We start from the raw sequence: 288358 nt of genomic DNA, 5'->3' as shown, positions 1-288358 counted from the left end.
GCAAAACTCCGAAGTAAGCAAGTGAAACATGTGTGTAAACCCCTAAACACAAGTGATCTAGGCAGAACCTGATGTGAGTCCATATAAAACTTGGAAAACATCCAATAAAATCCACCAAAACAAACGGATCAACTAACCCATGATAGAATTTGTCTTAGGCTTCAGAAATTAAGCATAGACCACACTTAAATAGGCGCAAAATAAATTATCATAGAAAAGTGTCAAAGGTGAAACACACTTTGAATGCAAATTCTAGCCGTCATTGAAGAAAGTAAGGAACATGTCCAAAAAGAATGGCTAAACAATGGTAAAAAAATCATGAAAATGTCATTTAAAATTAATCCAAATAAAAATATCTACTAATACGAGGTATAATCGTATTAATAATATGCGAATAACCCGCATCTATCTAATGTCAACACGTGAAAATGTACTTCAACATTAAATAACCCTTGAAAATATAAAATTCTCAAGAAAAAGAATTATCATGATTTTTTTCTAATTTTTTAGGGCCTCAAAATATGATAATGTTGAATTCCACCAAACCTATCTTATGGCATTCCAAACCTATATTTTTCCAGAAAAATTTTAGCAATTAAATTTACCAAAATACCATTGATATTTTAAAAAATACCAATTTTTGAAATTTCTAAAAATAATTTCTAGAACATTCCTAATTTCTCCTGAGAATCCCATCATCGTTCACGAAATTTCCAATTCTGCCCAACAATTCTCAAATCCAATGAAAATCTATAATTTTAATGGATTTTTAAAATTTTTGGATCAAAAAATATATTTTTAAAGGAATTTGAATGGTCATGAGTGCCCAAATGGACACACCACATGCCAAACACCAACCCCACATTTTCCAGAAATTTAAAATAACCTTTGTCTAATTTTTCACTAATTTTTAGGAATTCTTAAAAAAATTTAATTTACCCTGAACGCATAAGAATACGAACGATCAAAAAATTTCAGAATCCCAATGGTCTTCTTGGAATATGGAAAGCCAACAGTTTCGAGAAAATTAAAAGACAAAAAAAAACGGAATGTGAAAGGTCAAAAGTTTCCGGAATCCGACAGGTCAAAAGATTTTCCGGAATTCGGAAAGCCAAAAGGTTTCTCGGGAATGCGGAAAGTCAAAGGGTTTCAAGAAAATAAACTCAAAAAATTTCACAGAATTTTTTTATCTCAAATTTTATAATTTCTGGCTTTTTTCCAAGCTTTTTGAAAAGCTTTTAAATAAAAAAACCCTTTTTTTAAAACAAAAATCCAAAATCTTTAAATAAAGCCTTTTTTAAAAAAATCTTTAATGTCAAATCTTATGGAAAAAAAATTTAATGGAGGGGTGGTAATTTTTTTCACCTGCAGAGCAGCGAACCCCCCCCCTCCGCGTGTGCGCCAAATAGAGAGGGAAAGAGGACTCCCTCTCTCTTGTTCCCTCTCTCCTCTCCTTCTTCTCCATTCCGTTCTCTCTCCACCCCCTCCTTCTCTGTAATCAGAGAGGAGGATTAAGCAAAAATTAAATTTTGCTTAATCATAATTAAATATTAATTATGATTAATGTTTAATTAAAAATCCCTATTAAGAGGCGTTCACAACGTGGGAGAGGAAAAAAGAAGAGAAAATCAAAATTGAGAGGCGAAGAGGGTCCCACGCACATGGGAGAACATTCCATGCATCAACATGCTGCCCCCTACTGCATTTCAGCAGAAAATCGGCAGATATTTGATAGCATACCCATGGAAAAACCCGCAAAAATGTATAAAAAATACCTTTTTAACCATAAAAATGCTCAAAAAATTTCTAAAAAATTAGGAAAAAATTCCTAAAAATTGTAGAAATTCAGGGAATTCATTCTACCAAAAATATCCATAATAAAATATATGATATTTTGGTAAAAATTTCCATTAGTGCTTATTTTAAACCATAAAAATAGAAAAAAATAGCATTAAACTCACAGAATTCCCCCGCAATGTCGATTCATCCATTGAATAGAAGAAACAAGCATTCCAACCGCCATATCGATGATCCACGAGCAAATCATCAATAAAAATTAATAAAATAATATTTTTATTTAGTAAATATTAAAATTTACTTCAAAAATATCAAAAATTACAATAATAAAGAAAAAATTAACAACAATCAACTAGAGATTGCTCTTATACCAATGTTAAAACCCTAAGATCTCTCTAGATAATTGTTATGCATAAACATGCATAAATTAGGCATAAACTCATCCACCCGACCACCCCGAGCCCAAGGGATGCACACATGAATTATAATAAAGTACATCATACTTTACCTTGATATCCCATACCATCAAGAGGTATAACTCCAATCCAATAGCATGTAGCTATAGTGTGAAATGGTAGGTGAGTAGATATAATCCTCTATACAAGAGAACATCATGAACATCATATCATAACCTAGCCTCAAGATAACATAGCCTTAGCCTCAAGATAACATCAAGAGACCATGGCCTAAGCCTCCCTTAAGTGTGCCCCATGCCCCTATTATATAGGAGGGCCCTCAAGTGGCTCTTGACTCTCCATCTGCCATGTGTGACCCTTGGATGCCTGACCCTAACCTTAACCCTTAAGGTTAGTCCTAACCCATGCTCCACTAGAGCTTGTTCCCATGCTCACAAGCCTAATGTGGGTTAGCCTCCTAGTATATGCACAGATAATGTGCATATAACATTAGTGATAAGGGCTCCCATTTTATGAACAAGGCCATTGTATTACAAAATATATCATCTGGACACCAGCTGGTCAACCAACGAGATCCAATATCAAATTCAGTTCACAAAAGTCATTCTTCTCAGTTTATCCGAATCTTCCTCGACGTACGCATGGGTGTCCTAGCAACCGTGAGCCCGTGCATCACCTAGTCAGAATCCTCTAGGATTCTACTTAGGTGTCCTAACACTTCACTCAGGGATCGCTTCGTCTCGATCCTCGCCCATCGTACCGAAAGCGCACCATTTTTAACCATACCGAGGCTGGTCAAGACCTCGGTAGGCTTTGTCGAGCGACGTCCCTTGATGACTCCCCATCGCCAGCTCTTGCAACGAGTCTCTCCTTAGTTAAACACATACCAAATCCTTCCTCCAGCATTCAGGCGTAAAATAGTCCTTTAAAAGAAAATAGAGGTTCTATGATGCAAGTAAAATTCTCAGTTTGAGATTGGTTCCACAAAACCCTTTTTCCTTAATCCATATTTTCTTAATGAGAATCCTTGATCTCTCATCAGGGTAATGTACCCATCATTTGACTAAATTTCCAACTAGCTTCTTGGTGATTTTGGTCAAGGGAAAACTACATTAATTCAACCGTAGTCTATTCTTTGTATTAAGAACTGGAATTGGTCATCACGAAGTTTTTGCTTGATTCAAATCGAGAGATGGACAAGTAGTTTACTGGCCGTCCCTCTCACAGTCGTCGTGGTCGCACCAAAATTATTCGATTTCTAACTTTGATTCCAAGGATTTTCTTCAGATAAACATTACTTAACTTCTAACCGTAAGAAAATTCCAACTTTATGAATTTCATTCCTTCTTAACCATAATAGATTAAGAAACGGTTCTATATGAGAATATCTGATTTTTATAAAATTACTCTTTCATTTAATCTAATTTTAGGTAAATATCAATTTGGTGATTTATCCACATGAAATATCTAAGGATATTCTTTCTACCAATTTGATTTATCAACCCTAATTCTCTAGGTGGAATTATGGTGAAAATTCCTCTTTTATCACCAACATTTAATTTAAACCTTTCTCTACTAAAATACCATAAAAATTATTCTTTTAATTAAATACAAATATCCATTTTTTGAATATGCTTAAAATTTCTCTTTTTGCATTTAAATGATTGAATTCCAAATGTCATGAAAATTCCAATAAATTTCTCTAAAATTTCTCTTTTCTTTAATTAAAATAAAAATATCCATTTTCTCAAATATGCCAAGAATTCCACTTTTACTATCATTTAAATGATTGAATTCCAAATGTCATGGGAAATACTCTTTTATCATTTAAAAATTTCCATGCATAAAATAAATTTATCTAAAATTCCTCATTAAATTAAATAAAAATATTCATTATTTTAATATACCAAAATTTCTCTTTTTCCATTTAATTACATGGATCTCCATTATCATGGGAATTCCTCTTTTTGCATTAAAAAGAAATACCAAAATTTCTCTTTTCTTTAATTAATTATTTATGCATAAACACTAAAATTTTGTTTCCCATGAATATGATGAAAATCATTCTTTTAGCATAGGATGTCCCATCCTAAAATATGGTAGGAAGTCCTCTTTTAGCATTATGCATAAAAATAAGATATGTATTATTTTCTAAAATTTTTGCCATAGCTTTGCTGCCATTACTGACTATTTTTAATTTTTTAGAAAAGAATAAGACATTGCAATACCATTATGATAGAAGATCTATTCTTAAACTTAAATCCAAATTGTGGAATTAAATCATAAATTTAGCTATAATCATACACTCAATTATGATTATTTCTACTAGATTATGCTATTTCTATTATTCCTCTTTTCCCAAAATGATAGGATTATCTCTTTCAAATTTAGAATCAATTAAAAGTACTTTTTTAACTACTTATAAATAATCTAAAGAATTTACCATTATTTTATTATAAAAGCTTAAAAATACTATTTTCTTATCCTCTAGCTTAACAAGCTTAGAGTTTGGTTTTGAAATAAGAATTCATCCATGAGAAGCATTCTTTTCTACAGAATTAGCCATAGAAAAATGACTATTGTTTTGGGAGAGAGAGATATACATAAAAAGCATTCTAAATAAGCATAAAGATTAACTTTTTTTGTCGTTAATCATTAAAATTCTTAGGGAAAGCTTGATTTGCATTAAAAATAACTAATTAGAAACTTCTCAAGCTTGAGAGGGGTTCAGAAGTGAAATCATTTGAGAATATTAACAAAAACCATAAAATTCCTTCTTACCTCAAGGTTTGGCTTGTTTCTTTATCTAGAAGTGAAGCCCCCAACCAATCAATTGGTTTAGTAAGTTGAGAAGAAAGCTCCAAGAGTTATTGAAGAGAGAGAGAAGCTCCAAGCTCTCCAAAAGTAGGGAATTTTAAAGGGATAATGGAAAATATGATTATTCTAATGTAATACTGGCATGGTATAGCTCACAGATGAGAATACAAAAGAATGAGGGTCTATTTATAGGGAGGGAGGCCACTAATTGAGTCCAACTAGGTTGTAGAATTTTCTAGCTTCAGTTTGACAGAATTTGGACAAGATTTGGACCAATTTAGCTCCCATTTTGATCCAGGAGAGAGGAGAGATAAAAATATCATAATTTTTTTGAATTAAAACCCTCCCACAAATGTGAAGGAGGCACCTACCTCAAAGGTCCCCCTCTCCTTACCAGGGTGTCAAAAATTCATCATTCCTCTAAAATATCTCATTTATTTTGGTAATATCTCTTAATTTTTAATTAATAAACCTTGTACTCAGTCAACTATTCATCTTATGTGAGCATTTACTCATTTTTGAGTATTTTATTTTATTAATTTTTAACTAATAAACCTTGTACTCAGTCAACTCTTCATCTTATGTGAGCATTTACTCATTTTTGGGTATTTTATTTTATTCATTAGATTTATCTCATCCCAACACTTGGATTAATCCTATTGGCCCCACTAGAATCTTAATTGGACCATAATCCAAAAATTTCTGAAAATCTAGACCCTTAGGCTAAGGTCCCTTATATCATTTTTAATTGATTCCTAATGCACCTTGGAGAATTTATTTTGAACTTTTGTTTTAGGGAAATATTTTTTTGATATTAGGAGAATTTTTATATTAAAAAATATCTCAATATTGAATTACATCTCTCTAGAATTTTGCTTCTCTCTAGACAAAAACAAGGAAAAATAATATTTTCTTATAATAAAAAATAGGGAATGATTACAGGGGATTGAGGTAAAAGCTTATTCATTATTCAAGTTGAGGAGGAATCTTACATCCTCTCCCACTTGAAAAATGTGAGATGTCATCATCTCACAAAGTGGGGGCAATCTTTTGTCAACTCCTCTTCTTTCTCCTGGGTGGCGTCTTCTAGAGGGAAGAACTTCCACTGAACTAAAAACTCTTTGAAGACTCTGCACTTGATGAGAACCTTCTCCCGAACATCAAGGATTTCTTCAGGTTGTTGGAGTACCATTTGGCCTTGAGTTTGAGAAATCAATTGTTCATCAAAGTACGTGACTCGGGCTGGGTACATATTTCTTAAGCAAACTAACGTGGAATACATTATGTACCTTGAGATGGGGAGGCAAAAGAAGTTTATAAGCTAGATCGCCCACTTTCTTTATAACAGCATACGGTCCACAGTATCTGGGAGAGAGCTTCTTGTACTTCTCTAAAGATAAGAAACTTCTTTTTGGTCGTACTTGAATGAAGACCATATCTGATTCTTCAAACTCTCTCTCTAATCTCTTTTTATTTGCATATTGCTTTTGCCTATCTTGGGTTGCCTTAATATCTTTATAGATTGGTTGCATTTGTTGGTCCATGTCATCAAGCATTTATTTGGACATCTCGACTCTGATCAACGGGTCGGACCAAGTCAATGGTGTAAGGCAATCTTGTCCATATACAAAGCTTTGAAAGGGCTCATCCTAATGCTTCAATGATGAGAAGCATTGTAAGCAAATTCAACTAGATGTAAATGGCTTAACCACTTCTTGGGTTCCCTACCGCAGCATGACCGAAGGATATCTTCTATTACCTGATTCACTCTTTCAGTCTGGCCATTTGTTTTCGGGGTGATAGGCTGTACTGAGATCCAAGAAAGTTTCTACTGCTTCGAAGAATGCAGTCCAGAATTTAAGTCTGGAGTCCTTAAATTGCCAAATTTTACCAAACCCATTGGTACTCTGCTGGAGTTTGGAGGACTGAAAATTGATGGTTATTCCCTTGATGCTCTATTGCGGCATAGATTTGTCCTTTTTCTTCCTCCACTTCCTCAGCTATAGTGACGGCTCTAGCTGCTGCAGTCTGAGATGGAACTCTCTCTCTTTGGCTACCCCAATTCTGGGAGGGAGTTTGGAGACTACTTTGCATGGAGGCTGCAGGCTGAGCTGGCACTCTTCTGGGGTTGCCCTGATTTTGGCACGGGGGACCTTGATTGGACTGATATGAAAGAGTCTGTCTCTAAATTTTGAGACCATGGCTTCCTTGGCCCACAGAAGGAGATGGGCAATCATTGAGCTGGTTGCCCAACCCCTGACATCCCAAAGCACATGTTCTCACTTTGAAGCTCTTCCCTCTGTATTCTTGAAAGAGTCAGATATCCTGAGAAAGAACTTCGAGGGAAAGGTCTTCCTTCATTCCTGGAACTTCCTGACTCCAGATTTTGGTTGGGACCTTGGTGTCTCTTTGGAGGTGGAAGGTTGGAAGAACTTCTCGGTATCTGGAATCTCTTGAAGGATGAGGGAGCTGGATTTGGCAGACTTTAACGAGATGAAGGCTTTGGCGAAGTCCTTCGCCATTCTTACAGCTTCAGTCAATAGAAACTGGCTTGTTATTCTTGACCAGGGTGTCTAAAGGTTCGTTCATTCCCCAAATGAACCTGGCCATAAGTTTCTCTTTGTCTAGTGGTGTGGTGAGTACTTAAGAAAAATAGCAAATCCCTAGTGATATTCTTCAATGGTTTTGTTCCCCTCGTTTAGCTCTAAGAATTCATTCATCTTGGTTTCTAAAATATCTTCCTTAGATAGGCTTTAAGATCATTCCAAGACTGGGTATTCCTATCCAGATGGTTAGTGTCGCAATGGTTTCTCCATGCCACCCTGGCTATTTCCACAAATTTTGGCTTAGTGAGAGCCATTTTGCTCCTCTCGTTGTATCCAGTGACATCAAAATATTCCTCCATGGCTTCAACCCACTTCTCGTTGTATCCGGTGACATCAAAATATTCCTCCATGGCTTCAACCCACTTCTCCACAGCCTCGCCCAAGTTCTTCCCTTCACCTTTGAGTGAAGGGTCCTGGCTGAGTTCCGTGAAGAGCCTTGCAAACGTTGGGGTCAAGCTCTTCTTCATCAGTGAGAGGATCTGGCTGACGGCCACGGTTCCCTTGCCCCATGAGTCTGCCAAAAATGATACATTATTAAATTTTTATTTTTATTTCGTCAACGAGGTCCTAAGACTTAAGAGGTTCGAAAAATAATTTCTTAAACAAGATAAACAATCTTATTGGAGATCTATGACATATGTCCGAGTAACAAGTTTTTCTCATCAATTCGTCATATAATAAACAATAACTTATACAACAACAAGGAATTTTTCCACAAAACATTTCTTTATTTATATAAAAGTTACAATATGTACATAGAGCATCTCAGCTCTAGAAAGTCAAACCTCCTCGAGAAATACATAAGACAGCGATAAGACAACGATACTGGGCTATAGACATGCCCTGATACAAATGCTCCCTTACTGCCAAGGGAGCTACTATCTTCTCCTTATAGGAATAAAGCGACTAAGAAGTCTGTAGATATGGTAGGAAAGTTTGAAATCTCAAGGCGTAGGGTGATATAAAATAACATCATGTATCACTTTAGCCTCATCAGAATCATGGCCAATGAGATATTTTGCTTGAGCATCACACGATGCTGGTCATAAGAGGTGTGGACATACTGCCCTCTGCAAACCACTTGTGCTGCCATCTCTCCGTTGGGTCTAGGAAATATAAATCCTCAAAATGGCCTGCAAGTATGGCTCGGCACGTCCGAGTTGTAGTAGCGGAAGAGATGAGATGCTCGAAGGCGAAAGCAGTCACGTCTTGTGACTGGGTGAGATCGGGAACACCGGATAAGTGTGGAACTTCCATCTATAAAACCAAATTCTTTGATTAAAAATCTTCATTAATGAAGCTTAAGGAATGAAAATACAACACGTAAATGTTCTTTCTGAGTTTTTATTATAAATTTCTGATAATAATTCATTTGTCCTTATTAGCTTTCAACAAAGCTCTGATACCAGCTGTGAGACCCCTGCCCCCTCCACAATGCCCCCTCTGAGGGCGCTGCACAAGTAGCATCAGCCTCTCACGCAGGGCAGGGATCCACCCTCGGGGCCTTGCCCACGGATATCCGGACAGGAGACTAGCTCGGCGGTTCCTCCGAAAACCGAGCCCGAAAATTTTGGTTATGTTTTGCCCGGATACTAAGGAAAAGAGTTCCCGGGCCCCCTAGCGGCGCTTCAAGAAAAATTTAAGATAGGCATACCACTTACACACCCAATATGAAATTGCCATTATGACAGATTCGGCTGTCTTTAAAACAATCTTTCAATTTAAATCATATTATTACTGATCATAATCCTCCAAAATATTGAGTCCATTGTATTACAAAATATATCATCTGGACTTAAAAGTGTTATTCTTATTAAATTTAATTTCTATGCATAGAAAGATGCATAATGGAAATTTTCTTTATTATAAAAGTGTTATTCTCATTAAATTTAATTTCTATGCATAGAAAGATGCATAATGGATTTTTTTAAAATTATAAAAGTGTTATTCTCATTAAATTTGATTTTTATGCATAGAAAGATGCATAAAGGAAATTTTCTTATTACAAAAGTGTTATTAACATTAAATTTAATTTTTATGCATAAAGATGCATAAAGAAATTTTTAATAAAAGTGTTATTCTCATTAAATTTGATTTTTATGAATAGAAAGATGCATAAAGGAAATTTTTTATTTATTACAAAAGTGTTATTCTCATTAAATTTACTTTTTATGCATAGAAAGATGCATAAAGGAATATTTTAAATTATAAAAGTGTTATTCTTATTAAATTTAATTTTTATGCATAAATAGATGCATAAAGAAATTCTTTTTATTTTAAAAGTGTTATTTCTATTAAATTGATTTTATGCATATATAGATGCATAAAAGGATTTTCTTTTATATAAAAGTGTTATTCCCATTGAAGTTGATTTTTATGCATAAATAAATGCATAAAGAATTTTTCTATCAAAATTAGAACTCTCTTAAATTCTATGTTTAGATTCTATGAGTATGATAAATGAATAATTAAATACTCTAAGAGAGAAATTTCTATCGTTTTATATTTACTCGGATTGTAAAAAAAGAAAATTCAAGAAATCTATCGAGATCAAAATATTCAGATAAATGATTGATTTATTCCTCATTGGAATTCATAACTAATTTAGAAATCAGTTAAGTGAATATTCAAAGAAAGAAATTCAGTAAAATAGTAACTGAATTATCAAACCTTTTCGAGAAAGATAGTTCTTATCCGACTCAAACCGTGAATCAGACTATGACCGAGACCAAACTCTTCCGTCAGTTTTTCGAGGAAAGAAGGTGTGACCAGTTTAGAAAAATACACTCAAAACTCCCGCCAAACCTGAAACTAAGTTTGAGACCCTTCGAATTGATATGTGGATCAAGGTTACAGAATTCGAGGAATTCTGGTATGAAATTCAAAATTCAGTTCAAGAAGTTTTGGGGATACTGATTCAAGAAATACTAACTATATTCAAAAGAAAATCAAACTAAAAACTTGCATAGAAACCCTGTTTTCTTAAAGGATTGTCTTATGCCAGAATGCTGGAGGGAGCATTTGGTATATGTTTTTCTAAGGGAAGTTTGGTTACAACAGCTGGTGGGAAGTGTTCAAAGGACGGCTCACGCGGAAAAGCTTGCTCAGGTCTTGACCAGCCTCGGTATGGTTGAAAAATGGTGTGCTTCCAGTACGATGGGTGAGGGCCGATGAAGCGATCCCTGAGTGAAGTGCCAGGACACCTAAGGAGGATCCTGGAGGGTTCTGACCAGGCGATGCACGAGCTCGCAGTGCCTAGGACACCCATGATGCGTATGTCGTGGAAGATATGTATGATGGACGAAATGATTATTGTAATCTGTTACTAGATCTCGTTGTGTATGCTCACCAGTGGGTCTCAATGGAGAGTCCAGAGTGATACTATTTTTTGAGAAACAAGGGACTAGATGGAAATTTTGAGTTATGATATCTGTATAACCAATAACTGTTTGTCAATGGATTATTTTATATGTTAAAGTTTCAAAGAGGAGTGCATGCGTATCTGTATTCAAAAGCAAAAGTTAAGAAAGGCTTTCAATTATGGGTGGGTGAGTTATTATCTCATTCTATCAATTCTAGTGGTTGGGTGGTGGCTAACCCATGGGCTGGATGGGGTTAGGCTAGAATTAGTGGAGTTTTAATAATTAAATTGGAATAATAGGAATACGCTTAGAATTAGAGTAGTTGGGTGGTGGCTAACCCATGGGCTTGATGGGGCTAGGCTAGAATTAGTGGAGTTTTAATAATTAAATTGGAATAATAATTAAATTAGAATAATAGAAATATGCTTAGAATTCGAGTAGTTAAATAAAACCCTGAAGAATTTCGCAAATGAGTAGATCAACAGCTGTGCCTGATTTTAAGAAAAAAGCATCGATTTTCTCAAATAATTAGATCAATGGCTCTTAGGTGTGAAGGATAGTTTAATCCCTTGAACCCGTTTGAAAATTCATTATTAAGAAAATCAAAAAGGTGGAATCGTCCCCGTTTTTCGGGCAAGGAAAATTTTCCCGGTTTCAGTTTCGGAATGATCACCAGATTAGTCTTCGGTGTCCGGACATTCGAGGGGCGAGGCCCCGAGTGGGAAACCCTCCCCCACGCAAGAGGAAGCTACTTCCGCTCTGCTAGCAACCGAGAATCCGATGCGCGGAGGGGGCAGAGGGGTCTCACAGCTGGTATCAGAGCGTTGTTGTAAACTTACAAAACAGTAGAAGAAATTGCCTAAAATTTTAAAGTAAATCTGGGAAATAATGTTTTCACTTGTTAAGATTTTGTTGAAATGAACATAAATTGAAAACTCATAAATTGAACTGGATTTTTAGATGGATACCCCAAATTTGTCTAGCATTCCTGGACTCTCCCAGAGTCAGGATATGATCGCCTTTGCCTTCGAAAATCTCATCAACTCCGCTACAACCCGAGAAAGCAGAGTGAGACTCGCTCATCACTTTGAGGATCTATACTTTCCCGATCCAATAGAGCGATGTCAGCATATGTGGTTCTCTGGAGGGCGAAGTATTCACGTCAATACCATTCAACGACAGAGACTCAGGTAGAATATCTCGCTAGCCATGATCTTGATAAGGCTAGGAGTTATTCATTATGTCCAGCTCTATACTGGAATTTTAGAATTTCTTGCCATATTTTTAGACTTCTTAGCCGCTTTATTCCTAGGAGTAGAATTACAGCACCATTATCAGTGATGAATCGTGTATATCATAGCATGTCTTCATCGCAGTATCACCTTTTTATGCATACGCGATTGAGGCGGTGACTTTTGGAGCTGAGACGCTCTATGTATATATCAAAAACTTTTGATAATAAATGATGTTTTGAAAAAGATTCCAAATTGTTTTCGTGGTTGTGAATATTGGTTAATAAAATTATCAGAGTGAATCTTGTTTTCAAGAATTATGATGGAATATTTATTTGTTTAAGAAATAAATCTCAAAAATTAAATAGTCATTAATCTGTTGACAAAGTTAAGTTGACAAAAATATTATTTTGTCAGAATCATGAGGCACGCGGCCCATGCTAGGTAGCCAGATCCTCTTACCGATGGATGAAGAGTTAGATCCGGACGTTCGTAAAGCCCTGCACTGATCTCAACCTAGTCCCTTCAGGGGTGAAGGAGGGGAACAGTTAGGAGAAGTAGTGGAAAAATGGATCGAGGCAATGGAAGAGTATTTTGATGTAACCAGCAAAAACGAGAGGAGCAAGATGGCTCTTGCCAGATTGAAAATTGTAGAAATGGCTAGGGTCGCATGGAGGAACCATTGCAAGACAAATCATCTCGACCGAAATACCCAGACCTGGTCAGATCTTAAGGCTTACCTCAAGAAGAGGTTCTGTCCTCCTCCGGGCTTCCTGGAAACCAAAATGAATGAGTTCATGGAATTGAAGCAGGATAGCTGAACGATTGAAGAATACCATCAGGCATTTGCCCTTCTCCTCAAATATTCTCCACTTTTGGATGAAGAGCAGCTGATGGCCAGATTCATTCGAGGAATGAACGAGCCATTGGATACTTTAGTGAAAAATGCCAAACTAGTCTCAATGGCAGAAGCTGTCAGAATGGCAAAGGACTTTGCCAAAGCATTTGTTGTTAAGGTCCCACACCGAAGCCTGCACCCTTAAACTTTAAAAGGTTCCAAACCTCGGGAAGTGCTTCAAACTTTCCACCCCCAAAGAGGCATCAAGGCCCTAATTAGAATCAAGATGCTGGGAAATTCAGAAGTGAAGGAAGACCCTTCCCTTAGAACACTTTCTTAGGAGCCCCACCTCTTTCAAGGATTGAGAGGAATGAGCTTAGAAGTGAGAGCAGGTGTTTTGGGTGTCAGGGTTTTGGTCACTAGCTTAAAAACTGTCCGACTCCTGCCATGTCGAGAGGACAGGGAAGTCAAGGACCTAGAGTGCAGAGACTAGCGCCTTCGTATCAGTCAACCGTCTCGCCAAAACCAGGGCATTCCCAGGAGGACTCCAGCTCAACCATCTACCTCTGTTTTGAGTAGTCTCAGAACTCCCTCCCGGAACTGAGGTAACTAAAGAGAAAGAGTTTTGCCCCAATCTACAGCAGCCAGAGCAGTTACGATAGGAGAAGTAGTGGAAGAAGAAAGAGGTCAGATTTATGCCGTGATACTTGAATGATTTTGTTCTTGTTTTCTTTGATGATATTTGGATTTATTTAAAGAATGCAGCTGACCCCATGAAGCTCACGTCCGTAAAGTTCTTGAGATTCTAAGGAAGCACCAGCTCTTTGCAAAAAAGAGCCATTTAGGAATATGACATCTCTGCTTAACTTTGTTGGAGATGGCTATAATGGGCTCCTAGGATATACACATCGTTTGGAAGCAACAAGCAATGTTCTTAAATTAGAAAGAGATTTGTTTGAGAAAGAGAACATTCATTTGAAGAAAACCATGAAGTATTGTGTGCAAAAGTTATTAAGCAATAAGGAAACCATTTCACAGCTTGAAAAACAAATGTCTGAATTAAGACATAAGCAGACCTCATTAGGTTTCTGTAGACGACAAAAAAAACTAAGGGGGGATATTGAGCAAATGAAGCTAGGAGGTGGTCAAGAAGAGAATACATGTAATCAAGTAAGCTCCTTTCTATTAACTGGTTTATTGTTTCTATTGTGATATTTTATGAATAGCAATCATTATTGTATATGTTCATGTATATCATTTTTTGCATTTCAATATGATATCAGATAATTATTGCACCATGATAAAGAATCAACAACAGAACCTTCTGGTGCACATTTAAGTCTTCTTTTAGATCGCCAGTATGCAGAAGCATTGATGAACGAGAAAGAATATAAGAAGGTCTCAGAAAAGCAAATAGATGACTTTTTCAAAGATAATCAACTCAATCCACAGGACATCCAGGCAATACTTGATGAGACTGGCATATCACACAGAGGGTACTCAGCTATTTATAAGACTTTACAGAAAAAGATGAAGGATTCTAGTATGAAAGGATCATTATTGCCAAATCCTTCTTTGGTTAAAAAATGCGTAAACAAGTAAACGAAGAGGTACTACAAGCACTAGGAACCCCATTTCATATTGAAGACACCTATGCTGCACCAACAGGAGATGTGGTCTACAATAGATACAATAATATTTTCTATGACTTGGAGGCCTTACAATCATATGCTGTTCAGTTGTTGTTTGAGGTTACTCCCCTGAAGAATGTGATGGTGTCCTCAAATTTGTGCTAAAGCTTGATGAGTGTCAAATTGTGAAAGGAGAGAAAGTTAGAAAGGGTTACCATCACACTGATGAACAGGGCACTTGATACATCTATCCTTAACCTGTTCACTAACATCCTTAGGTGCATGAAGCCTTGCCCTTTTTGAAGATGGCTCTGTAACATCGTGTAACTCGCAAACTGGAGGTAGTTGGCAAACTGGAGGAACCCTCGGTTTTGTGAATCTCAGAAGCTCCCTTTTGCCATAATCACTTAGCATATTGAGATCCTTAATCCCACATGCCAATCGATAAGCAGTATAGGCTAAGTAATATTTACTCCTTAGTGCATAGACTCCAAGACCCTGCCCAAAGATTCGCAATGCTAACTGCTTCTCCAAAAGCATGACTTTGTCTGCATTCCACATGACGGGATATGCCCCAAGGTATCTGGGTAATGTCTTGATTACAAACAAAGAAAATTCTGCATTATCTTTTGAGAATTTCTTGTGGAATATAATGAATTGTGGAAACTTCAATCATCGGTTTATGTACTCTCCCAGTGCTAAGTCTAATTCTGAGTCCTCCCACGCGTTTGCCTGCTCCGCGACCGAGAAACTCGTTCTCAAACAACACAACCAGCTGCAAAACAATATTGTCGCCAACACAACAAATAGAATAAGCTACTCAGCACGATAAAAAGTAATTAACAAGTAAACACACCTTTTGATTTTTGTCATTAACAAGTAAATCATTTGTCCATATATTGATTGTTGAGTTAGTGTCTTGGACCATCGATGAGGACGCCCCTTCCCTTCCCATGTGTGAAATATTAAGTCTTTGGTGTTGCTGAATAGCCTAAAATTTCCCTTCAATGGTGGGAAGGCTGGATTCATAGCTTCTTGCATCCTTGTACATCATGGATAATGTGTCGGTAGCAGAATGGAACTCATTGTCCTTAACATTTGAATCTAATAAGAGATACTTATCCAAATCTGGATCCACAAAATCTTCATCTTCCTCAAGACTTTGTGCAATGATGGCCAGACAGTAGTCTTCCCTTATGTCAAAGACATCTTGAATATCTGTAATTAACAAATATTCTTTGTCACCACCAATAGGAAATGTGGGGAGTAGTGGGGTTGGAATGTCCCCTGCTTCATAGAGGGCTGCTCTCATCACCTGTAACCACTAAGGTGTCTTCTCTTCTCTTTTGAGCGCATCAATATCCAACTGCTCACTTAAGTCCCTCTCCGCAACCAAGTTTATCTGCTCCGCAATCTCTTGAACTTCATCTTCTGCTCTTGGAGGCTCCTTTGGCTTCTCCTCAATTTTTTCATTTGTAACTTCTTCATCCTCAAGCAGCACATGCAGGTAGCAGATAAATCCATAGTGGTAAGTAACTAGATGACCCTTGCGATTGTGAATGGGGCACTTACTGTGTGTCTTCTTCTTATCATTTGGCACCTTTAAAACATCCCTATTCAACTTTTGTCTCTCAGGGTTGTTGAAGGCACGATATCATTCACGTGCACGTACTGGATGCTGTCAAACATGACTGTACCACTCAAAGTGGTCTGCTGTAATTGCTGCCCTTTCTCCTCAAGATACGAACGAGCAGAAACGATCATGTCTTCGATAGAGAAATTAAAATTAAACATGCGTGAGATTTTAGGATGGTGATGATGCTGTCAAACTTTATACAGGAAGTCGAACAACTTTTCATCTGGGGTTTCTTGAAGGCCAGCATCAAACTCAACCTCAATCCTGAAAGGTTCCATCTACAAGCCAGGAAGTATGTCACGAGATGATGAAAGTGCTGTGTAAGATAATAAAGGATTAGCCAAGATCAGTATAATGCGATAAGCGCTGGAGAAATCTCACCGACATCTCTAGTCGCGTTGTAGTAATTTGATGAAATATTAGTGAGAAAATGAAATTGCAAGGAAAAATGTGCCAAAATCACTACAACAACAGATACGTGTGGGAGAATTCCCAAGGAGCCCTCTCTTCACGTTATAGTGATTTGATGCAATACTTCAAAGGCAATGATGGTTGTAAGAAAAATCACTACAAGAATGATAGTAGGATAAATCACCTATAACGCAATATGGATGGGAGAGTTCTCACTGACTCCCCTCTTTGTGCTGTAGTAATTTGATCAATTATTTGTAAGGAAAATATTAATTTCTTAAAAATCTAAACGATGAAATCTTTGAAAAAGTAAAAAAAGAAGGACAGTAGGATAAATCACTATAACACGATATGCTTAAGAGAGTTCGCACCAAGACCTACCAAGACCTCTTCTTGCATTGTAGTGCTTTCAAGAAATTTATGCAAGAAAATTACCATTGTGGGCAAAATCACTACAATGCAATATGGGTACGTTAGTTCACCGAGATCCCTCTTCACGTTGTAGTGATTTGATGAAATATTTAAGAGAAATAAATTAAATTCTTAAAAATCTAAAAGCAGCAATCTTTGATGGAATATTTATAAAACAATTATACAACTTTGGCCAAATTGAAACACAAAAATATTTGAAAACATACTGCGAAATTCACTAGGAGAGCAAGAAGCAACCAACAAAGTTGACTATAGGAGAGCAAGAAGTAGGGTGAAGGTGATGACTGCGAGAAAAATTGCACGAGAGCAAGAAGCAACCAATAATGAATGTTGGTCACCTTTATCCACGGAAACTAACGATTTTTACTACACGTGGCAGACATCCATGATGGCACACCACGTGCTCTGCGCACATATGATGACACGTGTCAAAAATTGATTGATCGTAATCATCATGAGTACGGCCCCATGTTCTCCTTGGCACGTGTGGACATGCTTTTTTGCACGTGTATCGTGCTTGTCCTTGGTAAATGTGGTACTCGTCCTCGGTAAATGTCAAGTGTCCTTGTCTTTCACTGCTGTTTAGTTCTACCTCCTTCAGCTACGTGTATTCCTCCGCCGTGCCTCATCTATGCCATCTCTGCGATTTATCAAGCAAGCATCCATCACTTCAACATTTTAACAAGCGTAATTCTTTGGTAAGTTATCAAGCAATCACTCCTTGCCTTAAATGTTATATTTAATCATATATATCATGTTTTACCTACGTTCATTAGATATTGGGTCAAACGAAAGGCAATGTCTGACAAGTCACCACGACGCGAAGAATGAATTACGATTTTTTTTGATGTAGCCATATCGTGTTATAGTGTTTTGGACATACTTTCTTATCCTATACAATGTTCTATGTTGTGTATGTTATCTCTATTACTTATTTTCATGACCTACTTTGTGAAATGAAACGCTCTGTGCAAGAAATCACTACAGCGTGCTGAGGGTATGACGATTAGGGATGATGTGCCTCTATCGCGTTGTAGTGATTTGGACCTATTTTATCATCATATGTGTTGTTAGGTGTATTGTTCTTGTGTTATTTTGTCAAATGAAAGGGTCTCTTTGAGAAATCAATACAATGCGAGGAGTTGTTGTAGAAGTACCCATATCGCGTTGTAGTGATTTGAAGCTAATTCATTATCCAAGTTAACTTTTTCAGTAGTTTTTGTATTATTGTCCTATATATTTATTGAGAAGCTTATCTTGTAACATTATGACTATTTTCAGATGGCGCGTACGAAAAAGACCGCAAGGCTCTCATTTATAGATGATCCTTAAATTAGGTAGAGAATCTAGTTCGGGAGGAAAGAAAATGTCTGCACTGTGATGAATGAGGAGACGCAGATACGACCAACATAGATCTGTCCTTCTTGAACTAAGGAAGGTGGAGAAACATATGCATTGCGCGATTCCGAAGTTGCCATTATTCTAGCATGTAGTCCGGTCTAAATGCAAGAATTTTGGCATTTATATGCGTTGGTAGGCCTCTACCCTAGGATGTTTGCAAGAGGCTGTGAAAGACTAGCTTGCTATGTCCTTGCCGCGCATGCACACAGAATCACTGTGATGCAAAAAGACATGAACTCGCTTTGTTTGCTCAGGTTCAGATATGACCGTACGCTGGAGCCCGGCCCTACTTAGTGATGATAAGAGAATGAAGGGAATTTTGAAAATCCCGTCTTTGACGAAGAAAGTTAAGATCACAAAAGTGACAGAGGCTAGTTATTGACGTGACACAATTCTCAATGTAAGGCTCCATGCACAAAGGATTGGTGACCAAGCCAGGATGCAGGAGCTCCAAGAATTGCCGTTAAAGAAATCAGCTATTTGGGAAATGCATAAGTCAAATGTGAGAGCTTTGAGTTATTTTGTCCCCTCATTTCACGTTAGACTTCCGGTGCGAGGCACCGCGCAATTTTTCCCTTTTGATGCGGAGGAGATTGATGTTTTATCCAATGTTTTGAGGGAGGTCAACGATAGAACTATCATAACAGTTCTAAGGTTTGCTACATCCTTTTTATCATCATGATTGTAAAGTGGGTTGCTTGTTCCCAAAGTCATAATATAATGTAGTTTTCTTGTGCAGCTTGGTTATATCAAATCTCCCATTTGATGTTCAAAATCGTGTATATATTGTAGATTCCCTTCTTTCCTTGGTTCTTACTGCACACAACATACTTCATTGGTTCATGTATGTCCGTGGTGGTTTAGTTCGATAAATTTCGATGGAGCTCAAATAATTCTAATGGCATACAATGAAGAGTAAGTGACATGCAATCTCATTTATAGTCTTAGTATTGTGACCTATATTTACTATATATTTTTGATGTTACTTCTGATACTCCTATAATTTCGATGGAGCTCAAATAATTCTAATGGCATACAATGAAGAGTAAGTGACATGCAATCTCATTTATAGTCTTAGTATTGTGACCTATATTTACTATATATTTTTGATGTTACTTCTGATACTCCTATAATTGCATGTTGTAGTTCACACACTGGAGTTTGATCCTTTACGATATGGAATCCAAGACTTGTTACTTGGCCAATTCAGGTGAAGAATTCCATGGCACCAGACAGAGAGAGAGAGAGAGAGAGAGAGAGAGAGAGAGAGAGAGAGAGAGAGAGAAGGAGAAGTAGTTAGAGAACTGTATTGACAACAGTATTATTTCGTGCAGATCGGTTAAAAAGCTAATAACTTCTCTCGAGGCCCTAATCTAGGACACACTACTAGAACACACAAGGACTATGAGATGCAGACAACTGCAACAATGGGATGGCCATAGTTACGGTTGGAGGGTGTGCTGCAACGTAAAGTTGCTGCTACACTTAGTTCTCTCGTTACCCACAGAAAATGTAGGCATGCTCCTTTTTTTGAATGATATCTTACTTTCCTTCCTCATTCTTTGACGGCACACGTCTTTTTTTTTATAGCTTTTTGTAGAATCCACGATTATCAGAATACTCCGATGTGGATTTAGGGCTGTTCGGGGAAGAGGCAATTGAGCATATTATTGTCAACATTCATAGCACGATGCCTAATATCCCTATTGCATTTGTTCCCCCTCTACCACGGCCGCGACCAGGACCACCACCATGGCAGTACCCTCGAAAACAAGTCGACAGGTTTGTTGTCGAGCTTCCAGAATTTGATAAATCTGAAGACGTCAATTTGGAAGCTTCAACCTCGCAAAAACGACAGCAAGCTTCAGTTTCAGAAGAGCAACCACCCCACGAGCGTCCGAAAGAGAAACTACCCGAAGAGCGTCCGGAAGAGCAACCAGCCCAAGAGCGTCCCGAAGAGCAACCAACCCAAGAGCATCCCAAAGAAGCAAGCACCCCCTCAACGACAAGCCTCACTGCCCCAACAACAAGAATCATCCCACACACAATAGCACGCTTCGTAGTAGGAAAAAATGAGAACATGCTATCAATCTTTTAAACATCCAATAAGAAAATGTAGAATATTTGTCTTAGTTTCTATTGCTCTAAGAAATACAAAATGTTGTCATGATTGATGTAACTATATGCTGTCAAAAATACATTTATCTCCATTTATCTCTATGCTATGGTTGTTTGCACCATGAAAACTTGCTTCCTTGTAATGTCTTTACATTGAATGGTCCTTTCTTTTCTCCCTAGTACCTATTTTAAAAAAATCAAAGTAATGTATATAAGTAATAATGATTATGGCATAGTTTTGGAATGAATAATCTTTCGGGGTTAGATTGAATAACATACCTTATGGTCGTTGCACTTGAACACATAATCATCAGGCACTTGTAGGTCATCCTCATTTTCCAAGTCTGTTCTCACTTGACGTAGTGATATTTTTGACCTTATATTGAGTACTGTCAAGAGCTCATGTTCAAACCATACCTTTAATAACATCAATGGATTTTCAATGTCATCCTCCAAGTCCTGAGATCAATTGCTATAAGTTTTCCATTGACATAATGCCATCTCATATAATGAAAGGCCAAAATAAAATTCTGGGAGCTAATCATATATTTACAAACAATAGATTTCCTATGGATTTTGCAGGTAACCTCATTTAATTCTTTCACATCCCAATTTGACCTAAGAAATCGAAACATTTCTCTGATTCACAGATAAACATTGGCAATGTTTTTTTGACCTCCTCGTCATAAAAGAAGTCGACAAAAACATGCAATGGCATAAAGACTCAATTTGCTACATTTAGTCTTATACATCTCTGCACGTCTTGGTATATCTTTAATCTAAAGCACTCACTTGTTTCTGCTGTTGTGGTATGGGCCATAATGGACTATCGAATGAAGGCGGTAATGCTTTCAAAGATCTATAACCTGTAACACTATGAGGTGCCGTGTAAAATTCATTTATAAAAGAAAACTCCTCTCTCTACCAAAGACCTGCTGGATGTTTCTTTGTATAGCTTCTCACCAATAGATGCATGAAAAACATCGAAGATTCCCATAATACTATCTATAGCCTGCCAATCAACCAAGTTTGAAGGATATATATCTATATAGACGAATACAAGAGAAGCATAAGTATAGAAATGAAACACATTACATAAACATAATGTAAAAACATTTACTTATAGTTTGGTCTATGGAGTGGGATTCCATCAGGCAAACGTTGCAGATGCAGTTCTAAGTGCATGTAGGCATGTTGTATAAGGACTTCCTTAATGCTCCTACTTGTGTCAGAGAGTTTGAAGTCTTGAACTCTGCCTTTGTAAGTGTAGATAAACTCATTCTTTGTTTTTTTTTTGCTTCCTAGTCTGCAACATAATCCAACTACCAATAGAGATTGTGGTAAGAATCCACCTTTGATTATCCATATCAAAACTGCTGTATACTACTATAATAGCTCTAGTAGAGGAGTAGGGATGCCTAGGACGTTTGGTTTCCATGGAAGCAAATAGAAAATAAAAGTAAATGTAAGAAGATGGAAGAAGATGAGATGCGACAGAAGAGATAACCTCCAAAACGTGCAAAATTTTTAGAGGGAAATCCATTCATTAAATGACATAGGAACTTTGAAGAGAACATTTCAAATTTTTAGAGGAAAAAGACACTTTTATTAAATGAGCTAAACGAGGAAAATTTTTAGATTGAAAACCATTCATTAAATGAGCTCAGATTTATTAAGTGAGCTGACAACACTCTATTTTTCATATACATTAAAGAAATGACATTATAAAGTGTGGTCAAATGCATTTCGTATTTCTTTAATAACAATATATTCATCTAAAGAATATATGAAAAACGTCTAACACAAAAGTTCCGTTACGATGGCTCTCTTCCTATTGGTCGAAAGCCTTTCTCTCTCTAGAGGAAAAAGGCCCAAAGTTGAGTCCAAAATTTGCCTAAAGCCTCTGTAATCAATCCCCTTTTCAGAATAATAAGAGATCTTGTTTCTACCTGTTTTGACCTAGAGAGAGAGAATGTTCTAGAGAGAGATAATTCAGTTTTTAGATATCTTTGGATGGGAAAATATCCCTTCTTATTAAAATAAATTCCCCTGAAACAGAAGTTCAAAAAAAAATTCCTAAGGTGCATTAGAAATAAATTATAATGTGCACAAAAGACCTTAGCCTAAGGGTCCAAATTTTTTGAAAATTTTGGATTAAGGTTCTTATGGACCAATAAGATTAATCCAAATGTAGGGAGGAGATAAATTGAAGAATAAAAGAAAAACCCTCCAAAAATGAGTAAATGCTCACATAAGATAAAGAGTGGACTAAGGACCAAAGAAAACAATTAAAAAATTGAATTTTGACACCTCAGAGTGGGGATCTCCCCTAATGAAGGAGGCACCTTTTTTCTCATCATTATCCCCAATAAAATGAGATATTTCATCTCTCCTCTCTCCTATTTCAATAAAATGAGATATTTCATCTCTCCTCTCTCCTATTTCAAATTTCAAAACTAGATCCAAAAAGTAAGCTGAATTGACCCAAAAATGAGATATTTCATCTCTCCTATTTCAAAACTAGATCCAAAAAGTAAGCTGAACTGACCCAAAAATGGTCAAAAATTGACCAAACTGATTTGGAAAATTCTAGAACCAATTTGCTTGGTCAGAGGCTCACTTTTTCCTATAAATAGAAGCCTCCCCCTTTGTAAAAGCTTAATGGTGTTTATGCACTGTTACTCTACTCCTGTCTTGAGCCATCTACATTGAATTTCTTAATAATTCAATTGTTTTTGGCCTAATCCTCAATCCCTCAAGCCAAAGGAGAGCTTACAAGCTTCATGTAAGCTAATTTTCTTACTTATTTTATAAATTTTAAATATATGGTTTTCTTGATTTTTATGTTTTGCAGTTAATTGAATTAAATTCAAATGCTATGCCCTGATGAAAAGGTCACCCCTTCTCTTCTTTACATTCCAGCCTTTCTTAATCTTAGAAAGATTAACTAAGAGATTAATTAAACTCTTCTTATTGTTTACTCTCTTGAATTTAGAAAATTGTGTAGATTATAGTTCTATGAATCTAATTTGGGTTAATTTAAGTTAAGTAAAGAATGAAAAAAATGAGAAATGGTTAGCCAAACAAAAAGGAGATTATGGCAAAATTTTCTAGAATTTTATGGAAAAGAAAGTTTGTTTTTATGTTATTCCAAAAGAGTAATTCCCACCATTTTTGCATCTAAAAGAAATATTCTAATTACTCCATGTACATATTCACCTATGAATATGCATGGATATCACTGATATTAATTATTAAATTTGATTTTTATGTATAAAAAGATGCATAAAGGAAATTTTATAATTACAAAAGTGTTATTCTCATTAAATTTAATTTCTATGCATAGAAAGATGCATAATGGAAAATTTTTTTATTATAAAAGTGTTATTCTCATTAAATTTAATTTCTGTGCATAGAAAGAGGCATAATGGAAATTGTTTTTATTATAAAAGTGTTATTCTCATTAAATTTGATTTTTATGCATAGAAAGATGCATAAAGGAAATTTTTTATTACAAAAGTGTTATTCTCATTAAATTTAATTTTTATACATAGAAAGATGCATAAAGGAATTTTTTTTCTAAAAGTGTTATTCTCATTAAATTTGATTTTTATGCATAGAAAGATGCATAAAGGAATTTTTTTAATTACAAAAGTGTTATTCTCATTAAATTTACTTTTTATGCATAAAGGAAAATTTTTAATTATAAAAGTGTTATTCTTATTAAATTTGATTTTTATGCATAAATAGATGCATAGAGAAATTCTTTTTATTTTAAAAGTGTTATTCCTATTGAATTGATTTTATGCATAAAAGGATTTTCTTTTATATAAAAGTGTTATTCCCATTTAATTTGATTTTTATGCATAAATAAATGCATAAAGAATTTTTATATCAAAATTAGAATTCTCTTAAATTCTATGTTCAAATTCTATGAGTATTGATAAATGAATAATTAAATACTCTAAGAGAGAAATTTCTATCGTTTTATATTCACTCGGATTGTAAAAAAAAGAAAATTTAAGAAATCTATCGAGATCAAAATATTCAGATAAATGATTAATTTATTCCTCATTGGAATTCATAACTAATTTAGAAATCAGTTACATGACTATTCAAAGAAAGAAATTAAGTAAAATAGTAACTGAATTATCAAACCGTTTCGAGAAAGATAGTTCAAGAAAAATCTTATTCGACTCGAACCGTGAATCACACTATGACCAAGACCAAACTCTCTTGTCAGTTTTGAGGAAAGAAGGTGTGACTAGTTTAGAAAAATACACTCAAAACTCTCGCCAAATCTAAAACTAAGTTTATGACCCTTCGAATTGATCTATGGATGAAGGTTACAGAATTCGAGGAATTCTGGTATGAAATTAAAAATTCCATTCAAGAAGTTTTGGGGATACTGATTCAAGAAATACTCATTTTACTCAAAAGAAAATCAAACTAAAAACTTGCATAGAAACCTTGTTTTCTTAAAGGACTGTCTTATGCCAGAATGCTGGAGGGAGCATTTGGTATATGTTTTTCTAAGGAAAGTTTGGTTGCAAACAGCTGGCGGGGAGTGTTCAAAAAGCACGACTCACGCGGCAAAGCCTGCTGCCCAGGTCTTGACCAGCCTCGGTATGGTTATAAAATGGTGTGCTTCCGGTACGATGAAGCGGTCCCTGAGTGAAGTGCCAGGACACCTAAGGAGGATCTTGGAGGGTACTGACCAGGCGATGCACAGGTTCGCGGTGCCTAGGACACCCATGCTGCGTATGTCGTGGAAGATATGTATGATGGACGAAATGATTATTGTAATTTGTTACTAGATCTCGTTGTTGCTGTGACCAGTGGGTCTCAAACGGAGAGTCCAGAGTGATACTGTTTTTTGAGAAACAAGGGACTGGGAAATTTTGAGTTATGATATTTGTAACCAATAACTGTTTGTCAATGGATTATTTTATATGTTAAAGTTTTAAAGAGGAGTGTGTGTGTATCTGTATTCGAAAGCAAAAGTTAAAAAGGCATTCAATTATGGGTGGGTGAGTAATTGTCTGGTTCTACCAATTCTAGTGGTTGGGTGGTGGCTAACGCATGGGCTGGATGGAATCAGTGGAGTTTTAATAATTAAATTGGAATAATAGGAATACACTTAGAATTCGAGTAGTTAAATAAAACCCTGAAGAATTTCTCAAATGAGTAGATCAACGGCTATGCCTGATTTCGGTTAGGAAAAAAGCATTGATTTCCTCAGATGATTAGATCAATGGCTGTGCTTGATTTTGATTAGGAAAAAGCGTTGATTTCTTCAAATTAAGTCAGTGATAGTTTTCCTTCTACCTGGTTTATTTAGGTGTGAAGGATAGCTTAATCCCTTGAACCCGTTAGAAAATTCATTAAGAAAATAAAAAAGGTGGAATCGTCCCCGTTTTTCAGGCAAGGAAAATTTTCCCGGTTTCGATTTCGGAATGACCACTAGATTAGTCTCGTGTCCGGACATTTGAGGGCGAGGCCTTGAGTGGGAAACCCTGCCTTCCACGCAAGAGGAAGCTACTTCCGCTCTGCTAGCAACTGGGAATCTAGTGCGAGGGGAGGGGGCAGAGGGGTCTCACAACTGGTATCAGAGCATTATTGTAAACTTACGAAACAATAGCAGAAATTGCCTAAAATTTTAAAGTAAATCTAAGAAATAATGTTTTCACTTTTTAAGATTATGTTGAAATGAACTTCATAAATTGAAAACTCATAAATTGAACTGGATTTTTAGATGGATACTCCAAATCTGTCTAGCATTCCTGGACTCTCCCCCCAAAGTCAGGATATGATCACCTTTGCCGTTGAAAATATCATCAACTCCACTATAACCCGAGAAAGCAGAGTGAGACTTGCTCGTCACTTTGAGGATCTATACTTTCTCGATCCAATAGAGCGACGTTAGCATAGGTGGTTCTCTGGAGGGTGAAGTATTCACGTTAATACCAATCAATGACAGAGACTCAGGTAGAATATCTCGCTAGCCATGATCCTGATAAGGCTAGGAGTTATTCATTATGTCCAACTCTATAATCATTCACCCCAGTCGTATTTTTAGACTTCTTAGTCGCTTTATTCCTAGGAGTAGAATCACAGCACCATTATCAGTGAATCGTGTATATCATAGCATGTCTCCTTTTTATGCATACGTGATCGAGGCGGTGACTTTTGGAGCCGAGACGCTCTATGTATATATCAAAAACTTTTGATAATAAATGATGTTTTGCAAAAGATTCCAAATTATTTTTGTGGTTATATTGGTTAATAAAATTATCAGAGTGAATCTTGTTTTCAAGAATTATGATGGAATATTTATTTGTTTAAGAAATAAATCTCAAAAATTAAATAGTCATAAATCTGTTGAGTTAAGTTGACAAAAATATTATTTTGTCAGAATCATGAGGCACGCGGCCTGTGCTAGAGGCACCCGGATCCTCTTACCGATGATGAAGAGTTAGATCTGGATGTTCGTAAAGCCCTGCACCAATCCCAACCTGGTTCCTTCAAGGGTGAAGGGGAACAATTAGAAGAAGTAATGGAAAAATGGATCGAGGCAATGGAAGAGTATTTTGATGTAACCGGTTACCAACGAGAGGAGCAAGATGGCTCTTGCCAAATTGAAAATTGTAGAAACGGCCAGGGTCGCATGGAGGAACCATTGCGAGACAAACCATCTTGACCGAAATACCCAGTCTTGGTCAGATCTTAAGGCTTACCTCAGGAAGAGGTTCTGTCCTTCGGGCTTCCTGGAAACCAAAATGAATGAGTTCTTGGAACTGAAGCAGGATAGCTGGATGATTGAAGAATACCATTAGGCATTTGCCCTTCTCCTTAAATATTCTCCACTTTTGGATGAAGAGTAGCTGATGGCCAGATTCATTCGAGGGATGAACGAGTGAAAAATGCCAAACCAGTCTCAATGTGGCAGAAGCTATAGAAATGGCAAAGGACTTTGCCAAAGCATTTGTTGTTAAGGTCCCGCCGAAGCCTGCACCCTCAAACTTTAAAAGGTTCCAAATCCCGGGAAGTGCTTCAAACTTTCCACCCCCAAAGAGGCAGCAAGGCCCTAATCAGAATTAAGATTCTGGGAAATTTAGAAGTGAAGAAAGACTCTTCCCTCAGAACACTTTCTTAAGAGCCCCACCTCTTTCAAGGATTCAGAGGGATGAGCTTAGAAGTGAGAATAGGTGTTTTGGGTGTTAGCCTTCAGGGTTTCGGTCTCACCAGCTTAAAGACTGCCCGACTCCTGCCATGTCGAGAGGACAGGGAAGTCAAGGACCCAAAGTGCAGACACTAGCCCCTTCGTATGAGTCAATCAAGGTCCGTCTCGCCAAAATTAGGGCAATCCCAAGAGGACTCCAGCTCAACCATCTGCCTCTGTTAAGAGTAGTCTCAGAACTCCCTCTCGGAAACTTGTTGGGTAACCAAAGAGAAAGAGTTTTGCCCTAATCTGCATCAACCAGAGCAGTTACGTAGCAGAAGTAGTGGAAGAGGAAAGAGGTTAGAATTATGCCGCGATTGAAAACCAAGGGCCAAATCATCAACTCTCTGTCATCCATACTCCAGCTGAGTATAAGGGCAAGCCATTCAAGCTTTTGATTGATTCAGGCAGTACTCATTCATTTATTTCCCCAGGATGCTTGCGTAAGTTAGTCTTAGAACAGAAATCAAGGAAACCTATGCAAGTTGAATTGGCCAATGGGAAGATTCTTTTCACTCATCCCCATGAGACAGATCGTATTCAGTTCAATCTAGAAGGGAATGTAAGTGACTGCTAGTTTAGAGTCTTACCTTTGGGAGTTTTTGATGGAATCCTTGGAATGGATTGGCTCCACAAAATCAAGCTGACATTCAATGTCACAATGGAACCATTTCCTTCCGTGACCTTCACTGGCATGATTAAGATGCATTTCAAGCTTACCCAGGTAGAGTAGTAATTACAAGACTTTTTGATACCATAATTCAAGATAAGCAGGGGTCAAAATGGTGGTAGAATCCATGATAAAGCTATCTAAATCTTTTACTTTACGAGAGAAAATTTAGAACAAGGATGATGAGCTCGAGAGATCTAAGAGTAAGGTCAAAAGGCTAATGAATGTTAGGCTTTTTGGATTATCTCTCTCTAAGCTTAGTTGGCACTTCTTAGAGGGCCCAAAGTTGAGTCCAAAATTCCTCTAATGAAAAGACTAGACATCTTGAGGGGCTGGGGAGGAATCTTACATCCTCTCCCACTTGAAAAACGTGAGATGTCCTCATCTCGCAAACTGGGGGTAATCCCGTATCAGTTCGGCTTCTTTCTCCCAGGTGGCATCTTCAAAAGGATAGAACTTCCATTTGACTAATAATTCTCTCAGAATTTTGTTCCTGAGAACCTTCTCTCGAACATCAAGGATTTCTTTAGGTTGGAGTTCCATCTGCCCCCCTTGGGTTGAAAAAGTTAAGAGTTCATCTCATTTAGCACATGATTTAGGCTCGGTACACACTTCTTAAGTAGGCTGACATGAAATACATTATGTACTTTGAGATAAGGAGGCAAAAGAAGTTCATAGGCTAAGTCACCTACTTTCTTTGTAATCAGATATGGCCCAAAGAATCTGGGGGATAACTTCTTGTACTTCCCAAGAGATAGAGAACTTCTTTTGGGGCGTACTTGAATGATGACCATATCTACTTCTTTGAATTTTCTGTCTGACCTCTTCTTATCTGCATACTACTTCTGTCTGACCTCTTCTTATCTGCATACTGCTTCTGTCTATCTTGGGCAGCTTTTATATCCTTGCAGATAGACTACATCTACTACTCCATGTCATCAAGCATCTGTCTGGACATCTCGACCATAATCAATGGGTCGGACCAAGTTAATGGTGTTAGGCAATCTTGTCCATACAGAGCTCTGAAATGGCTCATCCCGATACTTCAGTGATAAGAAGCATTGTAGGTGAATTTGACTAGGTGCAAATAGCTTAGCCACTTCTTGGGTTCCTTGCCACAGCATGACTGAAGTATATCTTCGATTACTGGTTCACCCTTTCTGTTTGACCATCGGTCTCGAGGTGGTAAGCTGTTGTTGCTGAGATCCGAGAAAGTTCCTACTACTTTGAAGAATGCAGTCCAAAATCTTGATGTGAATTTGGGATCTCGATCGCTTACTTATCTCCTGGGTAGGCCATGCAATCTAAAGATTTCCTTGAGGAACACTTTGGCCAACATCTACTGCAATGTAGGTTTCTTTTACTAGAATCAGATGGGCAACTTTGGTTAGTCTATCAACTACCACGAAGATGGAGTTGTAACCTGATTGCACTGAAGGTAGTCCAGTAATAAAATCCATACTGATACATTCCCACTTCATCTGGGGGATGTCTAATGAATGTAACTTCCCAGGCATTTTTACTCTCTCGGCCTTGACTTTCTGACATATCAGGCATTGACGTACATGATTAAGTACATCCTTTTTTAGTCCAGGCCAAAAGAAGCTTTTCTTTATAGACATGTAGGTCTTGATGAAAACTGGATGTCCTGCTATAAGGCTATCATGGGCTTCATTCAGAATTTGACCCTTAGTCCCCTCATTGGGAATGCATAGCTTGCTATTATAATACATAATTCCTTCATCCAGGCTGTACCCTTGATCTCGGTTCAACTCCTAAGGAGTTTTTCTTTCCTGCATAAGTAGGGTAGTAATAGGGCCAAAGAATCTATCCCTCATGATCTTCTCTCTTGCTTCATTAATCAATGGATTTGACACCACTGTGATTGCAAGCAAGGAGGCTTTTCTGCTGAGGGCATCTGCTACCACATTTTCTTTGCCTAGGTGGTACTTGATTTCAAAATCAAATTCCTGTAGGGTCGGCATCCACCTTCTTTGACGCATGTTGAGATCCTTCTGAGTGAAGATCCACTTTAAGCTCTGATGATCTGTCACATCAAAGTGAATCTTTGACCCAATAGGTAATGTCTCCACAACTTCAGGGCATAGACTACTGAAAGTAGCTCCAGGTCATGGGACAGCATAATTTCTCTCATGCGTTCTGAGTTTTCGGGATTCATAGGCCACTGCATGACCTTCCTGCATGAGCGCACCTCCCAGGGCAAAACCACTGGCATCAGTTTCTACCTCAAAGGGTAGAGAGAAATTTGGCAACTTCAGAACGGGATTGGTTACCAAGGCGGTCTTCAGCTTATCAAAAGCTCTCTAACACCCTAAAAATTCCAGTTCCTTGATCTTTGTTTCTTGGATGTGGAAGGCATGGGACAATATAAGGTGGAGTGGCATATGATAGGTGATCTTAAAACTCTGAAATGTATGCACAATGTGTCAAAGGGTGCCAATTCAAAAAGTCTCTGCTTATATTGCATGTGCAGTACAAAGGTGTTTGATAAGAGGTATTGGAAGAAGGCACCAGATAAGCACTTGAAAGACCCAAACTTCAAGCCAGTTCTTGATATTCCATTGTTAAGTGTCCACATTTGTACAATGCGTGCTCTTTGCAGAATCATTGAAAAACTCTTATTTTTATACATATGTTTTCCACAGACTCTACAGCCCAATACAACAAAGGTTACATCCATCAAAGCACTAGAGAAAGTTTTATCAGACATTGGTTTGCATGGTGGACATGCAAAAATTGAACAAGATGAAAAAAGGTCTAAGGATGGGAAAGCCCAGGGAAGTACTTCAAACTTTCCACCCCCGAAGAGGCAGCAAGGCCCGAATCAGAATCAGGATGCAGGAAGATTCCGAAGTGAAGGAAGACCCTTCCCCCATAATACTTTCTCAGGAGCCCAAAGGGGTGAGCTCAGAAGTAAAAACCGATGTTTTGGATGCCAAGGTTTTGGTCACCAACTGAAAGACTGCTCGACTCCTACCAGGTTAAGGGGACAGGGAAGTCAAGGACCCCAAATTCAGAGACCAACCCCTTCATATACCAGTCTAATCCGGGTCCATCTCGCCCAAGCCAGGGAAACCCCAGAAGAACTCCAGCTTAGCCATCTACCTCTATCCAGAGTAACCTTAGAACTCCCTCCCAGAACTGGGGCAACCAAAGAGAAAGAGTTCCACCTCAGATTGTAGCAGCCAGAGCAGTCACAATTTTAGATGTAGTAGAAGAGGAAAGAGGGCAGATCTTTGCTGCAATTGAAAACCAAGGACCTAACCATCAGTTCTCAGTCATCCATACTCCAACAGAGTATCAGGGTAAGCCTTTTAAGCTTTTGATTGATTCAGGCAGTTCTCATTCATTCATTTTCCCTGGATGCTTGCGTAAGCTAGTCTTAGAATAGAAATCAGGGAAACCTAAGCAAGTTGAGTTGGCCAGTGGTGGGAAGACTCTTTTCACTCACCATGAGACAAATCTTATCTAGTTCAATCTAGATGGTAATGTAACCGACTGTTAGTTCAAAGTCTTACCTCTGGGAGTTTTTGACGGGATCCTTGGAATGGATTGGCTCCACAAAAATCAAGCTCACATACACTATCACAATGGAACCATTTCCTTCCTCCATGACCTTCATGGGAACAAAGTTCAAGGAACTAGAGTTTTCGGATCCCCAGACCTTCAGTTATAGTAAAAGCTTCTAGGTTGATGAAAGGACTTAGAAAGAAGCAGCAAATTTATGTTGTCAAAATGAACCCAGTAGACTCAAAGCTTCTAGGTTGCTGAAAGGACTTAGAAAGAAGCAGCAAATTTATGTTGTTAAAATGAACCCAGTAGACTCAAAGCTTAAGGCTTGTAAGATTCCTCCCCCACCCCCTTTTTGATGTCTAGTATCTTTCCCTGTAATCAATCCCTCTTCAGAAATATAAAGACCTTGTTTCTATCTGTTTTAGCCTAGAGAGAGAAAAATATTCTAGAGAGAGAATATTCAGATTTTGAATATTTTTGGATAGAAAAATATCTCTTCTAATTCAGATGAGTTCCCCTGAAATAAAAATTCAAAAAGAATTTTCCAATGTGCAATTGGAATTAATTGAAAATAGCTATAAAGAACCTTAGCCTAAGGGTCTAGATTTTCAGAAATCTTTAGACTATGGTCCAATTAAGGTTCCTATGGACCAATAGCATCAATCCATGTGTAGGGAGGAGATAAATCCAACTTGTAAAAAGAAAATACCCAAAAATGAGTAAATGCTCACATGAGGTGAAGAGTTGAAAATGTACAAGGTTTATTAGTAAAAAACTATGAGCAATATTAAAAATATGACATATGTAAGGAAGGGGAATTCTTTAAAGGAGGTGCATATTTCACATAAGATGAAGAGTTGAAAATGTACAAGGTTTATTAGTAAAAAATTATGAGCAATATTAAAAGTATGACATATGTAAGGAAGAGGAGTTCTTTAAAGGAGGTGCATATTTCACATAAGATGAAGAGTTGAAAATGTACAAGGTTTATTAGTAAAAAAATTATGAGCAATATTAAAAGTATGACATATGTAAGGAAGGGGAGTTCTTTAAAGGAGGTGCATATTTCACATAAGATGAAGAGTTGAAAATGTACAAGGTTTATTAGTAAAAAAATTATGAGCAATATTAAAAATATGACATATGTAAGGAAAGGGAGTTCTTTAAAGGAGGTGCATATTTCACATGCTTGAATGAGTTTTAAACTCATAAAAATTGAGATATTTCATCTCTCCTCTCTCCTCATTTAAGTCTAGTTCCAAAAAGTTAGCTTAATTGACCTAAAAATGGTCAAATATTGACCAAACTGATTTAGAAAATTCTAGAATCAGTTTGTTTGGTTAGGAGCTCAATTTTTCCTATAAATAGAAGCCTCCCCCTTGTTGAAAAATATATAGTGTTTATGCATCGTTACTCTACTCCACCTAAGCCAGAAACTGTGAATTCATTTAATAATTCACTAGTTTTTGGAGCTTCCCTCTTTCTTCAATCCCCATTAGTGGCTCCATCAACATACTTAACCAATTGATTGGTTGGGGGCCTCTACCGTGAACAAAGAATCAAGCAAGTTGAAAGGTAATTAGTGAATATTGATCTTTCTATAATTTCTCAATGTTTCTCTCTTCTCAACCCCTCTCAAGCTTGAGAAGTTTAATTGGTATGGTTTTTTTTTAATGCTATTGAAGTTTGAATAGTAGTGAAGAGTTACATAATGCTATTGAAGTTAATTTTCATTTATGTTTAAATTCTAATGATTTTTATGTAAATTCTCTCTCTCACTCAAGAAATGGTCATACTCATGAACCGTTCTCAATCCAAATCAAGCTTTTCATAAAGCTTTTCCTTAACCCAAGATTAAGCTATGCTTGAGGCCAAATTAATGGCTTTTTTCTATGCTTTTAGTTTATGTATATTAATGATTCAATCCATTATGGATTGATAATCCAATTAGAGATTATTTTAATTATTTTCTTAATGATAAGCATTATCCCTTGGAAAAATTGAGATTTATCAGTCATAGCAGCGGAGCTATGGCAAAATTTTTATAAAAATTATGCATAAAATAATCTCATTCAAAGCATAAAAAGAGGACTTCCTACCATATTCTAGGAATTATCATCCTAGATTAATTGAAAGAATTTCATTACAATCATGGAGAAGTTGAATTTTAATATTAGGCATAATGGATAAATTTTTATATCAAAAGTGTTATTTTTACCATTTTTATTTCATGCATAGAAGTATGCATAATGGATAAATTTTTATATCAAAAGTGTTATTTTTACCACTTTTATTTCATGCATAGAAGTATGCATAATGGAAAAATTTTTATATCAAAAGTGTTACTTTTATCATATTGGATTTCATGCATAGAGGTATGCATAAAAGTTGATTATTTTATTATAAAAGTGTGACTTTTATCATAATTTAATTTCATGCATATAGGTATGCATAAAAGATATTCTTTTTATACTAAAAGTGTGATTTTCCTCATAAATGGATTTTATGCTTAACTTAGATACATAAGAGAAATTTTTTTATTCTAAAAGTGTAATTCCTACCAAATTGAATTTATGCATAAGAAGATGCATAAAAGATTGATTTTTTAATTCAAAAGTGTCATTCTCATCTAAATTGAATTTATGTATAGAAAAATGCATAAAAGATTAAAATTTAATTCAAAAGTGTCATTTTCATTAAAAATGAATTTATGCATAGGAAGATGCATAAAAGATTGATTTTTACTTTGAAAGTATTAATCTCCTTAAATAGAATTTATTCATAAATAAATGTGTAAAGAAATCTTATATCAAATGTAAGAATTCTCTTGTATTCTATAAATAGATAAGAGATGTGATAGGATGTGATAAGAGATGTGATAAGATGCTTATGAAATAAGTTAGGAGGTGATAAGAGATGTGATAAGAGGTGTGATAAGAGGTGATAAGATGCTTATGAAATAAGTTAGGAGGTGATAAGATGAATTAAGATGTGTATGGGGGGATGAGGTAAGAAGTGTATGTGATAGGATAAGATGTATATGGGTTGTGATAGGGCGAGAATGGATGTGATGTAAAAGATTAGATGTGAAGGTATATGGGGTTATATAAATGGGAATGTGGATGTGGATGTATGTGAATGTGGATGTAGATGTGGATGTATAGATGTGAATGTGAATGTGGATGTGGATGTATGTGAATGTGAATGTGGATGTGGGTGTATGTATGTATGTGGATGTAGATGTAGATGTATGGATGTGTATGTATGAATGTGGATATGGGATGTGGATGTATAAATGAGGATGTGAAAATGGAGGTAAGCATGTAGATGTGGATGTATGAACGTGAAAATGGATATATGCATGAAGATATATATGTATAGATGTGAATGTGGATGTAGATGTGGATGTATAGATGTGAATGGATGTGGATGTATAGATGTGAATGGGAATGTGGATGTGGATGTATGTGAATGTGGATGTAGATGTGGATGTATAGATGTGAATGTGGAATGTGGATGTGGATGTATGTATGTATGTGGATGTAGATGTGGATGTATAGATGTGAATGGGAATGGGGATGTGGATGTATGTGAATGTGAATGTAGATGTGGATGTATAGATGTGAATGTGGAATGTGGATGTATAGATGTGGATGTATGGGAATGTGGATGTGGATGTATGTGAATGTGAATGTGGATGTGGATGTATGTATGTATATGGATGTAGATGTGGATGTATGGATGTGTATGTATGAATGTGGATATGGGATGTGGATGTATAAATGAGGATGTGAAAATGGAGGTAAGCAGGTAGATGTGGATGTATGGATGTGAATGTGGATGTGGATGTGGATGTATGGATGTGGATATGGATGTGTATGTATGAATGTGGATATGGGATGTGGATGTATAAATGAAGATGTGAAAATGGAGATAAGCATGTAGATGTGGATGTATGGATGTGAATGTGGATATGGATGTGGATGTATGAATGTGGATATGGATGTGAATATATGATATGTGATGTGAAGGAATTTGAAGTGAAGAGATGGAAAATGAGGTGATTGGATGAGTACACATATAAATGGAATGTGGAATAAGTAATGTGGATTAATGAGGAACAATGTGGAAAAATGAGAGTTAATATAGAAACTGTATTTGTAAACTGTTTGTAAATGCTGTTTGTAAATGGCTGTTTTATGTCAAGAATGCTGGGGAAGCATTTTGACCGTCTTGTGATTAAGGTCGTGGAGACCTAACTGATAAAGTTGCAACTGCTGAGACGGAGAGTCAATGGAGGACGTCTCGCGTAGCAAGGTCGACCGAGGTCTTGACCAGCCTCGGTTCGATTAAAATGGTGAGCTTCCGGTACGGTGGATGAGGGACCAAGGAAGCGGCCTATGAGTGAAGCGCTAGGTCACCTGCGAAGGATCCTAGAGGGTGCTGACCATACGGTGCTCGGGCTCTGGGTCGCCTAGGATACCCACGCGTGCGTCGAGGAAGATAATGGAACAAGGAGTAAGAGTTGTTTTGTGAAACCGGGCATGGATCTGGTTGACTGACCTTGCTGGTCCTCAACGGATGAGTCCATGGCTCTTTTATATGGATCTGTTGGTTGATCTTGCTGATCTTCAACGAGAGTCCATCTTGATAAATGATTATATTGCCGAGTATTATGGGCTAGGAACTATGGAAACGGCCTCTGAGTGGACAGGTGGTGAGCGTTCTAGTTGCCAATGATGCCATAGATACTCTGATGATGAAGGAATGATGGGAAATTTGAGAATCAACCGGATAATTTGGAAGACTGTGATCAGTGGTACTATGGTTTCATTAAAGGATTGTTTTAAAGTTAGCTGATGCTAAGAATAAGGCAATTTCATATTGGGTGTGTAAGTGGTGTGCCTTATTCTTAGCTGATGCTAAGAATAAGGCAATTTCATATTGGGTGTGTAAGTGGTGTGCCTAATTTTATGTTTGCATGAACTTCCGGCTAGGGGGCCTTGGAACTCTTTTCCTTGGTACCCGGGACAAAACCTAACCAAATTCCAAATTGGATCCCATCACTACAGTGGTTGGGCGGTTGGCTAACCCATGGGATCGGATGGGGTTAGGCTGGACTGATGGATCCGTAAATCGAGACTCAACTTTTGTTAATACGATAGATAAAGTAAATCCCGGACAGAAATTGTTCTATGGATAGGAATCAACGGCTGTGCCTCTTGAATGGGGAAAAAAGCGTTGATCCCAATGATCCAAGTGCAAGTTTCTTCCTTGATCTGATCTAGTATCTTGAAGATACAATTGGATCAGCTTGATCAGAAATGATCTTGTCTTCGTTAGAGAAAAAAAATTATCCTGGTGGAATCGCCCGTGCTTTCCGGTAAGGGAAGTTTTTTCCGGGTTCGGTTTTGGAAAAACCGACGGATTAGTCTCTTGTCCGGATATCCGTGGACGAGGCCCCGAATGTGGGACCCCTATCCCGCGCGAGAAGTGCTACTTCCGCTGCTAGTACCTGAATCCGTTGCTCGGTGGGAACAGGGGGATCTTACAAGGCTAAAGAACCAGAATGGTTAAATGAATTTGATGATCTATTCCCAGCAGAGCTAACTGAAATGCCTCCAATCCGAGAAGTAGATCATGTGATTGAATTGACCCCCGGAGCTCAGTCAGTAGCCCTGTGCACATACAAAATGCCAATTCCAAACTCAAGGAACAGCTTAGATAGCTGTTAGAACAAGGGTTTGTAAGACACAGTGTTTCACCTTGGGGTGCGCCAGTTCTCTTTCATAAAAAGAAAGATGGAACGCTTAGACTGTGTGTGGACTACAAAGGTCTAAATCAGCATGACAGTTAAGAATAAGTATCCTATCCCAAGAATTGATGAGCTTCTGGACAGGCTAAATGGAGCCCAGATCTTCATAAAGATAGATCTCAAATTTGGGTATTACCAGATCAGGATCAATGATCAAGATATACCAAAAACATCAATACTCGTTATGGGCATTATGAATTTACTGTCATGCCGTTCGGATTAACTAATGCCCCAGCTACATTCAATCACCTAATGCACGAGACATCCTTAGAGAATACTTGGATGATTTTATTCTAGTTTTCTTTGATGACATTCTGATCTACTCAAAGAATGCAACTGACCATGAGACTCATGCCCGAAATGTTCTTGAGATTCTAAGGAAGCACCAACTCTTTTTGCCAAAAAGAGTTGCACTTTCTCTACCGACCACGTTGAATACTTGGGCATGAGTCTCAACGTGGTCGGTAGAGAAAGTGCATTTGCTCTTTTTGCCAAAAAGAGCAAATGCACTTTCTCTACCGACCATGTTGAATACTTGGGCTTTTTGGTATCCAAAGATGGAATTTCTCTAGATTCCGCAAAAGTCCAAGCAGTCATAGATTGGCCCGAACCAAAGATAGTGAAAGAAGTCAGAGGATTCTTGGGATTGACTGGTTGGTATAAAATTTTTATACCAAAGTATGCTCTCATAGCTTCCCCCTTGACTAACCTTCTCAAAAAGAATACCCCATTTCAGTGGTCTGCCAGGAGCCAGAGTGCTTTTGATAAGCTGAAGACCGCCTTGGTAACCAGTCCTGTTCTGAAGCTGCCAGATTTCTCTCTACCCTTTGAGGTAGTAACTGATGCAAGTGGTTTTACCCTGGGAGGTGCACTCATGCAGGAAGGTCATGCAGTGGCCTATGAATCCCGAAAGTTCAAAACGCATGAGAGAAATTATGCTGTCCAATGACTTGGAATTACTTTCAGTAGTCTATGCCTTAAAGTTGTGGAGACATTACCTACTGGGAAAAAGATTCACTTTGATGATAGATCATCAGAGCTTAAAGTGGATCTTCACTCAGAAGGATCTCAACATGCGCCAAAGAAGGTGGATGTAGACCTTACAGGAGTTTGATTTTGAAATCAAGTACTGCCCAGGCAAAGAAAATGTGGTAGCAAATGCCCTCAGTAAAAAAGCCTCCTTGCTTGCAATTACTGTAGTATCAAATCCTTTGATTATTGAAGCAAGAGAGAAGATCATGTAGGATAGATTCTTTGACCCTATTGCTACCCTACTTATGCAGGAAAGCAAAACTCCACAGGAGTTGAATCGAGTTCAAGGGTACAGCCTGGATGATGGCATTATGTATTATAATCGCAGGATATGCATTCCCAATGATGAGGGAACCAAGGATCAAATTCTGGATGATGGCATTATGTATTATAATCGCAGGATATGCACTCCCAATGATGAGGGAACCAAGGATCAAATTCTGAATGAAGCCCATGATAGCCTTAGCAAGACATCCAGGTTTCATCAAAACCTACATGTCTATAAAGAAAAGCTTCTTTTGGCCTTGTCTGAAAAAGGATGTACTGAATCATGTACATCAATGTTGTTAACAATCTAGAAATGGGATTGATCATGGTGAAGGACATGGATTAAACAACATAATTAAGGTGGATTAAACCACACTAAAAACTCCATGAGAGAGATTAAACCACACTAAAAACTCCATGAGAGAGAGAGGGAGATTGCACACTCAACAATAGCTCTATTTCATATCTTAACTGAACCATACAATGATATAGGCTTTCTAGCCTTATCCCACTTTACACATCATCATCCATGTGGCAACTCCTTTTCCACTCTTTTTGTCAACACTCACACACCATACAATATTACATGTGGCATTCCTATCTCACCACAATATCTTGCACCTCTAGGGTGCTTTCACACACACACAACACCGCGATTACATCTCTCAACACCCCCTCTTAATCGAGGTGTTCCACAACTCAGCCATCATCCATCACCCATATCAATGTAGCATTGCACAACCGCAATCGCTACCTCTCAACACTCCCCCGCAATGATACATTGGAGTGTCCATCAACCAATCATGTGTGCGCGTGTCTACCATCTTAGACACCTAGTCCATTTTGAGCCGACTCGCTCACAGTAGCGGAACCACTGAGTCCGATTTGAACATGGAAGTTCGGGTGGGAACCAACCCATGCGACACGTGCATCGCTCGTGCACACATCACAACAACCATTTTGAGCTTCTCGGTGAGCTCGGGCATGGTTACTCTCATACCATGGATGATTACAAAATTTTTGTTTTGAGTGCGCATGCTCATGGACGTTTGTCCATCATCATTTTTGGGTGAAACAAATAAAAATTACAAAGCCTTTTTGGCCAAAGCCGGGCAGCGGACCCTCACGTGTGTGTATGAAACCGTGTGAAATGCCTCTCATACAATTAAGGGTAGGCTTTTAATTTACTAAAAAATAAATCCTGCAAAGTCTGCAAATAGTGCATAGCACCAAGCTTGCCCACACGACATCTATACACAACGCGCCATAATCTGTAGCCTCTTTTGTCAGGATTGGGCTCCATGCATGTGGAAGGTCTTCTCCTTCACTGATCTTCTTCATCTTTCTATCTGTGGAAGGTCTTCTCCTTCACTGATCTTCTTCATCTTTCTATCTTCATCACCTTTTACACTTTGACCTGCACTCGCAGCAGCAGGTTCCATGTGACCTGCGCTCCACATCTTCTCTTCTATGGGAATTCTTTTATTGCGTGAAACTGCCATCTTCCTCTAACTTGAGCTGCTACTGTCACCTGAGGTCTCCACAGCAGTCTCCGTCGCCTTGTCCTGGGCATCAAATCATCCTGCTTCAGTCCGCCGTCTGACACGCTGCTATTTTCCTTGTTACTTCATTTATGCTGCTTCTGATCCGCCTACGCCTCCTTCATCTCCTGTTGTTGCAACAGTGGGCTATGTTTGCCTGGCTACCACACTAAGTTGCCTTTTTTCTTACTGAATTTTCACTGTTCGAATCGGACTGCTGCCGCCTCTTGCCTGCGAGTGTTCTGTTGACTGGTGGTGATGACTACCTCTTCTGATGACTGCTTGTTGGACGTCTACCTGCTATTCCTCAATTGCTTTCTCGTCCTTCCATTGCTCTATTGTGTTGCGCTGCCTACTACTGGGCGATGACAGGTAGTCTGAGTCTAGCAATGGCGCTTCTACAGTTTGCTGCTGTCGAGTTATCTCCCAGATCTGCTCTTGGAGCATGCTATAGAGGCAGCTATCTGCTTTTTCTAGCACTGTACTCCATTGTCTATTTAAATAGACTTGCTTCTCTGCCATTGGTTGTGATTCCCTCTGCTGGCTGCCATTGTCTTGTTCATTTAGCTACCATCTATGTTGCTCTTCTATTATAGCAGTATCTCCACATTAAGCTTGCTAAGCCTTCCATTTGGTGCAATTTTGCTAATCCCTTCACAAGATTCACTCTTGGCCTAATCCAAGGCCGCTAGCCACCCATTGAGCTCACAGCTTACATGCTCCTTCTCTTTGCATGCTGTACCTTTAAGGGTGCTTTTCACATGGTCTCTCAAATGAAACCATAGGTGCATAAACATGTGGAAACTGCCAAGGTTTCCATCCCCTTCTTTGCTCTCCTTCATTGAGCAAACATTCATAAGTGCATCCTCTTCTTAATGCACACACTTGTGAACTCCATTGAGTTCACCATCTCACTTGCCATCATCTTGACAAGCATGCACCTCACAAGATTCATGGGATACACAAATCCCATACATAGCAACCCTTCATAGAGCATTCTTCCATGCTCAAACATAAAACTTTGAGGCAAAACTTCACAAAACCAACCTTCTTGAGGCATAATTAGCAGAGCATATCTTCTCTTGGGGCAGCTTCTCCTTGACGATGATGAAGACTCCATAGCCTTCATAATGCTGAAATCTCCATTTTCAGCTTCCATGATGATGAGCAATTTTTTTATGTTGCAAAAATCCCATTTGCAACTCTCTTGGGTAGCTTCAATGCAACCTCCTTGTTGCAAATCTCCTCTCAAATCCTCACAAATGCAAATCCAAATGATAATGAGTGTGCATAAATTTTTTCATAATAAACTGAAAATAATGCTTAATCATAGAAACACAAAAATAAGCTAATATACATAATAATCACCATGATCAAGAGCCCACCCAAGCTCTGATACCATGTTAACAATCTAGAAATGGGATTGATCATGGTGAAGGACATAGATTAAGCAACATAATTAAGGTGGATTAAACCACACTAAAAACTCCATGAGAGAGAGAGGGAGATTGCACACTCAACAATAGCTCTATTTCATATCTCAAGTGAACCATACAATGATATAGGCTTTCTAGCCTTATCCCACTTTACACATCATCATCCATGTGGCAACTCCTTTTCCACTCTTTTGGTCAACACTCACACACCATACAATATTACATGTGACATTTCTATCTCACCACAATATCTTGCACCTCTAGGGTGCTTTCACACATACACATAACACCGCGATTACATCTCTCAACAAATGTCTGACATGTCAGAAAGTCAAAACTGAAAGAGTAAAAATGCCTGCTGGGAAGTTACATCCATTGGACATCCCCTAGATGAAGTGGGAATGTATCAGTATGGACTTTATTACTGGATTACCTTCAGTGCAATCAAGTTACAACTCCATTTTCGTGGTAGTTGACAGACTAACCAAAGTTGCCCATCTGATCCCAGTAAAAGAAACCTACACCGCAGTGGATGTGGCCAGAGTGTTCCTTAAAGAAATCTTCAAATTGCATGGCCTACCCAGGAGAATAGTAAGTGATCGAGATCCCAAGTTTACTTCAAGGTTCTGGACTGCATTTTTCGAAGCAGTGGGAACTTTCTTGGATCTCAGCACAGCTTATCACCCTGAGACCGATGGTCATACTGAAAGAGTAAACCAAGTAATCGAAGATATACTTCGGTCATGTTGTGGTGGCAGGGAACCCAAGAAGTGGCTAAGCTATCTGCACCTAGTCGAGTTTGCCTACAATGCTTCTTATCACTGAAGTATCAGGATGAGTCCTTTTAAAGCTCTGTATGGACAAGATTGCTTAACTCCACTAACTTGGTCCGACCCATTGATTAGGGTCGAGATGTCCAGACAGATGCTTGACGACATGGAGCAACAGATGCAGTCAATTCGTAAAGACATTAAAGCTTCCCAGGATCGACAGAAGCAGTATGCAAATAAGAAGAGGACAGACAGAAACTTTGAAGAAGCAGATATGGTCTTCATTAGAGTACGGCTCAAAAGAAGTTCTCTATCTCTTGGGAAGTACAAGAAGTTATCCCCCAGATATTGTGGGCCATATCTGATTACAAAGAAAGTAGGTGACTTAGCCTACGAGCTTCTTTTGCCTCCTCATCTCAAAGTTCATAATATATTTCATGTAAGCCTTCTAAAGAAATATGTGCCAAGCCGAAATCATGTACTTGATGATTGATGAAATCCTAACCTCTTCGACCACCCAAGGGCAGATGGAACTCCAACTTGAAGAAATTCTTGATGTTCGAGAAAAGATTCTCAGGAACAGAATTCTCAAAGAATTATTGGTAAAATGGAAGTTCTATCCTTTTGAAGATGCCACCTGGGAGAATGAAGCCGATCTCTTGCGGGATTACCCCCAATTTGCGAGATGAGGGCATCTCGCGTTTTTCAAAAGTGGGAGAGAATGTAAGATTCCTCCCCAGCCTCTCAAGATGTCCAGCATCTTCCCTTGTAATCAAATCCCTCTTCAGAAATATAAAAGATCTTGTTTCTACCAGTTTTGGCCTAGAGAGAGAAAATCTTCTAGAGAGTGGTAATTCAGTTTTTAAATATTTTTGGATAGAAAAATATATCATCTTATTAAAATAAGTTCCCCTGAAATAGAAATTCAAAAAGATTTTCAGAAGGTGCATTAGAAATTAAGTATAATCTGTTCAAGAGGCATTATCCTAGGGGTCAAGATTTTTTTTGAAATTTTAAATTAAGGTTCCTATGGACCAATAAGATTCATCCAAATGTAGGGAGGAGATAAATAGAAGAATAAAAGGAAAATCTCCCCAAAATGAGTAAACACTCACATAAGATGAAGAGTTGACTAAGGACAAGGTTAATAGTTAAAAAAGAGAGATATTTAGATGAAATGATGCATTTTTGACACCTCAGTATGGGGAAATTCCATGGGAGAGTTTTAGAATCCCAAATAATGAGATATTTTTATCTCTCCTCTCTCCTATTTCAACTAGATCCAAAAAGTGGACTAAACTGACCCAAAAAATAGTCAAAAATTAACCAAACTGATCTAGAAAATTCTAGAATCAATTGGCTTGGTTAGAAGCTCACTTTTTCCTATAAATAGAAGCCTTCCCCTTTGTTGAGCTTAATAGTGTTTTTGCACTGTTACCCTACTTCTCCCAAGAGCCAGAAAACTATGAATTTACTCATAATTCATTAGTTTTTTTGACCTTCCCTCTTCTAAGGATTGGTGGCCACTCTTGTTTCAAACAAGAGTAGAACCCTCAAACCATTAAGCCAAAGGAAAGCTCTCAAATTCCTTCGTAAGTTGGAGATTCTTCTCTTTTCTATTCATTTTATGGTTTTTTATGATTTTTGTCTTCTCTAAATTGAATATGAACCATTCTTATCCTAGATGAATGATTAATGGATAAAGCCAAGTTTTTCATAATGTTTCTCTTTTGATAAAGTAGAAAATGTTTACATTAGAATGATTTAAATACTCTTGGTGAACTTCTCATTAATTTTAGAGAGTTAAAAATTGAAAAATGGTCAGCCATACAAAGGAGGTTATGGCAAAATTTTTCTAAAATTGTGAAAAATAAGTTTTACTTTTTTATTCAAAAAGAGTAATTCCCATCGTATATGTATTCTTAAAGTGTTATTTTTCATCCTAGGTATAGAAAAATGCATACTAAAAATATTTTATTTAAAAAATGTTACTTTCTTTAGAATTAAATTCTATGTATAGAAGGAAGTATATTGAAATTTTTATTTTGATTATAAAAGTGTTATTTTTATCATAAATGATTTTTATGCATAAATGGATGCATAAAAGAAATTCTTTTATATTAAAAGAGTGATTTTCATCATAAATGATTTGTATGCATAAATATATGCATAAAAGATAATTTTTTTATATTAAAAGTGTGATTTTCATCATAAATGATTTTTAGGCATAAATGGATGCATAAAAGAAATTCTTTTATATTAAAAGAGTGATTTTCATCATAAATGATTTGTATGCATAAACATATGCATAAAAGATATTTTTTTAATATTAAAAGTGTGATTTTCATCATAAATGATTTTTATGCATAAAAAAATTCTTTTATATTAAAAGAGTGATTTTCATCATAAATGATTTGTGTGCATAAACATATGCATAAAAGATAAATCTTTATATTAAAAGTGTGATTTTCATCATAAATGATTTTTATGCATAAATGGATGCATAAAAGAGATTCTTTTATATTAAAAGAGTGATTTTTATCATAAATGATTTATATGCATAAAAGATATTTTTTTAATATTAAAAGTGTGATTTTCATCATAAATGATTTTTATGCATAAATGGATGCATAAAAGAAATTCTTTTATATTAAAAGAGTGATTTTCATCATAAATGATTTGTTTGCATAAACATATGCATAAAAGATATTTTTTTAATATTAAAAGTGTGATTTTTATCATAAATGATTTTTATGCATAAATGGATGCATAAAAGAAATTCTTTTATATTAAAAGAGTGATTTTCATCATAAATGATTTGTATGCATAAACATATGCATAAAAGATATTTTTTAATATTAAAAGTGTGATTTTCATCATAAATGATTTGTATGCATAAAAGATATTTTTTTATATTAAAAGTGTGATTTTCATCATAAATGATTTTTATGCATAAATGGATGAATAAAAGAAATTCTTTTATATTAAAAGAGTGATTTTCATTCTAAATGATTTGTATGCATAAACATATGTATAAAAGATATTTTTTTATATTAAAAGTCTGATTTTTATCATAAATGATTTTTATGCATAAATGGATGCATAAAATAAATTCTTTCATATTAAAAGAGTGATTTTCATCATAAATGCTTTTTATAATGATAAAAGTGTGACTTTCATCAGAATTAGATTTTATGCGTAAATAGATGCATATAGAATGATTATATTTAAATAAGGGTTCTCTTAATCCTCTGTTTAATTTTTGCAAAAATTAGAAAAATGAATAAGTAGATAATTTGTGATGAGAAGAAATGCTACCGTTTCATATTCACTAAGATGGTAATGAGAAAATTCAATTAAACTATCTAAGTTGGAGATTGAGATAAATGATTATTTTATTCCTCATAAAAAATTCATGTTTTAGAAATCTGTAAGCAAATATTTGTCGAACGAAATTTAGAAAAAGAGAAATTGAAATAGTACCTTTCGAGAAAGTTTAGGAAGAACCTTTCTAGACCCAAACTCTGATTCAGACTATTGACCAAGACCTAATTCCTTCGTCAATTTTAATCAATGATGATGTGTCCAGTTCAGGAAAAATGTACTCAAATCCCCCACCGAATCTGAAGCTAAGTTAAGACTTTTGATTTTGTTCTGAGGATCAAGTTAATAGAATTCGAGAAATTATGTTTGGAATTCAGACCTGGATCTAGAAGTATTGGGATACGGATTTGAGATTTATTCATGGTATTCAAACAAAATCAAAACTGTAAACTTACATAGAAACCCTGTTTTCTTAAAGGACTGTCTTACGCCAGAATGCTGGAGGGAGCATTCGGCATATATGTTTATCTAAGGGAAGTTCGGTTGCAACAGCTAGCGGGGAGTGTTCAAGGGACAGCTCACGCGGCAAAAACCTGCCCAGGTCTTGACCAGCCTAGGTATGGTGAAAAATGGTGTGCTTCCGGTACGATGGGCGAGGGCCGATGAAGCGGTCTCTGAGTGAAGTACCAGGACACCTAAGGAGGATCCTGGAGGGTTCTAACCAGGCGATCCACGGGCTCGCGGTGCTTAGGACACCTATATGTATGTCGAGGAAGATATATATATGTATGTTGATGAAATGATTATTGTAATCTGTTACTGGATCTCGTTGCTGACCAACTGGTCCCAACGGAGAGTCCAGAGTGGTATTGTTTTTGTAATGATTATTGTAATCTGTATACTGGATCTCGTTGCTGACCAGCTGGTCCCAATACGGAGAGTCCAGAGTGGTACTGTTTTTGTGAAACAAGGGATTGAATGGAAATTTCGAGTTATGAAATCTGTGACCATATCTGTTTTGTCAATGGATTATTTTTTTATATTAAATTTTTAAAGAGGAGTGTGTACGTATTTATTTTCTAAAGCTAAAGTTAAGAAAGGCATTTCAATTATGGGTGGGTGAGTACTTGTTTGGTTCTACCGATTCCAGTGGTAGGGTGGTGGCTAACCAATGGGCCGGATGGGGTTAGGCTGGAGTCAGTGGAGTTTTAATAATCAAAAACTGAAAAATCTTAGGATTACGCTAGGATTCGAGTAGTTAGTTAATTCCCTGATAAATTTCTCAATTGAGTGGATCAACGGCTGTGCCTGATCTTGATTAGGAAAAAAGCGTTGAAATCGCTCAGATGATCAAATTATATCAGTGATAGTTTCCTTCTATTTGGTTTATTCAGGTGAAGGATAGTTTAGATTTGATCTCGTTAGAAAAATTCAAAATTATATTAGTGATAGTTTCCTTCTATTTGGTTTATTCACGTGAAGGATAGTTTAGATTTGATCTCGTTAGAAAAATTCGTTTAAGAAAATTCAAAAAGGTGGAATTGTCCCCGCTTTTCGGGCATGGGAAATTTTCTCGGTTTCGGTTTTCGGAGTTTAACATAAACTAATTTATTTCAATCACTTATGCATAAGGAGTAGGGTTTATGGTACTCACCTCTTTTTCCTCTTGTTCTCCTTGCTTGCTAATGTATTGATGAGAACTAACTTTTTTATTTATTATGTCCTCTTTTTTCGTTTATGCTTCTTCTCTTTGTGTTTTTGCACCCTTGGGTGCCGAGGATTACTGTTAGGTCAATAGGCTATGCATAAGACTTATGCAATAGTCTTATGCAATAGGCTTATGCAATAGGCTTATGCATAAGGCTTATACAATAGGCTTATGCATAAGCTTTACACAATAGACTATGCATAGGACTTATGCAATAGGTTATGCATAAGCCCTTATGAAATAGGCTTCTAAATAAGCCTTATGCAATAGCCTATGCATAAGCCCTTATGCAATAGTTTTATGCATAGGCTTATGCATAAGGCTTACGCGCAATAGGTTTATGCATAAGCCTTACGCAATAGGTTTATGCATAGGCTTATGCATAAGCCTTATGCAATAGGCTTATGGAATAGGTTTATGTATAAGCCTTATGTAATAGGCTATGCATAAGGCCTTATGCAATAGGCTATGCATAAGGCCTTATGCAATAGGTTTATACATAAATCTATTCCATAAGCCTTATGCAATAGGCTTATGGAATAGGTTTATGTATAAGCCTTATGCAATAGGCTATGCATAAGGCCTTATGCAATAGGTTTATGCATAAGGCCTATTTCATAATATGTTAAAATGAAGTTACTAACTTTTTGATTTATTATGATGATTTTTTGTAGGTTTATTCAAGCAAACAACCACTAAGGGTTTAGGCCACGGGGCGGCTCATACGGATTCTCTCAAAGAAGAGCTAAGCCTTCTTTTTTCATTCTTTGTTTATGCTTCTTCTCTTCAAGATTTTGCACCCTTGGGTGTGTTGGGGATTAGGGTTCAGTCAATAGGCTTATACATAGCCCTTATGCATAGGCTTATGCAATACTTTTATGCATAAGACCTTATGCAATAGGCTTATGCATAGCCCCTATGCATAGCCTATGCATAGGGTATGCATAGGCTTATGCATAGCCCCTATGCATAAGACCTTATGCATAGGCTTATGCATAGCCCCTATGCATAGCCTATGCATAGGGTATGCATAGCCTATGCATACCCTATGCATAGACCTTATGCATAGCCTATGCATAACCCTATTATGAATAAGCCCTTATGCAATAGCCTATTATGCATAGCCCTTATGCAATAGTCCTTATGTAATAGCCTATTATGCATAGTCCTTATGTATTCACCTTCACTTTTTCTCATGTTATGTTTTGTAGGTCTTGCATTGTTGTCCTCTCCTTCGGCTGACATTGTTGAGGTAAGATAAACCTCATGTTTATTGCAACCTCAAGCTTTGTTTAGGGTTTAGGCTTATGCATAGAGATATGGGGCATTATGGTAGGCCATCTCTAGAATGTTGTTTATGTCAAGTTAGGAGTGGTTATCGGGTGAGTAGGTGGCTATCGTGGAGGGAGAGCCCTCGATCTTCTCACTATCCTTCTCTTATAAAAGAGAAGATGCCTTTGGCTTTAATAGTGGGGAGCATGTGGAAAGTCCTCAAAAGCTATCATCCCTGAAAGGGTCACTGTCCACCCTACTTGTCTAAGCAGTATTGTAGGAGATTTCAACAATGTTCTAATATCACATGTTGCCTTTTCTGTCTAAGCTTGTGTTGTTGTTTTTTCTTGGTTGACTTGACATTGTCGAGGTAAGATCTCTTATTCATTCAACCTCATGTTTATTGCACCCTTGGGTGCTGGGTTTAGGGTTTAGGCTTATGCATAGAGATATGGGGCATTATTGTAGGCCATCTAGAATGCTATTTATGTCAAGTTAGGAGTGGTTATCCGCAAGTAGGTGGTTATAGTGGAGGGGGAGCCATCAATCTTCTCACTATTCTTCTCTTGTAAAAGAGAAGTTGCCTTTGGATTTAATAGTGGGGAGTGTGTGAAAGTCCTCAGAAGCTATCATCCAAAAGGGGCACTTTCTAGTATTGTAGGAGGTCTCAATAATGTTCTAATATCACATGTTGCCTTTTTTGTCTAAGCTTTAATCATGACTTTTGTTAGATCAATCGTGTGTTGTTGCCTCTTTTGTTTTGCAGCTCTTACACTAATCCTCTCTTTTAGTTTCACATAAGTGTTGGATATGATATCTAAGCTATGAAGATTGATCAAAACATACTCAAGGTCGATCAAAGATTGTACAAGACATCATGAATATGAGGGACAAAAATTGATATATGCAGAAAATTGATATGAGATTAGCATAAGAAGACACTAATTATGATTAGACATGAATCAAACTTACATAATCACTTGATCACGACTTGTACCTTTTAGAGACTCCTCTACCCTATTTTTAGTTGCATGAGTTGCATGAACAACATGCACCAACCATTTGTAGGCTTTACACACCAACCACCACTGACCACTAGCCTATAAACCACATATTAATTTGGACTAAGGAGTTGGGATTACATTTATCCAACAATCCCCCCTTAAGACCAACTTCTTACAAAACATGAATCAAGTCTAACAAACCTCCTTGACACAATGAGTAAGAGTCTCCCCTTAACAACAACATAGGGTAGTGTACTCTCCTCTACAACTCGTCAAGTTGGAACAACATAAGTCTTGACTCAACCACATACATGACATAATCTAAAAAGCATACTCATCATCTGCATCTTTTATACTAAGACTAGAACAAAGATTTATTTCTTCCTGTTGGTTGACTTCTTCAACCACATGTGCCTTTGCTTGCTTTTGATCTTTTTGGTAGCACTTTGAGGATGGATGATTCGTCTTTCCACAATACTCACAAGGATGTTTGGAGAAACAATCCTTAGTAAGATGATTTGTACGACCACAAATAGTACACTTCTTCTTTGCCAATGTCATAGTAACAGTATATGCATAAGGATCTATCACATCCTTTGTAATCTTCTTGTCTTCTTCCTGCAAAGAATTTATGATACTTTCCAAAGAAGGGACTGGCTCCTTCTCTTTAAGTACCATCACAATTTGTCTAAAGCTTGAAGGTAAGCTTTTAAGCAGGATAGCAATAGCATCTTCTTCAGGAACAGGAGATTTAACATAAACCAATTGTGTCATTAAGCTCTTTAACGTGTTAATCAAAGCTGCTAAATTTTCATTACTCTCCATGGTTAGATCAAAGAGTTGCATCTTCAAACTGATCTTGGAATACTTTGCCTTTGCACCAAAAGTACGTTCTAATAATTTCCAAGCTTCCATAGCTGACTCAACATCATCAATATAATGAATAAAATCATCTTCTAAAGCAGTAATGATAATACCAAGTACTTGCTCATCTTTTGCTTGAAGTGCAGCCGTTGTAGCTCTTGTAACTGCAGCAGAAATACCTGCTTCATCATCAGAAAGTGGCTTGACCATACTCCACAAATTTTTCTTCATGAGGTAGCCCTTCACCTTGATTTGCCAGGTATGGAACCCAGTTCCGTTGAATTTGTCAAAAAATTTGGAACGTATGATGATGAAATATGATGATTGATGTTGAAAACTTGCTCATATAGATGATTTAAGCCCAAATAGTAAAAATATCATCAATATAAATCAAAATAGGTATCACCATGTAGTTGTGGAGCAGAAACTTTAGAAAATCGGCGAGTGAAAAAACGATGCGTGCAGCTGCTACAGTGGACCATATACCTCCAAATTTTGTGTGCTGAATATTCACTTGATGAACTTGCATCACCTCAAAGGAATTGGCTCAATTCGTACAGATGACGGCAAATTGCTGCGCTGAACAGAAAATAGGCGATCTGGCTAGCGATGACAAATTCGTCGAACTTCGTTGAAATTGGCGAGAGTGAGCTTCGAGTTGTAGCATGCGTGGGAGCAAGGCAACAAGGCTATGTTAAAATATTAGGGTTTCATCCCCTCAAGTGCAAGCACGGAAGCAAACTACAGCATGTGGTTCAAACAGAGAAAAACTGGCTATGGTGATTAAGAAATTGATTAAGATTTTTGCTAATCAACTAAACCTAATTGAGTCAAGCTCTGATACCAAATGTTGGATATGATAACTAAGCTATGAAGATTGATCAAAACATACTCAAGGTGGATCAAAGATTGTACAAGACAACATGAATATGCAGAAAATTGATATGAGATTAACACAAGAAGACACTAATTATGATTAGACATGAACCAAACTTACATAATCACTTGATCACGACTTGTACCTTATTTAGAGACTCCTCTACCCTATTTTTAGTTGCATGAGTTGCATGAACAACATGCACCAACCATTTGCAGGCTTTACACACCAACCACTGACCTAGCCTATCAACCACTTATTAATTTGGACTAAGGAGTTGGGATTACATTTATCCAACAATAAGAGAAGTTTTTGATTGCTTATAGCATGCTTTTTCTTTGTTGCACCCTTGGGTACTGGGTTTAGGTTTAGCTTAGGTTTACCTCTATGCATAGGCCAAAGCAAGATCTATGTATAAAGCTTCTATGCATAAGCTCAATGCATAAGGATCTATGCGTAGGCTTTATGCATAAGGCCTTTATGGTTTATGCTTCAAGCAATTGACTCTTATGCATGTATGTATAGGCAATGTCGATTCGCATATCATAAGACCTAGATGTGGAAAATCTCCTATCTATTATAAACAAACGATATGAGTAGCAAGCTTGGTCTCAGTTTACTCAGACATAGGTATGGTTCCATCAGTTTACTTGGACATAGGTATGGTTCCATCAAACCTTTTCACATATACAAAGTTAACCTTTTATGCGTTCTATAAGTCTTATTTTTTAATCTTATATGTAGGCGGGCTTACAATTGGGGTAGTCGATGCCATGGAAGAAATCTACCCCACTTGGCCTAGTAGTTGGGGTAAACCATGCGTTTGATAGATACATATCCGAGTGGTGCGGGGCCGAGTGGTGCAGGCCCATCACGATACGGTTGTGATGAGCCTACATCACCATCCTCGACTAGACCCACCCTCGCTCCCTCACGTCTATCTTCACCATGACGACGACATAGTAGGGAGTTTGGGGGGCTAGTAGATGTGCTAGCGAGGGGAAGCAGGTTGCTTTTGCTTTGGCAAAAGTAGCACTAGGTCTCCCGATGCATCTCCCTAGTAGGGGGGCTTTTTATCTACACATTATGAGCTAGCCCCGAGAAGACCCATTCCACCATTCGATCCATGCACCCTACCATACAACATGGATGTTGATAGTGCCCTTGTGATGGATGCACGAGGGAAGCAAATCATGAACCGTATGCATGTATTTGCAAACCTGGAGTTCATGAACTCCTTCAAAAAGTGGAAAGCACAAAATGATCTTTCAAAGCAATATGTCATTGATGTGCTTAAGTTGGAGTTCCCTATTCCACATGCAGGTCTTTGCTTCTCCGAGGAGTGGATTAAGAGACAAATCAAGCTTTTGCTCTCTAATGGGAGAGAAAAGATCAGAGAAAAGCAACGAATAATTTAGAGAAGCCCAGCGTTTGCATGCACGAGGAGTGAAGGCACGCACGTAACTTCATGAGAAATCACCCACATGCTTTTCAACAACAAGTGACGACGAGTGCTTCTCGACTACAGAAGCAAGGGCCTTCACACTTTGGCTTGGGAGAAAAGTCCTCCTTCATTGCTTGTTTTGTAAGTACCTATTCTAGTAATCATTTCTTCTCCTCTTTCATTTTGTTTTGTACCATATTATTTTCTTCTTCTCTTTCACTTTGTTTTGTAAATGACTCTTTTATTTAATACACGCTTATTTTTTCTAAAATTCATTGGAAAATGTCTATTGTGTGTGTGAAAAGCCATTGAACTCACATGTCAGATAATTTTGAGTGACCTCTTCTAGGTCATGCCTCCACAAACTTAGATGTATTCTCGGCTTTTTGGAGCACTTGGAGAATAGGAAATATAATACATGGATATTATGTTTCCTACTCCACCAAGTGCTCCACAAATCCATGCAACACATCTAAATTGGATTAAGAATAGCAAAGATAATACATGTATATTACTACATCTTGGACGAGTAGGAAACATAATACATGTATATTACTACATCTTGGACGAGGAGGAAACATAATACAATATGGATATCACTACATCTTGTCAATGTATTCTAAGTTCCTCCAAGCAAGACATATAAAGGGCTTCTCACTAATATTGTGTCTAGCGGTTAGTATAATTACTTGGTTAGTTTCAATTTCACTTAATTTACAAGTTTTTGCTCTTCGTGTAGTCTATAACATAACGAGTTTTTCTCTACTGGCAGTTCATTTAACTACAAAGATTGGGTTTGTTTGAGGATGAAGGCTTTGACTTATCTTAATAATCTAAGTGAGTTCTATAAGCTAATTTACCTTACAATTTATACCGATGTTCCAATGCTTATACTAATGCCCGCTTTTCTCGATGCCTATATCGATGGTCCTGCACTGACACCTATATTGACACGAAGAGGATAAAGGAAAAAATTCCTAAGTCTAAGATGTTGGAATGGGTGTCAGTATTGCGTCATTCCCTCGAGATACACTATCAGTTTATGTGAGCCAATCATGGATGGAAAGATCAAGCTGATGGTGGTAATGAAAAATTTTTGCGAATATCTTTACAAAGGATCTTGGGAGTTTTATTAGTGTTGATATAAGCACTCTAGCTATGATATCAATGTTTCGTAATGCACCACAATCATGACCAATAAGCACTATAAATGCTATAATAATTATTAATATAATATACCTATATTTATATTTATTATATTAATCAAGTTGCTTTTCATTTTCTTGTTTACTCAAATTTCATGAATGTTGCTCTATAAGCATCATAGCTATGATATTAATGTTTTGTAAAAGAACCAAGCATTACTAATAGGCACTATAAATACTATGTTTTGTTTGGGACATGTATAGAGCCGTATGATTGTATTATGGACCTTTGTAAGCTACAAGGAATGCATAAAGACTTGTACCTCACCACTAAATGTGTGTGGGCAAGGGTATGATAATCTCCTTCCCTTATACTTTACGCTACATTAAGAATCTATATATTACGTGCATTTCAGGGGTCTTTTAATAATGATGGGCCTTACTTGTGAATTTTGAGCATCTAAAATGACTCTTTTAATTAGTACACGCTTACTTTTTCTAAACTTCATTGGAAAATGTCTATTGTGTGTGTGAAAAGCCATTGAACTCACATGATGGATATTTTTAAGTGACCTCTTCTAGGTCATGGGCCTCCACAAAATTAGATGTATTCTCGGCTTTTTGGAGCACTTGGAGGAGTAGGAAATATAATACATGGATATTATATTTCCTACTCCACCAAGCGCTCCTCAAATACATGGAACACATCTAAATTGGATTAAGAATAGGAAACATAATACATGTATATTACTACATCTTGGACGAGTAGGAAACATAACACAATATGGATATCACTACATATTGTCAATGTATTCTAAGTTCCTCCAAGCAAGACTTATAATAAAGGGATTCTCACTAATATTGTGTCTATGGGTTAGTATAATTACTTGGTGAGTTTCAATTTCACTTAATTACAAGTTTTTGATCTTCGTGTAATCTATAACATAACGAGTTTTTCTCTACTGGCAGTTCATTTAACTATAAAGATTGGGTTTGTTTGAGGATGAAGGCTTTGACTTATCTTAAGCTCAGTGAGTTCCATAAGCTAATTTTCCTTACAATTTATACGGATGTTCCACCAATGCTTATACTAATGCCCGCTTTTCTCGATGCCTATATCGATGGTCGTGCACCGACACTTATATTGACACGAAGAGGATAAAGGAAAAAATTCCTAAGTCTAAGATGTTGGAATGGGTGTCAGTATTGCATCATTCTCTTGAGATACACTATCAGTTTATGTGTGAGCTGATCATGGATGGACAGATCAAGCTGATGGTGGTAATGAAAAATTTTGCGAATATCTTTACAAAGGATCTTGGGAGTTTCATGAGTGGTGATATAAGCACTCTAGCTATGATATCAATGTTTCGTAATGCACCGCAATCATGACCAATAAGCACTATAAATGCTATAATAATTATTAATATAATATACCTATATTTATATTTATTATATTAATCAAGGTCCTTTTCATTTTCTTGTTTACTCAAATTTCATGAATGTTGCTCTATAGGCATTATAGCTATGATATTAATGTTTTGTAAAAGAACGAAGCATTACTAATAGGAACTATAAATACTATGTTTTGTTTGGGACATGTATAGAGCCCTATGATTATATTATGGACCTTTGTAAGCTACAAGGAATGCATAAAGACTTGTACCTCACCAATAAATGTGTGTGGGCAAGGGTATGATAATCTCCTTCCCTTATACTTTGCGCTACATTAAGAATCTATATATTACGTGCATTTCAGGGGTCTTTTAAATATGATGGGCCTTACTTGTGAATTCTGAGCTTCTAAAATGACTTTTATTTAATACACGCTTACTTTTTTTAAAATTCATTTCAAAATGTCTATTGTGTGTGTGAAAAGCCATTGAACTCACATGACAGATATTGAGTGACCTCTTCTAGGTCATGCCTCCACAAACTTAGATGTATTCTTGGCTTTTTGGAGCACTTTGAGGAGTAGGAAATACAATACATGGATATTATGTTTCCTACTCCACCAAGTGCTCCACAAATCCATGCAACACATCTAAATTGGATTAATAATAGGAAACATAATACATGTATATTACTACATCTTGGATGAGTAGGAAACATAATACATGTATATTACTACATCTTGGATGAGTAGGAAATATAATACAATATGGATATCAGTACACCTTGTCAATGTATTCTAAGTTCCTCCAAGCAAGACTTATAAAGGGCTTCTCACAAATATTGTGTCTAGCAGTTAGTTTAATTACTTGGTTAGTTTCAATTTCACTTAATTTACAAGTTTTTGATCTTCGTGTAATCTATAACATAACGAGTTTTTCTCTACTGGCAGTTCATTTAACTATAAAGATTGGGTTTGTTTGAGGATGAAGGCTTTGACTTATCTTAATCTCAGTGAGTTCCATAAGCTAATTTGCCTTACAAACGAATTCCAAGATTTGGTTTCTTTCTCTTGTTTTGGCCTCAATACATTTTAATTTTACATACAAAAGAAAAAAAAGGTGGGGCCTTAAGGTGCTTTTTTAGAAATTAAACATCAAGCTACACATGCACCAACATGCTTAGAAACAAAAACAAAAAATCCCTTTATTTAATGATCAAGAGTAAACAAAAGGCTTCAACTAGAGTATATATTTACTCATGTACAACATCAGTCCATGATAAGCTAATCAAAGCCATCCAAAACAATCAGTTACTATGTAATTAGAACTGATTAATATACTAGAGATAATTACTATATGGGAACTGATTAATATACTAGAAATAATTATTGTATTAGAGCTGATTAATATACTAGAAATAATTACTATATGAGAGCTGATTAATATACTAGAAATAATTATTGTATTAGAGCTGATTAATATACTAGAAATAATTACTATATGAGAGCTGATTAATATACTAGAAATAGTTATTGTATTAGAGCTGATTAATATACTAGAAATAATTACTATATGAGAACTGATTAATATACTAGAAATAATTTCTATATTAGAACTGATTAATATACTAGAAATAATTACTCTATTAGAGCTGATTAATGTACTAGAAAGCAATTGCTAGATTAGAACTAACTAATACTGGATTTGAGCTAACTATTGTTTGCGGTTGTACTGTGAGTTGGTGGAGCTGCGATGTGGAATTGCGCTGTGTACTTATAATTCGCAGCTTCCCTACGCTTCATTGCTGGCTCGTTCAGAAAAGCCCAGCTGCTCTTTGTCCACCTGATCACCACCCCCATCATGTATTTAAACATAATCAGGTCCGTATTAGTGCAAATCTAGTACGACAATGCCCTTACAGTTTGCGATATTTTATGTATCAAACTTCCGTAAACAGATGTTTAATTAATTAATTAACGGCTAATGCTTTCTATCAGCTTACCAGTCTCTGAAATTGTTGAGCTTTTCAAGCTCTTCCTCAACGGAGGGCAGCTCTGCGTTGATAGTGGTACTGTTTCCATCACCCTTTGTGCAGGAGAAAATTAAGATTAATTACAAGCTTAATTACACACACACACACACACACACACACACACACACACACACACACACACACACACACACACACACACACACACACACACGTATCCATGACTAATCAATACAACATATATTCATAAAAATGGCTTATCGATCCATTATTACCAGAAGATTATCAAATGAAAACTGGTCAAATCGACGTATGCAGGTTAGCTAATTCCTACTACACACATCGCATAGAGATTATAATTATATATTTTTAATCTGTGATTTTCCTCCTCTCTTTTTTTGCTCACCGTATTAGCCTGACGTGCTTTTAATTCCATAGCTAGATCTGCAGCTTCTCTTAAGTGCTCCTGCTCTGCATTTTTTTTCCTGTTCCAAAATTCCTCAATTTCCTCCTTTGTGAAAGAGGTGGTCTTCGCATATTCAGCTGCATGAAGTATTAAAACGAAGTTCATGTTAATTGAAATAAAATTAAACAACCCAATTTGTTGAAAAACTAATTAAAAAAACAAAGCACTCTGATCAATTAAAATAAACTTGGTCAATCAAAACCCTTCTGATGCATTATGATTGAATCAATGATCAACATGTAACTAATTAGTCGATCAGTTACTGTGAGGGATCAAAACGAAAATACTAAGACGCAGTAATTGTGATTAATTAACTGCCAGTACAGCTGTTGTGGCCGGTAATCAAAGAACTAAAGTAGGTGCAAATCATACCTCTCATTATGCTAAACATTTCAGCTGAAGGAGTTAATCTAATTAAGTACCCTGTTGAGTGTTTTTGCAGGAGAATCCCAGCCAGCCATTAGAGAATCCATATTGACTAGTAAGCTCATTGATCAGTTAATTAGGAAAGGAATCAATTGCTCAAAGCAGATTAAGAAGGCTGATCAAGCTGTGAGTTATCTAACTACAGATTAATCCAATTAAGTACCTTGTTGAGTGTTGAGTGCAGGAGAATCCCAACCAGCCATTAGAGAACCCATATTGAGTAAGCTCGTTGATCAGTTAATTAGGAAAGGAATCAATTGCTCAAAGAAGATTAAGAAGGGACGTGATCAAGCTGTGATTTATTTAACTACAGATTAAGTGGCGAAGATGAGTGATTTGAGTGAGTGAGCATCTACAATTCGAAAGCTGAATTAAAGCAGAAAACGAAGTACAAAGGAGGAAAGCAACAAACAAGAAAGGGTTAGAAAATGTGGCAGACATGAGGTCATGTTTTGCAGTGGTCTAGTCTTTTCTTTCTTTCTTTTGGGAAAATTCGTAGGCTAGAGGTATTCAAAATAATGGGCATTTGTTATTTTTATTTTTATTATTTTTATTTTTTACAAAAAACATTCATGTGTCTAGTGAGTTCTCCACCATAAGATTTGTGGTGGACACTATTTGTCTTCTCCTCATTTAATTCCAAAGCTTGAGTTCTATAGAGTTGGCCTACTTTTGAGACTTTTGCATCCCTGATTGCAAAACTCACCTCAATTGATTAGTCACCTTAATAATAGACCCATATATTAGTCACCTTCATATAATAGACCCATATAATAGAATCATAATGTAACTAAGTTGATCAATTGATCTTTTTGTTGGCCATACTTTTTCCACAGTATTTTAGTGTCACAGAGAAAAAAATAAAAAAACTTGCCCTTCCGTGTAATTTTCACTACTCAAATTGAGAACAAATGGTCGTAATTTTGCTTAACCTTGAATTTAAAGATTCACATTCCAGAAATTTTAGTTATAAAAACCCGCTCATCGATGTATTTTTTCAATAAAAACTCGTTGAGCTTGAAGGTTGATCGTGAAGTCTCACATGGGGCTCTGCTCTTATCAAACCTGTACTACTTATAAAGTCTAGACAAAAGCTTAGATAAGGACTAGATGTTGTATAATCTTGATTGCTGCAATGCACATGCAACATGCTTAGGTTAAAGATTTACACAATAATATTTTGTCACCAACTCACTTGATTAACTCAATGCCTTGTTATTGGGTCATAACTATTGCCCTTTTAGGATGGTAAAGTATGTTGGCTATAGTCAACAAGCGCCCAATGACCATTTCTTACAAACAACTACTTTACTTTGAAGAGTCTAGAAAAAATCAACTTGACATGTGCGAAAAGAAAAGAAGACCTAGATAAGGACTCTTGATGTATAATCATTGATTGCTCCAATACACATTGATGTATAATCATTGATTGCTCCAATACACATGAAACATGCTTAGGTTAAAAATCAAATTTTTTACACAATAATATTTCGTCACTAACCCACTTGATTAACTCAATGCCTTGTTATGTTATCATAACAATTACCCTTTTCAAGGATGATAAAGTGTTGGCTATTATCAAGCAACCAATGATCATTTCTTACAAACTAACTACTACTTTAAAAATGAGCATAATGAGCATTTTTGTTTGATAATGTTGGTAATATTTACATCATAAGATTCAAGTGGACTACGTTTAGTAGTTTCCTTATCCCAAGGTTTGATGAATAGTAAATTTAATGTTTTCTTATCGTAAGATTGAAGTTAGGTCCGCAAGGACTTGGAATCCCATAGGTAGAAGTTGGGGGGTTGGGGGATATGAGTCTGGCTAAAGTATGATCGACTAAGGACTTGGAATCCCATAGGTAGGGGAGGGGGGTATTTGGGGGTGGTTTGTCATCATTAAAAAATATGTAAGATAGCACATGACTTTAACACAACACAAGGGTTTTTCTTTGTTGTATTGAAAAATATGTAAAATAGCATGTGCCTTGAACACAAGGGGAGCTACACAAATTATAAAGGGTTTTTTAATCCAAAAAGTTAAAAATTATATACAAAAGGTTACTTTTTGTTATATCAAAATTTACAAAAGGTGTGCATAAATTATAATATGATATAGATAGAGGGGGACCAACAATTTTCCGAGCTAAAACCCATGACCTCCCAAGCTAAGGTATCAGAAAAGAGGAGCAACTACTAACTTTTTGAGAAAAATCACATGATCTCACCAACATGTTTATCCAATAAATATGGATATATTATTAAATTATGTATTTTTAACATTCCAAGAAAGAAACGTTGATATTACATGATGGCTAGAAAACAAGCACAGCTAAGTATTAGAAGTTACATGAGAGTTACATGGGAGGGTGGCATGAGAGAGACTGGTGGATTTAAGACACATGAATGTAGGCATATGTAAAGGAGATCATGCCCATGGGAGGGTGGCATGAGAGAGACTGGTGGATTTAAGACACATGAGAGTTACATGGGAGGGTGGCATGAGAGAGACTGGTGGATTTAAGACACATGAATGTAGGCATATGTAAAGGAGATCATGCCCATGTAAGATACTCCTCTCCATGAACTTAATCAAAAAAAGTAGGAAGGACAAGGAGTTCATGGGTCAGTAGAGGAGGTCATCCCTAGATACATAGATGATAGACTTAAGTAATGCCGCCAAAAAAACCATAAGAAATAGCTTTTAAACTTATCCAATTGTAGCTCTAGATCTTTATTTTTTAAAAATTCATAGTAAATCATGTTTTTTGTAAGATTTAAACCATTTAATATGCTCAAATGGCATTTTCCCTTCGATTGGAGTGGTTGGATGACTATATTTGGACATTAGATGTGAGAGTTATGGAAATTTTGAAAGGTTGTTCCTTCATCAGCGAAAGTACTTGGGTTTGCCTTCTTTCACGAGCTATCCCAAGTACTTTCTCTAGAGAAAGTACTTGGGCTTGCTTTCTTTCACACCAAGTTATCCTAGTTCATGTGCATGCAGAGGAGATTTTGTTATCTCAGGGACTCCTCCTTAAGTACTTTCCCTAAGGGGGAAGTAGAGAGGAAAATGGGGTCATGGTAATGTAATGGAGAACATAGCCATGTTAGGGACTCTTCCCTAGGTACTTTCTACAAGTAAATAGGGAGGATATGGAGGTCGTGTGCTTGTAGAGGAGGCCATGCCAAGAAATTCTATTGAACATGTATCCCCACTAACCCATTTTTTCTACTATGTTGTATAATTTCTTAGATAAATATATGAATTAATGCATGTGGAAAATTATAGCTCGTCATTTTTAACTCGGAGGTTTTATCTCGATAAATATGCATACCCATAGGGGGGCTTTTTAATCACCACTTGAATGTGTGTGTTGTATGAGTTTCTACCCCAGGTTGAAAACTTGAGCTAGCACATGGCACATTGCTTCTCAAACTTAGGACACACTAAAAAACCATGCAATGCCAATTACTATCAAAGCGATTTTTTTTTTATAGCTAACACATGGCTTCTCAACCTTAGGACACACTAAAAAACTAAAGAGAATGTGGGGGAGAGGGAGAGCTTCAAACCCTAGCAAGCAAACTAAAGAGAATTTGGGGGAGAGGGAGAGCTTCAAACCCTAGCAAGCAAACACACACACACAAGAGAGATGGAAAGCTGAATTTTCTTCCATCTTCTTCTTCTCTACTCCACCAACTTAACATAAAGATAAGAGTACACACTATATGGGTTAGTACTCAACAACTACTACAACATACAAGGGTCGGTCCATAATGTGAACCTGACTAAATGAGCTGGCGCTATAACTATGCCAGTATCTAGTAATCCAAAATGGCTGTCACACAGCCTGTCATCCCACTGGCCACATATCACCCATAATCGCACCAACCATGCGAGTGGTGTAGATGCAGAAGCTATCACCCAAGCGGGTCATCAATGTCCACCGTAGCACTAGTTGAGCTCAATATCTCAACAAAAACTATGCCATGCCTTTGACTAGCAAAGCCAAAAAAAAAACTTGCTTTTAGCCAACAAAAATAAGAGCAACTCCTCAATTCAATCATTTATCATCATAACTAATATGTAAACCAATGTTGGTTTTATAACTAAAATGTATAGAGGTTTATTTCTCAAAATAAGGGCTACCAAAAATCATTATTGATTTCCTTCAATTTGGATCAATAAAAATAAACTATGATATTTTTTAATGCATTTATCATGACTATTCCTTCATCTCTTAAAACTTCAAGCTTTGAAGGCTTGGCCTTGGCCCATTTATTTTATGTTAAGTTCAAAAAATCATATCTATAGGGCAAAGTAGGTGCGTTCAATTAAAGTGTGACTTGGAGAGCGTGGATGTGATATGTATTATGCAATGCACATGAGTGATAGCTTAGAAGCAATATGCATTATATAATGTACATGATTCATGGGGATCTTAATGTGCATGATTGATATCTTAGAAGCAATACGTTTTATACAATGTGCATGATTCATGGGATCTTAATGTTGAATCAATTTTTACATCTCATAATAACAATAAGAAAATCAATCTCATATAGATGGAAGAGGCCACTCTAGAGGCAAGGAGATCTAGAGATGCCAAGGTTGTTGCTGCCAAATAAATCAAAATGAAAATAGCATAGAGTGCTATTACTATGGAAAACCAAGGTAAATGGCAAAGGACTACCATAAACAACAAAATAAAACCAAAAGTGGAAATTTGTAGAGTAACTCATCTAACCCTTTGAGGATCATAGGTTTTTCTTCACAAAAAATTAAGGGCCCTCTTTTAATATTTAACGCATCCACAAACATTAATCAACTTTAGAGCAACATTATTACAAACCTGATTTTTTTCTCTAGGAGAGCTGTAATTTGTCATGATGGCATAAGAGGTTTACACTAGAGAGATTAACACAAATAATATGGTCATACTACATGACGTATAGAGACTGCCATTAAGGATATGAAAGATCACAATATTAATATGCATTTCCAAGTGTAAAATATATGGCCAAGCATATTGGTGAGGCTTACAACAATACTTATAATGAGGATCATTTCCAAGTGTAAAATATATGCATTTCCAAGTGTAAAATATATGGCCAAGCTTATTGGTGAGGCTTACAACAAGATGAGGATCATTGCAAAGCTCCTAGTTAATCTGCATTGTCCAATGTCCTGACCAACAAGACTCGATAAGTAAACCAGCCTAGTGGCATCTTAAACCAATCCTCTGGTAGTCTCAACCTAGCCTATGCTAAAAAAATGACAGTTTAATGTTTTTTTGCTAGAAATATATAAAAGGCAATTTACATTCTTTGCACCCCTTATAATTTAGTTATAAATTGACATATAGTATGATTTTAGGAACAAAAAATTAGGTAGATTAAGAAGTTGTGCTTATTGTAATTAGATGAAAAAAATAAAATAATTTTTACAAAAAGCACTGCAAACCATGGCAATCGAAACTAGCACCATTACAATTCCAATTAGCTCTCTAGCCTTGTTTATGTATCATTAATGTTTTTTAAGTACGATCTCTATAAATTTGAAAGGAGGTCCCAATTTATTCATATTATTTTCATGATGATCGTCTCACTTCATATGAAGAGGGGCTAGTGTGATAAATACGCATGGCCTCATATCTATGGTCTATAATTAAGATTATCCTCATAATCTTAAATGATGTCTTCCTACAAAAGGACATTATGCGCGCATGAGTACAAAAATTTATACATGAATCATCTATAGGCTATTTTGATTCATCTTTTTTTCCATCTACAAGCTCCAGATCATAATGTCTCAACATATTTCCTTCACTGCTAGGTCATCTCACCAGACACATACAACCATCTCCCCAAGTTCAAATGTACATTTCTATAGATATTTCTACTTATTTTAAAAATTTTAATGTAAAAAAAGCCTTATGAAAAAACCTCTCTTGCATGTGATGAGACGAAGATAAAATTTTACAAGTGGTTATTTCCTTGTTTTTGCACATGTGAGTGTCGTTTTATACAAAGTTAAATTAAAAAACTGTATATTTTAATGAAAATCTTGCTTCTAAGCTTATGGAATCAAGTATGTACATAAAAATCACATGATAAAAAAGGCACATCGAGTGCATCAAAAAGTAGCATAGGGATCCTTCTTCATACTAGACCTCACCACAAGTTTGTGGATGAAATGATCATGAAACAAGGTATGTAAAACATTGTGGTTAGTTTCTAATAATGTTTCAACATGTTCTTATGCTCTCTCTCTCTCTCTCTTTCTCTCTCTCTCTCTCTCTCTTCAAAGAAATGTCACCTTCTCTTACTCCTACTTTACTTGATCTCTCTACAAAGACATATTACCTTTTCTTACTCTTACTTTACTTGATTCCTCATTTGCAAACGACGTTATCATGCCTTATCTTATCAAATCATAACTTAGTTAATGCTTATATGTTCATTTTTGAGCCATCGAGTGTGTGAGCATGCTAATATGGCCATATTCTCATTTGGCATAGTCACCTAGCATAGAAAAAATGCTCATATGCTAGAATAATAAGGTTTGGAATAAAGGCAAGGCCCAAACACTATTGTGGAATGAATGGGCAATTGCAATCATTTATCCTTAAAGATTCTCTTTAAAATACCATGAAAATGTTCTATTTGTAAAAGAAGACAAAGAATGCATAAATTTTAAGAGCAAATTATAATTGATGCATTTTGAGTAAGGCACAAAATGGGCATACAAATAGCTCATTTCTAAAGGAATTTCATCTACTCCATTAAGCACATTTATATTGTGTCATGTAAATTTACTTTTGAGATTCTAAATGTGAGTAGAAATAAGAAATGGATAAAGTTGTACAGATGCACATTTGTAGAAACTTAATCAACAATATTCCTAGTGTTGATAATAAATCGACAATATTAAATTTGATTATTATGCCTTGCTTGGCATGGTTTCCTTTCAATTAGATTATTGTGCCTTGATCTATTATGCATCTTATATGGCACCTCCTGCTCAACACATGTACTTGTGTAAGTACATTTCTATAAATTTATTCCAAAAATATGAATTTAAAACCTCCTTCTAGTAAACTCACATGATACACTTATATATATTTTTAATATTCGTTGGCAGATTGCTATAAGATCAAAGATGACATGAAATGATTATGTTCAAATTCATCGAATCATGTCCCTAGAAATCAAACACACACTTCAGTTCATTATCAGTGTATAAAAACAAAATAATCATCATAGGTATTCTTTATAGAGTCATGGTTTGGATCATGCTAAGCGTCCTCAAAATAGCCCTGATTCTCCTTACACTAGGAGTAACCACAGGGAAAATGCCAAGCTCCTCATTAAGACTCTGCTCAAAGCCACTAGAGTCACCATCCACATAGAAGTGACCTGCTGCTGATAGATCAGGCACACGAAAGCTTGATCTACCTTTTCCTTCCCTTTTCATAATACATGTGTGCCTACATTTATCCTCAACCTGCCTGACCATGGACTAACACTGGACTCTCCAGGTCCACTAAGCACCTATGATTCTTGCTCTAGATGTGGTGCATCATCAGTACTTATTACATCTTCATCATCTATTACCTTCACTACTATTGGTGCATACCAGCTACTCATCTCATCAAAGACAACATCTCTACGTACTCTCATATCATAAGTGGTAGGGCTATAACATCTATAACCTTTCTACTCCAAAGCATAACCAATGAAGATGCATTTTTTTGGGTGTGGATCCAACTTTATTCTCACTTCATCGTTTGGGAACATGCACACATTCAATACACCCAAAAACTTTGTTCTCACTTCATTGTTAACATGCACACATTCAATACACCCAAAAACTTTCAAGTAAGACACATTTAGTTTTATGCCTGTAAACTTGTGTTCATGTGTCATACCATGAACAACTATAGTTGGCTAGTCGGATGTTAACCCATTTTAGGGTTAACAAGGTTTGCCATAGTCAATTATATGCCAAATCATGAGAAATCTACATCAAATGTCAATGATGGACATGCCAAAGTCATGTACAAATAAGCCATAAAGCAATGGTGTCAAAATCTCAAACTTGCATGAGCACCCATAAAGGTACGATAGATAATTAATGGTGTTTCCCGCTCCAAGAGAGTGTGGTAGTGAGCTAGGATGTTCTCCCTAGTATTGTAATACATCAATGTATTATGAGATGAAGCAATGTACAAGAAATAGGCTAAAAAGAGGCTTTGGGCACATGCTTGACTACAATTTACGTGTGCGTGAACACTTATGGCCATGTATATGAGGCGATTTCTCTCATAATGTAAGGACACTCTCCCATTTTACAATTAACCTCTCCCTCTTGCTAAACCTCTCTCTAATTGTAAGGTCCCTCCCAAGCCATGTATGTATGTGTCTCTTTTAATATAGATTTCAATAAGGAAAGAGAGTGTACTTAGAGAAGAGTGAGACAATAAGGCTAGAAACATTAGGAAAGTGTTAGAATAAAAATATTAGCTCCAAAAATCCTAAAAGAATTAAGAAGACAAGAATAGTTCTATTAAGAGATAGTATCCCCAAAAATAGAAATTTGAATTTAGGTGATAAGAGGTCATATTTAGAGTACTTTTACATATTTAGAGTCCATGCATACTAAAAATGTGAAAAAACAACACGTTTCTAAATATGGCGCGTTTGTGGCTATATACAGACCTTTTTACCTATTCTACCTATGCTAGATTGTAGACCAGATGCCTTCCGATTCTTTTGACTGGTTATACGACTATATCCTGAGTTTTTATTAGAGAGTTATGGCCAAAACAGTTTGCTGATTCTGTTAGGGTCTCTACACAGGGAAAACTGTAAGAAGGCAGTAAGTAGTCTCAAGGTAATCCTAGAGCTTGAGATGTATATATCCCTTCATTCTTATCTAATATCTTAGAAAAGGAGCTTAGATTTGCTATGGTCTTTCTTCGGAGGAAGAGACCAAAACTCCATAGCTTTTCTTTTAGAGAAAGAATAGTATGCCGTAGCCCTGTAAGAGAAGGCTATTTTGCCATAGACCTTAGAAAGAGAGAAGAGTCACAGTACGAGTAAGAGGAGATAAAGCTTGGGGATGATTGGATGATTTCAATCGTAAGACAAGTATGACAAGACTCTATTCTCATATGTCAAGTTCTAAAGCTCTTGTTAATGAGCAAAGGCAACGATAAACGATAAATTTCTATAAGGTATATACATATTTTATTTTTCAATTATATATCATTCTTAGGGGTTGAGGTATGGCCCCGGCTTTTAATTGTTAATAGTGATCTATTTGATTGATTTACTATTTAAAGTTTGTATTCTTTTAAACAACAGCATATGCCTTAATAAAGAATGTCTTATCGCAATCTCAAGTTGAAATGCTAAAATCTTTGTGAAAAGGATTGTTTTCTCGAGACGGTAACATGGATTCTAGCCCTATGGTTTAGTGAGTAAATGGATTGTTATCTTGGTTAAATTAAGATATAGGTACAACTCTCCCTGCCTTGACGCTGCCCCGTTCTTGTGCTTATATAGCCAGACGGTGGAGATGGTAGTAAGGCCCGGAGTTGGCCCATGGTATCCCTCATACCATTGGGAGAATGAGGTTCGCCGATAGAGATGAGCCTCTGAGGGGCGGGAGGATTGAGCGATGGAGCCTGAGAGGGCGACAAGGCCGGCTTGAGTCCTCGCCAATGGCCGACGATGAGGTGTATGGTCCCCTAGGGTTTTGCCCAGCATGTAGAGGCTGGAAGGCCGAATTCTAGATCATCGGCGGTATAAAAGAAAAGAATAAGAGAGCCGGTTTGGCTTGTATGAAATTAATTCATACATAAACTTTTTCTTAAAATCTTGTCTTGGCATTATTGTATTGTGTAAAAAGACTGTTTTAACAAACCTTGTGAAAAGGGCCTTAATTAAGGAACATGTTTATTTATGTCAAACAGTGTGGTAGGATTAATTAGAAAACAAATTGACGCGTGAGTAGGGTGGAAAGTGGGAGGATGGAATGCCCCGATGGCACCATCCTACGGACGGGTGGACCCGATTAGTCGGGTAGCTTTTCAACATATTAAGTGAAAGCCCTATGTTAGATAAATAGGTTCTCAGGCAATTCTATTCTAGAAAACTAGGCCAGCGGTTGTGCCTTGCATGGATGAGAAAAAAAGCGTTGTCTCTAGGAATCAAGACTAGTAGTTGCCCAAATTTATGATCAATTACCCTATGGGTGATTTGATTTAGAAGAACACGCTTTCCCTGCAGGATAGAACTAGGTCTTACCTATGAATCGTATCCTTGAATCTCTACATGGTCAAGGTGTCGATGAGTAGGAAATTTTCTCCAAGATAAGACTTAGTGGACTATCTTAAGTGTTTCCCCTATTTTGGAAGGGGGGAAACCTTACACTAATCTTCTCTCTAATGCATGCTAGTGTGAGTGCATGTGACTGATTTGAAGTGAGAGGAGGGAGTAGTGCCCATAGTGTAATGTGACGGTGTGACAATGCTTACAGGAGAAGGTAAATGGTAAGCTACCCATGGAAGTGTTGAGCTTCAAGATTTGAAGGGTTACAAGCTTGGCCATTGGAAAGATCCTCACAACATGTTGAGGTGAGTAGACGTGAGTGGTTCTCTCTTTGCTATATCTCTTAGCCTTAACAATTTTGGTGCCGTTTTACCAGGGAACAATCCCTTGGCTTTATCATTTTTTTTAAAATCTAATCTATGATTTATCCCTTGCTCACACTCTTGAATAGTGGAGTTCCACGAACAAGAGTGGGATTTGATGGAGATTTGTGTGGAAATGGTGTGACTTTTATTTTCTTTTTTCTCTCTTTTATGTGTTAACATTGAGCTTAGATGCTTAATTTTCACATGTTATCTAGGTTTTTTATGGTATTTGATTACATTGATATGTTAGCATTCATACTAGAGGTAGCTCAATCAACGAATGTATTATGGAAAACAAAACAAAACTCTTGATTTTTTCTAATTTTCTCACGAATACACTAGTTTTTGGTTAGTGAAGTTAAGAGACAAAAATCATAAAAAAATTAGAGATTAGAGAGTAAATTGGGATCCATTGAATAGATATACATGACCTTCATGCTTAGGAGACCCATACTAGACAATTTGGTCAATCAAAAACATCCCAAAAATTAAATTTTATTTATTTTTATAAAATCACATTTTTTGGTCACAGCAACGACTATGATTATTATCTTCCTTCCCATCGAGATTTTGGGATTACGAGACCAAAAATAGTAAACTTTATCTTATCTTGATCAGCACAATTTTGTAGTCTGTGGAATCACAACACGTGATCGCCACATCACCATTCATGGTGGCACATCACCAATCACGTAGAAAAAATCATGCCCACCACGTCACAAATCATGCCCACTGTCATATCACCGATCACGATCTACTACATCATGAATCATGGCCATGCCACATCACTGATCACAATCTACCACATCATCGATCATGCCTACCATGTCACCATTCATGGTGCCACCTCATCAATCAAGCAAAAAATTAACAAAAAATAAAAAAAAGAAGAATAAAAGAATAAAAGAATCATAATCTCTATGTCACCGTTTACTTTCGCCACATTATCGATCACACTTGCTATGTCATTGATCATGACCTCCATGTTGATCATGACCTCCATGTTGATCATACTTGCCACATCAGTATAATGTTTGCCACATCCTTGGTCAAGCCTACCACATCATCATTCACATAGCCCGTTATATCACCGATCTCATGGGTCACTCATCGCCACATCATCGATCATGGTCACAACATCACTCGATCACCACATCATCAATCATAGCCACCACGTCACTGATCATGGTTGTTGCCATTTCACCGATCAAGCCCCCCATATCACCATTCACAATTGTCACCACATCACTGATCATGGCTTGGGGATTTCACCTAAAAATATGTATGTGTAGTACGTGAGTTCATAAGGAGGGGTGTATTAATTTAAAAAATTTATACAATTACATTTATAGGAGGGGGTTTTTAACCAATTTTGAAAAAAAAAAAGAAGTTTATGAAGCATCAATTGTAGCACTCTACGCACATGCTCCTCATGTTCTTCCACCGACTTGGAGTAGACTAGAATGTTGTCAAAAAAGACAAGAACAAATTCATCCAAAAGAGTTATTCTTATCAATTTTAATTTTATACATAGAAAGATGCATATTTTATTTTTAATTCAAAAGAGTTATTTTCATCAATTTTGATTTTATACATAAATAGATGCATAAAGAGTTTTATTTTTATTCGAAAAGAGTTATTCTTATCAATTTTGATTTTATACATAGAAAGATGCATAAAGAATTTTATTTTTAATTCAAAAGAGTTATTTTCATCAATTTTGATTTTATGCATAAATAGATGCATAAAGAATTTTATTTTTAATTCAAAAGAGTTATTTTCATCAATTTTGACTTTATGCATAAATAGATGCATAAAGAAATTTATTCAAAAGAGTTATTTTCATCAATTTTGATTTTTGCATAGAAAGATACATAAAAGACTTATTTTTATTTCGAAAGTATTATTTAGATTAAAATTGAATTTATGCATAGATAGATGCATAAAAGATTTATTTTTTAAAGCTTTCAAAGTCATTAGTAAGTTGGTGACTCAACAACAATCTGGTTTATGCCATCATTTGACATCTTGCCAGACACACAAATTTACCAGAAACAACACTTTGGTTTGTCCTGCACAAACTGTTGTATTTTCTACAGTGGTACTGTACTACACTCAAATGTCACAACCTCAATGTGCATACATACACCCAATGGCAACTGTTTGACCTCCTTGCAGTACACACAATGTCTACACAACCAATCTATCTTCCTGCAGTTCTTAAAACAGAGTTCTGCATAGAATCGATGACTTACCCATAGTGCTCGAAATCACCTGCTTTCTGAAAAATGGAGGTCCTAACGCGCCCGAAATGCGTTTTTGGCCTAAAAATTTTATCCAATAGGACCATATAGTTGCCCTTTAGCTTTACTCCCGTGAAGAAAGCTTCTCAATCAGAGATTGTTTGCCGGTGCCTCCCGTAGAGCTCCCAAGGGTGTAGTCGCCAACATAAATAGGGAAGAGTAGATGAAGTTCTTACCCTCGTACCGCTTCTTGTGCTTCTCTTGCTTGCAACTCAACCCTTAGCATAAACCAGGCTCTGATACCATGAAAAGATGCAGGGGAGAAGAGAGCTTGAGCTCTTGCAAGCACACACACACTCACAAAACCCTAAAAGAGAACACACACGGTGAGAGGCTGAAAATCTTCTTCTTCTTCACACAATACTCAACACACCATATACAAAGATAAGAGTACACACCATATGAAAAGGTACTCAACCAAATACATGCTAGGGTTCTCTACAGTGTGAACCCAACTAATTGAGCTCGCGCTATCTAGAATGGCTGTCACATAGCCTGTCATCCCACTGGCCCCATATCACCCATGATCTCACCAACCATGCCAGTGGTATAAGTGTGGGGCCTATCCCCCAGGCAGGTCATCAGGGTCCACTGCCTCACTAGATGAGCTCGATATCTCAACATAATCCGCATAGCTATTGGGCTGAGGCTGTTTCTACAGCAGTTTACATCATGAACGGGACTCCAACTTTGCAGCCATACATGATGTAACTCCAGAGGAGAGGTTTACTGGCAAAACCTGATTTATCTCATCTGAAAGTCTTTGGATGCATTGCATATGTGCATATGCAATGCATATGTGCATATGCAATGCATATCTCATCTGGCATATGTGCATATGCCAGATGAGCTGAGAACTAAGCTGGATCCAAAGCTGAAAAATGTGTGTTTATTGGGTATTCCCTTGAGCAAAAGGGATACATGTGTTATAACCCTGCTACACGTGAGTTGAGGGTAAGCAGGGATGTTGTTTTTGATGAGATGAGTAGCTCGTATGCTACTGAAAAAGAAGCTATTGTGGCTGATGTGAGTGGAAATGTGGTTGCACAGAATGCAAGTCAACAATCACAGTCTTTGAGTGGACCAAGAGAGTCCTCATCTAGTGGTTCAGTTGATAGACCATGGAGTGGCAGGCCGCATCATAATACCAATCCTGCAAATGTGATTAGTACATCACATAAAGGCAAAGAGAAAGTGATTGAGTCCCTTAGTATGCCTGACATTTTTGCAGGGCATTCTCATGTTGATGGAGAGTCTAGTGGCTCAGAGATGAGCCTTGATGAGGATCTTGGTTGAGAAGGCTATGGAAGCCATGAATGCAAAGCTGCGAAGATCTGGGAGAGTGAAGAATCCTGTGCAGAGGTTTACCTATGATGGTTATGTGGCACATCACTTTGCATACATGGTAAAAGTTGTACAGGTTGTAGAGCCCACATGCATTGATGAGGCTGTTGGAAATGTGTGCTGGGAGAAAGCTATGGATGAGGAGATGGATGCACTATATGGAAATGAGACTTGGGATTTAGTACAATTGCCTGAAGGCAAGAAAGCCATTGGATGCAAGTGGGTGTACAAAGTAAAACATAACAGTGATGGAAGCATGAGCAGGTACAAGGCTAGATTGGTAGCCAAAGGATATGCGCAGACATATGGCATTGATTATGAGAAAACTTTCAACCCAGTTCTGTTGCCAAGATGGCAACAGTGAGAGTTGTGATAGCAGTGGCTATGTCAAAGCAATGATCTTTACATTAGATGGATGTAGAGAATGCATTCTTGCATGGGAATTTACAAGAAGAGGTGTATATGTTGCAGTCACCTGGTTATGAGGATGTGAGTCACCCCGAGCATGTTTGCAGGTTGAAGAAAGCCGCAGAGATCTTTGATGTAAAGATCTTGCTTAGATAGAAGTTTGAGATGAAGGATCTGGGGGAGCTCAGATATTTCTTGGGCATTGAGGTGATTGGTATTGGATTACTGCAGAGACAGTATGGCTTGGACATGTTGTCCAAGTATGGTATGACATGCTGTAAGCCTATCTCAGTGCCATTGGATCAGAATGGCAAGTTGAGTGTAGATTCAGGAGAGATTTTGGAGGATCCTACTATGTATAGATGCATAGTAGGAAGCTTGATCTTCATGACGATCACCAAGCCAAATTTGAGCTATGCTGTTGGGTTGGTGAGTCAGTTTATGCAGGTTCCTTGAAAGCCGCATTGGATGCATTGAGACACATATACTGAGGTATGTGAGGTCTACTTTGCATTGTGGACTATTTTATGAAACTGGGGACAGAGATATGTGTACATGGGTACACAGATGCTGATTGGGCTGGTAGTATCTCAGATAGAAGATCTACTAGTGGCTTCATGTTTTCTTTGGGGAGTGCTGCTGTGACTTGGAGCAGCAAGAAGCAGCCTACGGTTGCTCTAACCAGTACAGAGGCCGAGTACAGAGGTGTGCTATGGCAGCATGTGAGGTAGCTTGGTTGAGAAAGATTTGGGTCTATCAGTGGATAGACAAGTTGTCATTTTCTGTGACAACATTAGCAATATACAGTTGGCCAGGAACCCAGTTTTCATGCTCGCACGAAGCATATAGAGTTGGCTAAGAACCCAGTTTTTCATGCTCGCACAAAGCATATAGAGGTCCACTACCATTTTGTCAGAGAGAAGGTTTTGGCAGGAGACGTTGACCTTGTTTATGTCAGCACACAGGATCAGGTCGCTGACATCTTCACCAAATTATTGGGTACAAAGAAGCTCCGCAGATTCAGGGCTTCGCTTGGTGTACATGAGATGGAGTTGAGCTCAAGGGGGAGTATTGAGATATCGAGCTCATCTAGTGAGGTGGACACTGATGACCCGCCTGGGGGATAGGCCCCACACTTACACCACTGGCATGGTTGGTGAGATCAAGGATGATATGCGGCCAGTGGGATGACAAGCTGTGTGACAGCCATTCTAGAGACTGGCATAGTTATAGCGCCAGCTCATTTAGTTGGGTTCACACTATAGAGAACCCTAGTATGTATTTGGTTGAGTACCTTTCACATTGTGTTGCCTTCCTCATCCCTCTTGTATCCAAAGACGGTGGGATAGAGACCACTTTTGGAATCGTGGGTCGAGGTACTTTATCATCCGAGCAGACCGAATTGGGAATCTCACCATCAATTTGAAGCGGATTTGTTGGATTGAGAAGCTGAAGAGGTATTGATTGAAGTAATGGACGATTACTCCTCAGCCCGCCATCATAACTAGGAGTTGAGAACTAATCCATGCTTGCATGGTTTTTCCTCACTGGGGACGCTAAGCTCTAGTAAAAGCAATGGTGCCATGATAAGGAAGTTACTGAGCACTCATAGACCTGGGTGACATCAAACAAGCTATGAAGGAGTTGTATCTTCCCCCATCGCATGAGTCTATCAAGATGAATGAGTTATTTAGCCTCAAGCAGCTCAGCTTAACTTTGGAGGAGTACTACTCTAAGTTCATCTCACTCTTGAAAATATGCCCCACCCATGACTACCTCCCAACAGGTAGCCCGCGTTTGCCAAGGCTTGAATGAACCTTTAGATTCTCGCCTCAAAGTAATGAGGCTGAATACATTGTAAGATGCTCTCATATGAGCCAAACCTCTTGTGAAGGAGCCGAAGTCTGGCAAATCTAGGCCCTAGAAGAGATCTCACCCTAAATCAAACCCTAAGGATCAGTCTTACAAGAAGCCCTAGCCAAATGCTCCCAACTACAACCGAGGTCGGCCAACCAACCTCTCTGTTCCCTACACATATATTGCTTCTACTTGTGAGAGGCCCTTGTTTGTTTCCATTGTAATGAGCCCGGACACTTTAAATCCAATTTCCCTAATCTTGCAACATCCTTTCCTCAAAGTGATCGAGCAAATCAGGGCCGTGAAACCCCCATTTGCCAAGGTGCAAGAGGTGGTGGATGTGGTAGAAGTTGCGGAGCAGCTTCCTATGCCTGTGCTATAAATGAAGAATCAACTTTGGAAATGGCCAAGAAGAGCGTCCACCATCCATGTGGTGGGGTAGAGCATCAAGGTCCTAACAAGCAATTTGGTGTTATTCAAACCCTAGCTCCTCATGGCAAGCCATTCTAACTTTTCATTGATTGCAGTAGTACCCATTCATTTCTTTCTCCAAGGTGTTTTGCAAAAATTAAATTTAGATCAAAAAACCAACTAGGAAAATGGTTGTAGAGCTAGCTAATGGGAAGGAACTAGTATCTCACCACTCTATAGTGTTGAGAGGTGTTGAGAGATGTAATCGTGGTGTTGTGTATGTGGGAAAGCACCCTAGAGGCGCAAGATATTGTGGTGAGATAGAAATGCCACATGTCATATTGTATGGTGTGTGAGTGTTGACCAAAAGAGTGGAAAAGGAGTTGCCACATGGATGATGATGTGTAAAGTGGGATAAGGCTAGAGAGCCTATATCATTGTATGGTTCATTGAGATATGCAAGTGAATAGAATCTTGTTGAGTGTGCAATCTCCCTCTCTCTCTCATGGAGTTTTTAGTGTGGTATAACCCACCTTAATTATCTTATGCTTAATCTATGTCCTTCACCATGATCAATCCCATTTCTAGATTGTTAACATGGTATCAGAGCTTGGGTGGGCTCTTGGTCATGGTGATTATTATGTATATTAGCTTGTTTGTGTGTTTGTTTAATTAAGCATGTTATTATGGTTCATTTTTAAAAAAAATTATGCACACTCTATTATTGTTCTCTATTTGCATTTGAGAGAGGAGTTCAAAGCTGCCCACCATGAAGCTGAAAATCAAGATTTCAGCATTATGAAGACTATGGAGTCTTCATAAAAAATCAAAGAAGCTGCCCAAGAGAGTTGCAAATGGAGTTTTGCAACAAAGAGAAGATTTGCATCAAGGGAAGATGCAAATGGAGTTGGAGACGGAGATTTCTGTCATCATCAAGAAGCTGCCAACAAAGTTTTGTGAAGGTAAAAGTGTGATTTTGCCTCAAGTTTTTGTTATTGAGCATGGAAGAAGGGTTGCTGATTTGTGGGATGAGAAGATCCCATGGTTCTTTGCATTTGGGCAAAGAGTGGAGGAGGTGCATGCTTGTCAAGATAATGGCAAGTGAGATGGTGAATTCAATGGAGTTCACATGTGTGTGCATCAAGAAGAGGATGCACTTGTGGATGTTTGCTCAATGGAGAGCAAAGAAGGGGATGGAAACCTTGGTAGTTTCCACATGTTTATGCACCTTGGTTTCTTATGAGAAACCACTTTGAAGAGCGCCCTTGTGAAGATTTGGCATGAAAACAGGGAGGCATGCATGTTGTAAGCTCAAAGTGAGCCATGGTGGTCAAACTAATGGGTATGTTAACCTCTCATGATAGAGGTTAGTTGGTGATGCAAGATAAAAGAAGAAAAAAAAGAGGAGGAGGTGAAGGTAACAAGTGCAAATGGCAACTCTCTCAACACCCACTGCTAAGAGATTGAGAGGTGGATCTCAATGAGCCAAGCAAAGAGCTCATATCAAGTGCAAATGGCAACTCTCTCAACACCCACTGCTGAGAGATTGAGAGGTGGATCTCAATGAGCCAAGCAAAGAGCTCATATCAAGCAGTTTGCAGGAGGCGGTTGTTGCGCACACAACGTTAAGCAGCTTGGTTACAGAGAAGGGCAACAAAATAGCTAAGCGAGCAAGACAATAGCATGAAGAGACTTGTGGTGGTGTAGACAAAGATACAACCAAGACTATAGAGGGCAGCACACACTAGCCAGAGCAGGCAAGAGGCGGCAGCAGCCCGAGCAGATAGCTGCCTCTGTAGCATGCTCCAAGAGGAGATCCGGGAGATAAGTCGGCAGCAGCAAACTGTATAATCTCACAGGAAGCTTTTACTAATAACTGAAGGTCTGGGGATCCGGAAACTCCAGTTCCATGGACTTTGTTCCCGTGAAGGTCATGGAAGGAAATGGTTCCATTGTGACAGTGTATGTCAGCTTGATATTTGTGGAGCCAATCCATTCCAAGGATTCCGTCAAAAACTCCTAGAGGTAAGACTTTGAACTGACAGTCGGTTACATTACCATCTAGATTGATCTGGACAAGATCTGTCTCATGGTGAGTGAAAAGAGTCTTCCCACTGGCCAATTCAACTTGCATAGGTTTCCCTGATTTCTGTTCTAAGACTAGCTTATGCAAGCATCCAGGTGAAATGAATGAATGAGAAATGCCTGAATCAATCAAAAGCTTAAAAGGCTTACCCTGATACTCTGCTGGAGTATGGATGACGGAGAACTGCTGGATAGGCCCTTGATTTTCAATTGCAGCATAGATCTGCCCTTTTTCCTCTTCTACTACATCTGAAATTGTGACTGCTCTGGCTGCTACAGTCTGAGGTAGAACTCTTTCTCTTTTGTTGTTCCAATTCTGGGAAGGAGTTCTGAGATTACTCTGGATAGAGGCAGATGGCTGGGCTGGAATTCTTCTGGGGTTTCCCTGGCTAGGGCGAGGCGGACCCTGATTAGACTGGAATGAAGGGGTTGGTCTCTGAATTCGGGGTTCTTGACTTCCCTGTCCCCTTGACATGGCAGGAGTCGGGCAGTCTTTTAACTGGTGACCAAAATCCTGGCATCCAAAACATCGATTTTCAGTTCTGAGCTCATCCTTTTGATTTTTTGAAAGTGGTGAGGTTCCTAAGAAAGTACTCTGGGGGAAGGGTCTTCCTTCACTTCTGAATCTTCCTGCATCCTGATTCTGATTCAGGCCTTGCTGCCTCTTTGGGGGTGGAAAGTTGGAAGTACTTCCCTGGGCTTGGAATCTCTTAAAGTTAGAGGGTGCAGGTTTTGGTGGGACCTTTACTACAAAAGCTTTGGCAAAATCTTTTGCCATTCTTATTGCTTCAGCCATGGACATTGGCTTGGCATTTTTGACCAGTGTGTCCAAGGGTTCGTTCATTCCTCAAATGAACCTGGCCATGAGTTGCTCTTCATCAAGAGGTGGTGAATATTTGAGTAGAAGGGCAAAGGCCTGGTGATATTCCTCGATGGTTTTGCTCTCCTGCTTTAGTTCTAAGAATTCGTTCATTTTGGTTTCTAAAAATCCAGGAGGGCAAAATCTCTTTCTTAGATAGGTTTTTAGATCATTCCAGGATTGAGTATTTCTGTCCAGACGATTGGTGTCACAATGGTTCCTCCATGCTACCCTGGCTGTTTCCACTATTTTCAGCCGGCCAAGAGCCATTTTGCTCCACTGATTGTATCCTGTGACGTCAAAATACTCTTCCATGGCTTCCACCCATTTCTCCATAGCCTCGCCCAGGTTCTCCCCTTCTCCTTTGAAGGGTCCTGGCTGAGTCCTATGAAGAGCCTTGCGAACATCAAGGTCAAGCTCGTCATCTTCAGAGACAGGGTCTGGCTGACGACCACGGTTTCCTCGTCTCATGATTCTGCCAAAATTTATATATTAATTAATTTTTATTTTGATATTATTCATGAGATCCTAAGACTTAAGAGTTCGAAAAATAATTTCTTAAACAAGACAAGATCTTATTGGAGATCTATGACATATGTCCGATAACAGATTTTTCTTTATCAGCAGATCGTCCGCCGTAAACAATCATTTATACAACAGGAATTTTTTTTCTCCGAAAAATAATTTTTTATTTATATAAAAGTTGCATTATGTACATAGAGCAGCTCGGCTCCAGAATTCAAAATCTCCTCGGGAAACGCATATGACGACGGTATTGGGCCATAGCCATGCCCTGATACAAATGTCCACTTACTGACAAGGGAGCTATTATATTCCATTTAGGAATAAAACAACTAAGAAGTCTGTAGACTTGGCATGCAAGCCTGAAATTCCGAGGCGTTGAATGATATAAAATGACGCCACGTACGATTTTCAGCTTTAACAAGATCATAGCCAATGAGAGGTTCTCCCACAGCATTGCACGGCGGTCGCAAGAGGCGTGGACATATTGCCCTGCAAACCACTTATGCTGAATTCTCTCCGCTGGGTTAGGAAAATATAAATCCTCGAAATGGCGTCGTGCGAGTCTTGTTCGGCTTATTCGAGTTGAAGCGGAAGAGATGAGATGCTCGAAGGCAAATGCAATCATATCTTGAGACTGGGTGAGGTCGGGAATACCAGATAAATGGGGAACTTCCATCTATAAAAATAATTTCTTTGATTAAAATTTCTTCATTAAAGAAGCTTACGGAATGAAAATACATTATGAAAATGTTGTTTCTGAATTCTTTTTACCAATTTCAAATAAGAATTTAATTATCTTTATTAGCTTTCAATTTCGCTCTGATACCAACTGTAAGATCACTCTGCCCCTCCGCGCGAGGCAGGGTTTCTCACTCGGGGCCTTGCCCTTGAATGTCCGGGCACGAGACTAAGCTGGTGGTCACTCCAAAAAAAAAAACGAAACCAGGAAAAATTCCCATGCCCGGAAAGCAGGGACGATTCCACCTTTATGATTTTTTTATTTTTTTAAAAAAAATAAATTTTCTTTTCTAACGTGAACAATTCTACGCTATCCTTCAACTGAATAAATTAGATAGAAGGAAACTATCACTAATATAATTTGATCATTTTAGTAAATTCAACGCTTTTTTCTTGATCAAGGTCAGGCAGCACAGCCGTTGATCCACTTATTTGAAAAATTTATCAGGGAATTGTCTAACTATTCGAATCTTAGCGTAATTCTAATATTTTTCAGTTTGATTATTAAAACTCCACTGATTCCAGCCTAACCCCATCCGGCCCATGGGTTAGCCACCACCCTACCACTGGAATCGGTGGAACCAAACAAGTACTCACCCACCCATAATTGAAATGCTTTTCTTAACTTTAGCTTTAGAAAACAGATACGCACACACTTCTCTTTATTAAACTTTAATAAAAACAATCCTTGATAAACAATTTATGGATTATACATGTCATACTTCAAAATTTGTCATTGAGTCTTTGTTTCTCAACAAAACAGTATCACTCTAGACTCTCCGTTGAGACCAGCGAGTCAACAACGAGATCCAGTGATAGATTACAAAAACATAGGTCCATCATATATTATCTTCCTCGACATACGCATGGATGTCCTCGGCACCGCGAGCCCGTGCATCGCCTGGTCAGAACCCTCCAGGATCCTCCTTAGGTGTCCTGGCACTTCACTCAGGGACCGCTTCGTCGGCCCTCGTCCATCGTACTGGAAGCGCACCATTTTAACCATACCGAGGCTGGTCAAGACCTCGGCAAGCCTTGCCGCGTGAGCTGTCCCTCGAACACTCCCTGCCAGCTGTTGCAACCGAACTTCCCTTAGATAAACATATATGCCAAATGCTCCCTCCAGCATTCTGGCGTAAGACAATCTTTTAAGAAGGCAGGGTTTCTATGCAAGTTTACAGTTTTGATTTTGTTTGAATACCATGAGTATATCTTAAATCCGTATCTCATTACTTCTAGATCCAGTTCTCAATTCTAAACAGAATTCCTCGAATTCTGTTAACTTGATCCTTAGATCAAAATCATAAATCTTAACTTAGTTTCAGATTCGGTGGGTGATTTGGGTACATTTTTCCTGAACTGGTACATCGTCATTGATTGAAACTGACGAAGGAATTAGGTCTTGGTCAATAGTCTGAGTCAGAGTTTAGGTCCTAAAATTATCTTTCTCGAAGGTACTATCTCAATTTCTCTTTTTTCTTTTTTCTAAAATTTCTTTCAATGAATATTTGTTTACTGATTTCAAAAACACGGATTTCTTGAGGAATATTCATTTACGTCGATCTCCGATTAAAATTTATCTTTATGCATACTTCTATGCATTAAAATCAATTATAATAAAGTAACACTTTTATAATAAAAATTTATCTTTTATGCATACTTCTATGCATTAAAATCAATTATGATAAAAGTAACACTTTTATAATAAAAATTTATCTTTTATGCATACTTCTATGCATTAAAATCAATTATGATAAAAGTAACACTTTTATAATAAAAATTTATCTTTTATGCATACTTCTATGCATTAAAATCAATTATGATAAAAGTAACACTTTCATAATAAAAATTATCCTTTATGCATACTTCTATGCATGAAAATTAAAAATGATAAAAGTAACACTTTTGATATAAAAAAAATTATCCTTTATGCACACTTCTATGCATGAAAATTAAAAATGATAAAAGTAACACTTTTAATATAAAAAAATTATCCTTTATGCATACTTCTATGCATGAAAATTAAAAATGATAAAAGTAACACTTTTAATATAAAAAAATTATCCTTTATGCATACTTCTATGCATGAAAATTAAAAATGATAAAAGTAACACTTTTGATATAAAAAATTTACCCTTTATGCATACTTCTATGCATGAAAATTAAAAATGATAAAAGTAACACTTTTGATATAAAAAATTTACCCTTTATGCATACTTCTATGCATGAAAATTAAAAATGATAAAAGGAACACTTTTGATATAAAAAATTACCCTTTATGCATACTTCTATGCATGAAAATTAAAAATGATAAAAGTAACACTTTTGATATAAAAAAATTACCCTTTATGCATACTTCTATGCATGAAAATTAAAAATGATAAAAGTAACACTTTTGATATAAAAAATTTTCCTTTATGCATACTTCTATGCATGAATATTAAAAATGATAAAAGTAACACTTTTAATATAAAAAAATATCCTTTATGCATACTTCTATGCATGAAAATTTATTTTTAATATTGCTCATAGTTTTTTACTAATAAACCTTGTACATTTTCAACTCTTCATCTTGTGTGAGCATTTACTCATTTTTGGATACCCAAAATATCTCATATTTTTAATATTGCTCATAGTTTTTTACTAATAAACCTTGTACATTTTCAACTCTTCATCTTATGTGAAATATGCACCTCCTTTAAAGAACTCCCCTTCCTTAGATATGTGTCAAAATGGGATCATTATACCCAAAATATCTCATATTTTTAATATTGCTCATAATTTCTTACTAATAAACCTTGTACATAGTCAACTCTTCATCTTATGTGAGCATTTACTCATTTTTGGGTATCTTCTTTTACAAAATTGGATTTATCTCCTCCCTACACATGGATTGATCCAATTGGCCCATAGGAACCTTAATTGGACCATAATCTAAAATTTTTAAAAATCTAGACCCTTAGGCTAAGGTCCTTTATACCTATTTCCAATTAATTTCGATTGTACATTGGAAAATTCTTTTTGAATTTCTGTTTCAGGGGAACTCATTTTAATAAGATGAGTTATTTTTCTATCCAAAAATATTCATAATCTGAATATTCTCTCTCTAGAATAATTGAGAATGGGTCATGAGTATGACCATTTCTTGAGTGAGAGAGAGAAATTTTATAAAAACCATTTGAATTAAGCATAAATAGAAATTTATGTAATTCTTAACTATCATTAATCAATTAACTTCAATAACATTCAAAAACCATTCTAATTAAGCTTCTCAAGCTTGAGAGGGGTTGAGAAGAGAGAAACATTGAGAAATTATAGAAAATGATCAAAATTCACTAATTACCTTACAATTTGCTTGATTCTTTGTTCACGGTAGAGGCCCCCAACCAATCAATTGGTTAAGTATGTTGATGGAGCCACCAATGGGGATTGAAGAAAGAGGGAAGCTCCAAAAACTAGTGAATTATTAATGAATTCACAGTTCTTGGCTTAGGTGGAGTAGAGTAACGATGCATAAACACTATATATTTTTCAACAAGGGGTAGGCTTCTATTTATAGGAAAAATTGAGCTCCTAACCAAACAAACTGATTCTAGAATTTTCCAAATCAATTTGGTCAATTTTTGACCATTTTTAGGTTAGTTAAGCTAACTTTTTGGAACTAGACTTGAATGAGGAGAGAGGAGAGATGAAATATCTCAATTTTTATGAGTTTAAAACTCATTCAAGCATGTGAAATATGCACCTCCTTTAAAGAACTCCCCTTCCTTACATATGTGTCAAAATGGAATCATTATACCCAAATATCTCATATTTTTAATATTGCTCATAGTTTTTTACTAATAAACCTTGTACATTTTCAACTCTTCATCTTATGTGAAATATGCACCTCCTTTAAAGAACTCCTCTTCCTTACATATGTGTCATAGTTTTTTTTACTAATAAACCTTGTACATTTTCAACTCTTCATCTTATGTGAAATATGCACCTCCTTTAAAGAACTCCCCTTCCTTACATATGTGTCAAAATGGAATCATTATACCCAAAATATCTCATATTTTTAATATTGCTCATAGTTTTTTACTAATAAACCTTGTACATTTTCAACTCTTCATCTTATGTGAGCATTTACTCATTTTTGGATACCCAAAATATCTCATATTTTTAATATTGCTCATATTTTTTTACTAATAAACCTTGTACATTTTCAACTCTTCATCTTATGTGAGCATTTACTCATTTTTTGGTATCTTCTTTTACAAATTGGATTTATCTCCTCTCTACACATGGATTGATGCTATTGGCCCATAGGAACCTTAATTGGACCATAATCCAAAAATTTCTGAAAATCTAGACCCTTAGGCTAAGGTCCTTTATACACATTTCCAATTAATTCCAATTGCACATTGGAAAATTCTTTTTGAATTTCTGTTTCAGGGGAATTCATCTTAACTATAAGAGATATTTTTCTATCCAAAAATATTCAAAATCTGAATATTCTCTCTCTAGAATATTTTCTCTCTCTAGGTTAAAATAGTTAGAAACAAGGTCTTTATATTTCTGAAGAGGGATTGATTACAGGGAAAGATACTAAACATTAAAAAGAGGGTGGGGGAGGAATCTTACACTTCCAGGTTACTGAAAGGACTTAGGAAGAAGCAGCAAATTTATGTTGTCAAAATGAACCCAGTAGACTCAAAGCTTAAAGCTAAAGAACCAGAATGGTTAAGTGAATTTGATGATCTATTCCCAGCAAAGCTAACTGAAATGCCTCCAATTCGGGAAATAGATCATGTGATTGAATTGACCCCCGGAGCTCAACCAGTAGCCCTACGCTCTTACAAAATGCCAGTTCCTGAAGCCATCAAACTCAAGGAACAGCTTAGGCAGCTGTTAGAACAAGGGTTTGTAAGACCCAGTGTTTCACCTTGGGGTGCGCCAGTTCTCTTTCAGAAAAAGAAAGATGGAACGCTTAGACTCTGTGTGGACTACAGAGGTCTAAATCAGCTGACAGTTAAGAATAAATATCCTATCCCAAGGATTGATGAGCTTTTGGATAGGCTAAATGGAGCCCAGATCTTCACAAAAATAGATCTCAAATCCAGGTATTACCAGATCAGGATCAATGATCCAGATATACCAAAAACAGCCATCAATACTCGCTATGGACATTATGAATTTACTGTCATGCCATTCGGATTAACTGATGCCCCAGCTACATTCAATCGCCTAATGCAGGACATCCTCAGAGAATACTTGGATGACTTTGTTCTAGTTTTCTTTGATGACATTCTGATTTACTCAAGAAATGCAGCCGACCATGAGACTCATGTCCGAAAAGTTCTTGAGATTCTAAGGAAGCATCAACTCTTTGCCAAAAAGAGCAAATGCACTTTCTCTGCCGACCACGTTGAATACTTGGGCTTTCTGGTATCCAAAGATGGAATTTCTCCAGATTCTGCAAAAATCCAAGCTGTCATAGATTGGCCTGAACCAAAGACAGTGAAAGAAGTCAGAGGATTCTTGGGATTGACTGGTTGGTATAGAATTTTTATACCAAAGTATGCTCTCATAGCTTCCCCCCTGACTAACCTTCTCAAAAAGAATATCCCATTTCAATGGTCTGCCAAGTGCCAAAGTGCTTTTGATAAGCTGAAGACCGCCTTGGTAACCAGTCCCGTTCTGAAACTGCCAGATTTCTCTCTACCCTTTGAGGTAGTAACTGATGCAAGTGGTTTTGCCCTGGGAGGTGCACTCATGCAGGAAGGTCATGCAGTGGCCTATGAATCCCGAAAGCTCAGAACACATGAGAGGAATTATGCTGTCCACGACTTGGAATTGCTTTCAGTAGTCTATGCCTTAAAGTTGTGGAGACATTACCTATTGGGTAAAAGATTTACTTTGATGACAGATCATTAGAGCTTAAAGTGGATCTTTACTCAGAAGGACCTCAACATGCGCCAAAGAAGGTGGATGCAGACCTTACAGGAATTTGATTTTGAAATCAAGTACCGCCCAGGCAAAGAGAATGTGGTAGCAGATGCTCTCAGCAGAAAAACCTCCTTGCTTGCAATTACTGTAATATCAAATCCTTTGATTACTCAAGCAAGTGAGAAGATCATGCAAGATAGATTCTTTGGCCCTATTGCTACCCTACTTATGCAGGAAAGCAAAACTCCGCAGGAGTTGAACAGAGTTCAAGGGTATAGCCTGGATGATGGCATTATGTATTATAACCGCAGGTTATGCATTCCCAATGATGAGGGAACCAAGGACCAAATTCTGAATGAAGCCCATGACAGCCTTATTGCAGGACATCCAGGTTTCATCAAGACCTACATGTCCGTAAAGAAAAGTTTCTTTTGGCCTGGTTTGAAAAAGGATGTGCTGAATCATGTACGTCAATGTCTGACATGCCAAAAAGTCAAAGCTGAGAGAGTAAAAATGCCTGGGAAGTTACATCCATTGGACATCCCCCAGATGAAGTGGGAATGTATCAGTATGGACTTCATTACTGGATTACCTTCAGTACAATCAGGTTACAACTCCATCTTCGTGGTAGTCGATAGACTAACCAAAGTTGCCCATCTGATTCCAGTAAAAGAAACCTACACTGCAGTGGATGTGGCCAGAGTGTTCCTCAAAGAAATCTTCAGATTGCATGGCCTACCGAGGAGAATAGTAAGTGACCGAGATCCCAAATTTACTTCAAGGTTTTGGACTGCATTTTTTGAAGCAGTGGGAACTTTCTTGGATCTTAGCACCGCTTATCACCCTGAGACCGATGGTCAAACTGAAAGGGTAAACCAAGTAATTGAAGATATACTTCGGACATGCTGTGGCAGGGAACCCAAGAAGTGGCTAAGCTATCTGCATCTAGTCGAGTTCGCCTACAATGCTTCTTATCACCGAAGTATCGGGATGAGCCCTTTTAAAGCTCTGTATGGACAAGATTGCTTAACTCCATTAACTTGGTCTGGCCCATTGATTAAGGTCGAGATGTCCAGACAGATTCTTGACGACATGGAGCAACAGATGCAGTCAATTCGTAAAGATGTTAAAGGTGCCCAGGATAGACAGAAGCAGATATGGTCTTCATTCGAGTACGGCCCAAAAGAAGTTCCTTATCTCTTGGGAAGTACAAGAAGTTGTCACCCAGATATTGTGGGCCATATCTGATTACAAAGAAAGTAGGTGACTTAGCCTACAAGCTTCTTCTGCCTCCTCATCTCAAAATTCATAATGTATTTCATGTAAGCCTTCTAAAGGAATATGTGCCAAACCCAAATCATATGCTTGATGATGAAATCCTAACCTCTTCAACCCAAGGACAGATGGAACTCCAACCTAAAGAAATTCTCGATGTTCAAGAAAAGCTTCTCAGAAACAGAATTCTCAGAGAATTATTAGTAAAATGGAAGTTCTATCCTTTTGAAGATGCCACCTGGGAGAATGAAGCCGATCTGTTGTTGCGGGATTATCCCCAGTTTGCGAGATGAGGACATCTCGCGTTTTTCAAGTGGGAGAGAATGTAAGATTCCTCCCCAGCCTCTCACGATGTCCAGCATCTTCCCGTGTAATCCAATCCCTCTTCAGAAATATAAAAGATCTTATTTCTAAGTGTTTTAGCCTAGAGAGAGAAAATTATTCTAGAGAGAGAATATTCAGATTATGAATATTTTTGGATAGAAAAATAACTCATCTTATTAAAATAAGTTCCCCTGAAATAGAAATTTAAAAAGAATTTTCCAATGTACAATCGGAATTAATTGGAAATAGGTATAAAGGACCTTAGCCTAAGGGTCTAGATTTTTAAAAAATTTAGATTACGGTCCAATTAAGGTTCCTATGGGCCAATTGGATCAATCCATGTGTAGGGAGGAGATAAATCCAATTTTGTAAAAGAAGATACCCAAAAATGAGTAAATGCTCACATAAGATGAAGAGTTGACTATGTGCAAGGTTTATTAGTAAGAAATTATGAGCAATATTAAAAATATGAGATATTTTGGGTATAATGATCCCATTTTGACACATATGTAAGGAAGGGGAGTTCTTTAAAGGAGGTGCATATTTCACATAAGATGAAGAGTTGAAAATGTACAAGGTTTATTAGTAAAAAACTATGAGCAATATTAAAAATATGAGATATTTTGGGTATCCAAAAATGAGTAAATGCCGACACAAGATGAAGAGTTGAAAATGTACAAGGTTTATTAGTAAAAAACTATGAGCAATATTAAAAATATGAGATATTTTGGGTATAATGATTCCATTTTGACACATATGTAAGGAAGGGGAATTCTTTAAAGGAGGTGCATATTTCACATGCTTGAATGAGTTTTAAACTCATAAAAATTGAGATATTTCATCTCTCCTCTCTCCTCATTCAAGTCTAGTTCCAAAAAGTTAGCTTAACTGACCTAAAAATGGTCAAAAATTGACCAAACTGATTTAGAAAATTCTAGAATCAGTTTGTTTGGTTAGGAGCTCAATTTTTCCTATAAATAGAAGCCTCCCCCTTGTTGAAAAAATATATAGTGTTTATGCATTGTTACTCTACTCCACCTAAGCCAAGAACTATGAATTCATTAATAATTCATTAGTTTTTGGCACTTCCCTCTTTCTTCAATCCCCATTGGTGGCTCCATCAACATACTAAACCAATTGATTGGTTGGGGGCCTCTACCGTGAACAAAGAATCAAGTAATTTGTAAGGTAAATGGTGACTTTTGATTCTTTTCTATAATTTCTCAATGTTTCTCTCTTCTCAACCCCTCTCAAGCTTGAGAAGCTTAATTGGAATGGTTTTTTTGAATGCTATTGAAGTTAATTGATGAATGGTAGTAAAGAGTTACATAATTTGATGAATGCTATTGAAGTAAATTCATTAAAATTAAGAATTACATAAATTTTTATTTATGCTTAATTCTAATGGTTTTTATGTAATTTCTCTCTCTCACTCAAGAAATGGTCATACTCATGACCCATTCTCAATCCAAATGAAGCTTTTCATAAAGCTTTTCCTTAATCCACGATTAATCTATGCTTGAGGCCAAATTAATGGCTTTTTTCTATGCTTTTAGTTTATGTATTTCATGAATATTGATGATTCAATACATTATGGACTAATGATCCAATTAGGGATCATTCTATTTATTTCCTTAATGATAAGCTTTATCCCTTAGAAAATTTGAGATTTATCAATCATAGCAGCGGAGTTATGGCAAAATTTTTATAAAAATTATGTATAAAATAATTTCATTCAAAGCATGAAAAGAGGACTTCCTACCATATTCTAGGAATTATCATCCTAGATTAATTGAAAGATATTCATTGTAATCATAGAGAAATTGATTTTTATATTATGCATAATTGATTTTCATGCATAGAGGTATGCATAAATGATTATTATTTTAACATAAAAGTGTTACTTTTATCAATTTTTAAATTTCATGTATAGAAGTATGCATAAAGGATATTTTTTTTATATCAAAAGTGTTACTTTTATCATTTTTAATTTTCATGCATAGAAGTATGCATAAAGGGTAATTTTTTTATATCAAAAGTGTTACTTTTATCATTTTTAATTTTCATGCATAGAAGTATGCATAAAGGATATTTTTTTATATTAAAAGTGTTACTTTTATCATTTTTAATTTTCATGCATAGAAGTATGCATAAAGGAAAAATTTTTATATCAAAAGTGTTACTTTTATCATTTTTAATTTTCATGCATAGAAGTATGCATAAAGGGTAATTTTTTTATATCAAAAGTATTACTTTTATCATTTTTAATTTTCATGCATAGAAGTATGCATATAGGATATTTTTTTATATTAAAAGTGTTACTTTTATCATTTTTAATTTTCATGCATAGAAGTATGCATAAAGGAAAATTTTTTATATCAAAAGTGTTACTTTTATCATTTTTAATTTTCATGCATAGAAGTATGCATAAAGGGTAATTTTTTTATATCAAAAGTGTTACTTTTATCATTTTTAATTTTCATGCATAGAAGTATGCATAAAGGATAATTTTTTTATATTAAAAGTGTTACTTTTATCATTTTTAATTTTCATGCATAGAAGTATGCATAAAGGATAATTTTTTTATATTAAAAGTGTTACTTTTATCATTTTTAATTTTCATGCATAGAAGTATGCATAAAGGATAATATATCAAAAGTGTTACTTTTATCATTTTTAATTATCATGCATAGAAGTATGCATAAAGGATAATTTTTATTATGAAAGTGTTACTTTTATCATAATTGATTTTAGTGCATAGAAGTATGCATAAAAGATAAATTTTTATTATAAAAGTGTTACTTTTATCATAATTGATTTTAATGCATAGAAGTATGCATAAAAGATAAATTTTTATTATAAAAGTGTTACTTTTATCATAATTGATTTTAATGCATAGAAGTATGCATAAAAGATAAATTTTTATTATAAAAGTGTTACTTTATCATAATTGATTTTAATGCATAGAAGTATGCATAAAGATAAATTTTAATCGGAGATCGACGTAAATGAATATTCCTCAAGAAATCCATGTTTTTGAAATCAGTAAACAAATATTCATTGAAAGAAATTTTAGAAAAAAGAAAAAAGAGAAATTGAGATAGTACCTTCGAGAAAGATAATTTTAGGACCTAAAATCTGACTCAGACTATTGACCAAGACCTAATTCCTTCGTCAGTTTCAATCAATGACGATGTACCAGTTCAGGAAAAATGTACCCAAATCACCCACCGAATCTGGAACTAAGTTAAGATTTATGATTTTGATCTAAGGATCAAGTTAACAGAATTCGAGGAATTCTGTTTAGAATTGAGAACTCGATCTAGAAGTAATGAGATACGGATTTAAGATATACTCATGGTATTCAAACAAAATCAAAACTGTAAACTTGCATAGAAACCCTGCCTTCTTAAAAGACTGTTTTACGCCAGAATGCTGGAGGGAGCATTTGGCATATATGTTTATCTAAGGGAAGTTCGGTTGCAACAGCTGGCGGGGAGTGTTCGAGGGACAGCTCACGCGGCAAGGCTTGCCGAGGTCTTGACCAGCCTCGGTATGGTTAAAATGGTGCGCTTCCGGTACGATGGACGAGGGCCGACGAAGCGGTCCCTGAGTGAAGTGCCAGGACACCTAAGGAGGATCCTGGAGGGTTCTGACCAGGCGATGCACGGGCTCGCGGTGCCGAGGACATCCATGCGTATGTCGAGGAAGATATTATATGATGGACCTATGTTTTTGTAATCTATCACTGGATCTCGTTGTTGACTCGCTGGTCTCAACGGAGAGTCTAGAGTGATACTGTTTTGTTGAGAAACAAAGACTCAATGAGAAATTTTGAAGTATGACATGTATAACCCGTAAATTGTTTATCAAGGATTGTTTTTATTAAAGTTTAATAAAGAGGAGTGTGTGCGTATCTGTTTTCTAAAGCTAAAGTTAAGAAAGGCATTTCAATTATGGGTGGGTGAGTACTTGTTTGGTTCCACCGATTCCAGTGGTAGGGTGGTGGCTAGCCCATGGGCCGGATGGGGTTAGTTAGAATTACGCTAAGATTCGAATAGTTAGACAATTCCCTGATAAATTTTTCAAATAAGTGGATCAACGGCTGTGCCTGACCTTGATCAGGAAAAAAGCGTTGAATTTACTAAAATGATCAAATTATATTAGTGATAGTTTCCTTCTATCTGATTTATTCAGTTGAAGGATAGTGTAGAATTGTTCACGTTAGAAAAAAAAAATTTATTTTTAAAAAAAATAAAAAAATCATAAAGGTGGAATCGTCCCTGCTTTCCGGGCATGGGAATTTTTCCCAGTTTCGTTTTTTTTTGGAGTGACCACCAGCTTAGTCTCGTGCCTGGACATTCAAGGGCAAGGCCCCGAGTGAGAAACCCTGCCTCGCACGGAGGGGCAGAGGGATCTTACACATGGGGCTACCATTCGCCATCGTCATTTCCACGAGAGAAGAGCAACCGATACCCCACGTTCTTTAATTAACGTCAAGGCATAAAAGATAAGGATAAGCCCTATTTTTTTGTGGTGTAAAAACACCTCTTAGGAGGTTGTTCGCATGCCTTTAATGGCATACTTCGTATTTGGTGGGGCAGAAATGTCGTTTTACATATTTGATTACATGGTGTAAAGTGAATTGTAAGTAACAAACAGTTTCGGCATGGAATTTTGAGTTGATATCGGCTCAACTCAATGGAAACTGTTCACACAAGGTCCGCTACCCAGCTTTGGCCAAAAAGACTTTGTAATTTTTTATTCTCGCCCACAATTGATGATGGGCAACCGTGCCCGAGCTTGCGTGCTCAAAACGAGATATGTATTCACCCATGGTATGAGGGTAACCATGCCCGAGCTCATCGAGAAGCTCAAAATGGTTGTCATGTGATGTGTGCAAGAGCGATGCACATGTGAGGTGCATGCGCATGGGTTGGTTCCCACCCGAACTTTTACGTTCAAATCGGACTCAGTGGTTCCGCTGTGAGCGACTCGGCTCAAAATGGACTAGGTGTCTAAGACGGTAGACACGCGCACACATGTTTGGTTGATAGACACTCCAATGTATCATTGAGGGAGAGTGTTGAGAGGTAGCGATTGCGTTTGTGCAATGCTACATTGATATGGGTGATGGGTGATGGGTGAGTTGTGGAACACCTCGATTAAGAGGGGGTGTTGAGAGATGTAATCGTGGTGTTGTGTATGTGGGAAAGCACCCTAGAGGTGCAAGATATTGTGGTGAGATAGAAATGCCACATGTAATATTGTATGGTGTGTGAGTGTTGACCAAAAGAGTGGAAAAGGAGTTGCCACATGGATGATGATGTGTAAAGTGGGATAAGGCTAGAGAGCCTATATCATTGTATGGTTCATTGAGATATGCAAGTGAATAGAGTCTTGTTGAGTGTGCAATATCCCTCTCTCTCTCATGGAGTTTTTAGTGTGGTATAACCCACCTTAATTATGTTGCTTAATCCTTGTCTATCACCATGATCAATCCCATTTTTAGATTGTTAACATATAGGAAACCTTGATTTTGAATTGGATAGTGTTGGCCATTTTAGAGTATTACCATTATGCATTTATGATGGGATCCTTAGGATTGAGTGGTTAGCATAAATAATCTAGTATTTGTTGTCACCAAGGGAGTATTCATTTTAAAAATGAGCACGGCCAAGTAGTACCAGTTCAGGGGAGGTAAACCCAAGTCTAGGGTAGTCAAAGAAAAATATCTTCTCAAGGGAACATATAAGGGACAATAAGTCTTCCTTGTTAAGATCAACAAAGTTGCTAAACCTAGTAAAGAATCAAAACCCTCTTGGCTCCAAGAATTCTCCGATATCTTTAGGACTACCACTTCCTCAAGATCGAGCTAATTTTTGGTGCTCAACTTGTCTCTAGAAGACCCTATAAGATGTCTCTCCCAGAAGCCATTGAACTCAAGGAGAAAATTTGCCAGCTCATTGAGCAAGGATTTGTATGCCCCAACAGCACTCCTTGGGGAGCACTTGTTCTCTTCCAAAAGAAGAAGGATGGCACTCTTCATCTTTGCATAGATTATTAGGAGCTAAATCAAGTCATTGTCAAGAACAAGTACCCTATCGCTCGCATTGACGAGCTTCTTGACAGGCTTCATGGGGCCAAGATTTTCTCTAAGATAGATGTAAGGTCTGGCTACTATCAGATCAGAGTCAAGGAAGTAGATATACCTAAGATAACCTTCAATACCCGTTATGGCCACTATGAGTTTATTGTGATGTCATTCAGGTTAACCAATGCTCCAACTTTCAAGCACCTAATGCAACCCAATAAAAGTTTTGGCATGCTTTTCTCATTTAGCATTACCCTAGCCACAACCCAATAACCCTGTTTTTCCTCTTAGCAACACCATTTTACTGAGTGAGGTGTGTACCTACATGAAAACCGCCTTCTAATGGCATTCTTCCTCAAGAAGTCCTCAAATGCATGTGAGGTGTATTCACCACCTCCATCTGTCCTCAAGCATTTGATCCAACAACCATATTGATTTTTTGCAAATGCCTTGAAATCCATGAACTTTTCCAACACTTCACTCCTCTTTAAGAAAGTAGATCCACGTCATCCGGCTATAATCATCAATGAAGGTTACATAGTACCTGCTGTGCCACTAATGGATGGGATTTGTGCACACCCCCATACATCACTGTGAACAATCTCAAGTGGCCTGCTACTCATGTTGCCTTCTCTAGGAAATGGCAACCTTGCTTGCTTTCCAAACTGGCAAGCATCACATACATGTATACTCCCATCATATTTGAATCTGGGTAGCCCACCAACTATGCCTCTTGATTGCATATTCTTCATCTTGTGTATGTTCACACACCCAATGTGAGAACCCACCCCCCCTCCGCGATTGCCCCCTCCGGGGTGCCGACGGCGGAAGCAGCGTCGGCCTCTCGCACACGGTGCAGGGATCCACACTCGGGGCCTCGTCCATGGATGTTCAGACAAGAGACTAGCCTGGCGGTTCCTCCGAAACCGCCGAACCCGAAAAAACTTCCCTTGCCCGGAAGGCACTAGCAATTCCACCAGGAAAATCATCTAACGAGAGAATTAATCTAACGAGTCAAGGTCTTAACTAACCAAACTGATCCTACCGAACCTGAAAGTTACATGGCCAGATCAAGAAGGAAGAGACTTGCACTTGGTCCATGGAATCACCGCTTTTTTTCCCCTTTAATGAGGCACAACCACTGATTCCCTCCCATAGAACAAGGGTCTTTCTAGGACTTAATCTAACTAATGTAACTTAATCGTATCTATCTATATCACAGGAATCCCCTGATCCAGCCTAACCCCAATCGGCCCATGGGTTAGCCAACCACCCAGCCACTGAGAGAGAGAAGCTCCAAGCTCCCCAAAAGAAGAGGAAAATTAAGGGATAATAGAAATATGATTATTTTAAGATAGTACTACTGGCATGGTATAGCTCAAGGATGAGAATACAAAGGAATGAGGGTCTATTTATAGGTGAGGGAGGCCACTAACCAGGTCCAACTAGGTTCTAGAGCTTTTTAGCTTCAGTTCAAACTCAATTTGGACTAGTTTGGCTCCCTTTTTGATCCAGTTTGATCCAGGAGAGAGGAGAGAGGAAAATATCACATTTTTTTGCATTAAAAAATCCAAGCAATGATGGAGAAAAGGTTTCTACTTGATGGGGCTCCCCCTCCTTACCAAGGTGTCAAAAATTCATCATTTCTCCTAAATATCTCATTTTTTAAACTAATCTCTCTTAATTTTTAACTAATAAACCTTGTACTCAGTCAACTCTTTATCTTATGTGAGCATTTACTCATTTTTGGATATTTTCTTTTATTCTTTGGATTTATCTCATCCCAACACTTGGATTAATCCTATTGGCCCATTGGAACCTTAATTGGATCATAATCCAAAATTTCTGAAATCTGGACCCTTAGGCTAAGGCCTTTAACACACATTTTTAATTGATTCCTAATGCACATTGGATAATTTATTTTGAACTTCTATTTCAAGGTAATATATTTTAGATATTAGGAGAATTTTTATATCCAAAAATATCTTAATTCTGAATTATCTCTCTCTAGAACATTTTCTCTCTGTAGGCCAAAACAAGGAAAAATAATATTTTCTTACATTCTGAAATAGGGGATGATTACAAGGGATTGAGGTAAAAGCTTATTCATTATTCAAGCTGAGGAGGAATCTCACACCCAATACATTTGTGCCACATCTCAATATATTGTACCACATTACGGCTTTTAGAAAACATAGCTGACTTCAACTTTGGAATACTTGCATCCAATTTGAATAACTTGCCTTCCTTCTTGCCCTTGGCAATAACTCTACAGCCATTCTTAAAGTCTTCAATGAAGCATCCATGCTCATTGAAGCGAACCTGTAATCCTTGCTCAACCATCTCACCCAACAGAAGCCAAACTCTTTGTAATGGAAGGCACATACAAAACATCTGACATAGATTTCACCTCACCATTATGCATCACCAATGGCACACTCCCAACATGAGTGATAGCATGCTCAGTGTCATCACTTGTCTCCACATATCCTTTTTCATCCCTTGGTTTCATATGCTCAAACCATTCATCATGGCAAGTCATGTGATTTGATGCTCCTGAATCCATATACCATGTATCATCACTGTCTCCATGTGTCATCATGGTACCCACTACATGCTTCATTGCAAAACAAATGATTTGCACTACCATCATGAGACTGTTGGATGCAAAATTACCACCATGAGATTGCTGGATGCAAAATTACCACCATGTGCATAATTGCCACCATGTGCTCTACCTCCTCTCAAATCATGCAGTTTGCGATAACAATCACGTGCCATGTGACCAAACTTTCCACAATTGTGACAATCCACATGCTGCATAGATGATTGTTAGCCTTGCCAACGTCCTCTTCCACGAGCATTACCACGACATCTTTGAGGGGCATAACCACGATCACCTCTAGCACACCGAATGATGGCTGAAAATTCTATTGAGACTGTGGTGATCGATCCTGCCAACCACGGCCACCTGCACGTCCTCTCTCTTGAACTGAATCTCCCCCTGCCTCTAGCACCACGATAAGTGTAAAATGCTTGATCCCTTGCATTTTCATTTGTGATAGATGAGGAACCTATTCCAAGTTTCATCTATTTCAAGTTTCATCTATTCCACAATAAGCAATGAAATCAGCTCATCAACGTCTGGGGAGTTGTTGCGTGACGAGTGAAGATCAATGCAAGGATGCAACAAAAAAGACACTTAGGGCTCTTGTAAAGAGTTCCAAGTTGTAGATGAATGTGGGAGTGGGCTTGACAATAATCCCACATGGGAACTTTTGAGAGTTTTAGAGTTTTTGTATAAAAAGTGGCTCATTTGAGAGCTAGAGGCACTCTTTGGTCATTTGGTTGAGAGGCTCATAGAGAGAGCTTGCCCCATAGCTCCTTCTCATGTGCTCTCCCAAGGCTCTCCATCCCCATTCTTGCTTCAATCTTGTACTCTCTATTCTCTACGTATTCAATGATTTGAGGATTGTGTGGGTTGGAGTGTAGCCTCCGCTATGCTATGATGTCCCAAACAATGGCGCCGCTGCCGGGGACGCACACCTAAGTTAGTGAAGGGTGTTAACCATTACTTCTTACTAAGTGCTCCATTGATTGCAAAATCGTGGATTAGGGTAGATTAGAGTAGAGTTTGCAAGGGCATTGAGTGTGTGATCTCAAGGGCGCCTTGTGTGTTTTCTGTTTTTGATTAGAAGCAAAAAAAATTAAAACCCCATTGCGGTAGAGTAATCCCGCCATTAATTAGGTTCAAGTGGTTTCTGTTTTTGTATTTTTTGTCGTGAGTGGCGTGTGGTGGCGTCGGGCAAGTCAAAGCGGCTGTAGCTAGGCGGTGAAGCACTGTGGGAGGTAAGCAGCTGGCCGCAGCAAAGAAAAATATATATATATATATATTTATACGTTGAAGCGTGGCAGCAGCTCGAAGTGGCTGTGGGGGGGGCGTCTTCATCGGGCACAACAGCGAAGGAGCTGAAGGGGCCGAAGGAGACGCTGCATCTGTTGAAGGCGAGTGGTTGACAGTGGAGGAGAGTGGCTGTCGGCTGGCTGGTTAGCGAAGGAGTTGACCGAGTGAAAAAAAACAGAGCAAGGCGAAGTGGCTGTGGGGGGGGCGTCTTCATCGGGCACAACATAACTGTGTAAGGCAACTGGGTGACGTAGAGGTGGAGTCGACGTGGAGGCTGCGTGAAGAAGGCCAAGCTGCAGCCAGTAGAAGGTGCAAGCAGGCGACGGCCGGCAGCAAGCTGTGGAGGCGCCTGGCCGCTGAAGAGAAAGCGAAAGAGAGAAGGCTATGTGGAGGAGGGGCGGCGAGGAGAGAAGGCCAAGCTGGAACCGTGTGGTGAGAAAGGCCGAAGCTGGCAGCAAGCTGAGGAGGCGTTGAAGGCGAGGCAGTCGTGGAGGCATTGAAGTCGACCCGCGTGGATGCAGCACGAAATCCGGAACGGCGCACAGAGATTCGAGCTGATAAGGTTAGTTCATTTTTTATTTTTTTTATTTTTTTTGGTTCCACTAATTTTTCATGTTTTTATATTTTTTAAATAAAAAATAATAATAATAAAAAAACAACAAAACAATAAAAAAATATAAAAAAAAATTGGGTAAAAAAAAAGAAGAAAAAAAGAAAAAAAATCAAAAAAAATATATTTAAAAAAACAAGAAAACAATTATAGTGTTTGTATTTTGAGTCCATTTTTTATTTTTTAAATTTTTGTAAAATTTTACATAATTAGAGTAATTTGCTTTGTTTTAAATTTCTGTAATTTGGTGCATAAGTAGTTCATATTTTTGTGTAATTAGTACGAAATTTATTAGTTTAAAAAAAACAAAAAAAAAGAAATAGAAATTAAAAAAAATTCTATAAATTATGTGTTTTTTTTAAGAATCCATATTCTTTGCATATTTTGTAATTTTTTTGCATAACTAGGGTAACTTGCATTGTTTTAAAATTTTTGTAATTTTGTGCATAATTAGTATTTTTTTAGCGTGATTCATATTTTTTGTAATTAGGAAAAAAAAAAGTAAAAAAATAAAATCGTTCATTAAAAAAAATTAAAAAATCAAAAAAATTAAAAAAAAGAGGTTAGATAGTTACACACATACTCATTTTAGTTGCATTTAGTGGTTAGGTAGGGTAAAAAATATAAATATATATATATTTATATAAAAAAATAAAAAAACAAAAACATAAAAACAAAAACAAAACAAAAAAGTTAAAAACACATAAAAAACCAAAAAAAAATTGACCTTATGCACTTGCGGTCGGGACGTCTCATAGATTCTGCCATAGGGTCTAGGGCACCTTCTAGAGTACCTACGCAGGAAAGTGGGACCCAATCAGTAGGAAATTTGGCAGATATTGCTGAAACCTTTTCCGAATCCCAATCCGATACCCTTTCCTCCAGAACAACTAGCTCATTGTCCATGGACAATCTAGGGCCGTCAAATAGTCATCCCTTAGCCCCAAATAGAACACCCACAAGATCTTTTAATCCATTTGAAGCCGACACTATGGGGTTAACACTCAATGTGAGACTCCAATATGTCTACACGAATGCTCAAGGAGCTGAGATCTTTAGGGATCCACAACAACGGTATCTTGTTAAGATCGCAGATATTTTCTCAAAACTTGATAGAGCACCTCTAGTCAATGACCAGGGTAACATGTACATGGGTGGAGATGGTGTTCGCTACGAAGTCACCTACCATCCAGAAAATGTAGACAAATTAGGGGAGCTCTATAAAACTGAGTTCTTAGACTTATCGAAGCTTTCCAAAGCAAGGGAGTCTAGAGATGACTGGCTCATTGAGCCGGACATGCCTGGACCCTCCAATGCCCAGTCCTCAAAGCCATCCATAGATGATTTACTTCTTGTAGATCTAAATTTAGAAAGGGATAGGAAAGGCAAGAGCAAAATGGATCAGGGGGCTGAGAACCAATGGGAGTTTGTACGATAAATTCCAGTGACAAAGGTCTTACAGGATGACCCACTTCAAGAGGTCTATAAGGACTCATTAGAGGGATATTATGCCACAACTAGATTGCCACAGCTCGATCTTCCTCTAGCACTTGTGGTGGTAGTTGAGAAGCTTGCAGGACACATGAACCGAATAATTGATAAATGGGCCAATGAATACCGAACCTTAGATTGGAAGGAGATTCGGGAGCTCACGTGGAAAGGACAACCATTATTCATGGAAGTGTTCTCAACAAATACAGCCAAACCAGGAGAGACATCCTTTCTTGGAGAAACTGTTGCTCCTCCCCTACGAGAGTTCACTAGAGAGGGACCCTCAACATCAAAGTGGACCACTGCTAGTAGCCCAACTCTAGCACCAAGACATTATCCGACACCAAAAGTGCGACCACAGATCACACCACAACAACATTTTTCTCACTATAACAATCGGAGGGTAGGGGAGCCAACTCGGCCTCCCATAAATGCACCTCCTGAAATGCGGGTGACAAGATCTTTGGAGGGGTTTGGTGAGGCTTGTAATAGGGGACCCACACCAATTTTGGATGCATGTGGACCATCTTACCAAAGAGAGGAACAATTCCCACTGAGAGTGAGAGGCCGTAGGCCCTATGATGAGTATTCAAGACAAGTAAGGCCATCAACTCTTCAGAAACTGGTAAAGAAGTACGAAGGGTCGGGAGATCCATACGACCATGTAGCAGCATTTAGGCAAGCAGTTCGAGCTGAGCAAGTGGCTGACAAGCATACTCAAATTGAAGGATTTGGACTCACTCTTGAGGGAAAGGCCCTTGCGTGGTTTCAGGCATTAGAGGCTTCAGACAAATCTTCTTTACGAGTTCTGGAAGAGAGATTCATTGCTGCTTTTTCCTTGATGGGAATTCAACATGACACGGTAGCACACATCTACTCTTTCAAGCAAGGTGAGAATAAGAGTGTTAGAGACTGTGTAAATAGAATGAAGCAGTACATTAATCGTTGCCCAGAAGATGAGAAGCCCGCCCAGAGTCGATTAATTTCTCTCTTCTTAAAAGGACTCAAAAATTCAACACTGCATACACATCTCTATGCAAAGAAGCATACAAATTTTAATGAGTGTTGCCATGATGCTATGGATTTCACCGATAACTTCAAATTCCAAGATGGTACTGGCCCTGAGGTGAAACCTAGAGATCAATGGGGTGATGATGACCAAAGTTCAGGGTCTAGCGCGCTAGTAAATCCAGACCAGATAGCTAACCTAGTACTAAGGAGATTGGGACAGACCTATCGTCCACCCATGCAGCCACAACAACAGCAGCAACGAATGAGGAGTGTACTACCTACAGGTCCTCATCTTTGTGGAGCATGTGGCGGTAGGAATGTAATACCTTTTCTCCTCTAGTCACAAACCAACCCACAAAAAAGTGGTGCCAAGCCTGTTCTTGGAACTTTACCCATACCACACAGGAATGTACTCGCATTGCAAGAATGAGACAGGAGCGTGAGCAGCCAAGGGCTGGAGTGGCTCCACAAATGTATCAACAGTATACTAATTTTGAACGTAAGCCACCGATGGCACAAGAGCAAGCACGACCTGTTCTTATTGGTGCTCAACCTCCTGCTCCTGGGACTGCTCCTGTAAGGGTTGTGGACTACGACAATTCAAATATGTGTAGAGAATTGGTAAACCCAGGCTATGTGGAGGAGGAATATGCATCATATTCATCTAAAGAAAATCTCTTTGAAAGTCCCGCATACCCAAGCCAAGCACTGGAGGCTCAGGGGAACAAAACTCTTTGATGTTGCTAGGCGGCTACCAACCTAGGACTCCAGGCCCCTCAGGTCAATGGCAGCAAAGGAAAGTAGAAGCCAAACTAATGGGCCCCTGTTATGAGTGCGGAGAACCCCATTGGGCTCGTGATTGTCCACATCGCTCAAGGCAAGCATCTCGATACAATACAACAGTACAACAGTTTCCACCAATTGAAAGATATTGTCTAGGGTGTTGTGTAGAACACTTCCCAAAGGAATTGTTTGCTGAAACCACATGAGGAAGGCACCTCTCAACCAAAGGTCTCACTCAACCTTGTAGGGGCAGTTCCATCACCACCTTCATCTGAGAATGAGGATGTCATGCCACTTAGAGTCATGACTAGATCACAGACACGAAATGCCGAAATACAGACTGATGAGACACCTCGAACTAGGGATGCAAAGACAAATCTAGTGGACAAGACCCTACAGTCCAATAGAAAAAAGACCACTAGGAGGAAAAAGAACTGCAACAAGCAAACTAAAAGTGCATCCACTAGTTCTCAAGAAGCCTCTAAACAAAACAAGAGGGATAAAACTTTTACATCCCAAGAAGTGCACGAGGAGCATCAACCTCAACCTGGGCCTAGTGCTAAACAAGATGAGGCTAGTACGATTGAGGATAGTTCTGGGGGTTCTGTTTTTGTGGATAAAGTGAATGAGACTCTAGATGCCATCATTGATGCTCATAGAAGTCGCATTGCAGCTTTATCTGAGCTACCCAAGAAGCTTCAAGAATACCCAAACCCTCGTGAGGAGAAGATCAATCTAGCTGTACATCAACAACTCATTAGGGAAGCTCAGTCAATACTTGAGGGACCACCACCACCTATTCCTCGGGGCCCAACCTCTCTTAAGCCAACATTAGAAACCATACCAGAAGTGTCATCAAGTCGGGAAATGAAAAGTGAGCTCATTTCACAAGCTCATAGCGAAAGGTCTGCACCAATTGACACCCAATTGAAAGGAGGTATTCTGCCACCTCTTCCCATGCAATGATGAAGTTATTGATGCTAATGAGGACATGGCAAATGAGATGTGGGCCGCAGTTTATGAGAAAGTTAATGAGAACATGTCTTCTATTAGATCGCCTCCATTCTCTGAGGTGGATTTTACCAGGGGCACGAAAAACAACTTTAGACGCCCAAGCATCCAGGAGGAAGTTCAAACAATTGTTTCTCCTAGAAGTAAGCATACAATGAAAACCTTACCATCATATCTAGGAGAATATGAGAACTGTTCTCAAACCTTGAGGATACCCTCCATGCATAAAAGGTTGACAAAGGAGAAGGATATGAGTATCGTGCAAGCTATTTTGTCAGCACCAGTGGCTTGTACTTTACCTTTGCTTGATTTGATAAAAATTTGACCTGAGTTGTGGAATGATATTGCCACATGTTTGTCAGAGCAGGTATTGCTACAAAAGGGTCACCATGAGTGTACTATACACCCTGAGACAAAGCATATTATGCCAGTTCCTATCAACAAAGTAGGAAAATTTTGTGAGGACGATCAGGGAAATGCTACCCTCCCATTAGAAGTGCGAAAAGTAGCTTCAACTGCAATACTTGATAGTGGTGCAGGAGTGGGCATTGTGACAAGGTCCATTTGGGAAAAGTGGGGCAAACAGCTATTAGGAGTACCAAGATGCACTTGCAGCTAGCAGATGGAAGCTTAGAACATCCCCTTGGGCTGCTTGAGAACATATTGGTCACCACATGTGGGATTGAATATGAGCACACCTTTGCAGTAGTGGATTTTGGAAAACATCCAAACTATGAAGTGATATTGGGTAGACCATTCATGCGACAATTTCAAATGATTCAAGATTGGGGATACAATTATTTGTACCTCCGACATGATTCTGTCATCACAAGAGTCAACCTAAGGAATCACTCATATCGTGATGTAACAAGGTCTCCAATAGATGAGTTTGATTCTGCTTCATCTGAGGGCTCAAGGGTTACATTGTCAGATGGGCGAGAAGATCTGTGGATGTGTGGGGCCTAATTATTTTTGGGCTGCAGAGTGCGCTGGTGGCACGTTTATTTTTCTCCTTATATGGAAAATCTCTGTAGTCCTGCCGTTGTTTCAGAAAAGCATACTTTCGAACCAGGCCATGCTTCTTTCATGTTGAGGTTGGCAAGGGTGTATTTCTTGCTGCTTATTTTGGTGGAACATATGAAGGTGAACCGGATGTGAATGTATGAAGTCAGCCCGAGTTAGTTGATGAAGAACTAGATGTGCCTATGTGCAATCCAGTTCTCTTTAAGATGCCACATGGGCAAGTTTTTGATCTTTTACAAAATTGGGTCTAAAGTTCTTCAAAAGTGGAGTGGTTTTATGAAGAGATCATTTGACAAAGGAGTTACATGGCCTGATAGAGAACAATTACTGCCTCGAATTTTGGAGCCAATCAAGAATAAGCCATTGTTGCTGGAGGATGGCAGACTTCTTTTGCGGATCTTCAGTAGAAAGCTACATCGCATGAGGTGCATGGATGGAGGTTACACATGATTGTGGTGTCACTTGGTCCAAACATGGCCCCATTTACATGCATGATGTGCCAATGGGTGTTATTCAGCCCGTCCCATTCTTGACCAAAACAGAAAACGTTCGCATTCTATTGCGGTCCTTTGATGAAATTGGCATGGTTTGCTTCGTAGAGTCCTTAGATAAAGGCTTCACATGGAGCTATGCACTACCAACAACACTTGAAAGTCCTAATAGTGGGATTGATGGTGTAAAACTTCATGATGGCCGCCTCGTACTCGTTCATAACCTAGGTTCTCGGGCAACTCTTAAGGTTTCTATTTCAGAGGATGATGGAGACACTTGACATGAGGTTTTGACTTTGGAAGATGAGGAATATAGTGAGTTCTCTTATCCAGCTATTATACAGGCCTCAGACAAGTTAATCCACACCACATACACCTATAATCAAACTCAAATTAAGGATGATTATTTCATTTTGCATGTGTAAATTAATTATTTCAACGTTTATTTCCTAGTTTTTAATTAAAATTGTCTGAAAATAATAGTTTGCATGCTAGAAAAATTCATAAAAAGGAAAAGAAAGCTTTGTTGAAAACCTCAAAAAAAATTTAACTTTTGGGAGTAAGACCTTCTTTCAAGAATTAGAAGAGACCCTGAATTCTTTGTTCCAATCTAATTATTTTTGTGATGCAGAGATTACAATATTTTCAGGATATCTACAACAATGTGCGAAACTTCAAGTGTTTTCATATTTCTATTGTTGTGATATTTGAACATTACTTTTATTATTTTATTCTCAACTCATCACACCTTGTGCGATAATTTTTCTTATCTGTGATTATAAATTGCATCAGTCATATCTACATTTGTTTATCTAACATTTTACTATGTAGATGTGCTTCCCCAACATCATATGAGTACGTATTCAATCCATTTATTAATTGCATTATGTGCTTAAAATTAGTAATAATTAATTCAAGATATATGAATCTTGGAACTACTTTTAAATTGTTTGGTATCATGTAGCATGTACAATAATATTTCTCTTTCAAGATGATTCCAACACTCCCAAGTAAGTTCCTCTATTTTTCATAATTAAAACATCACATATACTTGCGATATTTGTGACCTTTAAAGATGTATTTTGTAACAAAGCTATTCGACATTTGCAAGTAAGTTGCTATCCTTCATAACTTAGTAAATAATTTTTTTGATAATTCTATGTATACCTTATCTTTCAGATAGTGATTCAAACACTTTCCAAGTAAGCTTCTCGTTTCTAACATTACAAAAGTGATTATACTTAAATATTCATTAATAAAAATTCAAGTTTTATTTATTATAAAGCCATAATTAGATATAACTCTAGTTACGTTTAGAAGAATAATTATATTTCAATCCGTTCGCATTCTTTCTCATTTTTCTCAATGTAGAGTATCATTACAATCGAATATATAAAAGATACAACTCTCTTACGCTTAAGTTTCATGTCGCTTAAGTTTTATGTTTATTTTCAAGTCTATTTCAACTACAAATGTAAATTAATCTTTCATCTAGACTTATCCACTTAATCAAGATAATTAGAATCATTACTACTTATTTGTGTTTTATCGATTTTATCCATTCTGTTACCATATTATAGTAGTGATGTGTGTGAACACACTTAGGACCGCCGGGGCACTTTTTCCCTCACTAGGAGGTTTTTTCCCCCGTGCATTGTATATACGCCCATTATCTTCTAGGGCTGGTTATCTTTCATTTTTGGCACTCATAATACACTACTGTGTTGTGCTCAAGCTTCCTCATCTTCTTGAAGTTGTGTGTGCATTCCTGCAACCCTAATTCCAACAATTGGTATCAGAGCAGGCTTCCTCCTCCCGGGCAACATCACCGGCACCTGCCGCTTCATCTCCTCCGATTGCAACGAGGTTTCACGAGCGTCTGCAGGTTAGTATATGCCGTGGGTGAGCCCGTAGGGCTCGTTTTTTTCAGAATTTTGATCTGAGGTCATTTCGCCCTCCGTTTTTGCATTCCAAGTACTGCGCAGGCAAAATCGTCCTACTGTGCAGATTTTCTGTCAAGATTAAAATCTGCAGGACAGGTGCCCATTCGTCTGTTTTGGGCTGTGCTACATAGCACAGGTCGATTTTATACAGGTTTACCTCTTACAGACAGCATTTACATCTAGTAGTACAGTCATTGGCCATGGCTGACAACAATGATGTATTCCGCATGTTGGCTGCTGAGGATAAGTTGGATGGCACCAACTATCCATTGTGGGCATATATGATGCGACATGTATTGGTAGCAAAGGGGTTATGGAACATTGTGCAGGGTATTGATGCACGTCCTATTGTGGCTGGGAATGCTGCAAACACATCAGAAACAGGTACTGTTGATGATGGTGCAGGCACAAGTGCTGTAGCAGCTGTTCGAGAACCACCACTTTCAGCAGAGCAGATTCGTTGGGATGGTAGAGATGCGCAGGCTCATGCCTTGATTGCGCTGTCTGTCAAACGTACCATTATCCCACATATTCGCTCCTGCAGGACTTCTAAGGATGCTTGGGATGTACTTGCCACATTGTATCAGGCAAGAAATGAGGCTCGTGTTGCTTACCTCCGAAAACAGTTGGAGAGTGAGCATATGAACGAAGGTGATTCTATGGATAGCTTTTTGACAAAGATCAAGGATTTCAAAGAGCAGCTCATTTCTGCAGATGAAATCCTGTCAGACAGTTCACTTGTGCAGACTGTTTTGAATGGTCTACCAGATTCTTATCAGGGTTTTGCTTCCACTCTTCGCTTGATGATGAAAGGCAATCCCAATGCCTTATCATTTGAGGAGTTAGTTTCTGTTTTGCTGCAAGAAGACCAGTCAAGGCAAAACAGGAATATTATGCGTGTCGCAGATCAAGCTTTCGTTGCTAGTCAGAGAAGCGGGAAAGGTAAAGCTGGCTTTTCTTCTAGTAAGCAGAAATCTGCAAATGCTGCGCAACCAAAGAAGGAAGACAAAGATGAGAAGAAGGGTGACAAACAGAAGACATTTTGCAAGTACTGTAAGGGAAATGATCATGTCATCAAAGCGTGTCCTAAGCTGGCTGCGAAAGAGGCTAAGAAGAAAGAGGCTGGTATGGCTGTTGCAGATGCCTCTCCTTCTAACAATGAATCTGCTAATGTTGTGCTAGATACAGAATGGGCATTCAATGCGCAGTGCAGTTATGACCCATCTTTGCATGACACATGTATGTCTGCAGTAGATTCAGATGTATGGTACTTTGACAGTGGTGCCACTAAGCATATCACCTCGCAGCGCAGTTTATTCACTTTCCTTGAGTCTGCTCCCACAGGGAATACTGTCACTTGTGCCAATAACTCCTCTTATCCCGTTAAAGGAGTTGGACAGATTGTGCTGAATGTTGCAAATGGCAACACCTTTACACTTTTTGATGCATTGTATGTGCCAGGGATCAAAAAGAATCTGCTGTCAGTCTCCGCATTTGCCAAAACAGGTTTGGTTGTAAAATTTGTGGATGACAGATGTACTGTTCATGATCTCTCTTGTGGTGACATCATTGTAGCATCTGGTTCACTATGTCGAGGGCTGTATAAGCTCAATATGGATGGCAAATGTGTAGAGGATTCAGCATGTGCTATTATGGATACGCAGGCTATTTCAAATGCAAAACTGTGGCATGCACGTTTTGGTCATCTGAATTTTGCAAGTTTGCTGCGCCTGCAGAAATCTGAAATGGTGTCTTCTTTGCCTAAGCTTGAGGCACCTGTCAAGCATGTTTGTGAGGGCTGCATATTGGGTAAAATGCAGCGTGCTTCCTTTCCCAAAGATGGATCAGTGAGAGCTGAACGCAGATTGCAGCTTGTTCACAGTGATGTTTGTGGTCCCATGCAAACTCCATCATTTGGAAACTACCTTTACTTCGTGACTTTCATTGATGATTTTACCAGGCATGCATGGGTATATCCTTTGAAGGCAAAGTCCGAAGTGTTTTTGTGCTTCAAACAGTTTTTGGTTATGGCTGAAAATGTGTCAGAAAGTAAGATGGGCACCCTCCGTTCAGATCGAGGGGGGGAGTATATGTCTTCAGAATTTAATGCATTTCTGGCTGAGCGTGGGATAAAACACCAATGTACAGTGCCGTATACACCACAGCAAAATGGTGTGGCTGAGAGAAAAAACAGGTCTCTCATGGAAATGGCAAGATGTATGGTTAAGAGTCAAAGTCTACCACATGGTTTTTGGCTTGAGGCTGTCATGTGTGCCACTTATGTACTAAACAGGTGTCCCACCAAAGCATTACAGGTTGTCACTCCATATGAGGCTTGGCATAGCCGCAAGCCATCTGTTGGCCATTTACGTGTTTTTGGTTGCCTGGCATATGCATTAGTGCCTGTGCAACATCGCAGAAAATTGGATGACAAAGCTGTCAAATGTATTTTTGTTGGATATAGTGCTAAGAGCAAAGGCTATCGTTTGTATCATCCACAGACAAAGCGCATTTTGGTTAGCCGTGATGTTGTATTTGTGGAAGATGCAGTTCAGCCCTTGGTTTCATGTACTAAGGAGACAGATATCAGCTCACGTGATGTCTATGATACATTGTTGCCTCTTTTCAGTGGTGCACAGTCAAGTGCAATACCTCATGAGGCAGTTTTTCAGCCTATGCAGGTTTTAAATGATGGCACAGATCAGCCTATATCTGATGCAGATGTGCATGATGCACTTGAGGATGAGAGACAAGAGATTGAGGGCTCTAGGAATATGCCTAGATGGCTGGTGCAGACTTTGCGTGACAGCAAGTTGGATGCCCCTTTGTCTAGTCGCACTCGTTCTGGCTCTCATGGTGCCTCTTATGCGTCAGATTGTTATGCATTGGCTGTTTCTAGTATGTGCGATGAAAGTGAGCCTGTTTCATTTGATGAGGCACAAAGTTCAGAAAATTGGATGGCTGCTATGCAAGCAGAATACGATGCTATTATGAAGAATGGTACATGGTCTTTATGTGACTTGCCCCCTGGCAAGAAGGCCATTGGCACTAAGTGGGTATACAAATTGAAGCGTAAGCCTGATGGCACAGTGGATCGCCATAAGGCTAGGCTTGTTGCAAAAGGTTATGCTCAAGAGAAGGGCATTGATTTTGATGAGACTTTTGCTCCCACATGTCGTATGACCACTGTTCGTAGCATCTGTGCATTAGCAGCTCATAATGGTTGGAATGTACATCAGCTGGACATAAAGACTGCGTTCTTAAATGGAGATTTGCATGAGGAGGTGTATGTATCGCAGCCTCGTGGTTTTGTTCAAAGAGGGCAGGAAAACAAAGTGTGCAGGTTAAAAAAGGCTTTATATGGTTTAAAGCAAGCTCCACGAGCTTGGTATGAAAAAATACATGCATATTTGACTGCACATGGGTTTCAGAATAGTCCAACAGAAAGCACTTTGTATGTTAAACGTGTGGATGGTGTACATCTAATCATTGCTCTCTATGTCGATGACATGCTGCTCACAGGACCAAATGAGAGTCATATTGCTGATTTTAAGGCTGATTTGAATGCCTCTTTTGAGATGTCAGATTTGGGGCATTTGCATCATTATTTGGGGATACAATTTAAGCAGTGTGATGGAGGTATTGCTTTGTGTCAGACAAAGTATATTGAAACATTGTTGCGGAGATTTGGCCTTGAAGACTGCAAGCCTATTGCTACTCCAATGGAGACAGGTTTGAAGTTGAGTCTTCATGATGCTGGAGATCACTTTGATGTCACACTCTATCAGACAGCTGTTGGTTGCCTCATTTATGTATGCATTACGAGGCCAGACATTCAGTTTGCAGTCTCACAGGTGAGCAAATTTATGCATAGCCCAGGCATTAAGCATTGGCAGGCAGTGAAGCGTATCTTTCGCTATTTGAGTGGTACTCGGCATCTTGGGTTGTTTTATCCCAAGGGGGGATCATTGCCGCCAGATTTACATGCTTTTTCAGATTCTGACTGGGCTGGTTGTTATGACACACGCGTGTCCACGAGTGGTTTTTGCTTCATGCTTGGAAGCTCATGCATATCATGGTTGAGCAAGAAGCAGCCTACTGTGGCCACTTCTAGTTGTGAAGCTGAGTACAGGGCAGCTTTCACAGCTACGGTTGAGTGTGTGTGGCTCAGACGCCTTATGGCTGATTTGGGTGTTGGGCAGCCATCTGCCACCACCCTCTTCACTGACAGTCAGAGCGCATTGGCAGTTGCGCGGAAACCAGTGTTCCATGCTCGTACGAAGCACATTGAGGTGCACTACCATTATGTCAGGGAGAGACTCTCTGCAGGAGAGATCAGTTTGGCTTATGTGCCAACACAGGATAACCTTGCAGACCTTTTCACAAAGGCTCTGCCTCGTGAGAAGTTCGAAGCTTTTCGCAAAGCTTTGGGCTTACTCCCTTTTGTGGATTCGTCCACATAGCTAGACACTTCCCTATACATGAGTGCTAGCTCTTGTTCACCGCATCACTCCAGGGGGGATTTGTTACCATATTATAGTAGTGATGTGTGTGAACACACTTAGGACCGCCGGGGCACTTTTTCCCTCACTAGGAGGTTTTTTCCCCCGTGCATTGTATATACGCCCATTATCTTCTAGGGCTGGTTATCTTTCATTTTTGGCACTCATAATACACTACTGTGTTGTGCTCAAGCTTCCTCATCTTCTTGAAGTTGTGTGTGCATTCCTGCAACCCTAATTCCAACACATTCTTCATTTATAATCTCACATCCCATCAAACTACCTTTCCAACTCAAGGTTAGTATTCCCTATCCTTATATCCTAACCAATTTAACTTTTATTTTTATAATGATAAGTAAGATTCTGCTTAATAACTTTATACCTTTCCAACTCAAGGTTAGTATTCCCTATCCTTATATCCTTATATCCTAACCAATTTAACTTTTATTTGTATAATGATAAGATTCTGCTTAATAACTTTATATATATATCCATAGAAGTAATAACGATTCACATCTCTCTTTCAAGTGTTAATATTATTTTTGACAGATTATCTCAATCACGCCACAACGATGGAGGTATGTATATGTATATATTCATTTCATTTTATACAAGTTTTCATAACTATTTCTATAATATTTATCCAACCTAAGAACCTAATTAATAAATCATACATTCAACATTAAGATTAGTTCAAGTTCAGTAACTTAAATAAAATTTCTAGATAGAGAAAATTTGTGTCAGAATTTAAGTTTCAAAGGGAACTGACCACTCTGCCTTAAATTTCTATTCTGAAGAAAGTGATGTATGAAATTAATCTGATGGTATGGAACATCAGATTGGCACTCCAGACACATTTATGTCTTCTATCTTCTACCATCCTACACGTGTATGTACAACGCGCCTATGTGGTATGGGACACTTAGACTCGTCTTATGTACATTTATTTAATTGGTTCATGGCATATGCAGTTTGTGTAAATCTAGTCTTCCACACCGATCATGAAGCCATCTTCTCATGCGTTTATGCAACTGTATATCGAGGACGCCCGTATATGGTATGCTTTTGGACCCCCACTGTTTGTTTTAGTTGGTTCGTATGGAGAGGTGATTCTCGGGATACTTACGCATGGCAAACATGTGTGGTTGTTATTTGATTATTTATGGACTGTCTATATCTCAAGACAACGTTGGGATTAATTGATGTGTTCAATTAATTATTAACTAACGTGGATAGCGTCTGCGTATAACAACGAGAAGTGCGAGGGTACCGATTGAAGTGTCGCACTGCATGAGATGTGTGAGGGTACCGATTGAGGTGTCACACTATACGAGGGTACCGATTGAGGTGTTGTATGGCTGGTGGATTGAGAGGTGGTGTGAAGATGATCATTTTTATTTTGTGAATCATGTATTAAATTTTTGTGCATATTATTTTTGATCAATGTAATGATCACCAATTTTGGTGTCACACGAGTTTTCTTGATTGGTATTCCATGTCCATAAGAACCTCTGAGCCCTCTAAGCCATGTTCGGATCTCTGAGTTTATCTTGCAAGTTATGACATCCTTGTTCTCTCGACATTTGTCTTACTACACAACTGAGAACAATTACTTCCTCAAACGGGAGGACTGTTACAAGTATATATTTTATCATATTTTTGATGAATTAATAATCGTACAAAAATATGTTTAATTTAATTTGTGTAAAATTCAACTTAATGAAATGTACAAGTGAGCACAAGATTAATATATGTGCAAATGTGCACAAAGTTATTTATGTAACAAGGCTCATTAGTAATTATATTTGGACAAAGATTTTTATATGTACAAACCTTAAGAATTTTGATATGGTGAAATATATGTAAAGCAATACCCCAAAAGTGAGAAAAGCAAGTCCAATTTGTATGTACATCTATTCTTAACTCCTTGGGCTAAATACTCATGTTGTGGAAGAGAAGCTACATGACATGCGAAAGGAGAGAGGGAGAGAGATTACACCCAATCTTGTCTCGATGATAATGTTATTTTATTTCCCTTGTCTTGTGTTATGCTATGTTAATTGATTTCAATTTTAATTCAAGTCTTTGCTTTGATTTTTGATGTATTTTATAAATTTTAATTATTTCTTCAAGAAGTACAAAAGGATCCCGTGGCACAAAAGATCACAAGCTCGGTTACAGTGTCTGTGCTCTCTTCCTCTAGATAAGCTTGATTGATGGAAGTACAAAAGGATCCCGTGGCACAAAAGATCACAAGCTCGGTTACAGTGTCTGTGCTCTCTTCCTCTAGATAAGCTTGATTGATGGAAGTTCAATAAGTATCAAGCTCATCCTACCTCCTTCATTAGTCACCCAGTAATGGCGAAGCTACATCAAGTACAAGCCCACAACCTATGATGTCAATGGTGCATCACTTGTGAGAGGGGGCCAAAGCCATCTCGAAAGAGGCAAGGAAATCTCCTACGTAATTCATAGTAAACAAAGCATCTGCACATGTAATGGTCCTTCATCTCAATCTCCCTAATCATGCATAACCCGAGCGTGGGATGCTCTCATCTTTACCAGACTCAATCCAAGGTTGTTTGAGAAGAGCCTCAAGTGATCAATGTCAATCTCATCGCATGTCACATGTAATGAATACATATGATCTATGAATAATATCGAAAACATGAAAAAGATAAGCATCTACCAAATAAAATGGTCCCACGTACTACCTGAGTCTGTGTATACAAAAAAGATAGTAAATCTCAATATCCTCCTCTTGAATGGTCTACAATGTCCACCTCATGTGGCAGTACATCTCTATGGAGTCTAAGGATGTCATGTATCTATAGCTAGTGGATGGAGAGTCTAGATTTCTAGAGGCGAGGACGTCAGACTCTTTAAAGTGGCTCCACCCTCTCCTTGATGGCTCTTGAGGTGCATGGTCTAGTGCCTTTATGAAGCCATCCTTTGAAACCCTAAAGAAGTGCTCTATAAAGAACTCAAGCTTTGTGGGAAGCTCTGGCAATGATGTGTGATTCGTGTGAAGCCAAGCCAAGTCCAAGCTGATGATGCAATTGATCCGAGAATGGGAAGTCTAGACTATATTCAAAAGATGGGAGACGTCCATCAGAAGACCATGCTTGTCAAGGTAGCTAAAAATTCGTGAGACTTGTCATGGCTCCCTTGTGTAAGCTACCTAGAAGACTCAAATGCCATCCTCGATAGGCGATCTTTCTCCAATGTGTGTACAAATGGAAAATGTAGGTGATCATCTAGAAGAGGGCATAAATGATCAATAGTGATGTCCCAAACTCGATTAAGTCTATCTCATGTGGTATAGAGAGCTTACTCTTGATCATGCATGAAAACATCATCACATGCACCCTCTTCGTCCTCCAATCCCACCTCTCCAAAATGGATCCTTATACATTATAGCTTACCTCACTGATGTGTCAAACAACCAACTCTTAGTGCTAGCTTCCTGAAATTGGGCTTGGAAACATTGTCACTCTAGACGAGCCAATGCAACATAAAGAGAAGGTAATTCCAAGATAGACATACAATATAACTATCTCCAATCTCACCTTTGTATGAGAACGAGCGTTTGGCTACCATCTGATATGAGGTGTTGAAGAGCACAATCTTGGTTTTTACCAAGATTAAATGTGAGATATCTCTCCTCACAAAAAGTGGAAAATGCATTCAGATGTCTTCGCAACCCCTCTTTTTAAATGTGAGATAAGGCTGTCATCTCTGCATACAAGAGGGCAACGACTACTGCTTCGCTAGATCTCATCAATGTATAGTCCAAGAGAGTGAGCAACCTTGTTCAATCCCAATGGTGCTATGCGTCTCACCTAACTTGGAGCCTGAATACTATTTGTCACTCACTAATAGATTACTAGCCACCCCATCATCTTTGGTGGAAAATGGAGCTCATGTAGGCAAGTGAATAGCCATGATCTCAACATTGTATCAAAGGCCTCCCTTATATCCACAAGCAACAAAAGACAAATTGCTTCTATGACCTCCCCAATGGTAGCCTATAATCTAAAGACTCCCCAATCCTGGATGTCCTATGGCCCTTTGCCCACAAGCTAATATGAGCCTCCAAGACTGCTTCATAAATCTTGGTGAATGTATCAACAATCATGATCATTCAATAGGTATTGGGGTCCAAGGTGTCTCTTGTCTTATGGATGGGTACAATGGTGTGTGGGTACTCTAAGATGAGGGGGCCCCTCACGAAGAGTCTATTAAAGATGTGAGCTAGGATAGGAGCCCAAGTCTTCCAACCATGGGCCAAATGTTCGATGCAAAGGTCTTCATTGTTTTTGGTTGTACCGTTGTGTAGCTTCAATAGGGCTTTCGTGACATTAGGGATGGTAAAGAGGGTGGCGACTGCAAGGCACGGGAGATGAGCTAAGTGAGGCCTGATTTGGGATGTTGTAGAGGTTGCACGCATAGGATTCCCATATAGAAGAGTCGCTATGGGGGTGTGTGGCTTCTTCTCTTCAGTAAGCATCCAAGCTATAGTACATTAAGTCACATAGATTTGCACTCCAACAACCATTCTGAGACTGAGAGACAACAAATGGCTTGGCGATGGACCAAATGGTGAACGGAAAGCTAGCTCGTGTGTCTTATATGAAGAATGGATGTGAGTTGTGAAATGAGAGCAAATAAGAGGTGTCAGACCCACCATTGTAATGAACCAATAGGAAAATATACACCGTGTACACTACAATGTCTCGCTTAATTTCTTCTAGGCGTTTGAAGTAGTCAATATCACGTTTTTCCTTTTCAGGTTTCAGAATCTCATTTGGAGCAGTCAAAAGCATGTACACTGCTTTCCATCTCGGCATACTGCCCACTTACCTGCCTCATGTGCTTCATGGACCTGAATCATCACAATTTCCCTTTGCTCCACCTGTAGGGGTGTAAGGTCATCTCCCACATAAATCTTGGTTCCTTTTTAGAGTACCCGTTTTCTTCAAAAATCCAATGTGAGCTGTGTGCGTGTGTGTGTGTGTGTGAGAGAGAGAGAGAGAACATCTTCAAAAGACCAAAGGGTCTACAAGCCCATATGTGTTGCAATGTGTCCCATCAAATGACATTATGGAAAAAACATAATGAAAACCCAACTAGAGCTGAAAGAAAAGAAAACAGCCCTGTAAGTGACCAGTGGTACAATAAGACAATGTGAGGGGTCCAAAGTGGGACCTTGACATCTATGACCATGTAGAGGCTCTCCACATGTGGCCGGGCACTCCATCTTTGGAGGATCTCTCGGATCTGACACTCAACTGTGTGCACATAGCGATTAAGAGAGATATCCAAAAGTACAATCACAGAAACCAATGGCCATTGGTCTTTATAACTATCTTCTCATGCTACCCACAAAATGTGAGCACGCAGGTGATCATGGCAGCTTCATGGACCAGAAGCACCCCAAGCCTGTATTTCAGTCCCAAAGCTTACCGACCCTAGATAGTGTTTCCATAGCACCACAAAAGATGTTACAAAATGATTCTAAGAGCTCTCGTCAATATTCTTCCATATAGCTCCATATCCAATTTCAAAGGCCGTCAGAAGAGTCAAACCCATGATATTGCTTCAGGAGAACAAGATATTGGAAGCAAGCACAAGCATGCGATCATAGCATGACAGGTAGCTTAGTCAGCAATTGCAAAGCTTTGAATACAAAGAATTACTCTGAACCAGCTGGCCACAACTTGCAGGAAGATTTCTGAACCAGCTTGCATGTCTGCTAATACAGCAAAAGTTATGCCAATGGAAAATTTACGCTTTTTCTCAAACTTCAGAAAAACCTGGGTGCCATCTGAACTCCACTGACAAAAGGGAAATTTACTTTACAGATTTTGGCTTATTCTTTGCTTATGCATTGTGTAATCATGTACAAATGTAGGCCTATGTTCTTCCCTGCAGGTACTTTCTTTAAAGATCTTGTCTGAATGCTGCTCTGTGCCATTACACTCTAAGAGGTTTACACGTGTGCGCTTTTTAAGCTACCTTTTGTAGTGTGACCTCAAACTTGACCACCTAAAAAACATGGACTACTAGACTTTTGTATCTTTATCAGCAGAGATGCTGTTGCACTTTCACATGTGTAGAGGTTACAAGAGAAATGCCATGGACGTCTTCAATCTTTCTCTTAACCATGGCTACCCTTTGGAAGCTCGCTCGCTTCTGTTTGTTGAAAGCCAAAATTCTCAAACAAGTTCTGCACCGATGAAATAAGAAAATGCCAAATCAAAACTGGATTAATAAGCGTGCTACCAGAGACAATTTTCATGTGTGTTGTAAGGGCAATACTTACCAGCGAATCCTTGATACCGTATGAAATACAGTAGTGCTCCTGCATACAACAAAACCACGATTAACAAAACAGAACCAATAATGCGATATGCTCTATCGCCTGTCTACTGAGTGGCTATAGAGATATACACAGACGAGAACCTGGACACTAAGGGCAAGCCCCAAGCATAACAAGAACATACTTTAAAAACATATAACCAGGATACTTCATCTACAACCACGATACTACTCAAAATCTCTCTGGAGAACCATTTCAGCAAGGCATGTACCTGTAATATATGCCATTCTTCAAACTCATCAAACAACTCCAACCTCTCAATCCTGTCGAATACATTACAGATGAGATTAGATAAAACCTCAACGAATTTCAATACTTTTTAACCTTGTTCTAATGTTACACTGAGTGAATCAAAAGTTTGAGATGCAGGAAAGCGCAAGGTTTGAAAGTGTAAAAGCATACCTCTTACGATCCTGCAGATCAATGTGCTGATTGTAGATAATGTCCATGTCTAGAGCCTCGGATCTCTGTACAACCCCTTCCCAAGAGAGCATACTTTTAGAAACATACTTCACAATAGAGCATACTTTTAGAACATTATACACTCCACCTTAACCCCTAGGAAGAGACTATGGTATGACACTACTTTCAACTAAGACTGTACTGCATGGACAACACTGAGCGTTTTGTAAAAGTGTCAAGCTTTGAATGAAGCTCAAGCTGAGCTATTGTATATTTGAAAAATACTATTTAAGGACTTTCCAATGATACCAAACATACAACCCTTTGAATCAAAAAGATCCTGTAAATCCAAAAGGAAAATTTCTTTAGAAAGAGAAGAACAGAGCCCCTTCCATACTGAAGAGGTAGGTGGTAGTGTCACCAGGTGCAGACTTTAAAGGCCACAAAAAGGTGCTCATCGCCTCCCCTATGAAGAGGAAGACGAAGGGGTCCAGGGGTTGTGTGCAGAGTAGAGCACTGATACCCCCCAACAAAGGAGGCTAAGAAGCCCATCCGGACTCTGGAGCATGGTGCCCTAAAGAAAGGCCCAATCGACCATGTTCTAGGCCTGCTCAAAGTTGAGGACCACTAAGTCCTCCTAGCAAAAAAGGTTGTCTTAATCACCTCCCAAAAGGTAAAGATGTTATCCAAGACAATCCTATCCCAGATAAAACTTGTATCTGTGCCATGGATCAGATCCGGGAGATACAGCTGTGGGGCAGATGATGGATCTGGTGAGAATTTTGTAACAAGAAGGGTGATGGGGCGCCTCGGCCCACCTTAGGGCAGTTGCTTTCCTTTTAAGGGATCAAATGATGAGGCCCTAAGAAAGGTGCTCACAAAGGGAACTTATAGCCACGACCTCATTGGAAACTAGCCTTCACAAGATACGTCGGAGGAGTCCCGCCCCAAGGGGCCCCAGGAGGAAGAGGGGGGGGGGGGGGGGGGGGGAAGATGATCCACAATAGGGCCTTACAATGCCAAATATGGGGATCCATAATAGGGGTCTACAATGCCAACTAAGCCACAGTCCCCTTGGGTGAGGAAGGAGCCCAAGCTCCACGTGCAAAGGAAAGCTGCTTGGTGCTACTGCATCTGGTCCTAGTCGCTTGTCAAATGCTCCCATTTACTGCGAAGAGTGTGTATGAGGTTTTGTTATGTACCTAGCACCAACCCTTGGGGTTAGGGACTAATGAATCACGGTCAGGGGAGCCTTGGGATTAGGGAAAGCAAGCAGATTCAGGTGGCTACGGTTCAGATTTAATAAATCCAAAGTTATTGGCTATTTATGACTGGACTTCCGACTATTATTTATAGCAACAATAAGCACTATATAGTGAGTCTTGGGTTATTATTGATTCATTGTGGTCTGGACCTCGACCAAGAGGTTTACTCCTGCCATGGATACTGCGGATCGGTGGATGACGGGTAGTCTTGCTGAGCGTCCCTATGGGCAGGCACTGGTGGTATGGGTCGCTAGGGTTGACTAGCATGGACTCGTGGGAGTGTAACCTTAGCCCCTAGCTTGGGGGAGGTTTGTGGATGCGAATCTATAGTTGGGTGGTGAGGTTGCCTGCACCCCTTTTATTTCTCTAATCTTGTTTATGCTTTTGTATTAGGTGATCCTCGGGAGGAGCCCCTCACAGTTGGTATCAGAGAAATCCTAATCGTGGGGGCGGAAAAAAGCAAGGTTTGCATGTCGTGTTTTATCAAGATTGCCTAAGCTAGGTATATCTCGGTCACTATATCTGCATTTTGAATCTATGAGGAGTAGGAGCTTTTATAGGTTTTGCTAGCAAGGTAAGGTTCATGTGGATTCTGAGAGAAGGCGGAGAACCCAGAGATTCGTATGCATGCGTGAGGGTGGAATCGTCCAGGTAAACCCCTGCTTATGGGCTAGAACCCTAGGTTTTTTCTCTCCTATGCAATCGCTACTGCAGTTTGTCTGTGTCTTCATGGTGTGCATGGTTCCGGCATAGGTTGTTGACTTGTAGTCAGACATGTAAGGAAAAAAAAAAGCATCATGTGCAGGTTCTGTGAGCAGCCAGCAGCTCTGTGTTATGGCTGGGTATACTCTGAACAGCATTCCCTTGGTGAACGCTGCCTATCAGCATAAGACCGTGCACGATATTGTGCACTTCTAATAGCCTCTCATGCACTGATTAGCATTTCTTGCATATCAGCTAAGAAATCTCTAGCCATGTCAATCTGAATACCCTTAAGTCCAACTCTTACTAGAGATCTAGGTTGGTATCCGTACATCAACATAAACAGACTATAACCAGGAGCCGCATGCTTAGCACTGTTATAAGGCAAACTCCACCATCGAAATGTTACTTCTCCCGATTTGATGGTCCCTTGCACACACATGCACAAAGGATATCCTCCAAAACCTCATTCACCCTCTCTGTTTGCCCATCAAATAGAGTATGATCAGAGCAACTCATACTGAACATAGTCTCTAATCTCTGGAAAACTAGTTGCCAGAAATACTGAGAAAACTTCAAGTTGGACATATTGATGCACATTGCACATTGTGCTTCATACTAGACCAAAAGAAGAGACAAGTTGGTTTCTCCAGAGTAGGGCCCTCACCTATGGTTCTGAGGCACGAGCATTGTGAGCCTCCTACAAAAGCATTTGAAAAAAACTACCACCCTTCTATACAAAGCCAATCCTTGTAGTACAACCATCCATCGCAAATGGTGAAATGCCCTGTACACAATTGCTCCAGGGTTCCTTGAAGTCGGGATCCTTAGCACATGTACCTTTCGGCACTAAGTTGACCATGGCAACTCTACATCATCTGCACTAGATGTGGCTTTCGACAACTAAGTGCGTCGGCTACTACATTCTCCTTACTTGGGATGTAAAGAAGACTGGGAGGGAAAGTGTCACCAATGAAATTGATAGGGAGAAAGATCTTGTTGTGATTGAGTTAGTAAGTATCCGAGTGATTGGTGATCCATGCGGATTAAGAATGCACTGCTGCTGCTGCGAGGTCTTGGTCGTATTGGGATTCCTCAATTCGGCACCACAGTGCTTTTGGATCTCATATGAAATAGGGTGCCCATGTTGTTCCAACACTGCTCCAAGGAGGCCTCTTCCACTAGTGTCATAATAGAAAACAGTGAAGGGTTCATCCAAATCCTGCAACAAGCGGAGAATTGGAGTAAATGACATCAACAAATTCAAGCTCTCAAAATAGGCATGCTCAACTAGGGTCCAACAAAGTACTCGATCCTCCGTCATGGCATCTATTAGAGGATTGGTTTCACAAGCATAATGCTCCATGAAACGTTGGTAAAAGATAGTTAGCCAAAGAAAACCGTGAAACTCATGTACAATTTCTGGAACTCGCCACAAAACAATGGCATCAATTTTCTCGAGATCCTCGCCATCCAAAGATCATGTGTCCCCAGAATGTAATCTTCGTCACAAAGAACTATGTCTTCTTAGTGTGACGGCGCAACTATTTGGCCTCAATCCGTCATATGGCCACCTCCACATGCTTCCTATCTTCATCTTTGGTCCAGCTGCAAGAGCTTCTTACACATGATCATACAACCATGGGTGGCCTACCAGAGACTTAATTGAATTTTTATACGTCTCTCACCTTGTCCATGCGGGGCAACCCGGAACCACTTTAGTTCGAAGAATTAGTGGGTTTGTTGTTACAACAAGTCTTCCGTTATGCATGTCATGATCGGGCCTTTGTTTCTCATGACAAGGGCAAAGGCAAAGCTAGTGGTAGTTATAAGACAAAAGCTGATTTTGGACAGCCATCAAATGAGGGCAAAAATGGTCTGACAAGCCCAAAAGGAAGGGAAAATGTTACTACTACAAAAAGGCAGGGCACTAATGTAGATTACACAAAGCATTGTATGGCCTCAAACAAGCTCCTCGAGCTTGTTGGTATCAGTAGATCATCAAGGATATCAAGCATGGGGATGGCCTGTAGAAGGCCGTGCAGATCCATCATCCACTGGACGTGGGAAGGTGGCTCTGTCAAGCTGGGTCCGATGTTTGTAGCGAGGTCCACGGACTCTAGGACGTTGGGCTCGCTGTAGTGCCGTGGGCGAGAGAGAAGAAAAGAAAGAAAGAGAGATTGTATTAACGTCTACTAGAGGCCAAATTGACCTATGAGACACTACATATGTACAAAATGTATCCATGTCCTCTAAATGTCATGGATAAGAAAAAAAAGTTACAATGAATATAAAAGTAAAACTGGAAATAGATCTCTCAAGTGGGAGGATGGAGCTATATCTTAATCTGTATCTAGGTAGTAGGTTCAATGCAAGGCTATCTCTAGTATGCTATAATGTGTACAATCTAAAGAGAGAGAAAGAAAGAAAGATATATTAAGCGTCTACTAAAGACCCAATGGGCCTATGAGACCAAAGTGATACAATAATGTCCATGGCATATCTCATCATGGAATGGAAAATAAAACAGAAAGAAAACATAAACATAACTATCTCATTGGGGTGATACAAAACTGTCCATGGAAACTCATCATGGAATACTAAGAACATAGAAACATGAGAGCAACATCAGCTCCGAGTAGATGGTATACCACTCTCCAAAATATCAAGCATGGGGCTGATGAGTATCGCCGAGAGGTCTCCCTCAGACGTGGAAAGGTAGCTCAATGGCGGTGGAGCATGTCTTGCATCTGAAGCTGATGAGGTGATCGTGGCTGACGGGGGGGTCGAGGACGTCGGCACGCTGGAGTGTAGAGGCTCGGTCCGAGGTAACTCCTCTCGGGCGAGGTAGGTCCAGAGCAGCTCGTGGAGGGTCTACAAGATCCATTATGTCGGTGTCCTCCACCTCCTGGGTCCGGAAGAAACTGGTGATGGTTGGCTGGTGAGGGAGGGGGCGGGGTGGCTGGGACCAAGGCTCTCTCAAGAAGATGTCCTTGTGTCTGCGGAGCTCAAGCAAGAAGAGGCCCAGGTAACGCTGGTCCTGGAAGTCAATGATATTGGAGAGTGGACCGAATCCCTCACGAAATAGACAGTGAAACCTCCCGCGGATCTCATAGTATACTGGGCGCAACGGCATATGTAATGCTCCTCCGTCCCAACCTCTGTGTGGCATAGTCAGCAGATCCTCTCCTCTCTGGGTCTCCATATGAGCTTCCCGGCTCTGAAGATGCGCTTAGCTCTACCTGTCTCGACTCTGAGGCTGTGGGATGAAACCCGTATTTGGCCAATCGCAATCCGCATGGCATGGGACATGTGAACACTCAAGCAGCCCGGTTGCTGGATGAATCCATCCTCAGTGAGTGTGAGGAAGTGATCTATGTAGAAGTGCATCTTCGTGGGGAGCTCCAAAGGTGTGATCCATGTGCAATGTGTGCAGAGGCTGAGAAGATCTAACCGGATAACCCGGTTGGTATCGTCGTGAGATAGCCAGAGAAAAGGGGAGTCCAAATTGTACTGAAGGGGGGGTAGGCGGTCCATGCAGAGCCCATATACTGAGAACCAAGTGGAAAATAGTGCATACAATACTCCAGAGTGCCCCTCAAGTGCTAGCTGTCTGGAGGACTCTAGGGCAAGCCTTGGGTGCTTGTGGGGATCCATGTGACTGATGCGATGGAGGTATGTGATTGTCTGGAAGAGTGCATCCACTACCATCGGGGCTACAACAAACTCTGCCTGGATAATTTGGTGTGGGACTGATGGTTTGTTGCGGACCATACAGGAGAACATCATGACCTAGGGCCTCTCAACTCTTTGCCAATCATCATCGGATAAATCTGCCCCCAGAAGGCTACTCCATACATCAAGGCTGGTGTGACGAGGGTGTCAAAAAGCCAACCCTTCGTCCTGGGCTCCTGGAAATGTGCCTGGAAGCACTACCGCTCAAGTAAGCTCAAGGCTGCATATCTCCGCGTCACTCTGGCATGTGCTGTGGGAACCATGGTAAAGCGTGGGCCACTGAAAGTGACACCAAGGTAGACATAGGATGAGACAATCTCCACAGGATCCCCTCTATATGTGAAGCTCAATCTGGATGTGAAGGGGCGAGAGACCATTACCTTGGTTTTACCAAGGTTAACATAGTGGTCCCACTGAGTGCAAAAGTCATGTAAGGCATCCAACTGTCTCTGAAGCCCTTTGGCTAAGTCTGAGAGGAGGACAATGTCATCTGCATAAAGTAGTATGGGGATCAATATGCCTGCCAGTGTGGGACAAGCCCCGCCTAATCCATCAATGAAGCTCGAGATCTCATCAATGTAGAGGCCAAATAGAGTGGGTGATAGAGGGCAGCCCTGTTTCACCCCAATAGTGCTGGAAATCTCCTCTGATGTACCTCATGGGGCTCTCACTCGTCTGGTGACAGACTCATAGAGGGCGATGATGCTCCAAACCATGTCAGATGGGACTCTGATCTCCTGTAGACGGTGTAGGAGAGGCGGGCTCAGGGTACAGTATCAAAAGCTTTGCGGAAATCCACAATGCAGCAGTAAATCCTCTAATGTCGTGCTCTACCCTCCTCGATGATGGCACGGAGGGTGAAGATGTGGTCAAGGGTAGAGTAGCTCCTCCGAAAGCCAACCTGTCCTGAGGCTCTGCATCCCTGGCTCTCTGCAAATGAACTGAGCTCCTCCTCTACTAGCAGTGATCCATAGAGTTTGGCCAATGTGTGGCCAATCATGATCGTCTTGTAGTTATTAGGATCAAGTGGATATCCGGCTTTGAGGATGGGGGTGATGGTGTTGGTGGACCAAGAGGGTGGAAATCCTTCACAAAGGGCTCTATTGAACATGTAGGCTATCATCGGCATGCGAGATGTACTCGGCAGTGAGTCCCTCATGATCCTGGGCTCACCCATTGTGTAGTCTTCAAATGGCCTTGAGGACCATGCCCTTTGTGAAGAAGGTGGAGGTGGTGGGGCGGGGATCTAGTGGTGGGGGTAGGGGTGGCTGATGGGGGATATGATAGAGGGAGCGTGCATAGGAGTGCCATGTGTTCGGGCAGGTGATAGGTGTGGGAGGCGATGTTCTCGGAGTTTCCTCCAGGCCTCTTTGCAGTTCGGCCCTAAGAAAAGTCGGTATAACTCATCCTCTTTCCCAGCATAGAACTCCCGTTTCTTGCGTTGGGTGAGCCGTTGAGAAATCCGTTGCGCTTGGCGCTTTGTGATTTGCCCAATCCGTACCTCATGCTTAAGACGGGAGCGTGTGGCCCGGCATTCATCATCATACCAACAGTTTTGGGGCATGGAGCCGCAAGGTGGCTTGGCGGTAGACCGCCGCATGCAAATGAAAGAAGCAGTGGCGGATGTGTGGAGTATGGTGGTGAGCTGTGCTGTGAGGGTGGATAGGGGGACAGTAGGTTCCACATCCTGGAGTTGGCGGTACATGTGGTTGGAGTAAACAAGGTCAAGCTCATGATAAAAAAGGACCTGAGTGTAATGTGAGATGGGGGGTGGTGGTGGAGGGACAGTGGTGTGCAGGTAAGAGTGAAAGAGAGGTAGGCATGGTTAGCTTCAAAAGGGGGTGGCAGAATGAAGAAGTCGGGGAGGTGTGCCAAAGCCGGAGATCCCATAAGGTAGTACACATTGCTAGTACCTCCTGAGTGAGGGAAGGAGGTGAGGGCGCTGGAGGAGGGCCATTGGGACATCCCGTTATAGATGATGAGACCATGTGCAGCTCCCAGCTCTAAGAAATATCTCCCATACACTGTGACCTCCTCACGGTCCTGTGATGATCGCTGCAGCCCTGTGTCAGTGATGTCCAGCTCCTGTAGTCTGATAGGGTCGTCTAGATCGAGTAGTGGGACCTACTGACTTCCCGTCCTGGCGTTGAAATCCCCGAGCAGGAGGGCTTCCCCCAGCTATGAGAACTCTTGCGTTTCTTTTTTTTTTTTTTTTCCGAGAAAAGATCCTTTCATTAGTTATGTAAAAACGCCCGTAGGGCTACAAAAGAGATCTCTCCTGCTCCTAACAGAGAGAAGAGCAGTGAATACATCATGGCAGACCGGGAGACTCTCCCTAGGTGCTGCAAAATACAAGCATCAGTCTAAAGGACTGAGCGGCTAAATCATACAATGGGGGGGGGAAAGAGCCAAACAGGTGGCCTGTAGTGCCAACCGGGGGATCCCGTGTGTAGGGTGTAGAACGGGCCGCAGCGCCAAGTGGTATGAAAGGCCTGGCGCCGTAAGATCGCCTCATCCGAGTCTCCCCGGATGCGGTCGTACTGTCCTCGCAGGGTGTGGATCAACTCCTGCCAAATCCCCCGAACAGTCTCTGCTGGTGGCTCTAATCTCCCCTCAAAGGCCGTAAAGCACCGGGCCCTCCAGGTGAACCAGATGGTGAGGCTGCTGAGGAGCTCCCATCGTAAATCCCTCTCCTGTGTCCAGCTGGCGGACGAGAAATCCGGTGCCGGAACCAGGCGAGGCTGGCCCCTAATAAATCTGATGGCCTGACTGCCCTGCTCCATCTCATAGCCCATAGCAGGCCCTGACGAAGTCGACCAAGCAGCGGCACCCCACGTAAACATACCCTCTGGAGAGAGGGGGGCTAGAATACGCAGCATCCGCAGCCAAATCTGCTGTGCCTGAGGGCAGTCCCAAAGGCAATGTCTCTGTGTCTCCATAGGGTGGCCGCATCTGACGCAGGCCGCCGGAAGACCGCTGTAAACAAGCCAAGTGCCAACTGCTGAGCCCCTGTGGGCGATCAGCCACTGAAAAGTCGAGATCCTGCGGGCCTGTCGACTAGCCCAGAGCCGAGCCTAGAAATCCTCCAGGAACTCCTGTGATAGTCCCTGCAATCGCCAATGCCCCGCTGCCGCTGGAGAAACCGTCCTCCTCGCCGTCAAAATATGCCGTCCCAGCCGAACAGTATACTGGAGAAATGTGATCTCTGTGGCCTCAAGGGATGCATAAGGATCATGCCACTCGTACTCTCCGGGGTCCCACTGTAGCCGGGCCAAGGGGCGCGCTGCATATGCCCATATGCGCCAATCCGGGAGCACGTCAGCAGGGTCGGGGTCAATATGCCACTTCCGAGAAGCGGCAGCCACTACCCGAATCCTCTGGAAGGTGCACTCTGCAACCAAAGGCGACTCCACCTCCACTCTCTGGAGTCTGCCCTCATCTTGAATCTCATAATAGAGGCATCTGCCATCCTCAGTGCTAGCTCTGACAGCAATCAGGATCTCCAACTGTGTAAAGGCTCCCATCCACCGTGGGGCCACTGGCTCGAGAGGTGTGAACCACTCCTCTGTAAGTGCCTGCTGAATATCATCCCTCATAATCAACCCCCCTCTGAAGTGACTCAGCCTCTCCACCTGGGTCTCCTCTGGTAGACTGCAGAAAGCCTGCCAGTCTCCAAAACTACGAGCTGGGCCTGCCGCCGCTAAAGGTCCCCAGGCTAGACGAGGCCGAGAACCCAGCATATGACCCTGCTCTGTACGAACCGCTGGGCTCCAGATGAGCGGCAGCCTGGCCCGCTCCTCAACACAAGAAGGAGGCCGCTGAGAGAGCCCCGGTCTCAGCAGCTCCCAAGCTCTCAGGATACTCAAAGCAAATCTGTCCTCCCATCCTCTACTGAGGCCTGTCCTCCTCATCTCTATGAAGATCCAGCGAATCTCTGGTGCCCAAGTACCCCCTGCAGGAGGCGCCCGGGCCTGCAGTCGCTGCAAGAGGAGCTCTTTCCAAGGCTCAGCGCCTGGAAGCAACCCCCGAACAATAAGCTTCCCCAATAAGGCTCTACTCTGATCGACTGGATCTATAATGCCCAAACCGCCCTGAGCCAGCGGAAGTGTAATAACTGCCCATGCAACCTTTGCCCGAGCTGGCTGACCGTCCCGCCCGAACCACAGAAAGTTCCTGATCAGCCTCTGTACCTGGCTGATGCAAGAGCTCGAGAAAATCCAGCAAGACGTAATGTACCACATAGTCGCTAACAGCACCTGATTTGCCACCACCACCCTCCCAGCCAAGGATAGTCGAGCTGTACTCCAATACAATAGCTTCTTCCGAATGCTCAGAAGAAGCGGGGCAATCTGCTGCTCAGGTGACAAATCGAGGCCAATCTGGCATCCCAAATACCGCACTGCTGTGCTAGGAGGAATCCATCTAAAACCAGGGTCCGGACTCCATGCCGGAGTGGGAGCACTACTGATCCAAAAGGCCACTGTCTTGCGCCAATTGATCAATGCTCCCGAAGCTGCACTAAAAACCTGGAGCGACTGCTCTGCCCGAATAAGATTGGCCTCTTGGCCATGCAAAAATAAGCCCGTGTCGTCTGCAAACTCAGCATCAAGCAAATCCTCCCCCCGGACTGGGAGCTGAAGTCCTCTCAAACCAACCTCCTTTGCCGTCAAATACATACTCATAGCCTCCGCAAAGAAGAGAAAAAGGAAAGGGGCGAGAGGACACCCCTGACGGACTGATCTGGTCAGCTCAAAACTCGGCCCCCGACCTCCTGCAATCAGCACCTGGCTGCGAGCTGTGGAATACAAAGCTGCCACCCCTCTGATCCATCCTGGCTCAAAGCCCAGGCGTAGCATAGTGCCCTCTAAGAATCCCCAATCAACTCTATCGTATGCCTTCTCAAAATCGAGAAGCATCACGACCAAGTCCTCGCCAAGAAACCTAGCTCGGGCCGTCGCCTCCCAGAAAGTAAAGATGTTGTCAAGGATACTGCGCTCCTTGACAAATCCTGTCTGAGTAGCATGAATCAACTCCCCCAGGAAGGGCTGGATCCTCAAACTCAAGGCCTTTGCCAAGACCTTGTAGACAGTATTGAGGATCGTAATAGGCCTCCAATGCCGAATATCATCTGATACTCCCTCTCCCTTGGGGATAAGATAGATCAAGCCCTCTGAAAAGCTCTGCGGCATCACCCCAGTGTCCAAAACATGCTGAAAGCCCCTGCGGAGGCCTGGCCCCAAAAGGTCCCAATAGCGCATAAAAAAGGCCGGCGTCAGTCCGTCCTCCCCTGGGCAACTATGTCGCGGTAGGACCCTCAAGGCCTCGGCAAGCTCAATCTCTGACAGAGGCGCACCTAGAACTGTGCGCATATGGTCTGTGACCCTCCTCTGCACATGGGCCCACACAGTCTGTCTGCATACATCTCGATCCTCAGTGGCTGGCTCCGCTGAAAGCAAGTCACTATAAAAAGCAGTGGCAATGGCTCTGATCTCCCCGAGCTCAGTAGCTATCGATCCATCCGGTCTACCAAGCTGGCGAACCCCTGCTCGCGCATGACGGGGTCCAGTGATCTCAAAAAACTCCCCAGTCACTCTATCACCAAGCTGCGTCCACTGAGAGGCCTGACGACGATAGTAAAACTCATGTCTCTACTCCTCTGCCTCTCTAACCTCCTGGCGTGCCTGGCTCAGCTGGGACGCCACCCACTCACATGCAGGCTGCTGCTCCTGAAGGCGCTGTAGCGAAGCAAGGCTGCGTCTCAGCCGTTGCTCCCGCTCGCGAATCTCTCCCAATCGTGTCAAAGCTGCAGCGTGTAGAAAAGAGCTAAGATCAATGAGTCCCTGGGCACACTGGCCCGCTGCATCCTGGTCAGAGCACTGACTATCATGCCAGATCCTCTCAATGTCCTCAGCGAGACTGGGGTCTGCAAGTACCCTCTCTGGGATCCTCAACTGCAAGCTGGGCTCCCGTGTCCCCTCCTCCAAAGTCAATATAACTGGCGCATGATCTGAAAATGAGGTGCCAGCAAGAATGCCGACGGAGCCCCCTCGCTCCCCCAACCAATCGCCCACATAAAAGCGATCAATCCGAGATAGATTAGTCCCTCCCTGCCGGCGATCCGACCGAGAGAAACTAAGACTGTCCTGAGACCGGGAGAAAGCCCCATGCTGCCATGCATCAGTGATCCTCAGTGACATACAAAACCGGTCCCAAGCTGCAAGCTCCGTGCCGTGCACTGTAACATGACTGCCTCCCACCCTATCTGCCGGGTCCTCAAGCATGTTGAAGTCTCCCCCAACACACCAATGTGCGGCCTCTGGCAATGCATCTGTAACCTGAGTCCAGAACTCTGCTCTGGCACTAGCATGATTGGGCGCATAGATGTTGAGCACACCCAATAGCTCATCATGCATCCTCAGAATGACATACTGTGCTCTACCAGGCACAATGATCCCTCGATCCACAATGGCCTGCCGCCATGCATCTGCAATAACCATGCATACTCCTCCCTGTCCACCCAAAGGACCAAACCCTGCAGACCAGAAAGTGTCCCATCTACCAGGCATCACCGAACCATATCTCCGGATCCTGCTCTCACTCAAGTGGTGCTCCTGCATCATCAGAATGTCAATGCTGCCACCAACCAGGCATCTCTATAGCTCCTGCCTCAAGCAGCCTCGATAGCGTATAAAGTGTGCTCCGCCAAGGCCCTGTACATTCCATGAGATGATCCTCATGGATGACCTACTGAGGTGGATGCTGTCTCAGCCGTGCGGCGGGCCTTCGCAAGCGGCTTGGATGGAGAGTAGTCCCCATCCGAACGGCTACGAGTCTGCCCACCCGGTGTACTGCAAGAATCCCGGATCAGGCGCCAGTGGCTGTGACCCATGGCGACTGCCTCCTGCTCTGACATAGTAACCTCGTGTATACTCACATATCCTGGGTCGCGTGCCAAATCTGCAACTATGCGCACGACCAAATGCCGAATCCCGGATGTATCCACACTCCCGGGATCCAAGAAAAAATGAGCCAACTCCCAAAGTCGGCCTATCACATCTGTAACCTCCAAATCGCTCATGTGATGAGAAAACTCAACTGCCTGAGTCTTCAACGTGCTGAGAGCGAGCTCTAGAGTCCACTCCCTGTCACAAGGTCCACAGAGAGGGAACGAGAAGGCCACCGCTGAGTCTAGTGCCTCCTCCCCGCGGGCCGGAGGTATCACTACATGCACTCGGATGGGTGCTGGCTCATGGGGGCCCTCTGCTCCAAAAAGCCGTGTGAAGGTATAATCAAACGCCTCCGAGCGCTGTCGAATGCCGAGGCGACTCAGCCGACTGCGGATAGATGAAATCCGTGAGGCCCTAATCGGCATAGGTCTCCTCTGTGATGCTCGAGCGAGGTCAGTGCTCAGCGCCCTCCGGACTGCAGGTGAGCGCCAGGGAACTGCCAGGACCTCCCGGGAAGGCGAGGCGGGCGGAGGGGGAGGAGGGGGAGGCGAGGGAGGAGGAGAGGGAGCCGCTGCCGAGACCGGAGCGGGGGCAGGAGGAGGCGATGGTGGAAGCGAGGCGGTGGGAGGGGATGGGTGTGGGGGAGGTGAAGGAGGGGGAGCTGGCATCTCCTGGTCCTCGGTCGCTGCAGGGGTCTCCTCCTGAAGGGGAGCAAATCTGTTCCTCACGGGAACCCAGTGAGGCTGAGACTGTGGCTGCTGCTGCAGCGGTATTTGGGCGTGCTGCTGTGGCTGTCTCCCTCGACGGCGCCCCTGTCCAGGCTGCCACTCCGAGGTCTCTGTGGCCTGAGCAGGTGTCCCTGAGGCAGCCTGCCGAGCCGAATCTGTGGGCGGGCCATCCGTGGCCTGCTGCTGTGGTGAGGGCCGAGGTCTCCTGCGAGGGCAGGCCTTGGCCAAATGACCGACCTGCCTGCAAATGAAGCACTGGTTCGGGAGCCCCGAGAACTCCACTCTCTGATCTATCCACCCCCCCCCCTATCCTAGGTAACTGAATGACCTTAGGAAGGGAGGAGATGTCAGATACCAACACTCTGACCGAAGGTAGCCCAGCTGCTCTGGCCACCACTGAAGCTGCTGAGGGGCCCGTCTCAAGAACCGAGCCCACCAATGCTCCGAGCCTGGAGAGGAGCGGAAGATACTCCCGGCGGAGACCAGGGAAACAAACTGTAATATGGAAGAGGCGCTCTCCCTGCTCCGCCGCAGCTGGGTCAAATCCATGCTGCCAAGGCCTGAAGAAAGCCCGAGCACCCCTGATATCCAGAGGACTCATGGCAAGGACCTTGGCAACGCTCTGGGCGGCCTCGAACTCGATCTGATAATGTCCCCGGCCCAAGAGCTGTACATCAAGGATCTTGCCCACATCTGCAAGAAGGCGAGCCTGAAGTAGATCCCTGATCTCCCCTCTGCTGGGGCGAGTGCCGACTATACGGCAGATGGTGGAGTGAACCTGAAGGCGTTCCACCTCTGCGGTGAGGCTCGCTTCCTCTTCCGGCGAAAGAGAAAGCCTGATGGGGATGACCTCAGGGGCGGGCGAGGGGGCTGCGGAAGAGTCCCTCTGAGGCGAGGCGGGAGGAGTCTCCATCAGAGTCTGAAGCTCAAGCGTAGGCGAGGCGAAAGCGGAAAACCTGCAAGAAGCGGGCTGCACACCAAGAGGCGGAAGGATGGATGACAATGAGGAAAAAAAAACAAAAACCCCCAAGGGGTGAAAAGCAGCACGACAGAGGAGGGAGGGGGGGGGCGAAAAACGGAGGAGAGGCCCAGAGGGGGGGGCGGCGACAACGCGAGAGGGAGGGGGGCGGGGCGCTGCTGAAAGGAGGCGGGCGTGAAGAGGCGAAGAGGCGGGGGGGCGAACTGGCGGCAGCGGGGAGGGAGGGCGAACAGGCGGCAGCGGGGAGGGAGGGCGAACTGGCGAAGAGGGGAGGGGGGCGAACTGGCAAAGAGGGGGGGGAGGCGCAGCAGCGAGGAAGGAGGGGGGGGCGACGCAGCAGCGAGGAAGGAGGGGGGGGGCGCAGCGGCGAGCAGAGGGGAGCAAGCGGGGGGCGGAAGGAAAGAAAAGGCCGCGATAAGAGGGGGGAGCGATGGCGCGCAGAGCAGGGTGGAGGCGGGAGCTTCAGCGAGCCCTATGACAGATGTATTGTACGTGCCTTCTATCACAAAGAGCTTGGCCTCAATTCCTTCTTGCGTTTCTCCTCCTCAAGAGTCTCGTGTATGATGCTCTGTGGGGGTTTGTGCTTCTTCGCCACCTCCACCCAATCTTTCTTAGTGGTCTGCAGTTCTTCCCGCAGCTTATCACTCACAGCTTTCAACTGCTCCAAGTCAGTCCTTAAACCCTCGTAAATATTCAGTTTCCCTTCCTCCACTGTATGGTCCTTGACCGTAGCCTTTAGGGCTTCCATTTTTGCCCGGAGTTCTCCTATCATTGGGACAACCTCTGGCATTCCTGTTTGTTGCAGCTGGGTCTCTTTCAACATCTGAATCACCTCTTCCTGGTGGTTCACCTGGGCTGCCAGTTCTTCAATCTTGTTGTTCTTTCCCTGTATCTCCTTGCGGAGGCCTTCCAACTATTTTTCATGTTGGTTCAGAACCCTGTCCAGCACCTTCTTTTGTTTGCCCAGTAACTTCTTGGTGTTGTCCTCCATTGTCTTGATGTATGCCTCTATTGGTGCTATATATAGCTAGCCCTAACTCACTCTAGGTCTTGCCTATATATATGTGACTTGTGACTAATATGATTCATTCTTGCGGAGCGTATGTGGTGTCTCTTGTCTCCTCTCTCTCTCTCTCTCTCAACAACTCTAGGTCTTGCCTATATATATGTGACTTGTGACTAATATGATTCATTCTTGTGGAGCGTATGTGGTGTCTCTTGTCTCGTCTCTCTCCCTCTCTCAACATGGTATCAGAGCGATTCTAATCATAAGGGATGCATCTACGTCTTCTTGTTCAATTTATGATTATGATTTCATGTCTTATAAGATTGATCTTTGGTAACCGTTTTATGTAGGGTTGATTGGTTCTTTGATTATATGTTGCCCGCATGATTTTATAGCTCCACTTGTTGTAATTAGAATTGTTTCTTAATTGCGTCCTTAAAACCAAAACCAGGTGCTGGTGCGTAAATGGTACAGTGCTGGTGAATCCTATCAAAACGGTTTGTTAATCGGAGTTCTGAGGCATCTCGTGGCTTCCAAAGAGGAGGTAATTCTTCTCGTTTGAGATTTCCTCAAAAGCGTTGTTCTTATTGTGACCAGACTAGTCACTTGGTATCTGAATGTTGGGCACGAGAGTATGATGAAGAATACGGTATCTCAACAAAATCCTCATGATGAAGACAATGTTCATCAAGAGGCTAATTTGGTTCATTATAATGTCTCTCCAGAAAAGGTACTACATGTTCGCGATGGTTCTCTCTTTATTGTTGATTCTGGTGCTACTGGCAACATGACATATCAATTGCAATGGTTACACAATTATCATCCAATTCCTATCAAGAAAGTGGTTTATCTTGCTGATAATACAACTTGCCAAGTAATGGGTATTGGCGACTTGTATTTGGGAACTTCTTCCTCAACCAAAATACTGCGAGGAGTTTTATATGTTTCTGATTTACAAAGAAACTTACTTACTATTGCGCGGCTTATGGATCTTGGTCTATTTGTTGGATTTGATAATACAAAGTGTCGCATCGAAAAGGATGGCACTACTATTGCGGTTGCTCCTCGACATGGTAATCTCTTTGAACTTCCATTGAATGAGGATGTTGCAAATGTTGTTACAGCTCTAGGAGATCTGGATTGTAAGCTATGGCATCATCGGTTTGCTCACTCAAATTTCTCAAAGCTTCTTGATATTCATCGTCATGATCTTGTGAGAGGTATGGACCTCAAATCTCACCCGCATATGGAGATATGTGAATATTGTGCTCTAGGCAAACATCATCGTAAGCCATTTCCAATGTCTACAAATATTCATTCAAATAATCTTTTGGATCTCATTCATACTGATATTTGTGGACCCTTTCCTCCATCTAAGTCTTGCTACCGTTACTTCATTACTTTTATTGATGACTATTCACGGTATACAAATGTCTTTTTGCTACGACATAAATCAGAAGCATTGGACACATTTAAGAGATACCAAATATCTGTGGAGAATCACACTGGTCGAAGAGTCAAAATTCTTCGAAGTGATAATGGTGGTGAATATATTTTCAACTTATTTCATGATCATTGCATCAACCACGGCATCCACCATGAGTATACCATTCCATATTCTCCCCAACAGAATGGAGTTGCAGAGCGAAAGAATCGTACAATTTTGAATGCAATCAGATGCATGCTTATTCATTCTGGATTCTCTCGCTCTTTTTGGGCAGAACCAATATTGACAGCTGTTTTTGTTCAAAATCATCTTCCAACTACTGCACCTTTTGGTAAGATTCCAATCACAGCTTGGACAGGCCAAACTCCTCCTATTGCACATTTCAAAGTCTTTGGGTGTATTGCTTATATTCATGTCCCAAAAGAGACACGACACAAGCTAGAACCTTCAGGTTTGAAGGTTATTTTTATTGGTTATTCTGACAACTCAAAGGATTACAAGTTTTACGATCCAAGTTCTCAGAAGGCAATTGTTAGTCGAGATGCTATATTCAATGAGCAATTGATGGGAGGTTCGTGGTCCACAGATGATGCTGATGATACAAAAACATTACTCACTTCTTTTCCTTTTCTACTTTTGGACAATGATTTGCATGATGACAACACTCTTTTGATGGATATTGGAGACAAGTCTATTGATGTTCATCCTACGGTTTCAAAGGAGACTGCTACAGATCTTGATATCTATGTTGATCTTCCTATTGAACTTAAGCACGGTGCAAATCATGTATATGATGATGATCTTGAAACCTTTAATCACGTACTGGCTGTTTGTGAAGATCCTTCGACTTCTGCAGAAGCTATGTCCTCTCCACAAAAGGAACAATGGAAGGAAGCCATGGAAGCTGAATATGAGTCTTTGATCTCGAAAGGTACATGGGTTCTTACCAATCTACCTTCTGATCGTACTCCTATGAAATGTAAGTGGGTTTACAAGACTAAAACAAAGGTAGATGGATCCTTTGATAAATTCAAAGCTCGTTTAGTTGCAAAGGGATACTCACAAATTGCAGGGATTGACGATCATGACACTTTTTCACCCGTAGTTCGTAGTACAAGCATTCGAGTACTACTAGCTTTTGCAACTCAGTTTGATTTGGAAATACATCAAATGGATGTTAAGACGGCTTTTCTTAATGGAGACTTAAAGGAGGAAATATATATGGAGCAACTTGAAGGATTTACTATTCCCGGAAAGGAACATCTTGTATGCCAACTCCACCGTGCTTTGTATGGACTAAAACAAGCTTCACGATCATGGTACATCAAGATTGATCAATTTCTCACATCTCAGGGGTTTGTTTCTTGCTTCTCTGATCCAAATCTTTATATCAAGAGCAATGTGGATAACCATTTTGTGATATTGGCACTTTATGCTGATGACACTATACTTGTGTCTAATAATCTATCTTTCATGCAACAAGTAAAAAAGGTTTTATCCTCAGCCTTTGATATGGTGGATCTTGGCGACATCCATTTATGCCTTGGTATTCAAGTTCAAAGATATTGTCACAATGGTATTTTGCTTCTTTGTCAAACAAAGTTTATCCAAGATATTGTTCAAAAGTTTGGATTGGCTACTACACATTCGGCAAACACTCCTTGTCTTGCAAGCTTTACTAGGAGTACTTCTGCAAATATTGAGGCTGAATCATTAGCTTTAAATCAACCCTATGCTAATCTTGCTGGTTGTCTTCAATTTGTGGGCATGAGCACTCGTCCTGATATTTTGTTTGCAGCAAATCTGTTAGAACAATTCTTGTCCTCTCCATCTACAAGACATTGGTCTCAAGCTAAACGTGTTTTGAAGTACTTGAAGGGCACTGCAGATTTCGGACTTGTATATCGCCGTCAAGAAGACATATCTTCATCAACTTCTCTTAATCTTTTGGGTTATTCAGATGCTGATTGGGCAAGCTCTAACTTGTCCATGCGATCCACTAGTGGTAATTACTTCTTTATCAATGGCTGTTTGGTATCTTGGGCTAGCAAGAAACAACGTTGTATTGCAGTTTCTACTACAGAGTCTGAATATGTAGCTGCATCTTTAGTAGCTCGTAAATTGGTTTGGCTTCGACAATTGCTTGCTGATATTGGTCATTCTCCTTCCTCAAGCACTTCTCTTAGATGTGACAACCAAAGTGCTATTAGTCTAGCCAAGGACTACATGCAACATAGCAAGTCCAAGCATATTGCAGTTCATTATCACTATGTTCGACATAAAGGAAAGAAGCAATAATGGTAGAACATTGTCCAACTGATCAAATGATTGCAGACATTCTCACCAAAGGACTCCATGTAGCTCGGTTTACACTTTTGCGACGATCAGAACTTGGAGTTGCGGTGGCCTCTCTTTTTGGAGATTAGCAGATCTCACGTCATGTCAATTTTGTCTAGACTTGTACATAGCCTATAGACTTTAGGACACTTCACACATTACTTCACATCATGTACATTTATTCTTTATACTTTGTATATAGAAGCACATTGCACATGGACTTTAAGGTAGCATTGTACATTTATATGTAGGAGCTCGGGTTTTTCCCTTGTGCTCCCAAGGGTTTTTTTACTCGCAGCTGGAGACCTTTATTTGAGTGGGGGTGTTGGAGCTATATATAGCTAGCCCTAACTCACTCTAGGTCTTGCCTATATATATGTGACTTGTGACTAATATGATTCATTCTTGTGGAGCGTATGTGGTATCTCTTGTCTCGTCTCTCTCCCTCTCTCAACAACTGTAGGTCTTGCCTATATATGTATGTGACTTGTGACTAATATGATTCATTCTTGTGGAGCGTATGTGGTGTCTCTTGTCTCGTCTCTCTCCCTCTCTCAATAGCCTCCAGCTCCTGTAGGTTCATTGTGGCTATTTCCCCCTAGTTGCTACCTTGGGGGCTTGAGCAAGGGCGGGTGGGAAAAGGCGGGAGCAAGGGCGGGTGGGAAAAGGCTGGTGGACACACAATGTACTCAATGGAGGACAGGCCAGCACAGCAGCGTGGGCACAGCAGCGCCAGGCGCGCAGCACAACAAGGGTGCGCAGCGCAAGCAGGGCAACTCGGGCGGGTGGGAAAAGGGGGGACCAAGAATGTAGTCAACCTAGAAGCTTTTACTAATTGAAGGTCTAGGGATCCGGAAACTCCAGTTCCTTGAACTTTGTTCCCGTGAAGGTCATGGAAGAAAATGGTTCCATTGTGACAGTGTATGTCAGCTTGATTTTTGTGGAGCCAAACCAAGAATGTAGTCAACATTGCTCCTCCCTCCTCCATGTGGAAAACAAGTGTAGGCTCTTGAGCCTGGCCACCTCTCGAGCCCATTATAAATAATGAGCCGATGATGCGCACCAAACACCAATAGCAGTCTCCCATGTAATTTTCTCTCCCCTCGATCCTCCAAAGATCTCTGTATCCCAAGGTTCTCCTGATCTAGCCCCCTCAAATGTGAATCCTCCATGTCATACACCTCACACTGTCTACTCTAGGTCCTGGCATTAAAGTCTCCCACTAGCAAAATATCCCCCCTCCTCCTATACTCAGTGATCCCCTTCGACAATGCTGTAAATGTCTCCCCCTCCTCTGATATAGCATCCTCATGCTCCTTTGCATCCTCCATCTGATCTCTATGACGCTTCTCCTGAGCAAAAAGTGAGCCATCTGGTGAGAAATAGCACACAACAATATATACCGCCCTCATATCCGTGAGCTGCACTCTGACCCACATGAACCTAGCCTCCTTATCTTAGCTCATCACTGTAACACGTGGCCGGAGCTCCTCCCTAAAAAGTACAGCCACTCCCCTCGATCCTCGAACACCTCCTGCCCATCTAGTATGTCCTCTAAGGCAAACTCCCATGTATAGCCTCTCACCCTTGGCAAACTCCTCCCTTGACTTTGGTGTGTCTCTGTGAGAAAAATAATGACCCGATCTCCCAACACCTCCTCAAAACGCCCTGGATCTGACCATAGTGACCCATTGCAATTCCACACTGCCCTCTGTACCTTTGTCTCATAGGCCGCGAGTCCCTATTCGATGATCTTGCCATCAATGATGGCATGACCGTTGCGATAGAAGGCTTTTTTTCCCGGCATTCGTGCCGCCTTCACTTTGGGCATCTCTTGTTTGTGATGTGCCACTTGTGCCTTGGTAAGGTCATCATCCAAGTAAATTATGTCCCCAGGTAAACCTCTAGCTAGTACCCTTTTTTTTCAAGAATGTAACCCTGTCTGTGTCATCCTCAAATTGTAATATTAGAGGACTAGAAGTGTCTCTGCCTGCTCTCCAAGCTGTCTTGAAGGGTGTCTCACCTTCGTCATATCCCAATTTCTTGCATAGCAATTTCCCATCCTCTTCCGGAGTAGAGCCTTCCCCTTTGGCCATGCCTGTCACCCGTACATTCAATCGGCATACCTGACGCATTCTCTCCTCCTCAAGGGTGGCATTCATCAAAGCCGTTCGCCCTTTCGTTTGGGCCCCCATCCAATCCTTTTCAGCCTCTTGCTGAATTTCTATTTCACCTTGGCTATCTCCACCTTCACCTCCTCCTTCACCACCTCAACAAACCCCTTCTTGAGCTTGGCCTTGATTTTTCAAAGTCAGGGCTGATCCCTCCATCATCTTCCCGTCGTGTCTTCTTGCCATACCAGTATGTCCTTGATCACTTTCAACCCATCCTTTGATAAATTCCCTAGCACACTCTTCTCCTTCTGTCCTGAAATGTGTTTTTCCATCTTGTCTATGATGTCGGTCAACTTGCCATACAAGCCCTCCCATTTGGATGATCAGGTAGGTGTAGGTGCCATTGTACTCCAAAAGAGGAGGCGGATGATGGCGCTCAAGCTCAGAGTGGTAGCTCTTCTACAGAGAGAGCGCGCGCGCGCGAGAGAGAGAGAGAGAGAGAGAGAGAGAGAGAGAGAGAGAGGATTATGTTGCTGCCTCCTTGGGGGCCTAAGAGAGAAAATTATGTTGCTGCCTTGGGGGCTTGAGCAAGGGTGGGTGGGATATGGGGGGCGCAGGGGGCCGGGTGCGCGTAGCGCCCAAGTGCGAGGAAGGGTGAGTGGGATACGGGGGGCACAGGGGGCCGGGTGCGCACAACGCCCAAGTGCGAGGAAGGGTGGGCAAAATAGGGCACGCAGCCAGAGGGTGCAAGCGCGTAGAGAGAGATGTGACAGCTGAGAGAGAGAGAGAGAGAGAGAGAGAGAGAGAGAGAGAGAGCCCCAAAACGCAGGCACTAAATACAACAGAGAAACCCTAAAAACACAGACATGGTTGGCAGCGAAATCCTAAATACAACAACGAAACCCTAAAAAAGCAGGCATGGTCCCATGCATGTAGCCTCTCTCTGATATAGTGATAATTTATCTTTGTGTGCTTGGTGCGAGCATGGAAGATTGGATTTCATGCTACAACCATAGCACTCTCACTGTCAGTGAAAATGGAACTGGGCGTCTGTTGACTCCTTTTATGAAGATCTGCCATCAATCTCCTTCGCCATACACACTCAACTGTAGTAGTCCATACACACGCAACTGGAGTAGTGAAAGCTGCCCTGCACTCAACTTCATGAAAGGTCAACACAAAACTCTCTGCCGAGTTTCTAGCCTCCTACCAATAGCACACCAAGAGGGGCATGGTTACAGGTGCGGATGGATCCAAGAGGCCCATTTTGATAACAAAAAAGCTTATTAGGGATGCCCTCCACCTACCCATCAAACCCAGACCCATACCCTTCTCAAAGAAGCTAGATTTCTCCGACATCTGCCTACCCAATAACGGAGCTGAGTTTGTTGTCCTCATAGATCCCAAGCTAGAGAAGGCCTGCAGGGTTGCCTCTATGATCGTGCAAGTAAAGCCTGCAGACAGGTATAACAGAGAGGATATGCACAAGGTCTATCGCTTGCACAAGGGTGAACAAGACGATTGGGCAAGTGAAGATGTAGCCATTTTTGCTCAACCATGATATGCATGAGTTCCCAAAGGAAAAAGCAATTCCTACTTGTGGACTGCCTTGTGTCGTAATCACCAACCCAATTCAAATCAATGTAAGCATGGAGTTGAAAATCACCACCCCTGGCATAGAACAAACCAAGAGACTAAGTGCCCTGTAAGCACCTGAACACACGCTTAAAATATTGCCAATGCTTTGTTCTTGGGCTGTGCATAAATTTGCTCAACTGGGACACTCCAAACTATATGCCTGGCCTTGTGTTACATAAGTATGAGGAAGCCAACAGCCTAGCTGAAAAGAGTGGCATCACAGGGCTCTCTTGCATCATACATAATCAGCCTAAGCCCAAGTTCTACTGGATTAGAAATAGGCTTACAATCCTAAAATTTGAACCATTGTAGTAGTCCCTTTATGTACTTGGACTGCAGCAAAACAATACCCTCTTGTAACTATTATTTGGGCTGTGCATATATTTGCCCAAATAATAGTGTAATAGTCCGAGATCTGACATCTCAATTGAGGATTGAATATCAGCCTCCAATGCTGCACTTTATCCTCAATGGTACGTGTTAGCAACCTTGTTAGCAACAGATCATCCACATTTAGGATGATGATAATCAAATCCTCTTTGTCCACCTTGACATAGAGGGTACTCTTCGATGGACAATTCTGGAAGCCTGGCGGTATGTGCCCTCTCCTCCTACCAGGGGGTTACCACCATAGCCTGTATGTTGATGATGATCTCATTTCGTATCATATGACTCAGAGTTGACATTCCCAGCTCATAGCTCTCGTCTTTTTTTTCTTTTGTACCATGATGAGATTACATGGACATTACTCTTATCATTTTTGGTTTCATAGACCCATTGAGTCTTTTGAAGTCATTTACTATAATTTTCTTTCTTTCTTTCTTTCTCTCTCTGCCCCCATGTCCTGCACATTAGGTTTAAGTCTAACCCAACAATTCAAACTAACAAATTTTTCAACCTCTTGTACTCGATCCAATATTTGAACTCTAAGATTCTGCCACATTCTAAAGGGTCAAGCATTGTGCTTCATCAAATATTCAGTCATTATGGCTCTACCAATATTACCAGTTGACAGGAGACGGCAAAGTCTTTGCATCCTCTGCCCTGACTATGCCTCAAAAATGGATGTAAAAAATTTGTGTGATCATGTGAGAAGCAGGTGTGTGCTCCATGAGCGAGCAAGTGAGTGATATAAGGGCATGGCTCAGACCTTTCATATCTTAGTGCTTCCTGCCTGGAGTGTAAAAGTCTCCCGTTATCTGTGAAAGGATCCAAGATCAGACGAAGGCAACTCGTCCAGATTGCTCTTACCAAAGAATTTGGAGTACAGGGGCCAGCATGCAGGGAGTGCCAGGGAACTCTATCACCAAGCGGGATTGTTGAAAATGAGGTGACGGACATTGTGTATTTGCGAGGGAGCGTAGTACTTGTATTTAATGAATGCATGTTAAGGTCTAAAAGGCCTAAACGGTTACTCCTATGACATCACTGAAAATACATTATTCATGACATAATCGAGAATCTCTACCTTTTTTACATCATCTTACAAACTTTCACCATTTTCCTAGTGGTTGAGATGGCATGCTAGGTGTCACATCACAATTATGCATGGAGATGCCTTTTCTGCCATAAATTGTTCTACATGGAGCTCACTTTTATGCGAGGGATTTATTAGGCAATTAGTTTGATGCTTCTTGTTAAGCTTATCACTGTGGTTATCATTATCTTTGCTATGATCCTTTTTAACTCTTAGTTTTCCCACATACAAGAGACCAATCAAAAAGCAACATTGCTTGTGCGCACACGTGCTTAAGCATGTGTGACCACCTCATGTGTGCAAGTCTTTTAAACCTGAGACAAGACAACGGAAGAGATAGTCTATGCTTGCTTAATTCAAAGCAGAGAAAGGAAACTATTTTAAAAGGGTTAACTAGAGCTGCATGATACGATGTAAGAAATGATGGGATGGAAAGGTCAGCAAAGAAGAGAGGATGACGTGCTGAAGGGGAAACACAAGGACGAGGCAACCAGCTAAAAGAGCATAGATATAATTAGAGACGCTCCCACTTCAGACAAACAAGAATCAGCAGAACTACAATACACAACCACCAACCACGATGCACCTAATTATATAATACAAACCTGCCACCCGGAATCAGCAAATCGTCTTTTTTTGGCCTCCAATGATGGCGTGTCATGAAGCCCTAGTAATGGACAGCCCCTTCTCTGCACAAGCATATGGCACAAATTGATCAAAATATTATCACTTAAACCTCTCCCATCCTAAACATTAACACCAAAGAGCCATACATATGGATGAACATACAAAGTGAGTAATAAATCACATCCTCTAAGCCATGTAGAGTATGAAAATACATTTTCCCTAGCAGCACAAAAAGGCCTAATGCCACACAATCAGCTACGACTACAGGAGGGATAGGAGCATTGTAGAGGACGGGACTCCTGAATTAGTCAGCTGCATGCTGTTCACAGCCCTGCCCCGCCCCAACAGCCCGCCCACATTTATGCCTGCATTTTCCATTTTTTCCTTAGCCACGTTCACCTTGCAGGCTGCTTCCTAGCCTGCATTGGCCATTGTCCAGCCTGAATAGTATCTCCTCCAGCTGGCTCGCCATTCGTCACTGCTCTGCCATTGCACACACAATGATCCTTTTCGTAAAAGGAAAGTGTGAAACCGCTGGAGGTGTATCACACGTGCCGCTTAACTAGGATAGATGCCTGTAATGCCAAGTTAGTTATCCAGCACATTGAGTTTCTACGTGGTTTTCTTATCACACCTTTGACAGTGCACACGTGAATTTATTTCACAAGTTTATACCCATGCCTAACTGGGACATCCATACCTTCTTCATTTCAAAGAATGTCTTGTCCAGTCAAAATTTAAATAGAAGCTAGTGCATTTTGTATAGCATATGGAACGCCTTGTAGGTACACATGGAACACCTTGTAGGTACACACACAACACTGTTGTACAGATCACAAGAATGAGTAAAAGACGACGAGTATGGAATGCAATCAGGTGCCACATATCAAGTACTCAATATATCTTGGAATGGCTAAACATTACAAAAGTCTTCTTGATATTGACCTCAAAAGTGGGTACCATCAAGTTCAAATTGTGGAGGTGGATATTCCCAGACCGCATTCTGGACAAAGCCTGCACCTTTTGAGTTCGATGGTTATGCTTTTTGGGCTAACCAGCACACTGGCCACCTTCAATCAAATCATGATATGTATTTTCAAGACATTGCTAGGGAAGTGTGTCTTCATATTTGCATCATAGGAGCAGCCAGTAACAAATGCAAATCAGCCCAATCAACAGCCAAGAGCCTGTATTTTACAATCAGCCTAATTAGATCACCATTACTCAGCCCTACGTTAGTCTTCCGCATCTCCACAACCTCCTCGTGCACAGATCCTGCTCGCATGGACAAGTCCAGCCTCCTACTTAGCCCAAAACTCAGCTCACATTCAATTCAGCAAAGAAGAAGATGAGCTACACATAGTGGGTCAAGTCTACACATTCAGGACGGGTCAGGTCTTAATCCTTGTACTTGTTTCAACTTTAGTAATAAAGCATAGACAACAAAAGGTGGGGGCCCTGGCCACTCAGTGAGATATTGTGACTGAATATTGTGTCGGTGCACTCTCTCTCCACCGCCAAACCCCCCACTGGATCAGCCACAAAATGGGTGGTATGACGACAAATGCAAGAACACATGACTTCAGCTCCTGCAGGAAAGAGAACACGGGGTATCTCAGCACATGAAATGCAGAGAATCTTTCGCCATTTTACCCGCAGGAAGAAGACAGATTCAGGTCACGCAGGTCGGCTAGGGTCAAAAACCTTGTTCAGAGATTGGTTATGTAGCTCACCATTATGCATGGCAAAGGGCCTAGCAAATGCAAACATGAGTTATGCGAGCTCTCCTTAAGCAAGGATGGGTCATTTTCAGGGAAAAGAAAACTCCAATACCATCAGCAAGACTCTCTCTAGGCTCTAGCATGTCTAGGTAGAAAAAGTAAACATCTCTACTAGTGACGCCTCACTGTGCCATTGCTCTTCACACTGCCATGCATAGTTTATTTTTTGCCCCACAGGCCGCGTGAGCCGCTTTGAGAGTCGGCAGGTAATAATCGCTCTGTAAACAGCCCTTTGTCCTTGTCTCTAGCTTCTTGCAACTTTTTGAGACCTCCTTTCAGCTCCATTTGTATATGTCTTGTCTTTGAACATGAAATATTGTACAGAGTGGCCCTTTTTTTTAAAACCACCATCCTTGATGTATATCTTTAGAGTGCACCAGGAGGGGCTTTTCCGTCGTGTCATCTTTCCCGACTCACCAAGCTCTTTCAAAGTTGGCTCTTTTATTCACATGGTTGCTGTAATTATCTTTATTTCACTATTCATCTTTTGTGCCCATAAATTTTACATTTAGGTTATTACCCTTCTTAATCTTTCCTCAATAAGAGAATCCTACACCATCTTGGTTCACTTGTGCTTGGCTGCAATGTCTCCTCATATATATGCCATTTTCGCATATGCTTAGAGCTTTGCCTTTACCCTTCTTTTCTGTCTTCTTGGCATATTTATCTTTTTTCCTTGGGCATTCTAAAGCCCTGCCACAAGCTTTTTCAAAACAGCGTTTTCTTGCTTCAATAGTGCCATGGCTAAAAAATCTTCATCATTGTCAGCATGCATTTCCTTCAATGTTTGGCACCTGCCCTCCCATTCTTTCTGACATTTTTCCATATTTTTATTACGCGTTTCCTGCATTTCAGACCTCAGCTTGACCGAATCCCAACCATGCTTTTGTTCCATTTTTTTACATACTTGCAACTTGGAATTGTTTGCCCTCAATGCACATAGCTCTTCTTTGTTGCGAGTCTTGGCTGCTTGCAGGTTCTCAATATCCTGCAAAATGTGATTCCATGTTTCTCCAATTTCCAAGGTTTGCTTACGTCTCTGACATTCTCATTGACTGACCTCTCGATGCTCTTTTGTGCTTTTATGAGTTCTACTTTGAAGGCGTCTTAATCCACACTCCTTTTAGGAGGCATTTGTGATAGGTATTAGGAGGGTGGGTCAGGTGGGACAAAGAAAGAAAGTTATATTAACGTCTACAAAAGGCCAAAATGACCTATGAGACCAAAAGATTACATCATGTCCATGGAATACATCATCATGGGTACTAAAAATAAAAGAAAGGAACAAGAGTTGAAATGCTAAAGCTGATCCCAATACAAGGAGCGCCGAGCTCTCACATCACCCTAAAATATCCCTCATAGGGCGCTGCATCATGGTACCCAATGTAATAGAGCCAAGCCGGCGGGAGAAAGTCCTGTGGCGGTGGGAAATGATGGCTCTGATCCTCCTATGGTGACGCGAGCGTGGGCAGGGGCTTCTGGGTTGGGGGCGTTGGGCTCTGTGTGGCTCTATCTAGTGTCACTCCTTTTGGCCGGGCACCTCCATCAACGTGGAGGTCAAGTGTAGTGGGTGGATTTGCTCTCGGAGCTCTCGTCTAGAAGAAGTTAGTGAGAGCTCTCTTGGGCAAGTGCTGCTGGTCTAGCTGCAATAAGGACTCTTTGTGTTTGCGGAGCTCTAGAAGGAAAAGCCCCAGGCATCTCTAGTCTAGGAAATCTATGATCCTCGAAAGTGGTCCAAATCTGTCTTGGAAGAGGCAGTGAAACCTCCCCCTGATCTTATAGTATACCGGGCATTGGCCTATATAGCGAGCCTCTGTCTCAGCCTCTATATGACAAAGCTCGCATATCATGTCCTCTAGTGCAGCTGCCCCCAGCCCATATCTGGCTTGTCTCCACTCTCAACTGATGGATCATGGGATGAGGTGCGGATCTATCCAACCGCACATCATACCCCAAATGACAAATGTGTGTCCATGTAGCATGGGCATATGATGAAACCGTCCTCTGTCAAGTGAAGAAGATGATCTCTGTAGAAAGCCATCTTCCTCCCCATGGGCTGAACAAGTGAACGCCAAGTCCTCTAAGTATCGAGTCTCACAATGTCCTTCTTGATGACCCTGTTCGGCTCTATGTGGCTGAGAGCAAAGGAGGGGGGGAGTGACCCCATCTGCATGCCATGGATACCGAACCAAGTGCTCACCTATGCATACCAGCATTGTGTGTCTCCGCTAGTGCAAGCTGTCTCGAGCACTCTAGGGCGAGCCGGGGTTATCTATTTGGTGGGAGCTCCCCTAATCTGTGCCAGTACGTCATTGTTTGGAATAGAGCCTCTGTCATGATTGGTGCAGCCCCCATCTCCACTCGCACAATCTCATGTGGCACTGAAGGCTTACTCCTAATCATGTGCGGGATCATCATCACCAGGGGCCTCTCCATCGGCTTCCACCCATCATATACCTCTTCCGTATCTGTCTCAGCTCGCTCCCCCCTCCATCTCCTCCTGTGGTACAAATTGGGACCCTAGATGGGAGCTTCATACAATAGTGCCGGTGTGACTAGTGTGTCAAATGGCCAAAGCTTCGTCCTTGGCTCATGAAACTGTATCTGTGAGCATGTGAGACCTGCCTCTCGAGTGAGCCCAGAGCTGCATAGCCACGCATCATTTTGGTTTCGACCGCCTTCCACACAGAGAACTGTGGTCCAGAAAAAGTGATCCCAACATAAGAGGTCACATGCTTCATGGGTTCCCCACTATATGTAAACATAAACTACGGTGCGGATCTGCCTATCCACTGCAGGGGGGTATTAAAGATCACAAGCTTGGTCTTCCCAAGGTTCACAATGAGGCCCCGGTCCTCGCAAAAGGCCTGTAATGCATCCAAATGTCTCTGTAGCCCCTTTGCTGAGTCAGAGATAAGGACAATGTCGTCTGCATACAATAGGATAGTATCAAGACTCCTTCCAATCATGCTCCTGGTCCTCCCTGTTTGTCTATGTAGTTAGATATCTCATCAATGTATAGCCTGAGTAGAGTAGGAGACAAGGGGCAGCCTTGTTTCACCCCGATAGTGCAGTGTATGACCTCTGAGTCACCCCCTGGGGCCTGTACTCGGCTAGTGATAGACTCGTAAAGTGTGAGGATCCTCCAAAACATATCTGCTGGTACTCCCATATCCTAAAGTCTCCTCATCAATCTGGCCCGTGGGACAGTGTCAAAAGCATTGCGAAAATCCACAAAGCAACCGTATTTCTGATGCCCGTGAGCTCTCCCCTCCTCAATGATCCCCCGTAGCGTGAAGATGTGATCCAGTGTGGAGTGTCCCCTCCGGAAACCTGCTTGCCCTGGTGCTCTGAGTCTCCTCTTCGGCCCATCTGCGCTAAGCTCATGTTCCAAGATTGATCTATAAATCTTGGCCAACGTGTGAGCAATCATATTAGTCCTGTAGTTGAGAGAGAGAAATGAAATGAAATGTCATATTAATGTCTTCAAAAGGCCAAAATGACCTATGAGACGAAAGTTACAATCAAAGGTCTGATACAAGCTGTCTAAGGAACAAGAAAGATAATATAAAGAGGGGTACAATCAGATAAGTGATAGCATCAGCACGGGCGGGGCGGGGTGCCCGCGGGGGGGGGGGGGGGGGGGGGGGGGGGTGGGGGGGGGTCATCGGAGAAACTCTTGCATGGGATGCTGTACAATGAGGCCAATCTCATCCGAGGTAAAGTGCCTCGTAGGCCTCTGCTAGTGCCTCGCTATGATGAGAGAGAGAGAGAGAGAGAGAGAGAGAGAATTTATATTGACGACTACAAAAGATCCAAAGGGTCTATGAGACCAAGAAAGTATTACAAAAAAATCCATGACGTGACTAAGTCATGGAAAATAAAACAAACTAGCTATCTATACAAAAGATAAATAACAGCAAAAAGCTCTTTCTCATGCGTAGGTCAGCTAGCCTACCATCCTAGAACAATGCAGTTCCAATAGCATACTCATTGGCATCCATTTCAACCACAAATGGTTTACTTGGATCCACAATCCCTAACATAGGAGCAGTGGTTGCTTGATGTTTCAATTCATTAAAGCATCCATCCAACTCCTCAATCCACTCAACATGCTTGTACTTATTATGCTTGCCTTTCTCCCCCCCCTTTTAAAATATTCAAAAGAGACAAAGCAATCTTTGCATAATTCCAAATAAATGTTTGAAAAAATTTAACAAATCCTAAAAAGGATTTCACCACATTTACTTTCTTTAGAAAACAAAATTTCTTTTCTGAGAATATCTAACACAATTCTCAGATGATGAGCATATTTCATGAGAGAGCTGGAGAAAAGGGGAGTCCAAACTGTACTAAAGAGGTGGGAGGCGGTCCATGTGAAGCCCATATGCTAAGAACCAAGTGGAAACTTAGGCATACCATACTCTAGGGTGACCCTCGAGTTCTAGATGTCTCGAGGAATCTAGAACAAGCCTCAAGTACCTGCAGGGATCCATGTGACTCATGCGATGGAGGCATGTGATTGTCTAGAAGAGTGCATCGACTACCATTAGGGCTGCAGCTAACTCCACCTGGATAATCTGGTGTGGGACTGATGGTTTGTTGAGGAGCATATAGGAGAACATCATGATTTGGGGCCACTCAACTCAATGCCAATCCTCATCAGATAAATCTAGCCCCTAGAAGGCTGCTCCATACATCAAGGCTGGTGTGACGAGGGTGTCAAAAAGCAAGGCTGCATATCCTCGTGTCACTTTGGCATGGCTGTGGAAAGCATGGTGAAGCGTGGGCCACTGAAAGTGACATGAACGTCGACATAGGACGAGACGATCTCCACACGATCCCCTCTATATGTGAAGCTCAATATGGATGCGAAGGGGCGGGAGGTATTGAAGACCATTACCTTGGTTTTACCAAGGTTAACAAAGAGGTCCCGTGGAGTACTGAAGTCCTGTAAGGCATCCCCCTCAGCTGAATCTAAAAGGAGACGATGTCATCTACATAAAGTAGTAGGGGGATCAATATGCCTGCCAGATTGGGACCAGCCCCGCCTAATCCGTCAATGAAGCTCGAGATCTCATCAATGTAGAGGCCAAAAAGAGTGGGTGATAGAGGGCAGCCCTGTTTCACCCCAATAGTGCTGGAAATCTCTTGCGATGTACCTCCTCGGGCTCTCACTCGTCCAGTGACGGGACTCATAGAGGGCAATAATGCTCCAAACCATGTCAGATGAGACTCCTATCTGCTGTAGATGGTGTAGGAGGCGGGCTCGGGGTGCAGTATCAAAAGCTTTGAAGAAATCCACAAAGCAACAGTAAATCCTCTAATGTCATGCTCTACCCTCCTCGATGATGGCATGGAGGGTGAAGATGTGGTCAAGCGTAGAGTAGCTCCTCCGAAAGCCTGCCTATCCTGAGGTTTTGCATCCGTCTCTCTGTGCAAATGAACCGAGCTCTCCCTCTAGCACTCATCCATAGAGTTTGGCCGCAATTATTAGGATCAAGTGGATTTGCGGCTTTGAAGATGAGGGTGATGGTGTTAGTGGACCAAGAGGGTGGAAATCCTTCACAAAGGGCTCTATTGAACATGCAGGCTAGTAGGGGCACCGAGGTATCATCGGCATGTGAGATGTTCTCGGCATTGAGTTCCTCGTGATCCTAGGCTTGCCCATTATGTAGTCTACGAATGGCCTTGAGGACCATGCCCTTTGTGAAGAAGGTGGAGGTAGTGGGGAAGGATCTAGTGGTGGGGGTAGAGGTGGCTGATGGGGGATATGATAGAGGGAGCGTGCATAGGAGTGTCTTGTGTTTGAGCAGGTGATAGGTGTGGGGGGCTGATGTTCTCGAAGTTTCCTCCAAGCCTCTTTGCAATTCAGCCCTAAGAAAAGTCTGTATAACTCATCCTCTTTCTGAGCGTAGAACTTCCGTTTCGTTGGGTGAGGCATAGAGAAATCCATTGCCCTTGGAGCTTCGTGATTTGCCCAGAAAGAAAGAAAGTTATATTAAACGTCTTCAAAAGACCCGAGACCAAAAGTGATACAATAGTGTCCATGTAATCTCATCATGGTAAAGAAGAAAACAAAGACTAGAGCTATGAGCTGGGAATGTCAAATCCGAGCCATATGATACAAAGTGGGACCATCATCATCATACAACCTATGGAGCTAAGCCCCCGGTAAGGGAGGGAGAAGGGGGGGGGGGGGGGGGGGGGGACGGGGCATCAAGGATATCAAGCATGGGGTTAGCCTGTAGAAGGCTCTGCATATCCGTCCGGCATGGGAAGGTGGCTCTGTGCCTCTCCAAGATCTCCTCAAGCTGGGGCTGATGTCTATGTTGTTGGCAAGGTCCAGGGAGTCTGGGAGGTCGGTCTCGACTCCCTAATCAGTGAGTCTTTGTGGCAATGAAGCTCTAGTAGGAAGAGGCCCATGATCCTAGATAAGGGTCCAAACCACTCTTTGAAGAGACAATGGAACCTCCCTCGAATCTCATAATATACGGTGCACCTACATATGAAGTGCTCCTTTGACTCGACCTTTTGCTGGCACATAGTGCATATCCTCTCCTCATGAGGTATTTGCATGGTTTCTCCCTGTCTCTATCCTCAGGCGGTGCGATGACACCCGCAACTGGCCCACTGCAATTTGCATGGCATGTGACATGTATATGTCAAGATATTTGGCCCTCAATATGAAACCATCCTCTGTAAGCCTCATGAAAGTATCCATGTAGTACTGTTGTTTGTGTGAGAGTGGCTCATGTGTTGTGAGCCAGGTATCCTGTATGTATAGTCCCAACAAATCATATCTGATCACCCGGTTCCTTTCATCCTGAGAGAGCCTGATGAATGGGGAGTCTGGGTCATACTTGAGTGGGGGTTGGCGATCCATCTTGAGTCCCTGCCTCGTGAACCAGGTGCATACTCGGCTATACCATGAATCGTGACCATCTCATGATAGCTGCTGGGAGGACTGTATCGGGGGTCTCCAAGGGACCATGTCACTGATGCCGTGAATGTATGTGATTGTTTGGAAGAGTGCCTCTACGACCATGGGTGCTGCAGCAAACTCTGCCAAGATAATATCATGTGGGACCGATGGTGTGCTGCATATCATACAAGAGAGCATCATCACATGAGGCCTCTCTTCGGCCATTTGGCCAACGTAAGATCACGTGCCCAAAAGGGTGCTCCATACATCAATGCTAGAATGACCAAGGTGTCAAATAGCCACATCTTGGTCCTCGACTCCTGGAAATGGGCCTGGAAGCACTATCTCTCCATGAGAGCAAGAGAAGAATACCCTTACATCAATCTGGCCTCTGCAGCATGGCTCATCGAGAAGACTGGTCCTGTAAAAGTGACTCCCAAGTACACATATGAGTGTGCAATCTCCACTGGGCTGCATGTAGGTGAAACTCAATCGAGATGTGAAAAGGGGGGATGTGTTGAAGACAATAACCTTGGTTTTCCCAAGGTTTACTGTGAGATCCCACTGTGCACAAAAGCCCTGTAATGTGTCAAAATGCCTCTGGAAAGCCTCTGGAGAATCTACAATAAGCACAATGTCAGCAGCATAAAGTAGTATGGAAACAGGATGCCTGCTAGTGATACACCTCCTCTCCCTCCTCTATCAATGAAGGCCGAAATCTTGTCAATGTAGAGGCCAAAGATAGTGGGAGACAGTGGGCATCCTTGCTTCACTCTAATGGTCCTGGAGAACTCCTCTGGTAATCCTCCTTGCATCTCACCCGCCCTATGACCGACTCATATAATGCCAAGATTCCCCAAATCATGTCTGATGGTACCCCCAAATCATTTAAGCATCTCGCTCTCGGATTTGACCAGTTGCAACTTCACGTAGGAGACGCTCATGTGTTGTGCTGCATTCCTCATCATGGTGCCCGTGGGGGGTCTGGCGGTAGATCGGCTAGTGGATGGAAATGCGTGGGCGTTTCTCCCAGATTTTCTTCCAGCCCTCAGTACAATTTACACCTTTGAGAGATTAGTATAATTCCTTGTATTGGCCCTCAACATGTGCTCGTTTCTTACATCTAGTTGTGTATTGGTTAATCATTTGAGCATCTCGCTCTCGGATTTGGCCAGTTGCAACTTCACGTAGGAGACGCTCATGTCTTGTGTTGCATTCCTCATCATGGTGCCCCTGGGGGGTCTGGCGGTAGATCGGCTAGTGGATGGAAATGCGTCTATGGCAAAGGTGTGTAAGATTGTGGTGAGCTGAGAGGTGAGGTTGGCTAGTGTGAGATTGGGGTCTATATATGTTAGATGTTGGTAGGATGGTCGGAGTAAGTCGAATCCCCATCATGGTGGAAGTGAATATGGGTGTAGTGGGAGATGGGCAGTGGTGGTGGTGAGATGGTTGGGAAAAGCTAAGGTTGAAGGAGAGAGAGGCATGGTCGGCTCCAAGGGGGCGGGTGGCAATGGTGAAGGTGTGTATGGATGTGGCTAAAGCTGGAGATCCCATTAGGTAATCCACTATACTCGAGCTTCCGCCTTATGGGAAGCATGTGAGAGCTCCAAAAGAAGGCCAACGGGACACCCCATTTAAAACAGAGAGAGAAAGAAAGAAAGATACATTAAGCGTCTACTAAAGACCCAATGGGCCTATAAGAACAAAGTGATACAATAATGTCCATGCCATATCTCAAAATGGAATGGAAAATAAAACAAAAACAAAACATAAACATATCTATCTCACTCGGGTGATACAAAACTGTCCATGGAAACTCATGGAATGCTAGGAACATAGAAACATGAGAGCAGCCTCAGCCCCCAGTAGGAAAGGTAGAGCTCAAGGAGGAAGAGGCCTAGGCAATGCTAGTCCGGGAAGTCAATGATCCTAGAGAGTGGACCAAATACCTCATCAAATAGATAGTGAAACCTCCCGCAGATCTCATAGTATACTGTGCAACGGCATATGTAATACTCCTCCCTTTCAACCTCTGTGTGGCATAATCGGCAAATCCTCTCCTCTCTGGGTCTCCGTATGAGCTTCCCGGCTCTAAAGATGCGCTCAGCTCTACCTATCTTCACTCTGAGGCAGTGGGATGAAACTCATATCTGGTCAATCACAATCCGCATGGCATGGGACATGTGAACACTCAGGTAGCCCGGCTACCAGATGAATCCATCCTCAGTGAGTGTAAGGAAGTGATCTCTATAGAAGTGCATCTTTGTTGGGAGCTCCGGAGGTGTGATCCATGTGCAAAAGGTAAGATCTAACCGGATAACACGGTTGGTATCCTCGTAGGAGAGCTGGAGAAAAGGGGTGTCCAAATTGTATTGAAGGGGTGGTATAGGCGGTCCATGAGAAGCCCAAATAATGAGAACCAAGTGGAAACTAATGCATACCATACTCTAGAGTGGCCCTCAAGTGCTAGCTGTCTCGAGGACTCTAGGGCAAGCCTTGGGTACCTTTGGGGATCCATGTCACTGATGCGATGGAGGTAGGTAACTGTCTAGAAGAGTGCATCCAAAACCATCGGGGCTGCAACAAACTCTGCCTAGATAATCTGGTGTGGGACTGACGGTTTGCTGCGTATCATACGGGTGAGCATCATGACCTGGGGCCTCTCAACTCGTTGCAAATCCTCATCAAATAAATCTAGCCCCTAGAAGGCTGCTCCATACATCAAGGTTGGTGTGGACGAGGGTGTCAAAAAGCCAACCCTCGTCTTGGCATCTTGGAAATATGCTTGGAAGCACTACTGCTCAAGTAAGCACAAGGCTGCATATCCCCGTGTCACTCTGGCATGTGCTGCGGGAAGCATGATGAAGCATGGGCCACTGAAAGTGACACCAAGGTAGACATAGGATGAGACAATCTCCGCAAGATCCCCTCCATATGTGAAGCTCAATCTAGATGTGAAGGGGCGAGAAGTATTAAAGACCATTACCTTGGTTTTACCAAGGTTAACAAAGAGGTCCCGCTGAGTGCAGAAGTCCTGTAAGGCATCCAACTGTCTTTGAAGCCCCTCAGCTGAATCTAAAAGGAGGACGATGTCATCTGCATAAAGTAGTATGGGGATCAATATGCCTGCCAGTGTGGGACCAGCCTTGCCTAATCCGTCAATGAAGCTCGAGGCCAAAAAGAGTGGGTGATAGAGGGCAGCCTTGTTTCACCCCAATCGAGCTGGAAATCTCCTGCAATGTACCTCCTAGGGCTCTCACTCGTCCGGTGACAGACTCATAAAGGGCGATGAACTCCAAACCATGTCAGATGGGACTCCTATCTCTTGTAGATGGTGTAAGAGGCAGGCTCAGGGTACAGTATCAAAAGCTTTGCGGAAATCCACAAAGCAACAGTAAATCCTCTGTTGTCGTGCTCTACCCTCAATGATGGCACGGAGGGTGAAAATGTGGTCAAGGGTAGTGTAGCTCCTCCGAAAGCCTGCATGTCCTGAGGCTTTACATCCCTGTCTCTCTGCAAATGAACTGAGCTCCGCCTCTAGCACCAATCCATAGAGTTTGGCCAATGTGTGGCCAATCATAATCGTCCTGTAATTATTAGGATCAAGTGGATCTCCCGCTTTGAGGATGGGGGTGATGGTGTTGGTGGACCAAGAGGGTGGAAATCCTTCACAAAGGGCTCTATTGAACATGTAGGCTAGTAGGGGCGCCAAGGTATCATCGGCATGCAAGATGTCCTCGGCAGTGAGTCCCTCGTGATCCTGGGCTCGCCCATTACATAGTCTACAAATGGCCTCGAGGACCATGCCCTTTGTGAAGAAGGTGGGGGTGGTGGAATGGGGATCTGGTGGTGGGGGTAGGGTGGCTGATGGGGGATAGGGAGCGAGCATAGGAGTGCCATGTGTCCGAGCAGTGATAGGTGTTGGGGGGGGATGTTCTCGGAGTTTCCTCCAGGCCTCTTTGCAGTTCGGCCCTAAGAAAACTCGGTATAACTCATCCTCTTTCTGAGTGTAGAACTCCTGTTTCTTGCGTTGGGTGAGCTGTTGTTTGAGAAATCCATTGTGCTTGGCACTTCATGATTTGCCCGATCCGTACCTCATGCTTAAGACGAGAGCGTATGGCTCAGCACTCGTCATCATACCAACAGCTTTGGGGCATGGAACCACAAGGTGGCTTGGCGGTAGACCGCTGCGTGCAGATGAAAGAAGTGGTGGCGGATGTGTGGTGTATGGTGGTGAGCTGTGATATGAGGGTGGGTAGGGGGACTGTAGGTTCCACATCGTGGAGTTGGTGGTAGATGTGGTTGGAATAAACAAGGTCAAGCTCGTGATCAAAATGGACTTGGTTGTAATGTGAGATGGGGGGTCGTGGCCGAGGGATGGGTGGTGTGCGGGTAAGAGTGAAAGAGAGGTAGGCATGGTCATCTTCAAAGGGGGGTGACAGGATGAAGAAGTCGGGGAGGTGTGCCAAAGCCAGAGATCCCGTAAGGTAGTCCATAGTGCTAGTACCTCCTGTGTGGGAAGGATGTGAGGGCATCGGAGAGGAGGGCCATTGGGACATCCCATTATAGATAACGAGACCTGCACCTCCCAGCTCTAAGAAATATCCCCCATACACTGTGACCTCCTCACGGTCATGTGATGATCTCTACAGCCCTGTGCTAGTGATGTCCAGCTCCTGTAGTCTAATATGGTCGTCCAAATCAAGTAGTGGGACCTGCTGACTTCCCGTCGTGGCGTTGAAGTCCCGGAGCAGGAGGACTTCCCCTAGCTCCTGTAGTCTGATAGGGTTGTCCAAATCAAGTAGTGGGACCTATTGACTTCCCGTCCTGGTGTTGAAGTCCTCGAGCAGGAGGACTTCCCCCAGCTGTGAGAACTCCATAATATCCCAATATAATGGTAAGTACGGTGACTCGCCATGCTGTGCGGCGTAAGGGGAGTGACGTGGTGCAAAATAACACACAACAATGTGGATGACTCTGTCACTACTAAGTTGTAGCCGCACCCAAAGATATCGTGAATCCTTGTCCTTCCGGACGATGTTGAGAATCTGTCGGAGATGGGATCTAAAAAGGACAGGTACCCCTCTAGAGCCACACACTCCTCCTGATGTGCGGGTCTTGCCTCGGAAAGCCGACTCCCACTCATACCCGGCTATGTATGGTAAGCCCCTCTCAGGGCTGTGATGAGTCTCTGTATAGAAAATGACATCCCTGCCTGTGAGAATCTCGCTCAGGCCTCCTAGATTCAACCATAGGATGCCATTTTAGTTCCATACCGCTAACCTCAGGTGTTTGGTCTCATGGACCCCGCATCCCTATTTGGGACGGTGATGTGTCGGGGGAGACCTGCCTCTAGAGCTCGTCCGAACACACCACCGTGAGGAGCACCACAACACCAGCAAAACACCAAATCAAAGTACCAATCCACTCAGCTGATGTCCTATGTCCTCCAGCTGAGACAGTCGGACACATGACTACTCTCCAAACCCCTCAAACTGATCCAGCTAACTCTTCCAGTTGTCCTCCCTAGTCAGTCCTGACTCCAATAGCTCTGATCTTAACTTAAAACCCCTTAGCTGACCACCAGCTAACCACTAGCTGACCAAAAATATTCCCAGCTGACACAAACTGATCAGTTGTGCTGACTGAAAACTGACAGCTCCTGCTGCCCCAACCAGAATTATGTCCGCCAAGCTTCCTCAAAATTCCTCCAACCTCAACTATCTTCAAAAACTTGCTTTAGGACTTCACTGATCCTATCAGCTCTCCTTTGCTGACTCAAGTCTGACCTAGCTCACCCAACTGATTCAGCTGAATCAAATCTGACTTAGAACACTTCACCCCAGTGTCCGTTGACACCTCCAATCCCTAAAATACCTCAAATCCCACCAAGACTCAACTCCACAGACCTAAGGCTGACAGCAGCTAACACCTTCTTGACTTGAGATAGCCCTCAGCTGACACCTAGACCACAATCCAACCCACAACCTATCAGACTGACTTCTGACAGTACTCAGACTGTCAGCCCAAACTCCACAAGCTTCCAGCAAGACAAAATCTACACTTGTACAGCATCAGCTGACAAATCCAGACACACAGCTGACTCTAGTAGACTCTGTCAGACCCTGCTGACTCCAATTAAAGCTTTCTGACATAGACCTGACTTAGCAAATCTCAAATCTTCATCCACACATGAGCTCTCTTAGCAATCTCAAACCAAACAACTTAAACCAGAGCGTAGATAACTCATCAATTAAAAACCATAAAAAACCCTTCTGCATATAGATGATAAAAGAACCTGTCTCAACAACCTTGAGACCTAGGGATTAAACAGAAAAGAAAGATCATCTAGAAACCAAGGGATCCTTCACGAGATTATCCCCAAAAAAAACCCGTTCACATTTTTATCTTCAACTCCACAAAAAACAATAACAACAAAAGAACTGCAGCTACACCCTACAGGCTTCCACCATGAAACACAACAAAGAACCGTTGAGCAAAAGCCTTGGATTGGTCCAAGTTCCAACAAAGTTGCTATTCCTAGAGGTCCTAGGGCACCAACCTCCTACAAGACCCTCTATCACCTTAGCACCCTCTGCTCTGAGCAGACCCAAACCTCCTCAAGAAAATCCCACGTCACCTTCTTCCCAAAACCAAAACGATCACCAACAAGCTTCCAGAGAGCTCTCTTAGAATTCCCCTGGCTCTCTCACAACTCTTTTCTCTGCAACAATGCTCTCACACAATGCTCCTATCACAACTCTTCTTCCCCGCTACTATGCGCTTCTCTTCTGGTTCCCGAGCATCTATCTCTCCTCTACTCACACATGCAAGAGTTCCCCTGGCTCTCTCACAACTCTTTTCTCTGCAACAATGCTCTCACACAATGCTCCTATCACAACTCTTCTCAACTCTTCCCCGCTACTATGCGCTTCTCTTCTGATTCCTTCTGGTTCCAGAGCATCTCTCTCTCCTCTACTCACGCATGCAAGAGTTCTTTCTTCTTTTGGATGGGGTTGACAACAGTTGGTTCTCTTATAGAAGGTGGCCACACAACAACCCCTTGTTCCTAAAGTTCCAACCATACATCTACGGGCTTATTATCTTCCTGGGGTTTTGGCAGGCACATATATTGGGCGTTAGCATCTTGACAAAAAAAAACTATCAACAACACTCAGTGATAATGACCCTACCATCTCTGTAGATAGCCCACTTTCCTGCTCTACGGGCCTCATGAACTGTCATCATCGCCTCACGCCGGTGTGCCACCTGTGCTGGGGTGAGATCATCTCCCATGTACACCTGTGTCCTTGAGGGCAGCCTGTCTAGCTAAGAAGGCATGTCTCCTAGTGGCATCAAGGAATCTAATGATGAGGGGCCGCTCTCGTGTCATATCCTTGCCTGCCCTCCATGTATCTGCAAAGGGGGGGGCGGTCCCGTCCACTCCTATCATCTGGCAAAGTGTCATGGCATCCTCCTTGGGGGAAGCCCCCGCACTCGCACATGGAGGGCCCTATCGTTCCTGCATTTCTCCTCCTTGAGAGTCTCATGTATGATGCTCTATGGGGGTTTGTGCTTCTTTACCACCTCCACCCAATCTTTCTTGGTGGTCTACAGTTCTTCCCGCAGCTTATCACTCGCAGCCTTCAACTGCTCCAAGTCTGTCCTTAGACCCTCCTGAATATTCAGTTCCCCTTCCTCCACTATATGGTCCTTGACCGTAGCTTTTAGGGCTTCCATTCCCGCCCAGAGTTCCCCTATCACTAGGGCAGCCTCTGGCATTTCCTCTTGTTGCATCTGGGCCTCTTTCAACATCTAAATCTCCTCCTCCTGGTGGTTCACCTTTGCTGCCAATTCTTCAATCTGTATATTCTTGCCCTGTATCTCCTTGTGGAGGCCTTCCAACTGTTTTTCATGTTGATTCACGACCCTGTCCAGCACCTTCTTCTGTGGGAAGCATGTGAGAGCTCCAAAAGAAGGCCAACGGGACATCTCGTTGAAAAGAGAGAGAGAGAGAGAGAGAGAGAGAGAGAAGATTATGTTGCTGCCTTGCGGGCCTGAGCAAGGGTGGGTGGGAAGAGCGAGGAGGCAGAGTGACGTGCGCAGCATGGCGAACCACAGAGTAGAGCAGGTCGGGAAAAGGTAGTCAACGCCTGTCTGCACGGTGCTGACAGCACTTAAGGGGCATCGCGGCACGTGAGCACAGGCTAGGGGCGGAGGCTGGGCACGCACGCGTGCGAGAGAGAGAGAGAGAGAGAGAGAGAGAGAGAGAGAGATTTAATGCTATGAAAGGCTGCAATGGTGTCACTGATCTGCAATAATGGTACAGGTCACACTCATGAGAGTAGAAGATTCCTTAATTAGCTCAACATTTTTCAGACAACCTGGCCAAAAGAGGTGTTCCTGCTTAAAGAGCAGGAAACGTTCAGAGTAGAAGGGGCATGGAGCCCACAACAAAATACTAGCCAGACCAAATAAACTACTTTACCCTCTCCTTTTTTAGGCCCAGGAGGAAAAAGTCAGTGTGGACAAACCTCCAAGTTCTTAAGCATTTGTTGTCCAAATCCATCATCCGGATGAATCTGCAAACAACAGCCAACTCATGACATAAATCTTCAAACTACAAATGATTAACTTGTCTTAAAAGTTCAGCAAGTATAATCACTGTGCACATGATCCAGACCTGTTCGTAAACGATAAAAATTGAGGTAGAAAACTTCTGCCCTGCCCATTGGATGAGAGCATGACTCACGCTTGGGTCAAGATATATCAACACACATTCTGCAAGGATCAAAGTTGGCAAACTGATAACCCAAGAAAATGTCAGCAACTTACAACTACTCACTACCACGGTCCACTAGTGGTAGAAATGTAATCTTTTTTAACCAAATCCTTGCAACCATTTCACTCTCACCTGGGGTCAAGCTTTGCTTGATCCAAGATTATATTCAATGAGTCGATATTGCGTAAGTCCACAGGCAGAAGCTTGTAATGGTCGCTATGGATTTGCCCTTGCTCTGCATGAAAAAACAGATAAACCATGCCAAAACAGCACCACTAATATTAACCATGTCCGCCATTTAGATGTGTCGTGTGTGTGTGTGTGTGTGTGTGTGTGTGTGTGTGTAGAGAGAGAAAGAGAGTGTAAAGCATCAATTGCCAACCCTTATCACAGGTATGCAGCACCAAAACCATAAATCAACAATAAATAAACCTGACTAGCAGGTTAAGCTTCGACTATGAATAAGTCCCTAAGGCTCACTCCCACAAATCCATTCCAGTCAGCCTTGGTGTCCCATACTGTCGGTGCCTGCCTGTACAGGCCCTTGGTAAGACTATCTATGATTGCGATGTCCATGGTAGGAGTATGACAACTCTTGGTCCAAGGTCCATACCAATTGTCTAGCCACAATGATAATAAGGCATGTCCATGGCAGGAATATGACAACTCTTGGTCCAGGCCTAGACGAATTGTCAAGCCATGATGATAATAACCCATAAGTCACTTATATACTGACTACTGCTGCTATAAACATCCAGTCATAAATAGCCAGTATCCATGGATTTATTAATAATGAACTCTAGCCACTGTATCAGCCTACTTCTTCTATTCTCAGGGCTCCCCTAACCCTGCCAGATTAAACCCTAATCCTGAGTGTTTGTGTTAGGTACGCAACACAGATGGTCGAGGAAGAAACCCTTTCATGGCTATTCCCTCTTTTGGATGCCATGAATGATAAGCTTGCCCGTGTTGGGCTGGCTCGGGGGAGGTCTGCAGATACGGACCTTGGTTGGGTGGTGAGCTTGCATGCACCCTTCTATGTTGTTTGTATTAATCCTTACCTTTAACTTGTGTTTTAGGTGATCCTACGGGAGGCTATTACAATTGGTATGAGAGTTAACCTAATCACCGAGGCGGGAAAGCAAGGTTTGCATGTTTCATGTGTGTTTTTCATGCTGGAATGGATTTGTGGGAGTGAGCCTTAGCCCCTCACTTGGGGAAGGTCTGCAAGCACGGACCTTGGTTGGGCGGTGAGCTTGCATGCACCCTTGTATGTTGTTTGTATTAATCCTTGTGTTTTAGGTGATCATGCAGCAGGTTATTACAATTGGTATCAGAGCTAACCTAATCACCGAGGCGGGAAAGCAAGTTGTATGTTTCATGTGTGTTTTTCAATCATGTCACCCAAACTCCAGTTTTAATCCTGCACGGAAGTGGGTGCTTTTCTTGTTTTTTGCAGGCATGACAAGACGCATGTGGATTTTAGAGAGGGAGGAAAAGAGAGAGAAGGATGTGTGGATGTGCAAGAGGGAATATCTGTCCGGAAACCCCTAGGTAAAGAAACCCTGATTTCCTTTGGTAATCTCAGCCGGAAGCTGAGAACACCACTTTGCTAGGGTTGAACAGATGAGGCTGTGTACAGATGGAGCTGTGTGCATGATAGGTACCTATAGGGGTTGTATAGATGAGGTTGTGTGCATCGTAGGTGCCTACTATGCAGGCCACCTGGCTTTAACACATGCACACAGCCCGGCCAGGCCATACAGAGGCCATAGAGGGGCCTGGTGTGCTGGTCGTACAACAGGGGGGGTAGAGCAGACAGGGAAGGGAGGGGGGGCAGAGCAGGTACATGGTGGGCAGCAGGGCAGAGAAATGCAGAAGCATGCAGGGCAGCCGACAGAGGAAAAACAAGGGCGTCATGCGCATGTAAAAATTGCGGGCACATTTTTTTTTTCAAGTATTATGCTATTTTGATTTTAAAAATATTTTGAAAATGGTGAGCAAGGGGGACTATTTTTCTAGACCCAGTTTTAAAAAAAGCACATAAGCTCTCTATCTTGTAAAAAAGAGGGCATTTTTTGGCCATCTCCCTCCAAGCGTGACGAAAGCCAAAAGGTGTCAACAGCCTACCGAGTAGATACTCAGCAAGGTTTCCGTGGAGCACCAAGTAGGTCGTGTTTTTTGCATATTTTCTCCAGTTTCTTGTGTAAAAGCTTGGTTTTACTCCTGTTTTTTTCTGAAATTTAGAATCGGCACATAGCCTTTTCTTGCCGCAGCAGAGGCTTTACTTCCTTCACTTCACCCATGGCAGAAGATCTTCAATTTGATGACATCCTGTCACATCACAAGGAGGATCCTCAGCCTGAGGGGGATCAAGTTGAGATTCAACAAGAAGAGGTAGATGGGGTAGAGAAAACTTACTTTGAGGAGAAGATGGCAAAACTCCATGTTGATTTATAGGCTGATATTCAGTTACGAGAACAGGTGGTGCTTTTGCAGAAAGCGGTTGTTGGTACTACCACTACCATAGGCACGGTTGCAATTGCTCCTTTCACACCGGGCACCGTTGCAGGTGAGAAGAAGGAGAGGACCCAGGAGGTTGTTGATTCAGGGCTAAACCGTTGGAATGTTCACTTCCAGTTCCATCCTTTCCCAAATGCCCGGAAGATACAGATGGTAAGGAGTCTCCTGAAAGGGAAGGCATTAACTTGGTGGTGGAGAGAGTTGAGGAATAAACCCACTACTTAGGTGGATTTTGAGACGGGAAGGCCTTGACTTGGTGGTGGAGAGAGTTGAGGAATAAACAACTTGGGCAGATTTTGAGATAGTTTCGAGATGAGTTCCTCCAGGCAGAGAATGAGTTTGATATGCTGTCCAAGTTTGCAGACTTGGATATGAGAAACATGCCTTTTGACACTTACAGAGATTTAGAGTGTTGCAATCTCGGGCGGAGGACATGGATGCTACAACCTTATGTAGTTCTTTTATCCACAGGTTGTCCAAAGAGCACAGCTCCAGGTGAGAAATAATCATGGCAAAACCCTGGAGGATGCCATCCATTATGCTAGGATATATGAGGATACCATGGCTAGGCAAACTCAAAAGAATGTCTCCCAGAAACCTCAAATCACAAGTAGCATGACGGCTTGGCACATTTGGAGAGCCCGATGCAGGGAGGCCATTGACCGCCAGGCGACTCCACCGGCGGAGGTCATACAGGCCCTCTGGGTGGACATCATTCATACCTTGAGAGGACACTGGCAGGGCGACTCGGACCGCATGAGAGGGCGCCGCAAGGCTTTCCTCCGCACTTGGCAGCCTGGCCCTTTCCTCACCGCGAGGGGCGAGGATGTCACTTGGCACTACAGGCCTCCAGTTTGGCTTTTCTCACCTCCCACATGTATTATTAGGTAGCCCCCCCCAGAGAGCGGCCAGCCACGGGGGTGGAGCTCAGGAGTTCACTGTGTTTTTATCCCTCCTTGCGAGGTGAGCTTTGTAGCCTTATGGCGTTTTCTCATTAACTAATAGAAGGATCTTTTTTCCGGAAAAAAAAAAAAGTTCCCAATGTTGGGTATTCGGAGCCTCTTGTGTCCCTCCGATGGCTTATTGTGTTTATGTGTGTGAACAACCTCTTATAGCCGCTTTTATATGTGAATGTGATAAGCAATGATGTCGTAGGTCTAGCCATGTGTCATTGTTCTAGTGTGTGTGATGTGTCAAAAGATCAGGTTATAAGCCTATAAAAGCGTTGTACTCTTTGAAGCTTTTACATTCACTCAATAGAATAATCATTGAGTCGTGCATATGCTCTCCCTCTAAGAATTTGTTCTCTCTCTCTCTACACACTATGAGTATCTTCTATCCACCATAGCCTTGGTCCTATAAACCCTAACCCTAAAACCCACAAATGGTATCAGAGCTAGGCTATCAAGCTCCTCTGCTGCCACCTTAGACCAGAGCCCGTCCCTGCCGCCTCAAAGTCGAGAACCGCTACTCGTTGTCTTCCCAAAGCCAAGGACCGCCCTTGCCGCCCATTTCCGCCGCCGCATTTGGGCAATGCGAGTGCAAGGCGCACCACCGCCACCCGTTTACCTAGTAGCACTAGTGGGGAGAAGTCCACCTTTGCCGGTTGCTCAACCGTCCTTGGCCTGCTCCGCCCACCTCTGCCCACTTTTGAAATCGTTGTCGATAGCCCCTCCTACGGGGCAAGTCCTGCCAGCCCCTCTTGCGTCCCCACGCCTGGCCTTCGCCCTACTACCACCTTCTTTGGGCTGCCTGTGGCGATCAGCATGAGGTACCCACTGCCATGCTTGCATAAAGATGCTCTTCATTCAAGAGGTAAACCATCTTTCTCACCATGACATCTGCACCATCCGTTGAAAAGTTTTCTAGTACCGGGTTTCAATTTGGCAAACCAAGGTGCAGCTTTTTCTCATGTGGGAAGGAGTATGGGGTACTGTTTTTGGTGATGGTATAGATCCAGGATCCAAAGAGCCAAACTAGTCAACATCATGGCAGCAAGAGAATGAGACAGCTATTGCTCTCATCGGACTTAGCTTTTCAGACTCTCTTGTGCATCATATCGACTTCAAGTCTACTCCTAAGGAGATTTGGAAGAAGCTAGATGCAATCTTTGGTAATCGTATCACTAACTCTAAAGTTTTCCTCAAGCTCAAGTTTTATGATCTGAAGATGACCAAGAATGAAGAGTTAAGTGTAAGTGCACCACCTACCAGCTTGAATTGCGAGCCCGATGATGCGGATAAAATGGCAATGCTCATCAAGAGCATGTAGGGGATCACACAATTCCAACAAGCTCTAGAGGTTTTACGTCTTGTTACTACTACTTTTGATGATCTAGTATCACTTTTAATTGAGAAAGATAGGAAGAACAAAGAGGAGCAAAATAGCATTGGTATTGATCAAGCCTTCATCAGCACACACAGAAATTGGAAGACCAACAAGAAGATTCGATGCAGATTTTGTAAGTGGCTTGGACATAGAGAAGCGGATTGGTTTAAGAAGAAAGAGCAAGCACAAGCACAACATCATGCTAATCTTCCTAGACAAGATGTTCCAAACTCATTTGAAGAATATGCTGTTGATAAAGAAGAAACTCATGTTGCAAAACGGTAGTCTTTGATACAAAAATTTGCAAGTTGGATGAACCAAAGTCAATAAGCATTGTCGATGTGCTGAAGTCCTGAACCTACGCTGCTGCCCCCGCCTGCCCTCTGTTGCCTCCGCCTGCTCCTCTGCTGCCTTCGCCTGCCCAATTCTTGCCTTCACCTACCCTTCTGCAACCCCCCACCTGTACCTCTGAAGCCTTCGCTAGCCTTTCCTCAGTCCCGGCCTGCCCTTCACCTGCCCCCGCCTGCCACTGTGCTGCCCCCTGCCTCCCCCTTTGCTGCCCGCCCCCTGCTTTCTTCAGTCCCCCGCCTGCCCCTCTGCTACCCCCGCCTGCCCCTTTGCCCTTGGTTCCCTAGCTGCTCCCGCCTTTGACCCCCTTCCTCTACTCCCGTTTTCCCAGCAGCTATTTTATCTGGATTCAAGTTGGCCGCCCACTTTTCTTGATTGGTCTTATGGCTTTTTCTGCCGCAACCAATCTCTCATCACCCCCACTGGCCGGGAGAATCGTCAATTTTTCACAAGACGAGCTCACCTCTCTTCAGCACGACATTGACCTTGAGGTCCAGACTACCCTTGTTGCGAGAGTTTATGGTTCCCACCTCTCTCGTTCACAGGCCCGTGAATGGCTTCTAGCAACTCTCCCTTCGGAGCTGATTGTGCATTTTTAGGATACTCATTTACTTGGTCGAGGATTCTTCCAGGTGGACTTTCATTCTTCAAAAGCTACTTCTCAGGCTTTGGCTAGCAGCCCCTTTCCTCTTGGTCCTAGGAAGATTTTCTTCTTTCAGTACCAGGTGGGCTTTGATCCAGTGGTGGAGAATCACTGCCTTACCCCGGTCTCACTACGGTTCCCTGCTCTTCCTCAGTCCTATTGGAAGCTTTTAGCTTCCATAGGGGCATCCTTTGGCCAGGTTCTAGAGGTACCAATCCTCCCGAGCTCTCCTGCCTCAGCTTCCACGGCCGTTACCGCCACTCTTGATAGTGTACCCCGGGTCCTTGTGCTTGTTCCTGATCCATCGATTACTGATGATCATGTTATGCTTCAAAGACATCACGAATCTCATTTCCGCCAAAGGATGGAGAATGCACGCAGACCTGACCAATGTCGGATTTCTCGTCGACAGGGTCACATTGCTAGAGATTGTCCCAGATCGACGGGCCACGCTAGGAGGCGGCGTGGTCCTGCCCATCAGAGGTCTTTTGCAGATGCTGAGACTCATGCTGCTCCTTTGCAACAGAAGACCACACAGCGTTGGGTTGTCGTTAGGGATGGCAGGCACCCTCGGACCCCATACCTGCCCCTTCACCCACACCCCCTATGGAGCACCCTAACCCCTATGCAACTCTTGCCTCACAGGATATTGATCCTTTTTTGGAGGATGAGGCCTTGCAGGCACATGATCTGGATCCCTCACAGGAGGATGCTGCATTACAGTTACAGGATGATTGTACCCTTGAGGATGATGTTGCACATTCGCATTGTCATGGTACCTCTCCAGTTCTGAGGACTAGCCCTGCCTTTTCCCCGGAGTGGGAGAGAAAGGTAAGGTTTACATCGTCCGATTTTCCCTCCCTTACCTATGAGAGACGTACTTCCACCTCTAAAGGGGGTCCTTCGTCGACCACGAGATCTCGTCATTCCTACTCTGAGTCTTTAAGAGGATTGTCTCTTGGAACATTCAGGGTCTTGGGGGTTTTTTCCCGTGTTGACGGAAACAAATTGTAAAAACCCAGCTTCATTGTGCAGTCACAGGTGGACCTATGGATATATTGCTCTTGCAAGAGCATAAACTGGATGCTAGTCAGTGTGGGAGATCAAGGAAGCTTCTCTCGGGAGACACCTTTTAATCACCGGCTGTTGGTACCAAGGGTGGTGTTTGTATCTCTGTTTCAGCTTTGATCTTGCCTTGCATCATTGGACATCGTGTCTATGCAGGGTACTACACGCATTGGTATTCTCAACCTCTATGCTCCTAACCATAGAGGTGAGAGGATTGCCTTTTGGAAATCTCTCACTACATTGATGCCTCTTGCCGACCATTGGATTATTGATGGGGATTTTAACATGGTTGAGATGCCAACGGATAAAAGAGGTCGACATGAGGGCTTGGTGCATCCTCTTGAAAGAGCGTCTTGGGAGAGGTTTATTCTCTCCATTCATGGTAGAGATTGTTGGCATGAGGATGACATTTTGAGGAGTCCATCCACTCTTCTTTATTCATGGTCTAACAGGAGAAGAGATGTAGGATGTATCTATGCACGGTTAGACAGATTTTATGTGGATGATTGGGTGCTTGACAGAGGTGGACATACTTTTATTGCTACACGCACCTCCAAATCAGATCATTGCCCAATGGTTTTATGTATTAGAGATCCGAATTGCCATGGATCACCACCCCATGTACGCATCCTTGATCATTTGTTTTCAGTTGCAGAGCTATCGCGTCGTATGCTTGATATTTGGAGATCTCATGACTTCTTACGGACCTCTTAAAGCCTGGGCTCTGCTCTCTGTGATATTAGTGACTTTTATCACACATGTGCCCTGTCTAAGAGGCAAGAGTCCTTGGACTTAGAAAGGGCTATTAGACGTAGATTGGCTGCCTTGCAGAAAAAGCACGAGAAACATCATCATACTCGATGGGTTGCAGATTCTTTATGTACTGTTAGAGCACAACTTCATCACTCTCTTGAGCAGCGCACGAAGTACTGTTTCCATGCCCAAGAATCCTTTTGGACACAGATGGGTGGCAGATGTAACAAACATTTCTTTGCTTCTCACGGCCCATCTCATGCCAGAGATAGTGTCAGGCAGTTGCAGGTTTCACATGACACTCTTCACTCAGATCCTCTTATGGTTAGACAGATTGCCACCGATTTCTATTGCCAGCTTCTTCGTACTGAGCCGCATTCTGATTTGAGACGCAGGACACAGAGGAAGGTTTGGAATGCATTGCCACATTTGATCACTGAGGAGATGTGTGCCGCTCTGGATGCCCCTTTTTCTATGCAGGAGTTTAGTCAAGCTCTTCATGCCTTACCTCATGGTAAGTGTCCAGGGGAGGATGGCCTCTCCCCTGGTTTTTTCATTACTTTTTGGGATGAGATTGGGGCTGAGATCACATCGGCTTTGCAAGAGATGTGGGACATAGGTTCTATGCCTTCTTCTCTCACTGAGGGGCTTATTTATCTTATTCCTAAGAGGGGATAAGACATTGATTGGCCACTGGAGACCTATCACCTTACTTGGGACTGCCTATAAGATTCTTGCTAAGGCAGTGAGCATCAGGTTGCAACCAATTTTGCAGGATGTTATTCATGATACCCAAAATGGATTCTTACACGGCAGGAGCATCTTTGATAACATTTTCTCGTTTTGGGAGGCCATCAAATGGGCTAAAGCGAGCAATTAGCCCTTAGCCATTCTTCTCTTGGATTTTGAGAAGGCCTATGATAGAGTGGATAGGGACTTCCTTGAGGGTACTCTTAGTCATATGGGCTTCTCTCAGAGATGGAACAAGGGAGTTTCATGCATGTATCGTGATGCCCACAGTAGAGTTCTTGCTTGCGGTGTAGAGGAGAGTGGTTTCATATTTCTCGCTCAGTACGACAGGGCTGCCCATCAGCCCCTTTATTATATATCATAGTTGCAGAGGCCATGAGCATCTTTCTCCGCTCCATTGTTGGTATTTCAGGATTGAGGTTGCCTCTTCATAGTCATGAGGAGTTGGTTGACTCTGATTTAGCTGATGACACAGCCCTGTTTTTGGAGGCTTCACATATATGCTTATGTTCCTTCCGGGTAGCACTAGAGGAGTTCTGTTTGGCAAAGGGGCGCTCATTAATTGGCACAAATCTGTTGGTTTTTGGGTTAGTGATTCACCAAGAGTTGATTGGGGTGCAGAGCTTGGTTTTACTTGGATCAGCAGAGGATGCACTACTAGATATTTGGGATGCCAAGTTGGGATTGATATTTCTCCTGCACAGCAATTTGCTCCGGTACTTATGAGTATCCGGAAGAAGCTCCTCCATTGGAGCTCCAGGAGATTAGATTTAGCCTCCAGAGCTTTGGTGGCTAATCACGTTTTGCTTGCCTCAGCTTGGTTTATAGCCTCAGCTTGGTTTATTGCCTCAGCTTGGTGCTTCTCGCATGCGTGCATTGGCCAATTCCGGAGATTGATCTGCAATTTTCTCTGGTCGGGCTTGGATGGCACCTCAGACTGTTACGACCCTGTGTTTTTCCCTCTGGACAACAAGCAGGTGGGCACGGGCACGGGCACGGGCACGGGATGGACTGTGATGAACAGGCATCAGCTGGATATGAAAAGGAAACCCATATATGGTGACCAGCCCAAGTGTGAAAGGGGACAAAAGGGAGTTTTAAAGTTGATGACTTAAAAAATAATATTATTAGTGGAGGCATGCGTTTTGTTATTCTGCTTTTGGTTTTTTGGAGAAAAGCAGAATCACCTCTTTATAAAGGGCGAAGGGTGGCAGATTCGAGGTAGGTCGCCATGTGGATCATCATCATGTGTGGCGCATGGAGCAACGGGCGCATCCCCTTGAGCAGGTTGCCGTGTGGAGCTGGCGTAACTGCTACGCATGGGCTACAGGGCGCAAGTGCTGCGCATGGGCTTCAGGCAGGGCTGCTACACACAAGGAGGCCAGGCGGTTGCTACACACAGGGAGGCCAGGCCGCTGCTGCACACATGGGCTACTTGTTGCTGCGTGCATGGACTACAGGGTGCTGCGCACAGGGGCTACAGGGCGGCTGCTGCGCATATGGCCTATAGGCAGGCGAGCTACAGTCAGGGGCTACAGTCAGCTAACGGGCGCCAAGTGGATTGTAGCCCTTTAGGGCAGCCAGGCGGGTATCAGGTGGAGGCTCTCTACGCCAGGTGGTTGACGTATGGGCACGTATGGGCTTCAGCCAGCAACGGGCGCAAGGCGAGAGACTCACTATAGCCAGAAGGACTGCAAGCGGCCACAGAGACGCAAGGGCTGAACAGCACGCTTGACTCTATCTCTCTCTTGGAAGGAGGTGAGCTAAAGGAGGTGCCAAGGGGCTAACAGCCAAGGGGTCTCTCTCTCTTCGCAAGCAAATTTTGTTTACAAGATTAGGATGCAAAGGATCAAGTTAAGATGCAGAGGATGATGTTCTTGGAAGAGATGTGTTGTTGCTCTTCGACTTGGACTTATGTGTATTCAGGGATTGTTGACACGTCCTCTATCTTTCTCTCTCTAGGTTTTGGCAACCGTGATTTGATGGTATATCTGTCATGGAAACAAGACATTGGTTTTCCGAGAAGAAATTGGACTTTGGTTTCGAAGAAACAGGCCTATGGTTATGGGATACAGGTCTATGGTTTATTAGATACAGGTCTTTGGTTTCATGTGGAAAGCATGTCTCTGGATTCATGTGAACAGGTTGTAGTTTTCTCGAGGTTACATGCAAGCTGTGACTATAGGGAAGGACATGTGGTTTGGTACAGCCCTACTGCTATTTGGGAAACGGTTGTGGGATCCATGATAGAGTTGGAGAAGACCTTTTCAAGCAGGGAGGTGTCGTACAGGTGTGCCTTCTCTATGGAATGCTTTGCTGTGATAACGAGAGTTTTTATTTGGAAGTCGTAGGTGAGAGTTTCGAGGGATCCTATTGGTAAAGGATTCTACAAGTTGTACTTTGTACTCAAATTTTGATCAAGTAAAGAAATACCGCAAGGGGCGCCACTGCGTTTTGGGGCCAATCGGTGTCCTTGTACTATTTACAGGAGCACTCTAGCTCCCCCTGTTTGTTTCCTTTTCCAGGTCCGCATGGGTGATGAAGTGTTTTTGTGACATGAGGGAGCTTATGACCGTCGTAAACACAACCTTAGTCTAACTAAATTGTACTGCTGAATATGCGGGATGAACTGCTGTCCACTCTTTCCCTTGTCTCATGGAAGGAAACACTGAAGGGAGGCTTTGGGAACAGATGCTGAATGCTGATGGGATGATGAAACGCAGACCTAATGGCTGAACTGAGCTGAATGATGCTGCGTTTGCTGAAGATGAAGGCTGATGCTGATGCGTTACTGGATGCTTGATGCGTTGGCTGGTTCTGCTGCTCCCAAGGCTTCCTGGAGGAGATGCGTTGGAGCACAATGGGCTGAATGCTGCTATGATGAGGTGCTGAATGCTGAATGGAGAGGCGCCTATAAATATATGGGTGAGAGGGCTGGTCGGCCAGATGGGCTGCAGTCGGCCAGTACATATCTCCCATAAAATCCAATAATGCTAGTCGGCTGCCCCAAAAATGCCTGAAAAATGCCTTAAATGCCTGTAAAAATACCTGATAATATCTATGATGCTAATGATGATGCCATGTCACTGTACACCTGACTGGTGTGCACGTGACAGTTTTGTGTGCGAGTGTTTGTTTCACCGCCCGTCAGATTTCTGAAGGCCGGTATCATGGTTCCATCGCCGGGATATCGTCTACTTTATCAAGGAGGCGAGCCCGGGGTTGTCACATCGAAAGCTTCAACATGTGGAAGGTGAAAAGGAAGTACAGCAGACAGTGCAGGACTGTGTGTCTTTGCCTGTATGAGGTGAAGAGAAAAAGCTAAAGATGAAGCTCAGGAGAAAAGACACCAAGGGCAGGAAGTAGTCAGCCAAGAACAAGAAAGCAGTTTAAGTGTTATGGTGCAAAACATGGGTTGAAAGCTATGGCTTTCGACATTTTGTCACCAGTGGTATCTTCAAGGAGGCTTCATGGGTTCGGAAGGCAGCTTCTTTCTATGTTTAGCAGTGGTGATCTACTATGCTTCATTGGGACTTGTGCTTACCACTTGGGTGGAGTGCAAGCAGGTTTTGGGTGCCTATGGATGTATCAGATGAGGCTCAAATGGAAGCAGAGGAACTTGATAAGGTTCTTATTCCTGAGCAAATACCGGCACACAAGGAAAGAAAGGTACAGGGTAAAGTTTTCCGTCGCTATCTTGTGAAGATTAAAGAACTATTCACCAATGGATGTGAAGTGGATGGAGGAGGGTGACTTAGCAGATTCACCTAAGGTATTGCAGCTTTATCTTGATGCCTTTGAGTTGGAGACGACTCTTGCGACGGCTCATTCAGGTTCAGCAGAGCTTGGGTCTGGAGCATTGCCTGATGCTCAAGAGGGGGGTAGCACCTCCGCTCCCTTGTTATAGACAGGCTCAGTTTTTTATCTAGGAGTCGCTTGGTGACATCTTTGTATTCACCCGAAGGTACTGAGGCTGACAGTACATCTGCTTATGGGACTTCTGTGATATTGTGTACTAGTCACATGAGATGATGCTATTTTTGGAGTTGGTCTTCTTTGGAATGGCATGGTTTGGTTTAGCTTAAAGTCTGCAGCAACCTGAGCTACACTTCGAGACTCTATGAAGGGCATAAGTCTTGCGAGCAATCCTAGAGTTGGTTTGGTTCATATATGGATTGAACTCTATTTGTGCATACACCTTTTGAGGTATTATTGTATTCTGGTGCCATTGGTTCCTGGTACCCATTGAGAATACATTAAGTAATACTCAGAATTGTGTGGTGTGATGCATGTATGTTGATATGATACATCAAGTACTTTATTATGTTCATGGATGCATCACTAAGTGTGGCTCCTGCGGGATGGCCATGAGCACAGTGGATAAAGCATCAAGAGAGACATATGTGGGAAGTACTTAGTGGATGTACTGTTTGGGTGCATTGAGTGCTTTCATATGCTCATGTTGTACCTCCAGTCGTGGATACCCAATGGGTGTTAGGCTTGCGAGCAGCCCTGAGACTGTTATTTTGGAGTAGGTAGAGCATCTTGAGGAGCATATTGTTTGCGGATGCATACATGTGTCCTGCATATGTTTGTCATATGTAGAATGATGCATGCTTTTGTTTTTGGCTAACACAGGTTATGTGTTTCCACTTGGTTTTAGACTTTTGCTGCAGGTTCTGAAGGAACAAGCAAGAGTTGTTTGTCACTTTGATGTGACGGTATGGCCTTATTGTTCAGGATTATTGTTTCATCACCCAGATGCACTGGAGGGGCATTGCTTTGGTCATATGGGGACTCTTTCTTCATTGGATGCTTACTGTGTTATTGAGTGCAATCGAGGACGCTGCTATTTTTCAAGAGGGGGGTATGTTACGACCTTATGTTTTTCCCTCTAGACAACAAGCAGGTGGGCACGGGCACGAGCAAGGGATGGACAGCGTGAATAGGCATCACTTGAATATGAAAAGGAAACCCATATATGGTGGCCAGCCCAACTGTGAGGGGACAAAAGGGATTTTTAAAGTTATAAGGTTTAACAACCTTTAATGACTTAAAAAATAATATTATTATTGGAGGCATACGTTTTGTTATTCTACTTTTGGCTTTTTGGAGAAAAGCGGAATCACTTCTTTATGAAGGGCGAAGGGTGGCAGATTCGAGGCAGGTCACCATGTGGATCATCATCATGTGGCGCATGGAGCAGCGGGCACATCCCCTTGAGCAGGTTGCCGTGTGGAGCTGGCGTAAGTGCTGCGCATGGGCTACAGGGCGCAAGTGCTACGCATGGGCTTCAGGCAGGGCTGCTGCACACAAGGCGGCCATGCGGCCAGGCGGCCATGCGGCTGCTGCACACATGGGCTACCGGCTACTGCGCGCATGGACTACAGGGTGCTGCGCACAGGGGCTACAGGGCGGCTGCTGCGTGCATGGGCTACACGCAGGCGGGCTAGAGTCAGCTAACAGGCGCCAGGTGGGCTGCAGCCAGTCAGGGCAGCCAGGCAGGTACCAGGTCGAGGCTCTCTACGCTAGGTGGTTGCACGTATGGGCTTCAGCCAGCAACGGGCGCAAGGCGGGAGACTCTCTACAGCCAGAAGGACTGCAGGCGGCCACAGAGACGAAGGGCTGAACAGCACGCTTGACTCTCTCTCTCTCTTGGAAGGAGGTGAGCTGAAGGAGGCGCCGAGGGGCTAACAGCCAAGGGGTCTCTCTCTCTTCACAAGCAGGTTTTGTTTACGAGATTAGGATGCAGAGGATCAAGTTAAGATGCATAGGATGATGTTCTTGGAAGAGATGTGTTGTTGCTCTTCGACTTGGACTTATGTGTATTCAAGGATTGCTTGACACGTCCTCTATCTTTCTCTCTCTAGGTTTTGGCAACCGTGATTTGATGGTATATCTGTCATGGAAACAAGACATTGGTTTTCCGAGAAGAAACTGGACTTTGGTTTCGAAGAAACAGGTCTATGGTTATGGGATACAAGTCTATGGTTTATTAGACAGGTCTTTGGTTTCACTCGTGCCAGGGTAGCTTGGCTCACAGTTATTCAACCCAAACGAGAGGGGGGCTTGAATTTTATCGATCCGGATGTTCAATGCAGGGCGTTGCTTTGCAAACTTGTGGTCAAAGGTTTCCTACCAAGCACTGAGCCTTGGAAGGATTTTTTCTTGTCTCAGATTTCTAGATGTACACCCAGGGTCGGGAGAGACTGGATGCCCAGCACATGTTTTTTGTTCACATAGGCTGATATTAGGGCACCATCTTCCCCTCTTATTGCAGCCATTGTCAGAGCATGGAGAAGCATGAGATATTTTTTGCGACAAAGGCTTCCTAGGTCTTTGGACGAGGCTGACCGAAAACCTATTATGTGGAACGAGTTCATTAGGGATGAGGCTAGTTGGTCACTTGGTGCATGTCGTTGTATGCAATGGTCAGGATGGGAGAGATGCGCATACACAGTTCTTGCTTGGAAGACCTTTAAGAGTCTTTCGGAGGATCGGAGAGTTGTATCCACTCAGCATCTTAGGGGCTCTTGCATTCGTATTGATCAGATTTATGCAGCTATTCCGCGTGAGTGGCTTTCTGGGACCTTTCACGGAGACTATCATCCGAGTTGGCTGGAAGTTTTTTCGAGGATAGGCATACCTCTGCAAGTCATTGCTCTCCCAGGCCAGGAGGATACAGATTGCCTCATTGATTCTATCATGCCTGGTGGGAGATTGAGGAGATGATGTATGGAGGAGATCATCCCAAATACTAGGCTCAGTCCAGTGAGGATTGTTGGTCGCTCGGGGAAGCACTGGTTCATTGACCCTTCTCCTCAAATAGTGACTCATGGCTCTTGGTGTTTGTGACTATATGGTGGCAGTCCTATCAGATATCTTCAGTGGGATCCAGGAGAGAGGGAGTGGATTGATGCCTTTGATCCTTTGAAAAGCCTTCCTTTTTTCAGTTTCACTCTTCGGAATGCCAGGCTTCTCCTCACTCGACAGATGCATAGGATCCCTACTCTCAGGCCTCATTGGGAGCTATGATATTTCTCCAATGATACAACGCAGATTTTGGCATAGACTTTGGCACTCATACAGAAGGAGCCAGATCTCTCATTTCTTTTGGTTATTCTTACATGGTGGTCTCCCCACCAATCAGTGGAGATGTTCCTCACTCTGATTATACACCCCCTAGATAGAGGATTGACACCAATTGGGAGATTATTGCCAGTATTACAGCATGGCAGATCTGGAGAGCTAGATGCACGGAGGCTATTGAGGGTGTCCAGATTTTTGGGTCTCCGTGCATTAGTACTATATGGGGTGATATCATCGCTACTTGGGCTCGCATTCAGGTGCCCTCTCGTTCTGCGCAGGCGAAGCGTGTGATATTTATGCGGGAATGGGACCATGGCATCTTCTTTTCCTCTAGTACCACAGGTCTTACATGGCATCATGATGCTCCTCAGTGGTTGAAATCACCTTACATATTGGGATGATTCTATTCTTTTCCGGCTTATAGCTGTGATTGTTGTATGTTTTTCTCATACTAAATAGAAGTCTCTTTCTAAAAGAAAAAAAAAAAACTCATGTTGCAAAACAGTCCACGTCAAAGGCCTTACTCTAGGTGAGGTCGAGGACGATTGGGCTTTCTAAGCCTCTTCTCCCCTTTATCATTTTGTATGAGTCAATAAGGGTTCTCTGCCCGGGTTGTTCCCCGAAAAATATTTGTAAATGTTTGTGTTTTGTGTGGCTTCACTTACAAAAGCCTCTGTGTTATCCTTTATCCCTATTAGGAGCTAGGTGAGCAAGAGCTCGCATTGCTGCTTCGGTCACTCACTGATTGGAGGATTAGCAGGTGCGCATCATGGATAGATAGCTCCCTTGTAGCATGTGATGAAGTTAGAAGGTAACTACTTCCTTTGTGTGTTGGGTCTCACCACCTTCACTCTGAAGGGGGGTTTGTTGGGTACTCGAAGCCTAGTGTGTGTGAAACAGCCCTTAGATGCTTAGTGTGTTTATGCAAGTGCACAACCTCTTATAGCCACTTTTATGTGTGAATGTGATAAGCAATGATGTCATAGGTCTAGCCATGTGTCATTGCCCCAACGTGGGTGCTATGTGAAAAGATAAGGCTAAAAGCCAATGTACTCTTTGAAGCTTTTACAATATCAATCAATAGAATAATCATTGTGTCACGTGCATCCCGCACTTGGATGTTACGTGGACATATCTAGATTCTGTACAGCAGGAGCAGGACCTGGAGTGGAAACTGGTCCCTTGTGAGCCCTAGTCCGGGAGACGAGTCAACCAGGGTTCCACTCTAAGCGTCCAAGGTCACGTCTAAGTGTCCAAGGCTAGTTGCACAAGTAAAATACATGGTCTTGGTCAAGTGTGCAAGTCCCGCACATGAAACAATGCCGGTCCGTACTGTGAGTCACCATCTGGAATGATGACAAGTGTTCCGAGCATGGTTAGGCTTGTAGCCAAATGCAAGGCACCTGAGGAAGCATGTAGTTGCATGTAGGATTTGCATAGTGTAGGGTTGTACCCAACACTTGCACTACCTAGGGCAGCCCATGGGCCATGACATTGGCCCACAAGAAGCCCATAGCATGTGTGGCCATCCCTTATACGGCATAGGCCTTGTTGGCCAGCCTCTAGGAGGCAAGGGCCCAATCAGCCAGCCCCTAGTAGGCATGGACTGGCTGTCGGCCGGGCCTAGAAGGCCTAGGCAGCCAGTCGGCCAGCCCAAGGGGCCTTCACAGCCAATCGGCCAAGCCCTAGGCAGCCATACTGTAGGCGGCCAAGCCATGTTGGGCCAGCAGCAAGGTGGCCGGCAGCAGTATTGCAAGGTGGCCAGTATAAGGAACAAGGAGCCTATTTAATGCTGCCCAAAACAGGTCATGGAGCATAAATAGCAGGCCAACTGTGTAAGCCCAACAGAGCGTGCAGTGATAGATTCAACCACGTGTCCAAGAGAGATAAATAGAGAGAGAAGGGGGAGAGAGAAATGGGTATAGAGGTTTCACACAATACACCATGCTGAGCGGGGAACAAGCCCCGCCCCTTTTTTAGGAATTTATTTCAAGAGCAATCCACGAGCTTTTCCAAGCCAAGACCAATACAACAAATGAATACAATATCAAACAAGTATGTTGATGACGAGGTCGGTGCTGGAGTCGATGTTGAGGCACAAGATCTTTGATGCCTGAGCTCACCACTAGGAAGACCCACAAGAGTCTTACACCGGGCTAGTACCAAGATAAGAATCAAGTCTTTGTTGCTCACAAATATCTCACAAGGAACTCGAGGAAGAAATGTTGAGAGAGACATACGGCTGTCCAAGGTTCTTTCACCAAAAGAGAGGAGGTGGCGTTCCTTCAACGGGTGGCAGCTCTCCAAAGAAGGCGGCTGATAGGTGCTATAGGTGGCGCTGCTCGCGGCAGCAGACAGGCTGTGGCAGAGGAGCACACAGGGCGGAGAACAAGCAGCAAAAGACGTCGGCGGAAAACGCCGGCGGAAGGTGGCGGACAGCGGTGGAGGTGGCAGAAACACCGCGGAAGTGGCAAAAACACCAGCGGAAGGGGCTCTGCTTTTTAGAAAAGTGGCTTTTAGCTTTTTGATCAAGTTTGATGTCCTCTTTCCAATGGTGCCCTCAGTTCTCGGTCAACATAGTTTGACTTTTTGCTTTTTGCTGCTTTTTGACCAAGACTGGTGCTTTTTCCTGTGCCAACCAAAGGATCCCTGTTCCCATGTGTCCATCAACCTGTCCAAGTGTCCAGGCATGAGTTCCATCATGTGAAAAGAGCTCAAAGGGCCAAATAGTTACAAACTGCATGGATTAGGCAAAGGCTTTATTCATCTCATTATTAACAAAGTGTTGAAGAACTCCAAGGGCCAGGATAGCCAAAGGGAGCCTAACGCAACTGTGAACTTGAAGGTCAAGATTCACGTCCTCTTCAGGCTGCAGGTTTACAGCTAAGGAAGGTCTCCAAGAAGTCAAGTCTTTTCATCATTCAACAAAGCAAATACACTAGTCCTTGGTGGGGGCCATTCAGAGGGTATTTGGGACCCAATCGGGTGCCAAGGAAAAAAGAAGAAGAAAAAAATCAGTTGTGTGGTTGGTTTTCAAACACCAATTGGACTATGACTCCTGTCCCTCGAAGGATGGTTGGTTTATAGCCTCTGAAGGCGATCGGAAACATCTCCCACACACATAGTGGATGGTATTGTTGCGGTCAGGGAAAAACTGGACGTGTCCCACTATGGTGAATTCTGACGATGATCAAGAAAACAAGACCCTTGCAAAAGTTGTTTCTTCGACAATGACTACTTCGAAAAGCCAAGTCATCAATGATGACACAAATGTCATTTTCCAAGAATTTATTCACGTTATAGCGCAACAAGGGGAACAGATGGAGGCATGTACATCCTCTACACAGGCCTTGGAGAAAAGGATCCCTCTTCAAGAAACCTCGACACCCACCCCCCCCCTTCTCCTCTGCCAATCGTCCGCAAGATGCCTTCCCACACCCCTTCCCAGATCCCTACTTCAGGTATCTCCCTTGCAGAGTTCACACAGCATTCTCATGCGTTACATGAATTGTAGGTATGAGAGGTAGAGCTTCAAACATAGGCGGCAGCCCGCGCTACCGCATTCGACAAACAATGTCCACACCTGGAGCACAAGCGATACCTTGCACTCTCAACGTAAGGTAAGTTATCCGCGACTTCTTCGACTCACCTTCGCGAGAAGGTGAATTTTAGTTAAGTATAACGGTAAACTCGATCCCACAACTCTATATTCCTGGATTCATCAATTTGAAGCCTACTTTGAAGTTTGCTGGTGGTAGACAGTGGAAGCCATCTCTTAGTGGACTCATTGGGCCAAGGTCTTCATTAATGCAAAAATTTGTGTAGAAGTTGGGAGTGGAGACACAACCAAGTGATCAAGTGTACCGTGTGAACTAGGCGGCGGGACATGGACAGATCTGGGACCGGCTTGTGTCTTAGTTACCGATATCTATTCAGGATTATACAGAGTCCCTAGATTTAATTATGAATCTAGATAGGGTCGATGTTATTCTAGGAAAGGAATGGTTTTACATGCATGATATCCATGTAGATTGGAAGGGCCATACTTGGTCCTTTGTTATGGATGATGCTCCAGTTTGTCTTAAGGGTGATTTTGAAGTCCCACCTCTACTGTTACAAATTCATAATATGATTAAAAATTTTGAGTATGAAGTGTTTCAATGTGTTCTTGATCCCCTTTCATCTAATGTAAATTGTGAATTAAATACAGTTAAGTTAGATGCTTGGGATACACTGGCTTTAGCAAGCATTAAGACACATTTCATTGTTTTTTTCCTTATGGAATTGACTCATGGTCTTCCGCACATAGTCAGTTGGTAGATCATAGGATTGACTTGATTCCAGGCTCTCAGCTTGTGAGTATAGCACCTTATAGGATGAGCCATCTAGAAGAGGATGAGATTGCCCTAAAATTGTCACAATATCTCAGAATGGGACAAATTTGCAAAAGTAACTCTCCCTAGGGAGCTCCAGTCCTTTTGAAGCACAAGAAGGACAGGAGTTGCAAGAGGTGCATTATAAAAAGTTGACTAAAGTTACGATAAAGAATAGGTATCCCTTTTCCAAATTGAATGATTTGATACATAGGTTGCATGGTGCTGCCTATTTTAGGAAGATTAACCTTCGTGTTGATTATCTCCAAATACGCATAGCCAAGGAAGATGTCTTTAAGATAGCATTCCGCACGTCGTTCCGTACAGATATGGCCATTATGAGTTTCTCGTATTACCTTTTGGACTCACGATTGCTCCGACTACTATTCAGAAGATGATGAATGATCTCTTTCGAGATTGTTTGGGAAGATCCGTTGTGGTATTCTTAGATAATATTTTGGTTTATAGTCGTACCTTGAGGAGCATGTTCTCCAAATCGCGGGATTCTAATACGAGGATGACTATATGTTAAACTCTCTAAGTGTGAGTTCTTTTGCAACAAGGAGCTCATATACCTAGGTCATTGAATTTCCAAATCACTTGGGGATTCTAAGATGAGAACTATATGCTAACCTCTCTAAGTGTGAGTTCTTTTGCAAGGACCTCATATACCTAGGTCATTGGATTTCTAGGAACAGTATGAGCATAGATCTTGAGTGGATCAAGAAGGTGTTGGATTGGCTAGTTTCTTGGACTGTGAGGCAACTTCGGGCGTTTTTGGGATTCACTTTCTTTCTTAAAAAGTCAGTGAGCGATTTTTCGGATCTAACTGTTCCTTTCACGAACCTGCTCAAAGGACGGGAAACGAAAGTCCAATAGTCCTATTACCTGGAATGAGAAGCTTAAGGAGGCTTTTTGTACTCTCAAGCTTAAGGCGAAGGACTCACATGTTTAGGCCTTATTGGATCCTAACAAACCATTCGTGGTTGAGACTAATGCAAGTGATTATGCAATAGGGGCTGCCTTGTTCTAGGAGGGCCGACTTGTGGATTATTTGAGAGTAGGAAACTTGATGATACCTAGTTTTAGACCAAGACTCGGGAGTTATACCACCTATTAGAGTGGCTAGTAGTCAGTACTTAATTGTTCCCGAATAATACAGTTTGCGTACTCGATAGTATTGAGATTAGGAGGAAGATCTTATTCGAATGCTCCAACAAGTCATCCGAGGATACAATTAATTTATGACTTAGTAAGACAGATGTTTTACTAGCCTAAAATAAAGGTGGATGTCCAAGACTGTGGTGAAATGTCATCAGTGTCATGTGAACAAGATTGAACGCCTTAGAGCTGAAGGATTGTACATCCTCTAGAGATTCCTTACAACAAATGGAAATGCGGATTGCCACAGACCAACAAAGGGCATGATGCTATCTAAGTGGTGGTAGATAGGTTGACAAAGATGGCAAGATTTCTATCCATAGGGACAAATGTGAGAGCAACTGAATTGTCTTAGTAGTTTATTGAGCAATTTTTCAGATTGTATGGTCTACCTTGTGACATAGTGAGTGACAAGAACTTGAAGTTTTCTAGACACTTTTGGCAACTAGTTTTCCAAGAATTAGAGACTACACTAAGTAAGGATATGGTTTGTGCGTACATCTCCAAGCGACCATCTGATACGGAGAGGGACATGCTTCATTATCAAGGAGGTTCTAGGAGGATCTTGTCTCTCCGCCATACGGATTCCTAGAAATAGGCCAACCCTGTGGTCGAATTTGCCTATAATAGTGCTAAGCATTTGGCTATTGGTTATAGTCTGTTTATACTAATGTACAGATATTAATCTAGATCTCTAGTAACTATGGTACTCACGGGTATTAAGATTGATGCGGCTAGAGATTTCTTAGCGGATATGCAGAAGATGCTAGTCAGTTTTCCATGTGAGTAGAATCAAGGAGAAACTTGGGACTGAAGATAATGTTGTTACTCCTCTGGGCTTGTAGAGGTTGAGGACTTTTCCTTTGTTCCACATGAGCCAGAGCTCGTTATTAACTTCAAGGAGAGGCATCTTAGAAATAAGGTGATCCTTGAATATAAAATTATATGGAAAGATAGGGCGGAGGATGACTCAACTTGGGAGATAGATGCTAATTTGAAACAACGGTTCCATGACTTCATTTAGTAGTAAATATCTGAGGAGGGGAAGTATGTTATGTACCTAATACTAATCCTCCACATTAGGGCCTAATCTGGCAGGGTTAGGGAAGCCCTAAGATTAGGGGAAGCAGGCTGATACAAGTGGCTAGGGTTCATTATTAATAAATCCATGGATACTAGCTATTTATTAGTGGATGGTTATTTATAGCAACGGTACTATATAAGTGACTATCGGTTATTATCATCATGGCTTAACAGTTGGTCTGTGCCTGGACCAAGAGTTGTCATACTCCTATCGTGGACATGGTGGATCTCAGATAATCTTGCCAAGGGCTTGTACGGGCAAGCACTAGTTAGGCCTGTGAGGACAGGCATGGATCTATGGAAGTGAGCCTTAGCCCCTAGCTCGTGGGAGGTCTACGGACGCGAACCATTGTTGGGTTGTGAGCTTGCCTGCACCCTTCAATGTTGTTTGTACTAATCCTTGTGTTTAGCCTATGTTTTAGGTGATCCTACCAGAGGCTAGGTTATTACAATGCGACAGCGTGTAAACCCACTCACGGTGACCCGTGATCCCCACGTATCAAATGGATCTTCTCAAAGGCTCCTCTACACAAATTTGTTGCCTCCTTTGAGGACACATTTGCAGCCCAGGACACTTTTGGCCAGCTCTTTTCGTGTCCCTCCCCCATCTTAACTCTTCTATTGAGCCAATTCCTGCGTCCCAAGTTTGGGACCATTCCAAGTCTCGAGGGTCATGGCATCCAGGAAATTTCAAGGCTGATCCACATGAACAAGCGCATGCAAGGACGACTTCAACCCATCCACAAACCTGTCCACCTCCTCCAATGGTTGAATGATCTTACGGATTATAAGGAACAACTTTTGAAGGCAGACCAAGTAGTCAGTTACCTACTTGCCCTGCTTCTGTGAGAAGTTATCCTATTGCTTCTGCAACTAGCACCAACAATCCATGAGAATACACTCCTTCGGGGTTACCCAATGGTAATCGTCCTAAATCTCCACAGCACACTACTCAAGGAAATCCTGCCAACACAAAAGTGCAGCTCCCATCAATGCCACCAAACAAGATGAAGTTGGAATACAACAGAACTCCTACTGTAGCAAGTGTGGAAGACATCTTCAATGCCCAATCCGTAACCACCTCACCATCTCACGTCCTATTGAATGTGGGAGGCTTAAGCAAGTTAACAATTGGGACTGCTACTCACATGGCATGTAAGACAAATCCTAGATCCTTGTGGTACCTCCACAACAAACAGGGTATGGAGAAGAACGGAAACTTGGTGAAGAGGGATTTCTGACATGGGGATCATCAACAGATCCCAGCCGAATGCCAAGTATAGAATAAATGCCATTTCCTATGCCAATCCACTGTTCTTGAGATTAGGAGCGACATTCACCACAAAGACCAGAGAGGTGATCGGAGTGCTTGGGCTGATCCACCTCATCATCTGCATTCAAGGAGTTGCGACGAACTATTGAGTTAAAATTTGGGGCCCTGCAGACTTGGACCCCTGCAATCCGAGTAGTGAATTCCTGTCATAGAGGCCCCCATATGCTTAGACATTGCACAAGCTGCTGTGGGCAAGATGAAACTTGAAAGTTTGGAAATTAACAAGGGAACCTAAAACTAACATTCCCCAAACCCTAACTATGCTCTCCTGATTCTATGGCCTGATCCCTAACGAGGCAGACAACACACACAGTCATTCGGGGTCCCTTACAAGGGTCAGCCTGCTCGACCAGATGTCCAACTGCTTCCCAACCTGCATCTTTGCTTTTCCCAACCTGCCCACGTGGCTGTACAGCCAGTCCACCCTGTTTAGCCTGGAGGACCGCACCCAATCTGGACAGAAGGTCGAGGTGGGTCCCAGATTATAAGTGACTTGCAGGTAAAGGCTGGAGTGATATATGTTGGTCTGGCCTGTAGCTCAGGGAAGGAGCTCTACCTGAGGGGTGAGCTTGCCACCTCTCAATTAGGGCTTGCTAATAATCCAAGGTTTCTTTTGCAGGTAAGTTTGGTTGCAAGATCATCTACAGTCTGACACATCAAGACTGATTAACCCTAGCAGTCTCACAGACATGGTAGCCATGGGGTTACGAAACGGGGAGTTTCGAAACGGGTTTCAGAGGGGTGGGATCCTGAGTTAGTGGCAATTGCCATTCACGGTCGGTCAGTTGAGCTCTCCCACCATCTGCACATCACCGACATCCTCACCCATTTTTGGCCTCTGGCTAGGATGGAGCTTGGAGGCTCAGCCCATCGAGGCCGAGATGGAGAGATGGTAGTCTCCAGTTTGGAGGTTCTTCTCTTTGTTTTCATGTATACCTTTAACCCGTACTTGATGCGTACCTTACCATACAGTACTTTTCCACCTTGTACCTCTTCCCCCCTCTTACAGATACCTTTACTGTGATCAATGGAGTCCGGAGCATGCATATGCGCGTGCTCGTATAGAGTGGCATCACATGGAGGACAGGATTAGTGCCCATCTGGCACGCCTTCGCCCCCGCACGGATTGTGATTATTCCCCATCTAAACCCTCTCCCAAGACTCTTCAAGTGGAGGGCAGTTCCGCTAGTGCCGCATCACACCGAGGTTGATATGCAGATTGTTTCATGGAACATTCAAGGGTTTAGGGGGGGCTCACTGCTTTCAGAGACGAGGTGTCCTACAAGGCGAGCTTCAGAGGGCCTTAGTGGGGGGACCCATAGACATTCTTTTCCTCCTAGAGCATCATCTCTTAGAGGGGCGCACTCGCAGATGCGGAAGATTCTTCCAAGCACGAGTCGTACTTTCTAGTCCCCATCCTTCAACCCCTCAAGGATGCAAGGAGGGGTGTGTATTTCTGTCAGTGAGTAGCTGTTGCCAGCAGTGACTAGCTCAGGAGTCACTGACTCGGGGTGGGCACGGTGGATTACCATTACTATTGGAGAGGATAGCATTGGCTTCCTCAACATCTATGCTCTAAACGCTGCTGCAGGTAGAGCCCTTTTCTGGAGCTCAGAACGGCAAGCCCTCCCTCTGGCTGACTTCTAGTGCTTGGGCAGTGACTTTAACATGATTAAAGCAGTAGAGGACATGCTTTAAGGTGGCATAGCCACAGTTTCAGGAGCAGAGTACTCAGCCTGGGAGGAGATGATTCTTGCAATTAGAGGACAGGACCCTTGATATCTTCTAGAGTTTGGGGGTAGCCATGGGAGCCTTTGCTTCTCGAGATCAGAAAGGAAAAGCACCGGCCCCAACCTCTCCAGGCTTGACAGGTTTTATGTTGATGAGTGGGCTTGCGGCCGAGAGGGTATGATTGGTATTTTGGCAAGTACTTCCTTTTTTGATCACGCCGCAATTATTTTGTGCTTAGGACCCCTAGAGGCATGACAGGCATGTGAGCTCGAGGATTCCAAACAGCCTCATTCATGACCCAGAGATATGCAGCAGGATAGAGCAGATATGGGCGAGACTAGATTTTCTTTCAGGCTCTGCTGCGTGGAGATTGGATGAGGGCTTAGGGGAGATCAACAGTTTCTTGTAGGAGGCAGCCCAGAGTAAATTAGAGCGTTTCCGGGAGCATGAAAGGAGTTTGAGGAGTCTAGCCTCTGTAAGTTTCAGCCCATGCATGAAACGCCGTCTAAGAGGTTTGGTAAAAAACTCAAAGATAAACATATATCTCTAAAAGTGATTCGCACAACGGACTGTGAGCTGCGCTGCTGAAGTGACGACGTGCTGAAGTGACGTCAACCTGCACTGCTGCCCCCGCCTGCCCTCTCTTGCCTCCGCCTGTTTCTTCGCTGCTCCCGCCTGCCTTTGCTGCCTTCGCCTGCCCATCTGCTGCCTTCGCACCCCCCTTCGCCTGCCCAACTTCTGCCCTTCCCTAGCCTTTCAGTCCCCGCCTGCCCTTCAGCTACCCCCGCTAGCCCCTCTGCTGCCCACCGCCTGCCTTCGCCTGCCCCTTTTGCTGCCCCCGCCAGCCCCCCTTTTGCTGCCCCGCCTGCCCTTCAGCTGCCCCCGTCTGCGACGTCAGCCCCTCTGCTGCCCCCCGCCTGCCTTCGCCTGCCCCCTTTTGCTGCCCCCGCCAGCCCCCCTTTTGCTGCCCCGCCTCCCCCTTTGCTGCCCGCCCCCTGCCTTCTTCAGTCCCCACCTGCCACTCTGCTGCTCCCACCTGCCCCTTTGCCCTTGCTTCCCCAGCTGCTCCCCGCCTTTGCCCCCCTTCCTCTGCTCCCATTTTCCCAGCAGCTATTTTAGCTGGATTCAAGTCGGCCGCCCACTTTTCTTGATTGGTCTTATGGCTTTTTCTGCCGCAGCCAATCTCTCATCACCCCCACTGGCCGGGAGAATCATCAATTTTTCACAAGATGAGCTCACCTCTCTTCAACACGACATTGACCTTGAGGTCCAGACTACCCTTGTTGCGAGAGTTTATGGTTCCCACCCTTCTCGTTCACACGCCCGTGAATGGCTTCTAGCAGCTCTCCCTTCGGAGCTGATTGTGCACTTTCAGGATACTCGTTTACTTGGTCGAGGCTTCTTCCAGGTGGACTTTCATTCTTCAAAAGCTACTTCTCAGGCTTTGGCAAGTAGCCCCTTTCCTCTTGGTCCTAGGAAGATTTTCTTCTTTCAGTACCAGGTGGGCTTTGATCCAGTGGTGGAGGATCAGCGCCTTACCCCGGTCTCACTACGGTTCCCTGCTCTTCCTCGGTCCTATTGGAAGCTTTTAGCTTCCATAGGGGCATCCTTTGGCCAGGTTCTAGAGGTACAAATCCTCCCGAGCTCTCCCGCCTCAGCTTCCACGGCCGTTACCGCCACTCTTGATGGTGTACCCCGGGTCCTTGTGCTTGTTCCTGATCCATCGATTACTGATGATCATGTTATGCTTCAGAGACCTAACAGGTCTCATTTCCGCCAGAGGATGGAGATTGCAGGCAGACCTGACCAGTGTCGAATTTCTCGTCGACAGGGTCACATTGCTAGAGATTGTCCCAGATCGAGGGGCCATGCTAGGAGGCGGCGTGGTCCTGCCCATCAGAGGCCTTCTGTAGATGCCGAGACCCCAGCTGCTCCTTTGCCACAGCCAACCACACAGCGTTAGGTTGTGGTTAGGGATAGCAGGCACCCTTGGACCCCCGTACCTGCCCCTTCACCCACACTCCCTGTGGAGCACCCTAACCCCTATGCATCTCTTGCCTCACAGGATGTTGATCCTTTTTTGGAGGATGAGGCCTTGCAGGCACATGATCTGGATCCCTCACAGGATGATGCTGCATTACAATTACAAGATGATTGCACCCTTGAGGATGATGTTGCACATTCGCATTGTCATGGTACCTCTCCAGTTCCGAGGACTAGCCCTGGCTTTTCCCCGGGGTGGGAGAGACGTACTTCCGCCTCTAAAGGGGGTCCTTCGTCGACCACGAGATCTGGTCGTTCCTACTCTGAGTCTTTATGAGGATTGTCTCTTGGAACATTCAGGGTCTTGGGGGTTTTCTTCCACATCGACGAAAACAAATTTTAAAAACCCAGCTTCATTGTGCAGTCACAGGTGGACCTATGGATATATTGCTCTTGCAAGAGCATAAACTGGATGCTAGTCAATGTGGGAGATCAGGCAAGCTTCTCTCGGGACACCCCTTTTGGTCACCGGCTGTTGGTACCAAGGGTGGTGTTTGTATCTCTGTTTCAGCTTTGATCTTGCCTTGCATCATTGGACATGGTGTCATTTTGCCTGCGAGAGCGCAGTGGATCCTTCTTATGCAGAAACTACACTCATTAGTATTCTCAACCTCTATGCTCCTAACCATAGAGGCGAGAGGATTGCCTTTTGGAAATTTCTCACTACATTGATGCCTCTTGCCGACCATTGGATTATTGGTGGGGATTTTAACATGGTTGAGATGCCAACGGATAAAAGAGGTGGACATGAGGGCTTGGTGCATCCTCTTGAAAGAGCGTCTTGGGAGAGGTTTATACTCTCCATTCATGGTAGAGATTGTTGGCATGAGGATGACATTTTGAGGAGTCCATCCACTCTTCACTCAGATCCTCTCATGGTTAGACAGATTGCCACCGATTTCTATTACCAGCTTCTTAGTGTTGAGCCGCATTCTGATCTGAGACACACGGCACAGAGGAAGGTTTGGAATGCATTGCCACATTTCATCACCGAGGAGACGTGTGCCGCTCTGGATGCCCCTTTTTCTATGCAGAAGTTCAGTCATGCTCTTCATGCCTTACCTCATGGTAAGTGTCCAAGAGGGGATGGCCTCTCCCCTGTTTTTTTCACTACTTTTGGGGATGAGATTGGGACTGAGATAACATCGGCTTTGCAGGAGATGTGGGACACAGGTTCTATGCCTTCTTCTCTCACTCAGGGGCTTATTTATCTTATTCCTAAGAGCGGGGATAAGACACTGATTGGCCACTGGAGACCTATCACCTTACTTGGGATTGCCTATAAGATTCTTGCTAAGGCAGTGAGCATCAGATTGCAGCCAATTTTGCAGGATGTTATTCATGATACCCAGAATGCATTCTTACACGGCAGGAGGATCTTTGATAACATTTTCTCGTTTTGGGAAGCCGTCGAATGGGCTAAAGCGAGCAATCAGCCCTTAGCCATTCTGCTCTTGGATTTTGAGAAGGCCTATGATAGAGTGGATTGGGACTTTCTTGAGGGTACTCTTAGTCATATGGGCTTCTCTCAGAGATGGATCAAGGGAGTTTCATGCATGTATCGTGATGCCCACAGTAGAGTTCTTGCTTGCGGTGATAGAGGAGAGCGGTTTCAAATTTCTCGCTCAGTACGACAGGGCTGCCCATTAGCCCCTTTATTATATATCATAGTTGCAGAGGCCATGAGCATCTTTCTCCGCTCCACTGCTGGTATTTCAGGATTGAGGTTGCCTCTTTGTAGTCATGAGGAGTTGGTTGACTCTGAGTTAGCTGATGACACAGCCCTCTTTTTGGAGGCTTCACATATATGCTTATGTTCCTTCCGGGTAGCACTAGAGGAGTTCTGTTTGGCAGCAAGGGCACTCATTAATTGGCACAAATCTGTTGGTTTTGGGTTAGTGATTCACCGAGAGTTGATTGGGGTGCAAAGCTTGGTTTTACTTGGATGATCAGCAGAGGATATACTGCTAGATATTTGGGATGCCAAGTTGGGATTGATATTTCTCCTGCACAGCAGTTTGCTCCAGTACTTATGAGTATCCGGAAGAAGCTCCTCCATTGGAGCTCCAGGAGATTAGATTTACCCTCCAGAGCTTTGGTGTCTAATCAAGTTTTGCTTGCCTCGGCTTGGTTTATTGCCTCTTGTTGGTGCTTCTCTCGTGCGTGCTTTGGCCAATTGCGGAGATTGATCCGCAATTTTCTCTGGTCGGGCTTGGATGGCACCTCAGACACTCGTGCCAAGGTAGCTTGGCTCACAGTTATTCAGCCCAAAAGAGAGGTGCGCTTGAATATTATCAATCCGGATGTTCAATGCAGGGCGTTGCTTTGCAAACTTGTGGTCAGAGGTTTCCTACCAAGCACTGAGCCTTGGAAGGATTTTTTCTTGTCTCAGATTTCTAGATGTACACCTACGGTCGGGAGAGACTGGATGCCCAACACACGTTTTTTGTTCATAGAGGCTGATATTAGCTCACCATCTTCCCCTCTTATTGCAGCCATTGTCGGAGCATGGAGAAGCATGAGATATTTTTTGTGACAAAGGCTTCCTAGGTTTTTGGACGAGGCTGACCGACAACCTATTATGTGGAACGAGTTCATTAGGGATGAGGCTGGTCGGCCACTTGGTGCATCTCGTTATATGCAATGGTCAGGATGGGAGAGATGCGCATGCACAATTCTTGCTTGGAAGACCTTTAAGAGTCTTCCGGAGGATCGGAGAGTTGCATCCACTCAGCATCTTAAGGGCTCTCGCATTCGTATTGATCAGATTGATGCAGCTATTCCACATGAGTGGCTTTCTGGGACCTTTCACGGAGACTATCATCCGAGTTGGCTAGGAGTTTTTTCGAGGATAGGCATACCTCTGCAGGTCATTGCTCTGCCAGGCCAGGAGGATACAGATTTCCTCATGTATTCTATCATGCCTCGTGGGAGATTAAAAAGATGTAGTATGGAGGAGATCATACCAAACACTAGGCTTAGTCCAGTGAGGATTGTTGGTCGCTCGGGGAAGCACTGGTTCATTGACCCTTCTCCTCAGATAGTGACTCATGGCTCTTGGTGTTTGTGGCTATATGGTGGCAGTCCTATCAGATATCTTCAGTGGGATCCAGGAGAGTGGGAGTGGATTGATGCCTTCGATCCTTTGAAAAGCCTTCCTTTTTTCAGTTTCACTGTTCGGAATGCCAAGCTTCTCCTCACTCGACAGATGCATAGGATCCCTACTCTCAGGCCTCATTAGGAGAGCTATGATATTTCTCCAATGATACAACGCAGATTTTGGCATAGACACTGGCACTCATACAGAAGGAGCCAGATCTCTCATTTCTTTTGGTTATTCTTGCATGGTGGTCTCCCCACCAATCAGTGGAGATCGGTTTTCGGTGTAGCACCTTCCTGTCCTAGATGTGCGGCAGATTCTAAGTCCGTACAACATTGTCTATGGGGGTGCAACATTGCACAGCAGATTTGGGGTCCTGTAGCCCAACTTATGGGCAAATTGAGTGGCCGAGCCATGCATGTGACGGGGGGTAGTTGCTTGGTTCTCCCAGTCCAGTCCGTAACTTTTTTATGAGGGCAGTGGTACAGATTCTGTTTTTTTCATTCGTAGAGGTATTGCCCAGCATGGTTTATTGCAGGATGTTCCTCACTCTGATTATACACCCCATAGACAGAGGATTGACACCAGTTGGGAGATTATTGCCAATATTACAACATGGCAGATCTGGAGAGCTAGATGCACGGAGGCTATTGAGGGTGTCCAGATTTTTGGGTCTCAGTGCATTAGTACTATATGGGGTGATATCATCCACACTCTTATGGCTACTTGGGCTCGTATTCAGGGGCCCTCTCGTTCTGCACAGGCAAAGCGTGTGATATTTATGCGGGAATGGGACCATGGCATCTTCTTTTCCTCTAGTACCACAGGTCTTACATGGCATCATGATGCTCCTCAGTGGTTGAAATCACCTTACATATTGGGGTGATTCTATTCTCTTCCGACTTATAGCTATGATTATTGTATGTTTTTCTCATACTTAATAGAAGTTTCTTTCTGAAAAAAAAAAAAACATATATCTCTATACATAGACTCTAAATATTTATACATATATATATACCTAGATGAATCTAGGAACATGCCCAAATTCACCTTATAAGAAAGTGCAAGTTATAAACTCATGGTAGTCATCTAAATATTGATGCACATTGCATAAGATGTCAAATTAGCACATCAAATGAGTTGTAGATGAGCTGTATTATCTGCAAGAGAAGTCATGACCATCTTCAAACTTGAACTAAATAAATCACAGCTACAAATCAGTTGTAACACAAGTCATTCTCTATAAGAAATCATGACATGAACATTCAAACACATCTTCATAAGATAAAAAAACACATGTTCATGAATCATGATTCATAGATGAAAAACAAGAGAATAGTCACTAGAGCCATAAATGAAGAGTCAAGATACCCACCAACATTTTTTTTTAAAGAGTTTTTAAAAAAAGCCTTCAAAGAAACGCGAGTTTCAAACATGAAACATTTCAGAAACGTTTCCCCAAGATCTATCATGGAAGTAACGCGTTTCTTGGCAACTATGCTCACAGATCAGTCACAGGATTCTCAATGAAGCAATCTTTATCAAGGACTCACTTGTAAGCGTAGTTCTTTGGCATGACTTTTGCATCTCCATTGTACTCCAATCCTTCATTTATTATGAAATAAAATGTTCTGGCTAATTGTGGACCACATTTGGGTGTTAGCACTCACCTTTAGATATGATTGCTGTAGAGCCAAGCTTAGTTCTCAATGGTTCATAAGCATCAATGATCATAGCCTTTTTGCTTGTCACCTATGCAAGATAAGCCATTAAAGACACTCTTTAACAGATATAAGTGGGAACTCTAATCCTAAAACTCATCAAGATGAAAAGCCAGCTTCCTATCTCAAACCCTCACACTAAGGAACAAACCACGAAGGAGAAAACCACTTAACCAACAGATTGGACTCTTGCATCACACATAAGGAATGAAAGCCAGTTTACAATTAAGGGAGCCAAGGAGGATCAAAGCGCATTAACAAAGCCATTAGAATCAAGGCATTGCATCTTGAATCAAACTCAGAGATAAGGTCAACAGTAAGCTCAAAACACCACAATAATTTCCATTAATTTCCTCTCACAAAGTGAGCATGCAAGCACATCAATTCATAGGCGACACCTCAGCCATCCCCAGTCCTCCTACAAGCAACAATCACGTTGCCACTGCCCTTGACCTTCTCAGCCTGCCTAGAAAGTTTGGTGCTATCCTGACAGTGTTTGCTTGCTGGAATCCTGCCCCACTATTGCATAACTTCAGTTTTGGCTGTTTTACTCCTTTAAGTCTCTGTCCAGGCTAGTGTTGATTGACTCAGAGTGGTACATCCTCATCCTTGGATGTGTAAACCCCAAGCTTGCTTTCTAGACTCAACACTTGTTCAGTGGCCGTATTTTCCTCCCAATTAGCACACTCACAAAGTGGGCCTTTCTAGCCTATCTAACTCAAATTTCAAAAATGTCCATCCGCATCTTTTACACAGTGGTAATGCATGCAACATTCCCTCCTTATCTCCAACATACTATTTAGATCTGAAATCTTGCCTATCGAGCTCTTAATTGTTAACCTTTCACTCTCTGTCTAAGAGAGACTTATGGCATGAATGGAATAACACTTCACTTTGGCTCATAAGTCTATTTATGTTTGGGGTTGTGCCTCATGGAAGAGAAGAAACTCGTGCCTTTTCACATCACTCACTGCTTAGGTTAATAATCAATTAAGAAAATAATTAAGTACGAAATAAGGAATTAAGTCCTAATCATGACCAACTGCTCATTAGTGAAATAACCTCAAGTCACCTGCTGGTTATAGCAATAGCATCTGCCTCTGATGTAAGTAACTGCTGTGTGCTGCACATTCCTTAGGCTTCTTCTAGGCCAAGATGCCAACATTGCCCCCCATGTATGTAACTGCTGTGTGCTGCACTTTCCTTATGCTTCTTCTTGGCCAGGATGCCAACCTTGCCAGGCTCGTGCTCTATTATGAGGAGAAGCCATTGCATGGTTATCTTGGCATTGTGATCTGGACATTACAATGGAGATCTTACAGTGGTATGATGGCAGTATGACAACTTTTGGAAGGTGTAGCATAATGTCAGATAGGCTACACCCAGTGAGAGGCCTGGAATCTGGGCCAGATTAGAGAGGGTGAGGCATTGACCTTAAACAAAGACAATCAAACAACGCAATCAACAACACCTCCCTCTATTTCAACACTCGCGAAGGAGACAGCAAGGGCACTTTTATCTAAAAGCAACATTGGTATACTGCTGGACTTCAGCTAGGAGATACATACTTCAAAGAGCAGAGATTTGGGCCAAAAATATCTTCACCATATGCTCTGGCTTTATGGTCTTCCGCACTGGAATGAAATGTGCTTGTTTACTAAACCTATCCACAATAGTCCAAATAGCATCATTCCCTTGCTACGTTTTTGGAAGATCCGTGATAAAATCCATGGCAATACTTTCCCAAGGCTAATTCGGAATCGGCAACGGTTGAAGCAACCCTGGAGTCTTATGCCTATCAAATTTGACCTTCTGGCAAACCAAACATTGGCGTACATAATCATCAATGTCTTCACACATCTAAGGCCAAAAGAAATACTTCTCCGAAGCCTGCGTAGTGGCAAAAATTCCTGTCTTACATAAGGTGGTATATGGCATTCCTCCAACACTTTCTGCCTTAAGTTTTTATGCACACACAGGCAGTTGTGCATCATCAGATACCCATCACGTATGGAACAATTCAGAGCTAAATTACCCTGCTGAAAATCATCATCTGTGTGATAGGCATCACGCATATCTGAGAGATCTTGATGATAGGCCACAATGATGGCATGAACTTGAGGCCTTCAAGAAAGCGCATCAGCCACTACGTTCTTCTTTCTAAGAATGTGTACAATCTGAAAATGAAACATAGAGAGAAAATTTACCCATCTCATATGTTCTTCAAACAACTTCATTTGCATAAGAAAGTACCGAAGACTTTAATGATCCATCTTAATGGTAAATTCAGCTCCCAACAAATAATGCTTCCACATTGTGAGAGCATGAATCACTACCAAAAGCTCTTTCTCATAAACCCAAATGAAGTTCCACGTGTTGCAACCGGCAGCTTTCGTATGCTACAGTATGTCCTCCTTGGTTTATTGATGCACCAATACAATCTCCACATGCATCACATTCAACCGAGAACGGTTTATGCAAGTCTGGCACAATCAAAACCGGTCCAGACATGATGGCTTGCTATAAACCATGAAAAGCCTTCTTTTGTACATCACCCTGCTGAAATACAGCCTTTTTCTTGGTGAGATCCTGTAATGGCGGAGCAATTTCAGCAAAGTGCTTCATAAATTGACGGTAATACGTGCATAATCCGGAGAACTTCAGATTTCATGAACCATCCGCAACTCTCGCCAATCCTTGATTGCTTGCAATTTGGCCGGATCCATGCATACCCCTTGCTTTGATAAAATGTGACCAAGATAGTGGATTTCTGATAGAAAGAATTTGCTCTTCTTACCGTTAATGTAGAGCTTGTGACTACGAAGCTCTTCGAACACAATAGCCAAGTGCTCTCGGTGTTGTTCCTCATCTTCTTAAACACAATGATATCATCAAAGAAGGTATCAGTAAATTGTCTGTGTTTTCTGAAAATCTTGTCTATCATCCGAGTGAACGTGGCCATTGTGTTGGTAAGTGACAAGTCCAAACGGCACTACCAAGAACTCATAGAGCCCACACTACGTACGAAAAGCAGTTTTATGTACATCCTGCGTAAAGAAATGTGGGGAAGAGAGAGCTTGAGCTTCTTGCAAAGAAACACACACACACACACAAGAGAGAGATGGATGGCTAAATTTTCTTCTATCTTCTTCTCTTCTCTTCAACCATATAACTGAAAGATAAGAGTACATACATTGAGAAAGTACTCTCCTACAACAATATACAAAATGATCGGTCTATAGTGTGAACCTGACTATATGAGTTGGCGCTATAACTATGCCATAACTCTAGTACTCCAAAGTGGCTATCACACAACCTGTCATCCATTGGCAGCATATTGACCATAATCTCACCAACCATGCCAGTGGCATAAATGCGGACGCTGTCACCCAAACAGGTCATCAATGTCCATCGTAGCACTAGTTGAGCTCGATATCTCAACACCCCCCCTCAAGCTCAACTCCACACACTGCACTCCAAGTAAGATCCTAAACTTGTGGAGCTTCTCTGCGTCCAATAACTTCATAAGGATATCAGCCACCTAATCCTCTGTGCTAACATATACCAGATCTACATCACCTGCTAGAACCTTCTCCCTCACAAAGTGATGGTACACCTCAATGTGCTTCGTTCTAGCATGGTATACTGGGTTACAGGTCAACTGTATGCTACTCATGTTGTCACAATAAATGACAATTGCCTATCCACAAGCTCAGCCATATCACCAAGTAGCTTTTAAAACCAAGCTACCTCACAAGCTACCATAGCAGCACCCCTGTACTCTGCCTCTGTACTCGACAAGGTAACTGTTAGCTGCTTCTTACTACTCCAACTCACAACAGCACTCTCAAATGAGAACATAAAACCATTGGTAGATCTCATGTCTGCAACACTACCAACCCAATCAGCATTTGTGTACCATGTAGCTGTATCTCTATACCAACCTCATAGAAAAGTCTATTATCAACTGTAGACTTTACGTACCTGAGAATTCGTCTAGCTGCATCCAAGTGTGGCTTCCTAGGGGCCTGCATAAACTGGCTCACAACTCCAACAGCATAATTATCTTATAAGCATGTACACACACTTGGGGGAAAAACCTCTTAAGGAGGGAAAAAGTGGCCCGCCCCATTATTAGCATACGTCCATGCTCAAGCCGGATGTGTAGAGGATGCGAGCACGAATCCAATGCATCGAGAATGAAGTCAAGCTCAAGCAGGATGTGTAGAGGAATCCAACGCATAGAGAACGAAGGCAAACAAATGCTATGAAGATTCTTGTATTGTGTATAGAAACACACTCGCAAGCCAATATTTGGGCTTCCATCCATCATGTTTAACAATTAGTAACAGAGCTTGAGTTTACGGATATCCCTCGGTAGCCCAAGGAATTTAGGAAAAAATCTTAAGCCATTTTGGACCACGTACAAACACACTTATCTTTGAGTCCTTTCCCTAGTCACCTTAATTCCCAAGAAGTTCCTCAGTGGGGGCACCAAAACAGAACGTTAAGCGTCGGTAGAACACCATAATGCCTCTATTTAACTTCACTCCATACCATATCCACATCACCAATATCCACAACACTGGAGAATAAAACACTGCTCACACAAATTTTAAGAAAAACCTTGGACACCAAGAGTAACATCCAGTAAAGAAAGACTATGACATTAGACTTTGATATTGAGTGATATATAGAGTTCACTCTTATTACATGTAACTCTCAATATTGGATCATTACAAGGATGGAAATTAAGAATATAGCTTTCTCTATGCACAATTCCATATGATAGATTTCTTCAGGAAGATGAGATTCAACTTCATTGATTTGCAAGAAGTGCGGTACTTGCAGAAGGATAAACCACTCGTAGTCGGTTAGGGAGGATAAAACCACGGAAGCAAGAAAACCGAGACATTCCACCTGAGTAATCTCAGTACCCAACACTAGTGATAGCATCATGTCGGCACAATTGTTTTCTATGAGGTAAAATTCTTAGAGAATATCCAATCCAAGAAACCCGTGGTCGCCCTCTCTATCTCTATTGAATCTTCCTCCAAAGTCCCCTATGCATGATTGTCTTTAGATACAAAATGAATAAGTTTCCAATAATAACATAAAAACTCTGAGATGGGCATTCTATGCTTCTCAGACGGCTAACCAGTTTTAATATCAAAACATGAATAACATAAGGGATAAAAAACACCCACAAAGACTCTTCTGAACTTCTTCACTTCAGCGTAACTTGAAAACGTAGAAAACAAACTGAAGTCGTAGAAGGTCAAATGATACTTTGAAATAACAAGGTTCTTTGCCCTTGGAGTTTAGCTTCGTTCACACTCTTAAAAAACTGTGAAATTGAAGCAACCCAATCACACTGTAATCAACCTTACTCCACTGGTTACATAACCAGAACCCAACGACGATGAGGACGACTTACAGCTTCTCTTCGTGCATGAGTAATTCTCCTCTTTCTCGACTTAGGCATCCATCACCCTCTGCTTCATAGCATAACCACTAAAGATGCATTTCTCTGCCTTTGGATCCAACTTTGTTCTCACTTCATGAGGAACATGCATATATGCAATACACCCAAACACTTTCAAGTGAGACGCATCCAATCTTATGCCTGGAAACTTCTGTTCAAGCGTCACACCATGAACAGCTGCAGTGGGTGTCTTGTTCATAATGTACACAGCAGTTGCTACTGCTTCTGCCCAAAAATAATGTGGCATATTCCTTTCAGCCATCAAGGCACGTACCACTTCTGTAATATGCCTGTTTTTTCTTTCTGCAACACCATTCTATTGCGGAATGTAGCTACATATAAAGTGTCTCTTGATTCCCTACTTCCTCAGGAAATCGCTCAACTCATTGGAGAAATATTCTCTCCCACCATCTGATCTTAGGCATTTTATTTGCATGCCTTTCTGCTTCTCGACCAAGGCTTTAAATCTCTGAAAGTGAGCAAACACCTCACTTTTCTCCTTCATGAAGTAAACCCACACTTTCCTAGTGTGGTCATCAATGAATGTAACATATCACCTGTAACCTGCAATTGTTGCAGTCTTGGTCGGTCCCCATACATCTGAATGTATGACATCTAATGGCCTTGCACTGACATGCTTTTCATGTGGGAAAGCATGTTTGGCCTACTTCACATACTTTGTGCATACCAACAACCTTAAACTTTGGCAAGCCTTCAACAATATTTTGAGCTTGCATAGACTTTAATCGTTGTACATTCACATGACCAATGCGTTTGTGCCATATGTCAATATCTGCAACGACACATGTTCCATGCACAAACATGGCTACCTTTACTTCAGGCATGTTCAGATCGAAAGTAAACATCCTACCATTTCTGTTATCCTTAGCAACCAAGCGACACTAATTTTTGAAGTCTTCCATTAAACATCCTTGAGAATTAAACCTTCACTTGCAAACCCTGCTCAACCATCTTTTCAACAAAAACCAGGTTCTTTGTAATATTTGGAACATGAAGTACATCTGTCAAGTACTTCATTTTGTCATCTTGCATAGACAATGGCACTTTACCAACTTGTGCAATAGGATGCACAATATCATCACCTGTTTCTACATAACCTGGTTTTTCCATTTTCTGCATGTCTCTAAATCACTCAGCATGACTGGTCATGTGGTTAGAGGCGCCAGAATCCACATACCATGTATCTTGAGATCCTAACACATCTCCTGTTATGGAATTGAGCATGTGATGCATCACAAATAGCTGCTCACTTCTGTCATCACCTCCCTGTTTACTAGATGATGTATAGTTGCCTTGCTGCAACTTTCCACTTTTAATGTCATTCTCCTTTTTATAGGAGTCCTTTGCCATGTACCTTGGTTTGCCATAATAATAACACTCTTAGCTATTTGCATTCTGATTTCTTTGCCAACCACCTCGGCCTCTTTGGCTCCCCCTGCCTTTAGACTGGCCTCTTTCACCTATGTATGATTGATGCTGTGAAGCATTGGACTGTTGTTCTCCAGAATTTTGATTTCCTTGTCCGCCACCACCTTAGCCTCGACCACGACTTCTATCTCTGCCTCTACCTGAATTGGAGTAGAAGGCATGTTCTGATGTGTTCTTGCTTTGTGAAGAAAAGTCCTTACCTAAAGACGTTTCTTCTATGATCAGCATAGACACCAAGTTCCGAAAGCTAGGCATATTCTCCCTGACTGTGATGATGGTCTTGAATGGCTTGTACTCTTTGCCAAGCCCATTCAAACAAACACTTACTAAGTCATCGTCTTCCACCGATACATTGATAGACCCAAGGGATTCAACAATGCCCTTGATCTTTAAAGCATACTAATTGATAGACATGCTTTTCTTTTCCACAATATGCAGCTCTTGTTTTAGTTGCAATTTTCTTGCCTTTGTGTTGGTCTGGAACATCTGTACCAGGTTCTGCCACGCAACTGCTAGAGTGTTAGCATCCTGTATGTGTCCTATCATCGTGTTTGTGACACTAATTGAAAGCCTGGTTCCAATCCTTGAATGCCTTTATGTCTGCTTGAGTGGCATTCTCTTCACACAACTCAGGAGGCTCCTCATTGTCTCCTTCGACATAGTCCCAAAATCCTTTACCCATAAAGAAATTGGTCATTCTGAACTTCCAGGCATGCAAGTTGTTCTTGTCTAGCTTCTCACTAACAATCTGATTGATTCCATCACCAGACATGTTTTCCTGCAACAATCAAAAAATTGCAACAGATAATTTCTATATGCAACCTGTAACACAGCATCTTCTGTGACTACTGCAGCGGTCCTTCAGCACAACCTGTAGGTCACCAGATCTACCAAAGTACACCCAATGTCAACAATAAATACACTCCTAAAATGCACTGCTGCACTGTAATAACCAGATTTCGACCAGAGACACTTCTCAACTAGAACTTTTCCGAAATTGTCGAAAATACCTAGCAGTGACAAAACGGAGACCAAGACGCGCCCAAAACGCGATTCAGGCCGAAAAACTGTAGTAGAAAGTACTGAGTAACACACAGGCACCTCCAAGCCTGGGAAGACAACTCCTCAATCGGAGATGTATAGCTCCCGGAGCTAACGAGGAGTGTTGTACCTAAACCAAGAAGGGAAAGAGATGGTGATGCTCTTACCCGTGTACTGCTTCCTTGCTTGCTTATTCTTGCCTCTTGCTTGCCACCTTAGCTCACACGAACCGGAGCTCTGATACCTTAAAGAGAATGTGGGGGAGAGAGAGCTTGAGCTCCTTGCAAGCAAACACACACACACACACACACACAAGAGAGTGCAAGACACAAGAGAGAGATGGATGGCTGAATTTTCTTCTATCTTCTTGTCTTCTTTTCAACCATATAACTTAAAGATAAGAGTATATACATAAAGAGAAAGTACTCTCCTACAACAATATACAAAATGGTCGGTCTATAGTGTGAACTCGACTATATGAGTTGGTGTTATAACTATGCCGTAACTCTAGTACTCCAAAGTGGTTGTCACACAGCTTGTCATCCACTAGCGGCATATCGACCATAATCTCACCAACCATACCAATGGCATAAGTGCGGAAGCTGTCACCCAGGCGGGTCATCAATGTTCGCCGTAGCACTAGTTGAGCTCGATATCTTAACACTGCGGTGCCACTCGTAAGCAAGCTGCACCTTCCAGCTTGTCCAGAATGTCATCAATGACGAAATAGGGAATTTGTTCTTTATCGTAACCTTGTTAAGGGCACAATAATTGGCGCACATATTGTATGTACCATTTTTCTTTTGCAGCAATAACACAGGTGAACAATAAGGAGAAGAGATGGGAGGGTTGTATCAATCCTTTCTCGAGCAAGTCATTTACTTGCGCCATAATCTCTTCTTGCTGACTAGCACTTACCCTGCATGGAGACCGATTTGGTGGTGTGCTACCAGGTATCACATCAATATGGTGATCTTTGGAACACTCAAGTGGTAACTCACCAGGCAACGCATCTCGAAAACAATCACTATAGCGATGTAGGAAATCTACTCGCTCTCAAGTTAGTTGATCAACATTCACATTTCATGCTCAGCACTCTCTTACAGAAAGCAAGTAAGAACAAGCTAATTTCTTTATCTTCTTATTGACCTGTACATGACTGACAATAGGTATGGTACTTCCTAGAGTACCAGCATCTATAACAATTTCTCTACCTCTATGCATGGAACACTCAAGTGGTAACTCACCAGGCAACGCATCTCGAAAACAATCACTATAGCGATGTAGGAAATCTACTCGCTCTCAAGTTAGTTGATCAACATTCACATTTCATGCTCAGCACTCTCTTACAGAAAGCAAGTAAGAACAAGCTAATTTCTTTATTACTTTATTGACCTGTACATGACTGACAATAGGTATGGTACTTCCTAGCAGCATCTATAACAATTTCTCTACCTCTATGCATGAAACTAATCTTCTTTGTTTTGTATGATTTCTTTGGCTCCATACGAGCATGCCAAGACATTCCCAACAAAACATCACAACCAGTGAGGGGAGCAACCATAAAGCTCTCATGATCAAGATAGCCCTGTATGTTAATGCGGAGCTTGCTAATGACTAGCATTACATTCACTCCTTTACCCTCAAAAGCTACATCTGCATCCATTTGAATGCCATAATCTGATACATCCAACCCTATGGCGGCAGCCATCTGCACAGAAATGAAATTGTCCGTGGATGCATCATCAAAAACAAATAGTGCAGGTTGATCATTTAGCTGTCCCCATGCTTTACATGTAAGTCTTTCAGTTTTTTGTTTCCCAGTACATCTGGCACAGCATTTACAAGAGGCTTTTCAATGCCACTATCTGCATTTGGGTTTCATGGGCACCTAAAATACACATGATCTTTACTACCACATCCAAAACATTTTCCATCATGTGCATACTCAATCCTATGCTATTTTGACAGTCCATGATAATTGTGTTTGCTCCACAACTTCTTGAATGAACGTTCCTTTGTATCTTGGGCATCTTTCCGATCACTTTTTAAGGGCTGTCCACCCTTTTTCTGGTCATAACCAGCCCTCTTCTTAGCCTTGGAAGAATCTGAAATTGGCTTAGATTTGTCATGCGTAACTTCTCAGCTACTGTAGTCGAATGCGTTAACTACTCAAGAGTTTGATTTGGGTACACTTCAAGACTCTCTTGAATAATCGGATGCAACCCAGACTCAAACTTCCTTTTCTTCTCTTCATCGGAGAGTGTCATGAAAGGAGTAACTTTCAGCAGTACCTTCCAATATTTGGCAATGCAAGTCTACACCGACTCCCCTTCTTCCTGTTTCAACCAATCCCATTCTTTTCGCACATTTTTAGCAAAGTTTGGTGGTAAGAATTGATCATAAAACTGAGTTTTAAATTCAGCCCATATGCGAGCAACACTATGATCCAAAAGTTCGGCCATCCACCAATCACTAGCTATTTCTCTTAGATGCATACCCACATGCCTCAGTTTAGACTTCTCCAAGAAGTCTTCGTTGCAAAAAGAACTCCCAAATTGCCGAATAAAAGCAAAAGCTTTGGTAATTTCCATCTTCCCAAAGAAGTTCTCAAACTTGATGTCCTTATCCCCTGACTTGAGCCCTCGGCTTTTTTCTTTGAATGTCTGCCATGTCCATCAGTTTTAGCATTAGGGGACTCGTGTCGAGCTCTCTTTCCACTATCCCGAGCGGTACTCGTAGATCGAGTGGAATCGACATGATGAGAACGCTCTTGGCGTGGAACAATATGATGAGGATTAGATATAGCCTCTTCTGAATCATTAGAATCTAGAATCTGCATGTGCTTTCCAACGAGAAGCCCTTCTTCCACTGAAGTCCTTGGATACATGCTTTTGTCCTCTCACATAATACTTGGCCAATTCACGAGGATCATTATATCCCATCTCTACTGCCATGGCCTCAATGGCTGCATCATCTGGAGAAATTTTCCTTTTTGTACTCAAGACTTTTTGTACTCAAGACTTTTTGCACATCAAGATCTTTTCTCAAAGATCGCCACTCAACTATCTCATCACGATATCACCTAACTTGGCGCCTCAAGGCCTCCAACTCAGACCTTACATCAGCAAGATCTGTATGTGCAGTACCAACAGTCTCTCTTGCATATGCCCTCTCTTGCTCAAGAGGAGCATGAGTAGTTCCAACAGATCCCTCGGCATGTGCCCTTTTGCTCAAGAGGCTCAGCTTGAGTGCTCATGTTATCTCTTCTGTGTGCTTAACCAAAATACTGTATGCCCAAAAATCGTCCTTTCTCATGCAAAGAAAGAAACCTTTGCTCCGATACCAACGTCACAAACGGGAATGTGAATACCGATAACAGTGGCCCAAATCACAGCATACATTCAACATCCATCACAACATGAGCATGAATCAATACATCTGTCCCAGGCATCATGAACAAATACATCCTAAAACCACATAAGATAATCTTGCACATGACACAGCCCTAGGGGCTGAAGTTGGGCCAAGCTCCCCCGAGGTATCTTTATTACCAACAGAGTATTCTCTTGTACAAGATGCAGGTGCCCAAGAGTTCCACTCCTCTGCCAGCACCAGATTTATCCAAATCTATGAAAAACAAAGAAATACAAGCTCTCGGTCACCAACCAAAGCAAAGCAGCCACCAACAGCTCAATAAAGAAAGCAAACCCTCGGTCACCAACCAGGGCAAAGCATTCACCAACTTCTCTTCAAAAAAAACCAACCATCGGTCACCAACCAAGGCTAAAGCAGTCACCAACTGCTCTTCAAAGAAAACCAACACTCGATCACCAACCAAGGCCAAAGCAGTCACCAACTACCTTCTAGTGAAACCAAGCCCTTAGTCACCAACTAGGGCTAAACAATCACCAACTGTTTCCTTGATTTCACGGCTTTCCACACGATTGTGCAAACCCCTATAGCTTGTATTCAACTCGGCCAGCACAAGAAAAGAGAGAAATCACTGACGACCAGCCCAGCAACACATGTTTTTGTAGTCGGCCAGCCCTACAACACGTATTCTTGAAGTCGACGAACTGTCTAGCACCAGTAGGAGCAATCGGCCAGCTTCAAGTCTCTTCTCACTGCTGTCCAACAGCCCTAAGCTCCTTCCAGAAGAAGTCGACTTGCTCTTTTTGGCTGCCCTAACTTGTTCAACACACCATGTTGCCAGAAAAGCAACTCGTAAAATACCTCCTCAGCCACTTTTAGCAACTCGTGGGATTTTGGTCCAGTGCCCGGGTACCCAACACTCATAACTCGTCCCAGTTCATTAATAAAGTCCAGCCTGATGTGAACTCACTTATAATTTATAAGTTTGTCAGCCCAAACTTTAATAGACTTTAGTAGATAAAGGAAATAATAATTAAATAAGGTTGAGTATGCAAACTTACCACCTGCAAAACACATAAAAATCACCACCTTAGTCCCAAACAAGTGTGCACACACACGTCCACGGGGTGTCCAGGCATCCCGGATGCCCGTGGACATTCACAGGCAAAATAAGTGCATTTCACAGGCAAATGCTTGTGGGCGATGATTTGGATTCAATCTCCCAACTTGCCATTTTGCACACCAAAATAGTCACGACCATGGGCACCACCCATGCTAGATCCAAATACTGTACTCACTAGAGCAAGTTACCTTGTATGAGTCCAGTTAACTCACTAGGGTCACCAACCCTTCCATGAGTTCATATACTCACTGAACAGAATCACCAACTCTTTCATGAGTTTACACACTCACTAGGGTCACTAACCCTTGCATGAGTGCATAAATTCAGTAGTCAGAGTCACCAACTCTTCTTACTGACTTAGGGTCACCAACTCTAATCCCTCATTAGAGTCACCAACTCTTATATGAGTGAATCCATCATGCTGCAAGAAATCCTTCCGCATGTCACAAATCTCTGGAGGATTGTGACACCTGCCGCCACGTTACTTCTGGAGGGTCGCCACCTTAAATATAGCCTGCAAATGATGCGAGGGTGACGGTTGGTGATCCATGAAGGCCATATAGCAAATAGAAGGGTATGGACAGCCATCTTGGCTACCCACATAACTCCATAGGTGGTTCTTGCTGTTCATGATACGCCTCTCCATCGCCTAGATAAAGTCAGCCCTTTTCGTCCCTTTGCATCACTTCTCCTCCCCTTTGGTGAAACACTGATCTTCAGCCCTTGTAAAACCTTATAGCTGCTGCCGTTTGCATATTTGGTGCTGCTCTGAAGACCCTTGCTTTAGCACACTCAAGAAGCCAACTCCACACAAGCCTTAGTAAGTAAAGGCCTGCTGATTTTTTGCAGATTTCTGTACAGCATACAATCAATTATTGTATATTAGTTTTTGCAACAGGCCTTCGTAAGGGCCGTGGCATGGGTACTTAGCTTATCTTCAAAAAAACAACAATTTCACGCGTAAAACCTAGAGAAAATCTGAAAATAAACAAAAGAGAGAGAGTAGAGAGAGAAGACACCACACTAGGGGTCGAAAAAGCCTTGGGCCAGCCCACCCTTACCCCCTCTCGAGTTATATTAGATACAAGTTCTTAGAGCTAGAGAGCTCTCTTGTCTTTTTACATGTCTCAACAATGAGAGAATAGCTGAATTTATAGTTCTTGCCCAAAAGTACTTGAGAAAAGCCCTTTAAAACTCACTTATAGTCCAGAAAGCATCTTTTTAATAATAAAAGCTCTTATTTTTTTAGTATTTAAAAAGCTTTTTATCTTTTGCTTTCCAAAAGCTAGTCACATCATTCCAAGCTTGTAAGGTGACCTTGCGCTGCTATCTTGCTAAGTGTCAGTGCCACGTCACCATCGCCATGTCATCAGCACCACGCCACTTTTTTTTCCAAAACTTTTCCTTTCCCTTTTTTTAAATGCGCGTGTTTCATTTTTGCATATCATGCCTTTCACATTCCTATATTTGGGCTTCTTCATGTACTTTCTGAAATTCAGCAGCCTGTTTATCATTTAAGAGTTCAATTTAATCCATGTTGTTCTACTTTCTGAGCACTTGTGTTTGCACACATTATTTCATACAATCCTGTGTCTCTTGTTTCTGACAGTCATGATAGTCACTAGGTCATGTGTATGCATCTAGAGGACTACATACAACTACGAAAGGAACCTTTACCCCTTGGTCACTGCTTCAGGGAGATTGTATTGGGAGTCGGGACACATGGATTCATCCATATAGAAGCCTTGCTCCAAGGATAAAAAACTTAAATCATCACCAACTACAAAAAAGAGTCCCACTTGATGTGAGAACTCCTGAATGCCAAGAAGCAAAGTCATTTTGACTGCAAACATGCCCAACAACAGAAAAGTCAAATTGGAAATGAGGACAATATAGCTTTTAAGCATAATCAAAAGGAGGTACCTCCTTGAAGTCCAGCTCCACAAAAAGATAAGGTGCTTTTCCTTCATCCTGCAAAAAGATGAGAGTAGAATTCATTACAATTTGTAGGACAGTCGCCCGGTGGTGGAGGGCTTCATCTCCCAAGATGACCTCGATACCCACCAGCCTACACCCACTGAATGCACGATAACTAGATAATATATACGTCACCAAAAAAAAAAAGGACAGGGCACCTTAAGCAACTGAGAAAATCCAACAATCACGCACTTCTGCTTCATCTAACCCTACCTGTAACTGGAAATATATTGTATCAAATCCTGCACCTAAAGATAGTATTTGTTTTTTGGGATTGCCAGAGATTCCATCAGAAGAAGACGTTCCAGCCTCCAGAAATTGCAACAAAAGCTTTCGAATGGCAGCCCAACGAGCATAATACCCTTTTTTCAGCCAAACAACATTCTAATTAGCTACATAATCAACTTCAATCTCACTATTTATCCATGAGCTTTTCCGATAGAAACATGAACATGCTCAACAATGGCTTGTCGTACACTCGCTGCAAAATAACTCTTCAGAAACAAAGTTACTTTGGAACATGTCATCCCAACATCTTACCACGGTTAATAATGGGCGATCTTCTCGCTGGCCGGCGGACAAAAAATTGAACATACTTGTCTTCCATGTAGCCTTTCTTCACACATGATCTGTTCATTAATGAATAGATAAATAACATACTTTCTGTTCAAATCTACAGCACATCAACCTTTGAAAACTGGGAACACTTACACCCCACCAACCCAATAGGGAGAAAATCACCTTCATGCCACAAGATTTGTCTTGGTCATACCTTGGTGGTTTGCTCCCTTCCTTATAGTGATAATTTTGATTCCCAAAGACAAGAAAGTGTATAAAATCAAAAAAACAAAAACAAAAAACAAAGAACACCATGAAAAGGCAAAAATAGCAGCCTGGTCTTTCTGCAACAACATCACCAAATAAAATGATGTGTTCGTTGGAAAGGCCAATCGAGATTCAATACGATTGAAAAATGGTGTTATGCCCTCAAAAGACAACTAAGCTTGCAATACTGATGGGGTTAGATTAATCCTAATTAGTAACTCAATTGCAGGGCCACTTGGTAGTAAGATGAGTAATACAAAATTACTGGTTAATGATCCAATTTATAGTGACCCTAGAGTTACAGCACCCTCACCTAGCATTTATTTAGTAAGTACTAAGCTTTATGTACACTCACAAGAATAGGGAGACAACCTGGAGATCAAGCCCTGGTCTAACTCAAGCCCTACACCTGGATGGTGTTAGACATCATCCCCTACTTGCTGGCTTCCTATTTGGTGTCCTATTTTAGCCTCTAGGGCTGACCATGTTAGTCAGAGGGGCTGGTCACCTCTCACTCATATTTTACCCATATTTATTCCCCATTTTATGGTCTTGGGATTTTCCCCAGTCGTGGAGGTATTTATCCCTAGTCGGCTGCCTTCATGTAGAGGTATATATAGCCGGCATGCCTCCCTCATATTTTTACTGCTTGCATTGCTTGCCTAGCTTGTCTAGCTGCAGTCCCTCACTTACGAGGTTCTCCCCTCTTGCTCGGGACATGTATTCCTTTTGATGATGATATTGAGAGCAGGTTCTCACCTGTGTTTCCTCTCCATCTTTCTCTCTCTCTCTCCCTCCTGTGTTTCCACTTTCCCTTCTTCCGCTGCACATTCTATCATGGTATCAGAGCGCCGGTGATTTTCAGCGTTGGATGCTCCCTCCTATACCTCTTCATATCTGCGTTTTTTCTGCCCCTGGACAGACCTGCGTTTTTGTGTTTTCAGCAAGGACAGCAGCACATAGGTTGCTGCGTTTTTCTTCAGGTGCTTCAGCAGTTCTCAGCATTCATACCCCCCCTATAGTGCTGGTTGCTTGTTTTGTACAGGCCAACAGCAGCATATTTGCTGCGTTTTTCTTCAGGTGGCTGTCTACAGCAGTTTTCAGCAGTTCTCAGCATTCATACCCCCCCTGTAGTGCTGGTTGCTTGTTTTGTACAGGCCAACAGCAGCATATTTGCTGCGTTTTTTTCTTCTACAGGTTTCTGATGCTGATTTGCTGATCTAAGGCTTGGGTGTACCTATTTCTCCAGAGTGTTTTCATATTCAGCCCCTTATACCTCTGCGTTTTCAGATTTGCAGCCATGGTTGCTGCGTTTTTTCTGAACCGATCTTGCTGGTAGCTCTACCTTCACTTGGGCTTCATCTGTTGGACCCGAAGGTACCTTCTCTTCAGCGTTTTTCCTCATAGGAGGTGTGGACACTGGTTGGCCTGAATTTTCAGGTTTGTAGCCCTTGTTTGGCTGCGTTTTCTTCTCCAGTGGACACAGATCACTTGCAGAGGGGGTTTCTTGATTGGATTGTGGCTTTGGAGGCAGTTTGGTACTTGAGGAGGATTCTGAATTTCTGATTTCAGTCAGCGTTTTGCTGATTTTGAAGCATCTATACCTGTGTTTTGTTCTTGGCCTACACGGTTTCCCGGTTTCTACATGTTCCTTGCCTTCTGTTGGCGGTGGAGTGCTATTTTTGCTGGATAGCAGTGTTTTTGGCTGCGTTTTGCTTCCCACAGGAGTTTTCTACACTCAGAGGGGGCCTTTCTCCAGCTACTTCACTTGAGGATCAGTTTCGGGAGCTGTGTTGTATCTGTGGAGACATTCTTCTTTGACAGGAGTTTACAGTTATTTGGAGGAGAGCAGTGATCTTTTTAGAGATCCTGAGCAGAGTTTATTTTGTCCGAGCTTGTGTTCTTTGCAGTATTTGCAGAACAAGGAGGGTGTTTTGCCCTTTTTTGCGGTATGATCCTTTCACATGGATCTTTTATCTGATGCTGATTCTTGGGATCTGGTTCTACTTCTGGAACAGTCTTCTGCTATCCGTGATGCTTTTGAGGACTTTGTTGCCACTGCAATTTATATTCCTGCTTCCCTTTCTCATTGTGAGGAGTCTACCTTTGCCTCTCTTTGTGATGCTTCTGAGGTTGCCCCTCCCCCTGCCAGTTCTGATGGTTTGTTGTTTTGGAGGATGGCTTTTTGGACCCAGTGGGATGCTTTGGATCTGTGGTTGCTAATCGTGCCTGGGGCACAGTGGTACTTCCAGAGTTTTTTGGATTTGGATCAGAATCAGGTTGGGCTTGTACCAGTCCGACGATATCATTTTTCAGAGGGGGATGTGGAGTCCTTTCATCTTGTGATGCCCACCTCAGTGGCGTGTACTTATGTACAGCATTGGGTAACTCATGTTATGGAGTTTGGGCAGATGGACCCCATATTTTCTACAGAGTCTTTACATCTTGCGATGCCGACCTTTTCAAAGGATGCTTTTATCAAGCATTTGGCTACTCTTGGTACAGAGTTGGAGCAGATTGACTCTATTTCTTTTGAGGGTTCCAGTGAGGAGCAGTTTGCTTCTCCCAGGATTGGTTATATACAGGATCTGATCTTGGTTGGTTTTGAGGTTTTTCATACCTTCTCCAGGCTGGATACACGACATTCGACTTCGGGGAGTGTTCTTACACTTGGGTTTGGAACCATTATTTGGAGCAGCACGTCGCAGCCTATATGGTTGTTTTCTTCCAGAGGAGCAGTGTACCTGGCAGCTTGTTCTGTTGCTTTTGTAGCTGAGTTGCTGAGGAGATTGCTTGTGGAGCTTTCTTGGTACCTGTTTCTGCAGTCTTTCATCTTTGATCGAGGACGGCGTCTCTGGCTTCTTGGAGTTTGCTCAGCATCCGGTGCTGAGAGGGGGTGTTAGACATCATCCCCTACTTGTTGGCTTCCTATTTGGTGTCTTATTTTAGCCTCTAGGGCTGACCATGTTAGTCAGAGGGGCTGGTCACCTCTCACTCATATTTTACCCATATTTATTCCCCATTTTATGGTCTTGGGATTTTCCCCAGTCGTGGAGGTATTTATCCCTAGTCGGCTGCCTTCATGTAGAGGTATATATAGCCGGCATGCCTCCCTCATATTTTTACTGCTTGCATTGCTTGCCTAGCTTGTCTAGCTGCAGTCCCTCACTTACGAGGTTCTCCCCTCTTGCTCGGGACATGTATTCCTTTTGATGATGATATTGAGAGCAGGTTCTCACCTGTGTTTCCTCTCTATCTTTCTCTCTCTCTCTCCCTCCTATGTTTCCACTTTCCCTTCTTCCGCTGCACATTCTATCAGATGGTCCGTCCTGGTGGTATGGGACACCAGGGCTTGCATAATGAATTCAGATATGGTGTTGATCTAGCTTCAAGCTCAGGAGCGCTCCTTAGGGAGCTATGGCTTGGTGCCAGGTAGTGAGCTAGCCAGTCCCTCCTTGATGGTCCATGAACTAGCCAATGATTTAAGTTTTGCAAACTAAAGCTGGTTGAGAGATATCCATTACTACTTTTTGGGTGCATTCTTTGAGTGCATAATCTTAATCCCTCCATGCATATTTCACTTAATAGGCACGTGATAGAAACTAGGTGAAGTGTGTAGCATGCAGGACGCACATGATGTTACCAACCCCACAATTTGGAAGTTAAACATCGAAACTATGTAAGCTCCACATATACATCCTTCAAGTCAAAATGTGGAAGGCACAACTCCTCAGCTACATCAGCCTTGTGTAGGGTACACGTAAGCATTATGCCCTCTTCTCCAAGGTTTGGAAAGCCATTATGATGAGGCATTTGCTCATCACTCACGGCTATCTACCCTCTCCTAGAGTCCAAGGGTGCTCCCCCTCACATCATGGGACACCCAGTGGACTGTGCCTTTTTCAGATGCCTTCCGTTGGATGCCAAAGCTTTCCACACACAACCAACACACCCCCCCCCCCTCTTCTTCCGAAAAAGATCCTTGTACTAGTTAAAATAAACGTCCACCTATGGGGGACTACAACCCTTCACAGAGATAAAATGCTCAAAAACAAGAAAAGGGATGCTCCTTCCATGGCTGGCCGCTCTAGGAGGGAAACTACATCATGGAGGGAGGGAAAAAGCAACACTGAGGACCTGTCATGCCAAATGATATCAGCATCTGTGCTGGTGAGGAAGGAGCCAATGCTCTGTCAAATCCCCACGGATCCCCTCGTGATCGATCTCGGTTCGAAACTCGAATCCTGCAAACAAACGAACAAACAAACAAGCAAGGGGGTGCAGGCCTGACTCACCTCCCAACCATGACAGCCGTGGGCAAGCCCACAGTCTTGGCTGTCCCCACCGAGCCACGAGCTGAGCTAACTAGGTTGACGTACCGACCAATCTCCTCCTCGCGACGTCCCATACCGCCACGAAGCTGCCCTCGCAGGCCTCGAGATTGCTGCCGGCCTCGGCTGCATAAAGCAGGTGCACGTCTGCACTAGATCCAGGCTCCAAGACCATAGAGCTCTCACAAACTCGCGAGACTCTCTATCATACAATAACTAACCTTGGCCACCCTTTTATAGGCTCTTGGCCGGTCATCGGGCGTCCACACTTGGCCGCCCGCCCGCCCGTCCATACTTGGGTGCCCGCCCGTTAGTATTTCCCTAACTCAGCTCGTCAATCAGCCTGCCTAGTTCCAAGCTTCCCCAAGCCTCGAAACTAGTCTTGCATGCGTATAGCACACGGTAGATACACACTGTGCACATGACATACTCCCCTTCCTCTAAGAGCTCACTCCTGTGCTTACTAAAAAGCCAGGGTAATCTCTCTGAAGAGTAGTCAATGTCTCCCATGTAGCGTCCTCCTCAACACGATCCTTCCACTTGATCTTGTATTCCGTGATAAGCGTACTACGCAATCTTCGTTCACGAAATCCAAGAATCTTTTCAGGTTCGTGAGGAACAAATGTCATGTCCTCGACATCTATAATTTCTTGAGGAGTAACTAATTGATCTGCTCCACCCAGTACTTCCTTAAGTCTACTGACATGAAATACAGGATGAACTTTCACATGAGAAGGCAAATCCAATTCATATGCAACTGAACCAATCCGTCGTGTAACACGAAATGGTCCACAGTATCTAGGGGATAATTTCGGAGATCGACCTGTCCGTAAAGTCTCGGAATCTTTCGGAACTCGCAAATACATCATCGTTCCTTCAGAGAACTCTCTAGGTGAACGATGTCTATTAGAATAAAACCTGTCTCGGTCTTGAGCACTTCTAATAGATTCCTTCGCAACTTGTAACATTTCCTGTATATCTTGCAAAAAATTACGTGCTGCATCATGCTGAAGTCCTGAGAATCCTACTGTAACAGGTGATCTAGGTTGAAAACCATACATAAGCATGAAAGGACTAAACCCTGTACTCGTATGCTTAGTACTGTTATATGCAAATTCTAACATAGGAAGATAATCCTCCCATGAACTCTGTCTTTTGGATACATATGCTCGAAGCATATCCTCCAAAATCTGATTCACTCTTTCAGTCTGGCCATCAGATTGAGGATGATCAGAGGAACTCAAATTCAAAGTTGTTTCCAACTTCTCAAAAACAAGTTTCCAAAATTCACTCGTAAACTTAGAGTCCCTATCACTGACTATGTCCTGCGGTAACCCGTACAGTCTAAACAATTGCTCGATAAACTACCGAGCTAATTGCGTAGCTGTAATAGTCTTCCGGGTCGGTAAAAATCTAGCCATTTTTGTCAAGCGATCTACCACAACCCAAATAGAATCGTGGCCTTGATGTGTTCTTGGCAATCCGGTAATAAAATCCATGGAAATACTTTCCTATTTATTACCTGGGATTTGCAAAGGATGCAACAACCCAGCCTGTCTAAAGCGTTCAGCTTTATTTGCCTGACAAATCTGACACTTGAGAACATAATCCTCTACATACCCTTTCATCTTCGGCCAATAAAAAGTGTGTTTCACTAATGATAGTGTCTTGTGTACCCCAGGGTGTCCAGTAAAAGGGGCGTCGTGACACTCCCTCAGAATCTTGGACCTAATGTCCGGGATCTGTGGTACACAAATTTTGTCATTACGGAATAGCAAACCATTCCGAATCATCCACTGACCTCCTGCAGCCTGAATAGTAGACTGCTCAGTCACCGAGTCTTGGTCAATCAATGAGCTCCCGTCCTGGATCTTCTGACAAAATGGACCAAAATAACTATCAGTCCTGCAAAGCCCTCTCAATGACTGAAATAAGTCAGTAGAAATCTCGGTGAACGACAAAGTATTCACCTCTCTAATCCGACTAAGCGCATCTGCAATACTATTCATGGACCCTTTCCGATAACGGATCTCAAAATCAAAATCTTGTATTAACTCTGCCCAACGAGCTTTCCTGCCTCTCAAATCATCCGAATCACACACATACTTGATTGACTGATGATCAGTCAATACCACAAACTTGGAGCCATACAAATAATGTCTCCAAACCTTGAGAGCATGAATCACAGCATAAAGCTCCTTCTCAAGGGTTGGCCAACGAGATTGAGTGTCGTCTAGCTTTTTACTTTCAAAAGCAACCGGTCTACCATCTTGAAATAAAGCAGCCCCGATAGCATAGTCACTGGCATCAGTTTCAAGAACATAAGGCCGACTAGGATCAGGTAATGCTAAGATAGGTGCTTCCTTGACTTTATCTTTCAAAAGCCTGAAGGCCATATCCAAATCGTTATTCCAAGTGATAGGCTGATTTGACTTACGTCCACGACCTTTCAATAAGTCGGTCATCGGTAGTGTGAGCTGAGAGTACTCCCGTACAGATTTCCGAAGAAAAACTACAAAACCGAGAAAAGAACGAAGTTGTTTCACTGTTCATGGTATAGGCCAGTCCAGAACCTTCTGAACTCGGTCATAGTCAATGCTCAATCCATCTCTAGTGATCTTGTGTCCCAAGTTAATGATGTCGGTCATAAAGAACTCACATTTACTCAACTTAGCATATAGTCGATTCTGTCTCAAAATAGATAAGACAATCGTGAGGTGTCTGACATGATCCTCAAGAGTACGGCTATATATCAAAATATCATCCAAGAACACCACCACAAATTTCCCCAAATGTTCACGAAAAAGATCGTTCATCATTTGCTGGAAAGTGGCTGGAGCATTGGTTAACCCAAAAGGTAATACGAGAAACTCGTAATGGCTATACCTAGTCCGAAAGGCGGTTCTTTCGACATGCCTTTCATGAATACGTATCTGGTGATAGCCAGTACGTAAATCTATCTTCGTGAAATATTTCGCTCCTGCTAACCGGTCAATCAGGTCATCTGATCTAGGGAGAGGATAACGGTTCTTAATGGTCAGCTTGTTCAATCTTTTGTAATCTATACACATTCTCCAAGTATTGTCCTTCTTTCTCCTGAGCAACACAGGTGCACCCCAAGGTGATTTACTTGGACGGATCTGGCCCATCCTCAAATAATCTTCGAGTTGTTTAGCCAACTCATCTTCCTCGGCTTGGCTCATCCGATAAGGTGGAATACTGACAGGATGAGCACCAAGGATCAAGTCAATACGATGATCTACTGCCCGTTTAGGTGGTAAACCCGATGGCAATTCCTTAGGAAATACATCTTGAAACGAATCAAGTATCTTCTGTAATTCTTTGCTTTCAAACACACTTAATTCATTCACATCCATGGAAGGGATGAGAAAAGAAGAAAGTGAAATCAATACACAATGGAAAGCGGTATACAAAGAAGAATCCATTATATTTCCAAAATCAATTGTATTTACAAGAGGTCCCTGAGAGGGATGAATACAATCACCTAAAATACTATACTTGGTGTCCCTATGCTGAAAAGAAAAAATATGACTAGACCAATCTATCTGGACTTCAAGAGTCTTAAACCACTCAATCCCTAATAACAAGTCTACATTTTCCAGATGCATGACATAGCATTCCAGAGTGTCTTTGTAGTCCTGAATCTAGATTGGAAGCATCTCCACCTTGCGATCCCAAACTTGTCTTCCCGCAGGTAGACGTACCTCATAGGTATGGTCGCTGAGTGTCGTATCAAGACTCAATTTCTGCACAAGTTTGTAATTAACAAAGTTATGCGAACTGCCAGGGTCTAAAAGAATGTGAATTTTATGGCCATTCAGTTCTCCATAAACTCGGAGAAGATCATGCATGCCAAATACTTTAGAATTGAACAGACAATCAGAACAAGTACTAGGACGAGAAAGTACAGTAATTGACGTACCTGTCAAAGACAACTGGTTAGCTGCCTTTGGCTTGGGTCCTGCCTTTGAGCAAAGGGAGCTACCTTGGTAATTCGGAGACCCAAGACTTGCCTAGTGGCTTCAGGCATGATGTTAACACCAGAACCACCATTCATAATGGCCCCTGTAATTTGAGTTCCTCCCACGGAGACTGTCACCCTCGGGCTTCGGTGATCAACCACTCCTAGGCCAGTGAGCCATACCCTTGCTTTTTGCTGTCTGGGCCATCGCCCACTACTACTAGATGTGGCTTCACCCCTAGTTGCCTTCGAATCCATCCAATGCTAGACCAAGCCCAGCAGTTTCTCCCCTATTTCCTAGCTCAAACTAAGGAAGAGTGATTTTCACCTTTTCCCGTGCCAACACTTCCTCCCAACTTAAATTACTAACCTTGGGTTGGGTAGACCCATCACCCACCTTTGAAGATGTGGTGGTTGGGGAAATGACCAAGGTAGGCACCGCTTCATTCTCCATGGGTGGTGTTTGAATGAATTCCTCCACGACCTCCTTATAAGCTTGTTCCACAATGGATGGGTAAACTACACCATCAAGTACGCATGTGTCCTTTTTCTTCGCAGATAAAACAACGTCCTTCCTTCTTGAGCTTCAGAGCCCTAAGGAGTCGTTTCTTCTTCGCTGGTGTCGAACTTGAACTTTTCGAAGGTTAGTCCGAAGACTTTCCCTCTGACGTGTTAGCCATAGGTGCGGAGAACTTTCTTTTATGCTTGTTTCCCTGCTCGGTAACGGGTTTCGACTTGGAAGAGACCATCATATCGTCATAGATACGAGCTGAATGAATGGCCTCGTCCAAAGTTTTACATTTGTTATTTTTAACCTGTAATCAGTACGAGTCTGGTAAACCAGCTACGAAAAACCCCAACAGAGTAGTGGGATCCATCTTTGTAGCTTTCATCTGCAAGTCACGAAACTTCTGGAGGTAGACCTCATAAGTTAGGTGCTGTGAGGTCATGGTCAAAGCTGAAAACCGGGTAACAACATCGTAATCATCCTCTTTCTTGAGGAATTCTTTCTTAAAGATATCTTCAAATTGTGCCCAAGTCGTTGGCTTAGGGTTCAGTTCCTTCCACCAAAGCAAAGCTTTGCCGGACAGGAAACCTGCTGCTAATTGGATCTTCTTTCCATCATCATATGGATGAAACTAAAAGTGAACTTGCCACTTGTGTAGCCAAGTGTCCACGATCTCCTTGGTGCGCTGCTTTTGCTCGCCCTCGAACGGTTCCGGAGTAATGTTGGGGCCTAAAGCTGAAGCCAAGGTATCCATTCCCGAGAAAGTAGAGAGGGTAGTGGTCAATAGAGCAATGGAGTTCTGCAAAGCCTGCATCTAGGCTGCGATTTGTGCCTGACGTTCCGTCAAAGAAGCTTCGAGAGCTACTTTGAACTCTTGGAAATCTGATTTTGACACAAAATCGTCAAAAAGATCGGCATCGGTACCTTCCGTAGCCGGCAAGCCTTCGCGTTCCATGAGGGGCTCCAACTCTGATTCTTGGGTCGACATCATGAAGAGGGTACGTGGAGAGAAAATTCGATCTTTGCACAATGAAAGTGCGAGCGAACTTGAGAGCTTGAGAGCTTGAAAACTTGAGAACTTGAGAGATGTGTGGCAAGAAGCCCACTTCAGGGGGTTTATAAAGGTTTCCCAAAAGCTAAAAAATCTTGAAAAGCTAGGCTTAGCTTTTGCTTTAGCTTTTGTGTTTTTTTTTTCTTGAATATATATATATATATATATATGGATATATATATTCTCTTGTCTTAAAAAAGAAAAAACACCTTGGAAACCTTAGAGAGGAGAGAACTTTTAAACCTTTTTTTAAAAAAATTTTAAACTCCCCAAAAAAAACGAAAGCACTAAAAAAAACGTAATGCTTTACTTGCGTTTTTTTTTTTTTCGCTTCCCTCCTGGATTAGCCTGACGGTGAGCTGACGTCGCCATGCTGCCAGCTGCTTTCTTTCCGTCGCCTGCACGCCTGCCGTCGCCTGCTGACTAGTCGCCATCCTGCGCCTGCCACCCACGAGTGCCTGGGCGCCCGCCTGCTGTGCGTGGCCTGGGCGCCAACCTGCTGTACGTGGACTGGGCGTCGGCTGTGCGTGGCCTGGCCTGGCCGGTGCGCTAGGCTGCGTAGGCCTGGCTGCCTGGCTACGCAGGCCTGGCCGGCCTGGGGTGGCTGCGCAAGCCGCCTGGGGTGGCAGGCTTGGCCGCCCGACTGCCTACAGGCCTAGTCCGCCTGGTGACGCATCCGCCCGCCTGCTGCATACCTGCCTGCCTGCCACGTCAACAGAACCCCGCCAGCAACCCACTCACCAGCTCTTCTCTCGCTCTCTCTCTCATGCGCCAAAAAACAACGAAAAGCAAACATGCGTTGTTTTTTTTTTTGTTTCTCTCCCTGCAGGTCATGCGACTGCACCCACAACTCTCTCTCTTCTTTGCAAACCAATCAACCCTCCTAAACCTACCATCTCCCATCAACGTGGGTTTCTTTGATGAAGAAAAAACACATACCAAATCTGAAAACTGCAGTATGCACAGAAAAAACAGCAAGTTTTTTAACACATACCGTTCTTCGACCTCATCTTCTCTACCTACCGACTTGCTCGTTCACGAGGTATGCTCTGATACCACTCTCAAATCCCCACGGATCCCCTCGTGATCGATCTCGGTTACCATGACAGCCGTGGGCAAGCCCACAGTCTTGGCTGTCCCCACCGAGCCACGAGCTGAGCTAACTAGGTTGACGTACCGACCAATCTCCTCCTCGCGACGTCCCATACCGCCACGAAGCTGCCCTCGTGGGCCTCGAGATTGCTGCCGGCCTCGGCTGCATAAAGCAAGTGCACGTCTGCGCTAGATCCAGGCTCCAAGACCATAGAGCTCTCACAAACTCGCGAGACTCTCTATCATACAATAACTAACCTTGGCCACCCTTTTATAGGCTCTTGGCCGGTCATCGGGCGTCCACACTTGGCCGCCCGCCCGTCTATACTTGGGTGCCCTGAATCTGGATTGGAAGCATCTCCACCTTGCGATCCCAAACTTGTCTTCCCGCAGGTAGACGTACCTCATAGGTATGGCCATTGCGAGTTTGTGAGAGCTCTATGGTCTTGGAGCCTGGATCTAGTGCAGACGTGCACCTGCTTTATGCAGCCGAGGCCGGCAGCAATCTCGAGGCCCGCGAGGGCAGCTTCGTGGCGGTATGGGACGTCGCGAGGAGGAGATTGGTCGGTACGTCCATAGTTGCTATGAAACGCGTTTCAAACTTTAGCAGACCCGTTTGAAACGTTTCAAACGTCTGGGAGTTTGAAACGCGTTTCAAACTTGGCTTTTTATTTTTTAATGTTATTTAAGACGGGTCATATCAGTCGATTCAGTCGCTTTCCAGAGAGCAAAAAAAACACGCCGTGCATAGTACAGAGGAGAAAGTTGACTGTCCTTCCCCACGCTTGCCTTTGTTCGTGTGATTTCTCCGCCACCCGCCCCCTCGGGACCTGTGCACTGTGCTAGCAAGGTTGGTACTTGTCTGTTTTCATATTTTTGCTTGATTTTTGCACCAATTTCAAAACTTGAAATTTGGGCAACATTTTTCCAGGCTTCCAAAATGCCTCGTGCTAGAGATTCAATGTGGACTCATGTCATTCCCATGGGCAAGTATGGGGGTTCAGGCACTGAAAAATGGAAGTGCAAGTATTGTGATAAGGTCTCAGGTGGATCTGCAAACAGGATAAAGGCTCATTTTTCAGGTCTAAAAGGCAAAGGCATTGGTGCTTGTGATAAAGTGCCCCAGGATATCAAAGCCTCTCTTCTACAATGGAGGAGGGAGCAAGAAGCAGCCATGAAAGGATTTGGAAGCAGCCATGATGACATGCAGGAAGAGGAGGAGGATGTCACCAAAAGAGCTAGAGTGGGTGATGAACAAGAGATGCAGAGTCAAACGGCTGTAGGTTCTACCTCTGCTCCTTGTGCCCACAGGTCTTCCTTGCCCATTAGGCCTTCTTTGAAGAGTGCAAGCATTAAAGCTCGTTTTCAGAAAGCAGCAGTTGCGGCCACCCGTGAATTGACAAGGTTGTTTATTCAGTGTGCTTTTGTCATTTCACATTGTGCGCACTCCAAGATGGAAGCAGACCATGAGAGCCATTAGCCGCATTGGGTATGAGTGGGAGGGTCCCAAATATGACTCCTTACGCAAGAAGCACTTGAGAGATGAGAAAGATCTTGTACAGCTTGAGATGGAGCCTTTGAAGGCAACATGGCATAAATATGGATGCACCATATTATGTGATGGTTGGACAGATATGCGAAAAAGGAATGTTTATAACATTTTGGTGTCCTCCTGCAAGGGCGTAATGTTTATGCGTGCCATTGATGCTTCAGTTCCAGGGACGGTGGTGACAGGAGCCTTTATATGGCAACACATACGCCAGACAATGTTAGAGATTGGTGCTCAGCATGTGGTGCAGGTGATTACTGACAATGGCTCTAATTGTGTGTCCATGGGCAGAATGTTAGAGGATGAGTTCCCAGAGATAGTGTGGACTCCTTGTGCAGCACATAGTCTTGACCTCATGATAGAGGATGTTGCTAAAATCCCTTGGATTTCTGAGATCTTTGCTATAGCTCGGAGCATGGTGAGGTTTGTTACCAAGAGGCTAAAAGTCCTCTACATGTACCGTGCCCATAGTGATCTAGAGTTGCTCAAGCCCTCAAAGACCAGGTTTGCGTACATGTTCATTGTGATTGAGAGGCTAGTGAGAGTCCAGCAAGGGCTACTCCGCACAGTTGTGTCACGAGAGTGGATGGCATGGGAGGATCGAGAGCAGCACAAGGCAGTGGCATTTGTGCGTGCTGTGATGCGAGAGAGTTGGTGGGATGATGTCAAAGCACTTGTGAAGGCCACTCAGCCTCTTTACAGTGTCCTTCGCATCACAGACATGGAGGGCAGCACTCTTGGTCTCCTTTACGAGTTCATGGACCGTATTGGAGAAGCCCTGAATCGGTGCACCGTTCTATCAGCAGAGAGGAATGTAATATGCAATATGCATGTCTTTCCAGTTTTGTACTTATCGGGTTTATTTGGCTTTGGTTGTTGGTGAATCGTTATTCGTGACTTGGTCTATGAATAGGGTCCAGGACATCAGGGAGGTTTGGAACCGTAGATGGAATTGGTTTCATAGACCAATCCATCTATACTGCATCCTCTATGGCGTAATGAGGAGCAGTTCAACAACGAGGAGTTGGAAGAAGGGTGGCAACAGTACATCCAGAGGTGGACAGGAGGTGGACAGGAGGTGATATTAATCACTTGAGAAAATTGGAGGATGAGCTCTTGGTATATCGCAATGGGAGCCGTGTGTTTGGAAGACCCACCGCACTACTAAGAGAGACACAGCTACAGCCAGTCTCATGGTGGGAGAAATATGGGATTGGTACTCCATTACTGGTAAGTGTTTAGTATTCAAATGTTACATCAATAATAGTCATGAATCATGATGCAATGGGAGGTTAGTGCTTTATCATGACTACTTACAAAGTTTTATGTCCTTTCTATGACAGAAACGCCTTGCATTGCGAGTCCTCTCACAAGATTGCAGCTCTGGGCCTTGTGAGAGGAACTGGAGCACATGGGCTCTCTTCCACACAAAGAAGAGGAACAAATTGAGCAGTGCTCAATTAGAACGGTTGGTTTATTGTCATTGCAACCTCCGTCTAATTGAGCAACAAGGCAATCCAATCGAGCCGCGCCAAGTGAATGTCGACAAGATTGACATAGAGTTGGTGAAGGATGTACCGGATATTCCTCAGGAGGAGCGTGACATCTATGCTATGCTTTACGAGGAGTTGATGGCACCAGCTCGTATCACACGAGTGCATGCATCTAGAGATGGAGCTTCTACGAGTGCTACGGCTACAGAACCTGAGATTTATGGAGCTGAGGCAGAGTCTTCTTCCGGCACAGAGTCAGAGACATCAGAGGATGGAGATGACCATGAGGAGTCGTCGTCGTCTCCGTCTAAGGAGGATGACTCCGGAGTCCTGACTCTTGATTCTATTTTCTACTTTATTTTGTACTATGTACTGTGTGTCACATGTGACACGGATTGTGTTTGACTATTTACTATTGACTCTTGAGCTTACTTATGATGAGCATTTACCATTGAGACTCTATGTCATGTGATTTGTCTATTTAGTATTATCTATGATTGTTGATTCATGAATCATGATTGAAACCTGCAGGCTGCAGCCTGCAACCTTTGAAGTTAAAGTTTGGCATTTGAACTTTGTAGTTTGTACATATTCAGCATACACCATGGCTCATTTCTTTCTTGCATTGTTTTTATCTAGGATTGAAGTTTGAAACTTTGAGTTTGAAGTTTGAACATGGATGACTGCCTTGGCATATTTGGCATTTGCTATCCCATGGGCCATGGGCCCATTATGCATAGATGATAGTACATACTTATTACTAAATCCTGATACATCATACAAGCATGCATATATTCAACATATTATCATTTTATCAATGCTATCAATGATTCCATATATTCTGGCATATAAATATCATATATGGTATTGATTTTTCACATGCCAAGATGGGAAAGTTTGAAACGCGTTTCAAACTTCTGGGAAAGGTTTGAAACGTTTCCAAAACGTTTCAAACGCGTTTTTTGAAACGTGTCGCTACTATGGGTACGTCATCCTAGTTAGCTCAGCTCGTGGCTCGGTGGGGACAGCCAAGACTGTGGGCTTGCCCACGGCTGTCATGGTTGGGAGGTGAGTCAGGCCTGCACCCCCTTGCTTGTTTGTTTGTTCGTTTGTTTGCAGGATTCGAGTTTCGAACCGAGATCGATCACGAGGGGATCCGTGGGGATTTGACATGCTCCAAGTACGCAAGAGAGACGTGTGGTGTTGCAGTGGGAGTCTCCTCCCAATCAATCCAAATGTCCACACAAGGTTTGGATAATGTCCATCCAAATGCAGCTGTAGTCTCTATTGGAGGGGTGAGAATACCCTACCCTTGATAGCCTCGCTGCAGCGCACACGCCAAATGCACCAGGCCGCAATGCTGTTGATAATCTCCCACTTCTCATCAGGGTGGGTGTCAGGGATCCAAGGGGACACCAAGCCATTGAAGCTGTGAGCAATGATCCTGAAATGTGTACGCTGAAGGGCAATGCCATCACCATCCTCCTCATAAAGGAGGGCTGGACAAACCTCCATGGTCCATGTGATGGCTCCCCAAGTGACGGCCTGGGCAGTCCCTAGATTTGTTGTGATTCGTGAAGAGTCCGACGCATTATATGAGCAGGTTTTTGGGCCAGTCAGATGCCCAGGAGGTATGTCCGAGACTATTGCTAGCACCATTGGAGTGAAGCAAGGATGCCCACTTTCCCCCACGCTATTTGGGTTATACATTGATGAGGTGGCTGACTTCATTACACGGGGAGGCGGAGATGGAGTTGATCTAGCAGGTACCTCAGTACATATTATGCTTTATGCTGATGATATTGTATTAGTGTCTGAGTCTCCAGGAGGTCTACAGCAGCATCTACATGCACTCCATGATTTCTGCACACAGAGGGGTCTTACTGTGAACCTTGGGAAAACCAAGGTTATGGTCTTTCATACATCGAGACAGGGCAGGAGTCAGCTGACATTCACTCTCGCAAGACGCCATGTGGAGGTGGTGACATCATACATGTACCTAGGGGTTACCTTCTCTGCAGCAGCCACGCACTTCACCATGGGTTCAGCAGCCAGAGCCAAATTGACACGGGGATAGAGAGACAGTGCCACCAGGCGCATTTTCAGGAACCCCGGACGAAAGGGTGGCTATTTGACAGATTAGAGTGAGAGGAACAAAGTATTGAGACAGGACCGCAGCTCTATACACGAGAGACATGGATATCACCTACACAGCCTCTTCCACCGAAGATGCTATACTACAGAGATCACTTCATGAGTATCACTGATGATGGATTTATAGAGAGGCCTAGATACATGGAGGGCTTTTTACCACACGGCTCCCGAGTAGCTATTGGTCAGCTTAGAGTCTCATCACATCGATTGGAGATCGAGACTGGCAGAGCAGCACGGATCCCCCGAGAGGAGAGGGTATGCAAATTGTGCAGAGAGGAGGTGGAGAGTGGGGAGCATTATGTATGCAGATGCAGAGCATATACAGCCATCAGAGAGAGATATCCCATTTTATTCAGAGAGCCACATTCCCTATGCCAGATCTTTGAGGCAGCAGACCAGCGCATACTAGGGAGATTCATTCTAGACATACAGCGTCACAGAGAGACATCATTACAGGCTCAGACAGCTCCAGAGGGGGGACGACAGACACAGATTACTACATTTTTTCAGAGATCCACCCCACTCCCAGCCCCTACACAGCAGGGAATTACTCTCCAGAGAGCAGAGACACTCAAAGCCCGCAGGAGACAGAGGACACCTGGCTTTCGGACACCACGCCTATACCAGAGAGAGATGACAGAGATCAGAGCTCAATTTCACAGAGAGGGTGCGGAGCGACTGGCTCGCTTCAGAGCAGACCCAGGCATGTTATTCAGGGAGCTGTGGACACCCCCTTCATTGATGTATACCATTCTATACCCCCAGTATGGTACAGGATGGAGCTAGCTAGGTTGCATATCATGATTGTATACTCCATGCATATAGCTTTGCATTCTCCTAGTAGTAGAGCTCCATCACCTCCCCCACTCATTGTACTTATTGCACACCCAAATTCAGCTTTTTTAGTTCAGTACTTTTTCATTTTGTTGGGATGACAGAGGATACCCCACACAGGTACACTAATTTGTCTCATAGGCCGAGTTCGGTCTTTTGGAAGACGTTAATAAAATCTTTCTTTCTTTCTTTCTATCTTTTGGAAGGGGCGGAGGACTGCAGGCGGTCACAGAGGCGCAGGGCTGAACAACACAATTGACTCTATCTCTCTTGGAAGGAGGCAAGCTGAAGGAGGCGCCGAGGGGCTAACAGCCCAAAGACCTTTCTCTCTCTCTCTCTCTCTCTCTCTCATCGTGGATTGCAGGCTCTGTTTACGAGATTGGGATACAGAGGATCAAGCTAAGATGCACACGATGATGTTCTTGGAAGAGATGTGTTGTTACTCTTCGTCATGGACTTATGTGTACTCAGGGATTGCTTGACATGTCCTCTATCTTTCTCTCTCTGGGTTTTGGCAACCATGCTTGGATGGTATATTTATCATGGAAACAAGACATTGGTTTTCGAGAAGAAACAAGACTCTGGTTTCGAGGAAACAGGCCTATGGTTTATGGGATACAGGTCTTTGGTTTATCGAATACAGGTCCTTGGTTTCATGTGGAAAGCATGCCTTTGGATTCATGTGAACAGGTTGTAGTTTTCTCGAGGTTACATGCAAGCTGTGACTATAGGGAAGGACACATGGTTTGGTACAGCCCTACTGCTGTTTGGGAAAGGGTTTGAGAAATCCATGGTAAATATGGAGAAGACCTTTTCAAGCAGGAAGATGTTGTGTGCCTTCTCTATGGAATGCTTTGCTGTAATAACGAAAATTCTTATTTGGAAGTCCTGGGTGAAGCTATAAAGGATAGGATTCTACAAGTTGTACTTTGTACTCAAATTTTGATCAAGTAAAGAAATACCGCAAGGGGCGCCACTGTGTTTTGGGGCCAATCGGTTTCCTTGTACTATTTGCAGGAGCACTCTAGCTCCCCCTGTTTGTTTTCTTTTCCAGGTCCCCATGGGTGATGAAGTGTTTTGTGTGCGAGTGTTTGTTTCACCGCCCGTCAGATTTCTGAAAGCCGGTTTCAAACACATCCAAAGGCCACATGACTTGTGCAATTTGATCTTCGCTCCTAAGGCAAGGCAGAACACCTCAGTCCCTGCTGCAAAACCGTCGCAAGTTCCCCTCATCGGCAAACTCTGAATCCAAGAGCTCCTCCAACGTCCGAATAGGCAACCAAAGGCCCTCGAGACCTGTATCCTGTGTGCCCAGAAAGTTGCTCACGGCTTCCACCACAAACAATGAGATAAAAGGGGCTTAGCGGCAGCCCTCGCGCTGGAGACGGGAAAGCACTCTCCCCTGTCGCATGAATAGGTACCTCACTGTGTGTGGAGTAAAGGGCTAAGACCCCCCGACCAAGAGGCTGAAAATCCCATCCTGAGCATGGTACCCTCAAGAAAAGCCCAGTCCACCCTTTCATAGGCTTTCTTGAAATCCACTCGAAGCCACCAAGTCCTCTTGGCGAATCCTGGCTGACGATGTCGCCTCCCAGAAGGTGAAGAAGTTAACCAGGATGCAACTATAATGGATGAAACCAGTTTGTGTACCATGGATGAAGTCTGGGAGGTATGGCTGGAGTCGTCTGCTGATGGCTTTGGTGAGGATTTTGTAGCAGAATCAGAAAGAGTGATGGATCTCCACTAGCGCACCCCCAGTCAGTTCCCCCCCTCCTTGCGGATGAGATGGATCAACCACTCCGAATGCCGCTCAGGCATGACTCCAGCCGCCATGATCTTATTGAAGGCAAACCTTCATGTGAGAACTTAGTGCCGCAGGAAGAGGGAAACCGGAAGGCCATCCATGCTTGGACACTCCCCTCTCTAGGAAGAGCCTAAAGTGCTTCCCCCAACTCATCGATGGAGAGGGGAGAATCGAAGAAAGTACTCACAACTGCCAGAAGGACCACCCACGTGTGCTGCCGGACTCTCTATCACACCAAGGGAAGTCAGGGACGACAGTGAGGAGTTGTAGAAGTCTCAAGTAGTGGCCTAAACCTGAAATTCTGGTTCCTGAGCAGATTCTGGCCCATAAAGACAGAAAAGTGAAAGGACAAGTTGCAAGAACATACTTGGTGAAATTCAGAAATTATTCACCAATGGATGCTAAATGGATGGATGAGGTTGAACTGGCTGATTCACCTCAGTTGATGCAACTTTACAAGGAAGCCTTCCTGTTAGAACCTGCAGTGGTTTAATATGCTTTTTGAAGCTGAATTCTAAATGACCTGTACATTTGTATTATATGTTTGGCAATGTACAGTTTTGACATTTGTTGTGAATGACTTAATCAATGAATGAACTTTCAATGCTTTGAAGTTGTATCTGTTACGCTTCAAATGAATGATTTACATGTTGTGACACTAATAGTACAAGATATATGCTATCGCCCTTGTGTTGCATCCGGAAACATGTATTTGAAAGGCTTGAACCTACGATGGCACAAATGGTAGTGGGGAATTCCTATCATCGCCCCGTGTCATCCGTTGGCAGGAGATACATGCGATGACACTAATCACCTGGGAATCTTGTGATCGTCCTGTGTCATCCGTTTGCATGTGCACTTGCAATCGAGGTCGCTTGCTTCTTTCAAGAGGGGGGTATGTCACCAGGAGGTGAAACTTTTTGCAGTTGTTTTCCTTATTTACATTTCTTTATAAATATATACTTTTCTTTTCTTTCTCTTTGGTTGCTGTTGTTTTCCCCCGGGATCTCTTGGAAGGGCTTGGGCCATTGCAATGTCAGAATAGGTCAGCCACTGGGACTTTGGACCAGTGGTTGGCTAAGCCTGAGAACTACACTGAAAGATGAATGACAGTGTCCAGGACATGGCCACTGAATGAGGGCATAGGCCGGTTTACACTAGTAAGTGGCCGCCACCGAAATGTGAATGTATCTTGAATTCTAAGCAAATTCTGAAGTGACCATAGTGGTCAAAGATGGTCAGGAGACCAGAAGGAATGCAGATGACATCATCCCTAAAATCTAGGAAACTGCTATTTTGGGCAGTGTCGAAATTGAAAAGTGTTCGCGTCAGTTTATGCGGAATGTCAAGGGGACCAAAAGCTAACAAAGAACTGTTGTGAGAATGTGAACCAGTCAGGAGATTTTTAGCTTAGAAGATTGCATGTGGAAAAGACTTAAAAATGTGCCAAGTGTCAAATTTATGTGCATTTTCCACATTGAGAAGAGGGAAGCGTGGGAATTTGGGCTGAATGAGGCTCATTTGCAGCCATTATGGTGGATTGTTGCAGGAAAAGAGCTATTGTGGTGCACTCCCTTGCCCTACAACTCATGTATTGAGGGTTGAGCTTGCTCCCCACAGCCTCTCTCTCTCTCTTTCTCTCTCTTGCAAACTATGGTAATGCTCTCATCAGATAAAATCAGGTACAGTTGTGTGAATTTCATGCTTATATGCAAAGGCTAGTTGCCTCCTTGAACAGGAACCGGTGTAGTTAGTTCCTACACCAAAGCAGGGACGGAAGAGTAATAACCTCTTCAATACAATGCTGTTTCAGCACTGCTTAGGTGCTGTTTTTGGGCTGTTATGTTGCCCGGTTGATGCCAAAATGCAGTAGGACTTTGCTAAAGTCCTCCAAGACAGTACAAGAGTTATTTTGGGCTGAAAACAGGTCTGTGCAGAAAATTACAGCAAGCTGAATTGTGTTTTGGACTCCATTGGGTAGTCTAATGCCTATGGAAGTGAGCCTGTCAGTTGGGACTCATTCTAAGATGTTATGGAACAGTTTTAGTGCAGTTATGCTGGCAAATTTCTCCCAGAATTTGTAAAACTCAGCTGATGCAAGTAGAGTGCTTTGTTGCACTCGTGCTTTGTATTTTACAAACTTTTTAACAATAAAGAAATACCGCAAGGGGCGCCGGACTTCGGGGCCAATGTGTTTTTGAGCGAGGGAGCGAGGATTCTGTGATTGTGTGTCTGAATAAGTCCAGGTTAATTGTGAATGAATTACCACTTTATGTGTCCATAGACCGGTTTTAGTAGCACCTCCACTCCCTTGATACAGACAGGCTTAGATGACATCTAGAGGTCGCTTGGTGCAGTTTTTATCTCACCCAAAGGTACTGAGGCTGACAGTACATCTGTTTATGGGACTTCTATGATATATGTGTACTAGTCACATGGGATTTTGTAGATATGTATGGTTCACAGTGGTATACAACTTGGACTATTACTACGCCATTGTTTTGCAGTGAATGATCTTGATACATGTGCATGGCTTAGAGAGATTGGGACGCTGATCTTGCCATATTGTATATTTCACTTTGGATATTTTGCTGTATCACCAGAATGCAATCGAGGACGCTTGCCATTTTTCAAGAGGGGGGTATGTCATGGCCCTGTGAAAATGGAACAGCACAAGTGTGGGCATGGTGGTTGCTAAGTCAAAATATTGAATGATTCACATGGGGGGTGCCCGAACAGAGATAATGATGTGTGGACATCCCTAGGTGTGAAGGGGGGAACTAGAACATTAAAATTTTAATGTTTTATTGAAGGTTGCCCCTAGGCCTTAGTGGCCCCTAGGGAACTTTAATATTTATTAAAGTTGGGGCCCTAGGATTAATATGGGGAGGGGGAAACTCCACTTTTGGAGTGCATGCCTCTCTCCCTTCTCTCTCTCTCTCTCTTCTTTTTGGAAAACGTGAAGCATACGTGCAAGAAGGAAGCGTGGAAAGCAAGAGGGAAGAAGTCGACTGCTGAAGAGTGTGTGCTGCTGCTGTTTTTCTGTGCAAATCCAGTCGTACAGTCCACGTGTGCAGTCCGTACAGCCCTGTACGATTGCAAGTACAGTACGACTGTTGTATTCTGCTGCAGTTTCCTCTGTGGGTACAGGCGGCATTGACAGCCTGAGGAGGTACAGAAGCTGTGGGCTCTGACAGAGGCCGTACAGCAGGTACAGTCACCTGTACGACTGCTGACAGGTGGCCGTATAGCAGGTACAGAACTGTACCTTCATGTACAGTCGGGTACAGCAGGAGCAGGCGCATCATTGCAGCTACAGGCGGCGTACTTTCTGGTACAGACTGAGCCGTACAGCTGCAAACGGCGCTCTCCTTGGTACAGGCGGAGTATATCGTGGTACAGCCGGTGCAGCATCAAAGGGCTGCAGGCACAGCATTGAAGTGGATGCAGAGAGGAAGGTACAGACAAGTACACTCACACGTGTGAAGCAGGGTTGTTGAAACAAGTGCCTGCAAGTACAGATTGGTACCGTTACTTCCTCCGGTGCAGATCCACGAGCTGATTTTGGTAAGCTCCGCATCTGTTCATCTATCTCTCTTTCTATTGCCTTATGTCTGTTGCAGATTTGAGCTATCTGGCCCCTTGTGAGAGGAGGGGTATGGCAGATTGAAAAGGGTGGAGACAGAGGTTGAACAATGAATGTATGTATGAGCTGAGATGTTGAATCATGTGCTTGAGATATGCCAGATGTATGCTCATGGCTGCCCTGCTTAATGGTCTTGGCTGATCAGAGGGAGGCACAGAGTGTTGCTTTGAGACACAAATCTGTGTGTGTGAATCCTCTGTGCTAAGAGGTATTGTGGGCTGTCAGATTGGACATACAGGTGTAATCTCTTGGCTCATTTTGTTGTACTCAGCCCTTCATACTTTTGAAATTGAATAAAGAAATACCGCAAGGGGCGCCAAGCTTTGGGGCCAACAGGTGTCGCTTTGTTTTCAGATTTCGGCGCTCTAGCTCCAATCTATTCTGTTTTCATATCTAGACTACAAGTGGACAGGTGACTGCTAGTCCACCACACTTTGGTTCATACCAGAGGCCGGTTTCACTGAGCATGAAAACAATTCACAAATGCTATACGTGGCCACAAGTAGCCCAGCTACAAAAGCTAGCAATATGGTGCCCAGCACCCCTCACCAAGATTGCCCAACAATCCCGAAGAGAATGAAAGCCCAACTTTCTGCAAATGTAGCTTAGCTTCAATAAGATCAACCACCCAGTGGCTGAAAATCAGCCTCAGGAAAAAGCCCAGCACTTCCCAAGGGTTCTCCCATGTAGAAGTAGTACCAACTGGAACCAAAATGATTCTTCCACAGCATCAATCTTTGGGAAAAGTCTTCTTCTTCTTCTTTTTTGCAATCTTGAACAGAGAATTTCAATTCTGAAAATCAGTTTTTAGCCAACTTCTTAGTGTTTTTGGAGAGAGAAAATAGTAGAATATGGCCGGGACAATACTCTGCAATAGGTGCATTGTGTAGAGAAATGCTCAAAGGCCAATTAGTGTGCTGAAATGGGGCTGAAAACCAGAATTTATAGAGCTGAAATCAGCCTAGAAGGAGGCGCCTAGAGGAAGATAAAGGATGGAGGGTGTTGCTCATGAAAAATTGTGGTAGAGAGTGATTTGTGCATGACTTTTGGATCAACAAGAGTGGCTACAAGCAAAAGAGCAACTCGAGTAGATAAGAAGTGTGGAAGGGCTTACTTTACATACGTTTCTTTGAGTTAACTAACTTGCATGACTTCCTTTGGAGAAAAGTGAGCTTGCATGATTTATTTTTAAGAAACGTGAGCTTGCATGCCATAATTTTTAGGTGCATGAAAAGATAAAGCATTGCATGTTGCATGCATGTAGCCAGAAAAGCTTGCATGTCGCATGCATGGGGGTTTCTAACTGCATGTCGCATGCATGGGGATTTTTGGCCATGCATGTCGCATGCATGGGGGTTTCTCATCATGGAGAAAAAGATCATCAACCATAAATAATTGAACTGCCTTGCATGCATGGAGATAGAAAACCCGCATAAGCATGGGCTGCCTTCGAATATCAACTATTCTTGTACAAATCCATCAATACAAGTTAACTGAACACAGATTATGCAGCATACTAGCCCATGGGTGCAATCCAAGCGTCCCCAGATCCATGAGCTTCTCATGCAATGAAATCCAGGCATTGTCCGGGTGAACAAAACAATAGACAAATAAAAATAAGCCATGCACACAAATGTTTGCATTTAAACACGTATTTTGGAAGAAACCCCATCTATTTACATATACTTGACATTTACAAAGGCTATGGCATTTGGCTCTCCAAGATCCATCAAATGTCCACGGCATTATGTATTGCATTTGGTTGTCCAAGATCCATCATACGTCTAACATGCTTCTTTGCAGCCGGGATCTCATAGATACAACTAGCATACACATACATGGGAAGCTTAACCATAAACATACCATGGCTACATGTGAAAGAAAGTGAAGCAAATAGAAAACACATATGTGGGCCCAAGTACAAGACCTATAAATGCTGGAAATTGATGTTTATTGCTGAAAATTGAGCACGAGGGAAGCCCGTAGGTGCTATACAATGGTAAGAAGCAGCAGCAGCTGCTAATGACCTCAACAAGATATAAAAGAATGAGATAAACTAGGGGGAAAGGGGGTCAGCCCTTATATATTCCCCGAGAGTGCTGGTCGGCCAGCTGTAGCAGCCGACAGCAGGACACTAGCATAAAATGCTATAAAAATGCTATAAAACATCTTTAAAATGGTAGAAAAATGCTAAATAATATCTACTAAGATATGCCAATGAATGTCGATGCATCTTTCCAAGTAAACAACCCTCGGATACATGCTTAACAAGAAGCTGCAAAGGAGGTAACTCATGAACCATGTTATGCTTTTGCAACCGCATAAGAGATGGGAAATTAAGGTGACTAAACCGAGCATGCCACGACTCAATGTCACGTACAACTGTAGGGGTTGAGACTCTTGTATCATGTCATACATATCCATTTTGTACAAACCATTGCACAATGTACCAAACATGACAATAGAAGCTACACCTCGACGGTCATGAACTAAGCAACAGTGATCAAAAAACTAAACTTTAAACCCAGTTTTAGCAACAGCAGATACAGAGATGAGATTCTTACAAATTCCAAGTACATACAATGTGTCATGTAAAGTAAAAATGTCACCATGGCATGCTGTCAAATCTACATTCCCAATGCCTTTAATGGCAATGATGCATTATTAGCACACATCATTGTACCACCTTTTGGTGCATCCTACAAAGTGGCAAACAGCATCTTACATGAAGTGATGTGCTTTGTAGCACCGCTATCAAAGTACCAATCAGCATCAAAAACGAACATACAAGAAGAAAGCATAGACGGAGTACCACATGTGACAAGCAAGGCATAGCCATCATGGGCCAAGTTGGCCTCTTCTTTAGTCTCATCTATGGTAGCAACCAAACCTTGCTGCTTTTTCTTTTTCTCGCTCGCAATACACTTTTTGCATTCTTCAATGACATGTCCAGGTTTTTGTTAGAAGTCATCTCCTGTCTATGTTGTGGGTGTGCCCGCCCTTATTAGGTGTTTTCTCATTTTTCCCCACTCTACATATTTTTTCCCATTTTGCCCTATTTTTTCCTTGGCTTGGGTGGTTGCCCTGTGATGGCAGGAGGACCCATATGCTGGCCGATTGCTCCTTCAGGTCCTCGACCTCTCATGGATGCTAGCCGACTGGGTACAGTTGACCGACTGGTGGATTTGGCTGGTCGTGGAGATTCAAGTCCAGTCGGCTGCCTTTTCTATAGGCCGACTGCATGTTTGGGGCCATATAAAATGGCCCCATTGCCCCATGCCATTGTATCTTATTCTTCGGGATCTTCTTGTGTGTATAGAGCAGAGTTACACGCCTCTCTCTCTCCTTCTCTTGTGCTGTCTATTTTCTGCACTGTACTTGCCGTGTTCTCAGATTTGGTTATCATCTCCGCTGCATATTCTAACATGGTATCAGAGCCCTAGGCTCTTGATAGATCTTGGGAATTTTGTGAGCAAGAGGGGGATTGTTGCGTTGTTGATTGGTGGACTGTTTTGGACTGTTCGGGAAGAGGAGAAGCAAGAGGAAGGCGGACTGATTTGCTGGACAGCCACTTGCAGGTGTAAGTTCTTCTTTATTCCCATCCACCGACCCTTTTCAGTTACATCCCCGCAATGGCAGATTTGCTTGAGATGGCTGAGAGACATGTGAAGATCCCCACACTCCCCACGTTCCCAGTGGACCATCAGTTGGACGGGAATAACTACGGTATCTGGAAGGTAATGATGGAATCTGTTCTGGAGTCTTACGACATTGCTAATTTCATCGTTGTTGCGGTTCAGAGGTAGAGGAAGGGGAGTTACCGTCGATTCGTAAGGACCGGGAGACACAGGCACAGTTGTGGGATCGTGTCAATTGCAAGGTCCGTTCATTCATCTTCCTCAACTACACACCGCAAGTAATCAATCATATAAAGCATATGACGCTGGCCAGAGGTATATGGCAGCATTTGGCTTCTCTCTATAACAAGGTATCACCCATGAAAAGGATTTCCTTGGAAGTACAGATGCGGGTTATGAATCCTACAAAGTCATCGACGATGCGGGAGCACATTAACAAGCTGCAGGCTCTTCCACAGGAAGTTCTTCAGGCTAGGAAGGAGATATCATCAGAGGATATGGCCATCATGTTGCTGTCGCATTTGCCCTCTCAGTACTCAACATTCTACTCGTCTTTGATTACCAGTGGCAGGCTTAGCACCATCACGTGGGAGGAGCTTGTGCCCATGGTCTTGGACCAAGAGGAAAGATTCTCGAACCCTCCACAGGGCGGAGGTTCGGAGGCCTTAACTGGCCAACGGTCAAAAGGCCGTAACAAGGGCAAAGGGAAGGCTTCATCGGAGAAGTCTTCTGAGAAGAAGTCCGACTCAGACCGCGAGAAACTGAAGGCAGAGAGGACCTGTAATGATTGTGGCGAGAAAGGCCACTATTGGAGGCAGTGTCCCAAGCGGAACACCGATAAGGGTGAAGAATCCTCAGCAACAATCGTGAAGACTCCAACATTGGTGCACTTGGAGGTGATGGACACCGATGTTTCATTTTCTTCAGGCAGGGAGGAGGTTGGAGGACTCGCCGCTACAGATACTCCGGAGTGGATTCTAGACAGTGGTGCTTCCAGGCACACGACTCCTTCCTGTTCAGATTTACAGGATCTCTGTAGGTATTTTGGTCACATTCTTACTGGGGATACATCCACTATCCCAGTTCACAGTGAGGGTAGGTTGGAGATAGTTCCCGATGGCAGAGGAGGGGAGAAGCATTCCTCCCAGGTGTTGTATGTTCCGTCACTTGGTTTTCATATGTTTGTCAGTGCATCATGTTTGCAAGACTGGCATACGGGTGGAGTTTGGTGAGCATTTAGTTGCTCTCCGAGACAAGGCAACAGGCCAGGTAGCTTGGGAAGGCGGAGTGGAGAATGGAGTATACAAACTTTCAGCACTCTCTCTCCCACGTCCTCAGTTTTGTGATGAGTGGCAGTCTGGTAATGGCCACTTAAGTGTGGATACGTTGCAGGTGCAGGCTTTCCAGGACCAGATGGTGGATAGCTTGCCAGCTGATGGCAGCAGTTGGCAAGAACTTTCCAGTACAGATGTTGGTAGTGGAAACTTTACAGGTAACTTATGCTCTGATGTCTCGTAGTATTCGGGACAAAGACACTCTTGTAGATGAGGAAGTTCTTTCCACGAGGACCTCTTGGAAAGCCAGGCAGGTGACAGTTGATTACTTGCAGGAGGTGGATGTTGCACATTCTCCAAGCTTTGTGGTTCCGGATCCAGAGGGGGTTGGTTACAGGTTTCCGAAGGCCTTGAGTGGTCTTCAGCAGGTTTCCAGGACTTGGCATCCCACCGTAACAGGTGTTGATCCTTGTGAGCAATATGGTGCCTCTCTGACTCGGAAGCAGAATGGTTCATTGATTTGGTTGATGTATACCAGATTGGACGGGAGCTTCCTGCTGAGGCTATTGAGCTCATGTTTGCAAAGGACTCTTTGGGAGGCAGGATTGCGTATCTTGTGGTTTCTGCAACATGCGAAGGATTTTGGACTCTTTTACACAGGAGGGGGATTGATGGATGGAGTCCGACTCCACGGTTGGAGTGACTCAGATTGGGGAGGAGATCCAAACACGAGGAGATCTACTTCAAGTGACAGTTTTACCCTCGGCCCAGAAGCAGTTTTATGGAGCAGTAAGAGGCAGCTATCTATTGCCTTGTCGTCAACAGAGGCAGAGTACCGGGCTGCTTGTGATGCTGCTTGCGAGGTGGTGAGGTTGCAGAGGTTACTTGACAGAATTGGGTTTCCACTGGTGGAATCCTTGGTCATCCAGAGGCACTTTGTTCATGATAAGATCGTTGCTGATGACATCTTGCTAGAGTTCTGTTCGACGGAGGACAGTGCGGTGGACCTCTTCACAAAGTCGCTATCTCAAGCGTTGTTCCGACGGCACTCCAACTCCCTGGGGATGGTTCCACAACCAAGAGCTGAGAGGGGGTGTTAGAAGTCATCTCCTGTCTATACATATACACCAGGGCCTCTGTTGTGGGTGTGCTCGCCCTTATTAGGTGTTTTCTCATTTTTTCCCACTCTACATATTTTTCCCCATTTTTCCCTATTTTTTCCTTGGCTTGGGTGGTTGCCCTGTGATGGCAAGAGGACCCATATGCTAGCCCATTGCTCCTTCAGGTCCTCGACCTCTCATGGATGCTGGCCGACTGGGTACAGCTGACCGACTGGTGGATTTGGCTGGTCGTGGAGATTCAGGTCCAGTCGGCTGCCTTTTCTACAGGCCGACTGCATGTTTGGGGCCATATAAAATGGCCCCATGCCATTGTATCTTATTCTTCGGGATCTTCTTGTGTATATAGAGCAGAGTTACACGCCTCTCTCTCTCCTTCTCGTGTTGTCTATTTTCTGCAATGTACTTGCTCTTGTGTTCTCAGATTTGGTTATCATCTCCGTTGCATATTCTGACAATTTTCTGCAATAGTTACACCGTTTCTTCTTGTCCCCACCCTCTTTAGATGCAGAAGGATCTGAATGGGTAGGTGCCTTGCCCTTAGACTTAGCACTAGAAGATGCACCAGATTTCCCTTTGCCACGAAAAGAGGCTGCAATTGCTTGATCTGCAACAATCATGCTATTCCGATTTGACTGGGATTGCTCTTCTTGTAACAAGAGGGCTACCAAATCATCAAATGCGTACAAATCCGAGTTTCTCTTGGTCAAGAGCCGAAGAGTGGTAGCAAATCCTTGATAGGATTCAGGCAAACCATTGAGAATAGTAGAAACAAGTGAACCGTCAGGTATCACCTCATCAATATTGATAAAGTTGCACAATGCGAAAGCAAAACATAGGAGAGAGAGAGACATCAAAAATTGAACATCATGTTATGTAGCAAGAGGCTTTTACAATGGCAATACCAACCAACAAATGTTGTAGAACTAGTGCCTATGAATGACTGAATTGTTGGATAACAAGTGAGCGGGGAGGAGGCCTTTATATAAGGAAGGGTGAAGCTGGCCAACTGCCCCTATAGAGCTAGCCGACTCCAGCAAATAACCTGGAAATCCCCACGACTGTAATAAAATACATGAGATAAATGTCCAACCTAATACAAGGCCAATATCCCACTCAACACATGAGATGCACAAATTCTAACAAATATTGATTGACTACTCTCTCAAATCCTTAACACGAGTGAGGAATACATATATAGAATCACTCTCAGTCATATGCTCCGTGTCAACCTTTTTCCAAAGATAAGTTACACGAGCTTCATTACGGATCTAATACAAAGAGCCAAGTATATCCCATGCAAGTACATGAACAGATATGAAGAATGACTTGCCATCTACATGAGAGAGCAATCAATGCATGAGCTTGCACACCTTTAGCATCCCATCTAAGTTATTCCTATGTAGAAGAGACAGGTGCAGGCAGTGCAATCCCACTGGAACCAAAATCACTAGTCCCAACAGTGGACGCCCAAAAGTGCTCGCTGTAGGTGCACGACTAGCAAGTCTTAACTCAGCACCAGAAACACATACCCATAAATTCTTTACGACCAATACATGCTTCATCACATATGCCCACATAGGATAGTTTGTACCATCCAACTTATCCTCAACCGATAACATGCCAAACAAGTCACTGGTGTTTCCAGACACTTTCCAAGAATATGTATTCATTGACTGAACACAAGACTAACTCAAACAAAGGCTGCAACTGAATCAGAATGCCCCAAATGTCTACTCAATACATATACATATGACAAACTATCTCAACCAAGAAAACTTGCAAAGCAAACTGAAGCAAAGCATTGCAAAAAAATTGGGCAAAATGTTCCTGTAAGGCAAAAGTGCACAAATGTCGGCCAAAAACCTATAAATCTTGTAAATCTAAGAGAAATCCCTAATATTGCTCACATAGACCTGTCAATCCTTGTGAAATAGGCACAAATCTAAGCAAATCTGTGATTTTGGGTGTGAATCTTGCAAATGAGGCCAAAAGCCCCAAATTTTAACAGACAATGTGTCCAATGTGTCAATTTCAGGTCAAATCTCCCAATTCCCACAATGTTGCGTACAACCTGTAACCTATAAACCTGTATGGGCTGAAATTTTTGAAAAAAATCAAATGCCCCAAATTTTGTAGTGTGCAAGTACACTTGCAAGACGAACAGTAGCAACAGGTACTGTCTCAGCGGGGCGCGGATTTGTACGGACAGGTACTGTCAGCTGCGCAAATGCAGTATAGCAGGTACAGCAGAGGTGTACGGTAGAAACAGCCACAGGGCGGCACACGGCAGCAAGGCGGTGCTATGCGGCAAGGGCAGCTCGGCGGCACAAGGCCGCAGCTGTAGGACGGTGCGAGCAACAGGTACAAGGTAGCAACAGGTACCGACTATACGGGCTACAACAGGTCGACGCAAAGCTAAAAGTACAGTAGGTGCATGTTCAGACTATACCGGCTGCAAAAAATACAGTAGATGCAGGGCGATGGCGAGGAGCTTGCCGGCTCTGATACCAATGTTGGGTATGGTGAAAGCTCTACAAACACACAGCTCAAACAGAGATGAGCGTGAGAGAGAGTGTGCTGCAAAGTTGTACTTGATAATAATTAAGAATGTGAAGCACAAAGTACAATAAAGTCTAAGTCTAAAAGACCAACACACAATAAGTGTGTTCACACGGGAAAAAACCCGTGTCAAGCCATGGTAAAAAGTTCCTGCGAGTAGACTAGTTTCACACCAGAACTTCTATGAGGAGGAATGGTTAACAATAAAATGTGCCATTTTCGAGAATGTGTCGACCATCACCATTATCTGCATATTACTTTTTGAAGAACGAGATAAAAAGTCCATCCTAATACTTTCCCATCGTTCATTTGGTACACGAAGTGGTTGAAGGAGACCAGCTAAGCTTGTCTACTAGCTTTTATTTGCTGACAAGAAAAACATGTTGTAACAAACTTTATAACATATTGCTTCATTTCAGGCCAACATAAAAGATAATGTTTTCAGGCTCGATAAGCATGAACAATTGCCAAGAACTCCTTATCATGCACTAGATAACATGATTAGATTGTTGAATGCTTATGACTGCCAAAGGCGATCGCTCGGCCTTGTTGCATGAGAACTATGCCAGCTGCAATGTCAAAAGCATCTATAATGATCTTGAAAGAAAGATTGGGATCTATGATTGTCATTACTAGGGTTGTTAAAGCAACCTTTAGCTTATCAAAGGCGTGACAAGTATCATCTGTCCACCAAAAAGCAGGTGCTAACTTTAAACCTCTGTCAAAGGTGCTGCAATGTCGACCCAAGAATGATCTGACATCATGAATATTCTACGGTGTCGACCAATCCTTAATAACTTGAATCTTCTTAGGATCAACAAAAATTATGTGCCCAAAGTACTCCAATGATATCTTGCAAAATTCACTTTTCTAAAGATTGATCAAAAGTGCATTGTCGCGCAATATCTGAAAAACTTGATGTAGATGTCTTTTGTGCTTATCGATGAAAACATTAAAAACCATAATATCATCAAGATAAATAATCACGAACTTGTCCAAAAATGGTCGGAAAAGCTCACTCATGAGACTCATGAAAGTTTTGCCGAGACATTGGTTAACCCGAAAGACATGACCAAATACTCATAATGTCCATATTTCGTGTAGAAGGCGGTCTTGTGTTCATCAGATTGACGAATACCAACTTGATGATGTCTAGACTATGCTATGCATAAACTGAAGCTTATTGTCCTCCTTTGATCTGTTTTGTAGTTTGCTTTTTGCGACTTTTCTCTTTTGAAACTACTGAAGGATATTTTCTTGGCACAAAATATTATATATATATATATATATATATATATTGGTGGAAGAGGTCGAGTCACTGACGGTAGGTGGGTTTATCTTGAAGACGATACTATGACTGATTCAGAGGTTATTCATATATATATCTTATAGAAACGTAAGATACAAGTAGGTGATAAGATAGCTGGTAGGCATGAAAATAAAGGATAACTATCAGTGTGTTTAGACGCTAACGACTTATCGTCTCATTATCACACGTAAATGTATCAGACACAGAGTATCCCCCGGAATAAACCGCATGAACTATGTAAAAAGAAGATGAGGGAAGTGAAGTTGGTGAGGGATGGATAATCCCATTCATTATGCAATCTTTGAGGAAATATTAATGACTTGTCACTCCAAATGGATCAGAGTAGATCCCATGAAAGGTTCCCGTACATTTATATATATATATATATATATATATATATATATATATATATATATACAAAATTCCCCTTCGTCCACCCCTACACTCTCCCCATACCTCTATTGTCCTCAAAATCCCAATATACCTCGAAGTTGGGAAAGCGCAAAGCGAGCGGTTTCTCCTGCCGAAGTAACTCTGTACATAAGTATACATCATTTCAGCGAAGGATGTTGGTCCACACTTTATGGCATCTCCATTATTGAAGAAACCAAAGAACCTTACAATGAATCAGATGTTGCAGTACCCAAAGAGTTTTTTCATTTTCAGGGATAAACCCTTAAACAAAAGGTTAGACTAGAACTGAGGTTACTCGCCAAGAAGTTCTGATACAGCTCGCCAGAGGGAAAGAGGTGGCCGGATTCTCCTCTCTCAAGATTGAAATGAGTCAATGTCGGTCGATGGTGCCAAAACACTTCCTAATGTCAAATTCCAAAAACCAATATCTGTTATAGGAGGCAAACCACCTATGGGTGATCTACTTCGGCAAAAGAAACTGCTCGCTTTGAGCTTTCCCAACTTCGAGGTATATTGGGATTTTGAGGACAATAGAGGTATGGGGAGAGTGTAGGGGTGGACGAAGGGGAATTTTGTGTATAATATACATACATACATACATACATACATACATACATATATATATATATATATATATATATATATATATATATATATATGAAAAAGCTTTCCATGAGAAATTACCAATACTAGTTGGAAGGACTCAAATGGAGAAAATGTAAGACTGAGGATGGCTATATGCTTTATGAAGCCAAAGTATGAATCCTAGTGTTATGTGTGGTAAATTCTAGAAAGGCTTCATTTCAAAATGCCAGCATTCTCTCCCTCTCTCTCTCTCTCTCTCTCTCTCTCTCTCTCTCTCTCTCGTTTTGATACTTTTGACGCAGAAATCCAACACACAGAATGAAGATCCACCATCAGAAGTCCTTGCTTCTGAAACAGATTTAATTTATTGGAAAACAAACGAATACACCGTTGTTTCGGAAATTTTAAAGAAAAAGGTTATGTACACCACCAGATACTCACAGTTTGCTGGACGAGGCTTCGTCGTTGGTAGCTTGAACTGCTGCGTCCACGCTGAAGCTGCTGTGAGAGGCCTCCATGGAAACGCCGAAACCTTGCACTGCCATCTGTAATTACGATTTTAATTGTTTTTATTAAAGTGATTAGCTATCAAGACACTTTAGAAGCATTGTTATCATTAGTATTATCCAGCCATTATGTTTTTTTTTTTTGGGGGGGAGGGGGGTGCATGCCATGACTTTCTAGTATCGGAGTAGGTAGATTCGAACTCCTTGGTTTCGAATGAGAAAAGTTGCGTTGATTCTCCAAAATCTAAAAGAAATTTTAAATGGACAGAGATTTTTATTATCTCAAAGAAGTACAATCGAAATATTCTTACTCACAATCAATGGTATTTCTGGAATATTATTATAAATCTCACACACACAAGGATGGCTGAATTTTCTTCTATCTTGTTCATTTCTTTTACAACCATAACATAAAGAGATAAGAGTACATACTATATATGGGAAAGTACTCTCCTACTATAACATACAAATAGTCGGTCCATAGTGTAAACCCAACTACATGAGATGGCACAATATTATGTCATAACCCTAGTACAGCAAAGTGGTTACCACAACTATAACATAAAGATATAAGAGTACCTACAGCAAAGTGGTTACCACAACTATAACATAAAGATATAAGAGTACCTACTATATAGAAAAGTACTCTCCTACTATAACATACAAAATGGTCAGTCCATAGTGTAAACCCGACTACATGAGATGGCGTAATAATTACATCATACTCTAGTACACCGAAGTGGTTGTCACACGGCATGTAAACCATTAGTGGCATTCTCACCAACCCAACCAATGGCGTAAGGGTGGAAGCTATCATCCAGGCAAGTCATCAATGTTCACAGCACTAGCTGAGCTCAATATCTCAACACTCTCCCTCAAGCTCAACTCTACACACTGCACTCCAAATAAGCTCCTAAACTTGTGGAGCTTATGTATTCCCAATGCCTTCGTGAAGATGTCAACCACTTGGTCCTCTGTGTTGTCATACACCAAATCCACATCGCCTGCTATGATAGACTGGATTACTGGCCAATGCTACTCATGTTATCACAATAACGAATAATAGCTCTATTCATGGGCTCACCCATATCACCAAGTAGGTTCTGAAACTAAGGTACCTCACAAGCTCTCACACGCTGCAATAGCATTACTATGCCTCTATACTCTACAAGGAAAGCCATTGTGGTAGATCTCATGTCTGAGACATTACCAGCTTAATTAACATATATATACCCATGTAGTTATATCTCTCTAAACAACAAAATGCCATCACGTGATCTTATCACCTCTATACCAATAAAATACTACACCTCACCCAAATCTTTTATCTCAAACTTTTGCTTTAAAAGCATCTTGACATCATGTATGTCAACATCACTATCATGACTAGTAATCAATAAATGACTAACATCATGATTCCTCATCTGTCTTTTTCATAGAAAGTGAAAAATCTACATTGGATATCTGAGAACCAATAATATCTTGAAATCCAATGGTAATAAGATACTCCTCGATCATGCTTGACCATGCTCTAAGTGTGCCTACTTTAAACCATACAAGCCTTTGCGTGACCTGCATGGCTCTCATAACTTGGTGGCTACATCATATAAACTTTTTCTTGCAAATCACCATGCAAGAACGTATTATTTACATCCATCTAATGTAAAGCCCAACCCTTCACTGCAGTCATAGCAATGATAACTCTCATAGTTTCTTAAATGTCTCCTCATAGTCAATGCCATATATCAACAGTCTTACCTTATACCTACTCACTGCAGCCATAGCAATGACAGCTCTCACAGTTACCATTCTCGCAGTTACCATTCTCGTAACCGGGCTTACACCCACTTACATCCAATTACCTTCTTATCCTTAAAAAGCAAAGGCACTAATCCATCTGAGTTATTCTTGACCTTGTACACCCACTTACATCAACTTCTTATCCTTAAAAAGCAAAGGCACTGATTTCCATGTTACATTTGTATCCTTAAAAGCAAAGGCACTAATCCATCTGAGTTATTCTTGACCTTGTACACCCACTTATATCCAATTACCTTCTTATCCTTAAAAAGCAAAGGCACTGATTTCCATGTCACATTTGTATCCTTAAAAGCAAAGGTACTAATTTTCATGTCACATTTGTATCCAATGCTACCATCTCCTCATCCATGGCATCTTCCCATTACTGATCTCCAAGTTTCTGCTAAAAACAAGTGGGCTCTATCTCCTATATTGCTTTAACAATGTAAGCATAGTGATGGGTTGTATATCCATCATATCTCAACATGTTAAAAGAGTATCTAATCTAAGTAGACCTCCGTACACCTAAATCACTGTCAAGTGTCCTCAAAATAGTGTTGGTTCTCCATGCACCAAGAGTAGCTACATACGGAATGCCAAGCTCCTCATCAAGGGTTTTAATTAGAGACACTAGAGTCTCACCATCCACATAAGAGTGACTTGCTAGCAGATCAAGCACGAAAGGTTGATCTATATTTTCCTTCCCATTATATGATACATGTGTACTAGCACCTGTAGTACTGTTGGAGGTGGCAATTCTTGTAATTACTCTCGCATGACTGGAAGTTGTGGTGGATTATCCCATATGCAAGAGCATGGGAAGTCGAAGAGCCATATATAGGGTGTGGTGACACCTTGTCATAGATATCTCCTCCAGCCGGGTTTTTGGGGAGAGCAATGGTTGGGAGATGGGAGCTCGACCACCGACGTTGCTCAGTGCCCTCGGGTGATGTGTGTGTTGCTGTTGTGTGACTCTGACATGGTATCAAAGCTCAGCTTGTGTGGTCTTGGGCGGTCCTAACCTCTGTTTAATTGAGGTGCTCGAATTGAAGGAGGGTGTTGGAGGTGGCAATTCTCATAGCTACTCTTGGGTTATCGCATGACTGGAAGTTGTGGTGGATTATCCCATGTGCAAGAGCATGGGAAGTTAAAGAGCCATATATAAGGTGTGGTGGCACCTTGTCATAGATATCTCCTCCGACTGGGTTTTTGGGGGGAGCAACGGTTGGGAGATGGGAGCCTAACCACCGACATTACTCAGTGCCCTCGGGTGGTGTGCGTGTTGTAGTTGTGTGACTCTGACAAGTACCATGTTATAATGCATCTACATTCCTTGCATCTATCCTCAGCCTACCTGACCATGGACCAACACTCGATCCACTACTAGAGGACTCTTCTCCAAGTCCACTATAAGTACCTATGATTGTTGGTGATCTCTACATGCCAAATGCAGCATCATTACTTCTTACATCTGTATCTTTACTTGCCTTCACCAGTGCATACTAGTTGCTCATCTCATCAAATGATAGCGTCTTTACTTACTCATCAAATGGTAACATCTTTACTACTCCCATCTCACGAGTGGTAGGGTTATAGTATCTATGACCTTTCTTCTCTAAAGCATAACCAATGAAGATACATTTCTTTGCCTTTGGATCGAACTTGGTCTTACTTCATCAAGAACATGCACATATGCAATACATCCAAACATTTTCAAGTGAGATAGATCTGGTTTTATGCATGTAACCTTATGTTCAGGTATCATGCCATGAATAGTTGCAATGGGGGTCTTGTTGATAATGTAAACAACAGTTGCTATAGCACTACTGCCTTCAACCCAAAAATAATTTAATATATTCTTTTCAGACATCAAGGCACGAGCAACTTTATAATGCACATGTTGTTCTTTTCTGCACAATACCATTATGTACTTGCATGTGAATTATTTCTTGATTCCCTTCTTTCTGCACAATACCATTATATACTTGCATGTGAATTATTTCTTGATTCCCTTCTTTCTCAAGAAAAAACTAAACTCATTTGAGAAACATTCTCATCCACCATCCAAACTTAGGCATTTGATCTACATATCTTTTTCCTTCAAAACTAAGGCTTGAAATCTCTAAAAGTGAGCAAACACCTCACTTTCCTAGTGTGATCAACAATGAATGTAGCATAGTATTTACGACATATAATTGTTGCAGTCTTGGTCGATTTGTATAACATCTAATGGCTCTACACCGGAATGCTTTTCATGTAGGAAAGCATGTTTGGCCTTCTTACCAAGTTGATATGCTTCTTTGAAAGTGAGAAAACACCTCACTTTTCTCCTTCATAAAGTAAACCCACACTTCCTAGTGTGATCATCAGTGAATGTAACATAGTACATGCAACCTACAATTGTTGCAGTCTTGGTCGATCCCCATACTTCAGAATGTATAATATCCAATGGCTTTACACTAACATGTTGTTCATGCTGTTTGGTTTTCTTACCAAGCTAGTATGTTTCACATACTTTGTGGATACCATCAACCTTAAACTTTGACAATACTATAACAATATTTTGGGCTTGTATAGACTTTAGCTCTATATTCACATGACTAATGTGCTTGTGCATAAGTTCATTTTTTGGTTTTTTTCATTTCTTATTTTTTTATATTTTTTAATTTTGAAAAGAAAAAAATAGTTAATTAAACATGAAATTGAAAGAATTGGGTTGAATAGATCATAAAATTGGTTTCCTAGCATAGTGTTTATCCCAATTTTTGACTCCTTGCGTGGAGAAATGGGGATAAAAACATAAATTAGGGGAGGATTTGTAACACACAGAAATTTATGTGTTTTCTGCACATTTTGCGTTTTTTGCATTAGTGTAATTACTGCGAGTTAATTAGGCTTAATCCTCTCTCTAATATGGGGCATCTTGACTAGTTGTCCATATTTAATGCGTGTAGGCTTTTAGGCCGCTGGCCAAAAAAGTCCAAAAGCTTGACAATACCTATTTTCGGGTGAGTTTTGATGGCTTGGCTGCATTCAATGCACGCAGTTTTCTCTACAAATCAATTTTATTCAAAATTCTTGATTTTCATTTTATTTATATCCTCCTAAACTAACTTTCCTATGAAGGGGTCAATAAACACATCTATGTGTACCATGTGCAAATGTGCATATGGTGCACATTTGTGTGCATCCTCAAGGTACACATCTATGTACATAAATTTAATGTACCTCCTAATTCAACCTTGAATAATGTCAAAAAAACATCAAGCCATTTATCATATCCTACATAAGGCTTAACCTCATAATTTTAGAGTATTTAATTTGTCTAAATTTAGATCTTTATCCTTAGACTAAAGTTTAACCTAAGGTCAAATCAATGAATTAAACCTAAGGTAGCTTCTACGGTCAATTAATATTCTAATTCTAAGGGTATGGGAAAAGAATGGAATTAATTAATCTTTTAATCTAGATCAGTTCCAAGCCCTAGAATTAATCAAGTGCTCATCTTTTAATCTAGATCAATTCCAAGCCCTAGAATTAATCAATTGCTCATCTAGTTAATTTAATTATTGTCTATGCACATAGTCATGTGAAAACATATAGTCTTGGTAAAATTATAAGGTTTTTCATAATTATCTAACTTCCCACAAGCTGAAGCAATATGAAGCAAATTATGCCACCCATGATTTGGAGCTCTTAGCAGTCATTGCCTCAAATTATGGAGACATTATCTCTTGGGGGCAAATTCTAGCTTGTAAAACTGACCACAAAAGTCTGAAGTGGATCTTCACCCAGCCTAACCTCAACATGCGGCAAAGGAGATGGATTGAAATTCTACAAGAATATGACTTCGACATCAAATTCTGCCCTGGGAAAGATAATGTGGTAACAGATGCACTTAGCCGCAAATCTTTCTTAAGTGCGATTTCAATGCCAAATAATCCCATACTACTCAAGGTGGAAGAAGTCTCATCTCATGATCTAGATTATGGTAGGTATGGCTTGACATTAACTCAAGAGGGCCAGGTGCATGTGCAAGCTCCCAAAACCACCATTTATAAATACCCTTCATGAGAAATCCATGAGTTTTTCTAGAGGTTTGAGAAGTCCATTTTATAGTTTTAAGTGCCAAGTACCTATCCTAAGCTAGTATAGTCACTTTCTAGCACTTTAACCCCTTCAAAAGTACCTAGTGTTAAATTAAGCACTACAACTACCTAGGAGGGTGCACAAAAATTCGTGGTATTCTATGTAGGTCTCTCTTATCCCAATTTGCATCTATAGCAAGTCCAAAGCAAGGCCCAAAAAATATAACCACCACGAGTAAGGAAGTCTTCCTGCTAAGTGCATCTGACTACATTCTCTTTACCTGATCTGAACTTGATCTCAAATTGAAACTCTTGAAGTGTATGTATCCACCTTCTTTGCCTCATGTTAAGATCATTTTGGGTGAAAACACACTTTAAACTCTTGTGATCTGTAACCAAGGTAAACTTTTGCCTGAGAAGATAGTGTTGCCAAAGCTGTAGGACATGGCAAGCAGCTTAAGATCATGGATAACATAGTTTCTTTCATAAGGTCTTAATTTTTGAGATTCATAATATATGTGACATCCTTCCTGCATTAGAATTCCTCTAATAGCAGGCAAATCCACTAGCATTAGTATAACTTTTAAGGGCTCCCAAACTCTAGCAATTTCAGCACTACCAAAGCAACCTTAAGCTTTTCTCAAAAGCCCTTTGGCACATTGCAGAGACCAATAGAATGGAATATCTTTCTTAAGAAGTTATGCCAATTGAGAAGCTATCTTGGCATATCGAGGAATAAAACTCATGATATACCACCCTGTCAATCCTAGGAATCCTCTAACTTCCTATACCGTCTTTGGTTTCGGCTAATTGATAGCTTGCACCTTGGTGAGATTTACTGATAGCTTCCTTTATCATCTTTGGTTTTGTCCAATTGATGATAGCTTACACCTTGGAGAGATTTGTTGATTTACCATCTCTCGACACTATAAACCCTAAGTATTAGGTAATTGCTAATAGTGAGGCGTGTGAGTTGTAATACACAAGCCAAATGTAACTATCCTTTTCCTATTAATTTCAAGGCTTCCTTTAAAAAAAGGACAAATTTTATTAGCTTTTTATGCTACAATCTCCTCTTAGCAACTACATGAACCCTACACAACTTGGATTAGTGGCCCACCAAAATATTGTAGCCCATCACCACATGGGTCCATGTGCATAATAACACAAGAAAGTCCTAGTTTTCGTATACTGCACAACCAGCTTAAATCCACAAGGAAGCCCCAACATGTGCACCACACCCAAGAGCATACACCATACAAGCAAGAAAAGGATAAATTTTGTGGGCCTATTGAGATTTTAACTAGTTTCTAAGAGTTTCCAAGACTTTATACACATTCTTCTCATGATCAATAACATTCTTGGAGTGCACTAGAATATCACCAAAAAAGACTAAAATGAAATCATCCAAATGTTCTCTGAAGGTTTCCTACATCAATCGATTAAAGGTAGTAGGAGCATTCAAAAACCTGAATGGCATTACTGTGAACTCATAATCTCCATACTAGGTATTAAATTTTGAATGGCATTAGTGTGAACTTGTAACATCCATACCGGGTATTAAAAGTTATCTTAGGGATATCCTACTTCTTAATTTTGATCTAATAATATTTGAACTTTGAATCAATCTTTGTGAATATTTGGTATGTTAGTGGTGCTAACATACTCTAGGTGGAATATTGTAATACCTTAGGCGGATTCACCACGGAGATACAATAAGTCATAAATATCACTGCAGATCTTCTTTGTAATTACTATATATATAAGTGCTAAAGCACTCATTATAGGCCAAAGATTTATACAACATATTCATTGTAATACATATACGATAAAATTAATATAGTTTAATTCCAAATTATGTCTCGGTGTTACTATGTGTATTTCATTATGTCTATGTTCTTTGTGCAAAACTCAGTAACTATTGGTTCACCCCCAACACTTTTGGTGATTTTGTTGTTCGTGTTACGTTCTTATAGTGTTGACCCCTAGCACTTTTGGCCAATGGTGTGGTGGCTCTCTTGTTGAAATGGCATTTCTTTTCAGGCTAATGGTGATCACTGCGTTGGGGTTTCTGTATCATGTCCTTGATGCCATGTGACCAACGTGCCCTCATACGAGAGGAGACTCGACAGGTGTGGGTGATGAGCGATGCTAGTCAACCAAGCGTTGGTTCCCGATTAGTATAATGAGGTGGATCAATTTTTTGAATTCCCTAGTGTTTTTGCAAATCTTTTGGGTAGGGGTAGTGCGTAACCTAGTCAAGCGGAATCCCTTGATGAGGAAGTAAATTCTCAGATGACCTGTTGGATAATGAAGTTCCACTTGTGGATCCTCGTATTGTTGGCATTCTCTTGGTGCAACTAGTGACTATGAGACCTCTTTTGAGGAATCACGCTTTGGGTTTACTCAGCGGTTTGCCACCTCTCTGAATGGCACAACCTCATAAAAAAATGAGATAGCCCATCTTCAGAGGAAAGCATTCAAAGGATCTTGATACTCATGTGAGTACTTTTGAGTGTCGCTGGTGCTCCAATAGCAATCAAAGTCAACCAGATGAATTAAAGTACAATGTGTTTGTATCCACCTTGGAATCCAAAGTCGACAGATGGAAAGTGTAGTATATGGATGGTCATTTTTCCAATTATGCGACATTACGAGATGCATTTATTTAGTGGTACTATAAAGAGAATGTGGGGGAGAGGGAGAGCTTCAAACCCTAGCAAGCAAACACACACACACACAAGAGAAAGCAAGACACAAGAGAGAGATGGATAGCTGAATTTTCTTCTATCTTCTTCTTCTCTACTCAACCAACATAACATAAAGATAAGAGTACACACTATATGGGTTAGTACTCTACTACTACAACATACAAGGGTCGGTTCATAATGTGAACCCGACTAAATGAGCTGGCACTATAACTATGCCAATCTTTAGTAATCCAAAATGGCTGTCACACAGCCTGTCATCCCACTGGCCGCATATCACCCATAATCTCACCAACCATGCCAAAGGTGTAGATGCAGAAGCTATCACCCAGGCAGGTCATCAATGTCCGCCCCCATAGCACTAGTTGAGCTCGATATCTCAACACTCCCCCTCGATCTCAACTCCACACGCTGCACTCCAAGTAAGCTCCTAAACCTATGGAGCTTTCTGTGCCCAATGCCTTCATGAAGATGTCAGCCACCTGATCCTTTGTGCTGACATATACCAAATCTACATCTCCTGTTAGAACCTTCTCCCTTACAAAGTGATAATGCACCTCAATGTGCTTCGTTCTAGCATGATATGCTGGGCTATTGGCCAACTGTATGCTGCTCATGTTGTCGACAAACTGCCCTATCCACGAGCTCTCCCATGTCACCAAGTAGCTTCTGAAACCAAGCTACCTCACAAGCTGCCATAGCAGCACCCTTGTACTCTGCCTCTGTACTCGACAAGGCAACTGTTGGCTACTTCTTACTGCTCCAACTCATAGCAGCACTCCCAAATGAGAACATAAAACCATTGGTAGATCTCATGTCTATAATACTACCAGCCCAATCAACATCTGTGTACCCATGTAACTGTATCTCTGTACCAGCCTCATAGAAAAGTCCATAATCAACTGTGGACTTTATGTACCGGAGGATCCGTCTAGCCGCATCCAAGTGTGGCTTCCTAGAGGCCTGCATAAACGGACTCACAAGTCTAACAGCATAGCTCAAGGCTGGCCTTGTAATGGTCATGTAGATCAAACTACCCACTATGCGCTTATATGTAGTGGGGTCCTCCAAAAGCTCACCTGTATCTGGAAAGCTTTGTGTTCTGCTCCGATGGCACTGAAATAGGCTTACAGCCTGTCATACCATACTTGGACAACATGTCCAAGCCATACTGCCTCTGCAATAGCAAAATGCCATGAGGTGATCTCACCACCTCTATGCCAGCTCACCCAAATCCTTCATCTCAAACTTCTGCTACAAAAGCATCTTGACATCATGTATGTCTGCATCACTATCACCAGTGATAATCAAGTCATCCACATAGATGACTAATAGCATGATCCCTCTGTCTATCTTTTTCGCATATAGTGAAAAATCTACATTGGATATCTGAAATCCAATGGTAACAAGATACTTCCCGATCTTGTTTGACCATGCTCTGGGTGCTTACTTCAAGCCATACAAGGCTTTGCATAACCTCCGCATAACCTGCACACAAAATCTGGATGTGCATCACTCTCATAACCTGGTGGCTGCATCATGTACACTTCTTCTTGTGCAAATCACCATGCAAGAAAACATTCTTTTCATCCATTTGATGTAAAGACCAACCCTTCGCTGTGCAGCCATAGCAATGACATCTCTCATGGTTGCCATTCTTGCAACCGGGCTAAATATCTCCTCATAGTCAATGCCATAAATCTGTGCATAGCCCTTGGCAACCAATCTTGCCTTGTACTTGCTCACTGAACCATCAGCATTGTGCTTGACTTTATACACCTACTTACATCCAATTGGCTTCTTTTCCTTAGGCAACGACATTAACTCCCATGTTGCTTTTGCATCCAATGCTGCCATCTCCTCATCCATGGCATCTTCCCATTTCTTATTTCCAATTACGTGCTAACAAGTGGGCTCAACCTCATGTATTGCTTTTACCATGTAAGCATAATGATGGGCTGTATATCCATCATATCTCAACCTGTCATCATCAACAGGATATTTAACCCTCGTAGACTCGCGTACACTGTTATGGCTCACCCTAACCCTCCTTGAAACACATCTAAAAAGAGATTACCTAGTGAACCGCAACTATTCGTGATGAGGATCTTTCCAATGGCTGAGCTCATAACCCTTGAGGTCTCCAAGCTTTAAAACTCCTTGAGAAGCAATTCCACCGCATCTCTCGCCGCCGTGAGCGTTGTCACACCGCCGCATTGCACTACGGTCCTTGTCCCTCCTCTCACCTCACTTCACTCACACACACTCACTAGCATGCATTAGGGAGAGAGATTAGCAAGAGCAAGACTCAATTGCAAAATGGGAGAGTATGTTGTATTATGAGAGAAATTCACTTATATACATGGCCATAAGTGTTCACACTCACTTAAACTATGGCCGACCGGGCACTTTATGCTCATAGGAGGCCTAATGATATTATTACAATGACTACTCTCATAATATATCTATGAAGTACATCACTTAGGACTTCATCCTAACTTGCTACCACATGCTCTTGAAGTGGGAATCGCCATAAATACTCTATCACACCATTACGGACGCTCGTCCAAGTTGTAGCTTTGGACACTATTGCTTCATATCTTGAATGTATGACCCTTTGGTGTATCTACCATGACTCCTTGATGTAAGATAATGATAGTAGCTCTTGTTAATCCTAGAATTGGATTAACATTCCTCCTTCCTGATGGCGATCGCGTCTGCGTGATCGCGTTAAAGACCTTTGTGTCGGGAGAATGAACAAGCTTGTCGATGGCTTTGATGTTGAATGATTTTCAATGTTCTTTGTTCCTCCAGAGGAAATAAGAAAAACTAGTTAATGAATAAAGAGGTTAGTGGTGTATTGGGAATTCCTAACGGGGTGGGGGATTTTGCGAATGACGGCATTTTTATTTTTGTGTGAGCCCCTTTTTTTTGGCCCACTTTGTTTTTGGCAATCATCAGTAAAGTTACATGTGATTTTCGTTAGTGGGGACACTAAGAGATGTTAATAATGGGAGAGAAGAGAGAGAAGGATCCGGAGGAATGTAGACTTCATCATCAGAATGAGATGGTGATTCTCAGTTCCTCATTTGATTCATTGAAGTGACATTCATCATTTGAAGTAATTGGCTTGTGATGATGTCCCTTTGTGTGGCAGGATTCTTGTCAAATGTTGTTGTGTAGTAGGACTTGATCTTGTCTTCTTCTGCCCATGTTTTTATGCATAATTAAGTGTTCTTAGAAGCAAATTTTCATGAAGCACAAGAATTGAGTCATATAGACTCTTATTGAATTGCTCTGTGTTGAAGTAGCCACTTGTTGGTGAGGATTGAAAGAATTACGTCGACTTGTGAGACTAATATAGAGATCTTCAATAGGGCTTGAAAATCATTGAGTTGTGAAGATTGTGGCATCGTTTGGAGAGGTTTTTAATTTGAAGGAAAATTCCAGGTGATGGGTTGTACCATTGACCAGGCTTTCACCCACCATGGCTCCCCCATCTAGAGATGTACCTGGAAGTTGTCGATGGTGAGGCTTTGGTGCAAATGTTCTCCAATGCATGAGTATAGATATGTACTCATGGAGCAGCTGCTACATTAATTTAGCCAAAAGAATAATAAGCAATAAGCTTAACAAATATATAGTGGCTATTGTGTGATATAGCTTAATCCATGATGAGGTTTAAATGTGAAAGTGTAGGTTCTTAAGCCGTGAGATGGAACTCCGTGAATTGTAATTCTGTGAGATGGAATTCCATGAATTTGCAGATTTTGATCCCATTTTTTTTTAAAAAAAATAAATTTTATGGGTCATCTAGGTCATGATTTGCAAGCAACAGCTTCTTATGCGCTCATTTCTTACTTTCAGATGGGTGATAAGAGCATTGTTATTTTGTTCTTGATGTGCTCCTAAGTCTCCGTATTTGATCTTGAATTGGTTGCTAAAATGATGTCGAGACAGTAGGGAAGACTGTTGATTGTTTGCTTGAACATACAAGCTCTTGTGTTGGTGTTGAATGCACGAGAGTGGTTGAGTGATTTGTTTGATGTTTCTTGGGCCTCTATTCTTGTCGAACTTTAGGTGAAGTTGTTGGGGTTGAAGTCAGTGGTGGTGAGGTTTTCTTCACATTGTTCGATTTTGGCAACCATATGATGGAATTACCATCATAGTATCCTTGTGTTGAAGTACATGCACAGGCACCCATCTTTGAGATGAACATTGTAATTTGGTTGCCGATGTGCTTGGTGTTGAGGCTTTCTTCTTTGTGCAAGCTTAGGGGACTTTGTGATGTGCTTGAGGACCCAAGCTTTGGTATTTCTTTGGTAGTACCCTTGTGCTTGTAGCAATGTTTTTGGTACCCACACTTGTTGCATTGGTGGAGTTCTTTGAGGAACTCACATAGACTCTTGTGGATGCTGTTGTGGAGTACTCTTCTTCTTCCTTGGCTTTTGAGTGCTTCCTTGAGGAAGAGTTTTTGACTGTCGAGGCACCCAAATTTGATTGGCACCTTCATAGTAGCCTTGAGCTACAAGTAGCTGCTTCTCCACCCACATTTTGATACTATTAAGATATCGTGATTGTGGGAATCTTGGTGGAGTTTTCTTTTGGGTTGGTGTGGAAGGTTTGGGGCCCTCCGTGACTTGGGTTGGCACTGAGACTGTAGGTTTGAGACTCATTGGCATTGTTGATGATGAGGTTAGAGTCTCTTGTGGAGTGGTTGTCGATGAACGAGGCCTTTGAGCATGTGGTTGTCTCCTTTGGTGAGGTTTGTTGATGAAGATGCATAGGAGTCGGGGCCTTTCCTTGGAGTTTCCTGTTAGAGTTAGATGGTTGGGCTCTAGGAACTTCTTCAAGAATAGCTGCTGATTGTGAGGTTTTGGCATTGAACTTTGTAGGTGAGGATGGGGTTGAAGGAGTAGAGGCTTTATCGGAGTTAGCTGTTGACGCACATTGTAGGTCATTGTGTAGAGGGGCTTTTGTGGAAGAGGCTTGTATCCTTTTGCGTTCAGCATCATAGATATCCATTAAAGTTGGATCCTCTTCCTGGCAGTATGGTATTGTCAACTTCTTGTCATTGACCATCATGATAACTCTATCCCTAGCAAAGCACAGTGTGCTTGGGCAGCAACAGTCCATTTATGGCCCAATATTAAATTTTCTTCCAACACATACTCAACCACACAAAAAACTTGCAAGTGAGGGGGTTAGTTTCAATATACATTGTATGTTCAAAGTACCCCGTTCAAAGTACCCCAGACATGGCATGTTCAAGTCTTGTGTAAAGGTAATCCTTTCAGGATGTTCCGTGAGTGTTGGTTGACCTAACGAATCCCATAGCTCGAGGGGCATGAGATTGTGTTCTCGTGTTGGATAAAGCTATGCTTGAGCTATGGTGATTTTATTTGCAATTTCCAATCCAACCAAAATCCTAGGAATCTTTTCAGTAAGATATGTTTTGTACACTTAAGAGTTGTATTTTGTGAGACAAGTTACATTGAAGCAACTCGTCTTGGGCAATCTTGGAACATATGATCAATGCCACATTGTTCACACATGGGTCACAAGGTGTCAGTGACTATGGGCATGGAAGTATTCCAAACTGTGCAGTCTACCACCTTGTGAGGTCCACGACAATAGAAACACTGAAGTGTTCGATTAACTACTCCCTGAGCAGTTTCTACCCCTTGGACTGTATCTGTGTGGTGCACGGGAGATGGAGGTTTTGAGTCCATTGTGTGGATGAAGCGGGACACTTTTTACTATCATGGTGGTCAAAGGTTTTACAATATATGCAGTATAGAAGAACAGGTGTCTTGTATGCACAATGAGGATTGGGATGGTCCTATTGATTCCATTCAACACTAGGCATTTCGCTCCTCACTATTAGAGGCATTAAGGATGTCTGGTTTTGAAGGTTTTCATCCTGTCTTATAGCTGTCTGCTGTAAGGTTTTAAGCAAGGCTGCATAAAATTATGGGAATGTCAATTCTGAGATCGATCTTTCTTTTGCCATTGCTTCACTTGGTTTAGATGAGGAACACCTCGTAGCATGCTCATCTTCCAGCATGTTGTCATCTAAATGTATTGCTTCTTTACAACATTGATCGAATGTTTCCGGATTGGTTACAATGATCAAGTTGTGTAAGCTGTTATTCTTCAAGCCCATCATGAAACATCTCCTCAATTAAACATCGTTTAATTTTTCCCATGACTTACAACGTGAGTCCAAGAGTTTTATCCGAAGGATAAAGTCTCTAGTGGATCCATTTGGTTGACACTCAATTGAATAGAGTTATGTTACTGCACTCCATCAATCACCTTGTCTGGAAAAGCCATGTATAAAGGCTGATTTCAAGGTTTTGAATTTGGTCTTGATCACCGGCATCAATGCGATGAACCATCGACTAGCTTTTCCCTCTAAGCATACGTTCAACGCATGTACCTTAGTGGGGCAATTGGGATTTCCAAAGGCTTCACATCTTTGTTCAAACATTTGAATGAATTGAACAGGGTTAGTTGTTCCGTCATATTTGCCCATAATTTTGGAAATTTATACGATCGTATTTCTGTATGAATCATTGAGGCCATATGTGAGTGCTCTTGTTGGAAGAGACTTAGTGAGTCCTTGGGCCACCCCCCTTCCTAGACTAGTCAATATGTCCAAGGTGTGGGCATTCAGGAAAGGGTTGATACTTATACGATTTGTGGGAACGTTAGGCAAGGGACCAAAGCCCAGTGGAATCAAAGTGACAGAGGGTGTAAAACCCAATGACACGCTTGTTATAGGCATGGCCAACGGCATTGGGAGGTGAATTTGCGGCATAGATCTCAATGGCTCGAAGATGTTAGCCATTGGGTTGAGTCCTTGTGTGATCCCTGGCAATCCCTCTATCGTGGTCATGTCAGAGTGCCTAAATGCTCCTTAATGAGCAATCACAGTTTTTTTTTTGCTTTTTATACTTTCCCACAGCCCGTTACAACCTCAAGAGGCTTGGCGTACTCTTCATTCGATCAAACGGGTGTCCGTTTGCCCTAATTAGCTTAGGTGATATACGCACGTGAACCTCTGAGATATTTTTCGAAAAAAGCGTATGCTAGGAACTTCCCAGGCGCAAGAGGAGGTCCTAAAACCTATTTTCCATCACTGTCTCAAGATGGAAAAAAATTTCAAGAATTTTTTCCCTGTTTCGCAACACATTTTTGAGGGTGTTCCAAAAGGAATTTTGATGAGAGAGTTGTAGTATTTTTGGGGTACTACAACTTTGTTTCCCTGAGTCGTCTGTGATTTTATCATCTAGACCCTCAAAAAGTAGCCCGAATATGGCTCCTCGTCATTTTCGCAGTGTTTTTTACGATTTTTCGTGGTTTTTGGGCCTTGATTTCTGGGTTGAATTTTGAGGTTGCTCGTCGGAGGCCAAAATGGTCGAGTTTGACTTCGGACAACCAAGTCCAAAGTCAAAGAGCTCGATGTCAGCTTTTCGATGAGCCCTAGAGCGCCTTCCTCGGATATACAGTTTTGAAGATACGGGCCTCCAAACAGGGGTGTTTTTTTCCCCCCACATGAAAACTGGTGTCACGAACTTTACAAAAAATTAAATTTCATTTTTTCCCTCCCTATGTGAAACTCTGGTGCTTCATGCCGGACTTCACGAAAAATTAAATTTTGATTTTTTTTTTGGCCACTGTGAACTAGTGTTTCACGCCATGAAACGGTTTTCACGTGTGAACCGGACTTCACGTGGAAATTAAATTTTAATTTTTATTTATTTATTTATTTATGGCCGCGTGAACTGGTGTTTCATGCCATGAAACGGTTTTCGTGCGTGAACCGGACTTCACGTTGAAATCAAATTTTAATTTTATTATTATTATTATTTGGCCGTCGCGAAACTGGTGTTTCAAGCCGCGAAACAGTTTTCACACATGAACCAGACTTCACGTGGAAATTAAATTTTAAATTTTTTTTTTTGGCTGCATGAATTGGTGTTTCGCATCGTCAAATGGTTTTTATGCGTGAACCGGACTTCACGTGGAAATTAAATTTGGATTTTTTAATTTTTAATTTTATTTTTTGGAGTTTAGTGGAAAATACGAATTTTCCTTTTGGGGGGAGGAATATTTTTTGAATTTAAAATGAAAGGGATATGGGCATTTTTCCAAAAAAGGTAAGTGGAATAAAAAAAGTCAACCTTCTAATAATGACACCCCTTACGCCCTTCATAAATGACCCCCAAAATGGACAAATTGACAACTCATGGGCATCTTCTCATTGAATGCTCATTAGCCTTAATGAGTTATGTAAAAAAGTAATTAAGGATTAACCTAAGATTAATCCTTTCACTAATCAAGGACTCTAATTAACCACATTAATACCTCTTTTATACTAATCAAGGACTCTTGATCTCTCTCCACCAGGAGCAACATTAGCTCAAGCCCTTCTAGGCATGCATAGCTATCTCACTTGTGCTCCAGCCAAGCGAATCAGCGCAACGGAAGCGTGTGGGCCCATAACCTATAGAGTCCAGGTGTGCTAAAGATTATTCACTTGAGGGGAGGTGTGCTAGGCACTGGTCGCGCGGACTATCAAGTAAGAGGGAAACTTGGTATAGGGTCTAGGTGTGCTAGGAGTATTCACTTGAGGGGAGGTGTTGAAATATACAAGTGAATAGGGTGTGTGCAGGAACAAGCCCTTGGCTAGAGGCTGTAAAAGAGAATCTGTAAATGTGAGTGAAAAGGTGAGAAGAATCTACTGGGAGAGAATAAAGGGTGGCATGAGGAGATTTAGGAGGTGTGGAGATATTCTGGGAGAGGTGGAGAGAATCAAGCAAAAGAGGTGGAGTGAATCAAGGAGAAATCAGTGGGATTGGATGCTTGGATGTAAACTCTATAAATTGAGACATTGGCCTAATGAGAATTTGTTGGTTTTTGATTATCCATGTCTACATTAAGCTATCAGTTAATTGCTCATCACTAATCATGTCTTATCATCTAATCTCTTTGTGAATGATGTTGATTCTAGCATTTGATCCACCATAGCTCATCACATTATTGTAATTTTAACATGGTATCAGAGCCTAGCCTAGAATCCATCAAGTTTATGAGCCCATTATCTAACTAATTAGGATTAGTAGATGATTAGAAAATAATCACTTTTTTAGTTATTTTCAAGTAGCCCACTATACCCCCAGCCAGTGGAGGGGATTGATCTCCCTCCATGAGCAACATTAGCTCAAGCCCTTCTAGGCATGCATAGCTATCTCACTTGTGCTCCAGCCACGCGAATCAGCGCGACAGAAGCGTGTGGGCCCATAACCTATAGGGTCTAGGTGTGCTAAAGATTATTCACTTGAGGGGGAGGTGTGCTAGTAGGCAGCACTGGTCGCGGACTATCAAGTAAGAGGGAAACTTGGTATAGGGTCCAGGTGTGCTAGGAGTATTCACTTGAGGGGAGGTGTTGAAATATACAAGTGAATAGGGTGTGTGCGAGAACAAGCCCTTGGCTAGAGGCTGTAAAAGAGAATCTGTAAATGTGAGAGAACCTGTGAAAAGGTGAGAAGAATCTACAAGAGGTGGAGTGAATCAAAGAGAAATCAGTGGGATTGGATGCTTGGATGTAAACTCTATAAATTGAGGCATTGGCCTAATGAGAATTTGCTGGTTTTTGATGATCCATGCCTACATTAAGCTATCAGTTAATTGCTCACTAATCACATCTTAATTATCATCTAATCTCTTTGTTAATGATGTTGATTCTAGCATGTTATTCCCATTGAAATTGATTTTTATGCATAGAAAGATGCATTAATTTTTTTTAATTATGAAAGTGTTATTCTTATTAAATTTAATTTCTATGCATAGAAAGATGCATAATGGAAAATTTTTATTATAAAAGTGTTATTCCCATTGAAATTGATTTTTATGCATAGAAAGATGCATAATGGAAATTTTATTTTATGAAAATGTTATTTCCATTGAAATTGATTTTTATGCATAGAAAGATGCATAAAGGAATTTTTTTTATTATGAAAGTGTTATTCTTATTAAATTTAATTTCTATGCATAGAAAGATGCACAATGGATTTTTTTTATAAAAGTGATTTTTATGCATAGAAAGATGCATAAAGGAATTTTTTTTTAATAAAAGTGTTATTCTTATTAAATTTAATTTCTATGCATAGAAGATGCATAATGAAATTTTTTTTAAATTAAAAAAGTGTTATTCCCATTGAACAGATGCATAAAGAATTTTTATATAAAAATTAGAATTCTCTTAAATTCTATGAGTAATTGATAAATGAATAATTAAATACTCTAAGAGAGAAATTTCTATCGTTTTATATTCACACGGTTTGTAAAAAGAAAATTCAGAAAATCTATCGAGATCGAAATATTCAAATAAATGATTAATTTATTCCTCATTGGAATTCGTAACTAATTTAGAAATTAGTTAAGTGTATACTCAAAGAAAGAAATTCGACAAAATAGTAACTGAATTATCAAACCTTTTCTAGAAAGATAGTTTAGGAAAAATCTTATTAGACTCGAATCCTGAATCAGACTATGACCAAGACCAAACTCTTTCGCCAGTTTCGAGGAAAGAAGGTGTGACCAGTTTAGAAAAATACACTCAAAACTCCCGCGAAAACTAAAACTAAGTTTGAGACCCTTTGAATTGATTTGTGGGGATCAAGGTTACAGAATTTGAGGAATTCTTATATGAAATTCAGAATTCCATTCAAGAAATTTTGTGATACTGATTCAAGAAATACTGTATTCAAAAGAAAATCAAACTGAAAACTTACATAGAAACCCTGTTTTCTTCAAGGAATCTTACGCCAGAATGCTGGAGGGAGCATTTGGTATATGTTTTTCTAAGGGAAGTTCAAAGGACGGCTCACACGGCAGCAAAGCCTGCCCAGGTCTTGACCAGCCTCGGTATGGTTGAAAAATGGTGTGCTTCCGGTACGATGGGCGATGTAAGATTCCTCCCCCAGTCTCTCAGGATGTCCAGTATCTTCCCCTATAGTCAAATCCCTCTTCAGAAATATAAAAGATCTTATTTACCAGTTTTGGCCTAGAGAGAGAAAATCTTCTAGAGAGTGGTAATTCAATTTTTAAATATTTTTGGATAGAAAAATATCTCATCTTATTAAAATAAGTTCCCCTGAAACAGAAGTTCAAAAAGATTTTCAGAAGGTGCATTAGAAATTAAGTATAATCTCTGTTCAAGAGGCATTATCTTGGGGGTGAAGATTTTTTCAAAATTTTAAATTAAGGTTCCTATGGACCAATAAGATTCATCCAAATGTAGGGGGAAGATAAATAGAAGAATAAAAGAAAAATCTCCCAAAAATGAGTAAATACTCACATAAGATGAAGAGTTGACTAAGGACAAGGTTAATAGTTAAAAAAGAGAGATATTTAGGTGAAATGATGCATTTTTGACACCTCAGTATGGGGGAATTTCCCTCATGAAGGAGGCGCCTATTTCACATGCTTGAATGAGTTTTAAACTCCCAAATAATGAGATATTTTTATCTCTCCTCTCTCCTGTTTCAACTAGATCCAAAAAGTGAGCAATACTGACCTAAAAATGGTCAAAAATTGACCAAATTGATCCAAAAAATTCTAGAATCAGTTTGCTTGGTTAGAGGCTCACTTTTTCCTATAAATAGAAGCCTCCCCTTTGTTGAAGCTCAATAGTGTTTTGCAATGTTACCCTACCTCTTCCAAGTACCAAAAACCGTGAATTTTACTCATAATTCATTAGTTTTTGACCTTCCCTCTTCCAAAAGATTGGTGGCCACTCTTATCTCAAACAAGAGTTGAACCCTCAAACCATCAAGCCAAAGGAAAGCTCTCAAATTATCTATGTAAGTTGGAGATTCTTCTCTTTCCCATTCATTTTATGATTTTTGTCTTCTCTACATTGCAAATGATGTTATGCCTCATTGCAAAAAGCATTCTCCTCTCGTCTCTAGTAAATCCAACCATTCTTTATCCTAGGTGAATGATTAATGAATAAAATCAAGTTTTTCATGATGTTTCTCTTAAATAAGTAGAAAAAAATGTTACTTTAGAATGATTTAAATACTCTTGATGCATTTCTAATTAATTTTAGAGACTTAAAATTGAAAAATGGTCAGCCATACAAAGGAGGTTATGGTAAAATTTTTAAAAAATATTTAGAAATAAGTATTATCTTTCATTATTCTAAAAGAGTAATCCTTATGATTTCTATATTCTAAAGTGTCATTTTCATGCATAGAAGATGCATTTTTATTATTTGTATAAAAGAAATTTAGTTTTATTATAAAAGTATTACTTTCATTATTATTGATTTTTATGCATAAAAGATTATTTTTTTAATTATAAAAGTGTGATTTTCATTATAAATGATTTTTATGCATAAATGGGTGCATAGAAGATATTTTTTAATATTAAAAGTGTGATTTTTATCATAAAAGATTTTTATGCATAGAAGATATTTTTTAATATTAAAAGTGTGATTTTCATCATGAAAGATTTTTATGCATAAACATATGCATAGAAGATATTTTTTTATATTAAAAATGTGATTTTCATCATAAAAGATTTTTATGCATAAACATATGCATAGAAGATATTTTTTTAATATTAAAAGTGTGATTTTCATCATAAAAGATTTTTATGCATAAACATATGCATAGAAGATATTTTTTTATATAAAAAATGTGATTTTTTCATCATAAAAGATTTTTATGCATAAACATATGCATAGAAGATTTTTTTTATATTAAAAATATGATTTTCATCATAAAAGATTTTTATGCATAAACATATGCATAGAAGATATTTTTTTATATTAAAAGTGTGATTTTCATCATAAAAGATTTTTATTCATAAACATATGCATAGAAGATATTTTTTAATACTAAAAGTGTGATTTTCATCATAAAAGATTTTTATGCATAAACATATGCATAGAAGATATTTTTTTATATTAAAAATGTGATTTTCATCATAAAAGATTTTTATGCATAAACATATGCATAGAAGATTTTTTTAAATATTAAAAGTGTGATTTTTATCATAAAAGATTTTTATGCATAAACATATGCATAGAAGATATTTTTTTATATTAAAAGTGTGATTTTCATCATAAAAGATTTTTATGCATAAACATATGCATAGAAGATATTTTTTTATATTAAAAGTGTGATTTTTATCATAAAAGATTTTTATGCATAAACATATGCATAGAAGATATTTTTTTATATTAAAAGTGTGATTTTCATCATAAATGATTTTTATGCATAAATGGGTGCATAGAAGATATTTTTTTTATATTAAAAGTGTGATTTTCATCATAAATGGATTTTATGCATAAATTAGATACATAAGAGAAATTCTTTTATTCTAAAAGTGTAATTCCTACTAAATTGGATTTATGCATGGAAAGATGCATAAAGAATTTATTTTAATCCAAAAGTGTCATTCTCATTTAAAATGAATTTATGCATAGGAAGATGCATAAAAGATTGATTTTTATTTCGAAAGTGTTATTGTCCTTAAAATGAAATTTATGCGTAAATAGATGCGTAAAGAAATCTTATATAAAAAATAAGAATTCTCTTGTATTCTATAAATAGATATGAGGATGTGAAACGAATCAGATAGATGAAAATGAACGAGGAATAGATGGAGATGTATGAATGTGGAATGTGGATATAGATGTATGGATGTGATTGTGGATGTGGATGTGGATGTATGGATGTGGATGTATGAATGTGAACGCGGATGTGAATGTATGATATAGATGTATGGATGTAAATGTGGATGTGGATGTATGGATGTAGATGCGGATGTGGATGTATGAATGAAGATGTGAAAATGGATGTATGAATGTGAATGTGGATGTGGATGTATAAATGTGGAATGTGGATATGGATGTATGAATGTGAATGCGGATGAGGATGTATGAATGAAGATGTGAAAATGGATGTATGAATGTGAATGTGGATGTGGATGTATGAATGTGGAATGTGGATATGGATGTATGAATGTGAATGTGGATGTGGATGTGTGAATGTGGAATGTTGATATGGATGTATGAATGTGGAATATGGATATGGATATATGGGTGTGAATGTGAATGTATGGATGTAAATGTGAATGTGGATGTACGAATGTGGATGTGTAGGTGAAATAATGAATACAAATATGAATGTGAATGGATATGAAGTCGATATGAGCGAATGGATGAGATGAGATGTCATGTGAATATGAATGTGAATGGATATGAAGTCGATATGAGCGAATGGATATGAAGTCGATATGAGCGAATGGATGAGATTAGATGTCATGTGAATCAGAATGTGATTGAATAATATAAGATCTGAACGAATTTGGATTAAGTAATATGGATTGATGTGGAACAATCTAGAAAGATGTGAGTTCATTATAGAAACTGTATTTGTGAACTGTTTGTAAATGACTGTTTTATGTCAAGAATGTTGGGGAAGCATTTTGACTGTCTTGAGAATGTGGTCATGGAGACCTACTTGATAAAGTTGCAACAGCTGACGGAGAGTCAACGAAGGACGTCTCGCATGGCAAGGTCGGCCGAGGTCTTGACCAGCCTCGGTTCCATTTAAATGGTGAGCTTCCGGTACGGTGGATGAGGGACCAAGGAAGCGGCCTATGAGTGAAGTGCTAGGTGACCTGCGAAGGATCCTAGAGGGTGCTGACCATACGGTGCTCGGGCTCTGGGTCGCCGAAGATACCCACACGTGCGTCGTGGAAGATATTGGAACAAGGAGTAAGAGTTGTTTTCTGAAACCGAGTATGGATCTAGTTGATTGACCTTGCTAGTCCTCAACTTATGAGTCCATAGCTCTCTTATATGGATCTGTTGGTTTGTTGGGTGTTGGACTCACACACTCACACACACAAACCTGCACATTAGGGTTAGGTGTAGGGTAGAGAAGCTCACACACAGAAATGAGAGAGAGAGAGAGAGAGAGCCAAAAGTGTGGTATCCACAAAATGCAAGTCAACCCTTGCATGTGTGCCACATCCATATAATATAGAAGTACAAAATATTATATGCTAGAGTGTCCTTTCACACTTGATGTCCAAGGGGAAAAACCACATGGGAAAAAAGTGCCCTTGGTTAAGCCCTGTTCACACATAGCACTACCATAAGTGAGCATATGCCTACAAATCCCCCCTGTAGTGGAAGTGTGAACCTGTACAAGGTAGCAGATCACTCTCTGTATGAGAGTAAGCCCAAAGCTTTGCGGAAAGCTTCAAACTTTTCTCGAGGTAAATACTTTGTGAATAGATCTGCAACATTATCCTGTGTAGGGCAATAAGATAAACTGATCTCCCCTGCATGTAACCTCTCTCTGACATAGTGATAATGAATCTCTATGTGCTTGGTACGTGCATGAAATACTGGATTTCGTGCCACGGCCATAGCACTCTGGCTATTAGTGAGAATGGTGGTGGGTGTCTGCGGACAGTCTTCACGAAGATCAGCCAATAGTCTCCTCAACCATACACAATCTACTGTAGCTGTAAAGACTGCCCTGTACTCAGCCTCACAAGTAGATGTAGCAACAGTGGGTTGCTTTTTACTCAACCAAGATATGCATGAACTGCCAAGAAAAAAATAATTCCCACTGGTGGATTACCTGGTATCATAATCACCAGCCCAATCTGAATCACTGTATGCATAAAGCTGCAAGCTGCCCCCCCTGGGATAGAACAAACCAAGATCCAATGTACCCTTAAGATAACGAAAAATGCGTTTGACTGCTTTCCAATGCTTTGTGCCTAGGCTGTGCATGAATTTGCTCAACAAAGACACTCCAAAAGATATGTCTGGCCTCATGTTACACAAGTAAATGAGGCATCCCACTGCCTGGCTGTAAATGCCGGCCTCAAAAGGCGCTCCAATATCATGCATAGTAAGCCGTACACCTGGTTCTACCGGATTAGAAATGGGCTTACATTCATCCATGTGAAACCTTTTTAGCAAACTTTTTATGTACTTAGTTTGCTGCATAACAATGCCATCATCTGTATGCATAAACTGTATGCCGAGATAGTAGTGTAAAGGCCCCAAATCTGACATATCAAATTCAGCTTTCAAATCAGCTTTGAAATATGAAATTTGTGCTTTGCTTGTACCTATAATGAGCATGTCATCTACATACAAGATGACTATGAGAATATCAGCATCGGTTTTCTTCACATACAATGTGCTTTCAGCTGGACTATTCTCATAACCTTGGCTGGTTAGATGAGCATGTATTTTATCATACCAAGCTCTTGGAGCTTGCTTTAACCCATACAATGCTTTGTGCAACCTGCATACTTTATGTTCCTCACCAGGAACATAAAAACCAATGGGCTGATTTACATATACTTCCTCCTGTAAATCCCCATTTAAGAATGCAGTTTTGATATCCAATTGATGCACTTTCCATCCTTTACGGGCAGCCAATGCAATCACTGATCTTATTGTGGTCATTCTCGAAGTAGGAGCAAAAGTCTCTTCATAATCTATTCCCTTTTTCTGGGAGTAGCCTTTAGCCACAAGTCTTGCTTTGTACCTGTCAATAGTACCATCAGACTTTCTTTTGACTTTGTACACCCACTTTATTCCAATTACATGCTTGCCTTTAGGCAATTCCACAAGATCCCATGTATTGTTCTTCATGATAGAAGAAATTTCAGCTTGCATAGCTTGCAACCAATGCTCATTCTCATGTGCTTCTTCATAAGAAGAAGGCTCTTCTGAATCAAAGAGACCACCCATTGCGAATGCAAACTCCCCACGATGTACATTCAAAGCATGGCTGGAACTAGCCCTTGTTCTACTTGTGAGTGGAGCTGCAAGTTTGCTTTCTTGCAAAGTTTTCAGCAACCATCTTGGCACTGACTTGGCTGTGTCTATGGCTGTTTGCTCTTCCCTGACAAGATCTTCCACTTCTTCCATAGAAGGGGGCTGAATGGCTGGCTATTCCACATGTTCTACATTTGGATTTTCTTGTGTAGGGGCTGGCTGATCTGAATCCCCTCTAATTGCAATGGATAAAAGTCCATCAAACATGTCATGTATGCCTGTATCATTGCTTTTATACAAGCTGACCATGGGCTGTTCTGAATTTTCAGCAAATACCACATCTCTACTCACAAAAATCCTTCGTGTAGTTGGATTATAAAGACGGTATCCTTTGCTTTCATTGCTGTAGCCCACAAAAATGCATTTAATTGCTTTATCATCTAGCTTTGTTCGGAGTTGTTCAGGCACATGTGCATATGCCAAACACCCAAATGTACGCATATAATCCACTGTTGGCTTTCGGCTATACCAAGCCTCAAATGGTGTTATGGTTTTCAAAGCTTTTGTTGGACACCTGTTCAACACATGAGCTGCACACATTATAGCTTCCATCCAAAATTTGTGAGGCAACTTTTGTGCTTTCACCATGCATCTTGCCATCTCCATGAGAGATCTATTTTCCCTTTCAGCTACACCATTCTGCTGCGGTATATAAGGCACAGTACATTGGTGTTTGATGCCCTTTTGAAGCATATAATCCTTGACATGCATTTGACATGTATTCTCCACCTCTATCTGAGCGGAGTGTTTGGACTTTACATCCACACGTATTTTCAGCCATTGCTACAAAGTGTCGAAAGCATGTAAACACATCTACTTTCGCTTTCAAAGGGTAAGCCCAAGCAAACCTGGAGTAGTCATCAATGAATGTGACAAAGTAAAGATGCCCCCCTATGGATGGTGTCCGCATTGGACCACATACATCACTATGTATGAGCTGTAATTTACTTTCAGCTCTAACAGCTCCATCTTTGGGGAATGGTTTCCGTTGCATCTTTCCAAAATACACCCCTCACATACATGTCTTGGTGGAGACTCAAGAGGCGGCATATTATCAACCATATGATGCTTCTGCAAAAGCATCAAACTCTGAAAATTTACATGCCCAAAACGAGCATGCCATAGCTCTGCATCATGCATAGTAGGAGTGTGGGCAGCCACTGTATTTGCATCATAAGTGCGCTTGTCATAGCTGTTCAGCTTATACAAGCCTTTGTATCGTGTTCCAGAAGTGACTATTTCATAACCCTTTGATGGGTCTTTTACCAAACACTTCCCATCTTCAAATTCAACCTTTAAACCTTGGTCGTTTATGGCTGAGACGGAGAGCAGATTTTTCTTTATCCCTGGAACATACAATACATTTTTCATACATATATTGGCACCATTGGCTGCAATAAGTATGACATTACCAATTCCCTTTACTGGATATGTGGTATGATCTGCACATGATACAGTGCGGCCATTTGAAGCATAAACCAAGTGCTGAAATACATCTTTGCATGAAGTGATGTGGCTCGAAGCACCACTATCAAAATACCATGATGCATTCTGTCTGTCAGATGCAATGCAAGACATATCAGTGTCGGAAGCACTTGGTGTGTCAATAGTGCATGTGACCAAAAAAGTGTACTCTTCCTGGATTACATTAGCTGATTGTTGTGCTTTGTCATCAGAAGAGTCTGCTACTGCATTGCCTGCTTCTTTCCTTTTCTCTTTTGCAATCCGCTTCCTACATTCACTGATGTAGTGTCCAGGCTTATGGCAGTAGTAACATTTGCCCTTGTTTTTGGGCTTGTTTGCATCCCCTTTGTCAGACTTTTCACCACTAGAAGAGGGCTGTCCATGACCAGCCTTGCTAGAGTGTTGTCCCCCATGCCTAAAGCTCTTTGCTTTACCCTTATCCTTGGCTGTAAATGCCTTTTCTCCACCACGGTTGCTCGATAAGTTTGCTCTTGTTTGTTCTTCCTGCTGCAAGAGTAAACCCACGAGCTCTTCAAAAGTGACGGGATCACCACCTCCTCTCATTGAGAGGTTGAGAGAGGTGTGAAAGCCCAAGTAGGAAGGCGGTAAAGAATGAAGAGTGTTGGTGATCATCTGTCTGTCTGGGATAACCTCATCAATGTTGAGCAATTGTTCCTGCAAATCTTTCACTTTGGTGAGATGATCTGCCATGGAGTCACCCTCATCCATAGAAAGAAGATCCAATTGCCTCTTCAACAATGTGCATCTAATTGGCCAATTTTCATAAAAGCCCCAAATTTCTGCAAGTGAAAGAGGTTCAATTTGCTGATTTTGACCTCAATTTTGAAAACCCCTAAATTTCTGCAAATAAGAGAGGTTTAATTTACTGATTTTGACCTCAATTTCAAAACCCCCAAATTGCAGGCAAAGCAAAATGCCCAATTTTTTCAATTTGTCCTGAAATTGGTAAATTCCCCAAATTGGACCTGCAATTTTCTTGTGAATTTGACTTGCACAGAAGTGTCTGCTAAATCTGCATATGACCTGCACTGGAATGGCTGCAAAATATTGTATTTGTATTTGACCCAAAATGTGCACAGAGAAATACCTTCCTGCAAGGGCAGCAGGCTTAGAGTAGACAGTCGAATAGAGGGAGCCAGCAGGCTGGGCAAGTCGTTGCAGCTGGAGAATCAACGTTGAAGGCTGGTGCGTGTAGCTGGCAGCCAGGTGGAACCGGGTGCGTGTAGCTGCAGGTGTTGAGTAGGTGTCGAGGAGAGCTGCAGTCGACAAAGAGGCCTGTAGAGCGCTGGTGTCGGGCAGGACACTGCCGACGGCCTTGCACTAGCACGGAGGGCTCAGAACGGCGGCGGCTGCTGTAGACGTCCGGAGGGTACCAGCCCATAGGCGCGTTGGGCAATGGTCACGCACGGGAGGCAACAGCGAGCGTGGTTGGTCGGAACGGAAGGGAAAGTGCGGCCTGAGCTGAACGGCGAGCGGGGTCAGGGTTGATGCTGGGCGACGGCGGCCGTGAGACGGAGGAGGATTATGTGGGTGTCGTGGGAATAGAACAGCAACAACGGGCGACTGGAATGAAACCGGTGGGCGACGGGGCGGACGTGGTCGGCCGAAACTGAATGGCGAGGGCGAGTGGTCGGTCGGAACTGAACGGCGACGGCGGCGGGCGGTCGGGACCGCCCATCTGTGAGCGGCTGGACACAGGAGCACCACCCGATGCTGGAGTATACCCGCCGCGGCTGCTGCAGAGGCGGTGCCGCCCGCGAGGCTGGGCGGAGGTGGCGGGCTCCCCACTAGTGCCGCCCGTTAACTGGCGACCGGACGGTGGAGCAACGGAACCCAACGGACGAACGACGATGGAAAAACACAGCGTCGAGACGAAAAAACGCAAGCGACGGACGGAACGCCAGTATTTGACGGAATTTCTTCCAGCTGCTGCAGATTTCCAGGGCCAGCTCCCAGCTCTGATACCAAATGTTGGGTGTTGGACTCACACACTCACACACACAAACCTGCACATTAGGGTTAGGTGCAGGGTAGAGAAGCTCACACACAGAAATGAGAGAGAGAGAGAGAGAGAGAGAGAGAGAGAGAGAGAGAGAGAGAGAGAGAGAGAGAGAGAGAGAGAGAGAGAGAGAGAGAGAGAGAGCCAAAAGTGTGGTATCCACAAAATGCAAGTCAACCCTTGCATGTGTGTCACATCCATATAATATAGAAGTACAAAATATTATATGTTAGAGTGCTTTCACACTTGATGTCCAAGGGAAAAAACCACATGGGAAAAAAGTGCCCTTGGTTAAGCCCTATTCACACATAGCACTACCATAAGTGAGCATATGCCTACATGGTCTTGCTGATCTTCAACGAGGATTCCATCTTGATTTTTATAAGTGATTATCTGCCGGGTACTATGAGCTAGGAACTATAGAAAAGGTCCCTGAGTGAACAGGTGGTAAGCGTTCTGGTTGCCAATGATGCCATAGATACTCCGATGAAGGAATGATTAGAAATTAAGATTCAATCGGATACTTGGAAGTTTATGATCAGTAACACTATGATTTCATTAAATGACTGAATTAAATACATTTGAATCTAGGAAAAAGGCAATTTCATATTGGGTGTGTAAGTGGTGTGACTAGAGTTAAATTTGCTTGAAAATCCGGCTAGGGGGCCTGGGAACTCTTTTCCCTGGTACTCGGGACAAAACCTAACCAAATTCCTAATTGGATCCAATCACTACAGTGGTTGGGCGGTTGGCTAACCCATGGGACTGGCTGGACTGATGGATCCATAAATCGAGACTCAAATTCTGTTTAGTTCGATAGACGAAGTAAATCCCAGACAAAAATTGTTCTATGGAAAAGAATCAACGGTTGTGCCTCTCAATGAGGAAAAAAGTGTTGGTCTCTATGATCCAAGTACAGTCTTTTTCCCTGATCTGACTATGGGACTTACGGGTTCGGTCAGATGAGCTCAGTTAGTTAAGGCTTGTGACTACGTTAGGGAAAAGTTATCCTCGTGGAATCGCCCGTGCTTTTTGGGCAAGAGAAGTTTTTCCGAGTTTGGTTTGGAAGAATCAAGGAATTAGTCACCTGTCCGAATATCTGTGGGCAAGGCCCCGAGTGTGGGACCCTGCCCCACGCAAGTTGTGCTACTTCCGCTGCTAGCACCCCGAATCCATTGCACGGTGGGGACAAGGATCTTACAGTTGGTATCAGAGCCAATTTGGCTAATGAGGATCAACCGAGAAGCCAAATATGTCAAAAATTTATCAAGAAGCACTAAAAGGTTGTAATTGTATGATAAAATTCATACAATTTGATATTCAAGCTGAAATTCGTAAATTGGTAATTGGGTCTTCAGATGGAAGTACTGCAATTGTATGAAATCCCTGACTTGCTTGAGGCCTAGACATGATGGTCTTTACCTTGGACCATGACTACCCGTATATACCGAGGGTATGACTGTAGCTCTTTACTGGCAGTATATACGAGTAAATCTAAGACTTGGAATTATAAGCATTAATGCTATTATCCAGATGATGAATTCGAATGATATGATTTTTAAATTCTAGTTGTGAACTAATGAATGGATTTGGATTCTGATTGAAAAATGATGATTCCTGAAATTTGGTTGAAATGTAATAAGCCAAGTAAAACCACAATGAGGATGAATGGGACGAGTCCCTGTGATAATGTTCGTAGCTAGAATGACGTTAATGACTTCAGCCAATCACTATGAGATTAGTGGATTGTGCTGCCAGATTACTACTGTTAACTTTTGATCAGTAGATCAAGTTAAGGGTTGATAAATTAAAAATCTGAAAATTTGAAATCCCCATGGAGGATTGTTTAGATAGAAAAATTCAATCTGATGGACCATTATTGTGTTAAAGATATGAATGAGATAATTCTGAATGAATTGTTAACTAGTAATGCATTCTATATGAGCATCTTTACCCCTTGACTCTGTGGGGAGCCGACCTATTTAGAGAACCCCGGAATCAGTTGAATCAAAAATCGGATTGAATCATAAATAAAGAGACTTAACAAGAATTTTCGTATTGATAGGAACATGGATCGAGGTCGTCGTGGTAGAAATGTTAACCCCCAACTCGATGAAGAAGAGCTCGACCTGGATGCTCGTAAAACTCTTCATAGTTCGCAGCCTGGACCTTTCAAGGGTGAAGGGAAAAACTTGGGCGAGGCTGTGGAGGAGTGGATCGAATCAATGGAAGAATACTACATCCATTAGACATCCCCCAGATGAAGTGGGAATGTATCAGTATGGATTTTATTACTAGACTACCTTCAGTGCAATCAAGATACAACTCCATCTTCGTGGTAGTTGACAGACTAACCAAAGTTGCCCATCTGATTCCAGTAAAAGAAACCTACACACTGCAGTGGATGTGGCCAGAGTGTTCCTCAAGGAAATCTTCAGATTGCATGGCCTACCCCCAGGAGAATTGTAAGTGATCGAGATCCCAAATTCACGTCAAGATTCTGGACTGCATTCTTTGAAGCAATAGGAACTTTCTTGGATCTCAGCACAGCTTACCACCCTGAGAAGACCGATGGTCAAATAGCAAGGGTGAACCAAGTAATCGAAGATATACTTCGGTCATGCTGTGAGGGAACCCAAGAAATGGCTAAGCTATTTGCACCTAGTCGAATTCGCCTACAATGCTTCTCATCACCAAAGTATCGGGATGAGCCCTTTCAAAGCTCTGTATGGAGACAAGACTGCTTAACAGCATTAACTTGGTCCGACCCATTCAACCTAGAGTAATCAGGGACAGCTCCCTCAAAATTGGAGAAATCAGTAGTAGTAGCTGACCAGGAGGTAGAAAAGAGAGGCAAATCCATTTTGTGGCTGAGCACAAGGGTTTAAACCAGGAGGTAGAAGAGAGAGGCAAATCCATTTTGTGACTGAGCACAAGGGTTTAAAACCAATAGTTCTAAGTGACTCAAACCCCCATCAATTTTCAAGGTTATGCTTTTGGTTGATTCAAAAAACACTCTTTTATTTCACTAGGATGCTTGCTTTAGTTAATAATCAACCAAAAAGCAGTGTAAACTAATGCAAGTGGAATTGGTAAGAGCAAAATTCCTTTCACTTGCCGTGAGACAAATTTAATATGTAATTTTTTCGATCACTAGGTCAGGCATATTTTACCAAAAACTGATTAATTTCTTCCCAATTGAGAGGTAAAGGAGTAGAGGCGCTTGTGAGGGTATGGACCAACTGTTGTAAATAATCCGCCCCATGGAAACAATCTTCTTGAGTGATAACAAAATGACATGTCCCCCTTTTGTTGTTGAATCCACTGATAACATGTATATATTATGAGAGTAGTCATTATAATAGCATTAGGCCTCTTATGAGCCTAAAGTGCCCAGTCGGCCATAGTTTAAGTGAGTGTGAACATTTATGGCCATGTATATAAGTGAACCTCTCTCTCATAATACAACATACTCTCCCATTGTGCAATTGAGTCTTGCTCTTGCTAATCTCTCTCCCCTAATGCATGCTTGTAAGTGTGTGTGAGTGAAGTGACGTGAGAGGAGGGACGAGGACCCATAGTGCAACGCGATGGTGTGACAACGCTCACGGGAGACGCAGTGGAATTCCTTCTCAAGGAGTTGTAGAGCTTGGAGACCTCAAGGGTTACGAGCTCGGCCATTGGAAGATCCTCATGCAATAGTTGTAGTTCACTAGGTAATATCTTTTTGGATGTGTTTCAAGGAGGGTTAGGGTGAGCCATAACATTTTTGGCACTGCTACCGAAGAGGAGGGACGAGGACTCGTAGTGCAATGCGACGGTGTGACAATGCTCGCAAGCGGGAGACCTCAAGGGTTACGAGCTCGGCCATTGGAAAGATCCTCACGCATAGTTGCGGTTCACTAGGTAATCTCTTTTTGGATGTGTTTCAAGGAGGGTTAAGGTGAGCCATAATATTTTTGGCGCCGCTGTCGGGGAGCCATCCCTTGGCTTTTTCCATCATTTTTCCTCTTATCTACGCATAACCCATTACCCATTATCTTGATTAATGGTTTTCCATGAAAAAGATGTGGATTTGATGGTGATTTGTGTGAGATTTAGTGTAGAATAGCTCTCTTTTTTGTTTTTGAAAAGAATGCCTTTTGCTTAATTTTTAGATTAATTTGTTGTTTTTGTGGTTTTTCATGTTCTTAGGGCTTGCACATAGTTTGTATTAGGCTTAGTTTGCATCCATCACATCAAAGAATGCAAGAGAATGCATTTCTTAGTAAATGTTAGCTCTCTTTAGTTTAAACATAGATCTAAGATCATTAATTTTAGTTTAATTGTATGTTTGTTGTTGAAATTATTTGGATTAGAGTGTTAGCAAGCATTAGGAGTAGCTTAATCTTTCAAAAAATTTCTCAAAATCATTTAAAAAAACCCTTGAATTTGACCAATTTCTCTTAATGGACTGGGTTTTGTCATTAAGGGTGATTAATCTTGTTCAAGAGGCTAAAAATTTAGAAAATGTGTTAATTGGGTTCTAAATGGATCATATGAGTAGTCGAAATTGGGATTTTTGAGTGTTTTGAGAGGATCTAGATGCATCAAAACACCTAATTACATCAATCTTTTGATCAATTGGAGAATTTTGACTCTCTTTGCGCTTAATTTTGCCTTAAAGAGGAGACTATAATCAAGAGTCCAATTAATTCCCTAATTTAGGTTAATTTATACAATTTTTGATGCACAAAGATTAGTTTTTCCTTGCTCTATCCAATGATGTGCTCAATTGTTTGAATTAATTAGGGATTAATGTGCATCCATGCCCTTTGTCATCCACTCTTGTTCCATTTCATCCCTTTGATAGAAAACATAGTGGATAAGAATTAGAATGAAAGCAAATAGATAATAAATGTAATCTCTAATTAAAAAATATATGTTATTGGAGAAATCACCTTAAAAACAAGATGTATAAATATGATTTGAATTAGAATCTTGTACATTATTTTTCATCAAGTATGTGGATCATTTTGCCCCTAAGGTATGGACCCCACTTTGCATCATTATCTAAGATCTTCTCAAACCTATCATTCATAGTCTTCCATATATCACTCCAAGGCTCCTCCTCTAGTACGTAAGAGGTGACTCCTCCCCCTCCAAATCGAGGATGGAAACAATGAAGGCACCCTTACTTTCCAAGTAATCACCCATTTTCATAAAAGACATTGAGAGAGATTTTTCTATAGATGGACTTAATTTTCTGATTGCTTTAGTTAGAATGACTCTACATAGAGGTATTTTTGGTGGAGGTGACCAATTATGCACCCTAATTCTCTCAAGGAATCCTTGAGGTATACTAGTTTAAGAGCTTACCAAATATCTCACCTTCCTCCCCTTCTCTTTCTCCAACATTTCCCTTTCAACAAGAAGCTACTCTTCAATGTTAATGTTTGCTTCTTCAAGTCTAAATAAACCTCGACCAACACTCTAACTTGCACAATATTTTTACACTTACGGTTAGATCTAGGAAAAGAACCTTTTGCACCAACACTCTAACTTGCACAATATTTTTACACTTACGGTTAGATCTAGGAAAAGCAACCTTCATGTTATCACATGAACATACACAGGTTCAGAGCAACAAGACCGTGTAAAATATCTACTGCCCTTTGACGTGTTTAGCAATGGATACATTAAGCAGGTGAGCCTTTGGATTAATCGCGATTATCTCTTAAATCTTAATTGGCTATGGTGATGTAGAGTAGGGTGGCTATGACGTCTACTATGCAAGCTCCTTAGAAGGACTAGAGTTTATGAAGGGGGCTAGGGTGGATCACTGTTAATCCTACCCCTCATCTCCTCTCTTCTTTCTTTAGTAGTTGTGCCCTTTTCTCACTCCTTAATCCTCGATCAATGCATTCCAATAGGCATCATTCCAATAAGGGAGCTCCTCAACTACATTCCAAGAAGGGAGCTCATTATCTACATGTTGTGCTTTTGCTAAAGCATGGCATTTAGCATACATGTCCACAAGAGCACTTCCCAACCTGTCTTACAATTTTGTGTCATGAATTTTTTTTTTCCCTTGTGATATTGGCTCCTATAGTGCAGTAGGCTTTCAAGATATAGGCATAGGTAACCACAGTTAGAGGGATGCCCTCATGCTACATGCATTCTCATAACAGATAGAGGGATCATTCCAATAAGGGAGCTCCTCAACTACATTCCAAGAAGGGAGCTCATTATCTACATGTTGTGCTTTTGCTAAAGCATGGCATTTAGCATACATGTCCACAAGAGCACTTCCCAACCTGTCTTACAATTTTGTGTCATGAATTTTTTTTCCCTTGTGATATTGGCTCCTATAGTGCAGTAGGCTTTCAAGATGTAGGCATAGGTAACCACAGTTAGAGGGATGCCCTCATGCTACATGCATTCTCATAACAGATAGAGGGATTCCCTCACGCTATATGCATTCTCATAATAGTTTAAAGCATCGTGGCTTTGCTACTCTCACAATCTAAGAGATTTATCCCTGCTCTTATGCAGTAGGCTTTCAAGATGTAGGCATAGGTAGCCACAGTTAGAGGGATGACCTCATGCTACATGCATTCTCATAACAGATAGAGGGATTCCCTCACGCTATATACATTCTCATAATAGTTTAAAGCATCGTGGCTTTGCTACTCTCACAATCTAAGAGATTTATCCCTGCTCTTATGCATGTCAAGTAATGCTTTTACTTTTGCAAAGTGCGCCACGTATCCATCACTAAAATGTCCGAGGTTATACTGAACTAGTAGCTCTAGGTATGGCAAGATGCACTTTGTTTTTATTGCAAACGAGCTCATGTAGGGTTTTTGTTTTGTGTACCCCCCACTAAGGCATTGTTATACACCCATGGAATTAATCACATGCATGCTACATGATACATACCCATGGAATTAATCACATGCATGTTACCTAACTACATACCATGCATGACTTTATAAGCCATGAAAACCACTACATGACAACATACATGGTCTTCAAAGCATTTGAGAAATGCCCTTTTTAATGTGTATTCTAGTGCCTCTAAAGAAATATTTGTTCTTATTACAACCCTGAGTAAGCCCACAAATACAATGCCAAGCCATGGCATCACCAAATGATTGAGTGCCTATTCACTTAGAGTATGGCTTTTTTTTAAATTTATTACAAGCCTTGAGTAAGGCCACAAATACAATTACATGGCTTATAAAGCCATGGTATTCAATCACGCTGAAGAGATTGAATGCCATGGCATGGAAATCACCAAATGATTTCCGTTCACTTTGAGTATGCCTTTGTTCTTATTTCAAGCCCTGAGTAAGGCCACATATATAATGCCATAGCTTATAAAGCCATGGCAATCACCAAATGATTGAGTGCCCATGCACTTGGAATATACACCCCACTAGCCAGCTGTTGAAGGCGATGATATGATAGACTCCTTGCTCTTGTCCCGCTTCTGCGAGACCCGTAAAATGGGAGAGATTGGAATACGCACCCAACAGCCTGGGTCAATGTGGTAAGAGTAGATGCATGAAACCCCTCGTCAAGTTTACAGCCTAACTCTTCATTTTGGATGATTCCTTGGACAACCCTACATAGCCCCGCCCCGCCCCGCTGAGCTCTTAGTGGCAAGCGTGATGTGAGCATGTTTGAAACCAACCAGCTGACAGGTTACACTAGAGCTTGAAGAAATTGATCATTCTTTATTAGAAACAAAACTTTTATAAATCAGTCTCAGTTTCTATTTGTTTAATCATGCCATGTAGGTCTACAAGTGGATTTTATCATTGCCCCATTCGGGGACCTCATCTTAAGGCACTATACTCAAAGCACCGCACAAGAAGGTGTGTGAGTGTCAAGGATGAGACCCCATGATCATACTCAAAGCACCCCACAAGAAGATGTCTGTGAGTGTCAAGGATGAGAACCCATGATCATCCTCTATGTGAAGGTCCTATTCACATGACGCCACCATTAGTGAAAGCCCCATATTAGAGAGAAATATGGATAGTGGATAGTGATGAGAGGCCGCATTTTGAGATGCAATGGCTATAATTCATTGTCTACCTTATTGGAGAGATTTATTAATAAAAAATCTACTAGATCTCATGTAGATATTTAAGAATGTTGACTTAAATTTATTGTTAATCAAGGAAAAATCATTGCTTGAGAAGATAAGTGGTAGGATAGATGCCTCATTTATGGCCTCTCAACAAATAGGCAACAATATATGTGGTGCTTCCACATCCACCATTGGTATTTGAGTACAGTTGAGGAAGATTTTGTGAAGAAAGAGATAGCTTCATTTATGGTCTCAACAAATAAGTAACAATATATGCAAGGTTGAGGAAGATTTTGTGAAGAAAGAGAGCTTCATTTATGGTCTCAACAAAATAGGCAACAATATATGTGGTGCTTCTAAATGTACCAAAGGTTGAGGAAGATTTTGAGAAAAAAGAGATAGCTTCATTTATGGCCTCAACAAATAGTCAAAAATATATGTGGTGCTTCCAAATGCACCATTGGTATTGACCAAGAAGGAAGAGATAGCTTAGGCTTATGTACTCTAACTGTCCATATGCATTATAGGCAATAAGGTGGTGCTTTCAAATGCACCATGGGCAATAAGGCAGTGCTTTCTTTCATACTGTAACTATTCATATGCATCGTTCAAATGAGGGTAAAGGACAATTTGAAGTTGCACGATTGGTACAAGTTTTCAAGATACATTATTTATTCAAGATTCTTAGAACATATTATTAAACTCTATGCCTTACGTTTTGTAAATACTCCTTACAACGTATGCAATAGTACATAGTATTGGCATTAATAAAGGCCCCCATGACTCCTCATGACATATATGATAGTACATGCTGCTGGTACCAATAAAGGGCTACATGAATGATGAGATAAGAGAATCTATATACAAACTATGACATTTTTTATTTATGGGTTGTATATTGATTTCTTTAATGGAGATTAAATAAGCCTCCATCTAGAAAGTAGCTATTATTGATACCATTGAAGCTCAATTCCCACACAAATGTACTTATTATGCACTTGGTTGAAGCCTTGTGCCTTTTTAAAAAGAACTTCCTTGTTGGATATTTCAGAGTTAGGTTGGACTCTAGTCTAGTGTCTTTTGTGGTGTGAACACCCTCTAAATGTGAATACCCCTTATTTAGGTTTAGGATCAAAAGAAAAAGGCCTTGGTGCCTATAAAAGCATGTAGTTGGGTCCTTCATTCACACAATATGAGTACCATTCAAGTTGTACAATCTCTCTCTCTCTCTCTCTCTCTCTCTCTCTCTCACACACACACACACACACACACTCCACTATGATGATAATATTTCATCCTCTCCATAGCTTCATGTGTGATCTTGTGTATGCCAACATGGTATTAGAGCTTGGATTGCCGCTTTCATTATCATCCTATTTTTTCTATGTGTGAAGCCTTGGGTTTTCATGCTACAACACCATCTCCATCACCATCTTCTTCATCAACTGTGTTTTCCTTCTCTGCGCGAGTGGTGCTACCCCCAGAGCTCGTCTCGCCGCTCAACTCAGCCACCCCAATCATGTAGAGAGTTTAAGAGGCAAAAAAGAGATAAGCAAAGTAAGTGGCACATGGATAAGGGTAACCCTATCCCTCTTTAATTTGGAGCAACACATTTGGGTAGCTGTGAGAGCTACAGGCAAACAAGGAAGTCCATGTCTCAGATTGAGGCATCCTCCTAGGTGAAAGAAGAAGACCCTATAACTTTGTTAACTAAAATTTGACGTGTTTCAAGGCATTTCGGGCCGCGTTTTAGCTCTGTAGGTTTTCCACGAGCACTTTGTGAAAGTATCGATTTTGACTATGTATGCCCATTTTCCAGTTTAGAGCACAGAATCTGAGATTTACAGGTTGTTTATGGATGTACGCTTGTGTGATTATTCCATATATAGTTGTAGTATGCCACTCTATTAGAGATTACAAGTTTGTTGTAAGTGCAGAAGTATTTGCAAGCACACTATTTGGTGAGTTGTCGGTATTCATGTCTGATAGACTCCCAAATTGTGAGCGAGAAGCTAGATAAGAATAACTTCTAAACATGGAAGTTCATGATAACCAATTTCCTTATGGAAAAATGAAGTGGGGGTGTTTAAAAGGAGCCAAAGATTGCTAAACAAAACCCACCCCATAGTAGGTGCAAGCATATAAAGCGTGGCATGAAAGAACTGCAATGATAATGTACTGGTTGTTTATCAATGTGATAGGCTCTATGATTGTTCATTTACATGATGTACAAACACTTAAGGAGGCTTGGGAGTATAGACACTCAAGCTCGAAAGATATAGCTAAAGAAAGAGTTGCATAATGTGAAGCTGAGTATAAATAATTACTCAATGAAGGTTGAAGGGATTATTTGTCTAACTGGTTAGTTGAGCTACAAGAGTTCTAATTCACTTGCATAGTGGAGGATAGTACAAGGGCTACTTTGGCAGATATTTTGACTTATAGGCATAACCCTTTGGTATGTTCCTAATATTACAAAAGACCTGCTTTCTGTTGGATAGATGGTTAAGCAAGGTCTACAAGTGAGGTTCAATCCTAAAGGATGCTTTGTAGAAGACTCAAAAATCAGTGACACAAAAAAGGGTAACAAAAATGGCACGATGTTTACTTTGGATATTAACATACTTAAGGTAAAGGCAGTTATGTTTGTGCATGGGACATGTCCCATTAACATATGGCACAAGCGCATTAGTCATATAAATATAAAGCAAAGAAAGGAATATTATAAAAGTTTCTCATGCCTTTGATGTCTAAAAAGAATATGCCAGATTATTTCTAAGCTAAAGCATTAGTAATGTTTACATTATGAATAGAACTCCCACTGCAACTATTCATGACATGATGCCTAAACAAAAGTTTACAATGAATAGGACTCCCATTGCAGCTATTCATGGCATGACGCTTAAACAAAAGTTTATAGGTATAAAACTAGAGGTGTCTCACTTAGAAATGTTTGAATGTATTGCATATGTGCATATTCCTAAGGAATGAAGTGAGAACCAAGACGGATTCAAAGGCAGAGAAATACATCTTCATTGATTATGCTTTCAATAAAAAAGGTTATAGATGCCATGACCCTACCACTTGTGAGATGTAAGTAAGCAGAGATGTCTTTGATGAGATGAGTAGCTAGTATGTACAATGAAGGTGATTGAAGCTATAGATGTAAGAAGTAATGATGATATCCCACACATGTAAAGTAGACCTTAAGAGTCCTCTAGTAGTGAATCCAGTGTTAGTCCAAGTTGAAATAAACGTAGATAAATCATCCGGTGGTATTGCAAGTGATGGTACACATGCATCATCTCGTGGCACTACACGTGTTGGTTCATATGTATCACGTAAAGCTAGATCAATCTGTCGTGCCTGATCTATTCACACGTCACTCTCATGTGGATAGTGACCCTACTGGCTTTGAGCAAAACCTTGTTGAGGAGCTTGGCATTCCAGCAGTGGTAGGTACTCTTGGTGTACAAAGAACTATGGCTATTTTGAGGACACCTGATAGCAATCTAGGCATATGCAGATCTACTTGAGTTAGATACCATGTTGACAAGTTGAGATATGATGGATATATAGACTATGACTATGCTTACATGGTTATAGTAAATACAAGAGATATATCCTCCTTGTTTTGAAGAGACATTTAATCCGGTTGACAGAATAGCAATCGTGAGAGCTATCATTGAATGCATTTTTGCATGGTGATTTGCAAGAAAAAGTTTACATGATGCAACCACTAGATTATAAGAGCAATGTACATCTAAATTTCATGTTATGTGGATTACACAAAACCTTGTATGGCTTGAAGCAAGCACCACGAGCATGGACAAACAAGATCAAAGAAAGTATCTTTTTACCACTGGATTTCAAATATCCAACAGATTAAAGGCTTGGGTGAGCTACAATACTTTCATTTGAGTTTTCATACCTCGAAAAAAGAAAATTCAAAGAACACGTTACATCCAAAACTTCCGTTGACATTGGAAGAAGCTCAAATGAAGCTCTCTCATGCACATGCGCACACACACAGTCACTTGTGCAAGCACATGGACCCAAACACATGCAAGAGAAGTAGTTATGGTGCCTTGTCGAAGACCACCTTGATGTATACATGTGTCAAGATGATGTCGCTTTATCGCTCAACAGGATAGAGGACTAAAATTAGTTACTTCATACATAGACAAAGACATTGTACTTTGGTGCTTTTGCTTTATGTGAATTACCTTGACATGTTAGAATTTAGCCATGCGAATGATATTGCAATTTACTTTGTTAGGCAAGTGCTTATGAATGTTGTAAGCAAGGCTAATTTTCATTGCTTCAAGGAACTGAGCTAAAATTTTGGTATTCAACAAGATGATTGGTGGGCAACACTCTTATGGGATATTTCAAAAGACAATTAGGTGGGTAATACTCTTATGGGATGTTACGCACTTGAAACATCTAATTCGCTTGGATTCCCAGCAGTTATAAAAATGAATTGTGATTTACTTGTATAACTTTTGGAACACTTGGGGAGGCTTTTGTAACGTTTCAGTCTTTGAGACCTTTGAGCCATAATTTTGGAAATGAAACCGTTCTATTGTGGTGAGTTGATGTAATTTTTCTAGTGGCTCTCAAGTAACTATATACATTTCCCTAAATTACCTGATATTTCACCAAGACTTGTACAAAGAATGATTGGCCCTGCCACTGCCCATTATATATCACCGAGACTTGTACAAAGAATGAGTGGATATTAATGGTCTGCTGAGTCCCGACCTAATGACCTGCTCTGCCCAGAAGATTACCTATACTATTTTCTACTACTTTGCCAATCATCTTGCCACACCCCGCCTGTCATTTTATCAACATCCTTGTCAGTTCTGCTCCTTTCTCCCTGCCTGTTGGTTTGTCTGTATAAAAGACAGTTTGCAATACGTCTTGAAGTGCATAGATAAGTTGCAATACACCTTGAAGTGTATCTTGTAAAGCATGAAGGCCATAAACTTGAGCTTGATTAATCTCGCCAAGTCTAGCTCCACCATTGAAGTGGCCATCGTTGGTGGCACTGCAACTTTCGAGGAGCCCAAGGTTACTTGAGAAAAGGGCCAGGAGAGGACGATCATCATCAAAGCAATCCTTGATACGATTTCTCAACAATTAGAGAATAGCTTCTTGTAAGCTTTGTGACACCTATGTCAAAATCACATCATTTAGATAATGGGCCTACTCCAATCTTTAGCACGCACCATTAGACCAGAGGTGTTCCATAGTACAGTGTACCAATGCTAGACACGTTCTACTTGCTAACAAATGGATGTACAGTTGCACTGCACAATGTTATGTGCATGTTGTGTCCTTGTTGGAAGCTTTTAAGCTTATACCAATGCTAGACACGTTCCACTTGCTGGCATGTGGCTGTACCATTGCTCTGCACAATGTTCTATAATGTTGTGCGGGTCTTGTGTCCATGTTGGAAACTTGGTGGCAGGTGCCATGGCAATCTAAAGGCCCAAGGCATACCAAATTCCTATCCTCCCCCGAAGCTTCCAGAAGGAGATCCTGCTGAGGTAAGCCATCCCCATCATCTAGATTTAATCACTTTCTTCAGAAGTCGCTATTGTTGCACATAGTAAACAAAGCCCTAGCTTTCTGATTTTTTCCCCTCTTTGTTTGGTGCCCTCAACCAGCCCTTTATATCATATCGTGCAGGTGAGACAGAAGGATGTAGGGTTGTGGGGCTCTTAGCACCTGCAACCTTTGTCCGTCTCAAACCTGGCTGCAGCCTGGTTGAGTATGATGAGCTGCTCACAGATGAAGGCCATCATTCCTGTCCTGTTGTGGCAAACCAACCTGCAACCTGTGCAGGCTGGAGAGAGCTGTGGTGCCATGATGAATGCAGCCTGCATAGTGGGGGGAAGGGGGGGAGAGAGAGAGAGAGAGAGAGAGAGAGAGAGAGAGAGAGAAATGAGGCATTCTCACAACATATGTTCCCAGCCTCAATACATTCTAGGAAGAAAAAGGAAGTATTAGCACACAATATCTTACTTCATAAAGAGGTATTAGCACACAGTATCTTACTTCATAAAGAGGTATTAGCACACAACACCTTACTTAGTGCTACACTCAATAGCTAGAAAGAAATCCCAAAAGCCTTATCCATTGGATGAAATTGGGAATAAGGATTACCTCAAGACAGGTATTACAAAGGTTGAGAGAAGAGACATTCACTCAAGCTTAGTGGTGGGAAGAGCAACATGTCTCTCACTTGGAGCTTGCAGGCACGCGAGTGTATCTAAACCCATAATGCTCAAATCATATTTCCTAGATATAGAAAGTATCCTTGCTTGAGGACTTGAACTTAACATCAAAAAACCTAAGGCTTAACTTTTCCCTTCACCTAATTACTGTGTAAAAAGTACGGCTTCAAACAATCAATAGTTTTCAAGCAGCCATGAAAATGCAGGCATAGCAAGCCCTCGTGATTGAAACAATGGGCCCTCTCACAAAAAATCACAGCATTATTAAAACACACTTGCAAGGGCTCCAATTGCAAAGACCATTGAATCAGTGTTCTCTAATAGCTCAAAATCCGGGCCATAATGAATGTGCTGTATCCACATTCAAGACCACCTTTTACAAATATAGTATCAAAGCTAGGAACTAAGAAAAAGGTATTAGAAAACATTTCAAAACCTTTGTGGCAGTAAATTCTAGTCAAAAAGGCTAAAGCCCATGTCCTGCACAAAAGGGCAAAGAAAATTTGGTCAGCAAAGAAACAAGAAAACTAACATAAGACTCTTCACACACAAACCCTAATCATCAGACATGTGGGGCTTGGAGAGGGAGATCCCATCGTTCAAAAGGATGCACAGTCAAGCTGGAAACTTCAGGTTGTTTCCCAAACTTAACAGAATGTAAAGTGTGATCTTGACTTCGTGAGAGTGTACTAACAAAGCCCAACCACCAGACATGTGGGGCTTGGAGAGGATCGTTCGAAAGGATGGGCAGTCACGCTGGAATCTTCAGGTTGCTTCCCACACTTAACAAAATGTTAAGCGTGATCTTGACTCAGAGTGTACTCACAAAGCTTCAGATCATCAACTCCATGCATAGCATAGACTACGTGATCTGACATCCCCACATCATCAGCACCCAGGCATAAAGATATGTCACCAGAGGATGTCAGTGAAGGGCCTTACAGACGCAAGCATAACATTGCTCCACTACCCTACCAAAGTACAAAGACTAGGATTCACAGTACAAAGGCTAATAAGGTAGCAGTTAAATACTTGAAGTAGACAGGCAAGGACAAGAAAGAATGAAAATGAATATGTGCTTACATCATCAGACTCCTCTTCAGGCTCTTTCTTCTCCTCTTTCTTTTCTTCTTTTTTCTCTTCAGCCACTGCAGCAGCAGCACCACCTCCGCCAGAAGCTGCCACTGTGACACCCCCACCTCCGCCAGAAGGAACAGAAGCAAGTTTCTCCTTGCCTGAAGCAATCAATTCCAAAATGTCTTTTCCTTTCAGCTCACACAATAACAATTCGATTCTGTCATCATCCGCTTCAGCTCCCACTGCAAAACCATGCAATGAGGTGTAAATTAATAAAATCCAAGTTACCCTACAATATGCTTACAGGAAAAAAAATCAACCACATACTGAAAGAGACCCTAGATCAACCCCTTCCACATACTTGACACCTTCCATATACTTGGGAAAGCTAAAATTTGGAACATTTTCCAAAAACATTAAAATAACCATGATGAAAGAAATAGACCACCCTTCTAAGTAGAAAATAAATAATTCCTAATCCACCCTTCCAAGCACTTGTAGGAAAACCTATACCACACTACACAGAGAAAAAGAGAATTAAACTTTCTAGTAGGAAGAAAGCATCACATGATAGGCTCCTCTTACAGAAGAAAAAGATGCACGTTCTTAAGAAAAACCTGACCCTCTCATGCTAGAGATCCAAACTCAGAACAGCCCTTGAACATGCTGAATAGAAATCATAACCGAGCAAGGGGAGCAGAGCCATAAACCACCAGCGAATTCACAATGCAGAAAAACCCATACCCACCCATCAAACTGGAATGCATCACCCACTCTGAGAGAACATATAGCATGCTAAAACAGAGAAGCTCTGAGCTCTCATGACATATAAATCAAATCCTTGCAATGGCGTAATCAGTTAAAAATCATACACAAACCCAAGGGACTTGTGGTGGCGGTAGCAGCGGAGACGTGGAATGGTGGGCAACACGCACTACAGGGGCGATAGGCCCCGAGCTTTCCTTAATGAGACCCTGATCTGCATTTCTAGGGAACAGATAAACTTAATCTGCGATTGCACATAAGCTCTAATCTGCACGGAATTTTGCGGAGACATCCTAATCTGCACGAAGCTTGCAGAAAAAAATCTGATCTGCGCTTGCAGAAAATTCATACTCTGCACAGTACTTGCAGAGAAATCCTTATCTACACTTGCAGAGAAATCCTAATCTACACTTGCAAAATAAACTAAGAAAACCCTAATCAGCACTTGAAATTAGAAAAAACATTAATTTTCGACAGGTCAGAAACGTGAAACCAAGATTTACCTGAGCCGAGAATGGTCTTGATGTCATCTGCGGAGGGAGAAGCCTTACCCCCTAGCAGGGCCAGCAGGTAGGCAGCTACCACCTTCATAACTAAACCCTAAATTGACCCTGCAGGAAAAAATGCAGATGAGCTTACAAACGGCAGCAAGTTAGCAAGGTGCGAGAGGAAGAAATAGCCGAAATAGGACAGTGGACTAAGCAAAACCCTAACTTTACCGGCTCAACCGGTCTCAACCAGTCGAGCCAGTTATATGGAACTTTTTTTTAAAAGAAAAATTTCCGGCCTTGCCTTTTACCCTTCACATACCCTTAAAAACAAAAGCTGGAACTTTTTTTAAAAAGAAAAATTTCCGGCCTTACCCTTCACATACCCTTAAAAACAAAAGCTGGGTTTCGGAAAATCCTTTAGTGTGCCCTTCTTTGATATAAGGAAAGAAATCTTGAGTGATGCCCTCAGAGCGTGTAGTCAAGTTGATAGAACGGTCAGGTCTCATTATGGGGGCCCGGGTTCGATGCCTGTGAGCTACACGGTAGGGGCTGCTTGTATGAGCCGATGGATTATTCCACCTTCACACAAGAAATCTTGAGTGATCTTTTACTTTTAAATGAAAAAATAGGGTCACCCTTCAAATTTGAAACTGCTAGTCCCAATAGCCAACGTGGGATGCAGTGGCTTCAAATGTGTCCAATCAAATTACGCTGGCTTTTTTATGGTCGTTATGCCCATTTTTTAGCATTTGAATCATTAAAAACTTGGGAAATTTGTGAAACCTATCAAAAATTATAGTGAACCATGAAAAACGTCTAATTTAGCCTCCTTGCCGTCATTTTTAAGGGCAAGGTAACCTGTCAAAATTAGGCAAGCCATCATGTGGCCTCTAGCTACCCTCTAATTTTATTGCTCAATAATCGCCTAGAACAAGGCTTGTTAAATTTAAAACCCAAGCAATTTAGGTTGCAATTCAAGCAGGCTAGGCTATGTTGCATAGGGGCTAGACATTTAAAAATAATAACTTGATACAATGTGAAGATATAGGCATTTATTACCACTAAGAGCGAGGCTAAGCTATGTTTTTAAGAGAAGGTTGCCATTCTTTTGCGACTATGCTTTTAAAAAGGCTAGGCTATGAGAAGGGCTATTATTGACTACAACCGGTTGCCATTCTTTTGCAACTTGTTGTAGTTTACTTCCTCTATGTTTTTGTGGGCTTATCATCAAAGAATACACGTAGTGGAACTGTGCAAGCTACCCCAAAGAATACATTGGCTTATCATCAAAGAATACACTTGGTCGAACTCTGCAAGCTACCCTAAAGAATACATTGGCTTACCACCAAAGAATACACCTAGTGGAACTCTACAAGCTACCCTAATTTGTTGTGAGAACAATTCCATAGTTGCTAAAATACAAATAAGAGGGGCCAAAAGTTTCAAAATCAGCAACTCCTCCATCCCACATGGAAATCTTAAAGAAATAGAGTCACGTCTTTTTTTATCCTTTGTGTGCAATGTGAAGGTCCCAGAGGAAAAACGGTTATGATGGCGCTTCCATTTTAGGGGGTAGTTCAGTCATCTGAATCCACCCTTAGAATGGTTATTGTGTTGCACCATGCGTGGTACTACCTTTCTTTTCAAAAGGCATGCAGTAGGGGAAATGAAACTTTCCAAACTTTTAAAAGGCATGTAGTAGGGGGAAATGAACCTTTCAGGCATGCAACAGGGAAAATTAAACTTTGGC

At 41.8% G+C, this 288358-nt stretch overlaps 4 protein-coding genes and 1 pseudogene across 4 annotated transcripts; 2 read left to right on the top strand and 3 right to left on the bottom strand.

Annotated features, from left to right (window-relative positions):
• Positions 1-57219: 57219 nt before the first annotated feature.
• Positions 57220-59341, bottom strand: LOC147640850 (uncharacterized). The gene is made up of 4 exons (XM_086809107.1): positions 59062-59341; positions 58413-58549; positions 58019-58101; positions 57220-57858 (listed from the first exon to the last, which is right to left on the bottom strand). Exons 1-4 carry the CDS (start codon positions 59111-59113, stop codon positions 57726-57728), a joined length of 405 nt encoding a protein of 134 aa, XP_086665233.1. The 5' UTR covers positions 59114-59341; the 3' UTR covers positions 57220-57725.
• Positions 59342-103588: 44247 nt separating this feature from the next.
• On the top strand, positions 103589-104510 carry LOC147640849 (uncharacterized; annotated as a pseudogene).
• An 11059-nt stretch (positions 104511-115569) lies between these two features.
• Positions 115570-241114, bottom strand: SBI1 (Leucine carboxyl methyltransferase). The gene is made up of 13 exons (XM_086816003.1): positions 240912-241114; positions 206842-206930; positions 206515-206663; positions 206248-206295; positions 191801-191882; positions 159937-160039; positions 159706-159826; positions 159557-159604; positions 142295-142378; positions 117315-117379; positions 117124-117175; positions 116856-116894; positions 115570-116759 (listed from the first exon to the last, which is right to left on the bottom strand). Exons 1-13 carry the CDS (start codon positions 241013-241015, stop codon positions 116691-116693), a joined length of 1053 nt encoding a protein of 350 aa, XP_086672129.1. The 5' UTR covers positions 241016-241114; the 3' UTR covers positions 115570-116690.
• LOC147640848 (uncharacterized) lies at positions 219659-221552 on the top strand. Its single transcript, XM_086807896.1, has 3 exons — positions 219659-220496; positions 220649-220869; positions 220983-221552. Exons 1-3 carry the CDS (start codon positions 219659-219661, stop codon positions 221535-221537), a joined length of 1614 nt encoding a protein of 537 aa, XP_086664022.1. The 3' UTR covers positions 221538-221552.
• A 43451-nt stretch (positions 241115-284565) lies between the features above and the next one.
• Positions 284566-286900, bottom strand: LOC147640846 (large ribosomal subunit protein P2y-like). Its single transcript, XM_086815990.1, has 3 exons — positions 286621-286900; positions 285359-285594; positions 284566-284755 (listed from the first exon to the last, which is right to left on the bottom strand). The coding sequence occupies exons 1-3, from the start codon at positions 286706-286708 to the stop codon at positions 284729-284731; spliced, it is 351 nt and encodes a 116-aa protein (XP_086672116.1). The 5' UTR covers positions 286709-286900; the 3' UTR covers positions 284566-284728.
• Between the last annotated feature and the right edge of the window lie 1458 nt (positions 286901-288358).

This window comes from Cibotium barometz, chromosome 2 (genome assembly GCF_041138505.1).
Source record: "Cibotium barometz isolate CiBa-2024 chromosome 2, ASM4113850v1, whole genome shotgun sequence".
Taxonomy (NCBI): domain Eukaryota; kingdom Viridiplantae; phylum Streptophyta; class Polypodiopsida; order Cyatheales; family Cibotiaceae; genus Cibotium; species Cibotium barometz.
This window is presented reverse-complemented; position numbering and strand designations above follow the sequence as displayed.

What these genes read in the sequence shown, in the direction of transcription:
- LOC147640846 (XM_086815990.1), bottom strand. Translation starts at nt 286,708, where the DNA reads ATGAAGGTGGTAGCTGCCTACCTGCTGGCCCTGCTAGGGGGTAAGGCT. An exon ending in CAAGACCATTCTCGGCTCAG is followed by an intron (nt 285,595 to 286,620) that starts GTAAATCTTGGT and finishes ATGGTTTTGCAG; the next exon opens with TGGGAGCTGAAGCGGATGAT. An exon ending in CTGAAGAGGAGTCTGATGAT is followed by an intron (nt 284,756 to 285,358) that starts GTAAGCACATAT and finishes CCTTTTGTGCAG; the next exon opens with GACATGGGCTTTAGCCTTTT.
- LOC147640850 (XM_086809107.1), bottom strand. Translation starts at nt 59,113, where the DNA reads ATGGGTTCTCTAATGGCTGGTTGGGATTCTCCTGCACTCAACACTCAA. An exon ending in AAGCACGTCAGGCTAATACG is followed by an intron (nt 58,102 to 58,412) that starts GTGAGCAAAAAA and finishes TCCTGCACAAAG; the next exon opens with GGTGATGGAAACAGTACCAC. An exon ending in CTCAACAATTTCAGAGACTG is followed by an intron (nt 57,859 to 58,018) that starts GTAAGCTGATAG and finishes GGTGGTGATCAG; the next exon opens with GTGGACAAAGAGCAGCTGGG.
- LOC147640848 (XM_086807896.1), top strand. Translation starts at nt 219,659, where the DNA reads ATGGAGCCTTTGAAGGCAACATGGCATAAATATGGATGCACCATATTA. An exon ending in TCCAGTTTTGTACTTATCGG is followed by an intron (nt 220,497 to 220,648) that starts GTTTATTTGGCT and finishes AATGAGGAGCAG; the next exon opens with TTCAACAACGAGGAGTTGGA. An exon ending in GGATTGGTACTCCATTACTG is followed by an intron (nt 220,870 to 220,982) that starts GTAAGTGTTTAG and finishes TTTCTATGACAG; the next exon opens with AAACGCCTTGCATTGCGAGT.
- SBI1 (XM_086816003.1), bottom strand. Translation starts at nt 241,015, where the DNA reads ATGGCAGTGCAAGGTTTCGGCGTTTCCATGGAGGCCTCTCACAGCAGC. An exon ending in GAAGCCTCGTCCAGCAAACT is followed by an intron (nt 206,931 to 240,911) that starts GTGAGTATCTGG and finishes ATTAATGAACAG; the next exon opens with ATCATGTGTGAAGAAAGGCT. An exon ending in CAATATATTTCCAGTTACAG is followed by an intron (nt 206,296 to 206,514) that starts GTAGGGTTAGAT and finishes ATCTTTTTGCAG; the next exon opens with GATGAAGGAAAAGCACCTTA.